The following is a 288,358-nucleotide window of genomic DNA, read 5'->3' on the forward strand; positions in this document are numbered from 1 at the left end:
GGTAAATCACACCCTTGAACAGCGTTTGCTTGCGTACACCTTGAATTGAATTAATGAGAAGGCCCCTCGCTGTGTCACAGCGATGAGAAGACTACAGTGAATAGAGACTGACATTCACCAGGGACTGCTGGTGGATTTAATTAGTCTGTGTTTACCTCCTTGTGCAATGCCCGAGAACCTGAAGCATCACAAGCATGTTTGTGTGCGCGCACACTCACTCACACAAAGACAGCTGTGAAAGAGAAATTGCGAATGCCTTCAGTCTATCAGTGCGTAGGAATGGCAACTCAGCTGGGAGGAAATGCTAGACAGAAAGCAAGTTCTAAAAGAACGCAGTATATTAGTGTTTTGTTTGTGTCAGGGAGAGCAAGAGAGAAACCTAATGAGTGAGAAAGGAGAGGCTGGTGTGAGGTGTGCCAGGGTTTGTCATCAGAGATGTTGTGCAGAGATCAAGTCTCACAGTGTGGAGAGGAAGTGTAGTGATGCACAACTCTACACAGACAGCATCACTCACACTCCCAAGTGCACCATCAAGAAAGCAGAAGCTGAAAAGTATGGGGTATAAGAACCATCATCATCAACAAAATACCGTAACGTGTCTTAGAGGAGAAAGGCGGGGCTGACCTGTGCTCTGTTGTTACATATAAAAAAATAATGCAATGCATTACAGCAGCATCTCTCCCTTTTTCTAATCATGTTTGACAAGAACCTACAAAGTAAATGGGTTGTAGGTTATGTACTGTTGTACTGTATTTAACATGCAAACAGTTCCACTCCCATGACAGATAGTTCACTTTTCATCTATGAAACCGTCTTCCCTTTCAAACTACTGCTGTTAGCAATGAACACCGTAGATGCGTACGGAAGAAAAGCCGTATAGGAGCTTGTAGGCAAAACATACTCAGTCTCCATTATTAATTCAGGTACATGGACTAGTATGCAGACAAGTGCATGAACGCTAATTTTTCAAATGCAATGCCTTGAGGAGATGGAGAAGGCCAATGAGAGCAAATCATGTGTAATAATAAACCTTTGTTTCCCAGAGCAACGGGGGAAGAGAGTGCGCCGCCAAACAGCCCAGCGGAGAGCGCATTAAGAACGCTTGACTGGGCTTTTGGGAGGAACCTCCAGTCCTGGCGGCAAGAACTCTCTATCTGGTGAAGGTGGAGAAGAAAACTCCCCTCTGTAGAGTGTTGTATAACCACTTAATATATGGATCCAGGCAAGTAGTACACAAACACACACACACACACACACACAAACATTTTGTTTATGTACCATGCCAGGAACAGCACATACACCAACTGCCTCACCAATTAAACATCATTAACATGATCCCCTAGGTGTGTTTCCCAGATATGTGTGATGTGCTATGCCTTTAGCCAGGCAGAGAGCCAGGCTTAATTGGCTTTTCAGAGACACAAATGTCCTTATGTATGGCTCTAAAATCAGCCTGGAGTACAGCTACAGTAAGAACAAAAGGATAGACTTCAGAAAAAATAATGCCCTTGAAGGAAGAATGGGCAAAAACTTGAGAAACTGAGAAGGAGACCTTTTGCCTTGTGCAGGTGCGTTGGTGTGCGTCTCTCAGGACTAATAGTAGAAGTTGGCAGAATCTCGCTCACACATACACACTGGTTTTACTACAAGACTCTCTGAGCATCACCATATACAAAAACATAAACTCAAACATTTTTTATATACTCAAACATCTTTTTATAATCAAAAATATCATCCAAGCATTTACAGTGTATTACAACAAATGATTCTATGCAACTGTTAACAGCCTTTACAGAAAATGAAGAAATATATCCATTTTTGATCTATGTTACAAACCAGGAACAGCAAAAAGAGGAGAGAGAGGCCAAAGGGTTCGGAGGTTTTGAAGTGTTCAGTTAGACCCTGATAAACCTCCTTGGTTAGCCCAGTAGTCCTGGCCCACACTGACACCAGACAGAGCCGACCGCAGGCTCATCAGGTACAAGGCCCTGCCCACGTGGGTGATGACTACATGATAATCCAGTGACTGGTGGTGGTGCTTCTCTGTTCCTCCCAGTGAGCCGCTATGTCTAAAAATGATCTGCGCTGAGAAACAGAGTTCAACCTCATGAAGACTTCGTCACCATGGTTTGGTGTCAACATTCCTGTAACCATGGAAATGTTTTTTATGTCCCTGCCACCTACACTGAGTCCCTGAAATGCTCACGTAACATTCCCTCCCGATCTGAGATCTGTGCTCAGTCTTCTGTGTCCTTATACAGTCAGGTACAGTCCACAGACTTTGATATCTGTGGGCTTTGTACTGTTTTCTTCACATCTCTGCAGTGTCTCTGTGTTGCCTTGTCTGCCTGTTGTCTCTTCCACATCCCAGAAGTGTCATCAGCTGAGTCTATGTGCTCTTGATACCCTGGAAGCCGCAGAAGTTCCAGCGTTTTTCCAGACTGGCTCCAACCCCGGTCAGTTCCTGTCTGAAGGTGCAGGGCAGCCGAGACAGAAGAGCCTCCACCTCACTGGGATTGATCTGTACACGGACATGGAGACACACACACACACACACACACACACACACACACACACACACACACACACACACACACACACACACAGGGAAAAGATCAAAAATTAAAACTGGTTTGTCTGCACACACTCATACTGTGAATCCAAAGTCATTTTAAACTGTTTTTACAGCTGTAGTTTTGTCCAGTTATGTAGTTCTGGTCCAGTTTGTGTTCACACTGACTTTTTACAAATGATCCAAAAGGTGTAAACAGGAAGTCATACGGACTGACACTGACTGGACCGCTTTGATGATGTTATCATCACATCATCAGTGTGTCATCAGGACATGTGGGGAAATCTGGTGGCACAGAGAAATTACTGACTGGTATTGTTAGACTGTAAATTGATCACATGTTATGAATACACACACCAGACTGCAGCTTTAACTACCTCTGAGTGTTTGACAGATCAGGATGAAGTTCCTACACTTGTGCTGTTCTGCACACGTCACCATGGTTACTAAATGACTGACACTTCCTAAATACATACATCCCTTATACAGATCGATTATAAGATCGCTTCCTGTAGCACCCCCGATCAACAGGTGGATTTATTAGTAGTTCAAGCTTTTGAATTTCATGCTGAAATCACATTTGCACTTCTAACTTCAACAGACTTTAACGAGACCTAACGAACCGCATGATAGTTTTTCAGTTTGTCACTTGCTGCCAATTTACAGTTTCATTCATTGAATTTACCTTGGTTTTTTTATAGAGTGGATCATAATATTTTTATCAACTTCTAGAAAAAATAGCTAGAATGTAAGTTCGTAGGGTCCTTCAGTGATCTGGTTTGGGTCTGGTTTTATGTGATTGCATATTACAATAAAGTTTTGAATCTTTAAAGTCAATGTCATTTCTTAAGTCCTTCCTTAAAACTCATTTTTTATCTTCTGGACTTCTTAAATTTGTTTGCAACTGTTTTAATCATAAATCTTATGAAGTTACTTTAGTTCTTTGTTTTCATAGCATTTGCAAAGCTGTTTTTAATATAAATATTAGTCCCCTGAACAAACACTGGACTTTGAGTAAAATCTGTGGAATCTCTGAGGGTCTGATCTAAAGCTCCAGCTCCTGTAAACCTCTCGTGACTGTGAACTATCAAAAAGAATGGCCTCTCATAAAATAAGCTGGGACTGGTTGCCCTTTACAAAGACTCTGCACAAAGCAGTCATATCTAACTCTCACCTTTGAAACTTTTCCTGTTTTGAGATTTACTTCGCTGGTCCTGACTTCGCTTCTGTTAGATCACGACTGATAAAGTGTGAAGCATTTCAGCTTCAGAGGTGTGTGGATGTGTGTGTGGTAGAAATCAGTGTCAGTGCCAAGTGAAAAGAGTAACGCCTGCACACTGCAAACTATCTCTTCATTTATATAATACATATGTATGTAATGTATGAATGTGAAATAAAAATAGTTAGATGTGCATGTTGCTATGAAAAATATTTTTTTCTTCTTCTTTCACTTTTTCCTCTCTTGACTGGATCACTCAGTGAGTTAACTTTGGTTGTGGCTCATACGACCAAATTTTATTCTTTTTACATACTCCACACCTCCTCTCTACTCACACTCACTTGCTCCAATCACACCTACACTGCAATCGCAGAATCATAGTGTAAGTAAATTTATAGTGACAGCATAGGAGCCGGCTGACGAAGCGTAATCTGGCTCACACCACTCGGGTGGGCTAAGAATCATCAGTCAATTGAAATCCTGAGGTGACAGAGCCAAAACGCACTGTATGAGCTGCCGCAGACAACTCACAGTGTCCTGCATTAATAACCAGATTGTTAAAGCCCTGTGCTGGTGTCAGGATGCATTAAGGTCCATCAAGGAGATATTCATTATCATCATACACAACGGAGCTGTGTTTGGAGCCACTAGACAAGCAGAGTGGACTGGGCTTGTTGTTGTGGAGTCTAGCCAATGATATTGACAAAACTCTGTGGGCTGCTTGATGTGTGTAGTGGAGAGTCAGTGTGGGAACAACAGATGCACAGGCAAACTCAGACGCACACAGACAGACAAGTGTGGGCGTACGCTCAAACACACACTCACACACACACACACACACACACACACACACACACACACACACACACACACACACACACACACACACACACGCACGCACGCACTAGACGGAAAAACCCAAAAGGCCTAAGAGAGGACAGTCACACGCTATTCTTTGCATGTGTGAGAATGAGTCAGGGTAGTGATGAGCATATTCAGAATGTTATTGCAGAACAGTCATTTCTTGGAGCAACCTCTTGGATGTAGAGACAAAGTTTTTTGCAGATCATGACTTAATTTCTTTCAAATAGTGAGTTAGTTGGAAGAGCATGAACTCTGAGGGGTTTTCATCCCACATCTTTTGTCTTCTGTTTGGTCAGTGACTGAGTGTAAAGGGAGCACAGACATCTGCCATTATTCCTGAGTGTCTTCTTGTCAGGGGGCGGATAGCAGAGAAGGCCATTAATCTTAGTGTTACCTTTTGGAGGTGACATTGAAAGTTGGCATTTTGAAAGCCTCATGTAAGTGGCAGTGAAGAGCGATAATACGCCTAAAATGCCTCCTCAGAAAGACGGGGGATAAAATAGCTGTGCTCTGCCAGACAGAGTGGAAACTAAGGGTGTCTGAGGATTGAGGGTGGTGTTTGGCTTCAAGTGTCAGGATGAAGGCTCTAGTTTTAATATGTTCCATTATCAGGGGAAATCACGCAACTAGCCGTATTTGGCTAGACAAATAGTTGTGACATTTCAGGCCAGGAAAGAGGAAGAAACTGTCTCTTAAGTTTAACTTTCGTCAGAACAGGTTTCCGAGGTATTTTGGATTCTACTTCTACCAGATGTACATTAAGAGATGTCTAACTGATGCTGTTCGAGTGTGTCCTTTGTGTGACTATGTTTGTTGTATGTCTTTTTCTCTGTAAATGTTTCCTCTGCTGTACTGAGGAGGGTTCAACAGCATTTTATCAAATTCAAACGTAGTAGTGAAAAAGAATCCTCTGTCAACAAAGAATAATTTGGTTCCGATTGAACTATGAAAATGCAGTTTACTTGTGGTTGCACAGCGGTTTTACAGAGTGATGTGTGTTTCCACTCACAATCTCCAGAGAGCACAAGAACCAGAGAACAGCCAACCTCATTTCAGCCATTACAGAATTAACATTAATGACCTACAGCTGATCTAATCTGTTGCAGGTGATGTCTGTCATTTTCACTGCTCTTTGCTGGAGGGCTTTAAAATGATCCAATGGTTTTCTATTGGATTCAAGTCAAGGCTCATACTCTGCCAGGTCATAGTTTTCATTTTTCTCTTCTGTAAAAACTCTTGTGTGATTTTGGCAGTGTGTTTTGGATCAGTGTCATGTTGAGAAATTCCTCTCCTGCCCAGTGTCTTGAGACTGGGACTGATCTTTTCATTCAGTATTTGGGTAAACAAACTTGTGTTCATACTGCCGTCTAAAAATGTCACGTCGCCTACACCTGTTGCACTCATGCAGCCCCGTATCAGCACATCCCACCTCCATGTTTTACTGTTGGCTCCATACAGTCACTGTGGTGGTTTTGGCCAGGCCACACCCAACATGCTGGACATCATCTGATCCAAACAAATCATTTTGGCTTCATCTGACCAAAGACTGTTACTGAGACAAGACTGTGCTGCCAATATTCATCAGGCTTCTTTTCATCTTGCAATTTTGTGCCATTATGTGAGCCATGGTTGTCTTCATGTCATGTTCTTCACACTGATCAGTCACTGAAACATCAATTTCCACAGAAGCCCTTAACCTGTCTGTTTTTCAATGCAAGGTTGTGTAAATACCAAATAGCGTGTGGTTTCATTTTTTGCGGACTGCGGCTGCTGCTGTTGGTCGTATGGTTCTTCCTGTACCGCTACACCACTGCAGCAGCTGTGTTTCGCCTTGTGTTCATTAACCTGCTGATGCTCTTCTACTCTCTCCCTTCTTTAGCAAGTCTCACGATCTGGTTTCTAATTGTCTCTGACCATGTGAAGCCATGTTGCTTTAGACACAGCACAGGCCTTAATTTAGGAAACTGTTGTATTCACAAGTTATTTTAAGTGGGCATCACAAGTGTAATCACTTTTCTTGCACTGAGGTTGTACTTTGGGGGCCAAATACCCCCCACCTACAACTTAAAAATAATACAATTATTGTGTGATGGTACAATTTTGAACCGTTTAACATGTTAGTGAAATTGCACAGGGCTGCACTCAGTTCTGTTGTATCCTGCGCTCGTATTCACAGTCTTGCTTGAATTGGATGAGAAGATCGATACCACTTTAAAAAATGCCAAACTATTCTGTGCCAGAGCTTCGGCTTCACCTTAAGAGCTCTTCTGCAAAATGAATGCATTTGTATGGAAAGGCCTGGAAAAGCATTAAGGAGCACTGCTTGCATCGAGGGGCTGTGTCTCAACTGCACAGCAGGACTCTGGCATACAACAAGCCCATATGTCAGCTCCGTAGGGGGGACTGACACTGTGTCTGTCTGTATGGGTGCATGTAATCTAGAGTGCTGCTGAGGGCCGGCTCAGCTAATCTACTCCACTGTGGAAGTTTTGATTCATGCGAGTCGGTTACCTTGGTGTCCAAGCGCTGCAGGTAGGAACAGATGTACTCGATGCTCGCTCCAAATGGGTGAACGTGCAGGAACGTTGAAATGATCCCTGAGGTAGGAAAAAGTCGGGGCAAAGATGTTAACGTAGAGACACAACACCAGTTTATCTAGCTCCTACTCCTCTCCTCTGACTGAGTGCAAGACAAGCTTCGAGTGGCTTCTCCCAGAGTCCCAGTACTGTTAATAGCCTCTTGTATATTGTGGCTCCAGATTAGAGGGAGTGTTTAATGATGGCTTTGATGCCGTTGTCTCTCATTAAAGCCATACTCTCCCCTAGCCGAAACAAACCATCTGCTATCGGCTCGCAGAGAGGACCAGGAGAGAGATAATCCTCCACCTCTGCTTACTAACCACCTACGGAGCATTGAGGGACCAACGGTTGAAACAAACACACGCAGTGTGAAGATCACAAAGCTTTCCACTGACTCAAACACTAAAGCAAGAATACCACAATCACTGGAGACTTTACAGAGGAAAATACTACCCCAAGACTTCATTTTCGCCACCTGTGGGAGGTCAGTCGATAGTTGAATACAAACAATGTGCTGGTCTGAAGCTGCTCCACTGACAGTGAGTGAGAGCCTGACTGGGAGTCTAATGGTGCATTCAGATACAGCACCAAGTAGAATTTCATGATTTATTTGCATGAATTTACCCACTGGACTGATTTTGCTGTCTGTTATTCGTCTTAAAGAATTGATGAACATGTTCTCCAACTGACAGTCCAGACGTCTGCGGTATCAACATGTTCCCACTCCATGTGTGTGGAGGTGTGTGTGTGTGTGTGTCAGAGCTTGCACCAAGGCTCTGATTCATTATCAGTAATTGTTTTAATGATGAAAGATGAGCGTTAAACACTTTCAGAAGTTAACAAACTCCAGCTGTTCCTCTTATTTTACACCACATTTCATCCTTTGACTCTTAGAGCGTGGGATAAATGTGATTATTACATTTTTCTGAATCTGAATCCCGAGATTATGCTTTACAGTGTCATGTAGCTCATTCTCAACAGCAACACGTGAAATTGCATCAAGCAGAGAAAATCAGCTGTTGACCTCTTTTTGAGTCCTCTTAATGATGTTTTATGCATTTTCTCTACATTTTGATTTGTGCTGTTAAAACATGTGGCCATGGTAACCTGCTGGACGACCCTGTGCAAAAATTAACTGATCCCCGTTTCCCACCATTCTGTGAATTTTGTATTATCTTGTCCCCTTCAAATACCCATTAAGAACAGTTCCTGCAACTGCAGAAGCCAACCAATAACCCTATGCTCCATTTTTTGTACAAGAGCAACTCAGTGAATTACTGAGGGAGGACTGCCTGGAAGTGTGTGTCTAGTGTCCCTGTGATCTCATTTTTATTTTTTTCATTTTCAGCTTCATATTGTGCTTCCGTGGTGCATATACCTCCCAAAACATGCAATTTATCAAATTACTACAAATCATCTGACCAAGGGAAAACCAAAAACAAAACATTCCTAGTCATAATAACAATAAGTGTGTTTGCTTGTAAGTATTTTCTACAAGTACGGAGCCGTTCAGAGGTAAAAATACAGCGAATACAAAGTTTAAAAGTCCAGAGTCTTACCAACGAGAAGAGCTTCCCTCTCAGAGTGGATGGGACTCGGTGGATTCTTCTCCGTTGGACCCTCCTTCTCCTGACTGCAGGACACCACTGTTGTCTCCTACACACACCCACAAACACATACATATTCACCCAGTTACATTAAGTGAGTCTTCTACCAGCCAAGGTTTGACTGTGGCTGATGTGAAGTAAACAAGCTTAAATTTAAGCTTATTGGCACACATTAAAAAAGACAATCAAACCCAAAGAAGTGGAATGAACACATCAGAAAGTTTCACCACCAACACATAAACACGGAGAGACAATGAGAATGAGGATAATGAGACAAGAGAGAATATTCAGACGGCAGCTGTAATTCTGAGACAGCATTGAAATGCATGTCTCTCTCTCTCACACACACACACACACATATAAAAAGAGACAAGTGTAAGAAGAACAAATAGAGGGAGAGGGGAAGAGACTTGGAAGGCAAATGATCAAGCTGTTTGTTTCAGATCTCTGACAGGAGGCAGATAAAAGTCAGGGGGATGACAGAGGACTTTTTGTCTGTTTGTTGTCCCACATTGTATTGTGTGGTATGCCTGGTGGCCTTTTTCTGTTTTTAATCTATCCATAACGTCCTGCAAATGTGTGTCAGTGTGTGGGTGTGTTGGCATATGCACATGTGGAAGCCATTTTGACTTTATAACTCCTTTATTTCCCTGCCCAGTGGTGTCTGGGTGATTTATACAGTGACAAATGCAGTTGCAGTGAACTGGATTAGCCTGTAATGATCTGTCATGTGGTTGGAGAGGAAAGTCAGAGGAGGAAAAAGAAGAAGAAGAAGAAGAAGAAGAGGAAGAAGAGAGAATGGGGACACAATATTTGGAGAGGGCTCAACATTTTTCCACTTACACTAGTTTGATTAGCGCTCTCCTCATTGCCTCTGTCATTCTGCTTCGACATCTCCAGCTGCGGGACATTAGAAACATATCAGGGATAAGCCACTGAGAAACAAGCTCAGTGCTAATGTAGACAGACGGGGGAGCGCGGTTGAGCTCAGCATGGTGTGCAAAAACAGACAAATACAAACAATGTTTATTTTTAGAATTCTGTCCAGAAACGTGCTGAATTTCAGCAAACAAGACGCTGAAATCCACATGGATATAATTAACGCTTCCTGAGTCAGAAACTGGAACAAAGTGTCAGTTATTACATTTGTAACAAATGCAAGACTTAGTGGGTCTTGATGTCTTCGAAATATATTTGCTGAAATAGTGAGTTAGACAATCAACAACAAGTTTGATAACTGATTTATCAAGGAAGAGGGTCAAACAGTTCCAGCTTGTCAGATGTGAGGATTCTCTGAATTTCCCTGTTTTATATTGTTGGCAGCTGAGAGCCTGTGGGTCCTTTGACTGTTTGACTGAGGCTGAAGACATGACCTTGGTCTCTCTGTCTTAGTGAGGTGTTGGGCCACCACAAGGCACCAGAACGGCTTCAGTGCTCCTTGACTTTGATTCTCCAAGTCTGTGAACTCTACTGGAGGGATGAACACCATTCTTCTAAAAGATATTCCCTCTCACATAGGTGTTCAACAGGGTTGAGATCTGGTGCCTGTGAAGATCACTGCATTTGTTTCTCATCATTTTAATACTCAAACAATTCAGTGTCCGCTCGTGTCCTATGGATGGGGGTGTTTTCATCCTGTTTCTCCACAGATTTTTCCGGTTTCTCTTTTGTCACCTGTTTGTAGATACATTTTCACTAAAGGGGCATTCCAACAGCTTTACACATGAACATCCATTCACTTGTCACAAAGAGCATGTTCTATGTTCTAGGGCTGTCAGTTTTTTAGTCATGCAACTTGTAATTTGTTTGAATTCTTTCAGTCAGTAACAGCCTAATCTTTGTCTGCAACTTTGCCACTGACCGTGTGAAACCCAGAAAACCTGCACACAGTGCTTCTCAGTTGCTTCAGTGTCACTTTTAACTTTATTAGATTAGTTTACTAACAGGTCAATAGGGGAGCAATGGGTCAAGCTGATGATGAATTTTAAGAACACCCTCTGCTGGACCAAACAGCAAACTACTTCAGATGGTCTTCAGAAAGTTTTGAATTCGAAAAGGTCATTACTGTTTGAAGATTTCATTTTTCCCCACATTACAAAGAAAGTTTGAACTGTGAATAAAAATTTTTTAGTATGCTTGAAATAAATGGTGTGTAAAAACGTGTCATCTGACTGTGTCTGAAAGCAGAAATATTTATAGCAGCTCTGAACGGCCACAATCAGAGACAAGGTGAAAAGCCTCTTGTCAGTGAGGTTTAAACACGGGGATCACACTTTTTGACAGTCTTTCTATAAAGTCTTCAAAGGCATTTGTACATACGAAACAGGGCAAGTAACTGTGTGAAAAACGGGAGCTCAAAACCTGCTTACTTTCACACCACTGCACCGAGTTGTGAATGTCAGATTGTTAGTTTTAGAAAGTTGAAGAAATTGTTGGACGTAGCCCTCATATACCCTACGTTAGTAACATGTGGGGGCAGAGAGGTCCAGACGCTGTCCGACCAGCAGTTCTGTTGAATCATACTGACGACTTCAGCTTGTGAAGAACTCTTATATAATGAATAATAATAATAAATGATGCTTTATACAGTATGAGAAAATAACCCTGGTGATGTCATCAGGGTTATCTCAGTTTGGGTTTAAGACTGCACTTGGTCTGAAGTTTAAAAGACATGGACATTTACCAGACAGGAAGGGTACAATAAAAAATTTACATATACCAGGAACTAAAAGTCAGGATATCTCAGCTGGACCAGGTTTAACCATTTTTTTTTTTTTTGTTTGTCACTTGCACTGCCCTCCTACTTTACAGATATGCAATTCTAAGTCATTAGAGTCCCCCTTTAATTATAGAAATAATCAACAGATCAATCAAAAGATGAAAACAAGTGTTAGTGGCAGCACTAAAATATACATGAAAAAAAAGAAAGATAAAGGCGTTTGTTGTGATCATAATAAACTGTGCTGGTGTCGATCCAGTAATGTGTGGTGACAGCTTGGTGACAGCAGGGACAGTGATTAGACCAGTGAAGGAGAACTGATGCCATGAAGAAGTCTCAAATTAGAAGTTAGCAAATTACACATTCACCTCTGTGTTATATGAAAGCTGCAGTCGTCTTGTACATCTCAGAGCAAAAAGACAGCACATGGAACAGCTCCCCACGTGAAACTCTTGTTTGTATTATTATCCAATTTAATAGGCGATTGAACCTGAGGCTCATTTTAATGACGACTCCTCCTCTCATTATACCGAAGCAGAAGGAACATTAACAAACATTAGCACTTTATTACTTGGAATATGGGACAACACATGAAACATTAGTAAACATGACATTTCTAACAGAGAAAAATGACCCATGAAAATGTTAAAATGCGTAATACGATTGTAGATTGTGGCGCACTGTATTTAGCATTGTACTCTTGTAATACACTATGCCTCTAATCAATATTAGATGGAGTTTTGTTGGGAAAAAACATGAGTCAGTGTAAGAAACACATTCAATCAAATAACAAATGTGATGTTGGGATGGATGAATAATGTAGAAGGAGTGGCTCTAACTGATGATGTGAGCTATAACAGCTGAGGCCGCGCCAGCGGTTTGCATTAGTGCAACGTCTTCTGCAGGTAATACCTCCCTGATCTCTTAGATACTGCCTCTCGGCCAATTCAAACAAAATGACAGCTCCGTGTGGTGTGGCCCAGAGAACAAAATGTTCAGGAATTAGAGTACGTGACTAGATTGCTGGTGGTCGATGTCATGTAAATTCTCAGCTGCAGACAAATAAGGAAACAATTTCCCTGCGGTCAACCATGCTCAATATGTTTCTGGTTAGGAAATGAATGGATATCTCTGGTTTTTTTAATGTGGCTGCAGTGAGAACATGCAGCTCAGAAGACTGGACAAAATAACAGGAGGGAGAAACATCTTGTCTGGGAGAGGAGCACACATTCTTATTAAACTGCATTTAGTTTGCTCGTTGAAGTAAAATGATTGGTTAATGAATATTTTGGATTTGAATAAGTTATGTGCTCTAGACATTTAAATATGATTAAAGTAATTTCTATATTTCTGTTACTGCAGGTATTTGAGATGTTTTGGATGAATTTCAACTTCAAAAGCAAAAGAGTTAGGATGTAACTTCTTTTTCCGTCACAGACAAGGTGGAGGGACAGAAACACAAAGTTAAAAGGTTGTAACTGCAGAAGCTCCTCACTAACTCACATTTAAAACCTCATATTAGTTTGTCAGCCATCTTTTACATTGGAGGCATGTTAGGAAGGGATTTTAATGGCTAATGTGACCAGACAGAATAATAACAGTCCACATATAGTATGATGAAGTGAGCAGCTTTTAAGATGGACTTGAAAAAATAAGAGCCTCTCCTTTAATTTTTGTGCATTAAGAAGGCGTCTCTTACTGGCCAACAGAGGGAATCATCATAAAAGCAAAAACAGCTGTTCAATGTTCGTATGGGCACCTGACTATTGTTTTAAGACAGACCTGAAACAGTACGCTTCCTGTGACTGACTACATCTCTTTACATTTATGAGGACACTGACTAACACAAATGTGCGGTGTTGTGCTGTACAGTGACTCTAATCTGGAAGATACTGGGGCACAAATGAAATGGGAATTGCCACTTGTTACTGTGCTGATGTGTTCACTTTTCTCTAAGTTCTTTTCTTCGGACACTTTTGTTGATGTTTTTATAATCGATACAATATTTATGATGGATACAGTTACTTGTTTGTAAAAACAAGAAATATACACACAGAACAGAAGCAACTGATAAATGATAACTGAAACATTAATGAGGTACCAAACTAATGCACTTTATCATATGTTAGTTACTCTACCTGAACTATGCACCAGGTGAAACATCACTACCTCTGACAATGTCTTGATCACAGTCAAATTACATTAAATTAATTTATACATCAAGGACAGACTGAACTAAATGTTAAGTTTAGTGTGAAACCAGCTAATTACAACGTCCTAGCTCATGTTGACTTTACACTCAGCTGATTAAACTGTCCCTGTAGTAAACTACTGATTATTTTCATTATCGATTGTGTGGATTATTTTCACTTCTCATCGTTCTGTTTGTAACATGTGAGAAAACAGAAACTGTTTTAACCATGATTTCCCAGAGCTCTGGATAATATTTTTAAGTTGTTGTATCCGATACTCTAGTGAATAACTAAAAAATTATGATCATTAAAACAGTTGTTGATTAATTATTGATCAAGCGACTTGATTAATCAACTAATCATTTCAGCACTGAAGACACAGTATAGCCAGCACAACAATAATTTATGAGTTTACGTGACTCTGATGTGACACTATGTTTCTGTCAATATAAACTATAAAGGTTTTTCACAGTAATGCAAAATAAAGTTTGAAGGACTAAAAGTGATGGTAAACATTTAAATGATTATTGGTAAAAATATTTTTTCTGTGGTGCTTATTATTGTAGACTAAAAGAAGCTAAATGAGGGGAAGTCATAAACTTTTTATCATCATCATCATTTCTGAGCCCCAGAAAACCTAAACGCTGTTCAACTTTTTTGGGAGCGAAATTATAAATTAAAGAGTCAAAAAAAAAGAGGATGTTTTCAACTCCCTGAGAGGAAAATGGGAACACCAGAGCACTGATTGAAGTTAGAAATTGTCTGTCTCACTGTGGTAGGCCCTTTCCCGCAGTGTTATTATAAAGATGCACACAAATAGCTATTTGGGCATATCTGATGAGCTTAGAAATAATTCTAAAGCAGTTCAAATTACTGAGTCATATTCTCAATCAAAAACCAAATATTACAACTATCACCTTCTGTCTTTTTGTTTATTGGTCATTTATTTCTACAATATCATCCATGCGCTGAAACTGATCTTGAACTGATTTCTATGTTATTAAAGTGCAAATTAGATGGTGTTCACTTTCAAACAAACAGAGTAAACCCAGAAATAAACTTTCCAATGAAACACACTAAGGAAACACAGTTGACTCTTCCATTTTCAACGCTCACAGGAAAGCCAGCACATAAAAAAATAAATAAGAAGCGGAAAGAAGAGCTTTCTGTCAAACAAACCTGCATTACGTGTGTGTTTTGCAGGTTCTGGAGACCTTCCTTCAGCGTCTGTACTTGGTTCTTCAGCTGTTGTTTGTCCTCCAAACTCTTCTCCAGCTCAGCTTCCCGCTGTTTTAATTCTTCCCTCATTTTTAACAGTTGCTGCAAAAAACAGGGAGAACAGTCAGCCACTCATGCTACAGTGAGCTAACTAACCGTGACGATGCTAACCCTGTACTCAAAGGAACAATCAGCCAATTGTTTTATTAATATTTAGCATGTAATCCCTGCACCAGTAATTAGAACTGCTACAAAAACAATTACACACTGATGTGAATTATATCTTTAATAAACATTTTCTAGAGAAAACTATTGTTGTATTCTATCTCATTCTATTCTGTTGTGCGATATGTGTCCAAGAGGAGTAATTTGGCAAATCTTTTGCTTGTAAACACAAAATTATAAATTACATAAAAAAAAAAAAGAAAAAAAAAAAGTAAAACTTCATGAGAAAATTAACACTCATTTGTGTTTTATCCTTGCTTTGGGTAATGTAAGAACTGGTGTTCAGAAAGCTTTGATAGGTAATTTGTCCTCTGAAGTTATCTGCTAAACACAGATGAAAAGATTCATCTCCTGCTGTGTTAATTTCAGCAAAAAAGAGGGTCTGCAAATCGCAGGGGTATCTTCACAGCCAGGAATCTGCATCATCTGCACTGCTACACACAGTGAGTGATTGTTTTTGTTTCATGCATTATAATTCATAAAAAGGAAAACAGGTGCTCATAATATTTCATTGCAATTATTGTGGCTGCGTAATACAACTTGTGGACCCTGGAAAGGAGAGGTATCTAATTTCATTGTCTTCAAATTTATTACATCTTTTCAGACTAACATGCAATGAAAGATAAAGGATAAAAAGGTAATTACTCTGTGTAGGCAGGAATGAACAGTAGGACCTTAATGGATTCTTTTCTTCTAAACACACGTCAATCATAATTTCCACTATCTGCGACAGGTAGCTAAGTGAGGACACCTCAAATGCCAGAATGATTACATTTCGTAGGTCTTTTGTATTTAAAGGTTACATTTCAGGGTTTATACCATTATTGGACTCATTCTTTTACACATGAAAAGGTAAGTCATCTTATAACCTACAGATTAATCAGTTAAAAATACAGTGCCGCCACAAGTTGTTCTAAAGCTTTCGATCACATATAATTTTCATCAGCAGATGTAGTTTGCCTGGTTGACATTGAACTGTAGATGCTTTTCTCTTTTATTCTGAGGAATTACTGTCTGTGTTTGACTTTTTCAGTCAGTGGCTCCCAAGAAACACAATTTGACTGTAAAAGCCAATGTTTACAGCTGTTATGGGGAAAGCGGTTTCTATTATTTTGTCCACCCCTTTTATATCAATGAGTGCAGGCTAAATAACAGAAACACCTCTCTGTATAAAACAATCACAAACTACATCCTCCAATTTCTCATAAATTTGAGTCGACACCTCTATAAAACATTTTCAATACACCTGAATATTATAACCTTCGTGAAGGAGGATTTATTGCAGGAATGCTGAACTGTTGTATTAGACCTCATCAACATCTTGAACTATGTCATACAAGTGCTGTCTTTCATGATGTGATTTCTCTTTTGGGGAGTTTATAATATTCTTAACTTGCCTTCTTATTAACTTAATATTTCTTAATGTCAGATATATTGAATGCGTGTCTTGATACAGGTTGGTGGAATGTGTGAACACCAGAGACAACAATGAAAATAAGTCCAGGACTTTACTGTTTTATCCCTAACACAATCTGATATGTTATATTTCATAAATATATAAGAATGTTGTCAATAAACCAAAAACAATGTGAGACTGAGGATGCTCTCCAAGGGCTTTTAGAAGCAAACTTAGTGTATGACATTCAGGACACGTTTTCAAAGAATGAAAAATCCAATACTTTTCATTATCATTCTTTGAATAAATGGTCTGAAATAGTTTTAATAGCCTTGGGTTTGCTCCAAGAAGTATATGTGCACTGTTTGAATCATAGCACACAACCCCCCAATCCCAAGTAAAACCTATTCCAACCGTGAATAGGCTTTCCAATAACCAGAGTAAATCTGAAAATATTATTTTTTAGTAGCTCTTCATGAAAGTGTAACAGCTGCTCCAGACAGCTGTACTTTGCTGCCTGTTCCCAGATAGCTCTTGGTTTTCTTTAAAACTACTGGGTCTCATGAATAAATGACAGTTTTTCATTGTGCATGGAAAATTCAATGGGTTAACCTGAGCAACCTTGTTCTTCACAAGAACCTTGTGCATAACAGAAATGAAAAGGAGATTAAACTTATTGTTGGATGGATGACTGGCAAAAAATGTCTGTATGCTTCTGTCTGTGTGCGCATATTCATAAGTGCTACCTTTTGCATGCCTTGCAGAGCCTGCTGTAGGAAGCTGAGCTGCTGTGAGTGCGTGTTGTCCTCCTCACTCCTGATTGGTTGGTTCTTGCCTTGTTCCTGTTTGAGCAGCTCCACCTCGTTCCTGTAGGCATCCAGCTGGCAGCGCAGCGAATCGTTCTCCTCCTTTAAGGCTTCTGCTTGGGATACACCTAAAGATTTACACATAAAGTACAGAGAAGAGTCTATGATGTGGTCTGTCTTATCTATAATACTGTCATTTCAGTTGTTCAGTTTACTTCTCTCACTTCTAATTCTCATCCAAACTCAGTTTCACAGTGTGGCTTCTGATCCTCCGTTCGCAAGTTGTCCCCGACCTGGCTCTTTAGTTAAAATGTTTTTATTTTAAACAAATAAAAAATTGACAGTTGTATATCTGTTACATGGTGACATTTGGAGGCGTGAGTGAAATGCTCCTTGTTCTATTGAGTTTGACGGAGAAATATCGCAAAAGATTGGGAGGAAGTGAGTGTCAAAGCATTAAAATAACAAGAGTAGAGCTCAGTTTTCAAGATCTAGCGTCTATCAATTAGCCAAGTAGCTGCATGTGTCTCACTAAAGGTGGGTGAAAAAAACCCTGAAAACACCATCTGCATTTTAAATCAATTTACTTTTGAGTTTTGCATAAATTTTGGGTTATATCAGCGGCTATGGCTGTGTTTAGTGAACATTAGTCAACAATGTGAACGACACCCTCTGAATTATCCGACACTCTGATTCCGGCTTCTGACCTCTTTGACACAGCGATGGTGGCCTGGACTCATGGGCGATGTAGTAATTAGAAGTGTCCACCATGATGGACAAAACCTGATTTCTCTGAAACAAAGCTGAAATAAATAAAACTGGAGGTCATAATATAAACCTATGTGAATATTACATCATCTGGGAGAGTCCCGCCCAAAATGTTAAGGTACAATATTGTCATGCAAACAGGAAATTGTCATTTGGATCCTCCCTTCACACCAGACAATCAAACACCTACAGTGTATCTACACAGACGACTGAAAGCTGTGATAATCCAGAGACTTTTGTCCACAGCTCTCGACTGCACATTTGACCCGATCTATTGAGCAAAGTGAGGAGACAGTGGGAGTTATTATTATGTGAGACCTGCTCAGCTCCAGAGATGTCCAGTATTATCAGCTCGGCTCTCCCCCTGTGGACCTTGAGGGGAAGCTCTTTGGAAAAGTGCAATACACTGACTGGGCTGGGGAGATAAGCCCCCATCGTGTGTGTGTGTGTGTATGTGCATGAAAGCGTGTCTGGTTAGGTTTTGTGTGGGTGTTCATGAGTGCTGCCTGCAGTCTATCATGGAGGACCATTGGCAGTGTTAATGAACTCTTGCTGGATGAGTGTGAGTGTGTGTGTGTGTGTTTGTGTGTGTGTGTGTGTGTGTGTGTGTACTTTTCTCCCAGCAAAATGAAGGTGTGAGGTGAGAAGTGTATTGATCTGAGAGCCTCATCAACTTGGTGTGAGGAGATGTCAACCGCTTGGCCAGATTCTGAGCAATTCCCCTTCTGTTACATAACAGGCAGCGCTATCGACCTGCAAATATCCACGAGCATGCATGCACGCACGCACACACACACACACACTCCTTTAGGCATACAGTGACACACACAAGCAGTTCTTTTGATTTCTATTCCGTACATGAGTCAGACGCAGAGCATCGATTCCCTTTCTAAGAGGCTGCAGTCACAACACAGGTGTTTTCAGCAGGGCTGGTTGACGTGTAAACATGCCCCTTTGCTTAAAGGTTAGTGAGTAAAGGGGGTGTAACAGTCAGCCTGTTAACACAAATACCAAGAAGTGTCACATTAGCACCTGCCACCTCAGCCAGTGCTGGAGCATCAAGTGAAATGACAGGTCTTTGACAGCAATGCTAATGACTGATAGCTAAATAGCAAGGTTGCAAAAGAGAAGGGGCTGTGCTCATGACTGCATTTACATACATTTGCATGTTGATTAGAGAAGCTGTCATATTAGCAAATGGCAGAGATCAGAATGATTAAAAGGCGAGGAGCAAAAGTACGTGAAGAGAGCATCACAACACACAGAGAGGCACAAAACACAAGATGAGAGACAACGCTACGTGGTTGTGATGGTTACAGCATGTTGCCCTGGTGGCTACTCGAGACTTATGGGTTATTGTAATGGGGGCTGAGAAATGAGCAGCACCATTAGTTTTTGTTGCTTCAGCAAACACAAAGAGACTCCTCTGAGGGAGAAACACAAGATTATGGCACTTCAGTGGTACCCCAGTCTGAAATTACATGGCAGCTGGCAGGTGTGGACACATTCTCTCACTCACGCACGTGCACAGGCACACTCTTTATATCATTCACAGGGGTGGACTGGGTGGATGTCCATTTGGCAGCTAGGCTGAACATCAACCCAGTAAACTGTGTGTGCGGTGTAAACATCTTGATGTACTTTGAATGTGTTTTTTATTCATGTGAAGCTGTCAGATGGTTGTCAGATGCTTGGGGGATGATTGCTGCCATTTCCGTCAAACTCAGCTGTCTCCCCCAGTTATTCAAACTCTTGTGTTCATCCTCTGGAGATCTTGATCAGTGTATGAGTCTGTCATCTTGACAAAAGTGTTGAACTGTGAATGCAAATGCATACCTGAGTCCTCAGAGTCCTTGCTGTCAGGGGTGTCCTCCATGTCATCGTCAGACATCTCCATCTCCTCCTCTCGCCTGATGCCCATCAGCTGCTCATTGTGCATGTTTCTAATCTCCTGGAAAACACAGTGAAAAGAGGTGCGAGTCAGAACGGCTGCAACTCATGAGCGACGCACATTTTGGAAGGTGCCAGTAGGAGTAGGATTATCAATGCTGCACCTCTTTGATTTCACTGTTAATATTAAGCATCAGCTGTAAGGAACAGATCAGTATTGAACAAAAGGAGCGTCGATGAATAAAGATGGAAAGGACGGTCTCAGAGCTGGGGCTCAGTTCCTCCTCTGGTACAGTGTTAGAGCAGATGGTAGCACAAATAGCCTGACCCCACAGTTTTGAGCTTTACTGTTCTTGTTAGTTGGAGCAAACATCAAATTAATGCAGCTAAGTAAGAATGTAGCACTGACAGCTCCTGTCAAAAATGTCAAAGCACTCTAACTTTAGAAGACACTGATTCACCAGGACAAAGAATGACATGTGTGCACAACAAGTCTACTGTTGGTTTTTTTGTGTGTGTTATTCTAATTGAGTTCACATCTGGAAACAACAGCAGCGAGTGTGAAATACCAACCTTCTCTGTTTCATTTCACCCTCACAAACAGACTCACTAATGACTACATCTGTCTGGAGACCAGTAACCAGAAGCAGGTTTTAAAATGGTTTCAAGATTAAGGTCAACCCACTGAATTGGATTGGCTGTAAATGAGTCCAAACCTTCCAGGTCTGTGTCAAGAGGAAAGCAAAAACAAACAAGAGAAAATCCTTGTGATACATGACACACATTACACTAAACCGTAGACATAATGTCTATGAGAATCTGGGCTTGGATGGGTTTTTAAATGCCATTCAGTTTTCATTCTCTGTAGTGAGCAGATGTTTGCGCTACAATGGTACAGTGTCACCTTTAACAGCACAAGATCTACTGCTAATGAAGCAGGAGAGTAGTGAGCACAGCTAACTACGCTGCAAGGAGACACGCACTGGTTTCAGAGGTTTGAAGGTCACAAAAAATGTCAACACAATGCAAGGCACTCAGATCAGACCTGGATTGTGGAGAAGAGTAATAAATTCAGATAAACTGATTTAATTGAAAATACTTCATAGGTTCCCATGTATTTATGACCTTGTACTTTGACAGCCTGATGCCTCAACCTTTGTCACAGCTAATATAGGCTAAAGTTGTCTTAGACTCCAGAGAAACCAAAACAGGACGAGTGGTCTGGAGTCAGTGTCTTTTCAGGATGCAGGTTTCTCCTGCAACTTCAAATTGGCTCATTTACATTATTTAGTTTTTAAAGTGGTTTATGCTGTGAGGTTAATTCCTTTATTCAAATTATTAAATGTGAGTTTTGTACTTTAATACAGTGGTTTTGCACAGAAAGTAACACTTGAATTTAGTAACCTTTAGCAACCTATAACAGACTAAGTTACATATGACTATGTAAAAAAAACAAAAAAACATCTGTTCATCAGGTTAGATGCAGAAGGTTCAAACATTTAACATGTTGAAGAAGACAACTGCAACATGTCTCTACCATTCAAACAAGAAACACTGAAACACACGTGTAGATACTTACAAACAAAACCAGTAGCTAGAGAAATTAGTGATCTATTAATGAAATACTGAAAACAACAGGCTGAAAAATACTCTTAAAAAGCTAAAGGGAGCAGAACGCTGCCCAAGAGTAAATAAACTTACAACCATCTGTCAGCTGACGTTATCTGCCTGGGCCCATGGCGGAGGTCAAACAGGTACTCTACACACACAAGCACATGCAGACACACAACCATCTGGTATATGCGGAGCACACTGTGCACACACATACACATCCACTGCAAATACACACACGCGCGCGCCACATAAAAACACAAATAGAGGGAGGCAGCTGTTATTTGATTCTGCCTGGGAGCTGCAGCTACTCAACACAGCGGCTTGTTCCTCCATATTTCACCTCCAGGCCAGAGAATCATTCTGAATATACAATATGACTGAGAGTGAAACTGGCTGCCTATTTGATGATACACTGCCCCTGAGCAACTGCACTTACTTACCTATGCTCTTTACACTGTCTAGTGGCTGCCAGTCCTATACGCGGCAGCCTTTAAGGCGTGTCTATATGATCAAAGAGGAATTAGTAGATGTGAGAATACTTTAATGGGTTGTTATTGGTTAAAATAATGCTGATGAAAACCCAATCCTTTTTGTCTCCCTCAGCCTCCTAGTGTTGTTGCTCCTCTCCTTTAACACAGCAACACATTGCGTAAGCCAGTGAAAATTAATGTGTGTGAAAGTGAAATATTATTTGGGTGCAGTGGTGAGTGACTGAATTCAGGCACAGCTTCACTAAGCTTTGACACTAGTAACCATTACCAAAGCAGTCTGGAAAACATTCAGCCAGCAGCTTCTCAGTTTTAGCTGATGCTGAGCGTTGCTTTCGTCATATCAGCTGTCATGTTAATTCTGTGAGTAACTTGATGACCGACCTAAATTAAACTTGGCTGTCACCACTACATTAAAGAAAGTTTGTGAAGGAGGAACCTCCACTCTGTAACACCACTGTGAAGTTTTTCTTTAGTATCAACAAATAGAACAGAGTGAGATGTCTCTGTCTTGGGTGGCGGTCTCACAACTTTCATTCCTATCATATCAACAATTTAAGCTTCTCAACTTTATATGTCTGAACCATGACCTTCAGTATTTGGATTAAGAAGCTCATAAAAAAAAAGGTCTACAGCTGCATAATTTCAAAGTGTCAGATACAGATACCCAATATTGAAATATTCTATTACTATATTTAATATATACAACATTATTAGATATCATCACCTTATAATGTGAATTTGTTAGTAAACAGTCACTTCATGACACATCCAGCAGTGACAGAGAAACATTCATTTGGCTTTGTGTTTCTGGGAATTTGATAAATTTAGGTCCAATAATCAAAACTCTTTGAGCTCTTTTTTTTGGTCTTCAGAGGTGATTATCTGTCTCTTCAGCGGCTGAATGCTCCACTGTTTTCATCAGCTAGTCGCCAACTTTGTCTGCCTGCTCAGCTGTGCTGGGCTGGTGGTGTACAGTTGGTTTTTTAGAGCTTTTTGCTAAAAATAGCTTCATGTTGCTACTGGAAAACAATGCTGACCAAGTGAGAGCAGCAACAGTGAATTAAACAGTGATGCTGAACATTGTAGAGCTGAGAGGAACTGCACAGTCTGGTAAGTAAGTCAATTGATCATTGTTCATGTAACAATATTGATTATAGCAGCTGGGTGGCAAAAATACTTTTGACCTGGTTCATTTATATTTCAATAACTTTTAGGAGGGTTTATTTTTATCAGTTCAGTGTGACCTCACCTATCACACACAGACTATTCAGTGCTCTGACTTAGGGCTAATTCCCAAATACTCAGACAGCTGCAGAGGAATACAGACCAAGAGTTCGGAGTCCAAATGACTTCATCTGTCTGCTCGCCTAACACAACTTATGTGTTTTCACTTTGAATGACAAAGTCTATTCTCTCAGTTATTAAAGAGTGTAAACCAGTTGGAAGAGGAAAAACTGCAATGTTTGAAGCATGACGTCATTGGAAGGATTTTTTCATTTTATATATATATATATGTTTTCTGAATGAGGACATATCCAGCAGTGGAGTGTCCACCCACATTGGTTTCTTCTCTTGCATCTATGGCCATGCTGCACTCCCTGGTGTATGCAGTGTGTGTACAGAAACTCTACAAAGGAACACAAGGAAGTCTGAGAAAGAATGGACAGATCCCTGAGGCCTGATGGAAACACTCTGACATCCACATAATAGGTTTTAAAACTTCCTGCTACAGTGTATATATAGAAGAGAGCGATTCTCCAATGAGTAGCCTCACTTGTGACCCTCAAGGTCTGAGCGGGGGAAGACAGCAATAAAAAAGTGTTCTTTACTGACGTCACACTACCAGGAATGTATTCAAGTGTTTGCATATAAACATGCATCATTCAGCTTTGTACTTACTCATCAAGTGTGTGTTAAGAGACCTCCATGGTTACAAGATGGTTAAGTTTTAGATTATTAGACTATTTTCATTGTTCTGCTGCAAATCTCAACATTGGAGAAACATATTTTCTTGTATTACCTACCTTTTAAAGAGAAGTTTTTTACAAGTTGATTGGTGCTTCTGCTGTGTGACATTCTGTTATTATTGTGTGTGTGTGTGTGCATGTCTGAATTAAGGCTCTAATTTACACCTTAAATTGTTGTTTTTCATACCGAGGTTCACAGAAACTTACCAATCAGACATGATAATGTATGATCCATTAGACCCAGGACTGTAACACACTCAGGACCCTCTTTTAAGTGCTATATGAAGGCAGCTGGACTTGCTTGAGGTTCTTGAGGACGTTTACCCCTCTTATCCAAAAGGCTTCATCAGTTCAGGACTTTGTATAGCACTTAGAAATACCATGGCCTGGATGACTGACGATCTTCACAGGCACTCCAGACTCCTCCATTACATACAACCCATCATCATGCTAATTAATGCTCCATTTGGCAGAGGGAAAAATGGTGAGCAGATAGTGGATGGCAAAAATGCTGTTAGATTTGAAATTGAACACGCTTTTATGTCTCAAGATGTTCTCCCTTAATTATCTGCTCAAAAAGAAGAAGAAAAAAAAAAAAACCTTCAAATTTGCTGGTGCAGGGGAGGAAGACTTGTACAGATTTACCTGTGTTCTGGACACCCTTTGAGATGGAAAACTCACCCAGCAGCTTGTACACCTTCACGAGAGAGGGCAGCGGTGAAGGAGGGAAGGAGGAAGGGGCAGAGGTTTGGACTTGGGAGTGTCTGGATCTTATACTGGCTGGAGTGAGCAGGCATCTGTTCTGTATGCTGGCTGCATTCAAAGTACTTACTGTAACAAGGAGTCTGCACTTTTCACTTCTGACTCCCCCCTACTTTTTCTTCTCTTGTTTCACAAGTGTCGTAATTTAGCCCTGATGTAAACATTCTCACTATCAATCGAAATAATAAAAGAACTTTAAAATGACACAGGTGTAGAACAAAATGGGATCAAGTCTAATTTTCCATAAATCATGTGAACAACAGAAGGAAATCAAAGTGTACCAACCTCTGCTTGTTTGTGCCACATGTCCAAGTTCTTGCGTTGAGCTTTGGAGAAATGGTCCCATGCCTTTTGTTTGGAAGCAGCTTGGAATACAGACACAATCTGTTCAACTGTGGCGGGATGCAGGGAAGGACCAGAGATCATCCAGAGACAGAGACAGAGAAAGACAGAGGGCAGGTGGGAAGGAGCAGAGGAGTGAGAAAGTGGAGTCAACTAGGGATGTAAAGATATGTGTGTGTGTGTGTGTGTGTGTTTGTTTGTTTGTTTGTTTTTATATGTGTGTGCAAGCGTGTGATCTACTTACCAACTGATGCCAGTGCATCATCTTGTGAATGGATGGTCAGGTAGTTCCCACACGCAAAACTTAACTTCAATAAATCATACACCCTTCCAACATCCTTCAATTATACATGATATACTGGTTCATACAGAATTAAAACAGCCCTCAAAAGCTGTAGCTCTGCTATGACTGACTTGATTTTTCATTAGCCAGGCTAGTGTTGTGGATCCACAGTAGGTATGGCAATGCTGCTCTGTTCAGCACTGAGATTGAGGCTTAAGACTGGCACAGAGGAGGAACACTGATGACTATGATGCTCCTCTGACCTTTACTCCAGTGACATCATGAGGTTGACATTTTTGGTTGAGTGCCTTGGCAACTATTACAACGCACTGCGATGAAACGTGGTACAAATAATCATGCTCCTCTCAGGATGAATTTTAATAACTTCATTGATCCCTTTTCAATTAGTCACATTCATCAGACCAAACTTTTAATTTGTCAAATACTTTGATGTACAATCAAATATTTGCAAAACTAATGACATTCTCACGCTATATAGCTTCAGCTGAATTTTATGTAGCACAAGTTAGTATGCTAACATGCTAAAGGCACAGTTTGAAAGTGGTAAATATTATACCTGCTGAACAAAGACCCACATGCTCACACAGCTGTCAGTATATAAGCTGTCAGACTTTGTCTTGTTTAATGTTTGTTTAACAAGGGAAATTTTTCTATGCTACTGGCAGCTGCCAAAAATAACCTGCTTTAAGTCTGCCACTGTTGACCACTGTGTTGCTGCACTACAACAGTGGGCTGTGAAGAACCTCATCCAAGGACAGCTTGTTGAAGAAGCACAATGTTCATGGTTTACTTTCTCTACGCAGATTTTCATCTTCTTTTAAAATGAACTGCTGTTAGCTCCAAGCCTTTAAAGTTACACCTCTGGTACAGCTGTAACAAAATGACTTTACACTGGACTGAGCTGAGCGAGCTTCTTCTTTTTTTTTTTTTGGGTCAAAGTGTCTCATTAGGATCAGACCGTTTAACTCTGAGGTCTCCACTGGGCTTACACGTGATGTGGATATTGACAGCTCCTCTGGGTGTATATATACTGCGACAGATCCTGTCTCAGCTGCTGTGTATCGATACAGTCGTTCCACCCTCAGCTATCTATCTATATGTTGTCATGTGGGTGGTCGTGGGGGACTGGGTGGTGTGTGTATCCCAGAGGTCTTAATGTACAACAGGGGGAGTCAATAATACCACCAGCTGAGGGTGTGTGTGTGTGTGTTTGCTGAGCAGTGAGAGAGAGAACACTACACGGATCAATAGCATCTTCCCAGCACCCTGTAATTTGATGGCGCACATCAATGGCGAAGGCAGAGAAGAGAGGAACAGTACAGACACTTTCAGGACTGTCAGCTTATATGCAAGTGTATTATATATGTGTGTGTGTGTGTGTGTGTATGTTGAAGTATTTTTGTATTCTTCTGGGTTTTGATACAGAAGAATGTAGTTCAAACAGAGACTCTTCAGTGCAGTGAAAGGAAAATTGTTCCTGGAGAAGCAAAATGCTTTTGAGTCTTGTCAAGTGCATTTCTGCAATGTTTTGAGCACCACAAATTAAAATTCCCTGCACCTCTATTGTACTGAGGTAGGAACATTAGATTGATATGCCAAAATTGAACTGCTGGACATTGAATGAAAACCACCTGCATGGCGAGACACCACTGAGGATTAAGTAAAAATATTTATTCTGAGACTTGGGTCACTTGGGCCTTTAATGTGACATATTCCATTATACAGACAACTACAAGACCAGACAGGCTGAATCTATTTGGTATGGACAGAGAGTTGTTCCCAGGTAAAACTCTCTTCACAGTCTTCACAACAGTGTTATCATAAATGTGACCAGCAATGCACCAAGGCGAAGGCAAAGTGTATGGGAATGTGTTTGTGCAGGCTGGAGTCTCTAAGAGCTATACAAAAGCAGCTGGACTTGCCTGAGGTTCTTGAAGACATTTCATCTTCTATCTGAAAGGCTTCTTCACTTCTAACTGAAGAGGCTTCTCTGGTTGCCTTCGTACAGCTCTTACAGATACCATGACCTGGATGACTAAGGCTCTTCACAGACATACAGGCTGAAATTATGGAGGATGGCGAGGACAGCAAGTCTGCCTCTCTCTCTGTGGCTTGTTCAGTACAAACACACCCACACCCACAGCCACATACACCCTCTACGCCTTCTACATGTATTTTAATTACCTGATAAACGATAAACAAAACAAAAAAGTTTGTGTCGGAGGATGTTTGCATTCTACGCACATGCATATGGAGGGATATGTGTTAAGACAAAATGCTGCAGGCTGTAGTGTAAACCACCAGCTGCACAGCTAAAGCTGCCGAGGTGCGTGTTGTAGGGAGCGGTGTAATCTGCCTTTGGCTCTGAATCAACTTAAATGGGCTAAGCATGCATTTACTTTTCATGTTTGTCCACTGTTGTATTCATGCAATAAATGTGTTGGGCTACTTACTATGTTCATCTGAAGGCAAACTCAATAATAATCACCTGCAGTCTTCTCTTCATCCTTGACTGTCAACAGCAATATGAACATTTTTATTCCTGTGATTTTTAAGATATTTTGTATCTTGGGGTAATGAAAAAGGAGCAGGACACCACTGAATCCCTTCTGGTTTAGAGTGATATCAAGGATACCGTGGTTAGGAAAGAAATTAAACTTACCTGTAAGCCATCCTCCCAACAACAAACTGCCATCAAGATAGCTTCTATGAGTCTATTAAACTAAAAAACCTTCATATCCACAATGGATATTTACAGTCCTGTACACCCATGCTCTGTGCACCATCACAGTTAATGGGCAGCTGCGAACAATATTATACTTACTTTTTAGTGGATTTCAGTACTCCCGGCACAATTTTGCCTTTGTCAACCTGTGTAATGCGTTGTAACCTATAATATATTGATGTGGTGTGTATGGTCCTAAAATAATGAAACTTACACTGAACCAGAAACTTTACCAAGAAAAGGAGCGGACTCATTTTTATCCTCCTCCTCCTCCACATATTCTTCATGACAAGGAGAATGCTAGTGGCAAACTTTAAATGAGTTACTCTCTGGCTGTGATCCTGAACTCATCTCTGGACTCATTTAAAGACTATTTACAGTATCTACAGGACAGATTACATCATACATCCAAGTCTGCAGTGTGTGATCGAGGATGTCACTCACATTGAGCCAGTATGCCTGCCAGGGCAGTCTTGAACTTGTCTTTGGCCTCTTCCATCTCCTTCTCGTGCTGACTCTTCTCGCTCATCAGCCGGCGGATGTGGCTGTTGGAGGACTGGATCATGGAGTAGAAGTTATTGGCGTTCCTGCGGTTAACTTCGCCTCGCTCCAGCCAGGTCAGGAGCACACGCACTGCTTCAGGAAACTTGCCATCATCTGGCCAAGAGGTGAGTGGACAGGGAAAGGAAAGAGTCAGACTCTACACAGGAAGGTAAAAAAAAATCCTTACTTTAAAGCCCCAAGACACTTAAAGTGTTGTAAGCAACAGTTGGTGAGCTGAAAATGATCATAACCTTATATAAGTGCACATTTGAGTCATAATCCACGAGTATGTAAATTATGCACTGCTTTCTGGTAGGTAGCAGGTATTTCATATAATATACAGCTGGATTCAGGTAAATTTAAATAAATAGAGTGGCATGTAACACATTGGCTCATTGAGTGGAAAGTAAAAGTTAGGGTCAATATGAGCAAGGTGACACCGAATAGATGAAAAATAAAAATGAAGAGACCAAGGACAAAGGAACAAAGAGACAGCTGTGATGCTGGATGAAAAGGAAAAAGAGAGAACAAGAAATATGTGACTAGAATTAGTGTCTCACAGTCATATCCCTCTGCCAATCAGCCAAGTTGCAGAAAGTGTAGTCACAATCTCTCCTTCCTAAGCTTCAACACTGAATAATGGCCATGAGTGTTTTTGCAGAACATTATGATGTCACAGTAAAGTTGACCTTTGACCATTTGGATATAAAATGTCATCACGTCATTTGTTTATTCTATTAGACATTTGTGTTAAATTGTGTCATAATTAGTGGATGAATTTGTGAGTTATGGCCAATTTGTGACTTTGACCTTTGACCACTAAAATCTAGTCAGTTCATCCTCGAGTCCAAGTTAATGTTTGTGCCAAATTTGAAGAAATTCCCTCTGGGCGTTACTGAGATATCGTGTTCACAAGAATGGGACTTAGGGATGTACAACCTGAAAGCATAATGCCTCTGGCTCTGGCTGTCGCTGGTGCAGAGGCAAAACCAAAAAAACCATATCATGGAGTTTAATGACACCTCAGTGACATTAAGAAACCCAGAACACCTCCCATTTAGAGGTGGTCTGGGTAAAAAAGCTCCTCTGTGACCTTCTTGTCATCAAAAGGTTTAACTGGGTTTGGAGTAAAGGAATATAACTGGCACTGAAACAGACTGAACCGCTTTCTTCTCTCTGGGTGGAAAATTCAGGAAAATAAAACCTAAATCTGTGGCAAATAGCCAAGGATATGTTTTTCAGTATGGCAGCCCAGAGTGATCAGAAACAAATCCTTGGCTGAAATGACACCGTGTTAGAGGTCCTTACTTCAGGGCCACGGGAAGTATGAGCTGAAAAAAGACACACGCAGATGTTAGAGAGGCTGAAAGTCACAGCCATTTTGTTATCGGGCAACTGTGACAGAGACCTGGAAGTGTCACTGCTCATTAGTGAAACAAGTTTATTCAGCCTGAAACTCGACAGAAAGCCGAGAAGAGACGGAAAGTGGAGCGGAGGAGAGAAAATGGACACGATGAAGAGAGAGGAGCAGAGTGCAGAGAGGAGAGTCGAGGAGAAAGGACAAGATAAGAGACAGGAGCATGTGCTGAACAGAGAGTAAACTGATATCCTGTGTTTAACAGCCTTTGTGTGTCTCCTGAAAACAAATTCCCTGAATTTGTTAGAACATCAGAGAACTGCTTTGTCAGTTTGTTCCAGACTGTTCCTGTAATGTTACGGCTTGCAATGGGAACCCCCTGTAACCACACACACATACACACATCCCTTATCCCCTACCGTCTTAATCTGTGGTTTGCACAAATTGCTCACTTTGCTCAGTTTGCTCATTAACAATTGTGACAATTAGAATTTGTGCTGTATTTGTAAACACCCCAGGGATGATAAAACAAAATAATTTTCTTCTACGTATCAAGGTTTTACTTCTTTTCTTCTCTGTCTCAGTTTATGCTATCAGATCATGCATGCAGTATACTGCACGTGTTTCGCTTTGCCATGTCCACCAACCTTTGATCTTGTCTCCCAGCTGGCTGCACTCGTGCTCGGAGAAGTGGACGATGGGAGGAGGGGAGGGTGGCCGGAGGCGATCCTCCTCCATCTTGCGCCGGTGCCTCTCCTCTCTGGCCAACATTCGCTGGCGACACTCCCACTCATAGAGGTCGTCTCTGGCCTGGGCGAAGTCCACGTGAAGACGACCAGTGTCTTTTTTGTCTGTGCTGGAGCCCAAGCGGATACGATAGCCTTGGCAGACAAAAGTGTAAAAATTAAAAACTAAAAACAGAAAGATGGAAGGGGAGAAGCAGGTGGGACAGCAGGGAGCTTACCAATTACAGTGAGTTCATCTGTCTGCTCAGACAGTTTCATGACATTTTCATAGTGTGCTTCGCAGACTGCAGGTGTGAGAAAAACCTTTTTACTAACAGCATGTCTCATTTGGCATTTTCAAAGAGTTGGTCAAAAAGTTGAGTGTGAAACACTGGACACTTCCTTCCCTCACTGCTTGACACTTTGGATATGCAGTGAAAGGGGAAGGACCAACAACCTATTTTCAAACTCGTGAAAACGGCGGCTGAGGAAGCTTCATGCGATACAGCGAGCGCTACACCATACAAACTTAAGTTAAACATGTCTACACAAAGTGTTTTTTCCCTGAAGTGCCACGATACTGTTTGTCTAGAAGCCATCAGTGTATGTAGTTGGTAATGATTTGTTACAGTGAAAGATAATGTGAATGCTAGCTTGCCTAATGGCCTAAATGCATAATGGCCTTGTTCGACACGCGCCAATCAAAATTCACGCTCTCTGCAAGTAAGTACACAGTGCACTCAGATCGCTACCTGGAAGTGTACTAATGGAAGTGTCTGAAATGAGACAGAGCATGCTAACAGTTGGCACTTTGTAGTTGGTGGGAAACGCTCAGGAGACTGGGAACAGAAAACAGGTAAGCCGGTGGATATGTTGGCAGGAAGAGGAACTCTGGTGAGCAGATAGAGGATAACAGGCGACCGTACTGGAGGGGTGGTTTGCTATTATTTATTATTTTTTCTTAAAAACACAGTGATGTTCCGCCCAGGATGAAATGTGGTGATCCCTTAACTTCTCATCTAGCGCCAATGATCAGGTCGAAACTGAATGTAATAAATACTTTGGTGTGTGATCAAATACCTGGGAAATTACTGACAGTCCCGTCAGCTTCAGCTGTACTGTGTGTTTGGTGTTTGTGCAGACTCTTTGTCCTGTTATTAAATATTTGACAGCAGACAGCAACAAGAAACACAGGGAGAAAGAGAGAAGAGGGTGACATGTGACAAAGATCACTCGTCAGATTCAGACTAAGGAAGTCATGGTTACATAGTTTCCACCTTGGTCCACTGCAGCAGCGCAATGCCCCAATGCTTTTAATTTTGACAGCTGTCAACTTTACTCTTTCCATTCACATCTAATGGTCACTTTTATCAAAATATGCTCATTCCTGACCGACTTGGCAAATACACAGTATATAATAATCACTAAAGTCTTACACCTTCTAGGCAGCTCACGAAAATGAAAAAAGAGAGAGAGAAAAAAAAGCACAAAACAAAACATCAGTTGAATTTGGGACATCGTGCATCTTTTTAATGCAAATTAAAAACATGCCTGGAGGTGTGAATTTGATGAAACTGAATAGCAACATAGGAAAACGAGAGCATGAGAGAAAAGGTACGCAAATGAGCTGAAGTCTACAAGTTGTGGGGTTTCTTTCAGGGCCAACAGCGAGTCACTTTCCATCACCTTCCATAGACTGTAACAGAGACAAATGACCGAACAAGCTCTTTCATTGTCTACCACTTCTCCCTTTATCCTCCTATTTTGCTTGTTGGAGCCCTTTAAGAAATATATACTGTCACTGTCGGATTTTGTGCAGTAAGACGGCCTGCATCCTTTTGTCAATACATGAGAAAAACTTAGGGAGGGTAATTACTTCTCTAGTGGCACTGAAAGACCACAATTTCCCTCATTACCCCCTCTTCTCCTCACCACTTCCCTCTTATCCTCACTCTCTCCTCCTTACTCAGATTTCATTAATGGCTGGTTGCAGATTTGTGATTTAATTTGGTTGAAATGATCAGACAGAGTGTTCACTGTGTGTTTGCGTACACGTGTGATTGTGTGGTCTTGCTGGTCACAGTAATGATGTCCAGTGTGATTCACCAAGAGACCAAACATACTCTCATCATAAAAGAAGGGGAGGGGGGGGGGGGGGGGTGGATGCCAGCGCAAACAAGAAAAGAAATGAGAATGGGTTCGGGGGTTTGCTCTCTGCTTCAGGCTTCCAATCTACTACTACTTCAATATTTCATACGTGGAGATCTCAGTGTGCTGGGGCTACTGGAGTCTGTGTCATTGCTGGGTAGTGTGTTTGCACAGAGTGTGTGTGTACTTGTATTTGCTACATAGTAAGGACCAAAAAATGTGTTTTACTAACAGAGTGAGGACATTTTGGGAAAGTGAGGACATTTTGGCCGGTCCTCACTTTTTGAGACACCTTAAAAATCACATTTTGAGGGTTAAGACTTGGTTTTAGAGTTATGGTTAGAATTAGGTTTAGGTTAAGGTTAGGGTCAGGGTTAGGGTTAGGCACTCAGTTGTGATGGTTAAGGTTAGGGTAAGGGGCTAGGGAATGCATTGTGTCAATGAGAGTCCTCACAAAGATAGAAGTGTGTGTGTGTGTGTGTGGGGGGTATTATTTATGGGAAAACTACACAGCTCTGTCATCTGGCTAATATATGAACCTCAGCTCCCACATCTCACTGTAAGAACAGAGGCAGATGAAATAACAAGATCTCTCATTCAAACTCATTTTTACACACGCACACGCACACGCACACACACACACACACACACACACACACACACACACACACACACACACACACACACACACACACACACACACACACACAAACAAAAACACACTTAATAATGCTGAGAATACTACAGAATTGGCTGCGAGGTTAAATGGGTTTTTTAAAGTAGGAATATGTGGCCAACAGTTTGCACGGAGAGATTTAAGACATTTGGGCTCTAGAAGCTTCTGTGAAAATCAAGATAAGATAAGGAACAATAAGCTTCCATCACATGAGTAGTAGCTGCTTTTTTTTGCCTCAGTGGTCATTAATATCTTTTGTTGTCTAAGGCTCTGACTATTCTCAACCACTGTGAGTCTACTAGTCCTTTCTTATAGGCAATCCCAGAGTTAAAAGAGGAGCTGTTGGTTCTGTGAGTATTTTTTCTCCACTCTGAGCTCCCATTTCAAAATGCTCCTTTCATGATCTCCTCGACATCAAAACACGGGGCTATCCTGAATAAGTTAATGATCCTTTAGGTCTGACGTATGGGCACTAGTTTGAATTGATTTCTTTAACTTCTGATTTTTTTTGTGTGTGTGTGTAGGTTTGGTATAACAGATAGCTCTAACTAATATAGTACCCATGAGCCTCTGCTGCTGTTGCCAGGGAGAGGGAGGTACCAATCAGTTCTGCAGAAAAATCTAAATACTTTGTTTCAGTTGTGACCAAAACATGATGCTGAATTCATCCTGAATTTACCCAGAATTCAAAGGTGTTAGGTAGTTTAAACTCAGACTGTAGAATTATTTGTCTCAACAACAGAAGCTTTGACTCTCACTCACAGTCGACGGGGACATAACACAATTTTAAGATCTGTGATGGGATATTTCTTACTGAAATGCAACTTTGAAATTTTCCGGTACAACGCTTGTACCTTCAACTTTATCAAACAAGCAGATCTTTTCTGACGCAGTTGTTCTTTTTATTTTTGAGTTTCACGGCCATTTCAGAGTGAGAGTCACATAACACTGTCTATGGGAAAAATAAACGGGGGGTTTACTTCCAGCAGCCCACTTTACAACTCTGCATTCTTGCTTTACATTTATTGAAGTGACACAACACACTGAAATATTGGAACAATAAGCGTAAGGAATTAGATAAAGGTTTTAGAGTAACGATAGCTTACCTGACAGGAAGAGAGCCTTGTCCACTGTGAACTCCTCAGCAAATCGAATGTGGCAGAAGTTCTTCTTGCTTTTGCGTATGGCGGTAATATCACCACACTGTCCAAAGACCTCCATGATCAGCTGCTCGGTGGCGTTCTCTGGCAGACCCCCGACAAACACCGTCTTACATCCTGGAGGGCGCTCTCTTGTGGCCGGAGGGGGAAGGTCTGGGCAGAAGTAGTGGAACAAAGGAGGGATAATAAAATTAAGACTGGGCTGGGAAAAAGTAACTTGAAAGATAAAACTATGAGCACTTGCATAGCGATAATACAGCTGAAAATTCAAGAAATTATACAACAGACTGAGAACACTGAATCTTGTTTTTGAGTATGAATTATGCTTTTTGAGGAGCTGAAGAAAATATATCCAATAGCAAGAACATACTGTTTTTATGACACTATTTGCTGGAAATCGTTCTGGCAGAGCTGAGGAGCAGGTCTGATTTCTTGTCTTTTGTTTTTACTCAGATAGAAATATGTATGCCTGTATGTGCCGTCAATAGAAGAAAATCCAAATAACAATGTAACACTGTCTGATAAGGCAGAAAATAGAAGCAGCTGCACACTTGTATCTCCAACTGAAAAAGATATTTGCCAGCTGCCAATTGAATGGCACTGATTCAATCATGATCGCAAAATAACAAAAGCCTGAGTGTTTACCAGGTGTATCAATATATTAAACGCATGTAGAGGTTCAGATATATAAGGGAATGTAATGGAACTGAAAGCCACCCATACAAACAGAAATGGGCGACATCTTATTATGTATGATAAAAGAATTTAAGGAGGGGAAAGTGGCTCTCCAATAACTGCAACAAGGAGACTCGTTGCAGTTCTCATACAAAAGAAATTATATAATATCCAGAAGGCATGAATGACAAATCACAAAAGACCCTGAGGTCAGACTCTACGTTCAGGCTGAGAAGAATGAGGGCCGGGTCACACCAGCTTTTAAACCAGAAGCCTGTCTATAATACGATCAAACACTTAGAAAAACAGACCACATTCTGGAGCTTGATGCTACAAAATTCAATTAAGTCATATTTAAAACATAGTACTTGTGACCTAAAAAAATGATAAAGCTTAATGCATGAATAATGATAACTTGGAGCGATATGCTCAGATCGTTTTTTTTTTTTGTTAGATAAATGTTAATATCCAACGATTCCATGCATGAAAATGAAATCCTTTTGGCTACAAAGTGATTGCAAATCCTCTCATGTGGAAGGTCCCCTGCATTGCAGAAATCACTTATTCAACACAGATGAGTGTTGACTGATCTAATCTCCAATAGATCAGGCTTCTCATCCATGATGAATGTGATTAGCGGGGTCTATGAGGAGTGAACGAGCTAATCAGTAGAACACTGAGGATGATGTATTTCTGGATGTCTGCTAGAAAGGCCTTGCAATAACTAGAACTGATGCTCCCACAGCTGTAGATATCGACATGGTGAAAAGAGGTTGAACTTGGTTGGACACCTGAGGGCCTGGTTGATCAGCACCAAGCGCAGTCATTCGGACGTCTTGGGGTCTTATTCAAATATGATCAAAAGGATTTCAAGACATTTCAAGCATTTGTTGGGTGCAGTATTATCGATTTTGCATCAGATTTCTCTCGCTATCAAGGAAAAAACATTTTCAATAGTGGAGAAAACTTCTGCAGCAAAACCACTATTACTTGGTGTCTATACTAATAATGTCTAATGTGTTTGACTGGTGCACAACAATAAAGTGACTGATTGATTGACTGATTGTTAGGGTTTTAAAGAAAGTTCCAAAGGTACTGTGCTGTATTCATTCCAACCTTCTTCTGTAGTAGAAGAGTCGGGTAGTAAAAGAAAGAATGAGATCATGCTACATACAGCTGAGATGAAGCAAGACAGCTGGTCTAATTCTACAAGACGAAGTCAGGTGCTCAGCAGTTTGAGCTTTTATTGCTGCTTCGCATTCAGCTGATGTCGTCTGGGCTCCTACAAAGACTCCTGCTAATAGACAGGGGTGGGCTTAAAAACGCAAATGGGAAGAAAAGCTCTAAAGAAGTTTGAATCCCTGGTTCCAAGCAATACTACACTGCACTAGAGTCTTTCTTCAGTGTAATAAATGACTGCTGGCAAATAAATGCCATGGACAGATTATGAGACAATGGGCCCCTGGACACGGACATGTAAAGCCCCTGCTAATCCTCCTAGAAAGGAGTAGGAACAGTAAGAATGCCTAGACTGTCTCTCTTTATGGTCCTTTTAAGAGTGTTTTTTTCTCCCCTTATGGTTACTTTGCATTGATCGTAGCTGTTGTGTTTCTTTGGGGTCGTCCTATGGTTGTTTTGTGTCTCTTTGTGGTCATTTTGAAATGTCTGTAGTCATTTTTCATCTCCTTGTGGTTGTTTTGCATCTGGTTGGGTTCATGATTTTGTGATCGAATTACAATAAATACATGATATCATACAATATGTGAAAGCCTTTGTGAACAGTCCAAGTGATGCATTTTATTCAAATAAAATAAGCAATGAACCTGAGGCAGGGTGAGAATGGAGGGAGAAGCTTTTGCAGATTACTCATAACATGTGGGTGCCAGACAGAGTTATAAAGTAATATTTGTCCAAATTCTAACTTTTTATGTGTGGCCCTTTGTGCAATTGTGTAAAGACTTCAAGGCCGTTAATTATAAAATGCAGAAAGAGAAACTGGGGACAGATGAGGAGAGGGTAAATACACGGTCCGCAGAAGGAAAAAAAGTAGAAACTGAATAAACAGGAGGGAGAGGGAGGAAGTTGATAGGCTAGAGGAGAAAGAGGAGAATTATATTATGATACTAATATTGTGTCCAACTTATTTGCATATATTGAGGCACAGAATATTTTAAAGAACTAATAGAATAATACAACGAAATTCAAAAACCCAGCAAACCACCTCAAAAATCACAACAGAATTGAATCTGTTGTATTGGACTGAATTATAATGTACAACATTTTCTATTTTTCTGCACACTTACAACATACGTGTGTACATTTTGAACTTTTCAGTAGACTGTATTTTGATATGTTAAGAATCCTTGACTCACTAAAAAGCTGGCTGACGTGCCTTTATTTTGACATGTTACTTTGATCAAATATGGAGGTTGCTGTGCCACAAACACACCAGCTGATTCTCAGTCCAGCCTGTCCCACAGGCTCGCTGTCCGAGTGACCACCCACTGGTCTGTTTCTCCAACACAAGTCATCACCATCCATCACCTGGACTGGGCTAAGCACCTTTTTATAGTCAGAGGGGCTGCTACAGGGAGGAGGCTCCAACCCTCTCAGGACTGTTATTCAGAAGATAAACTGTGTTTATACAAACTAAAGTAAACACGTTTAGTACATTACAACACACGAACAAACACTGAGACTAACCTGTACACATGGAGATTTATCACAGTGAAAAGAGGACTCTTTATTAGCATTACATTCTAACGCACAAGGACCATTCATCTTTGTCTTTTGGTCAGTTGTTATTAGTGTCTTGGATGACTGATGCATTTTGATTTTTTTCAGTTTATCTAGTTGCTTTTCAGTGTTTTATTTAATTATGGACAACAGCCTTTTAAAGATTATTCATAAATGAAAATAACAGGGCAAACATCTTTGGCATCACAATTATATTTAGGCTGTTTAGAGAAGATTATTCAATTAAAACAACAAAGTGATCAGCTGAATAATTTGTACAACTGTTAGTTGGAAACAGACAAAATTATTAAGACAAAAAAAAAAAGTAGAAGAAGGACTTACACTAGTCTCTCTTCATCCAGGCTTAATGGAGTGTGTATATGTGTGCATATTTAACACTGGTGCACACTGCTGGTATCCCCAAAGCTCAAAAGAATATGCTTCATCTTTCTCTTAAAGGTAATTATAAAATATCTCTCAGACTGCCCTTCAGAAGTTTGAAAGAGTAAGACAGTCGGACAACACAGTTTGATGTCCAATTTGACAATCAAAGTGAGTCCACAGGTCAAAATGTTGAGTGCAGTTTTTGCAAACCATTCAGAGAAAAAAGAAGGTATTACACCACTTCTGCAATATATCAGTGAGTGGGAAGAAGCGACAGTAAAGACGGTGAAAGAGGGGTCGAAGCTGAAAGGAGGTTTCACGAAAGAAATAGAAAATTCCACAATTTTGATCAGACCAAAAAAACATCACCTAGGGCTCTAGGAAACTGTTGAAACATTTTAAAGCCCAAACAATAAGTTAATTCAGAAAAAAATCTGATTAATCAGTAATGATAATAATTGCTAGTTGCAGCCCTACATCATTTTTACATTAAGCTTTATGCTGCAGTACACATTCTGCAGAGCAAATGATTCATAGAGGAAATAAACGTTACATTAATGAATACTGAAAGCAATGTTTAGTTGCAGCTGTAGACACACTGCATAGATTTTCTAACATTTTTTTTCATCTCTTGACAATTTTGTTTTCAAACATCATTAGTTTGCACCCAAAGGCACTGTTGGCAGCATGTTATGTGAAATAATCATACGCCTCAATCATCATCATCTTCTCCTCCTCCCATTCCCCAATCAGCCCTATCGTCCTCGGAGGTGACACAGCTCTGGTGAGACATTCGCTGTAACGATCCTCAGCAATAACACCTAACAACCAGTTTTTAAAAAGCCTGGTCAAGTTTTTTTCTGTTCAAGAACCTGGTGCCACCAACAACTTGCCAAACTGCTTATTTCCTGAATTTTTTAAAAGAAACCTCACTGGAAACGTGGCAAAATTTGGCAGGTGGCATGTACCAGTTAAGCGAAGGGATTTGCACCGGTTCTGCTGCTATGAGTGGAGGAATCCCAATAAGGTACTGTATCCAACTATCAATTTTCCACCACTTTCTGCAGGTCCATGTTGCATTGCCTGCAAAGGTTCCCAGACATATCCTTCTCTCCAGCCATGTCCTCCAGCTCCATCTTTTATTTTATTATTTATTTTTAGTCGAGGGGAGGTTTAAGATGCTTTACAGCATTTTATCAGTCTAGCCTGGGGTCTCCTTTCAGTTGTATATGATCAGAATCCCTCCACAGGGGGGGCGTTAAGGAGGGATCCTGAGCAGGTGGCTGATCCACCTCAACTGTCTCCTTTCAGTGTAAAAGAACAGCAGTTCTAGTCTGAGCTCTTCCTGGATATAGAAGCTTCAGCACATCCCGTCCCTAAAGATGAACTCAGACACCAGCAAAGGAAACTTGTTTAGGCTGCTTGAATCCTCTATCTCAGTCGTCCAGTCACTACTCACAAGACCCTTGATCATGAGTTCTGGGTAGTGGGTAGATCGACTGATAAATCTAGAGCCTTGTCTTAAGGCTTAGTGCCCTTCTTTTCCACAACAGTTCAGTAAAAATATTCCAAGCTGCACCAGTTCACCTGTTTGGATCCAATGCTCCATTGCAGGAAGGAGTCACTCTCTTTGGATTTAGCACTGCATTTCTATAACATTTTCAGAGTGGTGATGGACAGTTTTAAAAAAAGATCAAAGTGATGCAGCAGAAGTAGACGCAGACTTTGTGCACCTCCTTCTGTAGCCATAAAAGACCTTCTCTCACATGTACAGCAGCACTCCAGCTCCTGTAAACAGACTGATGAGAAAATCTGTGACATTTCCCTTGAGCTTCATTTGTGAACAAGACCTTGAGATACATGAACTTTGGGAGCAAACAGCTCACGAACTGAAACAGATTTGGAGGTGCTGGCTCTCACCCCAGTGCATGCTGGAGGTCACAGTCGAATTACATCAACAGAACTACATTACTGACACCAAGCAGAAATTAAATCCAGAGGTACCTGTGGTTGAAACTCTCTACCCCTCTACTCAGCATAGAGACTCTGTCCATGAAAATGAAAAGTCTTTGCTCTCAGGCTCCTCAGTTGGGACCAATTTGCCTTGAGAGGTGCTACCAGGAGCTGCTTGACCCAACAACTTAACTCCGAGGGTCACAGTCAACCATGTTGAGGTAGCAATTCTCTGAGGGTGAAACCCTCATCCCTGTTGACTTCTTAGAGCCTTGACTTTCATGAGCAGAATCAAGCCTAGACGGTTTTCCTCAGATATCTGCCTATTCAAAAACCTTGGCTTAGAGATTAACTGGTGACAGGCAAAGCGATCTTCAGAAGAGATGGGGATCAAAAGAGCGAGTTAAGAGTAACTGGGACAGAACAGAAAGGAAAGAAAGTAGAAAGTAAGCATGAAAATAAGAAAGGTCCGCAATTAGGTGTTGTGTCCATGGATCACTAAGGACTCAGGACTAAACCTGCATCTGATTTTGAGGCATTTCTCATTTTAGACATAGATGTTTACCATAACATAAATTTTCTAATGAATGTATGTATACCAGGCCACATACAGCTAAGCAAACAATTCTACTTGGGTCACAGAAAGATCGTGACAACCTCCAAAGTTGATCCCTCACTCAGCCTCAGGGTTTATACCTGCCCCCGGCACAGAGTACTGAGTTCATTTCTTTGTCTTTGCTCCTGAGGACTAGCTAGAAAGTGAAGTTCAACTTTTAATCAGCTTTTCTCCCTGCATCATATTGTGACAGTGACAGTTTATTTTGAGCCATAATGCACACACAAGATTCACAAGCACACCTTAACAACAGCTTTACAGGTGTGGTTAAAACAAATGCCTAAGACAATGCAAGAGGGTGGGTTTTGTTTGGTGACAGGACTGTAAACTCCTTTAGTCCAACTTGAAGATGACATGTAATACTTGTTTGAACAAAGTCACAAAGCAGAAACATTTGTGTTGCAGGAAATCTGAAAAATGAAGGTTAGATCTATCAAACGACCCCCCACTACCTCGTTTCTAATTCTGGATAACTGGAAGGTGGAGGTAAGATAAATATAATCAACAGCACACTTCTAGTCAGATTATACAAAGTGACTTACTATGGAAATTTCAACAGTTTCCTGTTGGCATTCAAGAAAATAAAGAGTATTTTTTAAATCATTTGTGTCATTTTCAAGCTAAAATGCCAAAATTTATGTGGATACAGCTGCTAACATTTGAATACTTTTGGATTTTCTTAGTCTGTACAGTAGTAAACTGAAAATCTTTGGACTGTTGAACTTGACAGAACAACTTGAAGATGCTAACTCGGGAAATTATGATGGGGATTTTTCACTTCTGACAGTTTGGAGACCCACTTATTAATCACTTAATTAGATTATTTAAATAATGAAAATAACCATCTCCATGAGAAATGAGCAACTCCATCAGCTGAGGAAGGTCATGAGATGTGGCCGAACAAGACTTGGAGAGAAACTGACCCCTTCAAAAACAGCTTCAAAAACAATAAACAGCTAGAGAGGTGGACCGTGTTTAGAAATTTTAATGTTTTTGTCAAGCTTCTATTTCCAAGGCCTTTATGGTGTTACATAATTGGAGGCATTTAAAAGTGTGATTCTTTGACATGAAGACACTGGTGGGAGAGGGGGCTGGTGTAGGATTAGCATGACATTGTGGCTTACTGGGGTTCGGGGGGAACAGGGTGCAGCTCTTGCAGTGGATGATCTCTTTGACAGCTGGTATATCCTGGGAGAGCGGTGCAGGCACGATACCGAGGCCGGGCATCATGGGGTTCATGGGGGTAATTCCAGCCATCATACCGAGGTTGGGGTCAAAATCTGGAGGCAAGAAAGAAATATGAATGAGATGGGAAAGAAGTAACACCCACACAGTGACATTCGCTTTACTACAACACCCAACCTTTGGTCCGTCATCACATCAGCCCATATGAAAACCCTTAAGTTCCATTTCACGTTGTGTACTTTCAGTGTACTGAGTGATTCTTCTGTCAACATCAGTGACGCACAAGCAGCAGCCACATAATGAAATACTGCACACATCCATTCATGAATAAATCATCTCGTAAACAAAATGCATATTTTAAAAAGTTTTTACTGAGTTACTCTCTCTCTGTCACTCCTGCTGTTTGAGCGACGACCTTATAGATAATGTACACAGCTGTCTATAACCAACATAACAGCGAAGCTTTATTTACAATATTGATTTACACTTCAGCTGGGAAAACATGCGCACACCTACACACAAGCACTGGCATCCTTAGCCACCACATGTGCTTTTATGTGCACAAGCGTCCCAGTATGGAGCTTTTTGAAATGGAAATGACACTGGCCTCCAGTATCAGCCTCAACATCACCTGCAGAGGATTTGGAGTTGACAATTATGCCGCAGGGTGCGTAATGTTTATGCACCTGTGTATGTTCATGCAGGAGCACTACTCACTAAAACCAATCCTTCACTAGAGATTATGCACACACTGTGATGTACCAGACATGTAACAAAATCAATCTGACACACTGGCTACAAACAGTTTTACAGATGCTGCTATTTGCTGACTGTGACATATGATGAGATGAGAATCATGAAATGCATAAACAAACCAGCAACATAATGACAAGTAGAAAGTGAGAGGAAAAAAGTTTATAATAATTAATATTTATATTTGACACAATCTTGCTTTTCCAATTTTCAGTATTGATTGTAGGTATGCAGATAAGGTCCTCTGGTGTTGCAGTGGCAGCAGATGCCAGGAGTATGGAACCTCAAATATTAAATAAAATATACATCATGGAAAAGGACTGTCAAAGATTTAATTAAACTGATATTTTAATTTCACACAATTTCAACTTATCAATGTCCAAAAAGGTGAATTTTATGTTTTAAATTCAACTTTTTTTATTGTGAATCAAACATTTATATTAATAACTTCAGTTAATAATAATAAATAATAATAATAATAATAATAATAATAATAATAATAAATATTGCCCTCTGAAAACAGGAACAGAAAATAACGGCAGAAAACATTATGTGGCTTCCATTTCAGCTGTGACCATTTTGATCTTCAATAGCAAAATAGCAATATCCACTGAAGGGGAAATAATATTTATTGTTCTACAGTATACACCATTACGGGTAAACAGATAGCACACTTCCTCATAAGTGATTTCCTCTAAATCTACTGTAAGAGAGAAAATGGATGAATTAAATGGCACTCAGTGAAGGAGAATCAAGAAATATGCACATTACAGAAGACTTGCAATAGGTCCCAGGAGCAGGAGAGGCTGTAATAAATATGGTTGACTGATAAAAATGGCTGAAGGACAAAAATGAGGAAAGAGAAATAGAGACCAGATAAAGAAAACAAACAAATAAATAAATAAATAAAAGCCAGGTGAACTACATAAAAGGAAGATGGATGGAAAATATATGTCTATTGATGACCTCACCATCAGTCTCTAAGTAGGAGTCAGGGTGCGAGGAAACAAGTGATAAGAGGGTCCTGAGTTGCCAGGCGATTGATGACTACTTCTACACGTTAAGGTGAAGGAAAGGAAGATGGATAGCAGAAGGGATGATAAAAAAAAAAAAAGGGGGGTGGTAGTTGGTTCAATAGCCAGCTTGAATAGCAAACACTGCATATTAGAGGACCGAGGAAACAGAACAGAGCATACACTAAGACTAAATTCAGTGTTGTGGGAGGTTGCCCTTGAGGCAAAAACATTGTAAAATATCTTGGAAATAATATTTCTGGAAATCAGACTCCATTTTCTGCCAAGACAATGCTCAACTGTTCCAGAGGTAAAATAAGGAAACATGCCTCTGAGTTCGTATGTTGTATAATGGCGCAAAGAAAACTAGATTTCTGCTCATACGTGGGGCACGATCTGGTTATATCAGGGCATGGCTGGTATAATTTCACTGCAGTGCTGCTCATGGTCCCTCTGGTGTGTGTGTGTGTGTGTGTGTGTGTGTGTGTGTCTATGTACTTATCCTCATCCATTAAGAGCCTGAAACCTGAAGCAAACATGTAGCAGAACTGTGTGTAATAAAGGAGATTATTTACTTCTTCCTCTGGATTTCCAGCTACAGCTGAGTCTTCTCTGCAATGTAGCCTGAGGACATGTTTTATCACCAATGTGCCATTTTTGCCTCCCTCCTTCATTGTTAGTCATTACAGTGTACGCTGTGAGCAGACACAGATGAACATCAGAATGGTGTATGTATTTGCTGTTATGTTGCAGATTGAAATGTTGAAAGGTGGATTTGACTGTTCATGCTGTAGTTTGTTCCAGAGTTGAGATGCCCTGACAGAAAAAAAAACACTTCCCATCATTTTGTGCCTGTAACAGCTGCAGCTTTGAGGGTACAAAATCTTTAAAGTTGTGGATGCCCTACTGTACAAGATTACAGAAAAAACTTTTCCACAACTGGGACCACCTCAATCAAATGTAAAGGTGCAATGGATGGATGTTAGAGACTGCTGGCTTTTAATAGCACATTTTAAAAATGGTTTTAATTACTATAATACTCTTGTCCTGGTATGTCACTTCCATAAGATGCAATTACCGTAATGGCAACGTCAACGTTTAAAGCTGATCTGGGTTATTTGTTGCATGTCATCATCTATTTTTTTCTCTCTGTGGTGTGAAGCTTACAATTAAAGCCAGGCAGTGGTCCAACAGTAACATTACGTGCATAAAAAGATCGATATGATTTAAAAATCCATCCTAGATCACATTTATAGCCGATCATGTGAAGGTAGAATGAGTTTCATAAACAGCTGATGCCACTGAGCACTGGGCTACACTTTCATCAAAATAAAATTCCAAGCACTCAGGCTGCTCCATTCACTAACCACCAGTCATAATGCTACAGGGATGAGTGGATGAGTGGCCATTGTAGTACATTACACTTGGATTTATCTCTAGTTCTCAACATTACAAACATTTAGTATTTATTCTGACTCTAATGGCTGCTTGAACACTTCAGATATTCCCTCTATTATGTGAACTGTATTTGGAGTAATAAACTACTGATGTATTACATTTATGTGGTTCAAATGGTCCTCTTATCAATTTGATGAGAGACATGTCAGAGAAATCTAATTTCTGAGCAGTAAAAATAACACCAAGCTTTGTAATGAAAGTCAATTCCGTCATTGTCATAAGACAATATCCTGAGTACATTTAAGTGAAACACTGTATTTAAGTGTTAAGATACTTATTCCTCACTTTACTATTTCTATGTTATGCAACTTTATCCTTCTACTCCGCTACTTATATTTGACATCTATAGTTACTAATTGAGCTGCAACAAATTAATCATTTAGTTGATCGATAAAGAAATCTGCAACCATCTTGATAATCGATTAGTTCAGCTCGTCCTTTGTGATGATTTCCTGCTTGTCTTCGTCATATGTGATGACAAACTGAATCTCTGTTGGACAGACAAAACAAGTCATATGAAGATGTCACATTGGGCTGTTAAGGCCACTTTGCACAATTTTCTAACATTTGAAAACAATAAATCAATTAATCAAGAAAGTAATCAAAATCGATAATCAAAAATGTTATTTGCAGCCTTATTCTTCAGATTATGATAGTACACACAAATATGTTGATCTTATAAAATTTAATGTATTCTTATAGATTTAATGCACAGTATGTAACCTCTGCAGCTAGAAGTCTCTCAATCAAAACAATAAGAAAAGACGGCATTGGGTGAAAACATGAAATAGCTGGGGATCATGTGAATTATTGTCATGGGATGGGTAGGGAGCTGAGATTGCCACCAACCCTTGTTTTGATTGTTTCTCTGATAACCACATGTTTCACAGGTTTGTATTGGTAACTGGAGGGTCGTCCTCTCCATTACAAATGGACTCGGGGATTAAAACCAGTAGAAATCTCTCAGTGGCTGGGAGCTGAGCTGCCTAACACTTGACTGGCTTTCTTTTGTCTGATAACTTATGATCCAGACGTCCGATGACTAAAATCCTTCATCCAGTTAAAATATATAGTTAAGAACAACCATGGTGTCAACAGTGTATCTTAAAAATGTGGCTTGAGAAAAGTGGCAGACAACCACAACACCAACGCATGAATTCGATTGTTACTATGACCAAAATCATCCATTTCTCTGGGTTTGAGAATTGATGAAAACATTTGGGATAATCAGAGTTTTTTAGACTTTTACTTGCAATTCTTATGGTGTGGGATTGCTCCTTTAACTTCTTCAATGATAGTAAACTGAGTATCTTATTATTATTATTATTTTTTTTTTTGACTCCTGGTTTGAACAAAACAAGCAATTTAAAAAAATGTCACCTTGAGTTCTTGGAAACTGTGATGTGGCATTCAAGAAATTTTACATACTGCAATCAAGAAAGTAATAAGCAAACTAAATAATATTAGTCGCAGCCCTAACTTGGGAGAAATTTTAAAATTTTTCTTGTATTTGTCAAAGGGAGACATTGGTGTGGAGAACATCTACAGAAAACAGAGCAGAATTTTAACTAGTCTTCAATAATTTTGAAAAGTCTTCTTTTGCATTTTATATTTAAAGTTAAACATTCTGTTTTGAATATTAAAAAAGAAAGGTACACATGTTTTATCAGACACTGAAATGCAGTTTCCTCTTCGCAATCTCTTTGAAAAAAAACCCCTCAATTCTCAGATAATAAATGACGTATATTAAACAGTTCAGCTGAGAGCTAGCCAATATGCTGTGAACTCAATGAGAGAACAGGTCTTTTTGACTCAGTAGAAACTCCACAGAGAGAACTCAAGAGCACAGGGGTCTTCTAGAAGAAGAAGAACAAAAGAAACCTGGGGCTGGGTCCACCCACACACAGCCATGTGATCCTTTTTACCGTGCTTCTCTATCAGCTTTAGTCTCTATTCCCTCTCCTGTTGGAAACATGAAAGATGAAACATCTCCCTGCTAACACCTCTTCCTTGTACAGTAATGTGCATGAGTGCACATACACACCGAGTTGGCCAAAGGTTATTGCACACATTCTCCTCCCCTCTACCTCTCATGCTTCTCCATCACATATTTGTGATGCTAAACAATCTATTTCCTGGAGGTTTGTTCAGAGTAATGACATTTGGAGCTGCCCATCAATCAGGAGGAGCAGAGAGATTTAAAACAAAAAAAAACAAACAGGAAAAAAAAGTCATCATTTTGATTGTGTGAAGCTCCTGGCTATTAATGTCATCCTCCTCTCCCCTCCACCTTCTTTCTTCTCTCTGACTTGCGGGGTTAACGTCGCTTCTAGCAGTCGGTGGTGGGTGGGGGGGTTGGAGGGGGGCATAGACAGTTGCTGTGAGGCATGCTGGATAATATTCTCTAATGAGGCGAGCTAGCCATGCCACCTGGAACCCTACCAGTGGCTGAAATCTGCCTTACTCAATCTCTGCCAAGCTGCCCGCTTTGCATTTTTATATGAAGATCTCCGACTTCATTTCTCTTTCAGGAGCTCTTTCTACACCTGCAGGATAGAAATAAAAACTCCTTTCTGTTTACGTTATTCCATCTCCTTATTCTCCTGCATTCAAATAAAAATCTGCTTCCTTAGATTGTTTTCCAAAATCAATCTTCTTTATCTGACACCTCCATAGTCAAATATCTATAACAAATCTAGTTTTAACAATATCTAGCCCTTAATCTAATATCCAATATGGATAGGAATAACTGTCTGACAGTCCCGTTTCAGTAACCCTAGAATTCCTGCTCTATTTTTTACCAGACATACTGTATATTCAAAGTAAGGGAGTCTTTGCCTCTCCACTCTGTCCGCCTACACTCAGCCAAAAACCTCTGGCATTGTACCAGTGCAGCTCCACAGCAGTCAGCAGAAAAGGGCCCAGCATCCAGTCCAAGGATTGGAAACGCTTACAGCAATGGAATGACTGTCATCTAATGTATTTCCTGATGTTAAGGTGAGCTAATGTGTGAGAATGAGGGGACCCTGATTCTTATTTGTGTGTGTGTGTGTGTGTGTGCGTACGGGCTCCTCCACTGATTTGATGATGGGTTATGAGGCAGGATCACTCAGTTTTCATATATTCCGCTGTGGTTTTGTGTATGTGTCTGTTAGTGTGTACAGCGGTGGAGGGGTTTGTGGCAACCGCGGGGAAGGGGTGAGGATGAGTGGGGAGCAGCAGACAGACAAAGGAGTGGCTGTTTATTCAGGGAACGGTCGTCTGTCCCTGGAGCCTGTTTATCTATTCTCCAGGGTGTTTTGAGTTTGTGTGTGTTTTCAAGCATAAGAATGTGCATCTAAATTAACTCTGATAAACTTGCAAATACATGTGTGTAAAAAGCTAAACGTTTTCCTTATGGGTGAGTGTGTTTGTGTGTGGGCAGCTAGCATCTTCTGTTAGTTCCACGCATCTTTAACTCAAAATGTGAGAAAACCAAACTGGCTGATCAAACCCATCATTCCTGTGAATATAGACATCTATTATTATTAGGAAGCCCATTACACATGCCTAAGATGTTACGCAGGGTTGGTATGCTGTGCAGTTATTCGTGAGGCAATACACACTTAAATTTCAAGGTCAGACAAACACAAAAATGAGAAAACCAGGCAACAGAAAACACAAACATTACTGTTACATCCAATGAGCCTTATCACTGAAAGGTGGTTCGCTATTTCAAAAGTCACAATGTTGTATTTATACACACACAAAATCTATTGCAATTCAGTGCAACAGCTCTGCCACAAATACTAAGTTTCTAATGTTCAGTGTTTGCTGACATTGTCAGAAATGTGTTAATTCATTTATATTTCTATTACTGAGGCCACAGTTAAAGGTGGTGCTGTACTGGACTATATGGTATTTCAAATCTATTGTCTTTCCCATTTACATACATGGGGCAGGCAGAATATAAGGAAAACCTCTCAATATAACGCAGCTCAGTACATCACCACTATTATGATCTCTACACTAAAACACAGAATTAAAGTAACTCCAGCCATCTGAACTGAGGAGCTGTGTACACATACAATACATACAGTCAAGTGTCTTGGATAATAAAAACCATCTTGGGAGGTCTATAGGTATTTTCAAAGAAATATAGAGGGGGAACTCTATAGCTGTACATCTGGTTTTGCTTATGGTCTGGACATGCTAGAGAGAGCACTGATTAGGGCTGGGGAAATAGATGGTGAACGCTGCTGGAATAGGATATTCTCTCTGTCTCCATCAGATGTCAAAGATGTTGAAACCAGATGTTAATTCCTGCTGTTACTGCTACAATCTTTGCTCCGTTCTCACAGAAAACACTATACCTGGGATTTTACTTACTAGGTGTGAAGCTTGCTAAACATATGACATGACTCATCTAATGTTCATGATGGGACACATTTTGAGCATCCAGGGAGTCTTTATTTTGTCCTCATGACAACACCAGGAACTTGTGCAATCAGTTATGTTGTTGTACACAAAGCAACTGACTTCCACTGTTTTTTTTCACCATGATCTTCTCTGACCAGATGAAAAAAAATCAAATTCTGTGACTCTGAAGTTTTCCATAACCACAGGAACTCTGTCTCTGGTCTTTTTGAACTGTTTGTCTGCGCAAGTAAACAGAGGTTCGCCTTACCATCGAAATCTTTAACTTTAACAACCACTATTCAATGCATTACTCTGTAGCAATTCACTGAAACTTATACTGATAACGTACACTATGATAACAATAAAAAAAAAAAAAAAAAAAAAAAAAACAGGATCTCAGACTGTAGCTGCAGCTATTGTGAGGGTAGAACACACAATCAATATGTCCTCTGGTGACATGATGGAGGCGACCTCCACTGTCACATGTGGGTCAAATTCCTTACGTTCAGCTCTGCCCTGAAGTCTTGTCTGCTGATCAATACTGTCGGTCATGTGTCCCACAGGTTTCTGTCCTGCTGGTCTGAAGTTTACCCTGCCAGCTCCTCCCCATCAGAAAATTCTCATTAGTTACTGGACTCTGCGTTGCACCTCTCTCCTGAGCCCCACTGTCACCTACATTATCTATTTACCCTTCCCCTTAAGCCCTAGCCGACCTGCTTGGTGGCCTTGACTCAATGCGAAGTGATGAAATGATATAGTACACTTACTGTATTGTACCTTTATTATAGAGGGGGTCGCTGCCATGTTTTTCCTTATGTCGAGAAGGATTGTGTGGTTCTTATTAGAGAATTTGGGTTGGGTCAGAAACAAATTTTTCCTCAAACGTCAGATTTACAATCTGCACAAACTGCGACATCCTCTATCCTGAGTGTGTCCCAGTCTGTTGGCGAAGCACAGGGTTGCTCAGCAAAAAACTTGAATGACGCTTATAGCAGCATTTTTAGTATTCAGCATTTTTTTTTAGTATTTTAACAGTATTTCTACTGTTTTCTGTGCAATTGCCCTGACAAAAGATGAAAAACCTGTCACTGTCAAAACTTGTTGCAAAACTATGTCTCTGAGTGTGACAAGCTGTGGTGCAGTGCTTTGGCGCCTCACAGGCCTTTAGGCACATTAAGCTGTTATTTAAACAGGACTTCCTGGATATTATTTAATTGTTTCACTGCTATGTTAAACAGCTCGCCCCCCACTAAAGCAGCCATATGTTGTTTTAATGCAGGGCTGTTTTAGGTCTGAATCCCCCACTTAGACTGTAGAAGAGGTTTTAACTCCACACAAAAACTTTTAACAGACATGCAATAGAGATCACAAATGCAGAGGAGACAGAGATAGCAACAGAAACATAATAGGGAGAGACAGAGTGAGAATATTAGGTCAATAGAGTACAAGTAAAAACATACAGTACATAAGAATATGTACTGGAGAAGAAGAATTCATAGATTGTGTCTGGCCATACAGTATATACAAACTCTCCCACTATTCAACCACTTCTCTAACACAGTAAACATGTTATAATAACTTCCTAACATACACAACCATTGCCCAGTCTGTCTGTAGAAATAAAACTGTCACAATTGTAGACATGCACCGGGCTTTGTGAGGCTGCTGAGTGTTGAAGGCTCTGCCCACAGTGGTCTGTTTATCCAGCTGTCTGTCTGGATAAATCCACTTGGCCGGAGGCAGAGAAAAGACTTTGTGGTGAAGAAATACATCGCAAGCTGACAGTGGATGAAACAGAGGCAAACTCTAATGCATAACGAAAGCACTCTGGCACAGGCAGTCTCTTTTAAAGAATGACCCTGAAACTTACATATAAAAAAATAAAAAAAACCCCACTTAAACCTACATGTAGGAAACATGACTGTTAGTACACAAACACAATCACAGATCAAACAGGAAAGGACAAAGAGACACTAAATTCTCCCCTGTTGTTTAGAGGTGAAACAAAAAGGAGACAGAGATGATGTTCAGCCATGATGGAGAATCAATAACTAATCCACCTGGATTGCTTCAAAAGGCACAAGGTGCTCTGGTGCCAAGCGCTGCCCGACGGTATGAGACTGTGACATCAGGTGAAAGTGTGTGTTTGCTTAGAGGTTTGTGATCAGAGTTTTCAGAAAGAAATCATGAAAAAACAAAAAAAGAAGTGCGAAGAAGTTTATTTCGAAGTGTTGAGTTTTTTTTGGTCCTCGTAAGTTGTTGTAAACTGAGAAAAAGAGGCGAGCGTGAAGAGAAGTGCTTAAGTGGATCTCTTTCCACTTACATATTTCTCCTGGGGTTCAACAAGTAAACTTCTTTTGGCTTGAGTGAAGTGAATGCATGGGTGGAATACATAGGCCTGTGAGTAATGTATGTCGTATTCATTTGGAGAGCAGTGAGATGATAAACCAGCAGCACATTTCTGAAATTTACATGTCAGAAATAGTTTTTTTATGCATCTGGGAGAGAAAAACATCACTTTATCACTTTCAAATTAGCTTTCAGTTACATTAATAACACATAACTATTATAATTACTTCTCAGTTGTTGGATTTGATGCGCCTTCATTCTATATCATATACTGTTTGAGCCCAGATGAGCATTTCAATGCAACTACAGACTAAGTGTGTAAAGGAGCTCAGTCCTGTGAAGAGCAGATGAACAGCGTGTGTTCGAACGTAGCTCTGGGTTACAGTGGCTGACTCAGCTGTAATGAGACATAAATGAGATGTTGGGTAATTTGGGCTGATGAGGGAGGGGGAATAGGGAAGGAGAAAGGGAGGAAGAAGAGGGAAAGAGCAGCTGTTTTTCAGGTGATCCAAGATAGGAGACACAGATGTCCTGTTCACCCGTGTCTCCTCCCTCTCCATCTCCGTCTCCTCCGTTCTTTCCTCTCTACACCACCCTTCGCAAACTGCTTCTGATAGCTGAGGCTGTTTAGGCTTAAAAGCTCTGCACTCCCATGGTAAACCCACACAGGGATAGTTCAATTATTTTGCCTGATTAGAGCTCCTCTCAGGACTGTGTGGGTGTATACAGACTATGCTTCACTGACATCTCCCCCTCTCTCCTTAGTTTGTTGCACTTGGTGGGACAGGTAGCACCTTTATCATCCTCAGTGGTACTGTGTAATTCTGACGCAGCTGCAGCAATCTTCTACCTGGCGCCACGTTCATGTCACGTCAAAATTACCATAATTACCAGCTTTGGACTCACTTTGTGCTCACGAGGTGTGTCATGACTGGGAAAGTGAAGGTATTTAAACTCCAGTTTCATGGATATTTCTCTATATTGTCAATGCAGAGTATTTCTTACCCTCAGTGGAGTAACTTTGCATCATCCTGCAACTGTACTGAGCTGCTGAAAGTGAACGTTCAATCATAAACATGGGAATCATTCCCATCTTCAGAGGTAGAAGACATGCACAGATCTTTTATTTTACTTTTCTTGCATGAGTAGCAGTTGCATGGTGCAGAAATAGTCTGTTACTAGTCACGCATTTAAAACTTAACTTGAGTAAGACTACAGAAGTATTAGCATTAAATATAGTTCAACTACACATTAGGCAGAATGGTTCGTTTCAAAATAATATATATTACTGGATTATAATTATTATTGCATTAATGCACATATCCCTTTAAAGCTGAAGCTGGGGAAGGTGGGGCTAATTTTAACTACCTTGCATTATATTGAATTTTCAAAATAACTAGTGACTAAAGCTTTAACATAAACCCAGGGGAGCAAAAAGTACAATATTTCCCTAGGAAATGTAAATACATAGAAATATGAAGTATCATGAAATGAAATTACTCAATTAAAATAAAAGTACTTCAAAATTGTACTTAAGTACAGTGCTTCGTAAATGTACTTAGCCACTTTCCACCACTGCCCATTTCATACACCTGCGCGGGCGAGCAGGACTTCCAACATAACTCAAGGTCTCTTACTCAGTTTTCCTTCCCATTACACAAACACAGTCTGGAATGTGCACCTGGCTGAAAGTACGAGGGTCTGTAAGAGCAGTGTAATTGACTTTGCCAAACACAGGTGCAGCTAATAACATCACTAATTACTGCATTCCATTTATGTGAGCCAGTTAAAGGGCTCTGGCGTTGTGGATGCTGGATCATGGCTTAATCACACAACTGAAATGGAATGGAGCCATCTTTAGTGTTAGGAGTTGCACCTGTGTGTTCTCTGCCATAACAAGTTGAAATGCCTGCGACTAAAAAAAAAAAAAAAAGAAAAAAAAAAGTAGTGCACAGAAAGTTCAAATAGAGGACGTCGCCTCAGTAAATGCACATTTCATCTGAAATACAGACTCTTGAATGCATGTGTGCCCAGTCTCCATCGCCATCTCGGCCATTAGGTTCAGTTCCTCTGCTTCCTTCTCCCTTTATGAGAAGTTCTCATAACTGTGTCTCCTCTCTTTTTTAGTGGAGAGGCATTTGTTTACCATGCTTGAAATATGCCAGGCCTGAGTGTGTGTGCCTGTGTGTTTCCCTTAATATTTTTTGTGGAGTGCATTTGGAAGACTGTTCGTCTCCAAGAACGTACGCACACACACACACACACACACACACAGTCATCTACACACACAAGCCTGGCATATTTCAAATATGAAAGTGCATTTCAGCTAAGAAGTGGGAAGTGATTTATAAAAGGCTTTAGGGAAAGGCTTTCTACTGAGGAGGGAGAAAAGACATGACAGAATAACTCTTCAGATATGGAGAGTGGGAGGCTGCTGATGAACGTAATGTTATAGATGGAAGAGCAATCGGTGAGGGTGAATATAGTGGTAGATCAGAATACAGTAGCTCAACCTTGTGCTTACAAAATGCTCCTCGAGGTGAAGGTGAAATAATCAAATGCCTAAGATTTCATTGTTTGACAACAGACTTTCTTACATTGTAGGGTGCTGAGTTTACTTGTCTATGTTGTATAAAAAGAGGAGCCGAAATGAGGAAGCTGTTTATGTAGATGTGTTGTTTTGACAAAGCTGGTGTGGTTTGTGTTAAAAATCATAATTAGTTGCTTAGACAAGGAACTTAATTTGAATCTTTTTGTAGGTGTCAAATGATCAAATGTACTGGGCGTTCGTGTTTAACTTTCACTCTAATCTGGCGTTGGCAAGTGGAGTTTACAGTGTGGAAAAAGTGTTGGTGGAAACATGGGAACCTGCGAATCTGCATTTTTATACACGCATTACAGCGAGCTGAAAAGGTTAAGAGAAAAAGTGGAAAAAGCTACTGAAAGTGGAGACAAAGGAAGTGATAATGAATATGCATAACTGACTACAGAGAGATGTGCACAGTGGGTTTGATTTACCAGCACTTGTAAAACTTAACACAGAGCCTTAAAGGTTGAAAACAAAACCTGCTACTTTTCCACTGATCCCAAATGACTGAGTCATATCAGCCTCTTTCAGACAGAGCTTGCTTGCCTGTATACAGTATCCCATCCTAAGACTGATTACAGCATCACAGCCCCAGCTCAGTGACTCAGCTCATCCTGTTTATTCTAACATAATTTAAATGAGCAACGTGGTCTAATGTAAGAATCCACTTCCATGCCCTCCAAGGCAGATACTCTACAACCCTGAACGCTGATGCAGTTGAAGGCAGTGCGGCTAATTAACAAAGCTTCCACTTCACATGTCATATTTTTATGACCCAATCTCATAAAACAAGAAAACATCCTCTTCATTCTCTAAATGACAGAGTTAAAATGATCTATTTCAGGAGCAAAAAAGACATCCAGCCCTTTAGACACAAATCTGAGCTAAAAACTCTTCTTCACTGAGGTTTTGGTTCATTTTCTTCACTGAATTTTCTTCAGTTCTTCCATTCTTTTTAAATTATCTAAACTTTTCAAAAATAGCCAGAGGTAAAAAGCTACTGAAGCTACAGTTCTGAAGTGAGAACATCTACATAAAATGATGATGCAAAATCAGGTATTCATACTAACAAATTTACATGCAGAAATAAAACAGCCTGTATATGCTGTTACTAGGAGGCAGAATTGCTTAACAAAATAAATCATGAGAAGATATTTGGTATTGGGTAACTAACATTAGGGGACACCTGTAAAAAAAAAAAAAAAACAAATTCCCATGGCTGTCAACCATAATACTACAGCATCACATCTTTTCCAGTGAAATTTATTTTCAGCACAGGGGTAAAGGTTGGTGAGGTTTGGGCAGCGTGGTACCTGGCATGAGTGGCTGTCCAGTCATTCCCATGGGAGGCATCCCCAGGTTGTTCATGGCTGTTGCCCAGGCGTTGGGATCTGACATGGGCATTGTTATTGAGTTGGAGTCCATTGTCATGTTGCAGATCCCTTCTGCAGAAAGACACAAAAAGGGACAGACAGAATACTCAGTATCATTCCTGTGACATCAAAATCATTGTGATACTGTGATTCCTGTCACAACAAAGACTGAAGTAGAAGACTGTTTTTAACAGTGTGGCGCTGTCATTGCACCTCCAGATGTCTTTAAGTGTGTGTTCTGTCTGAGAGGAGAAGAGAGGGAAGGCTACTGTGACCCTGCAGTCAGTCTGACACCACAGTGATTTCAACAGCATTGTCATTTGAAACTATTCCTCCTGATGTTGCTGTTTGTTGCACTGAGGTTCAACAGCCTGGCCTCTTCCTGTCTGTGTGACCTGTACTCAGAGTCCGCTGGAAACCCTGCAGTGCGACTGAAAAAACTGTCACACAAATGTTGAATTGTGCTCGGAAGGCCACAGGCAGATTAAAAAAAAATAGGAAAGGATTCATAAGTCTCACAAAATGTACATTAATGTTTAAACCAGTGAAAGATCTGAGGTTTCAGTTGCAAGCCACAGTAAGAAAATAATACAGCATAAAACAAGATTATCATGGCACTAAGCACAAATGCTGATGCTATCAGGCATTTGCCAGAAACTCTGCTGCTAAACCTTGGAAAACTTTAAAAAAATCTTCAACTTAGCACGACAAATACACACACATCGTCTCAAACTCACTCAGCCAAGTGTTGCATAATAAAGCAAACACACTTTGGTCCCCATAATAAAAACATACATCCACCAGCAGCTCATTCACCCTCACTGCAGTCTATTTCACAGCTCTAAATGCTCTCTAATTCTCTCCTCTGGTCGACCTCTTTCTCTCTGCCGGACCTGTAAATTGCTGTGACTGCTGGCTGCGCCAAGCTGCCCTCTTCTCTCCTGATGCCAAAGCCAACACTACTATTAATAATGCGAAGCTCTGCACCTTGCACACGCTTCACACCTCAGAAGGTCTGTGGCAAAGCCCACCGTGGAGATAATGCTCCACTCTGCGTTTCAATGTGTGTGTGTCTGTCTGCGCAACAACCACCATATTGGTATTCCTGGTGTTCAGACACAGCTGGTGATGTGTAATAATTCTGTTCTGTTCTTTGCCTCCCTCTCTGAGCGGCTAATTTCAGAGCTGTCTGCTGTCGCTGCCATAGAGAGGCCCGATAGAACTGCCTGTGTCTGCGTGTTGCTGTGATAATGGTGCTGACGCGGACGTCACAGCCTTGTTAACGAACACAACCCTATTAACTGAAGACACTTTCCAGGACCTAAAATGAAGGAGGAGTGGAGAGGTGGTGAACTGTTTTATAGCAGTTTTATTACAGTTTACAGTATGTCAGAGTTGTCACTGCAGTGTGGATAGATACACACACTAAGGGTTTGACAGGTGAGTCTTCTTCTTTGGCTGGTAAAATAATGACAGAGCTTGGAATCCAGATTATGTACTAGATTAGCCGAATGTCAGACATATATATATATATATATATATATATATATATATATATTTTTTATCATTACATCCTAAAACTGCCCATCACTATTTCCCATGGTGCACTCTGATGTCTTCATATCGCATTTTTGTCCAACCATAGGTCCAAAAGCTAAAATTATATACGACAGAGAAAAGCAGTAAAACCTCACAGTGCTGAGCTGGAACCAGCACATGCTTGGAATCTCTGCTTGATAAATAACTTGAATGTTTATTTAAATTGTTGGTGATTCATTTTTGGCTGATCAAATGTTTGACTAATTGTTTCAACAATATTCACATATTATCTGTTTGCAAGTATCACCCACTGCTAATTCCCATCTGGTTATTTATTTTTTTCATTACCAATAAATTCTCCACTGGATTTCCTGGAAGGGAACTATATTACCATATGTACACTATGTGCTACTGCTACTACTACTTTGAAATAAAAAAAATCCATATGTCCTCCCATCTAATCTACTGAATTTTGAGTGAAAACACTTCAAGGTGCTGTGTTTGATGGGCAATCACTGCATAGGTCAAAACACTTACTTATTGGATGTGTGTATTTGACTGGTTGGGTCATAGATGTTAAAATGTACTATAGAAGCTAGGTTGAGTTAAGTCCTCTACACAAGCCCTCTGACCCTGACAACGCATAGTCTGCATTTGAGTTGTACACGCTACAGTGCTTCTGCCTTCCCCTCTGCTCCCATTCATTTAATGCATCAAATATATCACCCTCTTTCTTTTCACTGTACTAAACCCTGTTCTTTTCATTTCTCTCTTGCCCGTCCCGCATCAACTCAACTACCATCCGTTGTCTCATGTTTCCCCAACTCACAAACAATCTTTCCTCCATGAATCAATTATACTTTTCAGGCTTGCAGCTCTGTGCGTCAGTCACTGAGGGCTTTTGATTATGGCACAGCAAAGTGACCTTGAGGGCAGAACTCAGCCTTGACTCCCCTTAAAGAAAACCATCCCACAACATCACATCAATATATAGAGCTGCAGGAGGAATAGCAAACAGCTGCTGAAAAATCAACACAGGGATACACGCATGTGCAAGCACATACCCAGGCACAGACACACACACAGCACATTAACCTTGCCAGAAGGGAGGAACGGGAGCCAGGAACAATACTGCCAATGAGGGAATCGATGTTGGTAAACATTTTTAACTGAAAACACGGGTTTGAGCACTTTGCTGTTTTGAAGCCAACTGTCTACATGGAATCAAAAGCAGCTAATTGAATCCCAGCATCTAATTATTTATTCCAAGGTCAGGGAAAGGGAAAGATCAACAGGGATATGGGAAAATAAGCCAAATTATTTTCAGCTGTTGGCTCAATTTAACTTGAGTTCATACAAATGCCACATCTAATTATGTTAACAGAGCAGTCTAATCATGTGTAGGCAAGACCTAATAACAAAGAGATCCAAATGTAGACCTCTGCTTAATATGTATAAGTCTGGTTAAGCTTGGTAAGATTTAAACAGAGCTACAGGTGGAGGTTACACTCATCGCTTCTCACAGGATGTCTGTATTAGAGTCAAACAGACGGAAACAATACAGCAGTGTAAGTATTATTGTTAAGTAATACATGTAGTACAATCAGAAAAGTAACACAGAGGTCATCATAAATGTGACCATTGAGTATAGATAGATGACAGCACTTTCTGGTTCTCTGAATGAGCTGCAATGATTTTTCAATTGACAGAGACAGAAATTCTGATAATCAATCGATCGTTTAAATATTTCTTTAAGAAAATGAGCCAAAAACTCACTGGTTCCATCTTCTCAAATGTAAATATTTGATGGTTTTCGTCTTTTTTCCTTCTATTATATTAAATATCTTTGGGTTTTGAAGTATTAGTTGGACAAAACAAGTAATCTGAATATGTTAACTTGGGCTTTTTATGGACAGATCAGTTCATCAAGAAAATAACGGACAACGCATACTATTAAACACAAAGGAGATTTAAGTGTCATAATGACAATAAGCCTAAAAAATGATGATAAAAAGTAATAAATACAAATGGACATGCTGTTAGGAGACTGCCCAGAGTGCAACTCTACACCAGCATCAACATGATACATTTCTGTGAGGATACTGCCTATAGCAATTAAAGCGATAGAGATTTTGATTCGGCCGCGGTCCACCCCGGCCACAAAGCTTTCCTGATACTCACTCTCTCAGGGCTGTGACCAGCTTTCAGCTTCCCTAAAAGCTCCCCCAGGAGGCAGATAGGAAATTAAGTCATTTTAAGGCCCATTGGCCGTGAGCCCCAACAGCAGGCAGAGAGACGCTAGGGGCCATTTAGTCTAAAATGCACATGGTTTTAACTGCTAACTACAGGTTTATTACAGCCTCTAGAGAGCAAATTCGAGAGGGAGCTAAAAGATGAGGGACAGAGATGAAAAGAGAAGGAAAAGGTCATTTTTAATAGACAGATGTGATGCTGATGAGACAAAATGACAGAAAGAAAAGTGAAGTCGAAAATGGAAGCCAGCTCAAATTGAACTTCGAACATTGCAGAAATGAATACAGCACACATCCCTGATGACAGTCATTACCACAAAGTAGGAACTGTAAAAACCTACAATTATTGTATAATATAATGATATTGCTCAACACAAAGTGGTTGAGCAGACAGATGAGTGTAATTAAGTTTCAACACACGCGTGTCCTCCAACCGAAGAACAAAATAAAAGTTCGAGTAATTGTTGCTGAGTTCTTTCTGATTCTTTGGTCTGAGACTCAGTGTTGGAGGAAATGTCTGGCATTTTCCATTTGGAAGATGTGTTAAGTGTCCATACTTATGCACGGAAAGCACACCGTTGAAAAAAAATGCTTTCAGTGCAAAATTGCTCCCTGAGAGCGGATGCCTCTTTGACCTTTATCTTCTACTGAATGCAGGTCTGTATGTTTGCCTGTGTGTGTGTTTGTCTATGTGGGTTTCTGAGAATGGGGGGGTAGGTCAGAAGAAGGGGCATCTGGAAAAATAAGTCTCATCACAATGTGAGAAGATGAAGAGAAGATGAATGCACAAGTGGGAAACCTTGTTTAGAGGACACTTTGTACAAAGAAATGTGCTCATAAAGCTTACTATATTATTTATCAATTACTTATGCGTCTACAATACACAAGCATGCACACACACACTGACACACACACACAGTGACTGTTTAATAATGTATGACTGCCCTTCTCTCCGCTTCTTTGATCTGTTAATTATGATAAAACTGGTAGGGGTCTGGTGATTAGCGGTGGCACAGTGTAGAGTGCCCTGAGTGTTATACTACACCGCGTCTCATTTAGGACCAGAAAAGAAGACAACAAAATGAAGATGTTAAGATGACAGAGGAGGCCTGAAGACAGCCCGGCCTCATGGGGGGGGGGGGTGAAACTGCAGGAGAAACTCCCTCTGCCATTTGTTTTTCAATCAACCTCGATAAATTCTGACATGTACAACTTTTAATAAGAGCAGAGTTCTGGGAGACTTGCAGAGAAATTCAGAACTGTGACTCCTCCTAAGAAGGAGACAGACACTGGACCACGTGTCACACCTCATCATGTACTGTGGTACTTGGTGGTTACAGGGGAAAAGCAAAATGTTCACACTAAAGCCACATTTGAACAGGATTAACTTTGCAGGGGCAGGTGTGGAATAAAAAATTCAGTGTGCTCCTTTGTAATTTACTCATCGTTCCAGGCAGCATTTCATCCATGGTGAACTCGGAGGATGTGGTCTGTAATAGATATGGACGTTCTGCTGGAAAACTTAAAAAAGCAAATACCATTCTATCTTGGTCTTTGTGGCTTTTCCAAATAGCCCTATATGTTGGTAAACATGTTTCCATCAATCAGATTAGCAAAGATATTTTCCACTTCTTCTATTTTCATACAAAAGTCAAATTTCACACTGACTTGAGAAATAAAAAGTCAGACATGCAGCTCAGCTCTTCCTGTGGGAAAAAAAAATAAAAAAATAAAAAATATCACTGTGAAAGGGAAAACAGTGGAGTAATTGCAGCTGTAATTATTACTGGGGTGTGGGTTAAAATCACCCCACCACCCTTCAGGAATCAGTTCAGTCCGAATGGGCCTTTAGGCTGAAAAAATTAGCATCACCAGTGAGGTGTCCTTTATTCTTAGCCCTTATTTCAGTCTTTCCAATAAAGCTTTTTCTGTTCTCCTTTATCTGTCTTAATCAAACAGGGCAGAATCATTGTTTGAGCGATTTCATTAGATGTTACAACCATAAACCAATTTACAACAATTACAGAGGCTTAGCAATGTTAAACATATAATGACCTCCCGGTTGAATACTGCACCTGAGTGCAACATCATTACTGAAACGAGAAGAGTGATTACTTCACACCGTTGTAGGAAAAAAAAAAGTTATTTTATTACCCACCAAACCAAAGACAACCTCAGGCATTTCCTGCACAGAGAATTTAACTGGAGCAGGCAGGGACTTTCTCTAATTCTGCGCTTCCTTAAAGATCTGACCACATTACATATTAATCCCTACAGCCCTGCCAAAAACTGTGGAAAACAGCTGCATGCAGATACCAACATTTATGCCGCCTTCAGCAGCGAACAGGTGACCATAGCTTTAGTGAGGAGGCGGCAGCGGAGGATGTCAAATCAAATGACTGTGTCCGAAAAACGGATTCCAGTCCAATTAGGTCCTCGTGCCAATAAAGACACAACTACATGCAATAGACATGATTTAGAGTTTAAGTGCACCAATTCCCACAGGCGCCACAAGAATGAAATTATTTGTTAATTTGCTCATTTGACCCACAGAGACCCTCATCAGAGTATGATCAATTGCAGTCTGTACTTGTTCCACATGATTTAGAAAACTGTTCTAACAGACTGAAAGCACTATAGATCTAAAGAAGGCATCTCAGTCTTTAGCTGATCAATGAAAGCAGGCAACACATCAAACTGTCAGTCACTGCAAAACAACTGACAGCAGTGAGACAGCCAGTCAAACAAGCAGGAAAGCAATGTTGTGTATAGGCTGCCTATACCTTCAATAAACAGGTGATTTTCTGTTTTATTTTTAGAACTAGACTCCAGTGAGTCCTCAACATGTACTGACCCATAATATTTTAATTCTACCTCTACAGCAACATTAACATATCGTTCTATGTCTGAACACAGAGGTGAGGCAGGGGCGAACATCCACACAGCACTGCAGAGTCCTGGGCTCCACTAAAGCAGCTCTTGTTGCTACAATGTTTACATTAAATGTGATAAAATCCTCTTTATATTCTTTCATCCCAACAAATGATCCACATTAAGAGGGACTGAAGAATAATGCTGACATAATAAACCAATAAATTAAAGCTGCTCTGTCATGACTCCAACAAGCTTTGTTCAGCAAGTACAGATAAATGCCTAATTTCAATTCCCTAAATGAGTTTCAGTGCTGGGTTTGAAATGGCCGAATGCTGCAGTTTCCTCTTGTAAATACACTGCATGATTAGACTCGGCTGAGTAGCAAAGACTGATGCAGCACTAGCGCACATCAAGAGCTGCAGAGCTATAAACTCCCTGATGTGACAAAAGCTTTATTGAACTATGAATTTATAGCCTTTAACAGGGAATAACAGAGGAAAAAGAAAAAAGAAGCAGAAGGCACATCAGCATGTATCTCACTGAGGAAGAAGACTTCCCAGAGCAGATTAGTTATAGTATACAACCTCAGTTTCTATTGCCTTATCAGGAGCTATTTTCATACAAATGGAGCTGAGGCACTTATGTTTGTGTCAATGTTGTCAAGGAGGAACATCCGTTCCTGGACAGGAGCATGACTCTTCCCTTCCTTATCGGGCTGAGAGAGGTGACAGACAGGAACAGATTACTCTGATATCTGGGGTGGGAAAGAGGGATGGGAGATAAAAAGAATGAAAGGAAAGAGAAACTGATTTCAGAAAGAGCTGTAACCTCACCCATAAACTAGTCAAAATAATAAGGTGTCAGGTTGTCTGTGGAAATCATAATAAACCAACAGGGCATGGCTCAAGTAAAACTGGTGTTGGACTCACTGCCTGGGAAGGTTTCTAAAGTGCTAATATATAAACACTTCAGTTAGATGTTAGTTGTGTTGTGAGGATGAAGTGTAAGCGAGTGATTAGGAGTCGGGCAAAACTCAAACTCCCAATAGCCTCCGATGTTGCTGACTTGACTTGTGGTTCCTATATACAGTATACTGCTGTTAGATTCTGACATTTCTGACTGGTCAGAATAACTAAAGCTGGGCTGACTTTGATGAATGTAACTCTTCACTTGCAAGCAGAACCAACTTCAGTGATTGTACTGAGTTTAACTTGAAGGGCTGCAGGACCAAGAAATACTCTCAGCTCTGCTGCAGAACCACTGTAACTTTAACTGCTCCTGAGTCATGGCAAACAATGGAAACAATGCAGCTACGGCTTCTTCCAATATTTGCCGGTGACTGCCACCATGTAATCGCCCTTTACAATGTGCTTCTACTCAAACATGATCCCTGTTGTCTCACCTCCTCCAAACAATTATACCAATAACATCTGTATCTGATATAACAGACACATTGATTAGAGATGTGCCAAATTATATTGCTCATGATAATACCAGGATAAATGTTGATATGATAAAAATATCATTGACATATATAATTACATACTGCTAAAATACCTTACATTACCATGACATTCTTTTGTAAACAGAGTGAGTATTTAGGTTGTTTTTTTACACCTTTTCCTAGCATTTTATATTTCATACCTTCTCCTCACATCCTTAAACACACAAAAGATTATGAACCTCTCTAATTTAACTATGAATATGAGCAGCCTCCTTAATTAAGAAACTACTGACGTCTACAAGCAGGAAGATTACTGCATGGCTGACGGATGCAGGAACAAACTGAGTGTACCATTGATCTAACAAAACAGCTGCTACTAATCTGTAAGAATGATGAGCTCTAAGAGACAGGAAGTTACTTTAATGAACAAGTTTGCTGAGATGACTGCTGCCATCCTTCTGTCCACACTGACAACAGTGAAGATCTGCCCAATTACAGAGAAGCTGATTACTGCCCTGTATGTTTGTCACACCTGGGAGAAAAATGGAGCACCGCTTGGAAATCAGCGGGAAAAACATAAAGGTCTGTGCATCTCTTTTTCATTTATTGGCTTATTAATTTGAACATGCACAATTTATTGCTGGAGCATTATATGATGTAAAGCTCAATTGTCATTTGCAGGCTTATTCATTTAAACATGCACATTGAACCAGCGAAGCACTGCATAAAATTGTGTGCAGCCTGAGGCAAGATATGCTTCCTCGCCATAAGAAACATTTGTGACGTGCATTTCATTCCAAACACCTATCGTACATTTACACCGTACCCGTTAAAAAACAGCAAGTCCTGCGTATCTCATTACTGAGCAAGAGAAACGGCCTCTCATTTTAATGTGCAAATGATGCACAGCATCTATTCCACTGTACTGGAGGGGGTAGATGAGCGACAGCGGTAGAGACTTTTTTTTTTTTTATCATGGCCAAGCTGTCACATCAGTAAATACTGAGTTGTGAGTAGGCAATCCAATACACAGTGTGGTACAGATGTGAAGAAACAGACTCTATTACCAGAACAACAATCTAAAGAGGAGAGATGAAATAGGCAATTTGATCATTTAAAGTCAGCTGGGCAAAAGGAAAAGGAATAAACTGGCATTGAATGCTAAAGAGCCTGAGCCACTAATGTAGGTGATACACACAGCTGAGTGCATAAGAACAAACTGCTCTAACCAGATGAATTATGTTTAATCAGGTGTAAAATAAAGCAACCAGGGACCAATCAAGCACCCTGGTGCGTTTATTAGACAGCTTGTGTAGACGAGTCTGAAATTAGCTTGAACACAGTTAACCCCATCAGGTTTCATCCTTACAGAACCACAGGAAGACGATACTGTACTATGTACTACTATGTAGCATTACTACAGCAGCTAATGATTATTTTCAGTCTCAATTAATCTGCCAGTTATTTTCTTGATTAATAAATTAACAGTTTGATCAACAAAATGCCAGGAAACAGTGAAAAGTGCCCTTTACAGTCTACTATCTTCAAATACCCAAAGATTTTAAGTTCACTAGAACAAAAAATGAAATGAAGTCTCACAATTTGAAGCTGGACCTTGAGAACATTTGGTAATTTTCCTTTGTAAACTGCTGAAAAAATCTTAATAATATAGCTGAATAAAATCTTAACAACAGGGACCTTTATTTCAAAGACTGTATGTTGCACTTTTTTCACATTGTTAAGTATTTTGTTTCATAAATCCACTGATGACCAGAGAGGTTTGTCAAAGCAGGCATGTAGCAGGGCTGCAGTGTAGCTCGCAATGCTCGAGTGTACTGCTGAGAATATGTTGGATAATGGAGCATTTAATGACTCTATTCATGTTATTACACAAGCATAGAGAGCTTTTGTGCAAGACTAACCCTGTGGATGCTGCATTCACAGGGTCAGTCTGACTATTTCATGTTTTACCATTTTACAGAACAAATGTATTTTGGTTATTTGGTTTCTGTGAATATTCTGTATCTTTTTGTAATGTTTTCTTCCTCCACTAATTCAAGGCTCTTTCCAAGGAGGACACAGAGAGCATTTATGCAAGAGATTCTGTGAATGGTTTGTTCCTCTGCAACTGACATGCAGAATAGTACAGAAAGACAGGTCTGGAAAATGTGTCCACTAAACACCACCCTTCACTTAGACCCACTACACATCTATAGTTCAAGTAACATGACCAACATGTCACCAGGAGTCCATTTATTTCTTATTGAACTGAGCAATCAGGGAAACTCAGCCAAGTGGAAAAGGTCCAAAACGACTTCAGCCAGTTACTATATTTAGGCTGAGAGACATGATGCTGTTCCTGTTGACCAGGCTCGGTGGCACTGTGGCCTGGACTGTGTCAGGTTTTGTGTGAGTGTCGGTGATTGGGACCCGATGGCTTAAAGACCAAACAGTTTGGATACAGGGGCAATTTCAAAGAAAGAATTTGACAATGGTTTAGATCAAACTTGAAGTCGGACTACGTCCAAAGGAATCAGTTGCATGCAGCTGTGTAGTTCTTGACTATTATTAGAACTAATGTTCCATGAATTTTGGGTGAATTAAGATTATTTTCAAAAAACAAAAAATTGCTAACTTTAAACCACTCAACTTGTTTTGAACACTGCAGCAGAACACATTTTTGAGTGTTAACATTGGTCAGTACAGTTTGCCTGACAGGACAGTGGCTAATAAAATGAGTCTATTTTTTTGTTTAACTGTCAAATCAGCTTTAGACTAATCAAAGAGAAAACTTAAGGGAGGCCTAACGCTGCAGACCATTCAACAATATCTTTATGAAACTGACGCCACATCATCAGGGTTGACAGGGATCAATGTGACACATAGGAGCAGTCACAGATCACTTATTCCTAAATGGTGCCAGTGCTCAGACCACAGATGCTTGGACTCAAGCTCGTTTCAGCTGCTTCTTTTATATCTTCTCCCAGTGAAAACAAAGTATGCAAGGTGAAGCTGAAGTGTGCTTAATTTCAACTGCCCTTAAATCAAGTTAAAAACTATAATATATTAATATAAATATTAATGAATAATCTACTTAAGTGTAATATAGCCCAAAAAAAAAAAATCTTTCTAAATAATAAAGGTGCAAAAGGTTTCAACAAATACTATGGAAATCTTGATTTGATTCCTAAAAATATGTTGCATATTTTTAGGAAATATTAATTTTGAACATATTTGCTGAAGACAAGTTCCACTTTGATGTGACCGTCAAAAACGTATTACAGCTTTTAGCATGACTGATTAGACCGGGAATGGAATTGGACTCCGCTTGAGAAATAATTGGGAAAGATTCCTGCAGCGTTTCCACAAAGTGAATTATTCCACAGAAGTATGACAACGGGGAGTAAAACTTACATGTTGTAATAGAAATGATAAATTAATTTACTCAAAACCTCAGCGCTGAAGCAGGAATGTCATGCTAGTAAATTTAGATAAACATGGGTGTTAATGAAATAAGACAGCTGGCTTCACATATAGGCTGTATTAATTTAACTCTTTCTCATCCATTATGCATTATGTCAATATGGACCAAATGTGACTTCTCATAAGTAACTCACGACTTTCAGCTTTCCTGCAGTGCCCATCTGTTCACCAGACAAATCAAACTATTCTCAGTCATGGCGAAAACAGCCAACAGGCAAAACAGGAGTTCCTTACAGATGTAACAAATATTTTCAAAGTTCAAGGCAAGTAAAATCCATAAGGTAAGAAAGTTGCACTAAAACAATTGGTTTTCAACAAGAACAGAACAATGCAACATTTACACCACAGAGAAAACCTTCAGTACTTCAGTGTTTACTGCTCAGAGCCAGTGCAGACCAGTGGAGACTGGACGCACATGTTAATGAGATGTAGCAAAGTCTGGGTTTTAGTGAAGGATACGGAGTAATATGGGCAGATATGAGGACGCATAGAACAGGCAGCAAAAAAAAAACAAAACAATTGTACGTATTGTTCCTCTCCCACTATCTGAGTAGATTCACTCTCATTTAAATCAGAAACCAAACAAGATAACATTTGTGAAGAGCAGCTCAGGGTCCACTTAATGGGGAATGGCCTTTTATGATGCTTGTTCCAATCACATCCTATTCTATCTAGATTCTCTTCCACAGTCTTATTTGAATAATATTTAATCTGCAGACTTTCCTGAGTGCTGAGATGATAAACCCTCCAGATCCTGATGCATCTTGTCTTGTTTTCAATTTAGCTGGCTGATGTTGGTCTGAGCAATAGACACACTCTCAGGATAAATAAACATCTGGCATTTCATGTGTAAAATATTGCGTCTGCTCTCTCCCCCTGAAGGTTAAGGTTGTGTTTCATTAAAAGTGCATCAGTTTAGATTAGATGTCGGCAGAGATGGTCTTTTTATCAGGCTGCCTCCTCTGCAACACATGAAGTGCAGCGCTCAGTTGTCTCTCCCTGCTGCATCTATCTCTGCTACCTGTAATTTTAAGTGTAGGCTAAAGAAAAACCCACAGAGCAATATCTGTATCTGTTTGGGCTCAAATTCATCCAGCAGCATTCGTTAAATGTCACATCTCTCCTTCTCACTAAACTTCACTGTCAAACATCTAATAATTACTAGAGTAGTGATGCTACTATTATTACTGCTACAACGACTACTACTACTAACATATTATATAATGCAATAATATAACATACAGCCAGTCACCTTGGTTCCTTCTTGGTTGGCTCAGTCCTCCATAATATATCTGAAATAGTCTCTAATGACCAAAGCATGATGCCAAAGCAACAGAAAGCCAAGAGAGAGGATCAATAAAAATTCAGAGAGCTTTGCTTGCCAACTGAGGATGTATCAGATGGTGACTTGGATGAGGAAAATAAATGGAAAGCCTCCAGATTCAGGCAAAAAAACAACCCAACAGATCCAAACTGTACTATAGTCTATAGCACAGAGCCGATTAAATCCGATCGGAAACTCAACAGCTGTGCAATATAATTGATCCCACGAGTAATGTCAAGCACACACACCGTCTTAGACTAAAAATCCTTCTCTGTGCTCAGTTCTGTGCGAGGTTAAAACAACTTACAGCAGGGACATAAGGTTGGAATTGTCGGATTTAGTGTTTAGCTCACTGGTACGCAGTTTGATACCTCAGTGTGGAGATGCGGGATTTAATTTTAACTTTGCTCCTCAGCGCAGCATTCATCCATTTTAAACTCCATTAACCACATTAGCTTCACAGGTCAAAATTACAACATGGAATTTATTTGTAAATTAAAAGTGAAAAATTGCTGTAAACAACACAGTGAGCTTGATCATGACCTGTTCAGACATTTGTTTCACAGAACAAACACTTCCTCTTCTTTTCTTCTTTGCCTTTTGTTACCCTTTCATTTCTTTTCACAATTTTAAGGTTGTATGCATAATCTCTCAAAACAAGAAGAGGTGGTAAGTGTTCAACATGTTAATTTCTAAATATTTGTGTTTACCTCCATTCTAGCAAGGTCATTTACATTCCCCTCAACCCTAATTTAACCCAGGACTTCTAGTTTACTGTTATGAAAGAGCAGCTAAAAGGAAAATCCCAAAGCTTTTAAGGCAAACTCTTCTATAAGAGCAAGGGAAGATTTAGAAGAAAGGGAGTGTCACGGACAAATTCACAGCCTTTCCACTGAAGATTCACAGGCAGAAATCTCTAGTGTGAAGTTCTGAGGGCCTGATTATTTTCCTTCTCAGTGCTGTCAGTCATTATGTCCTCCATTGTTCCCCTGAGGATATGGAAACGCAAAAGAAAGGAATACCCTAACTGAGGACGTATTTATGCAGCAACACATACATATTTATATGTCCTTACTTTAAATCTAGAGAAATCTGAGGACATACCAGGCAGCCAGAGGGAGATCTCCATCAGATGAGTGAAGGTTAGGACAAAGGTGAAGGCACAGATGGAAAATGGCGAACCCAAAGCAATTCCTATTAACATGGACTTCCAAGGTGATACAATTTCAAAAGGTTATCATGAAATACAGAACTGTGTTTTACATGTTAAACTGAACCTTTGAACCTTGCTGTTACATCAGTAGAACACTTGAGCTGTATGAGCCTCTCAGTCTTTACAGGACTCTGCATATAATCCAGACAGCCTGTGTCCAGTTTGCAGCCTTGTAGGAGTTTGCTGTTTAACAAGTAGGTACTACACAGCCAAACCCTTGTTTAGTACAAGAGACACATTGAATGTGTCTACTGATGCCTAAAGGACAGCTTGACATCCTCTAGGAGGAAAAACAAGCTGAAGAGCTTCTTTAAATCTGTTTTTGCTCTCCTCTGAAGTTTAAACTGTCAGAACAAGAGACCAGGGCCTCAGAGAAAAAAACCTGCGGGGCTGTCGCTCTTTGTTGTAGTACAGGGAATAACAACGCTCTAAGTCCTTATAGCTTGTTACATTATGCCATGCTTGGAGACAAAACATTTGATGGTCATGGTTAATTAACAGATGGAAAAGTCTTGAAGCAAATTGTCAAAAACGTCTGACAGACCCCCCCCCCCCCCCCCCCCAACACAATCCAGCATCCTAAAAATAAAATGAATGTTCACTGAACAACCTTTAAAGCACAGTCGATTTTATTTCTTTCAACTGGGAAGTGTACAGCCTGTCTTATATCGCATTAAGGTTCAGATACAGCCTATGACATTTTTAACAAACTCTCACGACACCCGTCCACAACAAGTCCTCAACCATCACACAACTCCAGTGGTTCTGCACACGCACCTCATGTTGCCCTTTAGTTGTCTTCAGAGCACACTGTCACCTTTATGAAATTACACCAACAGTAAACAATTCTACATAACTCAAAGTCATTAACAATGAAAGGTCAGACGCATCTAAAACTAGCAATCATTGAACAGAGTCAGGGGTTATAATCTCTCCTCATACTCACCCAGCTGTTATCACATGTAAGGCTAGAACTATTTCTCATAATTATTTTTATAATTATTTTCAGTATTAATTAGACTGCCACTTATCTTTCTAATTAATCCCATTATCATTTGGTATATAAAAAAAATTACAAAATAGTGAAAAATCACAATTTCCCAGAACCTAAGTTGATGTATTCATATTGCTTGTTTTATCCAACAAACAGTCCAAACCCCCCAAAAATGGTCTGCTTATCTTTATAAAGGGCTTCAGCGAATAATCACACTTCATCCTGGAGGCAAAGAAGTTTTGGATGTTTTGCTTGTGAAAGACCAGGTAAATGGACCTTGTGGTGAGAATTGTTTTTTCCAAGGTCAGAAATGAACTTTCGAACTCCACAGTAGTGATTCCAAACCACAATTCAGAGTACCCCAGGGGGTACTTGTGGAGTTGCTAGTGGGTACATAGAAAGATTGTTAACTCAGACTCAGAGATTGTTAAAAGACAATATGGCTCCCACCAACCTCAGTCAGTTGTAACACCTCAACGCTACATGCTGCTATTTTGCATGCATGACAACTAAGCTAGCAGAGGAGTTGAAACAGATGGCCAAAAGTAATGAATAAATGTCCAAATGCCCAGCTTCTGCCACTCCAAGTGGTAGTAGTACAAATGTAAACTTGTCCCAACCAACTAAGAAACAAAATGTCAACAAAATGCAACAACATCCACTTTTAGAAACTGTTCGATTAACATTCAGTATACTACCCATTCAAAAAGAACACATTCAGAACATGACAGGAAGGAGTCAGTGAATGGGAACTTGAGCTCATTTGATGGGGCTGTTAGGATGCAGCAGACAAAAAAGGTTAGGGGAGCAGTGCTCCACACAATTTTTGTTTTGTGATCCCATTACCTGTTATCTGAGCAGACAAAGCGAAAGGTTCAAATGTATAACTCTTCCCGAGGCTGATGCACCAGATGCACGAAATATATTCAAGACTTTCGACAAACTATACTTTTAAATGTGCCTGCATGCTGCTGGAGAGGCCTGTATACTCATTCCCCTGGGAACTTAAGGATTTGTCTTCCTTACCCTCAGTTGGACAGAGAGAACCCGTGACAAATGCCTTCACCCACAGTTAGCACTCACACACACGCCCACATACCCTTCCATTAGACAGGCTCTGGGGACTACTGCACTGTAGCAAGATTTCAAATAAAGTAGTTTGTCTGCCAGGCAAAGCTTCTGCAGTGCATTCCATTAAATAAAATCAGAAGCATAATTACTTCCTCAAGATCAATTCAAAAAAAAAAAAAAAGGCAATAATGGCCTATAGTTCAAGGAGCGCAAACAGGAAGTAGGTTGGGAGGGAAGCAGGGACTTTAAGTGTATTAATTACACAGAGATGTAGGCTAAGGACACAATAGCACAAAAATCTCTTTATCAGCAGTTCGAGCTCAAACCCAGGAGACTTCGGGCTACTTCTGCCAGCAAAAACATCTGCTAAATCTGAGTAGGGGCTGTAACATGACCAAATGGACTTAAGTTTCTACAGAAAAAGTGGCTTGGATTCAGCAGAGTCAGCTGTATAATAGTGAGTACAAAACTGGGGTATGAAAGAAACATTAATCTTTGTGACATGACTAGCCCGGTGTAACCAGGACCAGGATACAGGAAGCTTTCGGTAGTTAATGATAGACTGTATCTATCAGAGGACATACTGTATCTTATAATGGCATATATGGGTCATAAGTATCGCACTTTCCTGTTTGTGACGTCATATTTTTCTTGTTGCTATGGTGCTCAGCACTATAACACATCAAATGCTAGTTAACAATAGACTATACTCAATTTCCATAAATTAGAGGCAGGTCAGATCTTTCTTTGGCATCTCTTGAAGCTGAAAGCTACAGCGATATTGTACTAGCTAATGTTTGGTAGTTGTTAGATCCAGTATCCATAAATGCTACACTACTCAGTATCACAGAGATCTGCATAAACAAGTGCATCACATTAGGAGCCTTGATCATCTCTCTCTCATTCTACACCTTAATGCCCCTGAAAAGGTGGTTTCAATTCTTAAAGGTTTCTGTATAAAACAAATGCTGCTGTATTAGATATTTATTAGAATAAAAAAAGATGTGTTGATAAGCAATTGTTCCGCTGACAACAAGAAAGTGATGACGTATCAATGTTGTGTTCACAACTTCTTTGCACTACCCCAGTGGTCATATAAGCAAATTATCACAGGATATAATATTCATTAGAAATTTTCAACAATCATAGTTTAAGTTGGGTGTGGTTTAATCTGATTTGATTGGCAGTGGCCTGGAAACATACACAAACATCCCCAGAACAGAGTTTGTTATGTTTTCACCATTTCTCAAATATGCCTCGCCCTGATCAAACTCATGACAAGAGTACAAATAAACCACCACACATATCTCATGTGAAATAACCAAAGCTGCTCCAACTTCAGCAAAAATAAATTGTGTTCAGTTAGGACCCCACAAATCACATAAAAAAAGTGGTCGGCAAAATATGTTTTTAGGGAATTTAAGCAGTAATTTTCTGGTCTAAAAGTCTGTCACAGCCATCATGGAAACCCCTGACTGGAACAGAATCTCTATCTCTGGAAAACAAGGTTCAGGCCCTGGATTTAGCCCTGTCCGCCCACCAACTCTTGAGCTGTTGTCATCTCACCATGCTGCTGACTACTGCAGCAGCTGACAGCATCTTATCAGCAGCTGCCAATTACAACATGGGAATCTTATCAACGGTAGCCAATTAGAACCAAGGGAGTAGCTGTGAGGAAATGTCAACAGCTCAGTGAACTTGCCAGGGCTCTTATCTAGCCACGCCTCTTCATCCAGGCAGCTCTTTTCGAGTCCACTGTCACAGTAACGACTGCCAGCACAATGCTGTGACAAAAAAGGCTGGAGGTATAGCAAGGTTTCAAAAGAGCAGCCTCCCGGAAAGACTCCACACTACCTGAGAACGGCAATATTTAATATGTTTTTCCACAGCCGATAGAAACCAGAAACCAACAAGATTCTCTCATAATTCACTTGGCCCCAGCTGGGTGTGTGTTCAGACTGAATACGTTAGCTTAGACAAGATATTAAAAACTAAATCGAAGATAACTGAGAAGTGTGGAACACAATGTATTTGGCTTCTCAGACTGATTACAGTGCAAGAGATAGAGAGATTACCTTCTCTTTTTCACAGCTCCTTGACATGGTTGAAAGGTAGGATGCATCATTTCCACTTATGTGCATCTGTTCACCAATGCCGACTACGAAATCAATGACACGCTGCGGCTTCTCCACAGTAAACTGAAGACCCGTAAACAGAACAAATGCCTTGTCTCTGTCTGTCTGTTAATGAAGAATAATGTCACATGGAGGATTGGTGTTCTCTTACTGTTTCAGCTGTTTACAATTATTGGATTAAAGCTAATGATTGTCATTAATGATAAATTTGCCGATTATTTGATCTATAAAAGTAAAAGCCCTCTTTTCTTTCTTCCCGAGCCCAAAGTGACATCTTTAAATGTTTTGTTTTGTTCACACTCAAAAACATTTTGTTTACAATGATATGACAAAGACATGCAGCAAATCATTTGGAAATTGATTCATTTGAAATGGTCAATTTTTCCTCTTTTTTGTTTGAAAAGAGAATAAAACTTATCAGAAGTGCTATCGAATATTTTTCTGTCAATCAACTGATTATTTCAGCTTTAACAAATTAAATTCATTCACTAACAAAACATCCTCACACAAATGTGTTCATTTACACACAAAAATCAAACCTTTACGTTAAAGCGAATGATAATTGAATTTTTGTTCAAACTTAATTAAAGCTGTGTTATCAGAGAAAAATGTTGCTTTTATTTTTGACTGCTTTTTACTGCAGAATCGATACTTGAGCTGGCACTGTGGTGAAATTCAAAAACTTGCCAACATGATCAATATTACTTAAAGAGACAAGAAGAATGAGAGGAGGTGACAAGGCTCAATGCTTATCACTTGAATGGCTTGGAGTGTTGACAGGCACATTTCTGTCACATGTCATCATCATTTGGATCATCGGTCATGAAACTTAATGGAGACCCCAAAGAGCATTGTCTGGCTTTTAAGACCACATACAAGATTCTAGCAGACAGTGACCTCCATAGAGTCATGGAGCACTGAATGACTCATGGTCTGGTGCTTTCTCTAGTAAGGCTTTCGAGAACGGAGGTCATTGCAGTTATTTCAATGGTCCATCATTTCTCTAGTGGCGGTATGGTTGACTAGAGGCGTGAGAGATAGCTGCAGTGGCAGCAACACAGAGCCTATGGCAGACAAAAAACATCTGATGCCATGTCAACCCTTCTTTTCACTGGCCTGGAAAAGCAACAAAACCACAGTGACGAGAATTTCTGCAGGGTAATGTGGCGTTGTGTGGTTGCACACATATCCACTGCACATTTACAGGAAAGGTTGACTACTGACCCCCAATATTATGGCTTTGACTGGGAGCAAGACCAAATAGTAACTCTTGCTGCATTCACCAAGCTGTGCTGTTACTGCCCAGCTTCTATGGTCATGTAGCTTCGTCCATATGTTGACTGAGTCACTGGTATATTTATTTATTTATAAAGCTATTCTGGGCGAGCTTCCATCGTTTCTCCGCGTTCTCTGAGTTCATCTTGCAATGGTTATCTAAGATTACAAGACATATCTGCTGTCTGTACCTAATGTCTACAGATATCCACCCACTTGGAATTGTCTGTAAAGGGAATTAAAAATCAATGTGATAACTCTGGCAAAAACACTATTGGAAATTACGCGATAATTGACTCATTTGCTAATTGAGTCTGTTCTTAGCTTATTTCAGTATTGTTATCTGTTTTAGCAATGTTTAAATTATTTCCTGGTATTGTTTGTTTGCGCTTATATTTTTTATATCATGGCCTTGACAAGGTCTCCCTTTTAAGAGGCTTCCAACATTATAATCGGACAAACCTGGTAAAGCTTAGATAAGATTTACTTTATTGTATTAAAAAATCCTATATATATTCTTACTCATACCCACATATATTTGCATACATATACACTTCAATAAAATAAAATAGAAAATAGGGCTGCAACTAAGTTATTTTCATTACAGCAAGTCTAATGATTATTTTCTCAATTAGTTGTTTGGTGCAGAGAAAATGATGCAAACTACCCGTTATAATTTCCCACAGTTGTTTTGGTAATTTTGCAAGAAAAATAACTATAAAATTGATTATCTAAATTCTTCCAATTCCTTTCCTGACTCATTGCTTAATTGATTAATTGCTCCAGAGAGACCCTCAAACCTCCAACTCGTCATCAAGGTATACAGCACAGCACAACACAGGAAAACCAGTTGCCATCTCACATGTGATGCGTTTCCTTTGTCTGACTGCACAGTCAGACCCAATACATGATGGAGGTGTGGACAGGTGAGCAAAAGTGGAGGAAACCAAGTGTAAAGTTGTTATAAAAACAACAACAAAACTTTAATTTCCTTCCGGTGGCTTTGACAAATGGCTCAAACACTGGTCTGGTCAATGCCATTACAACACACTTTGAAATTTAACAACCCCAATCATCTGGTGGCTGATTTTAGATTAAACCCATTATCCTCATACAACACAAACACCTGAGGGGGAAGTCAAGCCAAGCAGAGGAACGTCAAAAGGCTATTAAAAACAAAACAAAACAAAACAAAACAAAAAAAAGCTGCAGCTGTGTTGATATAAACATCATCATGGTAGAAAACCCTGCAGCCTCTGTAATATACAGAGAGAACTGACACTTCAAACACAGCGACTTTTCTTTACTGTTGTTCTACTGTTCAGTCAGGTCAGCTACCATCTACATTTGTCATTTGATCAATTTGATAAGCATGTATATTGCAAATACTGATGTGATAAATACGAAATCAGACAGAATATTTCACCAACATGCTCCATTTGAGTCCTGCCACCTTTACCTGTCATAATTCTTTTTATCGGTGTTAGTCTAGCGTTCCTGTAGCTACTGTGTTACTATTAACTTCTCCATTATTGCACTTCATGTCTAAAGACATGACTGAAGGCTGAGATAATGAGGCCACATTCCCCACAGAAAATCTGTTTCAAAAGTGCACATCAGTGTATGTCGGTCCCGAGTGCCCAATCTGTGTACACAGTGTACAAAGTGTAACTAGGTAAAGACGATCTTTTGAACTTGAAACACAGTGATCTTGCTCCTCCATCTACGCATGAGAACAACGTCCGCTCTCAGACAAGAACTAGGAGAGAAGGAGGGAGATACTGAACAAAAGAAAGGCAAAAGTGGCACCAGATCCAGAGCAGTGTAAGGCATTGTTATGGAAGGGGCTTTGCCCAGCATATAATTAGACTTTGGCAGCCGGAGTACATCTGTCCTTCTTACATGTCTTGGAGATTGTGTGAGAGAAACAGAGAAAGAGATAATGCAGAATTATAGTAGACTTTCTTCTAATCCATCAGGCTTCTCACGTCGAAGACAAAAGGTGGCTGTATGATGTAATTTTGAGTTTGTCTTGGCAGTCATTGCTAGAGAGTGGTGAGATTGGTGCCCTTTAGAAAATGGCTTTGATTAAGAAAAGGTGCCTCTATGAATAAAGTCAGGTCAGGATCACTGCAGCAAGAAAGGTCATTAATGAAAAAAAATTCAAAGAAATTCAGAGGCAATGAGAAAGTTATGGAAAACAAATACTACAAGAATCAAATTATGAACAAATTACCATAATTCCACTTTGATTAGTTGAGCAATAGCAGGTTTATCTGCAACTATTTTGGTAATTGCTTAAATCATTTTTTTAAGTAGAATTGCAAAACTTTAACTGGTTCCATCATCTCAACTGTGAATTTTTGCTGTTTAGTCTTCAGATTTTGGACAGTTTGTCTAACAAAACAAGACAATTGGACATCAACTTGGGCTTAGGGAAATTGTGATGACTATTTTCTAACATTCTAACAACAACAAATAAAAATTCTAACAACATTTTATGGACAAAACAATTTATCATCAGAATTGAGAAAATAATCAGCAGGATGGATAATGAAAATATTCATTAGCCACAGTTCTAATATACAGTAATTGTTTTAGGTTTACAACTAGTGAAAGTCATAACTAACAAGATAAAAAGTGATAAAATGATGTCAGCACCCTGTGACAGTCAGCAATGGTACTGAAATCTCTAAACCACATCTGACTGCTAAAAAAAAAAATAAAAATAAAAAAAAAAAAAATCATAAAATGTAACTACAAGAGAATGGAGAGGAAAGAAGGGCTTTTTCAATGTAAACAGTAGAGTAAGATGAGGCCTCAGTAGACAAAAAAAAACACCACAGAAGAAGCAGATTGCTTACAAGAAAAGGTTTTTGTCCATAATGCCAATATCCCAAGTGATTAATATGTGCCTTACATATCTCTTCAAACACACCTGCACACATCTACAGATTATAAAACACTCTTTCTTTACTTTTTTTTAAAGTAAACTGCATTTCCCTGGACAACAATATAAAGTGTATAAATAAAGATTTGCTTTGCTGCCTTAAAGGCAGTCTGTGTCTCTTCAAAGGAATCAGAGCACATGGTCAGCCACAGTGCAGCTCTCCCATGACATTTTTGGATTCAGAGGCTTTGCTCAAACGTCACAAAAAGTCTAGTGTGTACTGTCTGTCTAACTGTAATCCCGCTCTCTGTATCATCTCTCTGATGTTTTATGTTCTGTAACCTCGTATGGCTTTCAGATAGACTACTGCACTGTTGCACTGTCATCAAAGACTCCCTTGGCCATGCGTAAACAGGTACAATCATGCATTAATTATGGCTGGGTGGCACCCGATGAGTATACCTCCTGATGCTCGATAAGCTGTAAGGATAACAGAGTACAAAACATCACTGGGGTTTCCCTCTCGAAAAGCTTGGAGACAGCTGGATACCCTAAAGTGAAATGAAAGAATATGAACAAACAAAAAGTAGGGCAGCCGCCCTCACATGCAGAGCTGAGACAATTGTTCTGTTTATTGTTTAGATCATTCTGTCTTCGCTCACACTGGTGCATATGTAACATCGCCTAACTACATCAGTGAGCAATCTGTGGCAGTAGCCACTCACAGCATCTGTCCCCTGTGATAACGGCAGCTAAAGTTACATGGGTATTAGCTGACGATCTCCCTGCTGACAGCTAATTTCATCACCAAGCAGCTCCAGCCATTTCAACACATATGATCATAGAGAAGACGCATGGAGCTACTGAAGCATTTATCTGATCCCTCATCAGTCCTGCCACTGAACACGTGTGTGTGGGAGGGAGCAGCATGAGAAGAGCATATGTAGATGATAAAACTTCTGCCTCATAACTATCCCACATATGCAATTCATCCACTTATCTTATGGGCTCTTGTTAACTAGATGCTAAGCTGTTATTGTTGTGGCTGAACCTCTGAAAGGCTGAAGATATTCTTCTTCTGGTGCTTTTGGCAGTTGCCAAATAGCTTCAGGTGCATCACCACCTCCTTGTGCTTCACATCTGATCTGGATTTCAAGACATTTAGACAGGTAAGTGTTGAAATGGGGCCTTTGTTGATTAACAAAAAAAATAACAATTTTCATAATCAATCATTCAGTCATTTTTTTCAGCAATGATTCTGTTCTATGACTTCAGCTTGTCCTGTGAGAGGATTTGGTGCTTTTCTTTGGCTAATATGATTTTCCACTGAATATTTTTGAGTTTTATACTGATGGTTGAATAAAACATGAATTTTCAAGGTTCAACCCTGAGCTCTGGGAAATTAAAACAGGCAACTTTCACTTACATTTTATGGACGAAATGATGAAATAATCTAAATAATCATTATTTGCAGCACTACTCATATGGTTGCATTAGTCCTCAAATTTGTTTCTCATTCCCCCCTTTCCTTTCCCCCCTAATTAGAAGTGAATATAAACAAAACAGTGTTTGAGTTGTGTGCATCCACTCATCCATCAACTCACAGTTAGTATGAATTAGGATGGGTTAAAATGGGTTAACAACAACTGATCTTTTCTGCACCAGTACTTGTGCAGTGGCCTCTCACAGAGCGATGTGAAATGAGGCTGCTGGAAAAGGGTGGCAGCATGATGAAGAAGAGGCGAGGCAGAGGAGACGTTCAGCAGTAATGTCAGGCAGTGAGAAGCAGCTGGTGTGGATCAGTTAACCCGGCTGGAGGCTCAGCAAGAAGACAGAAGGACAGAGCAGGGGAGGGATGGATGGGGGGGGGGGGGGGGAGCCGCAGGGTCACTGTGAAGAAAATGCTACTATGGGCAAAAGGGGGAGATTCCTGCAGATTGTTACTGAGGTAAGTGATGTGGGGAAGCACAGACGAAAAAAAGATAAAAGGAAAAGAAAACTCATCAGGTGTCCAAAAAAAGTCTTTTCCAAGGTGAAGTCCTCTTTTCTTTTGGCTGGCTTCTTCTTGTAAATTATTCTTATGTCCGACATCTCAGTGCAGAGAAGAAGAATAACAATGTAGGCCCAACAGTCTTCTAGTACAATTTAAACTAGAATTACTGCTTTGTGGTTGTACGCCTCTGCCAACAAGTTGCAAGAAATGTGGTCACAATCTCTCCTTCCTGAGTTACAGCATTGAAAGTTGGGCACAACTGTTTCTGCAGCACATTTTGATGTCACACTGAAGTTGACCTTTGACCCACTGGATATAAGTCATCATTTTAATTTAACCTATTGGACATTTGTATTTGTGAGTTACAGACAAAAACATGTTTTGTGACATCACCTTGACTTTGACCTTAGACCACCAAAGTCTAATCAGTTAATCCTTGAGTCCTCGTGAACATTTGTACCAGATTTTAAAAAATTCCCTCAAGGCCTTACTGAGATGTTGTGTTCACGAGAATGGGACAGATGGACAACCTGAAAATCTAATGCGTTTTAAAAAACACCCTGGGTTAGTCAGAACCAAATTTTCATTCATTTATAGGAGAGACAAAACTCGCCCACCTAGAATATAAATAATTCATCAGGTAATCCAACCTGAGTGAGTGGTTATTCCTTGGTGTTTTGGGGCGGTTTCTGACATTCGCTGTTGGCTTTATGAAAAACACTGTCGATAAAACCTCTCAACAGCCTTTACATATGTAATTGAACCCTCTGAGCCCTTAAATCTAGCGCCTGCCCTCTCTGTTAGATAACATGCCCTCAACAAGAGAAAATGGCAGATTTTATTTCAACTAAAATGAGGAGGAGGGTGGGGGTTGGGGGTGGGGAGGTTGGGTTAGAGGACTGAGATACAGAGGAAGTGGTGCATGGATTACAGCAGTTTTTTTTAAAGACGTATAGATAAAAAAAATAAAAAATTCACTTTGAAATGACTTGTTTTCACATTTCTTTATATTCAACAGATTCAACAAAACATATGAAAATCGACAAGTCTTATAGATAATACTAATAATATTCTAGACAGAGATTATTGGGTTCACAGTACCTATAAGAGATTAAACTATTATTTCCTTCATGAATTAATCTGTCAATTACTTTGATACTTGATTAATAATTTGGTCAGGACAACATTATGATACTGTCATGATCATTTGTAACTATTTTCTAGAGGAGGTGAGTTCATCAAATCAGAGAACAGAGTATAAAATGCATTAAGTAGTTTTTCTAAACTACACACTGTAGGCTTATTAAACAGTTGCAAATTCAATCAATCTTCAAGAAAAAGAATCCAAGAGAATAACTGTAATTCAGGGACTCTTGATAACACTGCCATTTTGTAAAAGCTCTGGCCCTCAGGCCATATCCTGATTAGAAATCAATTTAGCAAACGTGCAGCGATAATAACCTAAAATGGATCAGAGCATATTAATGGAAAACACTGCTCGAAGAAAACGTATTTGGCCTTGTCCCTGAGGCTGAACTGAAAAACTCATCTTACGGGCTGCCAGGTGAAGATTTCTGTTTGGATATTAGAATCTTTTTAGAGCTTGAGCCTTGCTTTGGGCTTTACCATTAGCTTTAGGGTGAGTCTACAGAGCAGAGCGCCTTCTGGCTCTGTGAATAATTTAGATCCCACATGTTTTTAGGCTTTGCAAGATGGGCTGAAGTGGCACTAAATCCCTGACCACTGCAGCGTACAGGAGAGTGACAGGGAGCAAGAGAGCACCATTGAAAAAAAGACAGTTGTGAGAAATAGGAAAGGGGATAAAGGATGAACCCCAATTTAATTTCCTTGCCTGATGATCATCAGATCATAGATGTAGGATGTAGGATCTGATATTTCCTCTATGACCTGGATCACAGGCAGTCGGCTAGGACTTGAACAGCTGTATCCAGCACTTAGAATACACTCTAAATACTCAAACACGCTCAAGATGCCTATGCAAGCAAGCACATACTGTCCATATAGACATTATAGAGGCTTTATCTCTCCCACAGCAACAGTGGGGACAAGTGGACTGTTATGTTCTGACTGAAGCAGAGGAATCTCAGATGAATAAGGAGAGACAGGGCCCACAGCAGCTTGTCATGCATTTCAATCACTATTCTCTATCATCTATCACTATTCTCGAGTTGAAACACATACTGTGTACACACACACAGTGCTGCAGAAGAACACAGCTGCTTCTTCCAAACTGAATATTTGACAATCACTGAGTCATTAACCTTTATACTCACCTACATGCCTGCATACATCCTGTTGCAATCATGTTTTCATTTTTAACTTCAATCTTTCATCCTGTGCCTCCCATCTGTCAGCATCACTGTAATCTTCTGTGTCACTGTGCAGCCTCAGCGTCACCAAGCCTGACATCCAGCTGTAGATCTCCCCCAGTCTCAACACAATGCAATCAGGACACTGTACTTACACAAACACATACACACAGGCTCCTCTATGGGACAGTGACACATCCATATATCTCACTGGACTGCCATCTCTGACAGCTTGAGTAGCCCATTACATTATTTACCCTCCAACTGTTTTTTTTTCCTGCCAGTGGTTGGTTAGTGACAAAACACTACTTTTTTTTTTTTTTTGCTCAAGTCCAGTCCTTTCCAATGGGAAAAAAGCCACAAAAGACAAATACTAGTACATGTAATTGAGGGAACTGTTAGACATTAGTTTCTCAAATGTGAAGCCACATTCGGTTTAGTGAAGTGCAGTTTCCTTCTGGGGTTTTGGTGCTTCACGAATCCAGTCAGACTGAAAACCATTCATCACAAGGACTACACACTCCCATAGGAGACCTTGTACTAACAAAATGGTTTCAGGAACACAAACCCGTACCAAAGAGAAAGTCAGTGAGGGTAGATGTCACCTGAAAAAGTGAAGTAGCTAACAAGAAAAAAGAGAAGATTTTTGCTTGAGTATGTTGTCATTAAAACCAGCATGTCTAATTTAAAATTTACAGGGAACGAGCAGCAAGACTTTTACAACCAAAACTTTTTCATCATTTTCCCCTCTTTAGGCAAAAATGACCCAGCCAATTAAATTTTTAGAGCTTGTGGTTTCCTATTACTTAATTACCTTTGAAGGCGAAGCAGAAAAACAACATCATAATGACCACAACTTTTGACTCACTCACCAGAAGTGGTGAGTGGTGATACATGCATATAACTGTAGACTGAAGGCTGGTTTAGTCCAAAATAGACATGAACAGTTACGGACAAGACATGTATGCATGTCTGTTTATGCTTAATTGGGCGTCTACATCAGTGGAGGTGTTCACACATGGGCAGCACACATCTGTGCAGAAAACATTTTATACATTATGAAAACTCACTTTTCATTTTGTTGAATATAAATACAGCTTTAGAAAATACATTTGACCCATTTGTTTAAAGACCAGAGTATATCACAGTCTTAAAAATTGTTGTTCAACACTGTTTTTAGGTCTTAATGAGGCATGCAGTGTTTTACTGAGAAATGCTGAATGTAAACAAAACTCACTTTGTTTGCAATGAAGCCTCGACGGGGGACCTTTAAAGATTTTCACAGCCATTATAATATTTTCCCGCTGCAATGTATCCAAAATAAACCTTTACTTCTACATGTCATGATGTTCCAGCTTTGTTGAGAAATACCGTCTTTCCCTACTGACACAACATGTATTCTTATTTCCCCTTTGCTCAATGACATTAACCTTTCTCCTGAAGAATCAATAGCATTTTATTCAACACTTAGCGCCCACTAAAGGTTAATGCACGAGAGATTGGATTGGTGAGAGTTCAATTCTTTTATTTGCTAAAACCATGGCTGTGAACTGGCCTTTGCGATAAAATCTAATCAATTTAATTTTCATGCACAGAAAAACATGAGAGTGAAGTGATTTATTTCATCCTGGCATTGGAAATGCTTCAGATTAATCCATATACAAGGCCTCAAGTTTGAAAATATGCCTCTGTTCTGATCACTACTCAATTTTTTTTCCAGTCAAACAACCTTGTTACAAGGGTACTTGAAACCCATTTAGCCAAAGGCCAAACGTTCTCCTTCATAGAGCGATTTCACATAAACAAAGTTATTTGCAACTGCACAGGCACAGACAGTGGAAGGAGTTTATATGGTGAAGTCTCTTCAGACCCAGTGCAAGGTGAATTTTCTCTGGTGTCAGGTTTCATGTCCTCATGTCACACGGTCAGCTGTGGGACCCCACGATCTCAGGCCTGAAAAATGTTTTACATTTCCCTCCACTTAATCCTTTTTTTCTTTCTTTTATGTATATTTTCACATCACAAGTTTTTTATTTATGACTGCTGTTGAACTCTGCTGTATCTCTATTTCACACTGTAAATCACAGTTAACTTTGTTTCGAACTGCTTCACAAATAAAGATCATTATTATTATTACATTAACATAACCTCCGTGAGATAATGAAATCCAGCTTGTGCAGGTTCTGCTAAAATGACATTTATATTCATTGTAAGAGGGGAAATCCAGCTCCAGTAAAAAACGAGCAGCGTTTCAAAATCTCATTCTCTTCGCCACCTGCAGCTGTAACACAGCGGGATTTGAGGGGAAATGGCCATCTCTGGCTGTGTTGTAAAACTGATAAAAAACTGTATAAGGAAAATCCTTGCAGTGTGCCCCAAGGCACCACTTATTATGGACTGTTAAAAGACAGGCGCGCGCGCGCGCACACACACACACACACACACACACACACACACACTGGGTGAACATAAACACAAAACTTAAAAAAAAAAAAAAAAAAAAAAGATAAAGAGTAAACGTGGTGGCCAAGTACATCATCTCTAAGTTTAGAGGGAACATATAAAAACCGTGGTGTTTGATAAAGAAAGCGTGGTAAAATGTTGAACTATTCACCGCTTCAGTTTTACTGGGTCCAAGACAGAGAAGCACAACAACGATTTTTTTTTATTTGCCTTAGTAAAAAGTTTAAAAATTTCTTACCAACTGGGCATGAGTTCCAATAAATTTGATTTCTCTGGAGCCATTTTATAGTCAACTAAATAAAAATACCAAGTTAGTGCCAGTGTGTGGTGAGTGAGCTGGATGAACAGTGTTTATTTAGAGGGAGAGTGAACAGGATATCAATTAAAGTTCAAACATTTTGTCTAACTGTTTGTTTAATTATGTATCTGGCTGTTTGTTGTTTGGTCTTGGTGTGGTGGTTTAAAGATCACTTGTAAATAATCTATCAGCAGGATGGCATTAAGTCTGAAATGACTTGGAGTCCTCATGGGTCACATCAAACATGCAGTTTGTTTTGTTGCCTTCTCAAACTCTTCATCAATTACTGAGAGAAAATGCAGCTGTGAAATATTTAAGAAAAGCCTATGTGTTGCTTTGGACGCTTGCACATGTGCAGGATGGTATAGAGGCAATTGTAATGAGAAAGATCTATCCATTAGGGTCCCTTAACGAAACTCACGGCTTTTAATGAGTTTGTGCTGCATCAGAGAATTGAAGGACCTGACTGAGACCGGAGACAATCAGAATCAGACACCTATGAGGCGATAAATCCAGATTTCCAGCTGTTCTACACCTGCACCGCGCTGCAGGTCTTTTAGGCAGGGGATTCAACCAAGAGAGCAGCAACAACTGATGGCAAACTCGGGGGGTCATAATAGGCTAATTCAAAGCTAATTTGTAATCATAATAAGCTGTACAGAGGCGTAGAGTTGTAATGTTTCTTAACTGTTGTGGTGGCAGGTCATGTTGGTGACCTGAAGTTCGATTTGAAACTACTTGAAGCCAGTAGTTAAACGAGTCGTGGCATAGCTATGGAAACCATGCATGAAACAGCTGTACCTACACCGCAGTTTGTGCTGTGCTTCCTCAAAAATGTAGCTTCACATCAGGGCTACAGCAGGTGCAGAGGTACCATGTGTGGACCCTCAGCTTGGCCTGGTTGAGTTTTCTCCTCTAAGTTTTTCTGATGCCACTGTCCAGTGTTGAGAATGAAAACAACTTGAGAAAGTTAGAGAAAGTCTCTTTAATCTTCCCTCCACTGCGCTCTATAGTGGATTTAAAGAATTGTGAACATGGCGGTTGCACAGCAGTGGTCTCCTATTCACTGAAGAGACAAGGTGAAATTAAAGTAACCTGGAAGGAACCTGGAAGAGTTACTGTGGTGAATTTAAGTGTCTTGGGTTGTGGTGGTGTTACCAGTGGGCAAAATCCTCACCTGAACTTTAAACCTGTGGGTTTCTCTTTAACCTCTTGCATTAAACATAAATACGACGTAAACATGTCTGAGAAAACCCAATGTAAGTGAACTGAGCAGCAGAGCAGCTACAGTGAGCCACAACTAGTATCGAGTTATTTTCATGCCCTTGTATCAAGCATATAATAAGGGAAAGTTCAAGGTAAACTTGTGTAAACAAGTGCAAACAGGTGGTCCTTAAGTGCAAGCATCTGATCATGGTAGAATTTATTTCCAAAGAGTCTTAAAGGCAATTTTACATTATACAAGAGGCCCTTTAAACTTCCTGCATTATTTAATATTAGAGGAAGAAAGCCCTCGTCACTACGTCCATCATTTGATACAAATAACTTAGAGCAGAATGACAGAGAATGGTCCGTCCCTGTTGCTGAGTAGATGATGGTCTGTCCACCTGTGGGATAACCTATATTTCTGACGGGCTTTTATCAGAGAACAGAAAACACAAATATAACACTATTCACCATTAGTTTTGTTGCTGTCGATGTGTTTTCTGAATTCTGAATGTCTTTGCTTTTCCTAATGCTTTGCAAACATGAAGAACACATTAAATATTCTCTGCTCCTGCCAGCATAATGGCAGAGAAAAACCTGCATGACTGTTTCAACTCTTAAAGATGTTTGATGATATTTTTCTCTTGGAAATGCATTTGAAACGGCATGGGGTTGTTTTATATCCAAAGACTAGACAATTATGTGTTCACAACATAAGATATTCATTTTGAATGGGAAGAGTGTCGCCTTATGGGTTGTTTGTAGCCTTAGTTGCTGATGGCTTGTGTAACATGTATTACCGCCACAGAGGAAATAAATTTCTGACTGAGTGAAAGAGAGTTGAAAGCTTCCCCTGACATCTACGGCAGAAACACGTCGTGGTCCGAGTCATCTGCCAAGCAGCCAAGAATCGCAGGTGTCGCAAATAATGAGGAGCTCAAAGAGCGTCTGAAACATGCAAACTGTCAATGAGAGTGTGAGAGCTGTGACTGACAGACTACATGTTGCTCTTTTATGTTGCTTTGATTATCATCTTATAATCAAGGTAGACTAATATTCTTCTGTTACAATAGATTTCTTCTATGTAGGATCTTTGGAGAGAAAAACCTGAAAATTAACATCCCTAGTTTGGACAAGTCCTCCACTATCAGCCTGGACAGGACTGACTCTGGTTTTATCATCAGTGGCCAGAAAATGATTCCTAACTGAAGGGAGGTGGACTTTTTAACACATCTAATGAAATTTCTCCTGGTGATACGTTGGTCTGAAATACTTCATTTTCTTCAGTGTCACTGAGACATTACACTCCAGCAGAGTCATGGTGCTGCTCTGAGGCCCGAGTAATTCCTCTGACTCTGTGTCTGCTCTTCGAGCCCTTGGGAGTAATAGTTCACCCACTCTGAAAACACATTTCACACCTTATCTTTTTAAACTCATTACTTGACACTCTGTGACACTGCCGCTTCTTCTTTTGCTACATTTTGTGCTGAAAATCCAAAATTGTGTTCTGTACACATGGTGTTAATTTCACACAGCTGTACAGCTTTCAACATTAAAAAACAAGTCCATCATTTGAACCGACGCTGGTTATTTGTTTGACGGTCGTCTGTGATACATTATCCAATTATAGCTTGATATGGTCAGTGAATTAAAATGAAATTAAACTTTATCGAAATATGAACTCATCCATGTGAAGACGTGAAGAAAAGATGAATAGTCAATTAGTGCCATGTTAATGTGGAGCATTAATCCAGTCCAATTAGCATCGTCAAGAAAGCAGAGAACATGGAACAACACCTCTCCGTCTTAAGGGCCCTCCTCTTTCTATTACATACGGAGCAACTCATTAGTCAGTACTTCTTTAATTTTTTAATTATAAAGTCCTTCTTTAATTTGATACATTACCAGGCAAACCACTGCTAACTTAAATTACTGTTTAATTATGCTACACTCTCACATAAACACACATGTACACAGAAGCTGTGTCCTTCTCTGTGTGACAGGTCAGCGTGTATGTGTGTGGGTGTGGGTCTGTGTGTGAGAAAGCTGAAGGCGTGTTGCAGTTGTGACTGGCAGGTGGTGCTGGCACGGTAACAGACAGTCAGGCACACAATCTCAGCAGAGCAGTTTCTCACTGCAGCTGCCTGACCTCCAAACAGGCCAGACAACCAGAGCCGCAGGACATGGCAAGCTAATCGAAAACAACAAAGTCTGAACTAAGCTACTTTTTTTTTTTTTTTCTTTTCCATCCAGCCACCAAATAATAGGATTATGCAACAATTCCCATCACAGTTATTTGATGTTGGTAGAGGAAAGGGAAGAGGAATCTCAAGGTAAGAAATCAAGCTGTTGTATCAAAGCTCTCCTGAGCGAAGGGAGGCCATTCTCTTCTTAAGGTTACTGACACCTGCATTTTAAATTCCACATGGCTGAGGGCAAAATGGTGAGGATTGGAGAACAGAGAGTAATCCTGCACCTATGGCAAAATACTTGTGAGGTAGCTGTTGTCCGCACCTGGAGGCAGGATGGTCCTTTTCCTCTTCTTGCTGTTTTCAGCTGTGTTTTCCAGAGGAGGACACTCCGACACTAGCGGCCCGCTGGAACTGTTGAAATGGAGAGGGTCGTTGTTGGTTGCTGGATCAAAGGGCAGAGCGTTGAGTCCTGGAAGACACGGAAAGCCACATTATAGTAAATAAAGCAACAGCTCCTGACCATGGGAGAAAACACTGTCACATGAAAGAGAGAACGCAGCATACTGAGCTTTTCATGTTGGATCCTTCGGGCTTCATTAAGACACACATCACTGTAGACCGTACAAACACTTTAATTACACTAATAACGGTGCTACTGGTGGAACCATACAGGCAAGAAATAATCAGGATTCAGTACAATCAACTTCAAAGCGAAGCAAGTTCAACATTCAAAGTTCAAAATAAGATTCTGATGAATGAAACTAAAATGCCTCTAAACTTCCTTCTGTTTTCCTTCTGATCATGTGATGGGATCAAAACCTCCAGAACCACTACTAGAACGACTCTGGGGTCAATTTCTTTTCTCAGCTGATGCTTCTAAGGTCAGGATTACACTTTGAATCCCAACTCTGGAGCCTATAATACTATGACAAGTAGGCAAACTCCATCAGCTGATTAAGCTCCAGAACAGCTACACTTTGGACACTGTGGTTAGCTTTCTCAACTAAAATTAATCTGTTAGATCTGAATACAAAATAAAGCTGAAATGATTAGTTAATTAACAAATATCTTGATTTGCAGAAAGCTAATGAAGAATATAGCCTAATTTGATAACTGATTAGTTGTTTGAATAATTGTTCAAGCATAAAGACCAAAACTTTGATGGTGTCAGCTGGCTGGCATTTTTCACTAATTGGCAAATTAATGCACAATCAAATTAATTGTTGGTTGCAGCCCTAATACAAAGTCAAGAGCCAGCATTGCTTTAAAGGGAGAAAGCAGATACCAGGAACTTGTAGATGTTAGAATTAGACTTCTGTATAAATGTTTTGTGCATGCACAGACACACCGAACCATCAACGGTTTAACAAGGCCAAAGACTAAACAATAAAAACATGTAAATATGAAAATATGGTGCAAATACTGCAGAGAGTATTTATCTGAAAGAATACTGTGAAGTGTAAAGAATCTAATGCTGAAAACCAAAATAGATCTTTAAAAAAAACAACAACAAAAAAAAACACCATCTCATTCTAGTTTGATCACCGATGTAGAGGTAGATCTACACTGGAACAAAAGTTCAGCTCAGGTATTCTGTATAATGAGACAGTTCAGTGGAGGCAAGGTTTTCTTTCGCGCTCCTATTTCTTTCACTGTCATCTTACAAAACTAAAATCAACAGTCAAATCATGAATACAAGACAACAACAACACTTATGTCCACAAGATGAAAACAAAAGTAACATGGAGATTGCTCCTGTGTTCGAATCAATGATAAACAACTTAACTTGTGTTTTCTGCTTAATGTACCAGCTATTCTGCGCTCTTCAAGAGTTGTGTATTTGTTTATAATTCACAGCAGCGTCCTGGAGACAGAGACTCTGTCAACGTTCCTGAAAAATTAATAACACTTCTTTGTGCTCAGATTTGTTTTCGCTTCCATGGCACAACAGATCAGAGGACCCACATTATGGTGGCTCTGTCTGAGGTCTGAAGGACGCTGATCAAAGTCAGACAAAACATCACCATCATTAATGGGCATTTTAACCATAAATCTGCTTTCTTTTACAAAAAAGTGATGTTCTGACACGGGAATCCAGGAGGAATGTTGTCATTAAGGTGTGCTCTGATGCATTTTCATGTTTCCTTCTATCTAATCAGATTATAGATTTCTGTGCCAACTTTGTCTGTCTTCACTTTTCATCAGTTCAGTCAATCAATAGCAAGACAGATCAGTAGCTTAAGAAATGGACAATTTAGACAAAGAAAGAAAAAGGAAAAGCGACACAAAATAAAGAACAGAAGCCCTGACATTGAAAAAGGAGTTAGGCTGCATAAACTATTTAGTTTCTCCTGCCGTAGAAGTTTACAAAAAAAAGTAACTAATTATTAATAAGTGAGAATACCGATTTGTGTACAAACCTTTTGCAGACACTCATTCTATCTGTGCGACAACACAGCCTGAGAAATAAGGCCTTAAAATACATTAAATGTTTATGTGGGAGATTTGTTAGATTTAGGCAGGAGTGGGGGGGTTGGTCGGGGTGTGTGGGGGTGGGGCAGTGTGTTTGCCAGAGTCAGTCTAAACAGATCTTCTGTCTGAACTCACATCAGTCACACGTCTCTTAAATCAATTCCCACTCAGCTTCCATCTGTCACACTTGTTTTAAGATGACGGTCAATATTCTAGAGAGTGAACTGAATCCATTACTCCGCCAATGTTAACTGTGTCCCCAATAAACAGCTACAGTTTATATTTAAAGAGGCGGCGTTACAGTCATGAAAGACATGTGAGTTCCCATGAAGAAAGGCCAAGAGTGACCATGGAAAGAGTGAAACAGCACTGAGAACAGCTGACAGGGAAATACCACTTCACCTCACCAGTTACTGTTATTCCAGTTCAAGATCAAAAAAAAAAAAAAAAAAAAAAAAGAGTTAACCTTTTCTCATACTGTTGGGTTTATCCAAAATTTCACAACTTTTTCTCCTAAAAAGATGCTATAAATAGAACAGACATTCAGTATAAAGGTGACTGGTGGAACAGACGAAGGATGAATCAGGAAGAAAGAAATTTGTTGTTATTTAAAGCTGATGTGGAGCTATGTGACTAACTGCATCCAGGACGGTTTTTGGGTATCTTATCTGGCTCTTGCAGGACAGCATCACTACGTTATGAAAAGTTCTGTGGCGAAAGCGTTCTAAGGATTCATCCTCAGTGAAACAGCTTTTGGCTGCACGTTGATATTTTATCTCACAGCAGAAGCTTAGTTCTCTGGGTTTTAGTTTAGGAACAGTTGTCAGTGTTCAGAAGCAGTAATCAGACCGTTACGGCCCAGTGCAGAAATATATGCTGAGTCAAAAATGAAGGGTGGGAACGGAGCTCAGGAGTGTAGCCTCTATGTATATATGTGTAAATCTGTATTAAGAATGTCTTTGCTGGGTCATTGCCCTTGTCTGCTGTGCTACTCATATGTCTGTAGGCTGATGGATGGCGTGTTTAAGTTTCAACATCTGGCCAGAGGGAGGAGTGATGTCAGTGAGTATCACTCCCTGGGGGAGGAGGAAAATAAATACCAGGAGGCTGGGTGGAGACAGGCGGAGGGTGTGGGCTGTGGGACTGCAGAGTAAATGAAGGAAATGAAAATGGTGGGAACTGCGAGACAAGCTTATGCTCTGAGGCCTCAGAATGGGATACAAGAAATATCACAAATGAAATTGACCTGATCTTACTTCAAGGATGCATTAACAACATGCCCCATTAATGATATGGTGAGCCAGGAAAAGACAGGACCATTAAAAAACACAATGAAACTCAGTGGGTCATTAAAACTCAATTTCACTGTCTTGGATGTGAAACTAACTACAGCATCTGGAACATATCGATTGTGGGGAAATGTGTGCTGCATACTATGTCACTGTATTATAATTAAGACAGGTTGACAATGTAATAAGATGATAATAACCAACTAACCAAATGTGTGCTACAGGCCAGAGTGATTACAACAACAAATCAGCTTGATGCGACCAATCACACAATAGGCCTCATGATTTATAAAGCTAATGAATGGTCCTGTGTTCTGAGTAGAGAAACAAACTATGTGATGTAAAACCAACAAACTGCTTGTTAGGCAAAAAGGCCATTTGAGGACATCAGACATTGGGCTCTGGGTAAACTGTGATGGGTGTTTTTCACTATTTTGTGACATTTTATAGACAAAATGAATCCAGCAAAATAACCATCAGATGAATCCATAATGAAATAAATCCTTACTTGCTGGGTTGATGTCTAACTATGAACATTTTGCTATTGTCTATATTATAAAAACTCAATTTTGCAGTTTAAGTGACTGAAAACTGGAAGAAAAGCACTTTTCATCTGAAACCCCCAAACTTCCCAAACTCACACAAATAATAACAAAAAAATAAGTGATGCCTCAATTCACTAATAGGGAAGGAAACCCCAGTACAGCATTATGAATCTCCTATCATATGAAAACAACAGTCTGGGTCAGTTACACTAATTACAGAAAACAGAGGTAAACCAGCTTATTGCAACACAGAATTATGACATATGAGCATCATTAAATAATCACTTTACAATTTGCTTTTAATAATGACTTCAAAACACACTGGCAGCTGTGGGGATCAAACCTGTGATCTTTCAGGAACAGCCTGAGCAATGACTCTCCTACTTACGTGTTTGTATAATTCTCCTATAGCCCTTAATCTACCTGCTATCAGCTGATAAACTTCGTGGTACAATATGTGTAATGCAGAACAGAAGGAAATGTGCATCAGCACAATGTCATGAGTAAGTGCTGACTAAGGTGGATGCCTAAGCAGTGGACTATTAAGCAGAGAGAAACATATAGAGGCCATGTAGACTACTTCACATTCATTCATCTGAACAAGGCAAAGGGCCAGATGGTGGCACACAACATTAACATATCCCCAACCTCAGAAGTAAACTTGCTTCTCTGACTATTCCACTGCATTATTCAACCATAACTGTCAACAGACTGCCTTTCAGCTCCACTGATTTGTATCATCAAACCAGCTAAGTGGCTGAGCAAATTCACCCATCAGGACCAAATCTAAATAGGGTGTATAGGATCAACCTTTCATGCTAAACGGCAAAGACGTCACAGGGGGATGGTTCTGTATGAAAGGCCACAGAATATTCTCCAAGGTGTGCATGTTCCCCCCCGTCAGCCTTAAAAAAATCTGAAAAAATGACCGAGACTTGTATCAATCAGAAGAAGTTGTTAGAAGAGCAAGTAAAACCTAAGTGTCGTTAGGATGTTACAAATGTCTCTGCTTCGTACGGTTAAAATATACAACATGCATAAATATACACAGGAAAACAACACTTCATTTGTGCAAGGTCATGAGCTCACAACTGATTCCAACTGAGTGAATCAATACAGGAAAAGACTGTTCAGATTTAGCTCTGAACAATTCCAAAGCTACTGTCCCATTACAAACGTGAAGCAGAGCTCCTTTCCCTCTAAACTTCAGACCACAACAGACATGAGTGATTAATACAGAGCTGACCAACAGTTTAAGTGTAGACAGACAACCTACTGGGAATAGACAATGACTGTCATCTGAATCATGAGCCAGAAAAACAGCATTTTATGGGAGGATGCCACTAAATAAAACACTGAGGTGAGAGATTTAGAAGTAATGATCTTTCTGCCCTGTTCTGTTGTATAGTTGTATGTGTATGTATGTATGTATGTATATATATATATATATATATATATATATATATATATATATATATATATATATATATATATATATATAAATAAAAATAAATAAAACAAGAGTCTAAAACCAGAAGATATTTCATCCACAATGATATAAAACTGAAAGAAGCAGTAAATCCTCACGAGAGGATGGATGCAGTGAATGTTGACATTTCCTGCTTGACTGACTGTTACCGAGTCCACGTTGTTAACATCTGAGACACAATAGGAATGCAAACTATATGGGCAAAATGTGGTTGGGTTGGAAAAGGCAAAAGTCTTCTAATAATGGGGATTAAAATGAAAATAGGAGAGGTCACATTGTCCGCTAATGCATTAGTAATACAGATCACAAGTCACATTCTGATAACATGCTGAACTGCTATTACTGCAGAGATAGTTGCTATGGGTGATCGTGGAGTGACAGCTAAGGCTATAGCTCTTGGTCCCTGTGGGCGGCTACATGCAGGATCCCAAATTAGCCTTCAGTGACCTGAAAGGTTACTGATGAAACCGAGTCACAAGACCTCCATTAGGTCTCACTAAAAAGTTTCAGCACAGATCAGTTCACCACAATAAAATGAGATATTACTCTATTCATAGCCTGGAGAGTCCATCAGAACAACAGAACATGTTCTGGCTCAGGGCTGTGGGCACGAGCTCCGAGCCTCCTAAAAAAAGGTAGCTGACTGAAGTTCTGAGTGCCCTTAGCAGATGTATAAACAAGGTGTCGGACTGACGTGGCTTAGCAATGGAGGGTGAGGCATGCCAAGCAGCTGCGGCATTCTCATGAGGCTATTAGCCAAGCTTTTCACTTCCTATGTATTTATAGCAAAGACAAAGAGCTGTTAAAACAACAGGCAGTTTGTACAAGTGGGGAACCATTTTCTGTACAGCTGCAGGCGTCACTCATTTTAACAAATGAAATTAATGGCTGAGAGCATCCGACTTTGTTTCTGACTCTTGTATTTGCTGCAGACAAGGCAAACCTTAGTTATTTGTCGAACATGTAAGCTGTGGTCACACTACGAACTATACATATAACAATGAGCCATGGCAGCATTTAAGCACAGAATGTGTGCTTTTATCACAATCAAAAATATCAGGTGGTTTCACGAACAAGTTCTCAACTTTCTGGGCGTTAATGAAAATTTTACTTGAAGTTTGAATTTTCACACTTGAGGTGCAACTTTCCTTTTGTCAGTTCTTTGTACTGTGTTCACAAAGAAGCAAATCACCATGAAAACACTCTGGGTCTTTGTACATCGTTCTCTGATATTTTTGAGCAGGACTGAAAAACTTCATCCAGGAAAAACAAAACCTCTGCTTTCATTAAAACCACAGACAATGAAAAGACAGCAGTCAGGGCGGGAAAAGCTTCAGCGTCTATCACCACTCAGATCTTGACAACATCAAGTCTTACTGAGGAATGGTTATGGTCAATGCGGTGGTCACAGTGACACTCTTCAGCCATTCTGACTGTGACCCACTGAAGGTGGTGCAACATGATATTGTTCAGTTAAACTCATTTATGAACACAACAGACGAAGAGGATATTGCAGTAGCCACAACAATCATACAAAGTACACAGTTTCTCTGCTATATTTAACTGAGAAAATTGACTATTTTCATCACTTAAAATGGATTTTGGTTTATGTTGCTTAAAGTTTGCATTTCATCCATAGGCAGTCTTTCATTAACATGAAATTTAATGTAAATATTAGCACCTCTGTAGGCATAGTTTTTCCTCTGCTACATGGTTAAACTCTATTTTTATTGTAATAATTTCTTTGAGCTCCATAGAACCGTTCCATTGTTTGAAGATGTAGCAGGTGTTATCAGCAAAGAAACTGGCAACAAAGGTTGCACAGGGATCACAGGGAAATGAGGTGTAAATCAGTGCAGCAATGAATATTTATCACCAACAACACTGCCAAAAAAAAAAAAATATTAATCAAATACATTATTACTTTTAAAGACTATTCAAATTTTGTTACAGTTATTCAAAAATAATCAAACCAGGCATTTCCCAAATTACACCTAACATCAACATGACTGTTGAGCCAGTTCTGGGAAGCAACCACGCGGCAAGGAGAAGAAAATCAAGAAAAAAAACTAAACCAAAAACACCCTTTTAACTTAAATGGTAGTTTCAAAAGACTAAAAATAGCAAGTATAGCACAAAAATATCCCTTTTTTTCCCCCCAATTATAGCTTGTTATCACACCTTAAAAAGTAAAGTAGAGAGAATATCCAGGATATTTGGTATTTGGCATCTTTAAGTAAATGTCAGAGACACCAATCAGAGTTAATATATGATAAGCATGGAGAAAGAATTATGTTTGTACAGTTGGGAGTTTGGTAAAGGTTAATCTATTCCCTGATGTTGTGATGACATTTTGAAATGATGCTAGCAATGGAGTATCTCCTTGTGCATTTACAAATTTCCCCCTACTCTGCATGTGGCATCAACTCTTCATTGACATATGGAGCTGGAGCATAGTGTGACGCATAAAGGGCAAAACAAACGCAAAGGGTTATTAACGTGGAAGGAAGGCAATTAATTTCTGTTTTCCGCTCCTGTGTTCATCAGTATCTCCAGTGTTCACGTCTGCTGGGCTTCAAACACAATCTCAGGTTAACATGAACGTCAAAGAGCACCAGCTCACCACTATCGTGTCATGACTATTCATAAACATCACTGACAAGGAAAAAAATTCCTCCTCAGACCCCCTCTGTCATTCCTCTGAGCCTCGGGGAATTCACTGAAGGTTAATTTATTTAAATCTCCCATCCTCTCATCTCTATTCCATTAAACTGACTAAGAATCTTTGGTTTGCAGTATAATCCGCTTTCTACTGTCAAAGGCCCGTGCCCTCTCTGCAATGTAATGAGTGAATAAGAATGTGTGTCTGTGTGTGTTGCAATTGATGGATGAATGTATTTGTTGTTTTTGGTTGGGATTTTATACTGCTGACGCTGTGATGTCCAAGGCAAATCTCCCACGGGGGCAATAAAGTCTATCTTATTTTATCTTGACATGACAGCACAGCAGTGTATAAGGTCATGTTCGATTACATATGCATGCAAAACGCCTTCTGAGAGCAATGTATTACGTTGGATTAATAAGTCTATGAGGCGATCACATGGTAGGAGGCAATAAAATGAAAATGTAGGTTCCTCCCAAGAGAACTGTTCTTTTCTGCTGTTCCCGGCCCCGGAACGTCTAAGCTCTGACCATCTGTCCCATCCTTTGAAAGACAGGATACTTTAATGCATGCAGTGTGTGGTCAGATCAAGATATCAACAATTAGGCTGCGGTACAAAGACTATCCTCGCCATGTGGGCAATCCCTGTATCATTATTACAGCATGGTATGCGTTATGGCTGGCACTAACACTCTTACGCTAATGACTTTGGAAATGCTGACCCTTCCCTTAAATAGTTGGTGAGGCCATTTGCAGTCTGTTAGAAAAACATCCAGCCTATGTTGATGCGTTTTTGTGTTCCAGAGTTGTGGCTAATGAGAGACTCGCTGGCTCCAACGTACTTTAACAATGGCACAGTGAGAGAGCTGTCTGTGTCTGCGTATGACCATGAACGGCCTTGAATGGTTACCTCGAAAGTACTCCACGTCCAATCTTTGCTGAGTCTGTCACATGAGGGGATTCACTTGAAAACTTTAGTTTCTGACACTTGAAAAGTGTAAAGTGGTGTTTTTCTTCTAGGTTGCACATCCTCGCTTTGGCTGACCAAGCATTAATTAAAAAAATAAAGCAGCTGAAACTGACAAAACTGAGGCTTTAAATCCTGTGACAGACACAATTTCAAGAAAACGTGGCTGCTCCTTGAGAGTATGGCAAAAGTCATTTCTTCTAATTTAACTGGGATTAGGTTGCAGAGGGGACTGACTGTTCTTTTAGGTTTTCAAATGTACATTCACTGAGCACTTTATTAGAAACACCATGCTAATACTGGGTACGGCCCCTCTTTGCTGAATTTTTTATGTTACAGATTCCAGAAGATGCTGGAAACAGTCCTTTGAGATTCTGCCCCATGTTGATATCGCATAACTTCTGCAGATTTGTCAGATGCACATTGATGATGCCAGTACCCCTTTTAACCACATCCCAAACGTTCTCTATTGGATTCATATCTGGTGACTGGGGAGGCCAATGAAGCACACTGAACTCAATGTCACGTTCATGAAACCAGTCTGAGATGACTTTAGCTTTGTGACATGGTGCATTATCATGCCGTATTGGAAAGCACATGGTCTGCTACAATGCTCAGAGAGGCTGTGGTGATTGATGATTGGCATTAAGAAGCCCACACAGTGCCTGGACTGTTGATAGCAATGCAGGTTGGGTCCATGGATTCATGCTGTTGATGCCAAATTGTGATCTACCATCTGTGTGCCTCAGCAGAAATCCAGATTCATCAGACCAGGACAGGCTATGTTTTTCCAGTCTTCAACTATCCAGTTTTGGTGAGCCTGGTCCCACTGCAGCCTCAGATCTCTGTTCTTGGCTGACAGTAGAGGAACCCAACATGGTCTCCTGCTGTTCTAGCCCATCCACCTCAAGGTTCGACATGTTGAGCATCCTGGGAAGCTTTTCTACTTACCACTGTTGTAACAGGTGGTTATAATATCAGAGTACAGTCTGGACCTAATCTATACGAAAAGTGCCCTGAGATAACTTCTGTTATCATTTGCTGCTATTCAAATAAAATTTGACTTATCTGAGTTACCATAGCCTCTCTGTCAGTTCCAACCGCTCTGGCCATTCTCCTCTGACCTCTCTTATCCATAAGACGTTTCCGTTCGCAGAGCTGCTGCTCACTCGATGTTTTTTGTTTCTGGCACTATTCTGAGTGAAAACTCTGGAGAATGTTGTGTATGAAAATCCCAGAAGATCAGCAGTTTCAAAAATACTCTAACCAGCCCATCTGGCAACAACAAACATGCCACAGTCAAAGTGACTGAACCCCCCCCCCCCCCTCCGATTCTGATCTTTAATATGAACAATAACTGAAACTCATGACCTGTATCTACATGATTTGATGCATTATGCCGATTGGATATTTGCATGAATAAGTAGATGCACAGGTGTAATAAAGTGCTTGGTGAGTTTGAGTCCTCTAGCACTGTCTGCTTGTCCATAAACCTCCACATCATTTTAAGCCACCTCTTGTTCTCTCCCATCTGTCTACTCAAACATAAGCTTCTCTTAATTATGCCTTTGTCTTCACTCCACTGCTTCACTCCCATCTACTTTTTTTTTGTCTCATTTCCTGCCTGGTCTGAAATCTCAACTGCTCTATAATTTGCTTCAGACCACCTATATTTTATCCCTGTGAGGGAATGGACTGAAACAGGCGACAGAAGATTTATGATGAGCAGCTGCTATCAGTGACACAAGCTTTTAAAAGCAGCAAGATGTATCCTGCTATAGCCTTTCGCCTTTGATTGCAGGGGTCTAGCTTTTGTCTTTCTCCATATCCAACTGCAACTTTGAGGTGTTGCAAGCTGCAGAACGTATCCAGTATCTAGGGTTCACTAATATTTAAAATCTACCGAGAAAAGACAATAACAAATTAGACAGAGAAAAGAAAGGTGTTGATTAGAAAATGGAAAACTTTTGTGTTTTGGTTCTCCGTTCTTAATTTCCTGTGTTGTTATTGCTGTCAATGTTTGTCATTAAGCCTAAAAAGATCCCCAAAAAGTGAAAAAAGTTGAACAAGGACTATGATTTGCGTGAAGTTTAGCAAGCATCTAGAGCTACAAATATTCAGCCATTATCTCATCATACAATGTGACTCAAAGCACCAGGCCCTTCTTCTCTTATTCACCTTGAGTCTCTCATTTCTCCATTCAATCACCTGCTTCATTTGTCTTTGCTTATGCCATAGGTGAACGGGTCACTCTATTCTGAAGATTTTCTGGAGTAAGTTTTAGAAGAATGAGTTTTCTCATTTCAGATTTTGCATTGAATACGATCATGACCTGAGGCCATCTGAATGCCAAACATATTTCTTCGGAAGCTGTAAGAATTGGTCCTTAATTCATTAATTACCTTCTTTGAGAATATTTAGCCAGGAGTGATGAAGCTGATGTCTGTAATAATCCACGAACAGATTGAATGGTATCAGGTTACAGTTCAAGAAAGATACAAGTTCAAAATAAAATAGATTGGGCCCTGCAGCCGGTGTCACAAGAACAATTTGAGTCATTATGCTAAATCAACTCATAGTCGTTGTGAGAAATTAATTTTCCTGACTCACTGAGTCACAACTTCAGATTTCTTTGCGCACTATGTCTTGGTTTGGTTTTGAAAAGCACACCCACACCTTGTCAGTTTCCTTCAGAACATCCCAGAGGCTGCACTTAGTTTCGAGTAAGGTAGATAAGAAGCTTTATTCCCTTGTGTGTCAATTAATGCTTGTAAAAAGTGCTCCTCAGTTGTTTGTATTGTTCATCTTATGCATGCAGTTTCCTCTCCCTTCCCCTCTCTGAAAGGAGAAGTGTGTGTGTGATTGAATCTGTATCCAAATGCATCAGACCCCATGAGTGACAGTACAAGTGAGATCTCAGTGCTCTAGATGCAACAGACCATTTTCAAAAGATAATTCTTCGCCTTTGAAGCTATTTTGGGATATAGCTACTGAACAGGTCTGTAGAGAAGAATTACCAGATGGCTACTTGTCATTCTCCGTGAGTCGGAGCACTGAATTGTGGTCCAGGACTCTGATGTTGATCACGATCTACTTACAATTAACTGCAAGGCAGATGAATAAAGCACTCAATGTAAATAAACTTGACCACACCATCAGTTCAATATTCAAAGGTTATACTAAAGCAAAGAGAGAGAAAACAGTTCTTTAATTTTCTTTATAGTTCAGTCCAGTTTCATATGATTTAGAGTCAGAGAGATTAGAATTCAGAATACCCAACTATTCCCAACCCCAGTTTTCAAAAATCAAACACAAAAATCCAAGACAACACTTCCTCTAAATGACAGAACACAATTAAATTGCCACATTTAGAAATTAAAGACTTTAATTTTTTGTCCTTTTTTACCCTCTAAGTACAGTCATGCTAACATTTGGAGCAGTGAGTGCAAATAAAAAATAATATTTAGTCACACATGAAGAGTGCTAATGGACCCTGTGGCAGAAAATGTCAACACTCATTGTCTGAAGCCCCTTGTTGTTTTGTCACTGGAAAATGAAAAGGAAGGTGTTTGTGGCAAAGAGGGTTTTAGTATGCCAGAAGGAATTATTCAGTGAAGCAAGAGCAAATTCTTCCTGTAATGACCAGGGAAACAAGTCAGAGAGAATCTATTCCAAAAGCTGCCACACCAAAATTCAAGGCACAAATAAAATGAAACAGCCCAAGTGGGGCACACGAGCGCAGAACAACATCTTTGTTTTACTTCAGGGACGCTGGGATCAGGCAGGGTCACAACAGGTTGCACTCAGTCAAGTAAACACCCACTTAGGAACACAATGATTTATTTGATTTATTCAAATGCCTTGGGTGTGCACCGATGCATGCTAAAGCTAAGTTCTGACTCATTTAAAGGGGGAATCACAGTGACAAAGGATAAAGTGAGTCATCTTTTTAAATGTGACCCGTGGTGCAAACTTCACTGGCAAGGTATGCCACTGTAGGAAAACAGTAATGCATCAAATTCTCAACACTAAGTCAAAATGGCAACAGCGCGAAGATCGTGTTTGTTGTCAGGTAAGATTTTCGACATTTGCATCAAAATATTGGAAACTATGAGAATTTGCTGAAGTTTCCAAATACTTCGCTCAGCAAATGAAGTAATTCCTAACCAGTTCATTGGCTTGTCCCTTCATGTCAGAGAGGTGGTTTTTGTTCAGCGGATCAGCTACTAGCTGTAGTGGAGTCTTGGTCAACGAGACGAAGCAATAAGCATGCATCAAGCTCGCCAGCTGGAGAGGGGGAACACTGAATTTGAGATAGTTTCCACAACACATCAACACAACTTTTCATGATGAGGCCTCATGGAATACATTTTAATCATGTTGTTGTCCTTTATCATTTATCAAGCAAAAATTTCAAACATTCACTGGATCAAGCTCAAATGTGAGGTTATCTTTCTCTGGTTTGCATGGTTGGAAACTGAAAACCTTTGTGTGTTGGTGTTTTGTTTGGATAAAACAAGCAATTTAGAGTTGTCACCTCTAAAATTGTGATGGGAATTTTTGACTAATAAAATTAAAATTGAAAAAACAAAATGTTTGTTGGAGCCCTAATGTACACCTTGAAAACTGTGCATTCAGAGAGTTGCATATTTGAAAGTGACTTCATATACACTATTAATAACATTAGTTCAGCTAGTGTCATAACAGACCTGCAGGTCTGCAGGCTGCTGCTCAAGAAACTGTCTTCCCATCTACCCACTGATGTTCGATCACAGCTTTACAGATTTTGTCAAATCTTTCCTCTTCCTGCTTCACTCCCTTGCCAACAAGCACCAGAATAGAACACATTTTGTGACTCTGGTGTCTTTCTGTAGAAGCCAAAACCCCCCCTTTTTGAAATATAAATCTTAAGTGGACGTTCTAAAAACCTGGCTGTAAATAAACCAAGCTATTTGAGGGTTTTAACTACCTCTGCTTCCACACAACCAAAGCCAAGAGAAATGCAAGCACAACAAAAAGAAGCAAATCCTATATTTCCTGCCAATTATGTCTACCCTTGATCGATCCATAAGAATTACAAACTAAACAGCTAATATAACCTGAAGACAGGGGAGAAAAAAAATCTGCCACTTAATTTGTTCATTGCCAGAAGGACAGGCTGCCTACAGTAGATTCACTAACAATGAGTCTTCCCATGTCATGTCTACTGTGCAGCAGTGGCTCAAAAATGGAGGCTGAACAACAATATGTCCACTCTGTGTTGTGTCATATGTGTAGTCAGTCTCACAGTTTCTTTTCACAGCGTAAATCAAAGTTGGGATCCTTGCTCCTTTAATGCTCAAATATATAAATATTTCCTCAGCTTATCTTTAATTTCTTTTCTCATTCTGACCAAGTGCAGGAGCTGAATGGCACAAATGTAGCATGACAGCCTTGAGTGCTCAGACAACCATCTGCTGGCCTCTTTGAATGCAGTGATACATTCTCAGCTGTTTGTCCATTCCATGCTATTTCTCAGGGGACGGGCTCCGATAATTTGACAAAAGGAAACAATGCTATAGCAATAATATCATCTACAATATTCCTGTGCAGTGAATGAGTCTTCCTGATGGATGCTACAGAAACGGGGCAGGAAATGACCTTTGCAGACAGTAAATGGCCTGGTTATGGAAGCAATCAGGACAAAGGTAATTAGCCAGTTCATAGATCACACTTATCCAGCTATAAAGAAGGCAACCAAGCCCAGCAGAGGCCATTCAACCAACATAATGAATAAAGAGTCCGGCTTCCATTGGAGGAATATATCCATTAAGGGATCTAATACATCGATCCGAATGCTATGTTGAAAGCAAGATTTCTCGTAGCTGAAGCAAGGTGAACAATGCAACACTTCCTTGATTAGATTTCATGTTTTATCTACGGCTATAGCGAGTCCTGAACGCAGTTTTTTTTTTAGTTTGGTTCGATTTTGATTGGATTTTAAAAAAATGATTCTCAGTGAGCAGAAGGAAAAAAAAAAAAAAAAAAAAAAAAAAACATGGGATGTTGAAGAAAAAAAAAGTTTTTATTCACAGGCTTTGCTCAAAAGCTGTGGCAATTTTTGGTGCAGAGTATTTACAAGTGAGGCTGCAGTTCAGGAGCTGTCTCTTAAGTCTCCATTTCTAAGCTCCACACAAGCACATGAACAGATGTCACTGGCATTTTCAAAATGTAACTACAACACATCAATAGGCTGGAGTATCTGTATTTATATCTGTGCATATCTTAAAGATGTGATGCGTTTCTCTGACTATACATATTCTCCTGCAGAAGTCAGAGGGGAGTGTCATGCAGAATAATACCTGCCCCGTGCAGAATGCATCATCATTGAAATACGAGAGTAGGAGCATGATTTTAGCTGGAGTGATTCAATGATTTCAGTCTCCCTCTCAATCAATTTCAATCTCCTTCTCAATCAATAGAGCACTTGTCTAACAGGAGACGCAGTTGCCAGGCACAGCGTATACTCTGTATTCTTCTTCAGAAAATTCCTATGTCTGATGTTCTTTGTGTAATTCATGAATTATACATAGAAGACACAAAGATGCGCTCTGGTAGCAATAATAATGCCCTATCAGTATTTTAGGGGAGGAGTTAAAACGATATTTAGAATGTGCCGTTGAGATCATTCATTAGTATCACCAATGCTCCTGATATAAAAAGTCACAAAGCATCCCAGCTGAAATTTCAGTTATTTTCAACTTATGGCTATGTTTTAAATGGAATATATAATAATAATAATAATAATAATAATAATAATAATAATAATAATAATAATAATAATAATAATAATAAAATCATGACGTATAAGTAGATGTCTAGCACTATAAACTAGAATCAGAAAAACATCTTTGCTATTACTGAGGGTCGGTTTATGCTCAAATAGAAGAAGTTCACATCTTGTGAACAGCCAGCCATCATAGAGCAGGGAAGGAGATGTAACATTGGTTAGATATGGGGATTACAGTGAATAGTTTCAGAGGGTCTCTCAAAAGACATTTGTGGTTTTGCACCTTATTGTACAAAAAAAAGAGCTTTAGACAGAGATGTTCAAAACCCTGCTCAATGCTTAGGTAAGTTGCTGCTTGAGGTGGGTGTGATATATTCGTATTAATCAATTAATAAACATGAAAGTCAAAGTTATTTTGCTTATCAATATGACTGATTTTCAGTCTAGAACACTGCATCATTTCAGGAATGTGGAACAGGTGCAATAGTCTAAAACTAATGGAAGCCAGGATCTGGATGTCAAGACTGAATTACTACAAATGGATTTCAGGGGATAGACAAAATAATCTACTGATGCACTGGTGATTTGTGGAAGAATTACAGACAGATTAGCAAAGACTTTTCATTAAGTAGAACCAGCCTTAGTCAAACTCCAACATGGTCAGACCTCTCAATACCTTGAAGCCCCGTGGTAACCAGCCTGCCCCAGAGCAGCTGATGAACAGCTTGTGCTATTTCTGGATGATGGACCACAGCAGAACCCTAATCCTGTCTGTACTACAAGACCCAGTTCCATACCACTGGTCTGAATACCTCAGAGGCCTATAGTCACATCACTGATGAATGATACCAAATGTTATGATGCTACTTCATGCCTGGAATTTGGATGGTGAAAGTTTAGGGAAGGAGGGTCTATCATCTTGCATGATATGCTGTAAACTCATGGAAATGTTCAAATATTAAGTGAAAGCTGCTCTGTTTTTATTCCCTCGCAAGAAAGATCCTTGACAAATCCAAACGGCATCTGACAATTTAACAAACACTGACACAACTGTTGATTCTTCTAATTTATTTCTGACTGACACCAAACCCAAGTTTAAAAAAAAAAAAAAAAAAAAAAAAAAAAATCAAAGATTCCCATCTGATATACGGCGGAAATATGTTTCTAAAAGCATCAGTGGGGAGGAGGATGGCCTCTAAACTTTAACAAGATGTTAATTCTTGGCTGCGTTATTCTGGACCAGCTCCAGAGGAGTTACAATTGTCAATGCAAATGAATGTGAAACTGAATTATGGAATTTTATTGCACCAGGATCCTTTGTGTGATTTTATGACTGTTATAAACTATGGTCTCCAGTCGCCATTGAACCACAGGCTTTGTGTTAAAGAGGCAGCTCGCTCAGTGACTGCTGGGAGAGGGAAATATAGTTGGATATTTCACCTGGATCAAAGATTTATTTGGAAACTCTTTCTGAAATTCACCCAGTATTGACTGAGAGAACGGCACTGTCCTTCTTATGCTCTGACCTCTGAGAGCTTACATCAAGCCATCACACATTGTCAGCCAAAAAAATTTGGGTGATAAGAGGCGTTATATTTTCATGTCCTCCCCATATTCAAATATTGGCTGTAAACTGGCAAATTAGTCCTTAACATGGTTTATAACTTTCTATATGTGTTGGCATTTCACAATGTTGTTATAATAAGAGTAAAAGATTTTTTTTAGATCCAAACTTCAATCCTAACTTTGAAAACAGCAGCTGAAAAAACAATTTCACCTCAAGATCGATTTACTAACTCTAATTTTGTTTAAATTTGATTTAAACATCTACAATTAAACAATTGACAACAGGCAAATAGTATCTGTTATTAAAGATCATGTGATATGATCGACAGTTCTAGACATTCAACAGTAGCAAGACACAAAATTAGGAGATGCTACAACTACAGATGCTGCCCAGTGGGGTACTTCAAATGCTCCAGCTCATTAATCACAGTAGTACAGTAATAGGGCAGTAAGGTAACAATGAGTGGTATTTTTTTCCTCCACTGATCTAGAGCGCACTTACTCAGGGCAGAGTACCCTTGAGATCTCTAAGCCCTCAAGAGTCCCCCATTTAAAAATCATGCAGGAGCCAATCACTGTTTTGAAGCCAGCTCTCTGGGCAGATGCTGATGTTTCTCTACAGGTTAAGAGTCCTACTGTCATAGACTCTATTACAACAGGACCTGTGGGGAGACTTCAGCTGCAAGCAAAATGTACAAAGCTTGGTATGCAAAGAGAATTAAACACAACCCTAAACAACTTCCATCTACCATGGTAATATCTCTCACCCCCACATTGTTCTGTTTACCTTAGAGCAGCTCCTGAGGATTAAGTTCTCCCTAGGATGCAGGATAATGAGAATTTGTGTGGCAAGTCCCTCATAGAGAGAAGCCCACTCCAACAGACAATACTAAATGAGCTTCCCAACTTCTTCTCACACAATGAATCCCTTATTCCAAAATTAATTTGCCGTTAGAAACACATTTTCTCTTGAGTGCTGCCGGAGAGGTGTCTCCATCTTGCCTGCGCTCTGGGTAGTGGTGTTGGCTAATGAGGGTCTGGTCAGGAGGCTGATGCTGACAGCTCAGCTCTTCAAAAGCCTTTGTCAGAATATTGCTCCGGGGGAAGATTTGAGCTGCTAGCTGCCCACAGGAACATTTCTAGCATGGGTATATCTGATTTCCCTACTGCTCTGTTTACCTGCAGGCTAAATGTCCAACTGCTCTATGTGACAAGTCACATTCTGCCTGACAATTGTCAATAACAAGAAATGAATAGATAGCAAATGTATTCGTATCCACGGTCAGAGGGATTCTGGGGAGGCTAACACTGAACTCACTGTCATGTTCACGAAGCCAGTTTGAGAGGACGTTAACTTTGTGACATGCTGGAGGTAGACATTAGCATAAAGGAAAACATATGGTCAGCAACAATACCCAGAAAGACTGTGGCATTCAAACCATGATTGATTGATACTAAGGCACCCAAAGTGTACCAAGAAAACATTCCCCACGCCAGTACACCACCACCACCAGCCTGGACTGTTGACACAAGGCGGGTCCATGGATTCATGCCGCTGATGCCAAATTCTGATCCCACCATCTCTGCGTGCCTCAGCAGAAATCTCTCTCCAGTCTTCAACTGTCCAGTGTTGGTGAGCCTGTGCCCACTGCAGCCTCAGATTTGGAGTGAAACCCAATCAGATCCTTGCATTGAAGCCCATCTGCCTCTAGGTTCAATGTGTTATGCATTCTGAGATGCTTCTCTGCTCACCACAGTTGTAAGGAATGGTTATCAGCTCCAACCAGTCTGGCCATTCTCCTCTGACCTCTCTCATCAAGAAGCCATTTCCATCCACAGAATTACTGCTCACTGGATGTTTGTTTTTTGGGTTTTTTTGTGCACTATTCTGAGTCAAAACTCTAGAGATTGTTGTGCTTGAAAAACCCAGGCGATCAGCAGTTTAAGAAATACTCAAACAAGACCATCTGGCACAAACACACATGAGGTTTGATGTGAACATTAACTGAAGCTCATGACCAGCATCTGCATGACTTTATGCACTGCCACATAATTGTATGAATAAGCACGTGTACAGGTGTTCCTTATAAAGCGGTGATCGTGTTTTTCTGGCTGCCAACAAACCCCATGAAAAGATGAAAACTGAATTACAATGAATGGATCTTAATAACAACCAATACATCTGTAGCAAAAGCTTTTTATCCATAGCTCATTCCTCTGTGCCATAGACCTTTTTGTTGTCCAGAAATTCATTTTTTATTAATCAATTTTTTTTTTTTTTTTAAATCAAAGTAAATATTTGCGAACTGTTTTTACATGTTAAATACAAACCACTCAACTTAGGAAAAGTGCCATGCACAGTTGTATTTGGTCTCTACGGACAATTATAGACAAGAACATGGAATATCACAAGCCACATACTTTAACATACACACCAACAGAAGCTTTTTAAAATGACAATATTCAGAAACTACTCCTTGCATAAATTGTGATGGATTACTTGATGTCAAAGTGGGATTCTAATGTCTGAACTTTCAGTACTCTCATTATTCATTTAATACGTGACTAAAGCAAACAATGATGATAAAGTCAGACAATTAGGATGAGGGACAAAGCCTAGCTGAGAATATTCATGTCCGCTCCAGGACTTGTCACGATATCATCTGCCATGAGCTATATGGACAGGTGCCAGCTCTCAATATCTTCGACCACTGCAGTGATGACACCCTGACCAAGCTCTGAATAAGCAAACAAGCCGTAAGTTGAGTAAACAAGATGAATCCCTTCCATTAACAGAAGGACTGCGGGCTCTCCTGCCATTCCATCATTAATTATCTGGTCTTATGGGAAGATTAGGGGAGAGAAACTAAGCCAAGAGCCAGACTCCACTGAGTGGGCCTCCCCTGTTTAATTACCAAAACAGCAAAAACAAATGAAGCCCCATAGATCGTGCAACAGGATAGCTCCTGAGGCTACGATCTGGCTGAGCCTGGCTCCACTCCTTCTGTTCTCTCTTTTTCTCTACCGTCTCTCTTCATGCCATCCATCCATCCATCACTCATCACAGCACACAGACTGGGGAATGTAGTTACACCATTATTAATGGCAAATGTGATGAGAAAAGAAACAGGGAAACAAAGGGTGTGACAAAAACAAGGCGCTCGTATCAGATTGATCACTTAATACAGAAAAAACCTGTAAGGCATTACTTAAGTTTGCTCAGTGATGTTTACTATCACAACCTACTCAGCTGCTGTCTGGCTCTTAGGCTCCAACTCGTGTTGCTCTGAGGTTGAGGGACATGCTGAGAGCAGAAGCTTATCCATTATGAAGGAAGAATAAATAAAAAATCTAAGACGTCCTCAAAATTTTTGCTCAAATCAACATGTATGAATTCTTTTAATTCATTATGGTTTATTTAACTTTCATCTTTTTTTTTCTCAACAGCAAAGCACTCCTTAAGCTTTTTATAAGTGCCACACAAAGAAAGATGAGTGCTGAAATTATTAGTCAATGTTTTGGACTGTTGTTCGCATTTTAAGTCATCATCTTGGGACTCCAGACCAAATGTTTCATTGAATAATTGTGAAACATTTGGCAGCACAATCAATAATTAAAATAATCATTATTTGCAGCCTGACAAATCAATAAAGATAATTCTTACTTCCTTGCTATTAATTTTTAATATCTCAAAGTGCATTTGACTGAAGCAGAGGGTACTGATGTGAAGTACACTCAATGCCAACAGGACATATTTCCGTACAGACAAAGTAAGCATCCAGACAAAGCATCCAGGCGTGTGTGCACAAACACAACAATCACAAACCGTTTTCAAATTGTTGGCGCTGACAGCTTCACTCCAACAGTGATTTGAAAATGGGATTGTGTATGAATTGGCGAGTGCAGATGAGTGTTTTGTCTAAAAGTTCCATCTGTATGGGGAGTGTGACTGGCATGATGGTTTGCAACAGGGACACAACCGCAACACAATGTCACGTTGTGAAAAAGAGTCAAATCTCTCATTAACACTGATGATGTTACCAATAAAGTCTACCACTGTCTCCATCAAGAGAGAGATTTTAGTGCATATATGCAACATATTAAAGTCCTTGTTGCAGACAAGGTCCATGCAAAGGTTATTCTACAGCTTCATCCCCGTGATGAGAATGAAGACACTAGACCAGCTGGTCCATAATTAACTCGAATTAGACAATGTCATGTTTTTGTAGTGCAGAGGTGCCGTCATTATATTAAATTTTTAAACAGTCCAATTAAGATAAGAGTGAAATGACCAACTAATGAATCAAAGAACCAAATTATTGACTGGCTCTTGTGCATAATGTTTCGCTGCTCCACTGACCTCTGAATCAAACATGTGCCTTATGAGCAGTCTGGAGAAAGTGGGTTGCTGTATCAAATGAATGCCCAAAAATGTTGCCATTTCCCCTATTATGTCCTTTTCTATTCAGGCTTATTGTCAAGGTCAACCATTTAACTCTGGGTAAATATTATTAAATCAAGCATATTTTCAGCGCTATTTGTTTTCAAGTTTAGTCTATTACATACCGTTCCTGGGAACAGCAGGGTGCATTAAAAGCAGGAGTTTTTAAAAATAAATTCAGGCTGATAGTCTTTTCTTTGCAGAGACATGAATTACAACAAGAGAGCTGAACCTGGGCACATTCAAATAAACATGAAAAACAATATGACTGTGTTTTAAGAGGACATATGGAAGTAGAGAAATACGGTGTTTTCCTGGAGTTGTTCAGTGTGACATAATCAGCTCTGACATCTGCCAATTGTAACCGATTCAAATTCTTCTGATGATTTCAAAACAACTTCACCTTTACAAAACACTTAAACGCTCCAGCGGCCATCAGGAGGGAAATTTATCATTCATGCTGTCGGCCAATTTTCTCTGCCCAGGCAGTTCAGGCCTAAACCCAGACACATGCTGTTGATTTACTGGTACGACATATCGGACATTTCAAGACACAATATGCTTTATGAATGTGCTTCAGCACAAAACGCACTGATTTACTGCACAAACCAACTATATAATCCTCATGTAAACAAGCAGACGGAAAGAATACAATGCAGTATAAGTAAGAATTCACTTCCATTTGAAGCATTTATAGCTCATACATCGGACTATAAATTATCTTAGCATGGGGATGTTACTTAAACAGACTTCTGTTAATGATCCAATGCAGACGAAACCAAGGAAGTGTTTCGTATTAAGACAGGGTGCCCAAGAAAAACATATCATTCTACTACCACCTGGGGTAGCCCACCACTTCTGATACATCAAAGAACAGTTAACCTAATACCTAATATCCAGGTGGTACTATTAAGCCAAGAAAATGCTGTGGGACTCCTGTTTTGCCTGTTGGTGGGGCTGAGTTGAGCTACACTGAGCCTCAGCCTGTTACCCCTGGAGCCTGGTCCAATTTTCTCTCAGCACAGCTTTGGTCCAGAGACCACACTAACAACCTAAAGCTCAACACTCGTAGGAAAGGGAGGCATTTGGACACTCGCTAGAAGCATGAAAAATGCAGGTTGTTGGTGCAGCCCTCAACTTGGACACAATAATTAATCTTCATATCGATCTACCTCCCTGAATTCTGCTGGGACAAACACAGAAAGCATGACTGAGACCCCGCAGTCGGTTTCAGCTCTTGGAGAGGAAGACGATTCTCCTCAGCTTTTCCTCCCACCAGCCTCACAAGCACACACATACTTTATCATCAACCTCCCTGTGACTCGGGGGAAATTTTATTTGTCTATGAGGGAGAAAACAAATAAACAGGAAAAAAGTATATATGTATGGAGTAAGTGGTTTAGGAGGCACGAGTTTCACATAAAGCACAAAAAGGAAACAAGATGAACTAGGAGAGGAAAGTGAAAAGGACAACGAGAGAAAAGAAAAAACATTCCTCATATTCAAATTTCACCTCAGAGCTATTATACTTGACAAGACCTTGTTTGGGAGATACAGGTTTCAGGATCCACTCCTTATCTGTCTTTATCTCTCCACCGATTTCTCCAAAAATAAAAACAGAGTTTAGATGCTCCTCTGACTCTCTCCTGCACCAGTTACCTCCAAGCCTCCTCTCTGACAAACTTCCCACCACTCTCTGAAATATGACCCATAAAGCCCAGTGCCACTATAAACCCAGAGCCATGGCTGATTTGTGAATCCAATTACCTCCCTGTCTGTAATGGCTGTGTTCAGTGCTATGATGGTAAGTCAGCTGTTGTCAGCACATGTCCTTAAGGCCACAGCCTCCGCAAGGAAAGACATTCAGCATCTAGGACAGATCATCTAAATAACCATGTTGATGCATAGCAGCACAGGAAGGTGGACAGGCGTGGGAAGTCAAAAACAAAAGTTTAGCTTGCTGGCACAAACACTGAGGGAGGGGTCGAAGAGCATTTAAAGATGTATGGACCTATGCGGATTAAGAGGACTTGCTGGCAGAGAGTGCTGAAAAATAATGCAAGGCAAGGAGCTAGAGGCTTGGATTTCCAGCCACTGATCTTGGGCACTTTTATATTGCTCATTTTTGGGACACTAATGTAACTGCACCACCAGACTGTTTCTCTTAAACTGTGAACCTGTCAGGCTTAAAAGTGCAGTCCAATGATCTTAGTCTCAGCAGTCTTGAATTGAGCTAGATTGATAATTAATCAGACTGAAAATATTTGCAATAAGCCAATATTGGCTGACATAATGTTGTCAGTGTATGTGTCAGCAAACACAACAAATACAACAAGAAACTGCAGAGAAGATTGCAATGTTTGTCCCTTAGAGAGCACTTCATACTCCCCACTCTCACCCCATGTCCTGTATCCTTCTGTACATACTGTTGTAACAATTATTTCAAAAAACAACTGTAAGGTGTCCTTGCGAAAAATAATTGTTATGTAGTCAATATATCATTATCAGTTTTTTTAAAGCCTTAAATATCTGACTTTGGAAAAAAGAAATATCCCACACACTTTCAATCATTTGTATCCACACACTAATTAACAATGTTTTGGTTCTCAGACCCTCATCAGTTAAAGCTGAAACTCTTGCATATCATATAACATCACATCATATCATATATATCTTGCAGATCAACATCCATATCCCAGCTCACACTCGATCTGGGGACTTTGTGATTTCAACCTCTTGGCCTTGAGCCCTGAAGTTCAGAGTAGCTCCAGTTCTATATAGTCACACCTGGATAGTCAAAGCAGAGTTTATTGTACATTTACTGCATTTACTGAAACTATTTTGTGCCTAAAGCTGCATGGTTTTCCAGCATTTGCTAACACACTTTTAATGTGAAGCAGGCAAATCCAAAGAACAACCACAAAGGCGCAGAGGCATTTCACCTGGCTGTGGCCATCATTTCCCTCGGTATCAGTATTGACATCGATACTGATTCTTTACGACACTTCATTCGATACAAATTTTATCAAATGCATTTTAACAAAAAGAAAATTACAATACACATTACAGTACAAATTTTAGTTTTACTTTAGTTTTAGTTTAAGTTCATTCTCTTTATGCACTCAGAAAGCCAACCACCAGCATTATTAGATCTTGTCCAAGCATGCTGCAAGCTTATCAGCACTGATGAGATTTACTCATTTACTCCTTAGCTATCAAAATTTGGTATCGGATGACAAGTCATTTTTGGATCCTTGATAGTATCAAACCAATTTAGTTGGTCCATAAAAGTATCAAAGCTCAATACCCAGCCCCACATTTCCGTCACTGTTTCCTCTAAGTGCCTGTTTCACATTAACCCCAGAAAGTTGGCAGACACATGCCTGAGGGGTAGAAGTGTAATTTGAGCTTTAGCCACAACTCCTAGTGGTGCTTTCCCAAACAAGGGTTAATGAATAGCAAGAATGCTGTGGTGTTTGTACAGAAAACCAAATTAATGATACTCTATCAGATTCAGGCACCCAGACAAAGGTAGTTATAGGAGGACATATGATAGTCATTTAACTGTCACTGATAAATAATAGCATTACACTAGATAGGATACATTTCATTACAAATGTCATGAAGGGTTATCCAATAAAAACAATGGTCCATATGACTATTGTGGGGAGAAATATGTGAAGAATTCATAGTCTTACTTAAAACTACAAAAACACAGTAACAGACCATGAAAATCAAGTGGACTTGGATTTGTCGCCTATGTGGACATCCTCAGTTGAACTCACCATGACCATGTCACCAAGAGAGCTCTTAAGTTTACCCAAACACTGACCTCAACTGGCATTCCAATGGTCCAAAATAGACAGAGCTATAATTTAAAGAACCCGACTGAAAACTACACCACACTCCCTGGTCAAACTGTTACACTGGTGTTGTATCATTCTTGCATAAATGCTGACCCCTGACTCCTTAGAAAAAAAGCTACAGAACTAATATTGGCTAGTTAGATGTGCTGAGCACAGAAAAAGCCTTGCATTTATCCAGCATCGGGGGTCTGACTTCAGCCAGGCTCAGCACAGTAAACATGCAAGTACAGGGCTTCCTTTGAGCTCAAACACCAAACCTTTCAGAGCAGTTCCAATGACATTTCAGATTGGGTTTTTTTTCTCCGCAGCTATGAAAGGTTCTGCACAGTGGGGATCTGTCAGTGCGAGTTTGTTGATATAAAATGGAAAGAAACACCCCAAACAAAATTCACCACAAAAAAAAAAAAAAAAAAAAAAACGTAGCCTGCAAATGGAAAATTCCTGGGTTACCCCGAGTCTTCAAACTTCATTTCCACAGAGGGGCAAAGTTATCCTGTAAACATGGTTCAGAATATGAAGTTAATAGTCCTGGAGACATTCTACCAACTAAACCATGAAAGCACTTTCTTTCAGTCTTTCACCGAGAGGCAAAATGCCCCCATATGACATACAAGCATACAGAGAACCTCTGCTACCCCATTAATAATGCATTCTTGGTTACATTCTGTCCATCCATTCTGGTACCATTTTGTTTTCATGCTCCTTCTTCCTCCCGCCTTAAGCTATTCCTTCTTCCTAAAGTAAGAGCCCTATAAATCTGGGCTCTCAGTCTCTATTACAGTAGAGTGATGGCTGCTTTCCAGACAAGCAATCTCTGTGGACACCCCTGTTCTCTGGTCCAAACCACTGAACCATGGCCTCTGCTTTCTCCAGTCTCTCTATGGGGGAAATGTTCAACATATCAATGTTCGGAAGAACAGATTTTGGCCGGGAGGGTCAACTCCTGCACAGCCGCATATTCATAGGACAGCAGCAAAAAATTTAATAAATGTCCAAGAACTTCCTGGAATAAATTCTGTTCCTCGCAACAGTCAGCTTTTATGATATTTACAGAAGAAAACAACTCAATTAATACACAATGCAACTCTTATAAAAGTTAGATTTAGTGTCTCAATTTGTCATCCAGTGCCAAAGCAGAAAATGTATTGTAATACGATCTCTAAAGCAGCAGTGGACACAGGTAACTTCAGAGATGTACAGCAGTAGTGTCCTACATTCCTCTGGTGATCCATCACGCCATGTCTTGTGCTACTTTCAGGTGCTTGTCTTGGCGCTGCTGGTAAGGAAAAAAAGACAAAAAAAACTGCCAAATTGCCAGGTAGGTGTAATATTTCTGTGAGTAGGAGAGCTGTGTTTTTTCCACCTGCAGCACACTGAAGTGGGACAGTCCAAGAGACACAGCTACAAGTGTGTGTCTGAACATTACAGTGACAGCTGTGGATTCTGTCATTACTAAAACACCAGGCTAGCATGAGTACAAGTCCTGCAGTTTGCCGGGATGCTGCTCTTAAATCTTTGAGTTGTAAAAGTCTGGCAGTCAAGGCTGACGTGATGTCTGTAAAGACTCTCAGTCATCCAGGTCATAGGATATCTACCGGGGGGGGGGGGGTACGGTATATTTACCATTAGACCAACAGACATCCTCTATAACAGATATTTTCTCTCATTCAAGAGTTTTACTGTTCTCCTTTTTCACTTAAGCCACTGGGATGAGTAGCTAAATGTGTTAAAGACCAAACAGCAAGAAAATCACTTTGACTTACCGCAGATGGGTTTGACCTTTAGCATCAACAATAATTGATCAAGTCTGGTTTGTCTGATTTAAGAGAGTTCACATCTCAAAAGAATATAACTGAGTTCTCACAGTTCAGATTGAGGCTCAGCTCAACAAACAAAAACAAACTGTGCTCCTAACAGTTCTATATAAGCAGTCCAAACTAGACCAGAGAGCGACCAACAACAGAAAGTTCATAATAATCCAAAATTAAGTTAAGCCTTATGTCATTCATTATCAGACAATATAACTACTGCAGTGTAGCTGGCATACACATAAACCAGCCTTGTTAAATCATAGTCATTTTAGAGACTGTCAAAAAACAGAATTTTATTAATCCTAATGCTGAGCTTTTAGATCTCTTTAAATTCTGAAGAAAACTTTGTTTAGAGCAAGTAAACTGGGGCTTAATGACTGACTGACAGTGCCTCTTCCTACAGTGAGTCACATGCCATGTTGAGCCTGAACAACACTATCATTAGCTGGTATAAATGGGCTGAACTGATTCAGCACAAGCGAATTATTATTTACAATTGGATGGAAAAGTGGGGGTGTGTGTGTGATAAATTGGTGCAAACGAGCATTCGGCAGGAGACAGAAATTCTTCTTCTTCTGTGACAGAGTCTCTTTGTTAAACATGGCAAATAGTCAGTTGTCAAAGATGAAGCATACATGCCTCCAATGTTCGTTGCAGCCTACCCCAACACACATGGGACCACAGATTCCACATAACACTGAGACAAATGAAGCTTTCATCATATGTTTTTGAGAGTAGATGTGAAAATGCTGAAAAGTTGTACAGCAGCTCCCTGGCAAACAGCATAATCCAGCGTCTTCAAACTGCTTCTCTATTCTCCTCTGCTCAAAGAGACTGTCAGCAGGGTTTAACACAGCAGCACTGCAGCCACAATCCAGTCGCAAATGCTGCTCATATACAGAAAATGCAGAATAAGGCTGATGGTTCATTTCATCTTTCATGTAGCTCAAGAACTTCCTGTTGCATAGTCCTTAGCTCCAATTTCAAGGTTCCCTGCGTGGTTGCTTATCATGAAAGTGATTAGAAATGAAGAGCTCTGTCAGTGATATGGTTGGAGCCCCGGAGTTGGTTGCTTTCAGGCTGCCAAGTTCTCTTAGCTACTCTATACCAGATGGCAGGTTGAACTGCTACCGCTGCCAACACTGCTGATCCTCACAGGGATCTTCCACACAAGCTAATATACTTTCCTTTCAACCTGAACACACTTTAGCTTCTCTTCAACTGTGCTGTTGTAATTTGAATGCTGAACAATAAGACAAAGTCAAATGGGGTTTCTGGAGGGCACATACAAGGGAGAATTAGACACAGGAATAAACAACAGTCATTATCCTACATTAGCCTACTACGGAAATTTAGGATGAGTGGTGAGGCAATGAAACAATCAAGTTATTACACCAACAGTCTTAAACATCAGCCCAACAGATGGTGCACTGGAGTGATAGCACCACATGAATGGGAATGACTTGATAAAAAGCAGCCAAGTATCTTGTAAGTGATGCACAGAAGCATCTATGCCGTCTTCACATCAGGAGCATTATAATGTGTCTGCTATTGCTTTGTGATCGAGGGTCATGGATAAGACAGTGTTTTTAATAGTGCTGTCCCCAAATATGGATAACTGAAGACTTTTCCTTTTACATCTTGCAACTCTCATTTTTCTAAACTGTAAAGAAGCATTAGTCAAAGAAGAGACATAAAGCTTCTTTTATTTCTTTTATTATTTTTTAAATATTCCTTTGACAGGAGGCACCAGCATTGTACAATTTCAGTCATTACCAATCAGAGATTGGCGCTATCAGTTAATACATGCCATTATTAATTATCTGATCATCTAGAAGATTACTCCTGTGTTATCATGTATCTGTGTGAAAATGAAAAAAAAAAAAAAATCAGTGAAAATGTTTTTTTTTTTTTTTTTTTATTGATTTATCCACAGAATAAGAAAAAAAAGAAAAGTTTCCATAGATTTATATGCAAAATCATTTTTGAAGATTTAATCTTCATAATAAATTTTCTGACTTTTTGACAGGTATTTTAGTCGCATTGGCCATTCACTGTATCCATATATGCCACAATAAATTCATTCCTTTGGCCTGATCTGAATGCAGCAAGAGGTTACTTGAACACGGGGAGAGATAGACTTTCATCCCAGTTTGTTTAAGCCTGTGTGCAGTTTAGAGAAACACCTATGTTGTTACAAATAATTTAGCATGTTTAATGGAACTGTTTCCAAAGGCATAACTTTACTAGACTTGAACAATGTCATCAAAACAATACATTTCCTATGAACTACTCCTCTTTCAGTGATACAACAGGTTCTCCCCAACAGGGGACAATATGGAGCCTCTCGCTTCCCTTCAGCATTGTTCACCATATCATTGATGCTGGTATATGCAGGACTTCCCTGTCTAGCTTTGCTGCCAAAACCCGACAAATTTGCACTTTTAAGTTTATGCGCAACGCTTGCCTCGTGTGTAAGCTAAAGAGCTTTGTACCTGTCTGTCGGCTCAGCTTTGAGCAGTCAGGTGACAGCAACAGTGCAGAATACCGACAGGCAAGCTGAGTCAGTGAGCAGCTGTGGGAGTTTGTCACAAGCATGGATAAAACTGAAGCCAAGTGCTTTTTCATTTAAGGTGGAGTGCTTGTGATTGTTAAAGGCAAATAAAATAACTGATCTGCATTCAGCTGGCAAATGGATTTTTCTGGGGTAAGTGAATTGGCATGTATTACTTCAGCCTTGACTTTGATGCTCACTTCCAAACTGTGCAATGATTATAAAATTTTCATTTTGTCCAGAGGACGTAAATAGAGAAGCTGTGTGTCCAATATGGCATTAGTCTCCATCAAATTTAACACACAAGTTTTGGATTTTATTTTTTAGGATTTCACAGTCATGATGGGCTGTTTGTCAGGGTAGCAATTTTTGCTTCTGAAGAGCAGGGACAAACTGTTAGTATCGTTTAAGAGGCTACATTTGAAACGACCAAAAAAGCAGGACAGTTTCCAGTGATAATGGATACTCCACTGCCAATCCTGAGGGTCTGTCTCGAAAATAAATGTCATCTCAGAGAGGCTTTCATTGAGATAGCTGGCTTCACCTAATATACGGTTTGCAGGTCATCTATGACTCATATTTAATTTTGTTTTTATTTTGTTTCCCTTTTTCCATTGTCTTTGTCACTTTTGGTTTTTTTTTTCCACTTGACAGCCAGTACTATGCGAATCCCACTTAGTAACCACAAATTGTCATACAGCAACCAATTAAAATTTGAGTGTTCCCAAAGCTCCCACATCACCTGGTATTGTACTGTAGTCCACTCTGTATTCGGTCTTAATTTGTTCTTCAGCCCTATCATCCTATGCCAAAGAGAGATGAAATATTCAAGCTCCCTCTCAAGCACACCATGTACAACCTTTAAATCTCTCCTCTGACTGATCTAAGTAAAGTACCCTCCTCCCTCGTACCATTAAAGGCAATCTAAAGATGCTCTACTGATTGATCCGAGAGGACTAGCACAGCGTGGAGGTAAATAGCTGTCACAAGGCTTGATGGACCTTTTCTCTCCCGGTGGTCATGGGGAGGTACTCAAAACCCCCATCTGATTTGATTCAAAACATGTTGGCACCTCTGGAAAGGAAGAAAATAGAGGAGAAGGGAACTGATTCATTATATCTGTGCAAGATGAAGGACAGCACTACAGAGTAACAAAAACCTTCCAGTCAGAAAAGTACAAAAAACACATTTTTCATCCACTGGACAAAAGCATTAGCTTTTTTTTTTCCAGGTCATACTGTCATATTTGTCGTAAACTACTAGCTCTGTCAGACTGTGTGCTATATTTGGAAATGTGAATTAAACAGTGTCAAAGTATTTGAATCACTGCACTGAAAAACTTTCAGCTCAACAATAAGCTTCATTACAAAACCAATTAAACCCCTTTTTCCTGACTACTGAAAAGTTTCTTGATGCCAAAACGTCTATAAAGAATAGCCTATACTGTGTGGTATGACTAACATATGAGATGAATAAATCTAATGTACGAGGTGGGGGATAGGAAACAAACAGCAAATGAATGCCATGAGACTAATCTTTGACAAGTCATTGCTTTTATGAGCTAAAGGAAAGCAGCAATTAGGCTCTGAACACAGAGACAAGTAAAAAGCTGTGGGACATCTGAGGTAAATTTACCATGACTATAAACAGAGGAAGCTGGCGAACAGGGCGCCAGAATAAAGCAGCGTAAGCAGGTTAATGTGAGAGTTCAAACAGCATCCTCGCTTAATTAGATCCTGTGAGCCCAGAGAAAATGCCCCATTTCAAACCGAGCTATTTATGCGTGCTGGCGACTCGGGAATAAACGACACGGAGCTTTTTTAAAAACAGTTGGACGTCGCAGCCGAGAAAGAACAGAAGTTATATCTATAAGGCAAAAACAACTCGCAAGCCCCTGCGTGACAGGCCTATCTGCTACTACAGCATGAGCCACCGAGCTCGGCTATGATTCCTAAGTATAACAGAGAACCGGGCTGAATAGCCTGTGGAGAATAAGCATTTCAGTAGCTGCGATCCGGCGTCTGTGTGGATTGAATCTATTCTGAAAACTTCACCCGTGAACAGCTGCAGTAGGCGTGTGCCCGTCAGGAGAATCGCCACGGCTGCTGTCTACTGTACTGACCAGCAAGCGTAAAACGCGCGCATGAAATTATTGTGCGTCTTTTGTCATCATAAAGCACACCACTGCACATCAAATGCTGACACACACGAAAAAAAATAAACAACAACACAACACAGCACAGCACAGCACAGCACAGCACAGCACAGCACAACCACACTGGAGAGAGGCAGCGCCGCGCTTCTTCTGCGGTCTCAACAGCTGGTAGACGCCCGACAATTACGCACCGACAGCAGCCAGAACGTCCCTCAGCTTGTTCTCACAACTTGGATTCAACAAGGTGAAGATGAGCGATAAAATGTGGAGTCACGCATTACCTGGCGCTCAGTGATACACTGTAGCCCGCAGCAGAAGTGCAGGACAAAAACAGGCAAACAAACAAAAAGAAAGAACACAGCATCTCTGCTGCCAGTGTACCCGAGAGAGGAGGCAGCGGGATGCAACTTCAAACATGTACCTGTGTACTGCAAGAGAAACATTGTCCACAGAAGGCGAGGTGCGATTCCTGTCGGTCCTCTGCTGCAGGACGAAGTGTACGAAGTAAAATCCTTGAATGGAGACGGGGACTGTCCCTCGGTCAGTCCACTCCGCTCGGCAGACTGGACTGCAATGAGAGCAGCCAGTCAAAGCGGGACCTTATAGCGACGGCAGGCGAGCCCGCCCTCACGACGTGCCCGGTTCGCGACCGAAGCAGAACCCGAGTTCGCTTTCCGAAACGCAGCGTGCAGGCGAACTGTTTTGGGCCACACAGACAATGACAGAACTCCTGCTGCTTTTCTTTGTCGGTGTGCTGCGAAAAGCGAGCTGAAGGGCTGATGAACTGTCAGAAGAGGATGTCGTTTTCATGGTGAAATACCTACATGCAGCCAAGCTACTCCGACGGCAAATCACCCAGGGCGAACAGAGAGAAGCTCTCAACATGTTACCCGCCTCCGAGCTGAAAGCCAAATAAAAAAGAATTAGGTAAAAAGATAAATTTTTCTGAGTTTGCATTAAAAAAAAGTCATGCTTTGAGTTGCACCCCCCCCCCCCCCCCCCCCCCCCCTCCCCCCCCCCCTCCAAAAGCAAGGTAATCTGTCCAAAACTTTTGACAGCTGTGCTTTTCAGAAGGTGTCATTCTGTAGCCTGCCAGTTGGAGGAGGAGAAGCATAGAGATTATCAGCTCAATACCAATGCTGAGCATGCAGACTGTAACGAGCCATTATTTTTATCCTTAAGGCTCAAGTTACACTATGATCTAAAATAAATACATTAAGAGAGCACTTGTCCAAGTTGCATTAAGTGATTAAGGTAGCCTATTTATTACATGTAAGTGGGATTCCTCCATTGACCAGTATGTGTTTGTCCACTTGATAACAGTACCTGCATTCAGCCAAGCTTCTGATAATTATATGTCTTAAAAAATGTATTGGACTTTCTTATTTTCCACAAGAGCAATAACAATGAAACTATGAACAATAGCAGCATAAACAAACCACCAGACAGCTGAGATCAACAAACATATACATGGGGTTATGTTGCAGCTAAATCACAGGTTACAACTATTTCGATTCAGGAGACTACTTGTAATCATTGTTGGCCTGTAACAAATTACTGTAATATTATTACTTTCCCCAGTAATAAGTAGTGTAATATTTGTGTTACTAATCCTCTCAGCATTGCGTTACCAGAACGCAACCATCTAGCACATCAGAGAAGCAGCTTTTTAGTTTCCGAGGATTGGTGCTCACCCCAACAAGGAACAGACTGTAAGAGGTTTGAGAAGCTGCTGTGAGATATATTTCACTTCTGAACACTGGGACCTTGTTTAATTTGTCGGGCCTGAAATAGCAAAGCAGGAAGCTAGGGTATCACCCAAAATGTGCAATGTTTAATATTTGTTAAAAGCTAAAGTAACATAGTAATATAACTTTTGTTATGAAGTAATAAGCAAAGTAAAGTAGACGAGAAATCCAGGTTCAATATAACGCAAACAGGGCTGCCAGACTTTGTAGAAATGATCTGCTTTGGTATGTAGAATACTTGTAATATATTCCAAAACTTTACACCAACCCTTAACAGAAAGGCCTTCATCCCTAGTCCCTTTTTCCTAGCAGCAAAAGTAAGAATGTTACATAACCTTTCACTAGCAACAGTAGTTATATCTGTGTGAGGGGCCCAAAATCAAAGACATTGGATCCATTTCTAAATCTTTGTCAAATATGTTTTTTTCCATTTAACGTAATACTTCAGACCATTATTTCTGTAATTTAAAATGGGTTAAAGTACATATTTTGGTTTAACATTTGAGACACGGGGGAGAAACTGAGGGATTAAAAAGCTGCCAGTGATTAGGGGATATATGTAAAATTCTAAGCTGCATTGCTTTTGCTCGAGTACAGATGGAAAATTTTTTTGGTATAACTTTAAATATTCTCCCATGTCTCCATCTCCCAGTCTAATAAACTAAGACAATCAATTAGACGTACAATTAGACAGCTTTCATTTTAGCTGTTCCTAACAACTCGCTACTAGCTTAACCAGGCCGCTGTGTAAAACATACCAGGAGACAGTGGACAAAATATTTCAAAATATCTCTTTTCTTGATGCTTGCTGAACAGGTGGTTTGATAAAGTACTTATGGCCTTTTATTTTTTAGTGCACTTACAGTAATTTAAAGTACAATAATAGTTTATAGCCTAACATTAGCTTTTTACTGCTGGTGATTGTATTCAGGCTTCAAAAACCATAAAAGTGGTGCTTATTTGTGAAGACTGTCGTGCTGAACATGTGTAAGTATCTTAATTTTCTATTTTTTACCTCTTCCCTGTAGCACTCCATAAAACCTCTACTGTGATTTTTAGAGTAGATCTACTCTATATGAAGGAGCTGAGCCAACCATTTCAATCTTTTATGACCCTATTTGAAATTAATGTTTATTACATTTGCTTTAACCAAGATACAGGAAGTGAGTTCCAATACTCCGAATCTTGTCTTATTTTACTGAATAATGGAACAAAATTGTCCTTGTACAACTGATTGAATGATGGTGTAGCAAAATTACCTAAATAGACAAAACTCAAGGGAGACCATTTGAAAGTTAATCCTATATCCACAAAATTTACTAAACAGGTTGATCATCGTCATGAGAGCTGGGACTGATGTCTTGGATTAGATAGAAGTAGTGGCATGTCATCAGCACACAAAGTTATTTTATGACATACCTTTCCAACCTGTAAAGCATATTTAGAGGGCGTCTAATGGCCTGAGCCAGCCATTCAGGAGAAGTTGTGACAAAGGACAGCCCTGTCTAGTACGCTTAAAAATACTTTGATCGTAACCCATTAGTCATAACTGCAGCTTGAGGGTTATTATATATGACTTTAACCCATTTCACAAAATTATTACAGAGACCAAATTTTCCTAATATGTAAAATAAAAAGAAGACACCTCAACTCGGTCGAATGCTTTTCTGCATCTGGGGAAAGCACCAGGCCATCTATAGATTTTTGTTCCAGAGCCTAAATAACATTAAAGAGTCGTCTAATGTTATTAGTTGAATTTTGATGGTTATAAAACCAGTTTGCTCTTCTTTAATTAGTATGGGCAAGAGGTCTTCTGAAAGAGTAGTTAGAATTTTAGAAAGCAACATTTCCTTTTTTTTAATATAAGTGATATGTTAAGCTAATTAAGTCGGTGGTAATTCTGCAGAAGAAAATGAATCATTAAACATTTCAAGTAATGGTTCTAAAAGCAGGTCCCGAAACTCCTCATAAAATTCACAACAGAACCCATCAGGCCCTGATGACTTCCCACTCTGGAGATTTTTAATTGCATTAACTACTTCATCTCTTATAATGGGGCCATTGGGAAGACTTTACTGTTTTTCTGATAGTGTTGTGAAATTGATCTGAGCAAAAAGGCTACAGGTTAATTGAGGTACATCTCTTGTCTGTTCAGAATAGTGCAAATTTGTGTAAAATTCCTTAAAGCTGTCATTTATCACCCTATTTTCATATACTGTACTCTGTTGCCCTCAGCATCAACAATAACCACTACAGACTGGGACTCTACTCACTTTTAGCAAGGTATTCAAGGCATTTCTCTGGCTTATTCTTCATATTCATAAGGCCTCTGTTTAGTATATTGTCTCTGCATCTTTAATGAGAATTTATAGCTGTTCTGAGAACAGATATCTCTCTCCATAAAATACATTTAGGTGACAGAGCTTCCCCATTATCTGATAGTTTACTCTGTAAAGCTTTTTGTTTTTCCAGTTTTTGATGTCTCTTCATGGCAGAATGATCTGATCAACCCTCTTGCATAAACTTGCAAATTTCCCATAAAAGCAGAATTTATCTGTTGATTGTGAGTTAATTTACAAAAATACAATAAATTCAGTAGAAGAATAAGATGTAAAAGAATTATCTTTATGAATAACAGTGTTAAGTCTCCACTGTCAAGGCTGATTTATTATCAGCCACAATCGTGAGGCGGGTGTTGTTTTCATCATGGCAAAATATGGTCCTGAAGACACCTTCTTTAGTGGGAACTACCACAGAGGTGGTTTTGACTGTTTGTCTGTGGAGAGAGTTTGTCAGAGGGACCATGATAGTGTCACAACCATGCACGATACAGTTACAAAACATTTGATTTGTCATGTCAGACTGCAACATTTCCGTTGTACTCTCCACTCCAGCAATTCTACCCTCTACCTCACTGACTCAAATTCCCAGCGCCTGTATTTGGGTTGTTGATCCCTCATAGCTGCAAGTGTTATGTCAGCTTTAGCATCGATAACCTTCATGATGTTATCGATTAATCTATCCGTTGCCTGGAGAGTGTTCAGGACAATGAGACTGCTGTTGCTAGCACCTTCACATTCAGCTGCTTCCACAGCGTCCTCATTCTGTTCCTTTCATAAGCAGGTCAAATAGTTTTCTTGATATCGGTCATCATGTCAGACATTTTCAAAAAGTAATTGTCAAGAGTCAATATAGAGGTAACTTACGATGCTTTCACCTAGGGAATGCATAAAATAAACGGATAACTGGGCAAATATAAAAGGAGCTCAATGATATACAGTGTTTCCTGGATGACACCATCTTGGCCCCTTCATAATTACACTCTTTAAGAAGTATTCCACCCAAATATTTGTTTAATCTGACGCCATGAAAAATAAATATGTTAAAGATGACAGAGGCTTTCGAGAGTGTGAATACGTGATTGGATCAACACAAAGCCAAAAGATTAATTGCACAAGGAAAACAGCAGAGCAAACACTATTATGCTTCCATAATTAAACACAAGCTGTGTACAGAGACAAGAAAGAAATATGAGAATCCTATCTAATGTATCACTGTGGTGGTCAGCTGAGTCATTTATCCCTGATCTCATTAACTTCCTTCAGGTTGGGTTTAGGACACTGACATCCACTGTTCAGTGTTAATATTTAATTCAACTCCTAATGGTAACAGCATGTCAAAAAGGTTTACTATTCATATAAGCTGATATAAGCTGTGGGCTCATTCTGGGAACATTTCACTTGATACTGAATTTTTCCATGAGATAAAGAAAACCTCTTTCCGAGTATTTGTTCTTTGTATTAGGAGCATGAATAGGGCAGTGTAGACAAATGTGTTGCCACTTTACACCTAGCTATGACTAATGCAGCCTAATACCACAGTCCTGCAACAAATCTTATGTTCATGAAGGTTATAATGTTCCGTTTTTGTTGAGAACATTTCAGAGAATTGTTGATTCAGGTGTCAAACTGTGAGATGTATTTCTCATATTTAGTCTACCCTCTATAAAATTAAATAAAATAGGGTGGACAGAATATAATCAGTATAATGAAATACAATTCAACAGCATCACAAGCCACAGCCTCCAGAATTACCATAAAGCTGTTGTCTGAATCTGTACTGGTGCCAGATGAGATTCTGGAGTAGCACTCCTAATTTTGTTGTATTTTAAATACAATGACAATAAAGGCTTTTTTTCCCAATTCTATTAGCCTGGTTTCCATTTGAATGTGGCACAAATTTGAACCAAATTCCCAGAAAATCACACAGAGAAAAAGTGAATTAATGTGCATTTTCCATCCACTACAGAATATTAGGACTTGGACACATCAGGCAGCTGGTGGTGCTAATTCTCGTCAGGTGCCATTAAACCACTGCAGAAGAAGAGGGCACAACGAGATAATTCAATTAAAAGAGTGCCAGTCAAACCTCAAATGGTGAAAAACAATGTTGAAAACCTGATGGAAATATGAAATGTATGTGTTAAAGGTGTTTATTTGAAGAAGGTTACAGTCTCCTCATGCTTCCCACAGATGTTTTTGGCTGCCACTACTTCTGGTGTCTTCAGAGGAGCAGAAGCTTTTTTATTCCATTTTATTTCAATTTTTCTGCATTTTCACTCAGGCTTTTTTATGTGCAAATGGGAAATGCACCTTAAAACAGGTGGATGTAAATGCACCTATTGTTTTGTTGAGCGCTCCAAGGTCAAGAATTAATGCTGAACCTCAACCATTAAATTCAATTAACACCTCTCTAAAAGTTTTAGCATTGGCTCAAAACTACAGCCTTCATGATGGTAGGAAATATTGCAGGACTGCTATATTAACTGGCAACTGAGTCTATGTGGTTTCAAAGCCAAGGGCTGTATTCAAATATGCCTGTACACACAAATATGCATACATATATAAAAGCTAAAATTGGGGTTGTGTGGTTCAGGTCAAAAAGCCTGGGATACGTTTGGAAAATATCTGCTGGGTCAAATTATTTGCCCCACCAATAAGTCTGCTTCCACTGCCATCACAAAATCATTTCAAAAGGTAAATAAAAGTATTTACCAAGGGCCAGAGTGCCATTCCCTTTTCCCAAGGCTCAAAGCTGCTCTCAATTTCCAGTCCACTGTGAAGTCAGAAGAACACTATTCTACAAACAAGGTGTTGGACTGATTCAAAGTGCAGTTTCTGACTGTAACTTACAACACTGCCTCTTCTATCCATTGTCAGCAAATGCTGTGAGTGACTCTCTAAACAGCTTTGATTGATTCAGAGAAATAAACTAGGTTTCTTCTTTGGTAAACAACAGTGTTTGCTCAATATGCATTATTTCCAGGAAATAAAAACAGCATGTTTTCAGTCAGCCATTGTTAAAGGACGATCAGGATATATACCTAACGGTCACACTAAGAGTCATCTCACGTATGGAAAATAGAATTAAAATCATCAGCTGACAACCTCCCACTGCAGGTACATTATAACAAGAATCTAAACTGCCAGGCAGCTCGAAAACAACCACTGAAAGCCTTCTTTTTCTCTACTGACTGGTTTATTGTCATATACATAACTGTAGAGTAGGCAGAGTTCATTTTGATAGACTGTCCTGAAGACAAATCAGGGAGAAATTCACCTCTTTTTGGGCAACTAATCCAACAGCCCAAAATGTGTAATTCATGCTGTTACAATGAGGAAACATGGAAAGCCTTCAGAAACATGACAATTATATGGGGATCTGTCTTCCTCTAACATTTGGACTACAGCCTAGCCTTTGAAAAATATTGGACGGACAAGGCTGTAGTCACTGCTTTACATACTCTATGAAGTAGGTTATTTAAAAAACATGCAGCACACACACACACCAAAATGTAGGCCCTGTTCAGACCTGGCATTAATGTCTATCTCTGGTGATCCAATCACATGTGGACAGCTCTAAATACGGGTGTGAACGCACCCGAGACGCATTGAAGGCGCATTTGAGATCCGATCACTCAGACTACACTCAGAGGTGGTTGGGCCAGACTGAAGGACTGCCTACTCTAGTGACGTCCTCTGTGGCAGTCTGCAGACTAATTAGTCCTGCCAGTGTTTCGTACTGAACTGAAAATATGTTACTATTTCAACTGGCAAAAACCTTATTTCATTGTAGAGCTGTGCACAGTGCAATTATTCCCTCAACCCCTCGTTGCCTCTCTCTCGCCGGCTACAAAACAGCAACACACGCGTGTTTATTTGCATATAGAATAGGTAAGTGAGACCCGATTAAAAGTGGTCACTTGAGACACATGTGGAGATGCATTCTAATGCAAGGTGCGAACTGACGGGCTCCAAGCTGTCCACCTGTGATCGGATCACCGAAGATGAATGTCAGCTGTGAACAGGGCCTTAGTTTAGCATCAGGTGACACAAACACAGTATTATCAATCAGGAGTTAATTATTTATCCTCTGCCTTTAGGGATATAAAACACATGCAAAGCAACCAACTAGCTGCCCTTTCCGCTGTCCACATTTTCACCAGAAAAGACTTGTCATAAATAAACTGAATGTTCTCCTGGCAGAATTCAATTACCTATGTCAGCTAGGAGTAATGAGTAACAGCCAGTGCATGCTCTCATTCAATTTCAGTGTCCCTAGGGAATGATGTTTGTCTGATGTCTTGATTTTTTTTTAACAATGATGTTCTTTCTGTGGCCAGCTTAGTGTAGCAAAACATTCAAATCAAACACTAATTTGACTCTGTGCCTCAGCAGATGAAAGCAGCCTTGGTTTGCTTTTATGGTTTTGAATGAGAGCGGGTGTGTTTGGTGACATTAGAGACCTCTTTAGTCAAATAAACTGTCTGACTTGAAAGTGAGGTGAAATAAGCAATTCTGACTGAAAAATTTCACCATGTCTTAAAAAAAAATAAAAATAAAAAAAAAAGCATGTGAAGAATTGCAAGTCCATATCATCCTGCTCAGTTTTATATATTCATGCAGAAACATATAGAATGGTCGACCCAGTTAGATCTAAAATGCTCAATACATTTGTTTGGTTAGCTGGGAAATCTCTCATATAATGAATAATTCAAATTCAGTTACTGCATATTAAATGGAAGCTGGGCCTTACTGACAACTATCATAGTAAAATTTTAAGGGGCTTTGAGAGGCATAGCCTTCCTCTTAACAAGGTTTCATTTTACTCAATATTTCCCTTCCCACTAAACAACATTTATGACTATTTCTCCCGTGAGATATTGGCACTGTTTGTGTACCTCTATCGAATAATTTGCCAGATCACACAGTCCTGTTTTCTTTTCGAAGAGTGCATCATGCTGTAGCAATATGCCCTTTGCAATTAAACAACAGGGTTCAGGAAACTGCTCCACAAGGTCTTCAGAGACGAAGACAGGATGATATTTTAAAAAGATTCTGCTTAGCAAGAGGCTTATCCTTTTAAGTGACTGCAATGGTATTTAGTGCCGTCCATTTTGAGATCAGTGAATGGCGTGAAAAATGTCATTAACTCCACTGCCCTCTATGGGGGAAGACAGCTAGCATAGAAATGTGTTCTGAGGATGAGGGACATCTCTGTCTTTTGGGCTACTGCTAGTTATCTTTGACCTCTATCTTCCTTAATCCTTCCCTCTCTAATTATCTTCTTCTCCTCCTCTTCCCTCCTTGCCTCACATTTCTGCCCCTGACTGATGGTTAGCAGATGATCATCTGGACAGGAAAGGTTGAGGTGACTCCCCATCTTAAGTCACAGCTCATTAAGTGAGCTTCACTGTGTCCCAGTTCAGGTACTGGTGTATTCCTACTTGGATGAATTTAATGAGTTGGGGAGGAGTGACAAGGCTCCATAAGTAACTGAAGCCAACCCACTTTGAGATGCAGAAGTATGTTTGCCATGGTTTTCATGATGATGTGAGAGGAGGGAGTAACTGTAACTATAGGTAACTTGGTGATGACAGCATCTGTTCTGGAAACCAGATTAAGCTAAATCCAAAAGGAGGCCAGGCCTATCTCTAGAGAATTTTCCCTCAGCATGAATATTGATGGAAATGGGCCTCAAACTGAGTGCAAAACAACTGTTAACCACTCTGCACTGTTGCAATGTTGTTAACATCATTCACTGCCCCACCATCATTCACAACCAGAGAATCACTTGACTCAAACACCACTCATGCATTGCCACCAATATGGCCACAAGAAGAGCTGATGACAAATTGTGTTTGTTGGTTCTACAACATTACCACAGTGTATAAAAATGCTGCAAGTCCTCTGATACGAGCTAAAGCAGTTGATGGGAGCAAACGGGCGCTGTGGTCCGTTTTGGCAGCTGTGTTGTGCAGCAAGCCGGTTGTGATTCCTGGCACCAAATGTACCCTCACCCCTGCACAGGCATCAAATTCACTGCCCCCAAGTCAACATTAACACAAAGGCAGGTAATGTCTCGTAGCCAGACCTCTAACTCCTACCAAGAGGTCAACAACAACAATAAAAAAACATGCTGAAGAATGTGGAATAAAGAGACATTGGGGACGTTAAGGTTGAAATTGAAGTTTGAAGAGCCATTCTTGCATGTTTCATGAGAACAGACCATTTATTCAACTGCATATCTATTTATCTGTTAAATTACATGACCAGCGATTGGTCATCTCTCTTCTGATGAGTACAATTGTTAAATATGTAGTCAGTTCTGAATACTAAATTAACTGTCACTGTAAATGTGGGTCAAAGGAGATGCCAAAATAGTCACTCCGAAATATTCTATTGTTTCTAGGATCACAGAAACATTTTTTCTTCTCCATTAAAGTGGTCAGACAGGAATGCATGGTCCATTTCAAGCTTAATAGGCATATGCAAATTCCCAAATAATGGAAACTACACAATGCAACGCTAATATGTCATGAGCTGCCAACAGCTGGTGTGGCACTTTATTTAAACCTAATGTTTTTATCAGTTAAAGCTTTGCTTCTCTCCAGTCAACGAGTAGTTCAGTTATTTGATCTTATTTATATCAAAATCTTTAATTCTTAACATCAGGAGAATCTTTGCGACAAACATCCCCAACGTCCACACACTCAGATGAAGTAAATTCAGTGTTTTATGTAACATACCTTCCAGGATGCTTTTTAACATTTGCAAACTAGCCACACTAATTTCCCCATTCACTAAAACAATGAAAAACAAATAAGCGCCAGTGTAAAGAAACTAATTATCTCTAAATACTCACCTAGAATGATCATTAATCAACCAGTTGCTACTGCTAGCCAATCAATCGGTGCACTCCTAAAGAAAACCACAAAACAACTAACAAGAGCTCCAGATCCAGAGAATGATAGTTTTCTATTTGAAATGGCTTGAATAGCTTTCATTTAGCTTTCATTTACTTATAATTGGTTTTATTCATATTTTATTGTTGACCAGAAATATCAAACCTTGAATCCAGTATGAAGTGTGTTAGCGAAACGTTGGCCGAATGCGTTATTACATTCTATCCTATTGCAGTGGGGGTTGGTGTGCACAGAATTTAATTTGGTTCATCCATTTCTGTGTGAACAGTGGAGACTAAGGCAAATGATCTATCAACAAAGGTGTCTTTACCTTTTGTTCATATAAACCAGACAAAATTAGGTTCCACGGGCCTTTAAGTCAGTGTTTAATTAATGAAGGAAGCGACAAAAAAACTCGACATTTTCATTGTCTCACGAACTGACCCGAGTCACCTTTAAACTCCTGAACACTCCTGAACAGAGGACGAAGAGATTGCTAGATAATTAAAACCGCTAAAGGAAAATATACTAGACACTATAGAAGACTCTGCAGTGTACAAGGGTGAAGAAAAGAGAGAGGATACAACAGAGAGAGCAGACCAGACAAGCAGGAGGGAGGGAGAAAGGCCAAGTATCAGACAGAGCATTCATTATCACCTGACTGACCTGCATATTGCGCTGTGTGAGAGTAATGGGAAAGGACACACTCATCGGCCAAAGCCCAGCAAGAAAATCGCTTTTCATTCCCCTTCTCTTTCCACTCTCTTAAGCAATCTGTCAGTTTCTTACTGGGTTCAGTTTCTATTCTTAGACAACGTACTGTAGGATCCCATTGTTTTCAAAAATACAACAACAGCTTAGTGAGACAGTGCAGTGCCATGCCTAATGTACACACACTGAACAGCCTATGTACTGCAGTTTCTCTGAGCATGATTATGCAACAGCTAATAGTCCATTTAATGAGTACTCATCCCTTTTTTCTGTATTGTGCACTTATCGTGTAAGTTACATGCTATCCTAAACAGCTGATCTGGAGAGATGATAAGATTAAGATTCTGCTGTCTTGTTAGCAGCTCTGTGAGGTTGTGTGCAGCTGTGCTTGGAGCTAAATGCCTACATTGCCATGCTAACATGCCCACAATGACTTTGCTTAAATGCAGATGTTAAACAGCTATATTGTTTACCATGTGCACCTTAGGTTAGCTTGTTAGCATATGCTATTTGGCACAAAACACAAGGTACAGCCGAGGTTGATGATAATATCATTGGTTTTGCAGGTATTTGGTCATAAACCAAGGTATTGGATAAATTTAAAATTTGGCATAATGATGGATCAATTCATCATGAGGGGAACATGAATGTTCGATCAAAATTTTATAGCAATCTATCCAATACTTGTTGAGAGATATCACTCTAGGCTGCAAATGTCAACCTCATGGTGGCAGGAAAAGTCAGGGGATCATCAGAATCAGTGTGATTCATTCTGGGGACCAGGAATGCAAAATTTTCATGGCAATCCATTCAGTAGTTACTGAGACACTTCAGTCTGGACCAAAGTGGTGGACTGACCAACCCCCAATAGACCAACACTGGCTTCCCTAGAACCACTACACTACAATACTGTCCATGTCATTTAAAATAAGTGTCACAGATGCAACACACCTTACACAGTTCTGCAGAAGGGAAGCCACCACACTCAAAGAATGTATGATCATGTAAATGAATTAGGTTCCTGATCCATAGTTTGCATCAATTCATTACATCTGAGAAATTCAAGAACAAACTCAACATTGTTGCACTTGAAACACAAGTCTGCAACAGTACATACTGCTTCATGTAAACTAAATCTCGCTCTGCAGTTTCCAGCCTCAGAAAAAAAGGCTCCTGTGAATGTGTCGGCCTTCGACTGAGCTACAGAACCACTGCCAAAGATCAGTAAGGCTGCTTGGCACAAAACTTTCTTTTAGTTTTATCTGATCCTATCTTCTGCAAACTTGAGTCCAAGTAGGCCAAATATGGTGTTCAAGAGGAATTTTGAGTTTTTCATTTTTTGAGTAAAAAGTACATTGAGCATAAAACTATATCTAGATGAGAAAACTCAGAGGTGTCAGTTTTCAATGGGATAAAAAGACTAAGGCATTTAGTTTCAAGGCAGTAAACTAGTGCAATCAGCAGCAAACAGCTACCCAGCACAGGTTTTCTTACAATTTTCACACACAAGATGCACTGTGTCAGAATCTAAGTTACTGTACCAACTCTTCACGTGTGACGTCCTGGATGTGTTGTGAATATTCTTCTGACTTTGTGCAAGTTGATAAAGCTATACTTGAGCTAGCCATTCACACAGGCATCCCTGCTGCACTAGATCACTTTGGTTAGAAAACATCTTCCAGATGACAGTGCTCAGCACATCTAGACAAATAAAATGAGCCTTCATGTGATTTTTTGTTGTTGTTTGGGAGTGAGACAAAATATTTTCCCGGGAAATTCTCTTTGTTATGTGTAATTTCAGCATTCATCAGACTGAAAGCTGCTGATGGGCTTGAACAAAACTCAATTAAAAAAACAACAACATATACACCAGAATGGTACATATAAAGATCCAGGCCTCCTACCTGTGACTCGGCTTGATCTGTAGTCTTTGTACATGCTAGAGATGCAGCGCTGGTGTGTGTGATCTCAGCCTCTCTGGTCTTGTAGCAAATCTGTTTTGGAAATGAAAAAACAAAGGATAAAAAAACAAAGGTCTGATCAGTATCTGTTTGTTCTGTTCAGAGAAATGCTACAGCACAGTATGCCACCCCTCAACTCTGTAGCACGACTCATTCATTCATTCATTCATTCTGTAGTTGTTCAAGGACGCTGAGAAGTGCAGTTAAGAAAGGGCAAAAATAGAAAGGCTTTGTCTTGAATAGAGAGAGAAGACAAACAGGAGAATGTAATTCATCCGCTTCTCCAAAAGGCACAACCTCCCCGCTTTGTAGAGCAGAAGCTCATCCGAGCCAGGGAGGGCTCTGAGGCGCAGGAGGGTCCCATTGACTGCACTATTAACACTCAAAATAGGGGGATCAGCATAGAGGAAATATAAAACGCTGCCAGAAGGATGCACAGAGAATTCTGTAATGCATTTCATTCCACCAAGAGGAGCCCTGAGGGTGCCGTGATGACCAGAGTAATTGGCTTTCTCCAGCTATGATAATCTGCATCAGTCATGCCATGCCAACACACTCTCAGGCCACTGAGAAGGTCACAGTGATCCCCAATCCTCGCTCCTCTCTGCTGACAGCAGTGTCTGAATTCTTATTGAAACAACACATCAGCAGGACATTGTTTTCTGCATTCTTGAGACTTTTAGTGTGAATTTTCTTAACATCAGTAGTTTTGCTTTTGACTCTGCTTTTGAATTCAGTTTACTTTATTTTTCACTGGGGTAAGTAAAAAAAGAAAAAAGGAAGACAGGGTCAAAACCCAGTACAGGCCTGGACTACGTATGGTCAATGTGTGAACTTGATCAAGTAGTTGGAAAGTGTTGAGGAAACGCTGTGAACAACTGACATCATTGTATCCTATTTGCAGTCTGCCTAGTGTCAGCTCGAAAAGGCTGTTCTCATTTTTATGTTTTTTTTTGCTTCCGTTGTAAAACCATGGAACAAGTATTAAACTGTGACTGACATGTGGCCCATTAAGACTATATGTTAACTTCCAAGCTGCTACTCTGTACTCCTAAAATCCTGATTGTATGAACACCAAAATCATCAAGCACATACATTAAATATAAAGACTGTGCTGTGATATCGGCCAAGAGGACAGGTTTGTCCAAAAAGTTACTAATTTGTCACTAGGGGCTTTTTAGAAAAAGAAAAAAAAACACAACAAATCTAGTTGAGTTGGCAACACTGCAGGCTGTAAACGTCCCCTAACAGAAACTGTTTAAGTCAGTTCATCTTGAAAAAGCAATGACCAATGAGGAACCTTCAAGTCAGGCATGAGGCATTCAGCTGACCAATCGTGATAGAACAAACACTCAACCCTATTACTCAGTCAGTCAGTCAGTCAGTCAGTCACAGATATTTGCGACAGAGAGCTGGCCCTGCTGTTGTACAAATACAAATCACCTAAAATAGAAAAAAATATATGGTACATGTAACATGAAGTAGAACCCATTCAACACATCTCATGTCACAGCTTTGTAAGGAGTTTAGTGTATCAGTTGTGTTATTCACTTCCCTAAATGTCAGGCAGTGTTAAGATTCTTATTGCTTATCACTGTCCAATACGTAGATATGTTGATTCTGATACATTCTTTATAATAAAGAGCACAACAAGACCTTGGCTCACACAATAACATCTTCACGGCATCTTTGCAGGCCAGCATATCTCTGCAAACTGCTCTTTTAAAACCTGCACAATAGATGGGCAACTCACAGCATACAAGAAAGCCCTGAACAGCCAGACCTTGACATCAGTTGAAGACATATACTGGATGTACAGACATGTTACCCTGTCAATACAACTGTCAGCACTGCTGGAATATTCACTATCTCTATCGTCCATTAAATCCATCATGAATCCAAGGCCAAGATATTTGACATATGTTAACGGACAATCATTCCTTTTAGAAAGTTTTGCACTGGCTAACCTGTACTGCACAACAGAATCGTCTAGGAGGGCTTTCTAGAAATACTTGGCAGGTGATTGAATGAACCATCTTTCTATTATATGAAATAGTAGCAACACAAAAACAAACTGCAGTCTGAGGAGATTTGAAAGCTAGTTAGCTTGTCAGTAGATGATTCTTGCCATCTGAGGAGAATTTATACATAAAAAGGCACTTGTGCAAATACCAAAACAGTCGCTGGCTGCCAGTAGCTCCTCACATAGGAAGCTGATTGGTCCAAACCACAAGTGAATAGCTTGGAGTCTGGCAAGATGGATTCTCGCTCATAAAAAATCCAGCTGCCTCAAAATGATACGATCTGGCAGTTTTGTATTTTGCAGATACTTTCAATAGAAAGAAATTGAATTGTGTCCTGTGCTTCACGGAGACGTGGCTGTGTGGATCGATTCCGAACTCTGCGCTGGAGCTGGCCGGCTTCCAACTCTTCAGAGCGGATCGCGACACAGAGCTGTCCGGCAAAACCAAAGGTGGAGGAATCTGCTTTTATGCAAACAGTGGCTGGTGCAAAGACGTGACAGTGATCCTGCAGCACTGTTCTCCTGACCTGGAGACTTTCATCATAAACTGCAGGCCCTTCTACTCCCCCCGTGAGTTCACCTCAATCATCCTGGTCAGTGTTTACATCCCACCACAGGCCAACGTGCAGGAGGCACAGCGGGCGCTCGCCGACCAGATACTGTGTGTGGAGCGGACCAACCCGGACTCCGTAGTTATTGTCCTTGGTGACTTTAACAAAGGGAACCTCAGCCACGAACTGCCCAAATACAGACAGTTTGTTAATTGCCCGACCAGAGAGGGGAACACTCTGGACCACTGTTACACCACAATCAGTGGTGCTTATCACGCCGTCCCCCGGGCTGCACTGGGCCACTCTGACCATGTCATGGTCCACCTGATTCCCACATACAGGCAGAAACTAAAACTGTGTAAACCTGTTGTGAGGACATCGAAGCTGTGGAGCAGTGAAGCCATAGAGGATCTGCGGGCATGTTTGGACTGCACTGACTGGGAGGTGTTCAGGACTGCTTCCAACAGTCTGGATGAGTTCACAGAGGCTGTGACGTCATACATCAGCTTCTGTGAGGACTGCTGTATCCCATCATGCACCAGGGTGAGTTATAACAATGACAAACCCTGGTTCACAGCTAAGCTCAGTCAGCTCAGGAGGCAAAAGGAGGAAGCTTTCAGGAGTGGGGACAGGGACAAGTTTAAAGAGTCCAAGTACAGGTTTAGCAAGGCGGTGAGAGAAGCTAAACGACTGTACTCTGAGAAACTTCAGCTCCAGTTCTCAGCCAATGACTCTGCTTCTGTCTGGAAAGGGCTCAGAAAGATCACAAACTACAAACCTAAACCCCCCCACTCCATTAATGACTTCCGTCTGGCCAACGATCTGAATGAGTTCTACTGCCGCTTTGAAAGACAGTGGGACAAGCCTGACACTAACCTCCACATCAGAGCCACATCAGAACCCCCCTCCTCCCCTACCAAAGGAGCGTCTCTCTCTATCCTGGAGAGAGATGTCAACAGGCTTTTTAAGAAGCAGAACCCCCGCAAAGCAGCCGGTCCTGACTCTGTCTCTCCATCATCCCTGAAGCACTGTGCTGATCAGCTGTCTCCAGTGTTCACAGACATCTTTAACACCTCACTGGAGACCTGCCACGTGCCAGCCTGCTTCAAATCCTCCACCATCATCCCTGTCCCCAAAAAACCAAGGCCCACAGGACTAAATGACTATAGACCCATTGCCCTGACCTCTGTGGTCATGAAATCATTTGAGCGCCTTGTCCTGTCCCACCTCAAATCCATCACTGACCCACTCCTGGACCCCCTGCAGTTCGCCTACAGAGCCAACAGGTCTGTAGACGACGCTGTCAACATGGCTCTCCACTTCATCCTCCAGCACCTGGACTCCTCAGGGACCTATGCCAGGATCCTGTTTGTGGACTTCAGCTCTGCCTTCAACACCATCATCCCGGCTCTGCTGCAGGACAAGCTCTCCCAGCTGAGAGTGCCTGACTCCACCTGCAGGTGGATCACCGACTTCCTGTCTGACAGGAGGCAGCACGTGAAGCTAGGAAAGCACGTGTCTGACTCCCAGACCATCAGCACTGGATCCCCGCAAGGCTGCGTTCTTTCTCCTCTGCTCTTCTCCCTGTACACCAACACCTGCACCTCCAGCCATCAGTCTGTCAAGCTCCTGAAGTTTGCAGACGACACCACTCTCATTGGACTCATCTCTGATGGCGATGAGTCTGCCTACAGGTGGGAGACTGAGCGTCTGGTGACCTGGTGCAGGCAGAACAACCTAGAGCTAAACGCTCTGAAGACAGTGGAAATGATAGTGGACTTCAAGAAGAGCCCAGCCCCACCCACCCCCATCACCCTGTGTGACTCCCCCGTGGCTACCGTGGAGCATTTCCGCTTCTTGGGAACCACCATCACACAGGATCTCAAATGGGAGCTAAACATCAGCTCCCTCATCAAAAAAGCTCAGCAGAGGATGTATTTCCTGAGGCAGTTGAAGAAGTTCAACCTGCCAAGGACTATGATGGTGAACTTCTACACCTCCATCATTGAGTCCATCCTCACCTCCTCCATCACCATCTGGTACGCTGCTGCCACGGAGAGGGACAATAACAGACTGCAGCGTATCATCCACTCTGCTGAGAAGGTGATTGGCTGCAATCTTCCGTCCCTCCAGGACCTGTACACCTCAAGGACTCTGAGGCGTGCAGGGAAGATTGTAGCTGACTCCTCCCACCCTGGACACAAACTCTTTGAGACACTCCCCTCTGGCAGGAGGCTGCGGTCCTTCAGGACCAAAACCTCTCGCCACAAAAATAGCTTCTTCCCATCTGCTATTAGCCTCATCAACAAGGCTAGAGAGCCCCACTGTTGCTGATCAATTGCACCAATCACCAGAAAAAATTCCTTGTATGTGAAAACATACTTGGCAATAAAACTGATTCTGATTCTGATTCTGATTCTGAAAAAAAGCTAATAAAAATGGAAGTGGAATTGTGCATGCATTAGTTGTACAGTATATTAACAGAATTTGTAAGAGATGGGTCTGAACATTTGAACACGTTGTTGTAGCTGTTCTCCTGCAGCTTGCTTCTTCCATATTGGTGCATTCAAGGTACAGTTAAATTAAAAGTCAGTTAAATCAGATGCATAACTTGTCTCAATGTATTTAACTGAGACAATAACAGGCTAAACACCCTCAAAACATCTTTTTATCTTGTTTGGGTTGATCTAATGTGCTCACAGTCTGTCATTTCGCATTTTTGATAAGTTGCCAAGCTTCCAGCTGCCAAAGAGAGAAAGCAGACATATGGATGCATTAGTGTAGTCTGCTGCAGACAAACGAAAAGAACAACTTTGCAGTATAAAGTCAAGTATTTTGGTTTAACCTGAACTTAAATGGAAGTGAAACGAACAATGAGGTCACTACACAGCTAAAGACACTCCAATGAGCAACAGTGCAATGGGGGTGAGTGGAGCGATCACAGACACTATTTTCTTTTGGACAGCCAGAAAGGGAGTGAAGTCCACCGGGGTTCAGGTAAGGGCTGCGTCCTTTCTTTTGCTGTTGGTAGTCAAGGCCTTCAGCATGTGATGTGGTCTGTCAGTAGCTGATAGAGCCAAAAAGATGAGTGCCAGTTCAACCTGCCTGGATTAACAATCGACAGTTTTTACCAGCATTACCTGTGCCATGACACTATCTATTTATCAGTTAATTTATAACCAGCAAATTTTAACAGTCCCAGTGGTTAATTCAACAATGTGCATCTCTATCAGCGTCAGATTGGTATTTAAAAGATTTTTGTTCTGGCTCCTTCTGCAATTTATTTGAAGTCTGGCAAAACTAAGGTTTACAGACACACCACCTTCTCGGCCTCCTGAGCACTGAAAACTGAAGCAAACTGTTTATTACTGTGTCTGCTGTGGTGAATAAAGACAACAGAACAGAACAAAAGCACTGTTGTTAAAGTCCAGATATCTTCCCAGGTTTCTAAAGGTTGTAATGCTGACTATTGTTTTACTTGTATCTGTCTGTGGTATAATCAGAATCCTTACTCAGGTGTCCTTAGTAGTGATAGTTGACCTGCAGTGACCTCCTGATATTCACTGAAGATAATCTGATCCCTCAGCACAGGATCGAGGGAGGAGAAGTTTACGAGTGAACGCACAATTGTTTCGCTTTTTCCACATGGTTTCAATATAGAAAACAATGTAGACTGGGAAAGAAAATGCTTGGGGAATGAGAAAAAGAGAAACATCATTAAAACACTGGCTTGTGTTAGATAGGCGCTCTCCAAGCACGAATATTTTCCAAAAAAAAGACAATATGAGACTTTAAAAAAAAAAAAAAAAGGGGGGGGGGAACTACTCCCATAGCAAGACCCTTTTTAACACATCTAAACCCATTTTAATGCATAATGATTTGTTTTCTACATTATGGCTTGTTACAACAATGTTAAAAACAACTACGAGAGCAGCAATGATCCATGATTTGTAATGAAATGTTACTAATTAAAAAAACAAAATTCTGATTCTTAACCAACAGAACCAAAAACCACAACTGTGTACACAATCACACACATCAGCTTAATCATGTCCTCTTTTATCTGTAAACACGACTAAAAGGTTTAGCAGTTAAGAAAAGACTTAGCCAAGCTAGAATTTTTTTTTTTCTACACATTACTGCACAGTAGCATATTTGTAAACAGACGACCAGAATGACTCATAAAATATTTTCTGCCCTTGCACTGACAGGCGTTTGGACCTAAAGGTGGTGCAGCACTGAGAGCCAATGAGGCTGCTGAAACTGAACAGACCATTCACCAACTGCAGTGATGGCAACCACAAAGCACAATCAAGGCCAAGTAGGAAATGCACTCCCACTGTGAGGACAGGAAAATAGGCTACTTATTCACCATCAGAAAAGTATTAGTTTAAACTCAGGAAGAATGATGACAGTTATTTTAATTTTGGAAAATAAGACTTTTCTTAATGGGGAAGATGCAAAGAAAATCTATTTTTAAAGTCCTTTGTGGGCACGACAACAAATGGCATTCATCCCTCTTAAGGCACCCACTTTCCCCATTATGTTTGTTATTACCAGCATTTTTCATTTCCACACACTTAGCTCTAAAATACATTTCTATAGTTCAGAAAAGCTTGAGTTGCTAACTTGAGGAAATGAGTACACTAATGATTATGAATAACGCAGAGAAGCTGCAGAGAGAAGGAAGTTTCACACTGGCCTTTGAAATCAGTCTCTGAAATTGTCATTCAATCCAGCACACTTACTGATATGCAGCTTCAGAGGAAGCACAGAAGCTGGGGAGACAGTGTAGACAGAGGCTCACGCAGACACACTTGCTGTGACCATGGGCGTTGTTGAAATGATAAAAGCTGATTTTTTTTTTGTAAGTACAAATACAACTTGGATTGTTTGTGAAAATGAGGAATGAAGGTAGAGGCAAAGGTGTTGAATGCACAATTGTTATTGATGTTCATGTTTAACTGGTTAATAATTACAGAAAACAGGCAACAATGTCAGCTTTACTGCTCTAAAATGCTATCAGATGTTATGTTTCCTCCACAGATATTCATCATTCAGACAATGTTCCTCACACAGCTTTGTGTAAGTATTTATGTGTTTTGTACTTTCACACACATTTGAGTGCATTTGCCATCTTGACAAATGCACAAGGCCAGACACCTGTGTCTAGCAGGGATTAGAGGATCCTCTCAGTGAGGAGAGGATTATCAGTGTCGACCAGCCCCTATAGTGATGGAGAAGGGAGATACCCCATAATAGGCCCGATAGGTCCATTCATCTTTTGTCTCCCCAGCAGGGAAAAAGGAGCCTATGAAGGCACAAACCAAATTGCCCTCTGCAAAAAAATCGCAACACTGGATTAATCACACCAACTTCACAAAAACTGATCTGTACTTCACAAGCAGCCCTCGTGTACCTTTTCTTTTCTGTAGCCGTCCCTCAGTCTGCATGTTTATCTCTGTGATGAAGTACTTCATCTCCCACACAGGGACAACAAAATGAAAGCTCGGGGGGGGGTTCATTTGTCTGAAAATCATAGAAATATGTCCAGAATATCAAATAAGGTAAAAAGCACTATAGGAACGATCATGTTGGCACAAACACACACAGAAAATTTAAGTTGGGCAGAATTTTAAGTGAATTGAGATGTTTTTCAGAAGAAAATCCACGTTTGAAACTTTGGCCAAAGGGTTCTTCAGTTCAGTTCAATCATTCCAATTTCACACAGCTTTTCTTGCAATTTCAGCGTGGTAACCAGCTTTGCCTACAAATGACATTTCTACCAATAAATGGATTATCTTCAGGTGATGTCAGAGATGATGATGTATCCATTTATCTAAGTGTATACTACTTAAAATATGAAATAAAAATTCAGTGATTTCTTTCTTAGGAGCATCAGTCTTGTTCATCCTGGTATCTACCAGCAGCCGTGCTTTAAACAACTATCTGATGAAATACCACTGATCCCATTTAAATATTTCTCCAGACACATGTGTTCACCGGTGTACTGCTGAAAATCCTTGACCTTAGTTCCTTGGGAATACCAAGCAGCAATGTAAGGTGGTGTGAGCACTGGGAAGTTTACAGTACAGCTATGTTGTGACTTTAGGAGCTCCTTGTTGACAGAATGTGAACTCCATGATGAGATGATAACATTACCTTTGTTATGAAAATATCATGCTCACAAGTTATTTTGTTGCTGGAAGCAAAGTATTGCTGCATAGTAGTGCTTAGCTGTCATTTAATTTTGTTGTGTGTAACTCAAAGAGGGAAAAAAACTGCTATTTATCCTAATTCTGTGCAGCAGCAGATTTAATGCCAGGTTTTTTTAAGTACCCAGGAATAGCACCACATCAGAATGTAGCCACAGAAACCTGCTGTTGCAGCATAAATGCATTTTGTAATTGTTGCAATTTCTAAAACCTGGCCCTATCCTCTCTGAGAAACTGCTCCCAGTTTCTCCCAGTAGTGCAAAGATCTCCAGTCTTGGCACTAATGATACATTTAATATATTTTTTCTTTATTAACACTGAAAGAAAAATAAACCCAACAAAGAACAAATGATATTTGTACCCAGGAAAGGTACATATTGCACCTATAACAACATAACATTAGCATAATAGTAGAACAGTATAGTTCATATATATATATATATATATATATATATATATATATATATATATATATATATATATATATATATATATATATATATATATATATATATATATATATATATATATATATTCTTTATTTGTATTATGGTTTCATACAGTTGGTTGAATTCAGAGTAATGACAAGGAGAACCTTTGCAGTTGTCAGATGTCACATGTGGGTTGTGGGAATGACAATGCTTCACTGGAGAGAAGCATTTTGTCATGTTTGCAGTTATGTGGTTACTTCTGTCAACTTCTGTCTTCCTACAATCACAATTTGTTCATTTTCTACATTTTAAACCGCATAACATCGTATAGTATGCAGTATAAAAACAGACACAACTCTCCCCACACCATTACAAACATACAGTCACGTGGTACAGTATTTGTTTGTTAATGAGCCCCTGCTGACATGTTGAAGAGATGACAGTCTGTCAAACCTTTCTACACACAGGAAAACAACATGCTGGAGAGATGGCAGCACCACTGTGCTGCAATATGTGAGCCCACAATGTAAAAACTGTTATAAATAAATTTTTACAATGAGCACACAGAAACACTGAGGCAGTCATCTGTGTCCTCGAGGAATATGTGGTCGTAAATTTCTTTTGTGGCAAATGTTAAAATCAGTTCAGTGAGACAGTGACCTGACCCAGAAACAGTTCATAAAAACAATTTTAAAAACTACTGAAATTCACTCCATTCATCAGCGGGTGATAAAAACAGAGCAACAGAACAAGTGTGTGTGCTATAAATCATCTGTACAGTATTTCTACCAGCTGATGAGCTGCTTTCATAGTCATGTTGTCATTGCACAATTGATTCAACACTGCACTTCCCAAAAAATGTTAGTTTTAGAAAGATTTATAATACTTATGAAGTGCGCGACAGCCAGAGGGCAGAGAGAGGACAATGAGACAACAGTGAGAGCATGTACCCACTGTTCTCCACCAAACAATCACAGGAGAGAAAGAACTGGCTACAGCTGCATCTTCCAGCGTTTAGACATGGCTCAGGCTGAAAACACTGATGTTGAGCAGGAAAACAATTTCCCAGTGTTAACACACATAGCCAGAGGACCAACACAACACAATTTCCTATCACCCCAAGGCAGGAAACAAGCCCATAAGTGTGAAAAAAGCAATGAAAAATGTGTGCATCCTCAAATAACAAATGCATCTTAGGTTTACAGGAAAGTTTACATGAGGCCCACAGCTTTGGTGCAGTGGTAGTTTTCAGAGTTACACAATGCAAAGTGAACACACTTCATTGTGTATAAGATAGTGGAGCCATTCTGGAGAGCCTGTTGAATAGAGATTGTACCCTCAGGTCTTTCTCATTTAAGTGTGCGTCAAAATACATATCCTCTTAGGGTTGCAGCTAACAATTAGTTTCATAATCGATTAATTTTAATCTATTTTCTTAATCAATCATGTTGTCTATAAAGCAAAGTGGAAAATGTTGAAGGTGATGTCATCAATGAGAATAAATTCATTATAATGTCGGACCAGGAAAAGCAGCAGATTCTCACATGTGAGAAGCTGGAACCATCAAATGTTCAGCACTTTAGCTTCAAAAATAACAAACTTAAAACAGTTTCCAATTATTTTTCTGTCGATCAACTAACCAATGAATTGACAAATCACTGCAGCTCTGTTATAACACCAATAATGTACCATTAGTATCCTGATGTCTAGATGATTCTGTTGTCAGTAAAGACATTAATGAACCTAGCCAAGCCACTTCCCATTATTTGTACACAGTCCTGGTCTCTGAGCCACAAAACTCTGTTAACTGACAGCTGTGGAGCTGGTTATGGGAAACAACCTCACTGACTGAACTGTTTCACTAAAGGCAGCCATGGGAGAGGCTTTCGCTACGTAATTTACAAGAGGGCTGGGAGCCAGTGCGTGTTGTTTAACAGCCACAGACACGTACTGTCTTTGCATTCATGGCCGGTCCAATGAGGAGGCTGGGGAAATCATTTTTGCCCTCTTGTTCGTACACACACACACACACACACACACACACACACACACACACACACACACACACACACACACACACACACACACACACACACACCTGGATATAATTTGGTGGAGCCAAAAAAACAAAACAAAAACACAGAATTTAATTCAAAAATATGAAAAATAAGCAGGATTTAATACCAGCTGGAGATATTGACACAACTGTTTAGGTGGCTAAATTATTACTGTGTGGATTAGTTTTGGATAAAAAAAAAAAATCTAAAAGAAATCTCAAGTGCGTGCCGTTACTTTATTATATTAATTAGGTAAAGTATGACAAAGAGGGAACTTAATGAGAATATTAAGAGTGAATGATTACCAGACGTGGCGATACAGAGGAACAATGCTGTGTTGTTTTTAAGGTCTTGGTAATTATCTTCAGCCTACATCCTGTAAAAGTACAGGCTTTTATATCTTTAAAATCCTTCAAACTGTGTCCTTTAATGCAGGCAGTATCCTTGAATGTTTGATTATATTGCACAATTGTCTTTTTTTAAAATGCACGGCACATTCCTAGTTTGAATATGTGCAACTGGGTGAATGTGTACAGAGGCTATTGCTGGAAAAGAGCAGAAGTGTTGAGTCAAGCAACCCTTGGTAAATAAAGGTTTGAAAAGGCAGTCTTGCATGTGAAGGGATAGATGGGGCTCAGCTCTCCCTGTCACAAGTACTTAAGTCAGGGAAGAAAAGTAGGAGGGCAGGCTAAAGCATAAGCACAGAGGGGAGAGGATGAGACAGGGAGGCCAGTGCTGCTACTACAGGCAGACACCCCCCATCTTTAAATCTGATGTCTCGGTTAGACCGGCGACACAGGGACTAAAATATTAAACTCATATCATGTAGGAAAACAGTCATGAAGGGAGGTCAGCAAAGAAATCAAAAGGTTAGCTCATCTGAACAGAATCAAATTCCAAATTGTCAGATTACAGTCAACCCTTTTGGGAAATTGAGCTGTTAAAGGATTTCAGAGCCTGGAAACTCCCAGTGAGCTGGTGCTCTTTGGAGCGAGGATGCCTCTGACTGAAATGGTTTCAGGTAACCAAAACACTGACTGACCTGAGGAGGGTGTTGTCCGTGTGTGTGCGATGCTGCAAGTCAATGACCACAGGCATTAGAATTCATTCAGTGCTGTAGAAACCATATAAAGGTACTGCACTTTTCTTCCTGTTAGCTCTGTCATACTCTGCCTAATTAACATTAAAGTAAGATAAAACAGGATGATCATCTGTGTCCTAAATTACTTGTCATGCAACGAAAGCTGAGAGTGCAGCTGTCTCACGTTCAGCAGAGTCTGTTTCTGCCTGTGCCAGCAGCACATCGACTGGGTGTGCACTGTTCCATATCTTTTCACAGTCTGCATAAAAAAAAAAAAAAATAATAAAGAGATAAATGAAGTGATAAAAAACGATTCAAAGTCCTCTGTTGATAAGTAAATAAGTTTATGTCTTTTATGTTACAAAGAAGGATCCATAATTAAGAAGAATCCACATTTGGCTGTCACTCTGTCACGAGTAATAATAAATTAATACTATCTGTTCTCCCAGTACAAGTTATGAGGAGGCATCCTCATTCAGCTGGTGCATTGTGTTCTCTCCAGGTCCTGACCAAAGTGCGCAGCCTTTGATTGAAAAGCAGATGAGTCTGTTCTGCTCCTCAATGCAGGCTCCTCTCTTAACAGCTAATTACCTTGTCTCAACACTGAAGCTGCCTCTGATAAGAGGGATGAGCTACTTAGGAGTAAAGAGAAACTGTGCAGCATACTGGCACAATCAAACCTGGAGATAATTAGGATGCAGGATAAACTGGGCAGCTTTTTAAAAGAAGTTTCAGTGCAATTAAACTAAATTCACTGAGGCTCCAACTTACTTGTATTTTCATCATATATTATTATTTTGTTGATTATTTCTACTTCTTCATCCTTTAGTCTATAAAATGTCACAATATTGTAAGAAACACACAAGTTCCCAGGGACCAAAGTTGTCGAAATATCTTGTTTTGTCCAACTAACTGTCCAAAGCCCAAAGAAACAAAACTTACACTATAAAACTGTATCAACCAGCAAATATTTGACATTTTCTTTTTATCAACTGATTGATTTTTTTGAATAATTGATTTCTAAATTATCAAAATTGTCACTTGACAAATTAATAACTAATCTTTTTCAGTACTTAAATTTACACACCAAGTTTGAAAGAATATTTTAGGTTACTGCTATAAAGCTGAGACAAGATTCACAGTAGGCATCAATAAAATACCAATTTCTAAAAATTATTGCCAACAACACAAACATTACTCTTTACATTACATTTTAAATCAGTAATAACCTTTGCTACACATGCAATTAGTTTCCAAAGTCTTCCTCATTCCAATGGGCTCTGGAAATTTTCCATCTACTCAATCTTTCATGTGTAGCCTTGAATATTTCTGCTCACGTTAACGTAATTCAAACTACATGTTCTTAACTTATGTAAAGCATTACTGACCCTTGAGACCTGCAGAAGCAACAGTTTACAACAAATATGAACTCATCATGTAAATGACCCACAACTATGCCAATTAACTGGGCCAACTTGATTAAAGCTGCTGCTATGACAACAGAAGCTGAGGTCATTTATGAACATTTATGCTGGTGTAAGCACTCCTCTTTCCACCAAATCTAACCATACCTTGAAGCAAGTATAAATAATTCATTGTAGGACACAGTGGATAATAATACCCTCACATCGCCCTGCACCATCATCACGGCTGATTAACCTACCTAAGGTCATTTACTTCATTGGTGGCAATGTTTATGCAATCCCAACCAGTCAGATCAGTGTGCTGACACTGAGGGTAGCTGGGCCAGCAATCGTTAGAGACTGCCACAGTGTCTGACCTCCGTCAACATGATGACAAGATGGAGGGCATTACATACGTGTGAGGTTGGAATTTTTAAATTATATACAGCAAAACATGTATGACTAAATTTCAAATATTCAGAGCTGGGGCACCACATGTCCCAACAGTAGAGACTTATTAATAAAGTTACACTCTCTGGGGACATTAAAATTAAGCAGCAACCTCCTGGGCTTAAAAATGAAGCCAACACTTAAGTGCCAAACACTGCAGTTCCTCAAATGGCCACTTGATCCTGGCACCAAAAGTGAGTCAATTCACATAGACTACCATGTTAAAATGTCCAACTTTACAGCAGAAATAAACATGTTTACAGCCTGGTAGAAATATTTTTGGTCTCTATAGCTAATATCTTCCCTCATGACAGCAGTACAGGGGGTGAATTTTTATACAGCTCACCAATTAAAATTTTCTTAAGCTTTAATATTATGCATAATTGAAGGTGTGGCGGCTTTGAGGGACAGGTGGGAGCCATTACAGTCCGCTAGCTGTCTGCTTGTCATCACTTCAGCTAATTTGAGTCACTGAACGTGACCTCTCGGCCACGTTTGGCAGAGTCAGGCACTGCAATGGTGGAGCAGCCCACTCTGAGCTTCAAAATAGCTCTTAGAAATCTGTGGGTGACATCACAGAGGCTGTGTCCAGTTTTATATACAGTCTACGGTTAAAATGCACCACTTGTTGGAATGAGCAGGGTGGAATCAAGTCTTTGAATCTTGTGCTTAATGTCACAGGTGCAAACAAAATCTACGCTCATTTAGCCTTATATGACAGCTGTCAACTAGACTCTTCTGTAGAGATACACTGACTAAAAACCTTGACCTAATTATCAAAACATGAATGAATGCAGCTGCCACATATCTAACAAGAAGGGCGCTCAGAAAGTGCAGAAACAACATACACCAGGCTTCAGGGAAAAAAAAAAAAAAAATCAAGTTCATACTAAAGGATCCGGATCTGCCCCAAAATTTAATGGCTTCTTCTCTGGCCCATGCCCCATTGCTCCACAAAGTTCAGTGCAAGGCGGCTGAGTACTTTTTGCGTAATCCTGCTGACAAATAAACAGACACGGGGGAAAACAAAGCCTCCTTGGCGGAGATAACTATCCACCTCCATCATTATGGAAAGATGCCTCTGTTTTCTGTTATAAGCTCTAGCTGTAGTCTTGAATATTTATGCTCATGGTTATTTCTTAGTGACAGGCAGGAAAGATGATAAACTTACAAACATGCTACATAACTTTCTGTCAGTCACTGGAATTTGATTTCTCCATGTTGGTCTCCAAAGCTGCTCAATGAATGAGCTACCCGTCATATGAGATAATGTTTACGCCTCTTTGTTTGTAATAAGTCAGAATCAACCTGAAATGGACCAGTAAACAATGTATCACATTTTCTTGGTCCAGGCCAACTGAACTCAATTACAAGTGTAAAATCAGCCTTAAAAGCAGAGCTTCCACACTGACCACACTGACTGTTTGTCAGTGTGGTCCAAAATTTTGGGTTTATGACCTATACTGCAGCCAGCCAGCCAGGGCCAATCAAGATGTTCTGGTTTCCCTTTTGGAGAACTGTCAACTCTTCCATTGTTATATGCAGAATCAGAAGCTTGGACAGATTTTTAAACTTGTTTCCACATGAGAAGACAAAGAGAGTCCAGGCAGTGCTCCCTATCCTCCAAACAGACCTGACAGTAAATGTATTACTACCCAGCTTTAACATAGATATCAGACAGGCTAACAAACCACTACAAACAAATTAACACCAGTCTACAGTGCTCCCATTGCTCATAAACATCAATAAACTCATCATGGGTATAATCAAACCAGTGGTAACACTCTTCATGTCATGGCACTGAGTGGTGTCCAAGATGCACTGCCTGTCTTATATCTAACTACCTATTATCATTACAGTGCTCTTTTGTTCACAATATCCAACATCTATCCGATCAGTTTAGGTTAGTGGTTGATTTTATGTAGTTTAAAGAAGCAATTAGTTGTCTTTGTATGACTCCAGCTCATATTGAAAGTAGCTTCGCTGCCCTGCTACCTGTTTCCTCATATGCTAAGCATACGGGCACTCAGAAGACTGCTCATCTCTGTCTGGCTCAATTGACTGATGGATTTCCAAACTCTCTATCAGCCAAAGCTATTAAGTGGTCTGCTGGAGCGAAATGACTTTACTGTTCCCAGAGTGCAACATTAGAATCAGAAATTCCTGCCTGCTATTGTTTAGGGCCACTGTAACAAAAGTTAATTTCTTGCCAGACAAGCAAACACTGATGCCGACATACACAATAAATAACTAAAACGAAAAAAACAGAATCATCCGAATGGCTCTATTTTCTCTTTTTGCTTTCAGCAAACATACTTGTCACATGAGGTGACCCATGCCAAATGAGTTTCGTTCATGAAATCTCAGTGAATAGCTTCTTCTTTCTCTGCTTAGGCATTTGTGAAGTAATGGACAAGATATTATGTCCGAAACCACTGTGTAATACAATAATACCCTTTAATGGATTGCCTATTCTATATCAGAGCAAGGACTTAATACAAAGCTTGCACTATTCAGTAAAGTTTAAAACTCAGTCCAGAAAACAGTCAGTGTAGATAAAATGCATTGCTCATGGCCAAATTCATAATGTGATAACCATTACTTGTAGTTTACAAACCATGTAAAAAGGACAAGCTCTGTGGTGAAAAGCTGCGGGTGTAATTTTATGAAAATGTGGAAAAGAAATATAGGCATGCAGAACCTACCCTAGCCTGCATTATTCCTGGTCATATCTGAGTGCTAGGAGATAAATCCACTCTTTGTATTCATGGTGACAGACTAGATGGCCCAGGCATCTAGTGGCACGGCGGGATTTAAGTTTGCCTGCCATGGTTAGCCAAACACAGAGCTGATTTCCCAGTCCAGAGCTCTGGCTGTGACTATATCCCCACAAGGACTCGTGAAGGTGCAGCGCACACGCAGTGCCTAAGGACACTACAAAAAGGCCTAGGAAGGTGACAGACTATTGTACATGTTCATGCTGTATTGTGGTTTAATTACTCTCCTCACAGTAAAAATGTTTAGATACTTTCATGTATATCTGAAATACAGTGTGACAATGGGTAGAATAACCTTGTCTCATAACTGAATGAGACCCTTTACCCTAGTTGGCAGCGGAGACGGCCTTGTTAGATGTGTGTAACTGACGAAAAGCAGATTACTTTCACCTGCTTCATGGTGTCTTCACTCTCAACAGTCCCTACATTCATAAGAAACTTTCAGGGGATAACACAAGCAGCCAGTCACAGTTTTTATGGTACCCACCCTAAAAACTGAACAAAAAACAGCCAATGATACCAGTGAAACAGAACTATAAATTCACCTAAGAAACCTGCTATGCATGAAGTTCTTCCTTGTGGCTTAACCCACAAATCTACTGTTGGAAAATGAAAAGTTAAAAAAACGATCAACCAGACTCTTTTTCTGAAGCATGATCTGTAGCCATGTTACATGATATGCAATCCTGTGACCACAATGACCAGAGGAGAAATGTCAGTGTGATTAGGCTATTTACATAATTGCATAAAATGGCAAATGCTAAAAGAAATGCTAATTTGACATTTAATACATGGTGATTATATGTACAACCTTTTTGACCTTGGTGCCTTTAAGTCCTTTCCTACAAATGCCTCATTACATGATAACTGAACTGTGAGTTCTCTCTGCTGGTCTAAGTAAGTTTGGTCCACTAATCCTTAGAAATAAAGTCCAACTAAACTGTTCCCAAAATGTAAATTTAGCTAAACTTGAAACACTTTTCTTTGAGGAACTTCAGTTCTGCATAATGAACACCTTTGTCTCTAACATATGTACAGTATACTTTAGATATACTACTAACTCAGAGGCTGAAAGAAATTTGTTTTCAAAGTAAAGTATTTAACTGGAGCAAACTGTCAAGGATTATTAGTGGTATATCTTGTTTTCTCTCCTCCATTGTGGCGAGTGAGTTCTAGCTGCAGCGCCTCTTTGTCTGGGGGCCTTATCAGGCTGCGAAGCGCCGAGCTCTGTGCTGCTGTCTCTATTGGCATGGTGATGGAGGCTAGGCCTGCCATCCCAGATAAACCTTCCTCTGTTCTCCCAGCAGCCCAGCAGGCCTCATGTTTGCTGCAGGTGTCAGAGAAAATGTTCCCATAGCCATTAGACTTTAGCACTGCTGGTGACATGTTGGCACCTCTGATGGGAAACAACTGAAGATGGGGGAAAGTGATGACGGGGGAGATCGAGACAGACAACACAGGGACAACACAGAGTGAGGGAGAAGTTAGGATGGCTACCAAATAACATTGGTTTACAGTGGGGAAATGACTGATAACAGTTATTGTATTTTAATAAAGTATTTATCATGAAAGGGCTGAAAATTACATCATCTACAGCCCTAATAGCTCAATCAACAGTTCTGCCAATACCAGGCACTCCAGCATGATGAGATCAAAAGAAGCTACTGCTCATTAAGAAACTTTTTTTTTTAAAGCAAAACTCCACAGAGGTAGTCAGGCTTGAAGTAAACGCATGTATTGATTATGGTGCACCATGGGAAAAAAGAAAAATCCAAAAAAAGTGAGGCAGACAGTTTATGTTAACCACACAGTAATGGTTGTTGTTGCCTCTGCTGCTCCAAAACTGTCACCATGGGAAAAACATTGTTCTGCTGAATATTCAGCAGCCATACTGTTTCCAGGTGGCAAGAGATTAGATACAAGGAGGCATAATTGGAAGCACAACTGTTTCTCTCCTTAAAAAATAAATTGCAACAGCACAAAAACCACAAAATACAGTCTGGAAATAGTCTGACAGACTGGTGAAAGTAGTGGTAGCTTTTACCTTTGACATGGATAACACGCAGAGTTTGTCTTTTGTGAAAAGGGAATCAAAACAAATGTGGTCCGAAGATGCAACAGCAAACCTAAGCATGCAATTATGTTCAGCTTTTGGTAGGGCTGCATCTAATGATTTTCATAATCACTTAATGTGTCAAATATTTTCTATTACACAAGTATTCATTAATCAAAACATCAGAGGACAGCAAAAACTGGCACAAGATGTGACCAACATTATAACCTGAGATTTTCAGTTTATTTTAATGCTAAGACAAAGAAAAGTAGCATTTTTTTTACATTTGCTAAATAAAATGGCTTAGTCACCATTAATGAATTAATATATACAATAAAAATGGTAATTTTCTATAGATTGACAAATTGTTTTGATATTTTTGGTTCATATTTCCAAAAGAACTTGCTGAAAACAAGTGATGCTCAGTTTGTGCAATATTGCAACACATATGATATTATGTCAACCACTTCCTAAAAGATCAGGTGTGTCTTTCCTATAAGAGAATAAAAAAGTGTCTCTGAGGCCACCTTTTGATCAACATACAAGAACAGGCCTATCTGTGGTTACTGAGGCCAATGTTAATGTGGGGACAAACAACCGCCACATCACCTTGCCAGGCGGGGAGCAGGACACCGAACTGGCAGATTAGACCACCTGGCCCCACCAGACTGTCAACCTATTTATACCCAGGACAATAATTTACACCACGACTGCCCAGTGGCAGAGAGGCAGGGACCCAGGGGGAGGCAGCTCTCTGTCACATTCCTATGCTTAAAAAAAAAAAAAAAGATCCACTGTGATGACCTTCTGCCTTATTTCTCTCTGCCCTGTATGGCTTTCCCAGAGGAGTGAACTAATGACAATGTCCTCCTCTGCTACTGAAATAAATTCATGTTTTCAACACAGCCTGGATTATACATGTTTAGCAAAGCAAATATATATTATTGCAGTGGCTTTTTTTAACTGATTTGATTAAAACCAGTCACCCGAGAAAATATTTCATGGTGACAACTTGACAAAAAACAGAAAAAAAAAAAAAAAGTGTTCGGGGCTGAATGTAACACTGTGGCCTATATACTCTAGATGCTGCACAGGACTACAATAATGCCTTTGATTAAGCTCATGAGCTCAGAGTTTGATGTGTCATGCTGACAAACCTTGCGTCACACATTAAGAAAAAAAGAAAATCTACAAAAAAGACCAGCAGCAGCACATCTGGGTTAATGACGTGTGAGTAAATGTAGGCATGACTTTGTGACATGCTTTGTGTTATATCTGTTCTGCAAAACTCTGCCAAATTCTAAAAGTAGACATCTTACAGTTTTGCAGTAAACCACACAGCAATTAAATCGAGCAACGAGTTGCTTAAACTAAAAACCCCCAAAGAGCTCTATTTTTTGCTCCTGCCGCCGCTGACATTTTCCCATTAGTGGCACGGGCGCGTAATTTGGTGGCACCAATATTTCATTTCAGAGAGCGTTTCACACAGTAATGAACATGTCACCGAGTGAAATTAATGTGTCACTGTGTTTAACAGATCCAATAAAAGTAAAGAATTTGAATCACTCAGAAATTACATATCAGACCCATTATCACAGTTCATACAGCCCTGACTGACTGTGCTGTTAGTCAACTTTGAGATGTACAAATATCTAATGTCATGAACTTTGCAATTTCACAATAACACAGATTGAGTCTCACCCAAATTATACATCTTAGACTGATAGGCATGACTGTGATGTCGTGATTAGGAAAAGCACTATCAGCAGATTATGAGCGGATGTAAACGAGTGGGAAATGCTCAAGATGTTGAACAGTGTTTTTCTGCTGCGTGACTGACAAAGGAACCCTTTAATAGGAAAAACTCCAAATATATTTGCATGATACCATCAAACATGCACTCTCTTGAGATTCTGAATCTGCATGCCAGACACAACCTTGGGATATTATTGGTCTCGGTTTGTGTTTAGGAAACATCTGGTGTCTCAGGAGTTTGATGTGAAGAAATAAATTTTGGAGATGTTTCATCACCAAAGCCTGCAACTCCACACCTTGGGTATTTTCTTTTACAGAAATGTATAGCTACATATTTTATCTCAATACAGAAAATGACAAACACCATTAGGAAATGAAGTGGGTGTTGTTTAGTGAAAACCAGTTTAAATCCACCAAATTAACGCTGATACGGAAGAGGCCTTGGAGGAATTTGGGAAACACAGTTGTATGCTCTCTTGCCAAGAGTTACCTCCCGTTCACACATACAGACTCAAACACTAGAGGTGCAGCACACGATGCCATTCATTGTAACTAAAACCTCCAAACAGCCTCTTGGCCTCATTCAAGGCTCCCAGCAGCATGACCTGGAGTGGTTGGGAAAGACTGAACTCTATTCAACTTCCATCTGACCTGCTGGAGCGACGACCAGGAGTAAGGATGTCACGATACCAATGAAATTCCACGATTCTCAACATCAAATGTGATAGCACAGCAAAAAACAGAAAACCACAGAGGCTGCTGCACACACAGTGTCCCAACACACACACATACACACACACATGCACACGCCTCCATAGAGTCAGTGTATTTATTGGATAATTATGTGATCATGACAGTCATCGTGATGTTGATACTGAAAGTCAGGGTTCAAAAATATAAGTACATGGGCTTAAATTACACAGAGCACCCAAACCAACAACAGCCCAGTTTGATTTAGGCCTGACATTAAGTTACTGACAGAATTAACATTAATTAGTGACAGCTAAAATCACCTACCACAAGCATTTTCATTTTATTCACCGAAAGGGACGCCCAGCACCAGCTCAGATGAGCAGCTGCAGCTAACTGTTTTCTACACAGCTCTGCCAGCGATTATTAATGTCAGAGCCTGTGGACCTGTGGATCTTTCTAACTTCAGTGTATGAACTCAGTTAATTTTCGTTGGCTTATGCAGCAGGATACTACTTTTGTGAGCAGGTCGTCTTGCCTGCTTTCAGCTCAGCACTGAGCTGACGAGTGAATCACCTGATATTTTCGGACAATACTGGTTCAGTGCAGTGACCGCATCATTGTCATTGTGATTGTTTTACCAGCCGATAGGCTGCTTGGACTGAATTTTGTGATACTTTTTATTAGCATGCAGTGCTCCTAAATACATTCACACGTCTATTTTTGAAATGCTCGCGCTGTAGAGTCGTGTTAAAGTGCCCTCGTCAGCTCTGGAAGAATCCACATCTCCAGTACCTACCACAGCTACAGTACCTTTGGTACCTACAGTCCTGTACAAGAACAAGTACTGCCAACATATTCAGAATTGACTTGGTTCCAAAGTATTGGTTCTCATGACATCCATAATCATGAGACAACCAATCATGCTTTTCGTTTCAACGAAACAAATGTGAGAAAAGGCGATCATCACAGAAAACAACTTCCACATTCACTGTGATTGAAGTTTAACATTAAGAAAGTTCAAGAGAAACTCTGATCTTCCCCTCAGCATCTAACAAGGTGATCACATTGCAAAACTTCTGCTCATTCTTATATAACTAAACGTAAACACAATGAACATGTAAATATAGTTTTGTTGCAGATATGAAACAGGATACAGCCTGATCATATACAGCACGTGTGTCGAGCAGAGGTGATATCAACCGGGGAAATCCACCTCTCAACTCTGAATCACAAACTACGCCATAAGCACATAGGACAGGACTCATGTTAGCCCCTTGTATCGACTATAAATCCAGCTTAAAGCTCAACGATTAACACAATACATCTAGTTTGTTTATGCCAAAGTGTAAAAACACCTAGTTGTGGTTTTACATGGTATTATGTATATTCTCCTGCAATAAGACCAAAAATATCTTTCAGCAGAACTTCAGGAGAGTTTTGCTGATTGTCACAAATGCTGATTCAGAAAACTAAAATTACAGATACTGCATGTGCATTAAATTGTGTTGGTGTGGAACAGCGAGCTAGAGTGTGTGTAGGTGCTTCAGCAGCCAATTTCAGCCTACTAGATATCCAAGCCATAGCCTTCTTTTTTTGAAAATACAAAAGGCTGGAGGCAGAGATGAGTCGAAGATATTGTAATTAGCTACCACCATCACAAAACTGCTGCTGTGAAAAATACATTAGAGATTTTGATGATGTGTTCAGTGAACTAAGTTTTGACTGTGCTACTTTTTAGGACTGTGATTTTGCCAACTTATTTGTCATATTCTGCTGTGACAATATATCCAAACAAAACAGACATTGGCACAGGGTAGGCAGCACTAATGATGACAAAAACAGGAGCTAAAGATCAGTGACAAATATTTTAAAAGGAGACAGAAGTGCACATGGACCAAAAACATATTGGTTTCAACAATTTTGTGCAAATATACTGATACTGTCAACTGATTCAGCGCAATGAATTCAATTAACATGGCTTAGATGCTGTTTTTGAGCATCATAAAAATTAGGCTATTAGTTGATGTGAAAGGGCGCTGAGTGTTCCGGCAATCACATCTGCTCTGCTCTCTGTAGGCAGAGAGGTGAAAAGGAGCTTAGTACTGAGCCTGGAAAACAGGTGGAGCTAAGTGGAGCTAATTTACTCACTATGTGCTGTGTGTGTGTGTGTGTGTGTGTGTGTGTCACGAGAGAGCCAGTGAAAAACACAGTGCAAGCCAGACTGATACATGAAGCAAAGATGCTAATATTAGTCTGCTGCTGTGGATGGTGTGTTGGCTTGTACAAGAGGTTCATAAGACGCCTCTTTAACATTCCACCCAAACACTCATGAAAAACTACATAAATATCTAATTCTTGAGTTTTGGTTTGTCCTTTTTAAGACCCTTTTTAATACAGCAAAGGATTCAATTCAATAGCGTTTTCAGACAATAAGCACATGAATATCCCTAGTAATATAATTAATCAATTAATGCAAACTGGACCCATTTATAGATTACTGAGCAGGCCTACAGGCACGGGCCCCGAGGTGTCAGGGGGCCAATTTGTATGAAGTGATTTAATATTTCTCGCGGTGAAGTCACAGAGCTCAGTTAAAAGACTACAAAGACAGGCAAAATTATTCCAAAGAGACATGAAATGACCACACAGAGACAAAATAACGACAAAGAGAAGCAGACAGACGGCACAGATCTGCAAAACATCCATACAGAGACGCAAAACAACCACAAAGAGACACAAAATGACCATTAGCAACGGCAGGAGATTATCTCCATTCTTGATTAAGTTGTAAATGGATGGCTTGTCCTGACAGTTGCCTGTAAAACTAGGTGCAGAGTGCTAAATTCTAACATGTCAACACATGATGATAAATCACATAATGAAATAACATTCGTAAATGAGAATCATTTTAACATACTTTTGTGATTAAAAGCTAATAAAAAAAATTTTTAAATTAAAAGAAATTGTCAAGGCGAAATCAAATTTTTTATTCATTCCAGTGATGAGTAATCAATATTCATCCATCCGTCCGTCCGTCCGTCCGTCCGTCCATCCATCCGCTTATCCATACAGGGTTGGGGGGAGGTAATCCCAGCCAACACTGGGCGAGGGTGGGGTACACCCTGGACAGGTCGCCAGTCTATCACAGGGCTGACATATAGAGACAAACAACCAGGCAGTAATCAATATGTCTGTTATAAATCCCTGATGGAAGCGCTGGGTAGCCAGTGATGGTAGCTTTCGTTGAAAAGGAGGTGTTATTTTGTCACATATTTAGTGAAAGAGACATCCACTTTGGGAGCACAGAGCAGTCATCCTCAACTATTACTCCCCCTACACACTTTAATGCATTTCACCCTCTTACAGTAGTGCATTCAAGTGAAGGCCTTGCAAAACAGACAGGAAAGGGAAAACAGCAATAGAGAAATGCACATAGCACTTGACAGAAAATGACTCCATCAGTATGTTAAGTCAGAAATTGACAACAATTTGTCCTGGTCTGTAAAATGTCCGCACTAGTAACTGAATAACAGGTAATATCCTCTCCATTTCAGGCAGACAGAAGTATCTGGGTGGCTCACAGATCAAATAGCTGTTCTCAGTAATATCCAGGAAGAGGCTGACGAACATTCCTCTGGCAAGTATCTCGTACGGGGTGTGTGTGTGTGTGTGTGTGGTCAGGTGGCTGTGCTGAGTGGAGCAAGCTGCTCTCAGCAAAAATATAAGACAATGGCATCAGTATTTTGAATATGATTTAGATGAAAGAGAACAGAAAACCCTCTTATCACATCTTACAGCTGGCTCTGGAGGGTGTTTATAGACACAGGATGACCAGAAATTCAAAAATTTCTCGCAGTGACAAAAGGATTCTTACTGTGATGCAGAAGTCTCAACTGGCAGCATAAAGAATGTCTCTGCTCTAATCCAATCTTTCACCTTGAAATGTTTTTTCCAAAAGCCACGGTGATGGACATTCTTCTGTGCCCAGTTAAAAATGGGAGATTTGACCCATTTGCTGCCATGTTGGGCATTAAACTAGGACACGATACTGTCCACCGAGTATCAAACGGAAATCTAGTATGTGTAAAATTAGAATGAGGACTTAATCAGAAACCAGCTAATACTGGAGTTCAGGATCCCAGTTTCTTTATATAAGGCAACAACAATCAGCCTGAAGTTGTGGTGCAGGCAGGGTGAGCTACAGAAGGCACAGAAACATAAATAAAATCTTTTGTCTCTGGAGACACTGAAGGCACAACTGACCCACGGAGCAACAGACAGAGGGACAGGAGCTTATTCTACTGTTTGGTCTGTTTTTTTACTTTGTGTAGGAACAAAAATCAAGGGCTTTGACTGACCATGTTAAGAGCTATATCATGCAATACTTGTTGCAATTATGGAGAACAGTAAATTCATTTGCATGCAAACACACATTCTATAATTACAACACGCTATAAACTGTCAAGACACCATTCACACTATCGTAAAGTACAATTGTTGCACCTCATTTTAGTGCTTAATATTGTCAAGTTCCCACTTGGCACGATTATGAATGAGCGTAACAACTCATATTAATGAGTCCTGCTTGAAACAGGTAGCAACAAACATTGTTGACTCTAGTTCCTCTGCAATTGAGCTTGATTGTGTGTTTTGGACGAGAACAGGAGTTGAGAATTGGCATTCGTTGCACGGTCATTAACTGTGCAATGCTGCCAAGATGTTCACTGGTTGGTTCGGCAGATCACGGTCAGACACAGAGACAAAAATGAGACATGAAGCTCGGAGCTGAATACAGGAAAACGGTGTAGATTATAACACAGGAAGCAGAAGATCCAGCCAAAACTTTCAAATATGAAACCCCATCAAACTTTTAACTGCAGCCATTGTAGTGTAGTCTATGTAGTTAATGTGCAAATACAATCCATATGGACACCACTGCTTGTGCCACAACTGGAATCCACATCACACGGACTCAAATGGTTCAGAGGAAGTCATGCTGCATTTTAAAATTGCAAATAGGACGACACAAGAAAACAGTATTGCATAGTAATTGAAATGGTCATTTAAATGCCAAGTCTGAGTCTGTCTGCTCAGTATTGCCATCCTGATCATGCATTTTTAAAAATTAGGTTATAATTGTAAGAGATATTATGGCGATATGCCTTCAATTTCTAAATTAAAATAGAGGTTAGATAATTAAGCCACGGACAGAAAAATACACTGCAGTATATTCAAATGAGCAGGGCTCTAATTTGTGCATGTTCCCAAATGCAGGCCCAGAATCTGGTTGAAGAAAACTATTTGACATGCAGCCCACATCTCCAGTAGTTAGTAGTTCTTGTGCAACAGACAATTAGAGAAGATCCTGCTGTTGTTATCTGCTGCTGAATGTGAAGGCAGATTCAAATATTAATAGACTGAGAGGCAAGCAGCACCTGAGTCTCTGGGACAACAAAGAACAGCAGATATCCTGCAAGCAAAACACTTAAAGTGTTGTTTTACCCCCTTTGTACAACTCTCTCACACTGGACATTTCATCTCACAACGAACTGCTTCAAACCTTTGACAAAACATACCTGCCCACTTTTGACAGATAATAAGAGCAAGCAACAAAAATGTGAAAGAAACCGAAATAATTTGAAGTGATTATTCAACCCATGCAGGATTTAGTTTTTCTTCTTTCTCCACCACTGGTTTCCTGCTCGAGCTCTAAGGTTAATTAAGACTGTGCTTTAGAGGTGTTAAATTTGAAAGCAATTATTGAAAATCGTCAAAATTTGAGAAAAACAAGATGAGAGGGAAACATTGAAAATGCAAGGTTGTTCAATGCTAAATTGTTACATTTCTCTTAAACATTTCATTAATAATGGGGACATCTCTTGAGGGACATACTAATAAAACTAAGGGCTTGAAGGGAAAATACACCACATGAGGCAGAGGTAGTTCACTGTCTCATTCAACTTTAAGTGTGGATCTTGCCTGCCATGGAAATCGTACCTGTGATGTTGCAGTCATAGAACAGCCTGTATCAAGCGCCAGGCCACTTCACTCTGGCAAAGAAGATGTTGCAGTGGCTTGGCTTCATCTCTGAGCCTGCAAAACACAACAGAACAAAATGAAGCCCATACTGAAAAAAATGCCTCTACTTTCATAGTTCTGGGATTTTCACATTTAGAGCTTTGGGACAAAAGCAGTCACCATAAAGTTGATTTTTATGACTGTACTTATTGTAGTGTTCGATGCCAAAGCCTAAGGTAGCTCTCACACTGACAATAGCAACGCTGCAAAAGCTCAAGTGTCTTCATTTCAATGACACCTCTGCTTTAGCTCAGTGGGGAGAGCCGGCAAAGCACTTGGTTCTAGTTCTTTCTGTCCCGAACTACAATGTTAGGCTGTTCAGCAAAATACTGTCTGGCCAAGGACATTCTCACAAGCACACATTTCAGATAGATTACATTGCAGTGTAGACCTTGTAGAATTGTACTAATTTGCTGCCTACCTGGGCAGCACTGAGATAGAGGAGAAACTTATTGCTGCTGTGATTAACTTCCCAGAGCTGTATACAATCAGACCTCAGAGGAACACAAGGGCATAAACCGCTGTCTAGGCATTTTAAACCTTCATCTTGGGCTTGTTTGTTTGTATTTCATCTTCTATACCTGCACCCTGTGGCAAAATGCCCACACTTACACAATACTTTGCATTGTTTTTTTCCATGGAGCTATTGTCAGTATGAAGGCCTCCAATGCAGCACTGAACATTCAAATGATGAGCAGACAATGTTGCTGCAGCCTTGGAACATTTGAGTGAGGAAGGAAAACTTTAAGGCAGCCAACCGCAGCAGACTATTGTCCTACAATAAGCAAAATAAAAATCAAAGACCCCTAAGGAGACATTTCTATCGGAGCTGCTCACTAATTAGAGCCAAAGAATGAATATAAACATACAGTAACTGTATAGACCACTAAAATAAGTTGAGCTATTCACTGCAGTGTGAATGCAGTACAACGGCATCAGAAACTGCTATAGACCCGGCAGGAAGTGGAAAGTTTCAGGGAGCTAAAAACGCAAAAGTGCAATATGTTTTTCATCTTCACCCTTGGGACCCTGTCACAACGGCTGCATCTCCAAAGAGCGACAGTTTAGAGGTGTTTAAAATGAATGTTGTGCTGATAAAGGGACACCTTCGTGCAAATGGAGTTGAACTGTAGAAATGAGAAATTCAGTAGGAAAACATTGAAGGGATGACTAGGTGATATTGAGATTGTTATATAGATGTAACCTGACAATCAGATCGAATTGCCATTTAGTTCATTACCCTACATTAAGGCCTGACATCTTGCTTATGTAAATTCTTGATTAGTTTTTCCCAAACCAATCAACTGTAGTGTGGTTGTTACAGTTAATTTACTTATTTATTTCAAATGTTGATCAAAGAAATGAATTTAAAGAGAGACTATACCACTGTCAGATTCATGAAAGACTACTGAGAAAAGGGATCAAAAACAATACAGCAGAACCAGACACACTGTCTCTTTATTCCACACTTTCTTCTGCCTTGTCAGAACCTGACGCCTATCGCCCACAATGCAACTCAACTGCAGACAGCTCAATCTGAGATTCAGGTGTGTAATGCTTGAAGAGTTTCATGTGCTCTCACACCACTAGCCTCAAGCAAAGATGAAGAGCAGGCCACAGAGATCTGGTAAGATCTCTTCTTTCTGACTCCACACCCCCTGAAATTGAAAACGTTCAAACTTGTAGTCTTCGGCCTGAACCACAGCTTTCTCTGGAGCCACAGAATGCTTCATCATTAGTCACATCCCAACATCGGTTAGACTTATGACTGTTTCTGACTGTTTCAACTGGCTGAAACACCCATCAATGAGCAGAATACTATTTGAACTGCTGAACAAATTGGAGATATTGGTGGCAGTCAGAGGTCACGGGCGAGTCTGATGAAGATAATTGCACAATTCACCTTGTGATTTCAAATTTCACTGCTTCCTGTGAAGTTTAAAAGGTGCTAATGATCAGCATTATGATTAATTTTACACACTGTATTACAGGAATTGGTCAACACACTGAAAACTTGGCTCTGTCTCTGCCATTCTACTAACCAGGGTCACAATATGATGACTCTGCCCCTAGCCAAATCTCCAACTACACCCATGCCCACCCACAGCTGCTTCAACATCCGGCTCACACTAGCAAAGAAACCATTAACAGTAATGAGGATCGATGGGGGTGTTAAAAGTATTGGCAGTCAAGCCCAGGAGCTGCTCTCAGTGCCATCTTTATTAGTCTGGAAAAACAGTGCTGGTTTCTAGCCTGCCTGCCCTAAATAGATTTTGCATTGATCAGAAGCTCAGGCCAGGTTGAATTCAGCCCTTTAATTGTCTGTGTCACTCCTCATTCTCATTCCAACAGCTGTCAGTCGTCTCCCAGGTAAACCAAGGCAATGGCTCGGACAGAAGAATGTGTATATTAGAATGAATTTTGAGTAAGAGAGCGAGGGAGAACACCACACACATCTGCTGTCTCTCAACACATGAAGCACATTTTTAATTACAGTATTTACCAAATGTATATTTCTTAAATTCAGCTCAAGAATGGTGTCCTTTCATCAACACAACCCAGACTCTGCACAGTCCTTAACGCCCCTCCCTGGTTCTCCCCCGCTGGTGACTTAATCTCCTTTATGGACACTACAGTAATATTATACTACTTTGTTTGCCAATTAGCATTAGCTACTGCATCCTGCATAAATACACTGTAGATTATATATAATACACATACTGCATATTAAAGCAGTAATTATCTGTAATTTACAGCATTTTTAAAATGCTGGAGAATGCATTTCCGTAGTATCACTGAAACAGTTTTGGCTCAAGGTAATACACAGCAAACCAGCACATAAACAAAAGTCTGCTATGACAGAGAAAAAGTCTGGTGGCCGGAGTAAAACAGTTTCAGGATTTAAGAAAAGGGATTTTATGTGCCAATGCCAGTGAAAGAAAAGATGGACATTTCTTTAAAAAGAACCCGTCAGTGCCTGAAATGAGAGCCAACAATGCCCAGCCTCCATGTACAGAATGCTGGCAAAGCAGCTAAATGAAATCCCAAATTACAGTTATTGATAGACGATTACACACTTTCCAACAGCTCCTCACAAATCTAATGTATTACAGTCACCCCCACCCCCCACCCAATGCATTTATGGAAACTTATAAAATCGGTGGTGTCAAAATTATATATCAAACATTAACCTAGAAGAGAATTGTGTATTTAAGTTTCAGTATTATACCTTCTAATAAATATATAACATTATAAAAAGCTGGTTGTTTTCATTCAGTAGGCAAATAAACATATTCATGGGACACTGGTTCCTACGTTGGTTCAGTCTATATATCTCTGATTCTTCCAGCATTTGCTCTGAGGGAGTAAAACCAGTGAAATCCTTTCACACATTAATCCAGATGTCTGGCTGCTTAAGACACACAGCTCTGTCAGAATTATATCCTGGCTTTAGAGCTGGAGTCATTTCAAATATCTTGGCAGCTAATCAGCTGCTATCTTTCATAGCATTTGATGGCCATGTCTGGCCCATGTATTTGGGCCAGACACAGCAGAGCCAAGCATATCTTCACAAAATCTACCAGGGTAAGATTGTGTTTCACTTGTAGAGTCATTCGAAGCTCTAGTATTTGATAGGTTAATCACATAAACACATCTAGTGTGTGGAATATATTTGGCTGCCAGTTGCAGAATTTCTACTGGATGTAGAAATGGGTAAATAAATAAATAGGTTTGTTTCATACGTTACTCTCCGTAGATCCTACAAAGCATGCTCACATAAAACCAGAAACGTAACACAGACAGACGGCAACTTGAAAAACCCAAAGAAACATGGGACACAATCAACAGCAAATTCTAATTCCAGTTCCCGTTAGTTCGAAATATGTAGATGTCTTTCAGACAGGACACGACAGCCCAGGATAGAGTATGCAACGATGTTGTGACCACATTTTGCTATAATCACAGTCCTCACTGCTCATCACTACAACTGAAGATCTAGTTCAATCACTGAAATTATAACCCATCATCAGTAGTGCCTGATTAAATGTGTGGCTTTCACCTCTATAAAAAAATATGGCATTTGTGACTGTGATTGTTCAGCCCAAAAGACTTTTACCCCTCAAGTCATCCTCCGGTAATCAGTGTAAAACAAAGAGTAAAGTATAGCTCACACTGTTTTTCAGCTCATGAATTTGTCATGCCCATTTGAAATCTTATCATGTTTGGGTGTGATAAACACACAGCACCATTTCCTGCGCTGAATTAACATGAAAGTGCACCCCCCTCTACTTGTCAATGTCACTGCATTTTCCAGACTTGCTGGAGTATGAAATTAATTTACTTCACACCTTTTGAAGGCTTCACATGATCAAGATCAATGTCTACTGAGATTTACTCTAAAGCTGAAAGCCACACAGCCTAAATGACTGACCACAAATAGTGATAAAGGATATTGTAGTGAGGTGGTTAGACCAATTTCAACAGTTATTCAGTCTGTCTGAGGAGAAGAAAGGTTGTGTATAGCAGGTCAGTGTTTAGGACTAAATGGAACCTCTTATCAGGCGCTGGACTATGCCCTCAAAGTAAAACCAATGCATTTCACTTCTGTTTATCATGGTTATACACAGCAAGGTCACTGTGGAATTTTCATTCATCTTCTATGTTACATACATAGACCCTGGAGCATATCCCATGTGGCACATGGAGTACGGAGCAAGTCCACTGTTCTATTTTTTTAAGCCTCCTGGGAAGTGTACAGCATATGCTCCCATACTGTCATTTAAGGCAGTTTATTTTTATACCGAATAAGTAGGAGATGTTTAAACTTGTGAAATGCATTTATTTTTAACAGCCATTGGAGTGAAGCGTGACAGAAGGGGAGGTGGGGAGGTGACTATAATTAAGTTACTATTGCAACTACATGTTTCCATCTGCACATCAACTTTGCCCTCTTGTCTACCCATGCATAAAGTAAATAAAGTTGTAAATAAGAAAAGGTCCTGACAGTGGGGGTGGGCAAGATGAGCTAAAAGTTATATAATACTATTTTTTTAGTTTGCTTTTTACAGGGACGGTATTATATCACGGTACAAAATTAAAAGGGATACTCTACTTAAAACATGGTTCTACCTCTTTTCACTCGACTGGTAACGTAAGAGAACCGATCTTAACTGAGAAAAAATGATTTAAAAAATGTGTTTATTGGCTCAGAAAAGGAATGAAAATGAGTTGTAAGTCTGACCTGCATGTGTCTTTGGGGGGGAGTAGCCTGCCCCATCGTAGGTTCATTAGCAAATGTAATATGATTCATTCTCAGAGTTAGTAGTAACAGCCATGCTGTTGTTTTGAGCTGTGAGTAAACTGTTGCTGAGCAATCTGAATCTGAGGAATTAAGAGTATTTGGGAAAAATGCTTGTTTTTAATTATCCTTTTTTTTTCTCACCTCTGAAATAAGTGCTACATCATTTGCGATCAGACATACCACAACTATACCAGGCAAACATTATACTTACAAGAATTAACATCTATGAAGAAACTAAAGGCTGACAAAACCTTTCACATCTTAACCCACATGAAGAAAGTTACACAAAATTCTCCAGAACACAGTACAAGGAGCCAAAATCCTGGTCTCAAGATTACACAATTTGAGTTCTTCAAGTTCACAGAGTTGAAAAATAATTTTCCTTCACATTCCATTTGAATTTATACAAAAACAGTAAATGCGAGTGTCTAACAAGAAAAATACAGCTTCAAGTTGTATAACATATGCAGCAGTGCAAACACAATCAGTATTTCAGTTACAAATAAATAGATCTTTTACAATTACACACTCCTGAACTAAACCATTCTTACAGCTGGGGATGAAAAGTGTAAGATACACATATGTAACAAATGAGCTACCAGAAGGAGGAGATCAAATTCATTGCATTCCCTTTGGGAGAGATAACCATTGAATAAAAATGCAGAAAAAGCCATGCATGTCAGTGAAGCCTTAAGCCAATTAGGGCAAAGTTCTGTCATCACAGAGGTGGTTTCCAGTTGGTGCAGCCAGAGCAGAACTGCAGAGCCTGCCTCAGAAAACTACAGCAACTTTGCTCCCACAAGTTTTAATGTCATGTGACATGGTCTGGCACACGTCACGTTGCACTGCACAGTGCCACATTAAGTCTGTTGCCTGTGCGTAACCTGTGAACGCAGTGCATCAAGTCTTGTGAAAAATAGATTTCTTTTGTGCGCGTGCTAAAACCAAAACATGTGTGTTTATTGCTGTAATGACAGAATTACAAAATCCATGTTGTGGCAGAACGTGACGCCTGTGACAGTGAGGAAACCATTATACGCCCACCTCTACCTGAAAACACTTCAGTAATATCGGAGTGATATTATAGCATAAAACTCTGCCTGGCTGACATTACCTTTCACTGCCATACAAAGGGAAACAACTATTCTACTGTTTAATCAACCCTTTAGCAGTCACTTCTGTTATTTTAAGAATCAAAGCTGGCAGCATGAGAACAGATTCTCCTGAAAGGATCTGCGGACACTGAACCCACCTTGGGTTAAAAAAGCAGTCATTTCGCAGATCATTGACACATTGCTGGCTGAAACCTGCATCAATATTTTCCTGCAATAATAGCTACAAACCTACACTCCTCGTTCCAAGGATACATTACACTAGGGCTGCCGACACTATATTAAATATTATTGGAATGGGTTAAAGGAAAGCTTCACCTCTACATTTTTCTTCCTGTAATTTTCAGCGATCAAACATGTCTGAAGTGTTTAAGCCTTATTGAGGCCAAGTGTTCACTGTGCAGTTCTGTTATACAGAATATGAATATCAGGTTGAACTCAGTATTACCCGATACCCAGCCATACAGGATTAAATTAAATCTAATTAAATGCAATTAAAAGCCCCGGGCATAGTAAGTAAAGGTAAACGAGACATGATTTTGTTTATGCGTTTCATGTTTTTAGGAAAGGTCTCAGTTTAAAGAAGCAATTACTAAACAGTGAAGTGTAATCAAAATTGAAACTTGACAATGGCACTATTGTCAATATCAGTTCAGTTCATAATTTTTTCCTGCAACAAATTTCACATGTTGTTTTGTAAGAGAAAGAATACTTCTCATGCACTGATTCATAGGTGTTATCTCACTATTCACTTTTCTGTTCACCTACCTTTGATGTTTTGTACCTGGTAGGCAGGTACTGTATGCACAGACCCAAAATACATTATTGATTCTCTGAAATGGCACCCTCTCACCACCTCCCTCTTTCTATCCAACTCCCATATTCCCTTAAGGGTCAATAAAACATCTCATAATGAGAAATGTCACCTTTTCTCACCTCAAGTGGTACAAAAACAATTTGGTTCAGAACATGGGAATGATCTCCACATGGTGCCATCCACTGAGCTAAGTTTAGTAAGACGGCCTCAGGTAAGACAGTCTAGTCAGACAAACTTCAAATCAGAATCAAAATATAGCTGGGGCAATTTTACGCAGAATGCAACAAAATAGAAAAGGCAGTCTTAAATTCATAACAAACTAATTGGCAGGTCAGTGACAGGCCATTATTGACAAGTGTTTACATTAATTTTAATGATGAGATGTCAGTATTTCAAAAACATGTATGGATATAAGGAGGTGCACATAGGTATCACCGCAGTTTCAAGCTCTTGACCACCTTTAACTAGCACTTACCATAAACATTTGCTGCACTTCCCTGATCTGCATTTTGCCTTATTGAACACATACTTGAAGGTCTCCAATTGCTCCGAAGCTTTAGTGTTGTCCCTCACTTGTAATTCACTTAGTTTAAAAGCGTCTGCCAGGAAACAACAGCTAATAAAAACCAGGTGTGTCGGTCCATTACTCAGCTGCAACAATTAAGCCGATGATGTCAGAGGCCTAAACTGCCTCTCAGGGCTTCTCACTAACCAAAGTAAATACTAGAACATCCTACTTCTTAATTAAGCATTTACCATCAGCAGATCTGCTCTAAAAGCTTCTAAGGAACTGAAGATGTTTACTTGATGTTATGAGCAGTTGGTGCTCACACGTGCTGATGTTTTATCTAACGAGCAGTTTAGGCCTGTGACATCATCACCCTAATTAATGCAACTGAGTAATGGGCTGGCACATATCAGCTGTTGTCCTGCTCTAATCATTGTTTTTAAGCAGATATATCTGATAAGACAAAGAAAGGCAGCAAATTCTCATAATTCAGAAGTTGTGAGAGGAGAATATTTGGCTTTCCTGCTTGAAAAATGACTAATTAGAAAAATAGAAAAATAGCCAATTCATTTTAATTTTCAAAGTCAACTAATCAATTAACTGACTAATTCTTAAAGTTCTTAAAACAATGTATCTAAGATAATATATGCTCAACAGGTACCTGGCTTTGCATTAGGTATGTATAACTTGCACTACAGCTTTCTATTAACGGTTCCAACAGTGTTCTTCATAGTGTCTGTGAAAAGCGGCGTGTTCATCTGGGACCGCTGTAGCAGGAAGGGTTGGAAAAGATTTTGACAGCCTCTCTTCCTCTTCACCATGAACAAAATACTGAAGTTCAAATACAGTTCTTACAAAAGCAGCCCTCTTGAGCTGTGATGCTCTCGCAACATGTCTGCTGAGTTGATGACTGACCAGTGCAATACAAGACATTTTATGCTGCATAGCAGAATTGTACATTTAATCAAATTGCACTGTAGGACTGGGTTACGTGCATGACATGACATGACATGACACAACACACACTTTATATGTGGGCTCTGAGAGCAGAGGGACTGCCCACCACTCACAGAAACTTCAGCTAATAACTAGAATTACTGCCTCGCGGTTGGATGCCTCTGCCAACCAGTCAAGTTGTAGTTTACATCCAAGTCTATCCAGGCTCATATATGTAGTGAAGCCTTTGAAGGAATGTAACTAAAGGTATTAAGTGCATTTCGTTACAATTATGAATTCTTGAGTCGAACTCAAAAACATGTTTTTTGAGGTAACAGTGACCTTTGAGATGTTGCATTCATGAGAATGGGACAGACGGTCAGACGGATGGATGGACGGACAAAGCGAACACAGAAGGCAGGCTTTATTGTGCTTCTATCCTCACTGATTGTAGCTGCAGCTGTTAATCACCAAATAAGTTCAACATATCCATTAAAACAATTAAACTCTCATTGTATTTATCTCTAATGTCTCCTTTAACACTAATTTTCCCAGCCGATCAGACACAATGCAACAGAGCGCAATGAGTTCATCCCGCTGCCACAATCCTGACTCCATGACATCACAAAATGTAACAACAGGCCTCCTACTCTGTTACACATGAAGAATCCCCTCTGCACTCACAGCTTTGGTGTCCACATTTGTCTCTGTCCTGTGCCTTCAATAAGTCAAGCACGAATCCATCAACAGGGCAGTAGATCAGGTATCACTGGCATGGGTGCAGTTCTTATTTGTGCAAAGCAAGGTCATGGAACCACATGGATGCTGGATCAATCAGACAGATTAATGAAGCACAACCTGCTGACATGACGAATATTGACACCCCATTACATCTTGGTCCTGCAGCCCTCAACACTGCTTAAATAAATCAGGCCCAAGTAGAAGGAGGCAGGAAAACTTCTAAACCAAATCCTTCACGTGATAAAAAGAACACAAGAAGGGCTGAAATATAATGAAAATGAGACTCTCCCTGGAAATACTGAACTCCAGAAAGAATTAAACATCATTTTGTAAGCAGAGGTTGTAATCAATTTAATCTGTGTTCATAGGTTTTTGCTTCATATTTATAAGGCAATGAAAAACTACGATAACTGACACACAATGTGAGAGTGGGCTGCAACTTTGTTATCAATCATTCTGCTGATTGTTTTTCTGAATAATCATTTATTCATTATTTAGGCAAAAAACTGTCAGTGAAAATGCCCATCATGTTTTTGTTGTTAAATAGCTTGAAAAAAGGCTTCTCCAAAGTTACTTTTTTTTTTCCAATAATATATAACAACAAGTTAAGTTTTAGATGGACAAAACAAGTAAAAGCCCTTTTTATACAGCCTGTTCAAGGCCTTAATGTTACGTCTTTACGTCTTTATGCGTTTTGCATCCAGTATGTATAAAAGGTACGAACGTGGAATGGGAGGGAATTGTTGTTCCGCCTTTAAGCCGGCAGCAGAGGTAGTCACGGAGCTGTGTGTATAAAAGGAAGCGCCAACAGACACTGTTGTGGAACACGTCACGCCTCTGAATCCTGGGGCCACCAGCATGCTGTCTAAAAACAAAAAAAGCAAAATAAAATCTCACACAGTCGGCATGACGTCGGTGTTGTTTGGTTCAATGTAAACAAGCAGGGCCTTTATAATGAGGGGTCTTTTTCATGGCAATATAGCAGGATCTCTGTTTAAAATCAGCTAAAGTGGAAACGTCGCTGTGGCCTCTGAGAAGTTGTGAATGCCGCGATATATATTGCTTCTTCACAGTCTAAACAATTGAGCATGAAAAGATTAATAAATAATGACAATAATCTTTCGCTGCATCCCTACAGCCAATGTTTAGTAATTTTGCTTGAATTTAAATTACTTAAAAGATTCATCAATGATTAGAACTGTTGTCAATTAATTTTCTGTTCAACTAAGCATTCTACCTCACTGCTCACGGTCTTCTGATTAAATCGATGATTATATCGATGATTGGTGTTGACAAAATTAGCTAGTTATACATGTACATCCACTGACAAATCATATCATGAATCACCTCCTTTCTCTCAGTCAAGCTACACAGCATAACAGGAAATGCATAAAGTACAAAATTAAACACCATGTATATTGGCCCACCACAGATCTTCAGCAGACACAAATACCTATACAGTTGCTTTACTTGAATTGACTGGTTTGCTTGAATGTTTAAAGCACCTCCAGCGTCATCTCTCCTGCCCAGATTCTGGTTGTATTTCTGACAACATGGACTCACAGTGGGCCCGAACAAATGGCTTCCTCCATTTTTAATCAATAGGAGGATTAACCTTTGCTATCAGCAGAGCCTCTCTTAGCAAAAGGTGGAGTCAAGATTCAGGATTATACCCATGAAGACATGCTTTAGCTCATTATTGAACTGAGATTTTCAGACCTGTATGACACCCCATATATCGCTAGCATTAGGTTACCATTAATGACTCAGTAATCCTTCAAATCTCTCCAAAGAAATGCACCTCATCATGAGCCTTTCGGGAAATTAATGTATTTGCAGAGGCGTTTTTTCCCGTAATGATCCTTCATATTTTTAGAGGTGAGCTCTCCACTTTGATGCCCTCATCAAAGGCTGGTTTTCTGAACATTTAGATACCACAATGGTGATTCTTATTATTTTCATATCACTCACACGGAGCTCATAAAACTGTCTTACTGCACCAGAGTAAACCTGTGTTTCACATTTTCAGCAGCACAGCACAATGATTTACTACCTAACCCCAGTGCCAAAACATTAGTTGACTTATGAATTAGTTTATCAACTTGATCATCAATTAATAATTTAATTAAGCATTCAATTAATTGTTCGAATCATCTTTATTCATTTGGCACTTTAAACACAACAGTGATGCTCCAAAATCTATTACAGTGCAGAGAAAAACAACAAAAGAAAGTAAAGGAAAATAAATTGGGCATTTATCAAGAAAAATTGCCAAATATTCTCTGGTTCCAGCTTCTCAAATGGGAGAGTTTGCTGCTTTTGTTTTGTTTTGTATCGTTGTTAACTGAATATCTTCGGGTTTTGGTCTGTTGGATGAACAAAACAAGCAATTTAAAGACATTACCTTGGACTCTAGGAACATGTTTTAAACCATTTTAAAATTCTGTAGACTAAACTATATTTTTAAAAAATATATTACACATTACTCTATAATGAAAATATTCATTAGTTCCAACATGTCCCGTGAGTATTAATTCATTTACTACAGAGGTAACATGTTGGTAACTAAGTGCATTGCTAAAATGGTGCAATACAACTATACTTTTGTCATGAAGACAACATGGCCCACATAGCAAATCCACTCTACTCTCCCTCAACCCACAGGAATGACGGTCCACTGGGTGTCCACATCGGGACCATTTCTTGGCCATGACATCCCCCCTCTACCTGCTGACTGTATTTCCACAGATGACCCTAAGGTGTCCTCTACAGATCCAGGAAAGTCTCAGCTCTGTGACAATATGTCAGTAAACATTTAAACCTTTAAATATTTGGCCCAGATTAAAGCTGCAATGGGCATTGACAGCCTTATTACATCTTAGTCCTGCAGTCCTCAAAAAAATTAGGCCCAAGAAGAAGGAAAACTTCTGAACCTCATCCTACACATGATAAAGAGAAAACAACATGAGCTGAAACATAATGGAAATTGGTCTCTACCCTGAAATACTGAACTCCAAACTGTCCCAGACTTAAATTTTGATAGCTATGGCTGCAATCAATTTTATCTGTGCTATATTTATTAGCTGATACAAAACAAAGATTAGCTATTTCACCTACTTATCAGAAAGCAATTTGATTGTTACTTATCAGATATTATTATCATTATTATAATAATTATTATTATTACTATTATTATGTCAGATGAATCGTTTAATCAGCAATTCAGTCATCTTCTCCATTAGTTGATTAAAGTTGCCACAGCAATGATGATACTTTACATATTCAACTATTTATTTATTGCTACAGCCAAGCACGAATAACCTCAATTTAATTGGAAAGTCTTCCAACCTCCAAAATAAGGTTCTGTCAAATTTAGCTATGATTGGTATAATCAAAACAACATCCTGAAGGCTGCTCTCATTGACAGGTAATACTTTTGCCTGCTGGAGGGCTACTGCTTGCTCCTCTTCTAGCCTTCACTCACCTGCACTGAACCCCCCCAGGTTCAGGACTAACCAGCACTACAACTGACTCATGCATGAAGATAAAACAAACAATTACAACAACAATTACCTCAGCAGGAAAGCTGTCACTGCAGACACTGCTCGGTGTGATTAATGTCAAATCAGCAGTTATTCCGTCCGGGAACTTAACATCCCGTGTGAAGCAGAGAGACAGAGGGACTTCTGACAACATAACGCTTTGGATGTCTCTAAACTAAGCGCCTTGTATGCGGATAAATATGTGATACTTTTACCTTATTGCGCCTTATCGAAAACTTCCCGCTGCAGCGACACTGTTAAAAAGCTAAAGCTAACGACTGAAGTTAGCAGGGGGGGGGGGGGCAAAGTGAAAGAGGAGGAAAAGGAGGAAGTATTAAAGTACCCGGCTACAGCGTCTGTCCTCCTCCACGGTCCGTGTGCCGCTGAAAAGCCTCCTAGAAATCCATGAGAAACTTGGAGGACAGTTTCTGTTCCCGCAGAGTGGGTAACCAGGAAAGCCTCTGGTTAGCAACGAGACCTGTCAAACAATGGCGGAGCCAAGTACGGCAAGCGGGAGGCCGACACGTGCTTTTTGTTGACGTTTTTCCGTCGGCCCCCTATGGGCCAAACGTTTGGGCTGCTGTCGTTCTGCTGCACTGACGGAGGCCTGAGGGGGTAAAAGTATTCGGCATCAAGCATTTCCTCAATATGATAACAGTCAGAATCAGGTTTACTGGTCAAGCATGTTTGATTTAAAAACAAGCATAAGATTTTAATGTACAAGCAATTATGTGAAAAAAATAACATATATATATACACATACACATAGGCTACACATATGTAGTTAAGTGAAAGATAAAAACCACACATAAGACCTATGTATATGCAAGTAGGTGAAAAAAAGATTTACACTTAAATGGCAGTTTATTAATTCAATTCAATTCAATTTTATTTGTGTATCATAATATACATTATCTCGAGGCACTTTACAGGGTAAGGTTGAGACCTTACTTTGTTATAGAGAAAAAGCCAACAGTTCCCACAAGGAGCAAGCGCTTGGCGACAGGGGGGAGGAAAAACTGCATTATAACAGGAAGAAACCTCCAACAGAACCGGGCTCGGGGTAGGCGGCCGTCTGCCTCGACCGGTTGGGTTAAGGAGGAGAAAGAGGGGGTGGAGGGAGGAGAGAGGAGAAAAGAGAGGGAGAGAGACCAGGAACAGCTGTATAGGTAATGGTGTTATCAATAATATTGACAGATAACAGTGGTTAATAGTAATGATCAGTAGTGGTATATCTGGATCCCGCTGCAGAGGCAGAGAGACCTGCAGAATGAGGACAAAGACAAAGACAAAAATGGTCATCAACCACTTGGAGAAGTTGTTTGTCACCAATGACACAGCAACAATTCTCAGATTCTCACATTACACACAGCTAGCTAATCCTAAATCAGTGTAATTGTCCTGCAATAAATCCTCCCTGTGTTACAGAGGTGTATCATCAAGACACACCTCTTTGTATAATGCAATACTGTAATTTAAAAAAAGTATGTGTTTAGTTCTGTTATAAAGGATAGGTAGATGCATGCTGCTACACTCTGGATCATAGGAATAATTATATATTTATTTCCTCAATGTTTATTTGTTTTTGCACTTTATAATGATCCACTCCATAATGATGAAAAGTTTCTCATGCTCTGCAGGGACTGACTCTTTTGACACCATTTGAAGGATGCAGGTATTTGTGACAGCTGTTTTTTTTTTTTTATGATAATGAGCTGCAGGCTATTACAGTGTGAATTTACAAGTCAGAAAACTTCCCAGAGTTTCCAGATAGGGCTTTGATGGATATATTCAGTTTTTATTCCTCATCTTATTTCACATGAAAGAGATTGGATGGTTTTCTTTTATTAATTGCACAAAACTAAATAACTATAACCTCCTGGAGTTGGCAGAGCACATCTTTCTTTTTAGTTTTAACTGTAGTGTTTAAAAAAAAAAGCCCAGGAGATGAATTTCTGTCTATCTGCTGCATTTATCAGACGTCATTATCCTCTTTTACAGCTGCCATTATTCTCCTGTAGTTATTTTATGATCGCCCTTCAAATTCCAATTCAAATTAATACAAGACTATTATGTAGATAGGGTTGATGAAATTCAAAGTTGTCCTTAGAGGAGGAAGTTATTCACTGAAATGACAAAAGAAAATTTGAATATAAGAACTTGTGCAAAATACTCTGTCTCGTGTTTTACACTTCACAAGCATCAATACAAGTCTGCATTTTCTCACAGGGGAACTGAATGTTCATTAGTGACAGTGGTGAAAAGTAACTAAGTGTCTGCACCCAATACTTCAAATCAGTGCTTCCAAACCTTTTTGGCTTGTCTGGGGCCCCTTATCATGTTTAACATAATATTAATTGCACTGATTCCTTCAGTGTCAATGTGTTTGTGACTTCCTAAATACATAAATAAACAACATATCCTGATTATGTTGATAGATGATGTAATTCAGTTTTAATATTGAATATTTGATTTCCTACAAAACATATTTGCTGATTCAGTTTACAGTTTAGTTGTATGAAAATGTTGATTTTGAGGAGACTAGGTTGTTTCATTTAGAAAATTGTTTGGGGTGCAAAGAAGAAAAATTACCCCAAAATTATTCTTCTTTGCAAAACAAATATTATAACTTTGTTTTTTCACCTTTCTCCCCAGAATAATCATCTCATGACCACTTAGATATATTCACACATTAGCATCAACAATGTCAATATATGTCTCACAGAAATATACCAGTCATAGGGCGTTTTTCCGTGGGACACTCAGTTTTGATACTTTAAAGTACATTTTGCTGCCAATACTTATGTACTTTTATGTATTTTTACATACATTTATTGGTACTTTTACTTAAGTAAAGGATTTTTCCACCACTGAAAAGTGATGACATCTTTTATCACTAAGCTGCCATGAATTATAGCCTGGCATGTGAGCTGTTTATCCACACTTTGTTCCTGTGGTACCTTAGGCTTGGGATTTGCACAGCTTAGTTTGTCTGCACCCTAATGTTTAACAACTAAAATAGCTCAATGCTGATTCTTCTCACTCTCTCACCACTTAAAATACATTCCTGTTAAGAGACCACAGTGTTAACCTGCTGCTCGTCACAAAAATGTCTTGATTTAATCATCCAAAAGCAGAGACAAAATGAGCATGTTATTTTAAAACCACTTAATACCACTTTAAATCCACCTTTTCCCTTATTAAGCAAATGATTTCAATTGTGTCTAATTTCACTTTGTTCTCAGTTGTATTCTATCCCATCTCCCACTCCACAGCTTGTTGATACTGTTTTGGTGGCAAAGCTCTCTCATAGATGCCGGGGCATGAACAAAGCCAGTGATATCTAGTGAATTCTCATAACAAGGGGATTATCATATGTGCCAGCATGCATTCCAGTCCCACATCATTAAGTGTTTTGCAATATTTACAGCCAATTACACCACTGCTAATGCTTTCTTTTGCACCCACCCTTCCCCCTGGGCCCATGATGATATTTGACATGTTTTGACAACTTTGCACGAATTTATATTCCTTGGTTTGTTTGCACTGGATTGGACTACCTGGCAGTCACTGTTTGCTCTGTAACAGAGCAAATAGTTTCTTCCTTGTGATTAAACATCAGTACCTACTACAGTTCTCTGTCTCTCTATTCCACGTGTGCTCCAGTGGGAGGGGAGAAACTGAAAACTGGTACAGTGTAAATACTGATCTGAAAGCTCTATTAATGCTTAATGAGCCATTAATATTCCCGAATGAGTCATAATCCCAGTTAACATGTCTCCCCCAGCTGGAAAGATGTACTATTGCCTTGTGGTTCACAGCAGGTTGCCTCAATTAGACACCTATTGCACAGACTCAGCCGCAGAACACAAGTGTGGAGTTCTATAGTGTGGATATACTTTACTGTATAGAGCACCCGCAGTTATCTTGCATTTTTCAGTGACTTAACTCAAGGCATTCTTCAGAAGAGAAGCTACATCTAGTACAGGAAGCAGCCCACCAACAAGATTTTAAAATTTTGGTCTTTGTCATACCTTCTGGGATACTTGTAAAACTTACCTAATTTGTTATCTACAAACTCCAGGCATTAGAGCTAATTAGTAGCGTATGCATTTTGGTTGAAGGTGGCTATTTGATTACTGGAGTTTTCCTGCAGAAGCCTCTAACATTAAGGTTGTTGCAGCTTAAAACTTTAAAGTAGCAGCGAAAGTTCAGCACTCAGGATCATATCAATGGCCTGCTGGGGATAAATGCAGGGCTTTGTGAACTCAGTTGTTTATAGTGAATAAATACCCACCATCAGGACCTGTAAGACCAGCCTATAGCCTGGGTTTATTGGTTAGTTTGTGCCCTCTTCCTTATATATATTTCATTATTTGGGGATTAATCTGAACAAAGAAACAAAAACATGTAGACTGTGAATTGTTTCCAGGTTTACTTTTGTGAAGGACTATTTCCAACCCTGTCCCCTTGAATTAGCATGTATATCTATATCTGTATCTATCTATCTATCTATCTATCTATCTATCTATATATATATATATATATATATATATATATATATATATATATAAAAATCGATGACAATGACTTCATGTTGGTGTCCACAGGTGACTGCAGTGTAGAGTTGACGGGGTGCAGGTTTTTTCAGTGTTTTTTGAGCACAGCTTTATATATGTATCTATACGTTTGTATCGTCTGCTCTGTATGTGCGATGCTTTTGAAATAAGAGTCGAATGATTTCTCATTTTGATACTGATTCTGACTCTCCTTTGTTAGCGTAGCCACCAGAAATGTACAGCTCAGTCCAGGTGTTGGACATTAGGTGGGTGGACCAGTTGGAGGAATCTTTGTCTATGGGAGTGATAGGAGGTGTGCTTTGTGAGGTATAATGCAGATGCTGCAGCTTTTTGGTTAACTGGCTCAGTTTGAAATGCTCAGTTATCCAATCTTTCTCTCTAGCTCTCTCTCCACTGGTCTAAACTTGAGCTGAGTTGTAACTATGTAAACCACCCTGTAAATGTGAATATTTCTGAATAGATGTGTCAAGAGTATTATTGCTAATTTCAGCTTGATACAAATTGGAACGTGTTTCCTTCAGCACAAAGGAAATGAAAGTGGGGGGAAAAAATCTCTTAACACAAACTCTTGGAATATTTTAAGCATACTGATTTGGGCTAATGACAGACATCTACCTTTCACAGATTTGCTCAAAAAAAAGATACTTCTGTCAGCTACCCGGCTCATCCCAGAAGAACCATGAAAAAAGAGACTATTTTTACAATACAAGTTGCTGTTGACCAGAGAAAACATGTCATTTCTCATCAACAGTGTGTGTGAAAGCATTCAATATCAGCCCTCCTGCAGGCATCCAATCTCCTCCCAAGCTGCCGTCTGCAGTCCCTCCACCAGTCTGTTCAGCTTTTCTCATTAGATTTCCTACTCTTATGCATCCCAAGTATTTTTGAAGTGCATAGCGTGTGGAATGATGCAATGCATTCAAGTGTCAAGCCTGCACAAATCTCATCATGTCCGGGGTGATTCACATATGGAAAGTTTGGTATCCTAGCAACAGCCAATAAAAGCTGGCTTTGATTGGGTATTGCCCGTGGCCATCGCGACTTAAGAGTCAACGGGGCTGCTTCTCTATGAACTGATGAGTGTTTACAAGCAATCAGAGGTTGTTTTAATCATTTGCACTGGCTGGTGGTAAACCAGAGAAATAATGGCTTTTCTTGTCCTGGATGAGAGCTGAAGTGCGTGTAATCCCCCCTCTCCAAACCGCTGATTTTTACATGAGCAGAGACAAAATGGACCCAATCAGGTATCTGAGCCGGATGGTGATTGCTGTATTAAACCCTCTGACTGTCTTTCACACTGGAGTGGTCACGTTCACAGGTAGGTTTCATTGTGTGTCACTGCATCTGATTGTGGCCTGATTGCCAGTGTTCAGCGTGAGAATGATTTCTTGACAAAAATAAATCCTTTGTGGATTGATCACTCACTGTAGGCTGCCACACTGTGACACTGAACTAAGAAAACCCCGTAGACTCTTTAAGCCTAGAATGGCCAGGGAGCTGACTTCATATTTTACCACTTTAGTCTCCATTTGTATAATGTTTACACATATGGCACTGGACAATTTATGATTAGACAAAAATTTTACAGGGAAAAGCCAGAAAGACGCCTGTGGCAGCAAGACTCCTCTAGCAGCATGACACAGTGAGAGAAAGCAGGTATAATTTTATTATACTGTCAATACAGACTCTGAATTGTCTGTGGTTTTCTACCTTGAAACTACACTATGAGATATGTTTATATATAATTAAACTTGTCTTCTCTGCTTAGCTCAAAGTTTTATTGCAAGACAAAAAGGAATTCCATGATCTTTAAATGAAACTGTTGATGCTAACTGTGTTTGAACAAATTAAATTCTGACGTTAGATGTAGACAAGAGGTAATCAATAAAAAATTTTAAACGTTTAATTCAAGCTCACTCCTGTAGAGCAGGAACTGAGTGACCATGAAGTTTGACTTGCCAATTAAGTCTTTTCCACCTCCCGTCCCTGCGGTATTCTCTGGTAAAAAGACATCACAGACCAGCTGGGCTGCTTTGTGGATTTCACACTTTCAAGTTTTATCTTTTCTACTTTTATTGAACATTTGCATAAATATTGAGCATTTAGTTTTGCTGACATTTGATGTCTATTTGTGATTTTTTTAAATTGCTGTTATATACTATACAGTTTGGTGCATCTCAAACCAATATGTGCTGAATGCTTCCACAGATCCACATTCATCGGCTTATGCGAACACTATGACTTTCTTAGACTTCACCTTGAGGTACTGCAGTGACATCTCCACACTTCAAAGGAGGACCCAGAACACAGGAACTCAAGTGATGTGCTGAAACGTCTTATTTAGTGGAGCATCCTTCTGTTTCAAGAAGCATTTGCCATCAACAGATACATTACCTGTCTCTAAACGGTGGTCTAAAAGCCTCTAAGAAAACTCAAGTGGTTTCCATGGTATTGATATTCTGTCAGCCTGTGACGTCATCATCCTAATTGATGCAGATGAGCAGTCATCTAACACTCCTGGTATTTATTAGCTTCATCCTAATAAGGTTGAAGAAGTTCATTTTAAAACATAAAATGTGAATTCCCTCATCTCCAGACATGTGGATGTAGATAACTCGATTGAACTCACTGATGTGAAATAACAGTTAACTTTTGAACTGAGCAGCTAACAATATGCAGAATGAGTATATGCATCAAATATTCTGACTATGTTGTGTTTATCAGCTCATCACTTCCTGGCACATAATTGTTCTGAATGTCACAAATGTTTCAAGGCAATAACAATAGAAATCTTAGAAACCACCTTAGACGACACAATTGTTTAAACTCGGTTGTGTTACAGTTTTTAGTAACTGACTCACTTTCTCTCAGTTCACATTTGAATCAGTTCTTTGAGGAACAAAACAAAACAAACAAACAAACAAAAAACACAAGACAAGACCTAAGCCAGTTTGTTATGCTCCGTTTCTATCAAAGAGAATTATTTAAGAATAAACCATGAAAGTTCACACTTGTCTCCCTTTTTAAAGGTTTTCAGATATTCATCTCTCAGTGGATCACACACTCTACTTTCCTCGAAAAGATTTGACATATTGGAGGAAGAACATCTGTTCTGGTGAGTGACTGAAACCACAGAGCGGTAATTTGCCACCCTGTATGAAATAATTTTCAAGTGACCAACCGCATCATTAGTATCACTTGTAATTTGGCCTACTGCATAATTGGGTAATTACACAGGATATTGAGACAGATAAATGTTTTTCTTTGCGTTTGTTATGCATGAAGTCCATCTCATTTTAGCCAAGTAATCATATAATTGGAGATCAAAAAAGGTTGAACACCATTAGCAAACAATTTGTTTGCTTTGTTTGTTGGATAAAAATAATTATGTATAATAATTTATGTAACATTAGGACATGTAATTTTGATTATAATTCAGTTTATAATTTTGCTATAGAATAAAATATTATGTCCAACACAGCTGATATGATAACAAATTGCACACATTGTATTTGTATCTGCAAAGACACATTTACCATGTTAGGTGTTTTTCCTCAGAGGATAATGACTTCAGATAAAAGTCCATTTGATTGTAATGAAAAAGAAAAAAAAAATTGGAATTATTTTCTCTTACATACACACAAATCTATGCTGTAACTATAATGGCTTTAATTTACAGTCTATTGTAGGGAAGGACATAAGAAGAGTACTTTAGAGGTACTCTGCATGTAGACAGATACAGCGATAATGTAGAATCAGCGATAAGAAAAAACCCTGTTGCATAAAAGTCACAGAACAAAGAATTTAAAATTAAACTGGGTCCTTGAGCAGTGTGACAAATCATGGATAATATGCTGATGCTAAGCATGGGAATATAAGAATCTGAGAGCAGAGAGTGTTTCAACATGGAACTTCCTCAAATGCCTGGAAGACAAGTCTTTCATGAGGACACTCGGGAAGTGGAGAGACCGCAGACAGATCCCCACCTATGCAGCCGCTGCATTCATCCGCTCATGATGAGGTGAATTCGACCTGCAGCCACCTCCTGCTCTGTGACTGAACAAACAACACTCCAACAGCAAATAATTGTCACTGAAAAATCCACCACTGGGAGGGTTTCTCTACAGGACGGTGCTGCAATTGAACAATTCTTCTCACAAATCACAAATCACTAACAATGTGTTAATTCCTGACAGACAATCAGATTGTAGCTTGCTGTATCATACTCCCTCTATTGGATATCCGCGTAGAACAAAAGATATTGGTAGACTCATTTTCAGGGGCTCTACTTGTTTTACATTTTCATTTTCATCTTTCATGGTACAGCATTGTGCTCTGTGTTCAAGTCTGTCTCCAAGAAGTTGCATCTATATGTTGATAATTTAGAGAAAAATGCAACACTCCTCCAGTCAAAAGAATATTTGATTAAGATGTCTGCTTAGGTGCAAAATGTTCTTACTGAATGTATCTGCATATCTTTCACTGAGAACCCATTAAATTTATTTTCTGACAATTTCTGTTGCACTACAATATCAGTACAGGAGAAACTAATGCAAGGTTTTTATGGTTATGCTTTGGAACTCGAAGCCCTCGGTCAAAGGTTCCCTGTGGAGTTTTTGACCATTTGTATTGCTATGGATCAGTGTTTATATGAATGGGTCCCTGTTTTCTTTGTTCTTTTACACTTGCTTGAAGATACACATGCTTGCACATGGATATGTGGTTTCGCACTATTTCACTTATCTACAGGTGGTGGTAACATAACAGCAACAACAACAACAAAAGCACAAATCTCTGAGCAAACGCAAGAAAGAGACTGAGCAAGGAAGCAGGGATTTTAAAAAAGAAAAATAATTGATAGAGAAGCACAGAAGATTTTGTAAGGCCTCAAGCTTACACACATTTGGTGAGCAACACTGACTGCTTTTTGTCAGTATCGAGAAAACTCCACGGGGTACCTGCAAGATCAGGTAAACATTATCCCTCAATCATGAGCAAGACGGCAGTTTTCCATAAAACCGAATTTGCAAAACACATTTGTAGTATATAAATGTAATTTCCAGGAGACAGGGTTGCAGTATTTGAATCTTATGTCACTGCAGAGCAGCAGTTTCTTAGGAATTATGATGGTTTTGTAGTTAATAAAGTTTGTAGTTGGACATACAAAAAGACAATTGTGCAACTCAGATTATTTTAATCATGCTACCAACCTTGAAAACCAACAACTCCTCCAACCTGAACAACCCTACACGTTGTTTTTCTCAACCCTCTGACACAACCCATAGGAGAGTCTCCTGAAATAGCGCCGCTACAGGCAGTCATACCAGACCTTGGTTGTCATAGTTACAATTCTAAACACACGGACTGTACCCAGAGCTCTGCTTCATCAATATGTCTGATTGATGCTGCATACACACGTCCATGACCCTGCATTGCACCTTAAGACCTGCATCCATGTCATGTCACCTGATCAGCCTTCTTCACTGACAAATTCATGGACATACAATACACTGTGTGGGCTTTTAGGAGCCTGACATGTATTTGTTCCTTACTGTGGAATTTAAGGGCAAGGGCCTTAATATGTTTGCTCAAACTGTTAAGTGAGGAAAATTCAGTGATATCTGATTGTGGGTTTTATTCATCCTCTGTTTCATTCTTCCTCTGAACAGCTTGCCAGATGTTGAGATGGTTTTATTGGCAGAAATAACATGCAGTTGCTTAGCTTTCAATTTAATAAATGCAAAAAAAACAATACCCCCTGAACAGCTGATAACCAACCCCACACCCCAAAGTCCTTTCAAAGCAATTACAAAAATCACTCTCTCTGCAAAACCAGAATATAAGATAACACTGTAAGACTGAATAAACAATCTAATCTTACAATCATTGCCTGTGGATTACAGATAAACCCCTCTCTCACTTATTAAAGCCTATGATGATATACTGGCGCTACATACCAGTGAAACGAGGGAACAAGTGAATTCAGCAACATGATAACTTTATTATTCTGTCTTACCAAGCAAGTTTTCCATGTAGATATTAGAGTACAGGGACTGAACCGAATCTGGAACAGCAGAGGCATTTACCTGAACGTGATGTACTGTTTGCATGACTTCTTTAATGTACAAATGCTGCCACTGTGCTTTGCATTATTCTGCAGTCCAAACTCAGTTCATGCAGTAAACTGAGACTGCGAGGAGAGACCATAGTGCAGCTCCTCAGAGAAATCAATGCCGGTTACTTAGATGTGATGGAGAGGCTTTTAGTGATACAGAAAGAATGCACAGCACAGTTGCTTGTGCAGTGCTGTAGAACTGAGTGTATTGGCAGAGATGATGCATCTTACTCCCCAAATACAGTAGATACAGTATCTGGACACTGGGATGCTATTAGAACTCGTATGCAATGATATCTCTTGAAAGACATCACATTGCAACTATCTAAGTCTGTAGCACTGGATTTAAAGGAATAGTTCAACCTAAATGAGGAGATTGAAGTGTGTTTCTGTATTTGGTTCTGTTGTGTGTATTTGCAGCACATGTGTTGTAAAACTGATGGAGATGTTTTCTAAATTTGCTTGTGTTTCGACTATTTGCAAGTGTTTTGTGAAGTTGCAGTGCACTGAACTATCAGGGCCACCGTACAGACAGGATGAAGGTAACAAAACCAACCTACTGCCACCTTGAAAGCTCACTAGTTAACATGTTATACCTTGTATACTTAACCTTAACCTTGTTATACTCCTCCCACCCTGGACACAAACTCTTTGAGACACTCCCCTCTGGTAGGAGGCTGCGGTCCTTCAGGACCAAAACCTCTCGCCACAAAAATAGCTTCTTCCCATCTGCTATTAGCCTCATCAACAAGGCTAGAGAGCCCCACTGTTGCTGATCAATTGCACCAATCACCAGAAAAAATTCCTTGTATGTGAAAACATACTTGGCAATAAAACTGATTCTGATTCTGATTCTGATTCTGATTCTGATTCTGATTCTGATTCTGATTCTGATTCTGATTGGTTGTTTTACTCAATGTTTGTTTTACACAATTCCAAATGTTAAAACAGAGCATTGTGCTTTTGTGAGGGGTCCTGTGCCTGTAAAGCACTAACTTTTTACATGTACACATTGATTTCTGTGTGGGTTAAACTACAGAGACATAACACATTAATTCATAAGTGTGTTTTTGTCAAACTATTTCCTTAAGGCTTCTCTTAAACATACAGTTTGTCTTTTAATCGTTGCATTGTGTTGTTGTGTATTGTATGTGTGGCCTGGACTCAAGGTAATAATGTAGGATTTGCAGTGCACAGTTAGAGGCGTTTTGGAGCTGCATGTTTCCTGAACATAACAAGAAAAAGATCTGAGGTAGTTTGGGCACCTGGTCAGGATGACCCCTGAGCGTCTTCCTCTGGATGTGTTTGAAACAAGAGTTAATGGGAGGAGACGAGCTAGAGAGCAGACAGGGGTCAGACCAGTACATGCTGGAGAGGTTATATCCCCTTTTGAGGTCACCCCAGCTGGAGGTGGAGGCAGCTTGGTGGTGCAAAGGAAAGCTGAACTGTGGTGCTCTCCCTGCTGCAACTGTAATCCTGACAGGGATAATAAGGATCTTGAAGATGGATTGATAGACGCTGGATTGTTTGCTGCTGTTTAGCAGTGGTTTTGCTGTGTATTGGCTTTGTGTTTCAAATGGGTGCTTGTTTAGTGTAGCTTCCTCTTGCACTTATTGAATAGATGTATTACTTATTACTTACACTTAGGTCCCCTACTGCACTGAAGCTTCATTGTTGCCCCTCAGTTGTAAATCACTTTGGATAAAAGCGTCTGCAAAATGACTAAATGTAAATGTAGGTTAGTGGGGATTAAGGGGTAAATATGATATAAATATTCATGATATAAATACTGTGCATATATTAGCACAGAGTTAGGTCAAAATTACTCTGATATCATCTCAACAAAAACTAGACTTTATAAGCTTAAAAAGATAATGCTGGCAATACACTCTCTCTCTCTCTCTCTCTCTCTCTCTCTCTCTCTCTCTCTCTCTATATATATATATATATATATATATATATATATATATATATATATATAGTTTTCGTGAATAAATTCCACAAAAACACCAAAACCAACAATGTTGGTTCTGCAATACTTTCCAACTTCCCTATCCTCTGTTTGTGGCATTCAGCCCCAAACCCACTGGTTCCCTCTGAGGATATAAATCTTTAAAAACAGGTCATGAATATGTACGGCTGCTTTATTTTTAAAGGCTGAATAATGTCTTTAAAGATCTCAGTATTGTATTTTACTTACTTCAACTGAAGTTAGTCGTTTCTTTGCTGGGGACTGTTTTCAGAGGCAGATTAAAATATACATGATTTACGTCAGCAGAACGGTGTATGTGGGAGAGACCCAAAATAAACACATACAGTCTGTGTCTTTTTGTACTTTTTGGACAAAAAGCTTGACCAGGCTTTGTTGACACAGGCAATACTTATTGTAGTTTTCTTTAGATTTATGTTGGCAATTAGAAAAATTTTGAATCTCACCAGACTAATTTTCATTTTGTTAATTTAGTTTCAAGGATTACTGCTAATTAAATTTAACTTTAAGCTTTTAATAAATCTGGGATGGCAGCGATGATCTTAATGTGATGTTTTATTTGGAGATCTACTAAACACTTTGGAGAACAAACACAAACTGTAAGGGTGCAGTTTGTTATTTTTGAGAGCGAATGTTTCCTGCGCGGCAATGTCAATGTTATTGATATAGGTTATTTCCATAGTGTTTATTTCTGTATTTGCTGCTCGCTGTTTCATTTTGTCCTCCAGGTTTATATCAGGCTGGGTTCATAGATTTGTCAAAGTTGACCTCAGAGGAGCAACATTTCCATTGCCTCAGGCTGTATACACAAAACTCAGCCCTGCAGACAGCATGTGAGCGAAGACATTAGTCCCATTTATTGCCCATCCTGGCCAAAATTGTTTTTGTCCTTCACAGTGAGGGTTTGGCAGCATTTCCAATTACCAAAGACACTGTGTTGACCCCCAAGGGCATTGGCAAGATGAGAAAAGATGTAGATGTGAGGAGGTTCCATTCTGCTCAATCAATATGCTTTTTATAGGCTGTGCTTGTCTGTTAGGAGGAACAGCAGTATCTTTACCTTCTGCAAAACATCACCGACACAGGCTGAATCATGACATGGTATCTGTGGATCAGAGCACAGGCACTTGTTCCATTGCAGAAATATGTTCGCAGATTCATATCACAAGTTTCCATTTCTGTAACTTCAAAATCCTGTTTGATTTTCTCACCTCGACCTATTTCAGTTTGAAAGTGTAATATATTGGTCTGTGACAGCTACTCAGCCCCATTAATGTACCTCAGTGTAGGAAGATGAAACCTGGCGTAGGAGATAGGAACACCTCACCCTAATTGGTGCCCCGCTGGTTATTATGGATGCTGTTTGATTGGGTGATGGAGCGTTGACTGACTAATTGCCTGGAAGGTGGAGTCTGAACCTGGTGAGCCAGACAGAGGACCCAAGTGAATCTGCGTTAAATGTTTATGTGCTGAGATGACGGAGAAAGATCTGTGGCAGCAGCAACATCAGAAATATTACAGAATTCAAAAGCATTCCACAGAAATAAGAACTCGAATATAAAAAATAATTCTGTCCATAGGCAGAATAGGCAATTTTCACCTACGGCTATAGCTATAGCAGATCAGGAGGTTCATATATATACTGTATATATGCATTTGTGTGCTACCATGCCGTGTAAATAGAACATTCTGGGTCTTAGTAATGTCAAGATGAATAAATAAATAAATAAACACATTGGTAGTGCAACATGAAAGCAATTTCAGTAAGCTAATAATGGAATTTAACACTCCTAATATTAGAGTTCACATATTTTAGGGGTGTTGGGGAATGTAAACAGGAAGTATAATGTTACAATGAGTTAGCTAGCTGTGGGCTACAAAAAGATTCTTGTTTTTTTTTGTCTATATTTGCACATATGTAGATGTAAGAAAACTGGTGCCATTGAAAGTATGCCAAATGAGTTCTTTTCTCTTCTGGCAGTTCTTGTTTTCAGTGTACCCATGGATGTACCGATAACTGTTACTGGAATAGTCTGACACAGAAGAAAACTTAAAAACATGGTAATTCATGGCCAAATTATCTGGAAATGATGAATAACTTCAATAAATTAATTTGTAAATTCAATTATACAGAGAATCTCTCTTCTATGATTTCAAGGTGGATTTATGGATGTTTATTCATGTTGGACATCACAGAAATGAAATCCTTAGAACGTAAATCACACTGACTGTAAAAATGTGCATTCATATTTGACTAAGTTATGACTCCTAGGTCGTGTGGCGATTTTTGCTCTGCTCGACCTTGTTGGTGAGCAGGTCACGTGACAATAACCAACTTCCCCTTCAGTATAAGTTTTGAGTTATGGATCCGGCTGTGCAGTACCACCTCTTTATTTAAAGCTTCAAAGGAAGATCTCTCAGTGTTTGGCACACTATTCCAGGAAAGATTCATAATCCAAGACTTCACCAACATTTTGTGTGACAGAAGAAATGTGACGGGATAATCAGCAGGCTGCAGAGAAAGGTATTTAAGAGCCATATTTACATCAGCTTATTTTCACCCAGTGTCTTTATCCTCCAAGATGAAAACATGTTGGCGTATTTAACGCTGTAACATGGTATTTTAATAGGAATATCAACTTAATCACACCCACTTGCTCTTTTCATGATGTGCAGGTTTTGTTTCCCTTCCAAACCGGCCTGTGGTTCTTGTTAAAGGTAAACAGAGAAACAAACAAACAAAGACATCTTGCGTTTACGTCATGTAATTAAGAGCAGATTAATGGGAAATTCAGTCAAGTCAATCTCCTTGTTGTAATCCTGAGACTTTCATGTTTTTTATACGGCATTATTGTGCTCGAAATTGTTTTGTGCTCAAATGTGCAATATCTTATAACTCTGAGCTCACTGCTTTGCACCACTCTAAAATTGTGGAGGTTTTGTGATCCCGGACCCATAAAGCAGAACACAATGGTGATGGTCAAATAAGCTCTTTCCTGCAAACACAAAAAGGGGAAGTGTTCAGGGTCAAAACTATTGCAGGGGAGGCTGCAGGCAGAAAGGAGGACGTGGATTCTCTGACGATGGACGATGGTGTAGAGCCACAGGTGACTGGAGCCTGGGCTGGTGAGGTGAGTGCAGGACTGGACAGGCAGACAAAAAGCAGAGCTGGATGTGGCAATTATGGTGAAGCAGGATGCTGAACCTGGAGCACAGGACAAAATCATGATTATCAAAAATCCCAATTAGAAAAACGCATTTCACAAAACAGGCTGTAGCACAACACCGCTGTGTGTGACTGAGCTGGCAAAGAACGGTGAGATCGCCTGGTCTGGAAAACTGCTGCATGGTGTGGCGTTGATTGGCAAGATGAAGATCAGGTGTGGAAGGAGACTGGTGAAAGCATGAAACTCAGGAGGCCACGCCCAGCTGCACTGACAAACACACACAGACAAACACATATGGGAAGTTAATACAACACAGATCACAAGGGAAATGGGGCCAACAGGACCTAATCCAAACAAAAACGTACTCCAGAGTTCTCCCTGACATGCCTTTCCCCTCCTGGAAACCCACGCTACAAACCTCCCCATGACTCCAATCACGGTAATGAGACCCATGACTCTAGTTACATTTATGTCATATCATTCATATGTTGCCGGTATATGCTGTGTGAAACAGTCTGTCGTTGGTAAAACCCACTGCGTTATAACGTGTGTGGTTTTCCCTTGGTGCAGCATAATAGACAAAACTCTTCTGTCTGACACAAGATGTGCCCCAGATAATACTGGTGTCATCAATGTTTTTTAATAGTTTTTAACAATGTATTAAATGACAATGTGAAAACTGTGAAATGTGTCACTTGTAGTGTTGAACCTATTATCACCTGAATGCAGTTCCATTGGTTTACAGAGCTTTATAACCTAGCAGAGCAATTAGCAGCTTAAGAGTTGGGTATTTCCCTCAGGAGAGGGTCGGGATCAAAAACAGGGCGAAAGGAGAGTAAATACTTGGAGTTGCATTCATTAGATGGACAGAATAACTAACTTTGGATAAATATTGTTACTTGTTACTTGTGCTTCTGTTCCAGCATCACACAGATAAACATTGCAATTTATCACAAGATTTAAATACATGTTCTCACAAGAATAGCTCTAAAAGGCTCTATGTGAGGCCAACCCTGGCAGATATCAAAATATTTAATCAGCAGTAGCTGACTGTTCAACAATAATCCTAACTAAACTTTTATTCATTGTTCAGTGTTTCTGAAACTACAAACCCTGACCAAACTGTGACAGGGATAGTCAGTTGTCATGGCCAGCCATGCTTTTCTTTCCATCTACAGTTGATTAAAACTGACAAATCCACAGTCTTCAATCAGAGTTGAAAAAAAAAAAAGCCTCCACAGTCCAGACAAAGGCAACTTACCCTGTTGGCCTCCATTTGTTGCAGTACTTCATGTGTATAAGTACAGAAAATAATGATAGGGATTTTAAAAGATGACGTCGATTGCCAGGAGTCCTCATTTTAAAACCTAGTGGCTCTGATTGCATGAACCTGGTCAATAGTGGAAGGTCCTTGCTTGGAGAAAAATGATTGTGCACTGTCTCATAAGGGATTAACATGCCTGCAATAGAGCCTGCAGACACCCTTAACTGTGCATTAAAGGTGATATCATCAATCCAAAAGCCAGCAGTTAACAAATGGCATTACATAAGCCACAGAGGGAATCTAAAATCCAGTAAATAACACCTCTGGTAGAGGGGAGAAGAGCTTCTGTAATAGTCATTAAAAATAAAACGTGTGGTGAATTAGTGCATCCATTACTAATGCTTTATGAGTTAAGACGAGAGCTATTAAATATTTTCAGATTAAGACCCATAACATGTAAATTGGGTCCATATTGAGTCTGTTTTTCATAGCTACGCTCATAAATTTGGTGTTGCAAAAAGCATTTACAAAAAGTAGTACTGAAACTGAAGCCAAGGCTATATCATCAGCAATTAAAGATGAAAAGTGCCAAAATTAGGGATACCCAAGGATGTCAGTATGCCCACTAAATTTGCTTGATTTTTATGTTTGCTGCTGGGCGACACTACTGTTCCACAAACACTGTACCAAATGAAATGAAGGAGTTGCTCACCACTGGAAAAAAGGAAAACAAAATGCAGATGAGGATAAGATTAAATCATTGGAAAAACATTTGGCTTCTCTCTTTAGTTAATTGTCTGCAAGTATTCCAGGGTTGTGGTTTGATCAGCACGTGTCTTGTGTCATTGTTTAAACTACACTAATGTCTTGTGCTAACTGCTAAAGCAGTAGGCTTATAGGGAGCGCTGCCATTCTGCACCGTTACCTGGGTGTATTCTGTTCTACCTGACTGCCTGATCTGATGGTCTGCCTGCCTGCCTGCTGACATTTGTTTGCCAGGCTCTATCACAAAGTAAGAGTTGTAGCTAGGTTAGCTAGGTTGCAATTCTGGCTGCAAGAAGCTGGCTCCCTTTTAACTAGTGCACATCTCCATGGTAACCTACAATACAGAGCTTACAGAGCTCATGTAAATATGACAGCAGTCATGCTTTCTGTGCAAATCATATCACAAATATAAGGCAAGTTTGCAATAATGTAAATGTAAATCACGTGTTAGTAGTTTAAATAAACCACAGTTGCTTACTTGTACAGATTTAAAGTGTTTATTACATGTTTTCTTCTAACCTGGCACTTGTCAGGAACCAATCAGCTTTCACAAAATTCAGGAGCCTTTCCACCAAATTTGCAACATGTGATAATGAGATCACTTCCTATGAAATTGCATATATTTCTCTGATCAAAACAACTTCCATACTTGTGACCTGTGCATGAGCTTGCAGGAGCAAACACATGTCTGCGATTTGTTACTTTGTGAAAAGCGACATTGACACTGTTTGTGATTTGTGTGTATACAGTGCTGGTAAATTGCTTTTGTGAAATGGTTATGAATGAGTTGTTGTTGAGATGTGGAATGAGGGCATATCGGCTCCTCTCCAAGCTTATTCACTCTAAAGTTACCCATAACACTCTTGCCTGTGTAGACTTTTACAGAGTTATAAATCCAGCTTGATTCTAATCAGTTATCCCTGGCCAGATTAAAGGCACCCTTAAAAGAAAATATGATAACAAACAACAAAAACAACACATAAAGGAGCAACAGCAGCATTCACAGAACAGTACAAATGCACCTCTAAGAAAACAGAGGCAAAGGACTATATTGGGACATAAATATAAATATATGTGCATATTAAATATTTCTCTATGCAAAAACATTTGGCACAAACACGTCCCTGACAAGGCAAAAGCCAGAGATTGTTTTGGTCCCTGCTCCCTGCTACAGCCATCAGCACAACACACGAGGGACACACACACACAAGTGGGATCATGTATCTCTATTCCAAAGATGACACAGAAGACACAGCTGATTCTACTAACCTTACATCTGTTTCTGCCAATATTTCCTTCTTGAGCACCACGTTCTGCTGTGTTGTATGTGCTGCAGGTGGCCACATGCCATAAGTCCTCCCGTCAGAGCTGAATGGCCACTGATTTAAGATGAAGTCTGAGAAGAGGTAAATGAATTTCATACACCAGCAAGCCTGAAAACTCAGTTCTGACCGAGCAGTCGCCCTGATTGCGGGTGACATGTGGGGAACTGTGCTATGCTAATCCTGCACATCCATACGTGTTTGAATCCACTGATGGGGGATGTTCATGAGCTGCGACATTGTGCTTCCCTTTTCTCCCTTTACCATTTACCTATAGGTCGCCTAAATGCTGTGAGTTATTGAAGTCAGTAACTCCTCACCATAACCCTGGAACTTACAGGCCTCACTCTCATAAACACCATATTTTTCACACCGACAGCTGGTCAATGTTGGCGTTGATTGCATTTTTGCTGCTGGAATTGAGCTATCAGAGTCAGCAGTGATGAAGCGTGAGCTGTTTGATATAAACTAGTGAAAGTGACATGGAGATCATTGGTGGTTGTTACCTTGGTCAGTCTTGCTGGTCATAAATAACCTGAAGGGCATCCTTTCAGCTCAGGCTAATGGGAGTTAGACGTCTGCCACACAGGAGGGGACCTGCCACAATCTTCAAACATGATCACTGTGTCACTTTTGGCGCAGTTAAGTGAATGTTTCTTATGTCTTATACTCATATTGTTCAATATATTTTCTTATCTCATCACATATGTCAATCCCTTTAGGTGGGTGGTGCAGATGGTGCCCACCCACCCCCACTGGTTCAACACCTGGTTTCCTTGACTGATTTTTTTATTATTAAATTAATCTAAATCATGAGCCAAATATATGTTTATGACCCCCCAACCCACTACCTTCTGGTCTGACACGCACAGTTCAGTTTGTTCTGATATGAGTTGGCCTTCTGCATGAAGGGATTATGCTGTACACAGGGCAGGAAGCAAAGCATAAGCAATGCAGCTACACCCTAGCTGATCCTCAAAAAAGTAATGCCATGCTGAAGGTTGCAGCTGCTACAGAGAGACAATGAAAGGTTTGTGGTTTCTCATTTCTCATTATTCAAGGTGAAGACAGCATGAAGTGCGCTGAAAGAAGTCTCAAGTCCTTCCTAGTAACGCACATCGAGCAAAACCATTTCCACTGGAAGCTTTCACTTCACCGTCACGACCCTGATGTTCATACAGATACTTTGGTGAATATTAATAAAGCACAATAAGGCATAAACAGATGTAAGACCAAACTTTAGTGTTCCCACCGACAATAGCTAAAATCCATTGCTAACCTATGGTTAGACCTACGGTGAGACACCTACTCTGTTAGCTGCAAGCATAAATTCATCTTCAGGTAACACTGGTGGTAACACTGTACATGCACAAAATCTTTTAGAACCGAGGAACTAAGGAGTAAGGAATAGCAGATTATTCCAGGTAAACTCTAAATTAAAAACTAGTCTAGTAAATGCAAGATATTAAATTAACTAACTTTAATAGATATCTCTTTATATGCAATTCATTGATAATTCCTGTTTAAGGTACTAAGTGGCACATTACCAATAATTAAGTATAACCCACTCTTGAAAGTCCTACACATTCACAATTTTGTTTCTATTTCTCTGGCAATTGGACCTGATGATGATAATGATGATGATGATAATGATGATGATGATGATGATGAAGCACCCTCAAAAATTCCCATAATGAATTGATCAATGTAGAAATCATGCCATGTACACTACTTCAAGGTAGAAATCCCACGATGCAATGTGTCATATTACATGTGAAAATTACAGTTGTTTGACCAACAAGAAGTAGTGAATGAATGAATGAATGAGGGAGTGGTTATGAGGGGATGATTCTTGACGCAGTGAGATAAAGAAAACAAACTTTTTGTTTTAAAGCAATAATTATTCAGATCATTCAGCAAGCAATTGATGCAGACAGTGATGCTGTTCAATGCACAACTCCAAGGTTTATTTACCAGCAAAAACAGTCAAACATCAGCAGATGAGAGGTCAGGACCAGCTGGCTTCAGCCGTGACCTCCACTCAAACAAACTTTTGTTCCTGACTTACAAAATTATACATCTCCAGTCAGTTCTCGCGCTACACTTCAAAACAGGTCGTTAGTAGTCTACCCCAATTGGAATCTATTAGTAATGGCTTTCAAGTATCAATATTAAATTATGCAAAACTCATGTGGGCAAATGTGTTTGTTTATACTCCTCATTTGTTCATGTTTGACACGGTGTCTACGCATTCAAAGACAATCAGGACATAAGAATTGTCCTCCTTGTACCAAGAGACAGTTATGGCCAATCATCCAGTGAGGCATCTAAATTCCATATTGCTCCAATCCTCATTTCAGTAACCATGACTCAGATAAGCAAAGGCTCAGAGGTGGGGGGGGGGGGTTGTGAAATGTCAGAGAATGACAATGAGGCTTTTGAAATTGCAACCAACCATCTGGCTGAATGTGGAGAAGAATTCGACCTGTTTTCCTCCCTCTGCGATGGAGGAATGTTCAGGCCATAGCTGAGAGATTGACATGTCGCTGACTGTCGTCTGCCTCTTGGCTGACGTGAAAAGGAGGAACACGTGTGTCTGTCGTGACCAACAAGACGCGCTCGGTGTTGGCCCCTGTCTGTGTGAACACCGCGGCACCTGATGCAAGCTGGGAGCACATTAGACACAGCTGAATGTCCCTCAGGCCCACGGCCCAGCACGCCAACAGGCCCCCTGCAGAGGAGGAGAAACAGAAGTCAGGAGCGCTGGAATGAGAGTAGAGGATCAATGGGACACATTCTGTCTCGATTGTGTATGCATGTATAGTTTTCATCAGACTGACAGAGTCATTACTGATGCCTCAGTTGCTTTGTTGAGCAGTGAGCAATATTGTGTTTCTCAGTGATTCTGATCATGGTTTGCTAATCTGTGTCCCCTGTTGATATGAACATCACGTTTTTGTCAATGACAACGGGGCCACATTTATTTCTGGAACAATGGGTCTTTGATTTCAAACTGAAGAAGCTCCTCATCTCAAGGCGGCAACCTTAAACTTTTCCGGCTGAAATGACAACTTTCACTGTTAGATATCATAAGTTGAAGCTAGCTGGCTAATTAAGCAGATATTAGATGCATGGGCTGGTGGAAAACGCAATCTCTAGCTGACGTTTTGTGTTTTCAGATGATTTATTTTAAATTTAGGAACTTTTTAAATTATGCAGTTGATGCCAACATGCGTGATAAAGACTGACACTACTACAAGCCCCTAGTATTAAAGTATGATAATGAAATATGTAAAACCAGACATAATGTAACCATAACCCTCACTTACATATGATACATGTACATATTTTCAGACCGTATATTTTCAGTTTTAATATCGGGAGAGAAAAGAGGTTCAGGATGAGGACCAAGGCTGGACACACACTGGCTGTCTGGCATGTGAACAGCGGCTGCAGAACGTCTTGGTTTTCATTTTGTTGTTCATGTTAACAGGTAAGAGCGGACACACTGCCTGTGTGACACCTTGCAGCTTTGTTGCATGATCTAGAGATTTCATGTCTCGACTATTTTTCAAACGTGACGCAAGTGGCTTCCAGCAAAAATAGAGGAAAGACCTGTTGATAGTCACATTGACATAATACCAGCAACATTTCATAAAACTGACACCTTCCACTATAGTTTCAACGTCTAGGCTGAATATGAATATGACACAGACATGAAAAAATATAAATATATTTTATAACCAGCTGCATGTGGAGACAGTGGCAATTTAGTGACATTTTCTGTCAAAATAAATCAGAAATGAATTTATAATGAAAAGAAATGAAAAGAAATCCAACATTCAAGTAGCCTGCAAACTCTAAGGAGCAGCTCTTCAGTGACGCACACACAGCACAGGGAGTGTGTTCCTGGTGTAAGCGCTTGGTGAATGTAAAGCAGATGGGTTAACGTTGCTGGCGTGTAAACCTCCCCAGATATAATGAAAAGCAGGACAGAGCTGCTAATGTTAGCCTGAACTCTGACAGCTTTTAGGATCAGGAAATACTACACACTGGGTGTGGTAATTGTCAATGGAGCTTTTTTTCAAACTAACCTGTAACCTAATTAATTACTAATGCCTTGGCCACGGAGGTAATAAGACAGAAGTAGTAGATAGTGGGCTATTTAGCTGGTAATACCTATGATGCATATAACACTCACACAGGTGACACTGAGCTGTACCAGGCGACTTGTTGGATGATAAACTTCAACTTGTGGACAAGAGGAACTGGGGTAGAGACACCTTTTCCAAATAATGGCCCCATGTCAGCCGCTTTAACACGAGGAGAAATCCAAAGCTTGACAGACCCACATATGATTGTAAGGACTGCTAAACTATGATTGGACAATCACCATTTGGGAGAATGGTTTTGTAAAAGAAAAGGTGTTTTATAGCTTTATATGACTCCATTCACAGACAATGAAGAGAAGCGCTTTCCAGGTCTGTCCATTTTCTACGTCTTCTCTGAAGTGTGTCCTAAACCTTATCTTAGCAATAAACTGCCATGATTGCTCCTGACCTCAGTTACCAGACGCATAATTGACAGCTGTTGGAGCGGGAACATGGAATGACACAGTGAATTAGACAGTTGAATCCAATCTGGTCTCACCCTCTGATCAATGCACTGCCATTTGGAGCTGGCAGACTGAGGACCTTGAGATGCTTCTGGGCTCAACTATCATATCTTTCAGACCCATATCAATTCTCTACACTGCCAGAGCTATCAAGTCTTCAGTTTAACCTGCTGTTTAGGTGCAGGATGAGTTAACAAGGGTGCAAACACAGATTTATGGAGTTAAAGCAGGGTGTCTCTTGGCGTAGTAATGTAATTCTTAATAATGCATCAGGCCATGCTTCTGGATACTACCCACCTAGCAGGGCTTGTAGACAGGAAGTCAAGTATGTGCCAGCGGTTATCATGATCAGAACAATTAGGAAGCTGCCTGGATTTGCATATTTGTTGGATTATCCAAAGAAATCCCTCAGCTCCCTCAGCCCCTCCTAAGAGATGTTGCGAATATGATATGGTAACGAAGAGGAAAAAGAACATGAGAAGCACCCTCTTTTTTTAATCCACTGAAAGTATTCTCCCCCTGCAGTGATTTGTAATAAGATGTTGTTCTCCCTCTCTCTTACAGTAATAAATAGCTCTGCATTTTTCACTGGGCTGTAGAACTGAGTGTTACATTCCTCCCTCTGGCTGTAATTAGTGGCGGGTTGAGAGAGTGGAACATGGTTACTTTGGGGGCACGTAGTTCTTCTGTTGTTAAGTTTAGGGAGAGTAATTCACAGCCGCCTGTATTGGGCTTTGCTTCTTTGTCTTGGAGTCCTGGGATTACAGCATCATCTCTAATTCATGGCCAAGGCTGCAGTGCTGTTCAGAGAGGACACAGCTGTACTGTACTGATGAGTGACGCCTGCGCTGAGAGGATCTGGTTGATTGATGGTCACCGTGCTGTTCTTTGTTTTGTAACAGGATCATGACATGTGCTGGGAGGAAATGGCTTTTCAAAGCAGCGGATCCCTTTGTTCTTATATCTGTCTGATTCATGTTTCCCAACTTGCAGCCACCTTCTCTGGATGCGTGCCTGTCAGTCTGACCTTTGACAGTCTGACTGTCTGTCTTTGCAGCCCTGTATTCTAAAAATGACATTTATATAATACAAATCTGCAGCAGAGCACATTTCGTTTATGCTGCCCAGATTACGTTTCTATCAACATATGGAAACAAGTCAGAACCTGTTCACTCACAATGTATTTCACTTATTTAATGTTTTGATTATGCAACTTAAAACAAAAAACCTAAAAGCTCAGTTTTATTATTATCACATAACATTCCTATTCCTCTATATATTGGGATGGGTGCCATTTATTCTGTAGGATATATGCTATAGCCAATGTATTTACACTTATTGCCTTTATAGAGTAGTTGTATTGTCATAGTCAGATGGTGTGCACATTCACAGGTGAAAGACAGGAAAACGTAAGATCCTTTGAATTTTTTGTCATTTTTTAACTCCGAGTTATTTCTTCAAATTTTATTACAACATCTTTATGGATACAGTATGTTGTCAATGCATTACTTACTCTGCATAAGTGGATTTATCCCCCAGAAAAGACCTTGTCAACAATAGCAAACTGAAAAATCAAATCTTTCAAAAACTACTGAAGAGAAAATTAAAGCTGTAATTTATGGACAGTATAGATAAAAATGTCACAGATTATTACAGTAGTTAAACTGAAGCCTTGTTTGTCTCAGCACAGTGGATCTGTTGCAAAGGCCCTCTCCACAGACAACATCTCAAATGCTGCTGCTGCCATCCTTGCAGGATATCATCAAGTACATGAGTCGATGCAATTGCCTCTCAGGCCGGTGTAACTGGAATGTACTTTCAGTGCGATTCAGCTGAAACTCTGGCAGCACTATCTCCACTAATTTCCCCTGTGCCTTTGAACCACTCTGTGAATGATGCCAGCCATGCCAAACTGTGTCCTTAAACTTCGCATTATCCATCATCCCATCCATATAACCCCTTTTTATATATTTATTTTTCCATCTTTCCAGTGTTAATAGATTTTATGCAAACCCTATCCCTGTTGCAATTTGCATTTCATCACCTCACCGATTGGGTCTTTTTTCTTAATTCCCTTTCATATTGCCTTTCCCGTCCTTGTGCACTGTTATTAGCTGCAAATGCTGGGTACTTAGTCTTCCACAATGACCCGCTCTCATTACGCTGAACCCACATCAATAAGCTAATAATTCAACCTCTGTCCTGATGGATGCTGATATATGTACTAATCATCTTTGTCCTGATGTGAAACCTATAGAAAATCAGTAATGTATTCATTAACTTAATTGTACACAAAGTGCAATTTATACAACCTTGAGAATGATCAAGTATGTTTTAAATCATTTTTTTCTGTCAAAGTCTATTGAATAATTGATATGAGTTGCATCATGACTCCACTGTGATGTCAGATATTTTACTGAACAAGCACAAGAGGATCTGATCAATAAGTATGTTGTGTTTAAGCTTTGATGGGAGTCACTCGGCCTCGTGCTTTGTAGTCTGTGAAGTTTCAGTCCAAATTGATGACCACCTGCTGTTGAATTTTGATTGCTTTTTATTACTAAATTGAGCGACAGAAACACCTGGAACTACCAGCTGGACTGAGACACAGATTCAGTAAAAAAACACCACAACATTTACTGTGTGTTAACTACCATAACCAACAATTTATTGAGAGTTACAATGCTGAGAGGGAGGAAGAGGAAGGGACAGTTGTATCACACAACCACCCACTGGAGGAGTCTCCTACCTTTGAAACCAATAACTCAAATAAAAACACCATGCTAAGAAAATGTGCCACCACAGACCTTAGCAACTATCATCAAAAGTGACTGGACTCCCAGTACACCGCCCCCACACCTATGAATGAAGGCCACCACAAGCTGCAGTTCTAAAAACAAAGAAAGATCTAAAATCAACCTAAAACAATCTACTAGAACAATAAATAATGTTAAAATGAACCACACTGAAACAAACTGCAGTTTTTTAGATTAATACCAGTACATACCTTGCAAGGTACTGGTCCCCATTTCTCATGCTACAATAAAAGTTATAGCAGACTTGTACAATACCTCTGTGTGCACCTCTGCCACTGAAATAGTAAAATGGGTATGAAAACACTATCAATGATGAAATGAAAAGTTTGGCTCGCTACAGCCATGAATATACAGACAGTACAAAGCACAACAAAGCGCCAGACAGAGTGTGGAGGTATTCTTCAGCCTGATGCACCTGCTCCTCATAAGCCTACTTATTAGTTTGTTGGTCTCCCACTGACCACCACCCCTGCACGGCTCCCAGTGCCTCCGTGCTACATATGCATTGATGCTTAAGGGCTGCTCTGTGGTGGTGAATTTTGATCAAATAATGCACATGCTTTATAGGTATATATCATCCCCATAGCACAGAAAACAAAGCAAAACGGATTATATCTATAAACGTGTTGTTTGTAGACAAGTAAAAAAGGCCGATCACTGGGCTGAATGTTGAGAGACAACTCTTAACAACCCCAAATTATGTCTAATGATAAGATTGTCTTTCTTTCTACAATACCTTTGCAGGACAGATATTGATAAAAAGACAGTTAAGGTTGGGAAAAGACCATGATTATGGCATGTGATATATAGGTATGGTATGGTAAGGATTAGACAACTTAAACACTGGTATGGTGAAACCCAGCCTCATATTTTACATAATGGCATTCAAGGGTCACTACCCTGGAGATGGATTGTGAGGTGCAAAATCATTCAAAATGAACTCAATACCTTGGATGCAACAGTGCAGCACAGCACATGTTTTCAGGTTGTGAGCAACCACAGTGAAATCCCACAGTGCAGTGACCAAATCGAGAGAAGATTAACATTGGTCAATAAAGACACAGAGAGAAATGGATAGAGTATTAAAGCTGTGAGTTTTACCTGAGAGCTAAATACGTGTGTACATATATCTGCTAAAGTGAGTCATTTTGCATTGTCCTGTGAACTGGCCATCTAAGCTTAATGGCTCTAGAGAATACATATTAAACAGATACTCAATAACCAGTAGGGCACCCCCTGTTCATTAACAACCAAGCCTTTTGGAAATATTGATATGTTTGTAATAAAACATAAAACAAGGACACAGGTAGAAGCTTCAGCAACTTGGAGCAACCAGTCAAGTGGCAGCAGCGCCAGTCAGTCTACATCTGCGGTGAGTTTGTTTTTCATGGTGGCTGTGCAAGAGTGTCTGAGTGTGCTTTATGGTTTATTGTATTACTTTCTCTCTTGTTTACATAAGGTCTAATGTGCCATTGCAGCTTCTCAGGAAGTGTGTCTACAGGCGTGCGCACACATGTCTGTGTGTGTGTGTGTGTGTGTGTGTGTGTGTGTGTGTGTGTGTGTGTGTGTGCGTGTGTGTTTATGTGTAGCCTGGCCACACATAACATTTGTTGACACTGGATTTGATTTTTTGCGCTGATCATTTTTTTTGTTACTGATTGTACCTGGCAGGTAGTAGTTTGGTTACTGGTTCTTATTTTGTGATGAGGTGGTTGTTTTGACGGAGATCAACCTAATATTGTGATGTGATTGTCTTTGCGCTTTATGTAGATTCATTTTTTGGTCATCTGGGATAAAATGAATTTGCTGCCCATGGTTTAGCTAAATTTATCATATTGATCTTGGATGTTTTGTTAATCCTATCCTATATTACAGTACCTTTGACATCCCTATTATTTAATTTCATACAGTAATATAATATATACTGACCTAACGATACATTTCTGGAAATCTACATACATGTAATGTTCATTCCAGGATCTTTTTGTCGTAATTTCCTCCAAAAATACTTAAAAAAAAGAGAGAAATATGGCAAATTATGGAGACACAATTCTTTCTAAACACCATTTCACTGCATCTTTAAAACACATTCTAAGTATCTGAGGAAAGTGTGAGTCAGCAATTAGCATAATCAGGATGTGTTTTATGGTGCAGTTGTTATGGAAGTGTTCCTGAAAGCCCACCTGCTGCCTCCTCATCCACTTATCTCCTATCCTGGCTCACTGATGCTGCCACTGAGGTAACAGAGACAAGGGGGCCTCGCTGTAATGAGAGAGGTGCAGAAAGAGGTTGCAGAAGTGCGTGACGCGTTGTCATTACTGCCACAACAGCTCCAGTGGACATGCTGTGATCATTTGGAAGTCAATCCCCGAGAAGCCAGCAGGACTGTAGTTGTTGTTCCTCTGCGGTTGGTCAATATGGCTTGTCAGTCACAACAAACCGATTCAGAGTTGATAAGTGTGCTCTGATGTCGGATATCCACATCCAGAAAATCGAAAGTGACACAGAGTCTTATGAAATGATTGATCACACAAAATCAATTAAAAATTGGAAAAACTTAATTTAGCAGGCAATTGAAGGACTTTGTGAAAGCAAATTATAACATTTATACAGTGTCGTTCCTCTATGTTTTAGAGATATTCATTAAAAAAGTAACAAAATGTGCTCACAGAGTGACATTCAGGATCATCATTTGTCAAAGTGACATTGGTTTGGTAGTAGAATTATAATTATTTTCAGACAGTCAATTGTAGGTTGAGTTTATGCTTGTTGGATGCTCAGATAGCTTCAGAAACTCTCTTGCCACCACACTTTTCCAAGGTCTGTGTCCGATCACTTCTTCAAAAATGTTTTGACTTGATGAAGATCTGAGCAGGATCCAAACACTGTGTTTCTGAATAAATGTTGGGGCGTGGAGTCAGCGTGCAGGCAGTCTTTTCATCAAAGGGCCATTTTTATTGTGAAAAGTGTTTGCAGGCGTTACCTTTTTCTTTGATCCTGCTTTTTAAATTATACCTTATATGTGATGTGCTTATAATCAAACCAAGTAAAGCTTGATAGTAGTCTCATCTGTATACTGTAGCTAATTACTGAGCTATCGCGAGCAGCTGGTTAAAGACCAGAAACAGAGTGAAACAGCTAACCTGGCTCTTTCCAAAGGTAACAAAATGCACCTACCATCACCTCTAAAACTCATTCATTAACCAGCATACATTTTTGTTTAATCAGTACTGTCCTGCACCATGTTGCCTCTGGCACAAAGAAATAATCACATACCACGTTTTTGTGCGGCGTAAAGAGAAAACATATAATGTGTTAATGTGTGAGCTTTAGAGATGCTGCTAACTGGTTCCCTGTGTTTCCAGTATTTGGGCTAAGCTAACCTAACCAGCTGCTGACTTGAAGTTCGAGAGTGGACTCAATCTTCTCGTCTAACTCATGGCATGAAAGCAATCAAGCAAACTATTCATTTAGCAAAGAAATTGACTGTCAGTCTAACCAAGAACTTTTAAAAAAGGACATTTTTGCAGGATGAATGTCTAAGAATCTCTGAGCAGGCGTTCGTCTGTCTGCTGTTAAAGGAAAAAAAGAGAGAGAACGAGAAAATAGGAGATCTGGGGAACTGGATGTACTATCTTTTTGAATGTCATTTGGGAGTACAAGTCCTACATTAGCTCTCTAGAGCCAATTCTTCAGCCTATTACTAACACTCCACAACATACTACTACTCTCACATAATATACGTCACATACACATACAGCAGCACAGGAGCATACTCCTTGTAATAACCTTGTGGTGCATCCCTTAAGGAATGAGATATTAACTGAGAACGGCTGTGAAACTGTACTTTTTGATGAGGATTCAGTGAATTTGAAATGGCCGTGAAATTCAGTGATAATTCATCGCCATCTAATAGTATGATTTCACTCCTCTACAGCAGTTTTGATCTATAATAATTGCCATACATGAGATGTGCACGATTTTAGCAGATAACTCAAAAGTACACGTTGCCCTGATGGACAAGAAAAGGCTTGAAAGATATGGAATATATGGATTAAAAATGGATGACACAAGAGTTCATTACTTTCGTTTTCTAGTGATAATCTGCACTTGAGTGAAAGCTACCATCTCAGTGCTTCTCTGTGAGCAAACACTGACCTGTGTCTCCAGTGAGTGTGGGCTGGCCACAGTTTCTTGATGAATCACAGAGGCAGCAGTTAAAGAAACAGAGTGGGGGTCTCGCTAGACTGATTGCAACATGGAAAGTCCAATCAAATGATTCCCAGAGGCAGTTTGTCTTATATTGTGGTGCTATCTGGGAAACTGTAAGCAACCATTTTGTTTATGAATTAGTTTTGACATCAGGTTTTCAGTGATTAGCAGAAAGAATCCAATCTCTGAGTTGTTGTTGTTGTTGTGGTTTTAATGCTGCATCTGTACCCTTGGGTGATATCTTAACCAATATATTACTGTAGAACAAATGAGTAAAAAATGTAGATTTAAATACAGAACTGGCAAACTTGTTTATGACTGAATGAATGTCATTCAGGCACAGCTAACAGTCCAAGGCAGAAATTTCACATTACAGCTGCAGAGCAGGAAAATGGGATTTAGGCTGAAAGAAATATTTTAGATTAAAAACAGCAGAGCACAAATCAAGATTTACACAGTGATGAAAAACAGGATTATGGATTTGTTCAAAAGCTTTGGCATGTCGCACAAGTAAGCAGCGCAGTCTGTATCGGTGTTCAAATACTTTATACACGCTATCACTTCATCTGATTGTTGTTTCAGTAAGTGCATGTTTATAGCTCTTGTTTTGTTCTTGGTTGAGAACAATGTTTCTGTGTTTTAATTTTATCTCAGAGAGGTTTTCCCACATAGCAACTGATTCCCCATGGTTTGGGCTTGAGGCCACTAAAGCATCCCCCTCTTGCTCGCTTCACTTATATATAAGCTGGAGCTGGGTGATGACTTTGGATATCTCCTCTGTAGTGTTTCAGGTTTACTTTGACTTTGGTGTTGCCCAATTTCAACTACAGCAGGCTCCAGGCTTTACTCCAGGCTTTATTACAGGGGACAAGCAAAAGAAAAAAGACAACCTGGGGTTTCATGTTTCAAATTCTTGTTGCACTAGGAATAAAAACCTTTTCATTCATTTTTATTGTTAAAAATAAAGTAAAACACCTCCCAGAGGCCAGCAATTGAGCGATCATACTGGGGCTAGTTGGTATTTTACAAAATACAGCAGACTTTGTACTTAGTTATGATAGTGTACAAATCCCCCAGCTGGTTCTGAGGTTTCCAAATGATTTTACATGCTGTCTTAACCACTCCACTTGGGGATCAATTGTATCTACAACTGAGATGTCCGTCCTTAAAACCGTATTATTGAATAAATTATTTACAGACACTGAAAACATTTTCATAAAACATGTTCTCCTCAGAGTTACACGTTTTTACACTTACAATATCTTTACATGAAAAACAACCAATAAAAAAGAAGCTATGAATTGTCTGTGTCTGGTTTCACTTGCTAAAATTAGCATTAACATGAAGGACCACAGTGTTCAGGCAGAGTGCTGAAGTTGCTCTTGCATTGGCTGGTTGACATCAGGTGCCTCATTCATACTTTACAATCACTGGCTCATTCATCAGCTACTCGGCCACCAGCTGACCAGTAACCTCCATTCATATTCATGCAGGTTTACTGTGCAGCTTTTACACTTCTCACTGTTACTCTGTTGATTTCGATGCCAAAGCTTTTAGCTGCCAAAGCTCCCTCCAACATCCCAACCTCGTCCTTACATGCAAAGCTTTTGGTATTTTTGATTTAAGTGTTACCCCTGAGTTATTTCTGCATGAACCCTTGGATGCTTCATGTTTTCTATGTGTATGGCCATGTGTTTCAGTATCTGTAACTATTTACGTGGGGAATAGTTTGATGACAGTGAATGATGAATGAATGCAGCATCAAAAGTTTTGTTTGTTTTACACAGGGTCAGGTGCTCAAACCTTGCCTGCTAATTTCACATCCCATGATGCTATTTGGTGCATTCTACCTCTTATTAGTCAATCATAAGGCAACTCCAAGTTTCTTACTGATTGGTGGTGAGGGTGACAACAGAATGTGAACCAAGGCGGTGAGAGGACAGAGAGAAATTCAGAGGAACGTTATTGAAGTTACAAAACCCAGTGAATTTTTTTAGATGTTCAAAGTTCAGTGTGTGTTTTAGGCTAAGCTAACAGCACTGCTTCTGCCTTGCTAGCGCTTGTGGACTTTATTAGTTTTGGTGCTAACCCTCAGCTAACACTGTAGTTGATATCATCACGCCGGACAATGGACAAGAGGAAACCGGAAGCACACTGGGTGACCGGGCAAAGCCCAGCTGCACCTCTGGCGACGAGGGAGGAGAAACTTTTTTCATCATTTGCTGAGGGATCGATGTGGGGAGCGGACTGAGAACAGTGGTCAGACAAACTCCTGGAGGGTGAAATAAAGATGTATGATAGCACTGATTTCCTCTCCGATCTGATACCAAGTAAAACTCTGGTATCGCAGATACCAATACAATACTGATACTTTCAGTATCGACAGGTTACACAAGCTTACTGTTTTATAAAGAATGTAATTTTATTCCAGTTGAACTAAAAATACCAGTGAAATGCATAATGAAATAAATAAATACCATCATAAATGCAAAAATGAATCAATACCTACACTTTGAAATCATCTGTCAGCTGTTAGTCAAAACAAATGAGCCTGGGTGAGTGAAGATCATTGGCTGAGCATAAGCCTACATTTAATAAGGTAAGGTTTGTTTCCTGTAGAGGAAATCATTTAAATTAGATGCACCAGCGTCATTAAAATATACAGAGCATTGGCAATAAAACGGCCATTTCAACATTGTGGGCTGAGAAAGTGAGAAATATTTTGTTGAATTAATGAGAGGTGACCCCAGGGACACAAATTTCACTGCAAGCCGAACTCAAAAGTTGCAGCCCTGATCTTAGAGCTTTTTTATTATAGTATTTATTTATCTATTTAATTCACTGGCATATTTATTTATATCAAGTTGAATGAAGCAGCCTTTTGTGTTTTTAAGAATGTGGGAAAATCCAGTTGTTTGATCAACACACAAACTGAAGTCCAGACAGATGTGAATCACGTCCCCATGGTCACTGACAGTGATAAACAGTGCACTCTCTCTCTGTACCTGGATAATTCCTGTCACTGCCTCAGTGAGTGAAGTCTGCCTGCCTCTCCTCTTCCTCTCCTGCTGCACAGCCTCATCATATTCTGTATTGTGATTAAGTCTCAGATGCTCAACAAGGTTTGTGGTGTTGCCAAGGTACCTCACAGTCCTCCCACACACATCACATACAGTGTTGTTGCTGTTCTGAGAACTGAAAGAAGTTCCCCACAAGACCACATTAACGGTCAGCCGGGACCAGTAGTGTAGGTGCAATTATATATGCTGTTCTGCACATTTGCTGTATCTTGATCAGTGTTTAAGGGATGCTGAGGAAAATGTCTCCCCACAGAAGGGGAAAAGAATGAAATCCTTAACCGGTGTAGTTGTTTATGTGGGATTTGCTTACAAAGCCAACAGGGCAGTTACTGTGTTATTCTTATTTCATCACATTTTAGACCAGATTTTTCTTTGATACATTTTTTATTTTGAGGATTTAAATGTTTAATGTCGTTCCTCTGGATGGGAGTTTAAAGGTGCTTCACAAGTGAGACCACACACAAAGTTGGAGAGTCTTTATTCTTTTGCAAAGTAGAACTCAGTAGAGTAGCATGTCCCTATTATCTGAAGTATAGGCTACAGTTAATGATGTCATTGAGTGTATGTTCATGAATCTAGGACACTGTTCTTAAAGCCTGTAGAGCAGGAGAGTGTTACATAAGATTTAATAGTCATGTATGTGACTGTCAGAGGGGGATTGCTTCTCTTTCACTGCTCACAGCTCCCTTAAGTAGCAAATTTATTTGTATAAACATATGATTAAATAGTCAATTTTTAAAGTGTCTCTGAATGAGCTAATGCAGCATATTAGCAGTGTTACTACAAAGCTAACCATCCTGAATAATGTGTGAATGCTCCCAAGTGTGAATGATGGGAGGTTTTCTTGTTCTTCCATTTTGCTGGCATTGGGTGAATGCAGCATAACATTTACAGACAGGAACAAATGGTCAAACGTGAGCAACATGAGTTTGATAGCAAGATGTACTAAATTCACAGTAATAAAGCACATTGCTGAAAGAAATATGTGGACAGGGTAAATGCAAGCTTGAAGTGCTTATTATATGAGATGAGGCTGGAGCAGAGTGCGATCGCTAGAGGTCCACTGCTGCCTCGGTCACTATCAGGGCCCTGAAGAGAGCTAGAGGGGAGCTCATCATTCAAGACCCAGTCATCCATCTCTCCCTCCCTCTATTTCTCTGTCTGGTTCTCTCTCTCTCTCTCTCTCTCTCTCCCTCTCTCTCTCTCTCATTGCCAGGCCCTGCTGAGGCCAGAGACAGTCATGTGGATTTGGGAGCTTCGAGCCAAGCGGCCTCCCAGGGAAATTACCTCGAGCTTGCTGGGCATTTAATGAGGTTCACAATGATTTATGTTGCCTTGTGTACAGAAAATAGAATCAGGGACCCACATATTGGTTTGTTACTGATTAATTCCACACTCTTATTTTAGCCTGGATACATTTCAATATTATATTGACAACATTGTGGTGTCCTCCACTTATTGCTTTACAAGGAGGGAAATTAAAGTTCTACAAAATTAAGCACATGGATGCCCGTCTGAGCGCTGTCTTGCAGTGGTCGGTTCTGTTGGGGGGAACTTCAAGGTGAAAAGATCTTGTGTCAAATGAATGAAATGGAGTCCCATCTGTGCCAAGCTCAGCTCGGCTTTCCCTCCCTTTCTGCCTCTTTTTCTCATGTATCATCACAAGTCGATGCCGTCTCTCTAACAGTGACCACATACACACACCCACACATGCATGCTCACGCACAGCAGTGAGATATTTGTCTCATTTGACATTGGGAAGAGAGACGCACACTCCTGTCTGTAAGAGAGTAGATATTATTTACTGTCAGGTTACCACTGGGCATTTATTCCTCGGGACCCTGCATGAGTCACTGTCAAGTTTTAATTTATTAAAGCTGTCAAGTTATTAGTGTTGAATACTTTGAGCTGTCTCTGGGAGCATTTTTCCACTCTTATTTCCACCTGCCGTCAGCTTCAGCCAGGTGATACCAGGCCTGCTGGCTGTATTCTAGCTGCAGATGAAGCCAAGCAGTCAGTCTTGTGTCCAGGGGGAACAATGGATTATCTAGCATCAAGCCTGCTCCTTTCCTTCTCAATTTAAAAGCCAACAAATCTATCTACAGATCAGTTAATAACATGGCACTTCTCCCATGGCCAGATCTTTTGGTCTGCTTCAATTAGGGTTCTTCTTATTGACCTGAGATTTGAAAAGGAGCCTCTCTTGTGGCAAGACCAAGCCAACATGTCTTTCAAGGCTTGTTGACCAAGATTAGCAGTAACCTCAGCTCAGGGATGGGATCAAATGAAAGCACCAGGTCAGGCAGTTACAAAAAATTTGAGGTATTTCTTTAAAGAAGAGAAGTTTTATTTTATCAAAATCAGAGTGCTTATTTTCAGAGGAAAGCAAGAGTGGTAATCTAAAGTAAGAAAAGTATTGCTTTACTTCATCAGGATTTTGTGTCATATCCTTTTCTCCAAACCCCTTACTCCAAAAATATACAGAAGTCAGGGTGGTCTATGCAAATGGATGATTTTTTTTTTTCTTTAGCTCATATCAGCAAAGCCAGGCTGTTGTTACCAGAAGTTAAAGTGCCCCTCCAGAGATGTTTTAATGTATGTAAAAGTCTCTGCTATTAATAATATTTTATTTAACATGGTTTTCCCACACGTAAAGAGTGAAAAAAAAACCAATCAAAAACTGGGTTAGTAGACAAAACAGTGGACAGACTCAAAGTTTTTGAGGAGTTTGTTGTGTAAAAAGAGGACGTATCAGAAAAGTTAGCATAGTTAATTGGTTATGTTGTTTGTTAGCCTGTAACTGGCAGTAGCTGACACAGTGTTAGTGGTTGTGGTAATGCAACTCTTGCTCTCTGTACTGACAGTGTTTTAGGTTTATTTTGCCCATCCCGCAGGTTGAGGGATTCCGTAGGTTATCTGACATATGAATCCCTGGCTGTCTGAATCTGTTTTTAAGAGACTGTCATTGGTTCACCGCAGTTCCAAGATGGAAATGTGCAGTCATAGCATTGACTGCTTATTTCGCTCATGAAAAGTCTTGTATTGTATAAAAAACACCATAGGACAAGTTTAAAAACTTTATTTTCATCTGAGGGGATCTTTAATGAAAAAAAACACACTTACATATGGAACAACTTAATTTTACTGTTTGGATTTGAACCAGTCCATCAGATCAATACAATATTTAGATCCCAATACAGGTACTTTCACTGGAATAAAAGTTAAATAAAAAAAGGTAAAAAAAAAAAAAAAAAAAAAAGCTTTACAGGTCATGGTGGGTGGATTTTGTAACCTGTGGACACAGCCAGGCCTACAGTTTCACCTATTTCTAGTCTTTATGCTTTATGCAAAGCTACGCAAACCAGCTGTAGCTGCTTGGCTTTAGCTTCATATGTAATGCACAGACTTGAGAGTGGTATCAATCTGCTCATCTAACTCTCTAGAAACTGAGTGAGCACATTTTTCACAATGTCAAACTATTCCTTAAGACATTATGTTCTGATTTATAGTTGAGGGATACAGGTGTTTTAATTTCCTGTCTAAATAACTGAAATAACACAATGTAAACCCAGGTTTAGGGTGGCCTATAATGACACCTGAGCTATAAATACTAGCTGCCGCAGGATCTACTGACGTAATGTCACCAAATCTTACTTTTCACTGGTCCTGTAGCCTCTGCTGTTCTTCCCTGTGATCACTGTCCAGCACTGAGGCAGAGGGGAAACTGAATCTTTACAAGTGTCCAAGTATCAGGCATTAGTCACGTCCATTCTGCCAACACTGCATATTTCTCTCCTTTGCACTTATGCACCTCTGGGGCCCGTAGACAAATGCATCTACATGCACAAACACACAACCTGAATGCATATTTTTATATTGCACCTGTGCACATAAGCATGTGCACACATGAATACAAGCCTCCCACCTGTTCTCACTGCTCAACAACACTGAGCTCCCCTTCCCCCTCTCGGCATAACAGACGAGGCTGCCAAAATGTTCCCTAAGCCTCACTGTTACTTCACTCTGTGCAATGTTGCTCATTATTTAGCTCAATTTAACTGAACATATGCTGCTCTTTCACTGGATCATGTTTATTAAATTTCACTTTTTGTAGCTTCGTGAGGAACTTTGAACTTTTTTTCTTGTCCTGTGTCATGAATTATAGACATTTTGGAATTTTGTGTCTTGTTTGTGGGGTCTGCGAAATAGAAAGGTCTCTTTATACCAGCAGAAAACTATTGATTTTTTTTTATCACAGAGGTATAAGGTTTCATTGATTTTCAGGTTAAGTTCTCTTTTCCTCATTCGGACTTGAGAATGTTGTTGATGGACAGCTAAAGCCAGACAGCCTGACACTATCTAAAACTGCCATGGGTGTCTTGAGAGGTGACAGAAAACAAATAGACTAATGTCACTAATGTCATCCAATGAATCGTTCATGTTACACTGGCTGACATTGTCCACTGCAGCACCTACCCCACTCAATAACTAATTACAATGTCTTTAGCTTCGTCTGCCTTCTCTCTACCGCCAACCTTTACTCTTTTCAGACGAGAGTCAAAGGACAGGATGTCTATTAATTAAAAAGGCTGACTAATGGTGGCTCCAGCACATACTTTCCTTTTCACTCTCTCACTAACTGTGTGTGCATGAGGTGGGATTTCAAATTGTATGAAGCACCAAACCCACGCGGTTAGATGTACATATACAGTGTGGCACCAACACTGCTATACTGCTAATGTTGCTAATGTTGTATGCTGTATACAGGAAATATATATTCTGCATAAAGCATACATAATATACAGCAGATGATTTAAATGCCTAAATTGACCTATGTTCATGTTTTGCTGACAGGAGGCCAGTGGTGGAAAATAACCAAGGTGTACTTGGGGTACTTAAGTACAATTTTGAGGTTCTTGTACTTTACTGAAGTATTTCTAATTTATTCTACTTTATACTTCCACTCAATTACATGTCAGGGGGTATTGTACTTTTTATTTCATGATATTGGTGTAACAGCTATAATTACTGCTTTCCTTAATTTTATATACAAAATTGATGTGTTATTATAGACTATGGGCCCTGCATAGCCACATGGGTGTTTTGATTTATGTGGCTGGTAAGACCTACTCAAGTTGAGGAAGTGCAAAGCCACATATGCTGGATTTTACATGAGGTTACAATGTACTAATAACAATGATAAAGTTGTAATTCACCCTACACCAAAACTAAGAGGAGAGTCGAACCCTAACCCTAACCCTGAAGTCTGGAAAAATGTATTTTTTTCCCTTGTTGCACAAGAAAGAAAAAAAAAAGCTTACTCATAAGACCACTTTTTCCTGTTTTTGTTTTTTTTGTTTTTTTGTTTTTTTTTTACCAGCAGTCAGCATAGTTGTCCAGGACCACAATGCTTCTGAGAGGTTTTTGTACCCAAGCTTAACCAAACCTTATCCATTTTTGTGGTCATGAGCATTTTAGATGCTGCTGCAAATGAGACACATACTGTGTGTAATCACAGATATACCACTGTATCTTTTTGGCAAAGTTATCTGAGTAAAATTTCAGCCATCATTTGTGTGCATGTTTGTTTTATCTATTTAACTATTGGAGATCATGCTTAAACATGATTACTGACTCCCCTGTGGCTCTGGTAGAGGAGGTGACAGCAGGCAGAGGAGAAAACAACGTCACTGGTTTACTCCTGTGGGAGCTTCACAGGGAAAAGATGGCTGAAGGTCATCTGAATCTATATTAGATCACCTTTCCTTCACCTGAACAACTTTACACAGTCTCTCTCCTCTGGATCTCCCTGTCAATGGTACTGAGCAGTCCTTGTGCAATTTATTGTCATGGGTATAAATAGGCTGACAGCCTGGCAGGGGCAGGTGGTCTAATCTGCCAGTTCAGTGTCCTCCTCTCTGCCTGGCACAGTGCTGTGGCTCTGAAGTGGATGTTTTCCCCACATTCACTGTGACCTCAGATTGTCCACAGATGGCCAATTCCCAGGCAAACTGTAATGAAGCAGCTCTTTTCATGAACAGATGATTCCTATAAAACCAAACCATAGTCACTACAATTAATTCCCTTAAAAAAACATTAATGTTTTGTAACATGGCAAAATAACCAAAAAGGCATCGAATGTAATACTCACAGCAAGAAGGTTCTGGGTTCAAACCCGTGGCCTAGCTGGAGCCTTTCTGTGGGGAGTTTGCATGTTCTCCATGTGTCTGCGTGGGTTCCCTCTGGGTACTCCGCCTTCTTCCCACAGTCCAAAGACATGCTGGTTCAGGTTAACTGGAGACTCTAAATAGCCCGTAGGTGTGAATGAGAGTGTGTGAGTGGTTGTTTATCTCTATGTGTCAGCCCTGTGATAGACTGGCAACCTGTCCAGGGTCTACCCTGCCTTCACCCAATGTCAGCTGGGATTGGCTCCAGCCCCCCCCGTGACCCTGTACAGATAAGCAGTATCGATAATGGATGGATGAATGGATGGATGTCAAAATGTAGGATTCAGGAGAAACCTTATATTTGGATTTTTGTTGATTTCATGTTTTACTTTGTAAGTACTTCCCCTGTGTGTATCATTGTTTTACTTGTTTTACCTGTCTTTGTCCAGTGTCCCTCCATTGTGATTGTCAGCCCTGCCCTAATGTGTTTCACCTTTGTCCAATCATCCGTGCCTCCCTTGTGTATTTAAGTCTGTGTCTTTCTCCCAGTCCTTGGCAGTATGTGTGTATTTGTACCTGCTACATTCCCAGGTGTCTCCTTGAGTGTCCGTGTTTGTCCATGAATTTTTGCCCTTTGTTTTAGGACTTAGGATTCTGTGCACCCGTGATTTGGATTCTGTCTCACCTGCCAGTAAGACTTTTGTGTGTTTGTGTAATAAATCTGTAAACTCCACCAGCTCTGCTTTGGGCTTCATTTTGCGTAAGGGTCTAGAAATCCTAAATCTTTGAAAAAATCTTTAAATGCATTGGTTTATGAGCTGACAGTTTACACATTCACCTTATCACCAATTTAATTTAATGAATTTAAGCTCCAATGAGACAAAGTCCTGATATATTCAGTACAGCTTGTGGTTTAGCATCAGATTTGGACAGAAGGGGCAGGTACACACACACACACACACACACACACACACACACACACACACACACACACACATATATATAATTTTTTATTTCCTCTATTTTAAGCTTCAACCTGTTGTATTTACCTGCATGATGAGATTGACATTGGTTGATAGCAGCAGCCTGAAGTGTATAGGCTTGTTGGATTGGAGGTAACTCAGGGCCATTTGCTGTCTGAAAGCTTGTTTATAGCTGTTGATGGTGGAAGCGCACCTCAGCTACAGGTGCCTGATTTTTGTTTACATATCTTTACATAACTTATCACTGATCAAAAAAGCCCTGAAAAGGTTGAAAAGCTGGGACTGACATAGAAATGAAAGCATGCACATCCCACAGAAGTCGTGTCATCCATTAATTGTTTGAATGTAGAATTTGTGTGATGGGAGATCTAATAACTGCTCAGTGTGTTGTAAGATATAAGTTTCCTTTCATTTTATGGTTGATTGGGATTCCCCCTCTCTCTTCCTCAAAGTGCATTGTACACACATATGTAGACTAGTATTGAGTGTCGAAATATGGGATCAATACAATAACACTGCAAATATTATTTCCACAGATGGACATTTTGATGGCCAATTCCAAACAGCAGTCCAGAGGCAGCCACACACCTCTTGTGTTTACATGAGTGAAGAGCTCTTCAGAGAGAAAAAGTGGGATGGGATATTGTCAGACATTTTCAATGCAGCAATCTGAAGCACCTTGGTAAAGGATCACTTCAAAAGGATTCACTAATGTGTGATACACTGTGGGATCTCTGGTTTGGAGAACTACACGTTTAAGATCTGTATAGCCTGTCACTGGAGACCGTGAAGGCCAAAACATACATGATTCATGTCATTCTTGAACTCATCCAGCCAATCAGCTCTGTGGAGCCATTTGCATTTATGTTGTTTTCATTCCCTCATTCAGGTTTCTCCTTTGTCACCCAGCTGTTATTGATTTCAGTTGGATTTTAGTTAAGTAAATACATCTTTAAAACGTTATTGTATGTGTACAAATAGGCTAGTACAACACTGATATATTATCACCTTATAAATTTGATATGAAGTTTTTAGCAAATACTTGCTTCTTTACATATCTAGTGAATATTAGCATTCATTCATATGTCCTGCTGGTGTCCATGAATGTATGGAATTTGTGCAGAAAACTGTTTAGAAAGTTTTGGCATAGGTAAACAAATTGACTCGTGGGAACTGTTGATCACAGCTAATAGGATTTTTAAACTACTAAACATGAATTCATTGGTAAAATGCATATTTCTTCATTGTGCCTCCATAAAGTCCCCAATTATCTTGTCCTATCCCACCCCTCCCTTGTTTACCTGCTCCCTCCGCGTCCTTTATCTTCTCCAGTCATGGAGGCCAACTTGTCACCTGCAGACATGTTGATGTCTAATGGTTGTGGGAGCATTTCCTACAACGCCTGCAGCCAAAGGAAGCCTGATGGGCTGCAGGGAGAACAGAGGGAGGGTTTATCTGGGAAGGCAGGCCTCCCCTCTCTCACCATGCCAACAGAGACCGCAGCACCGAGCCTGCTGCTCCACAGCCAGATAAGGCCCCCAGACAGAGCAGCACAGCAGCTAGACCCCTCTCCCTACAATGGATGGGACAGACCAGACACAGTGTGTGACGAAAAACTCTGACACCCCTGCGCACGGCTTACCCTCTACACTTTCCCAAAAGCCCTTAGTACAGTTTATTCTACAAAGAGTTCAGATTCTCATTAATATCAAATTTGCAGAGGTAGAATATCACAATATTGATCATATTTCTCTCAATTGATTTTTTTGTGTCCTCTATGGATAAAGGTTAGAGAACTTTTATTACCAACCAGAGGACGAATGAATGTTTCCAGTTTCTTGAGTTCGCTCTAAGAAAACTTTTCTCACTGGATTTTGAATGTAACAGGTTACTGATGAACTTAAATGTTTAAATTCCTTATGTGTTCATATGCTCAGCTCATAACATACATGACAGAAAGAACATTTAACTTAACTGGAGTGATTGTGGTCTGACAGCTGGACCAGTGCTTTTAATAAATGAGATAAATTATGCATAAATGTGTTTATTTTAAAGCTGATCAATATTTCTACTATAATAACATTGGTACGTTATGTGAAAGGGGTCACTTGTAGTGACAAACCCACACTAAAATATCTCTCCAATGACTCTGCAGGTTCTCTCAGTTCTACAGAGCATTTTAGCGTCTTTTCTCATATGGTTTTGGTTTGACAAACAAGAACTTTGCTGGTTTTCTCACTGCTCTCATGAAACTTGTTTCTAGATACATTAAGAAGCTGCTTTTAGTGAATCATGTGTGTAGTGAAGTGTATCCCACAATAATGGATACATTTAAAGGGAGGGAAGGTGTCATCAGTGGTTGGACAAAAGAGAGCGATGTGTGTCCTACAGACCATGTGTTGTAAGTTTTAGATTGATAAAAAAAACCTGGGTTCATTGATGTTTTGGCAACTTGACATTCATTTGCATTCATTTGGAGTGAGGAAAGTTTTGGGACATAAAAATCAAAGTGCTGCGTAGAGCTGAAGGGAGCTCATGCAATAAATCTGTGTGGGTTTATTGCTACAATCTAAACCTTTCACATTACCTGAAGTGATTTTTTTCATTGCATGTGTCATTGTTACTATAAGAGGCAGAGGAATAAGTGAACATAAGACACACCAAGCAGTAAGAGCAGGAGGGAGAGAGGGAGAGAGAGAATCTATCAACAACAGCAACACCAGCAACCGGAGCAAACAGAAGGAGTTAGAAATAAAGAGCTGCCTCAAGTGAAAGTCTGTTAGCTTCTGGAGTTTGGGTAAATAAAGGCTAAGCTATTGATGATCCCTGACATGATTTGACCATAGGTGGTCTGGCCTTATACTAGGTTTTTGACTTAGAGGACATTTCTTCCTGTTGGAAGGTAAATCTTCAGCCCAGGCTGAGGTCCTGAGTGCTCCAAATCAGGTTTTCACGAATGATATCTCTCGACTTTGCTCTCTTTAGCTTTCTCTCAACCTTGACTATTTCCCTGTCCCTGCTGCTGGAAAACACCCCACAGCCTAATGCTGCCACCACCATGCGTCCCCACTGGGATGGTATTGGGCAAGTGATGAGGCTGGTTTCCTCCAGATATGATGCTTAGAATTGAGGCCAAACAGTTCAATCTTGGTTTCATCAGACCAGAGAATCTTGTTTCTTGAGTCCTTTAGGTGCTTTTTAAGTAGCTTTCACATGTCTTTTACTGAGGAGAGGTTTCCATCCAGCCACTCTGCCACTCCGCCATAAAGGCCAGATTGGTGGAGTGCTGCAATGGTTGTTCTTTGGGACACTTACTGTATGGGAGAGTGACAATATATATATATATATATATGTATATATATATATATATATATATATATATATATATATATATGAAAGCAGAATGTACAGTATGTATGTGAGAGACCCAGAATATATTATATCCTGTATGGCCCCTCATCAACATCCTTTGAATGTTGTCATGCACTATATGTGTATTTCATGTATGTATAAGTGAACATAGAGTTTCATGCATTGTAAAGGCTTGTCGTTGAACACATTGTACTTAAAAAATGAAAGAAAGTTGTGTTTGTTTTTATTCCTGGTTCTTATTTTGTCTCATCACTGTTGCTGCAGTCCCTTGTGTGAGTACAAGGTCTTATGGGAAATAACTGCATTCAGTGTGTTCTGTACTGGGAAATCCAGTTCTCTGTTTGGCCAACCATGTCAGGCACTTAAATCACAGAGGGCCTGAATTCCTCTGGGCCATTCCCGCCTGTCACCATGAATGTAAAGGCAGGCTTTATCTCCTAAGACTTAAATATGACCATGAATAATGTAGAAGCAGGTAGAGCAAGTATTGAAGAGGGATCAGAGAAGCATTACATTTTCCACACCTCTTTGATATTGAGTTGGTGGCAGGATGCCATTGAATCATCAAATCTGATTTACTGCTATCATCTGAAAGTGGGAGTGAATACAGTAATCAGAAATCAACAAAAAACATCATGAGCTTGGACATTGTAAGCACATGATGGATGAGGCCTATAGCAGATTCATAATAAAAGAAGGTGTTACGGCATAAGACATGCAGCTGAAAACAAAAAAGCTCTTCTGTAGGGTATTCATTCGATTTGGGTCACCTCCTCTGTCTGAATTCTGTGCTGATAATGAGGGGGAACAAAAGATGTTGTTAGGACTGGGATTTGCTGTATTTCTTGCTTGTTATTTGTCGTGTGTGTCAGCATATATGCATTTGTGCTTGTCTGGCAAGAAATTAACTTAGTCACAGAGGTCTGAGACAATAGCAGGCAGGAATTGCTGAGCCAATTGCAGCACCTCAGCAACCGTAAAGCCATTTCGCTCCAGCAGACCACTTAATAGCTTTGGCTGATGCAGAGTTTGGAAAGCCATCAGTCCGCCGGGCCAGACTGAGATGAGCAGCGTGCTCGGCTGCATAACCAGTGGTTGAGGAAACAATGGATCTGTCCTCATCATGAGTTCAGGCCATTCAATGTCAGGACCTCTCAGTCAAATTTTGATTTCTGAGATTACACTGTGTAAACAGACTGCAGTTGAGTCTTCACAATTTGCATAAAAAACACCAACTATAAAATTTAGTTTGTGCCATTATCATATTAGAGTAAGTGATAATCGTGCAAACTGGAGCAGCGTGAGAGAATGTGAGAGACTCTGAATATCAAACTGCTCGTTCTAACAGGATGCTCATTTTGTGACATTTTTAGTAAGTTAGGCTGATACGGTGCCTTTTGAGAGTTAACATTGAGGCTATTTGTAGTTTAGATTCTGGAAAAGTGAAATACAGATTTGTCTGAGATTAGCACTGCACTTCCATAAGGTTTGAGGGGCTCACAACAGACAGATGTTTATAGGAATGGTCAAAATCCAGAGTTCCCAGCAGAGGCTGAAACATCTTGACTAGCTTTTGTGAATCCCAAAGCTGCATTCACACACTGAGGCAGAAAGAGAAAACAGAAAAAGCTCCTATTATTCTGACATGGTTGAGTTCCCACCTTATTCCGAGATGGTTTTCCCAGTGCTAGCTTTGTAGTCACATCATTTAATTTGCCCAAATTAGCTACTTTTGCCCTCTCACATATTTGGAGTGGTTTGTTAACAAGTGAAACCAGATGCGAACAAACAGTGTAGAGCTCCTTTTTTAAATGAGTTGAACACGATGGTGGCTTTGTTGATACTTAAGTAGTTCACCCCTGCCTGGTAAATGCCCACATCTGTCACTGCAACACTCACACATGTGTTTTACAGCTGCATCACTCCATCAAATAGGAATACTCAGGATGTGTTATGCATCATTTGATGCCCAAATTTAAACCTGATATACAGTATCTGGCATAAGCTTGTAATGACTGACCCATCGACTGCTTAAGTGGGTTTAAGGGGTCTGTCTCTTAGAAATTACATATGCTATAAATTTTAGGGAAACATAATTCTGCATGGATTATGTTCAGGATCAATGTGTGTTTTTTTTTTTTAGTGAAGCTGCTGCTACTTTTATGTTCTTGCAGATTTTTTAGGCAAGAAAGACAATTTAATCCTGCTGGAAGATCATGGTTTTGGTTGAATGTTAACAAAGTAAACTGTGCTGATAACTTTTTAGAAAGACCTGTAAAGTCAGATGACATTTTGACCTGCTGCATGAACCCGAGCTGCTGCAGGACCACAGCGGTGCTGGGACACAGACATGCATTATCCCTTTTGCTGACAGAGTTATTGCCTGAGGGTGTGTGTATTTGTGATGATGTGTGGGAGCGTGTCTGTCTGTGTCTGTGTGTGAGTTTTTTGTCCTGACGTAGGGAGAAATTCATATTGCACTGGGGAGAGCAGGATCTGTGTTGTCGTATCCTGCTGATGTTGAGTAATGTCTGAGGAGTCTTGTCATGCCAACATGTTGCAAATATAGGTGATTATCTTTTCGGGATATAAACACAACAGACATGCAGGACGGGGAAAAACAAAACAAAAATCTTTGGGATAAAGTCATACGAGTGTAGACTAAATCTGTATCTAAATTACCAAATATATGCCAAATTACTTTCAGAGTTCACTTTTTAAGCTCATCTGCGGGGACTCTAAGTCTGTAATATGATATGAAAATTAGAATTAATAGAATAAACATAATTCTACTTGGAGGCATCTTTCAGTGCCATAATCAGAGCAGTCAAGTAAAAAGAAACCATTTTAAAATATGATTCAAATGTGTAGCAGTTGACAAACAGCTTTGTGTCTTTCATTTGGCAGGAATCAGTTATTACTCATGCTGTGTCTTGTAAACTGGCAATTTACTTGCAGTGTTTTTTTGGTTTTTCAAATTGATTGTGATGTTACTGGAGGGGAACTTCAAAGTCTTTGTGAATAAGACACTGTATATGTCACTGTGTGTATTCCAAGTCATGAATCTTTTCCTTTCTGGCCCAGTCTTCAATTAAATATTGAAAGGAATGTGAGAGAAAGTGTTTCCCTCGCTTTAAGAGTCAAATTGTGATCAGAATTTCTTTGGTTTGTATTTCTGGATGGAGGCACTCGTCTGTAGATGCAATTCAGTAAAATGTCAGTCTTTGGTTTGCAGCACATGGGTGATGACACAAATTGTAAACAGGTTTCAGTTGTTCTGATGTTCAGTGGATTAAAAGCCATCCGAGAGTCAAATATCAAGGGAGGTCACGTAGATGCTGGCTGAGTGAAGATGATACAGCCTTTTGATGGTAAGCAGAGTGGAAAGTGTCAAAGGGAATGTAAATCCTCTTGCAAATGTTACAAATTTGCACTCGAAATGACTGTATGCAGAACAAAGATTTGCATTCTGTGTATCGTGAAAGTTGTTCCAACAGTCATGAATCAGCTTTGTTCTTCTGTAAGGAAAAGGTCCAACTAATACAATAAATTACAGGTCAGCTGCGTTAACCTGTCATGTAGATATGATGATGGAGAGAATGATTAAACAAAGATTAACATTTGAAGATTAAAGGTCGTTTACAACAATCTCAAAGCATTTCAGAAGAAGAATACCTGCACTGGATTGTATTTAGAGGATGAAATAAGGAAAGTCCAGGTAAACAAGAAGAGAAGCTATGGAGGGAAGTGTAAAAGGAGTAGTTTGACATTTGGGGAAGTACACTTATTTGTTTTCTTGCCAAGGGTTAGATGAGAGGATTGATCCCACTCTGATGTCCGTCATGTCTAAATATGTAGCTAGAGCCAGCAATCTATTAGCTTAGCTTAGCATTATGACAGGAAACAGGGAAAACAAAGGTGAAAAAAAACAAAGGTAACAACATCTGCTTATTTCAAAAAGCTTAGTGCATAAAAACATGTGAAAACACCAGTTTGCTATTTAACTGCAATTAAAAATTTACAGTATATTTTATTGCTGGGTACATAGCAACTGCTCGCCAAGCAACTAGTCGGTGAACATAGTAGAACATCCATCCGTTAGTCATACTGCTTATCCTTTTCAGGCCACGGGGGGGCTGGAGCCAATCCCAGCTGACACTGGGCGAGGTACACCCTGGACAGGACGCCAGTTTGGCACCCACCCATGCAGGCACAGGGAGAACATGCGAACTCCACACAGAAAGGCGGCAGGAACGTGTGTACGTATTTTCCTCAGGAGTTGGTGGTGGTGGTGGTGGTGGTGGTGCATCTTGACTAAACTACACTCCAAAAACTGAGCTGATGCCAGGATGAGCTGGGCTGGTCGACTCGCTGATGTTGAGAACGGGTGCTCACGGCTGCTCCAGCTTGGGTTGGTCTACAGAACATGCTCCCCATTTACAAATTCAGCAGCCACTGTAAATTGTGTCCATGCATGGCCAATTGCCCTGGAGTTCCCCTGTGCTACTTGCTAATGTTCAAACCCAAAGCGTGTAACAAAAGTAAACAATTTCATCTCATGGCTCAGGGTGTGTGGTTGTGTCCTGCAATGCCAAGTCTACGTTTGTGCTTGTTCCAGGAGTTGATACTGATCTGGTCGATGATTCCAAATTCACTTTTGGCAGAAAGGCTATAGATACATGAAAAAAAGGGAAACCATCAGCAAATAATTTCTTACCACACTAATTTGTTTGGCTTGCCAGTAAACCGGCTCGCAGACAGAAAAACTGACTCTACCATGGTCAATGAATCAAAGATAAACTTCTGAATTGTTTCAGTATACTTTCCTTATTTGTTTTATAATCAACTTGTTTCCAGTAGGTTTCGGGCTAACCTTGGTGTCAACAGTCTAAAGTGAATGCTTAATATTGCAGGCATGCTGCCACCAATAACATTAATGACCTCAGGTTGAGCAATCAGCCTTGATGGTGGTGCTGAGCAATATGAGAGAATTGGTATTCATTGTGTCCATTTCAAACAATGAATTATTTATGGATTGCTTGAAGCTACTGCTGGGCTGGTATGGAGAGGATTGACTGCAGCAGGATAAGAGGAGAAACACAAGTGTGTTGAGGGTGAATCAGAACCTTATCTCTTATTCTGATGGCAGCAGCACTGAGCAAATAGTGAAACAACTCAGCCATCATTAATGGCTATGGGTCATCTCTATTACTGTCCAGACTAAAATCAGAGTTAAGATATTAGCTTGCATTGGGAATCTGAGATTGATATCTTCTTTGTGTTTCAAGCTGTAAAGAAAATGATAAAAACTACATAATAAATGGAACCTTAATTCTCAAAAATTCATCTCTCAATCTCATTGCTTTCTGACCACATACAGATATATTCATTTATTTTATTTAGTGAGATAAATTGTTCACAGTGTCCTACTAAAAGATAGAGCTGCAATTTAAGCATTTGCATGCATTTGAGCTACACAATGTGATTAAGGTACAAGGAGCCTTAAAGCTACCAAACCAAAATACCTGCATCATAATACCCACTATAATAAAACTAAAAACAAGGCTAAAAGGGGCTCTGGGCTCTCATCGGGCAGTTTGCGCCAGAGGTTAAAAGAAGTCCTGAAAGATGAGGTGATTTCCCTCTGGCTAAAGGATGTTTTATTTGTAGCTGAAATAGAGGAACAATTTTAATTGCAACTCTTAAAGAGGGATTACAGCAGGCTGGATTTTCACTCAGTGTTCTGATAAAGCCTGTTATGATATAACATCTCATGTCCTCTGGTATGTATGTTAATGTTTAATATTGATATTCATATCTATTAATGGGAATACAATATGCAAAAGCTGACTATGGTCATGTTGGCTGATTAAAGTCATGTTAATTTTCTGTAAATTACATTACAAAACATGGCAGCCATGTCAATGTTTAATGACAAGATATTTAGAGCGTCAGTAATGTAACCTTTGTATGGAAAAGAAGCACAGGCTCCTGTGTTATAGATCGAGTGTGTTATTGCTAGGCTAGCAAGTTTCTAAGAGTCTGTATGTCTGTTGGTGTTTGTTAGCCTCAAAGTGTCTGGCACTGTAATTCTCATTTAACCTACATGATTTATCTGCTGGCTCATGTTGCAGATTTTGCTGCCAAGTAGCAGTGTTGAGGAAGCTACTTTGAATGCAGCTTCGCATGCCACCAATTATTTTACACTCGAAGAAGTCGAACAAGAGAAAAGTTGCCAGAGGGAGATATCACAAATTTTTGACATGTATAATTGGCCGTAGCAGTATTTTAGTACAAAGCCTCATTTTCCATGACTCCTGTTTGCCGTGTCAAAGTTACTGCATTATGTGTTCATACGAAAACATCACTTCCTGTAATTGTTTCAAATCAAAAGCCCTCTAATGTTTTGTTTCTTAACAGGGTTTTTTTTTTTTTTGCTGTGCTGCAGGAAGTGTTTTGTTTCATTTCCTGGTTGCTCGTGTTTCATTTGTTTACATGCTATTCAGATCTGCTAGTTTCTTTAGCAATTACTGATGACATCTCTTTCTGCCTCCTAACTCCCCTCCTCTCTCTGCTCAGTGTGTCTTCTGTTCACTTATTCCTCTGGATCCTTTAGTAATAATGATGCATGTAATGAAATTAGTTTATTTATCAAAATGGAGGCGAGGCTCAGTGTATTGGAAGCCAGCAGTTCCCAAGCAGCTGGGAAACCATAGCAGCTTGGTAGACTGGCTGTAACAAAAAGTCTATCCCTAAGCCATGTCAGCTTCGGTTTTGCATACAGCAATTGCCTAAGTATGGCCATGGTGATTCGTTCCCTCTCCTAACTTGTTTTTCAGATTTCAACATATTAATTGAGCATTTATCTAGAAGCAGGTAAATGGAGGAGGGGCATGGGGGTTGTTTGTGTTCATGGTAGGTAAGACGCAAAGGTTGACCATTGGCAACTTAGAAGAAAAAACCCATTAGATTTAGCTCATGAATACTGGGTTGGTCAAGAGGTGTGGGTTATGTCTTGTAACATGATCTGCTGAACATGTGTTTCAAATTGCATGATTGACTAACAAAAACCTGGTCTTTAGTCAGTGGTACAGTACTTCACTGTCACTTTAAAGACACAATATTAAGATAGAAATGTGCACCTGCAAAGAGCGTACGCACAATGCGTATACACTCTACCCCTTATGCACAAGCAGAGTGTGCCACAGTGTTTCCCTTTCATCACTTAGACTTAAATTGTCCCTCACTAGTTTCATAATAAACCGAACATGTATTATTTCTTCTCATAATATAACATAAAACATGTCTAACTGTGTTACTTGTGCCATTGCCTCTCTGTAGAGCTGTGCACAGCACACTGATTTGCTCAACCCATTCTTTCCCCTTAGGGTTTCGGTTACCGATGACTGGGACTATGATTAATTAGGAGACGGAGTACAACCCTTTTGAACCATGCACCTGGCGCAGCAACCATATAACCAAAGTCATATGGACATGTCATGAATGCATTTGCACCACACGCTTTAGTCCATGTGCTTTTGACTGTTAAAATAGAGCCCGAAGAGTTAAAGTCATATCGTTCTGAGCAATGAAACTGCAACTCTGCACCAAAGGTACATCTGAAACTAAAGCTGTCAAGCAGCGCCTCATTTTCTATTTCCCCTCCTCTACAAGCCTCTCTACCTTCCTTGTTACCTCAGCGCTGTTGTCAGGACTGATTTAAACTTTTCCACCAGATTTCTTTTCTTCTTAAGCGGGTGACATTTATTTACTTCCTCCTCTTTTTGTGAGAGAAATTCAGGCAGATGCTGCCAAACTGCATCCTGTCTTTGACATGTGTGATGTATGTTTATGTGCACCTTTGAGTATGTGGAAGGGCTTGGAGAGATTTCCCCATCTGACTAACTGGAGATGGATCCAAACAGAACATGTGGCTATACGCTGTTAAACAAGGTGCACTGGCTCCTAGCACTGTCATAAATAACAGGAGGGATGCTCTTTTCCAAGTCTGGCTTCAGGGCAGCTGTTTGGTCGAGGATGTTGAGTCCTGCAGCCAGAACTGAGACAAGTGTCAACTGTAATGTTGACAACAACATGTGTGGCACAAAATACTTACACAGTCTTAAAAAATCATTTTCATCATTGCCATCTTTTTCCTGTTTCTCATGATCTGCAGAGGATGATGTAACATGAGCATGCTAGACAGCTACTTTCAATGTCAAGTGTTCAGTATTTGCAATCAAATTATTATATAAAACTTTGATTTAACATTATTATATAAAACTTTTGTATGAAGGCACAACTCATACAGTATTAGATTAGATTCAAATTTATATTAATTGCACAGATTACACATACTGAGAAAAGCAGTTGCAAAACTGCAACAAGCAGTAAAATGCAGAGTAATTTGTATATGTACAGGCACTTTTAGATAACATTGAGAGGTATATATGAATACACTAAGTATACACAGTATGAAAAGTATTGACCGTATGCCTCACAATAAAAATGTTTCACAAAGTTGTTGCTCAGAGTTTGGGTGAGTGGTACTGTCCTTTTTGAAAAGAAATGTTCACAATAAATTGCAAATTCAACAAGCAGAGACAAACATGACAAACATGGATTGTTTGTAAATTAAATTAGTCACAGGTGGACATGACATGTTCAGCTGTGGTTTTTCCAACGGGCGCAGTTATGGAATTGAAAGAATTTTATGAATTATGCTCCAAAAAACCTTGATTAGAGTTTGTTTCAACTAGGGATTAATTAGTGTATTGTACCCATATTTCTTGTGGGACTCTCTTTTTCCATTTTGTATTATTTAGCATATAAATGAGGAGTCAGTTTTCACTCTGGATGAGACTTCTACCCATTAAGTACTGGAATCGCTTGAGTTGCTGTCAAACCCTGATTTTATTCCTGAAACCATTTCAGCCTTTGTTATTCTGTGTTTGATGGGATCCATTTGTTATGTCTGGGCATCTGCTTTGCAGTGAGGAGCCTCTGCCAGCTTTCAAGCAGACGTCTGTTTCTGGCACTGGGTTGTTGGTTCCTTGAGTGAAGGAAAGCATGACAATGCCTGTCATGTCTTAAATATGTCAGCGGGGACTCATTAACTAAACAAATCTGTGCCACCGCCCGGCAGTCCAACAAGAGTCCCAGCCTCAGTGAGGAGGGGAGAGGAATTCTAAACAAAAGACCAACTGGTCTCGCAAACAGCCCCCCTCCAAAGATAGACTGAAAATCACCCTTACCTTTTATCTTAGTGTGGGGTGATCACTGTCCAGATCTCAGTGGAGATGGGGACCAACAACTGAGTCATATACACATCTAATTAACACAACTTGCAGCCCACTTTTTGGCACTACAAAACCAAATTGTCCGTATTTTTAGGACCTCAACAATGTTTCACACTGGTAAAATGAAAGGTGAGCGGCACTGCTGAAAACTACATGTACGAGCTCATGCAATATGTATTTTAAGGTGCTCCTGTGTAGAAGTGCAAAATATGGGAGAGGGAATGGAAATTTATACAAATAGCCATTGCACCTGATTTATCACTGCAGTCTGCAGCGGAGGACGTTGTGTCTGAAATGTAACATCTGAGGAAAGCAGGTGTAAAATCTGCAACACTGTCTCACAGGAGGAAGATGTAGGCGAAACAGAGAGGGAGAGGCATGAAATGATGGAGAGGCTTCAATGACACCAGCAAAGAAAACAAGGAAAAAGTAAACAAAAAAATTAATTGGAAAGTTATTTTATAGAAGCTCTCCATTCAGTACTACAACGTAAAGCAAAGAGCAACAGTTTCTTCCTGCTTCTTGACCTTTAAAGACTCATAGCAGGTCCTGTCCTGTGCAATATGACTAAAGCAACTAATGATAACTATTAAGTAGACAATTTATATTAGTTTTATCTGCTTACAGAGTTGATTTAGTCAAAGAAGTTAAAAAAAAAAAAGTTCTGCCAAGATTTTCTCACTTTGATTTTTCACAGTTCAGAATCAGAATAAAGTTCATTGCCAAGTGGGTTTTCAGATTTGATGCTTTGGTGCATAACAATAAACATAGTAAGAAGAAAAAAATATAAAGAAAGCAAAAACAAGTACTGCAAGTCAGGTAGCTTAAATATGAATACTACTGTTTTCCAAAAAAAAACAAAACATCAAAATTGTAAAAAAATTATACAAATATGTACAATGTGCAATAAGAATGGGCAAATGTGCAAAAGTTCATAGTATGAAATACAAGAATATATATGAAATATATATGAGGAATGTGCAAGTTTATTCCATCACTGGTCACTTTTTGTTGAGCGGACAACATCAGCCTATTAAACTCACTGGTTATTTAACTCAGGATATAAAACAGCTCAGTCAAAACATAGAATTTTCTCTGTGGTTATATCAGTGTCGTTATCAAAACCTCAGGGCAAATCATTCTAATACTATTTCTTACTGTTTCTTTTGATATGAAACACTTTGGTGAGGAGAGAAGACAATCAGAGATGAACATTTTACCCAAAATGCTTTTCCACTACCTCTAACGATCCTCTGCTCTAAGCGGGAAGTAAATAAGAAGTTGCTCCTGGCTCCCCAGTGAAAGGGAGGAGGTACTTCATCACACAGATAAGAATGCAGACTGAGGCACAGCTACAGGAAAGGAAAGGAACCAGAGTCTTGCCTGTGAAGTATGGATTAGTTCTGGTAAAGTTAGTATGATTAATCCAATGCTAGGGAGCTGGCGCGGAGTCGCCTGCTCTGCGCCGTGTTGCAGCTGCTGTTTTCCTGCTGTGCAACCAGGAAAGATGAATGGACTCAGATGCGTCGTGGTGTTGTATTTCCCTCCTCCATTCCAGTGCACACATTGATGTTCTCTAGTAACCCATATGTTATTTGTCTGCTTGATTACAAAGAGCTACTCAAGGCGAGCTTTTTTGTAAATATTCTCAGAAATAGTGCAAAATAGTGCATTCTCCTCAGCTCTTCCTCACATTTTCTTTGGCTGTGTGCATGTTGTACCTGATGCAAAATTATAAAAATAGTATTAATCCTGAGCACATGTTTTAGTTTGACTCACTTCCCATCCTGTAAATTCTCTGTGCAGCTCAAAAATCAGCTCTTGGCATGCTGTTTAGCTCTAAACCAGAGAATGTATATGCTGCTCATTTGCATATTCTTCAGTTCTGTAATAGTGTTTGATTTTCAAAGAAGAGTAAACGTCTTCACATTTCAAGAGAAAAGTCATATCCATTTTCTCATGGTTAATTTCCATGTTTAATATATGCTCTTGGAAAGACCTGGATCCTCACTGTTACTATAGCATGCCCTACTTTCATGTGTAGGCTTAAATCTGAACGTGCACTCTGAAGCTCTCGTACACAAATAATAGAAACATATAACCATGCTGGAATTTTCTTTTCCTGTATCCTGATCCATTAATAATCATTACGCATTTGTTACTTCAGGCTTGTTAGGAGTCTTTTAAAGAAGTGTTGGCATGTAAGACGGAATGAGAAACCTCAGCGGTATATGTACGAAGAAAATTGGTATTTTGGCTGTGATGAATGGATGCTGCTGATGTTGTTTTGTGTGGGTTTCTTTCATCCTGCAGTGCCTTTAGAAAACTGCTTTTGCATTTACCAGTTCAGCTGTGATTTTCACAAGCTGTTTTTTGCCATATGGCATTGTGTTGTTCTCCTCTCCTTTCCCACACAATAGAAGATGCTGTGTATAGGTGTGTCCAAGGATAATATGCACTTGCCAGAAACTTCTGCTCTTTCAAAGAGCAGTGTGTGTCTGGTTTTTAATAGAACAATGCTGATACCATGGCTGAATTGTGCTCATACTTAAGATGACAAAGTATCAACAGCTCAGCATGGGTGTCAGCCATAAATGAAAACAAAGAAGGACATGTCAGCCACTGTAAAAATCTGTTGTCATCACAGACTACTAGTATCTACCTTGTATAGGCCTATATACTAGAGATGCCGTTTTCTCCTTACAGATACTGATTCTGATACCTGATACCATGCTACTAATTACCCAGACTACAGTTCACCTATTAATGACCTCGCCCAATAGCTAATGTTAAGCTTGTTACCAGAAATCAGTTCTTCTTCGTTTCTCTAACAGTAGTTGCCAGTGGCTGCACAGCACAACTTCCTGTGTAGGCTACTGTTTTAGAGCAGAGAAGAAGAATTGATTTCCAGAAAAACTGCTGTTTTATCCGGGTGTGAAACAATAAGGTTTATAAGATCATACTCGCTGATTCTTGATCCAGTATTTTAGCCAGTATCAAAAGCGGTTCCACCAATAGTATTGAAATCGGAACAACTCTAATATACACTGTACAATATATAATACTGATATGAAATCAAGGGGTCAGCTCAACAAATGGACAGTGTAGATAATGGATGATGTTTGAAATGATCCAATATAATGTCCCACATGAGACTGTTTAGCACCTCTGCTTTCTGGCAAGTTTAGGTTTCTTTGTTTGGCAAAAACAAAGAGAGTGTCTTCCTTCGAAACACTTAGTGAAAAGAACAAGAGACTGCAATGGAAAGCATGCTAGAGGTCACATAGTGCACAATGAAAATGCCAAGTTGTAATTTGTAACTTCAACTATTTTATTTATTCATTTATTTTTGAGTCGACACAAAGAGAAGAATTGTCTCAAGGGGTGGAGTGAGGATACATAAAAAGTTCCTGATTGAGTCAGAGGGTCCTAACAGATGGTTCTTAGTGCATAAAGTACGAAACCAGTAGAGTTTCTGCTCAGTAAGCATCAAACAGGAAGTCAGACTTAGATCCTTTATTCCACTATAAACACTTCCTACCATTAGGAGAAGTGGGTTAGGTTTTTTTCCTATCATAATTAAAAGCTCCTGGGTCTGCCTCTTAGCTCAGACAAAAGCTTTAATGTCCTCTGTTCTCCCATGATGATATTATTTTTGCAGTTTCCTCTCATTAAATTAAACTGGCTGTGGTACAATATGTTTCTATGATCCACCATCAATGTTAATATCAACAACAGTGAAATGCTTTGACATTTCCTCATGAGATGTTTAGCCATAAAAAACATGTCTGGGTGGTCACTCTCAGTCTCACAGCTTGTACTTCTGACCAGCTTCCCACACAAAGGGAACTTGTTTGGAGTCAGGACTTTGACAACACTGCTTGTGCTCCTGTCCTGTTGGCCATTATTCACTGTGACAACTAAGCTACATGTAATGAACAACTTTGGCTCCGCATTAGCACTGAAGCTAGGCCTGTCCTAATTTGAGATAAAGATAGGTTATTGATCAGTGGTCCTAAACCATTAGCTTTCTGCCTGGATTTCTGGTATGCAACAAATACGACGGGCAGGATGCTGAGGCTGCAAGAAGAAAGGCAGAGGGAACAAGGAGGGTGGTGGATAGACTGGACAGATCTGCTGGTCAGCAGAAGTGAAAAGTTAATTATTTTCACACAGTTACGGTTTTTCTCCTTTACAAATCAACATTACAAAGGGTTAAAGATGAGGTACAAGACCAAGAATCTACAGCCACGTGAGCCGCTCTGTGAGGCCGTACTGAGCTAAACGCTTAGCATGCTAACATGCTCGCTATAGCAATCTGACATGATGTTTCCCATCTTGTGCTGTGTCCAAAATTGGATACTTCGGTCAGTTCACACACATGTAGAACTCTGTGTACACAGTATACTATGAGGGGGTAGTGTTGTTCCAGAACACTACCCCCTGGAACTGGAAATGACGATCACAACATGAGACCTTAATTGTCACCTGGCTGCCGCCTGCTGTGCTCGCTTGACTTGAAAATGAAACGTGTGCCTCCTCAGTCGTGGAAATAAGGCCGCCATTCTCACAAGTTTGATAATACGGTGGTGGTCCTTCCCCTTGTGCTACGTAGCCAAGATGGCGACTGTTTAGGGTGTGAAGTGTCCATTGTTTTACACTCAACTTTTTGGCTGTTTCGAGTGCACCAAGTGGGTACTCATAGTGCACTGTATGCCTGCATACTTGTCTATGTGAACGCACTTGCGAATTGAGACACAGCCTTAGTTTAGCATGTGAGCATGCTAACATTTGCTAACTAGCACTATACACAAAGGACAGTGGGAGCACTCTTTAGCTTTTCATCTTTATGGTCCTAAACCAGATTATTGGACACAATAAACCTTTGACCGATGCTTTAGGGAAAGGCATGGGATCATCAAAGGATCATGAGGGAAACATGGTTTCTGTTATGAGGATAGTGAGGGGAGCTTTGTGGAACTTGTGACCTTTCCCTTTGTGCTGGAATATGTTAGCAGTGAATTAATGATTCAGATTATAATAACTATGGAAATCCAGTAATTCTGGTCATCACAAGACCCTTGTGGCTCTTCTTGCTAGTGGTAAGCCACACTCCTTCCAGTCTGCCTGTGGTAGCTTTTTTTGTGTTCTTCCAGATAGTTTTTCAAGTTTCAGGGCTAATAATAAAGTCACAGTGCCCCCTCCCACCAAGCCTTGGAGCTGTCTCTGGCTCAGATGAGCTTCTGCAACCCTCAGCAAGAAGGTTTGACTTTGCAGTACAGCAAATGAAATACAAAAAATCCAATTGTTTTACTTTTGTCTGTGGTTAAGACAAAACTGTGACCCTTATTAACTTGTCTCGGTGTCCTTGAACTGGTAGTGGTGTAGATAAATTGGAGCTTTAGGGTCATATATTTTGTAGATGGGTTTCAGAGAGAGTGGGAGAGTGTGTGTCTGTGCTCGTGTTCAGAACCTGTGAGGTTAGGATCCACCTCACCAGTGGTGGGTTCTCGAACGACAGGTGGATTGTCAAGATTTTACGGCACAAAGAGGATTTTGTTGGCAACATTTCTGCATGACACCTGATAACGGTGTCATTGTCCCCTGTGAGGAGGTCTGTCCTTAGATCTGGGAAGAGCTCCCTCTTGTCTGAGTCAGCCCCTACAGCTGCATCTCTCATGCATTCCTCTGCACAGCTTTGACAGTATCTTGGAGGGCTTTAATCAGCTTTTCTATGCAGACATCAGGACCTGCTGCTGCACCGGGATTTTTTTTTTGTGTTTCTGTCCAAACTGCTGATGTGGTCTCATCAAAGCATACCAGAGTGTAGCACTAGATAAATGAATACAAAAAGCTCACACACCTCTTCCCTGTGGCTCAAATCATACATAAGTGAGAGCCCTTTTCATTTTTTTGTAAAGATATGCAAATATACACGATCTGCTCTTTTGTCTGAAGGCCAGCAGTCCAAGAATAATAAAAAAAACCCTGAGAGCAGAAGCTAGGCCTGTCTTTATTTTACTGCTCCACAACCACAGGCGTACAAAAGTGAGTGGAAAATAACATGGTGTTAACAGCATTAACATTTGACTTGGGCTGAAAAACACATGACATGCTACAGAACAATAACATGCTCACATGTGTGGGCACAGCAGAGATTAAGGGGGATTGTCAGAGAGGGAAAGATGGAGAGACAAAAAAGGGAGAGATGGATAAAGAGGATGAGACTTTGTTAGAGGGAGGAGGGGTTTGCAGTAAAGATCAAAAGTGAAGTGATGACTTAAAAAAAGGGGGTGGATAAAGGGAGAATGAAATGAGAAGTTCCTTGAGAGTTATTATCTCACACGCTAACTGATGGGGAGTATCTTTATTTATTTTAGCTACTTTTAGCCACATATCTGTCATCTGTTTTTCATCAGCTATGATTCCTCCCGTCCTTCACCCCGATCCCCCCATCCCTCTAATCCTCACCCTTCTTTAGATGATCTTTTTCATGCATTGCTAACAGCTGAACTGCCCATTTGGCTCTTTCGGACGGATTCTAGCATGCGTGTGAGTGTGACGTCAAGCCATCGCCCTCCGTCTCTGTCGACTAATTGGACCCTGTTCTCTCTGTGGCCTTCAGGGACTCAGACGTAATTAAAGCAGAGAGATGGGAAGTGTCAAGTTCAGGGCTACTAACCACACCCTCTTAATTGGTGAGAGTGAGAGGTGGAGGGCAGGGCAGGGGGTTGCAGGATTGGTCGGATTTGGATGCCTCATGATTTCCCCTATCAGTTGTGAATGGCACTTGAGTGTTGCAGGGGGAGGAGAGTGATGGTAATGAATCTGGAGTGTGTCTGATGCATAATTACCACAGAATAAGCATGCTGAGCCATAAGCAAAGAGATGATGTGGTTTTAAAATAGCTCATGTTTATTATGGCCATATTTTTGCACATTTAAACTAAATTTCCAAGTGATTAAAACTTGGCTCTTTTTTCATAGTTTTGGCCGTCATTTCTATCAGTGATAATGACATTGAATACCAAATTAAAAGCCCTGAAAACATATTTTCTCAATCAGCCTCTTGTTATGAACAAACGATTTTCTGCTAGAGTTGGAACAGTTTTGGTTATTTCACATGACAGCTTTGTTTGCTCACTGGTCACATATTTCTGTGCACCAGTCAGGATTGAACATTTGAAACAGAATCATACTTACATTTTTAGGCCACTGTCCATTAAGCCTGATCAAACTGTGCCCACACAGTCCTGATGAAGCAGATTAGTTAAATATGTTAAATTAAACACCAAATATGCTTTTTTCCTTCAAATATTACTTTGTAAACAAGAAAACAGATTGGCCAGATATCACAGCCACTTCATTTGGAGGTAAAACCAAAAGTGAGTGCACCTGAAATGTCACTGATCATTCTTTCATTGCACAGGGAATGAAGTGAAGATTGGAGCTCAAGAGACAGTTCGGAAAATCAAGTCAATTTGATTTCAATTTTTTTTTCTGAAATCTTGAATCAGAAACAACTGGGATGCTGGGGATTCCTTTGTTTCTGAACATAGCGACAGTGGAGAAATGATGGGAATTAAGGGTTGAGAGAGATGGAAGGTCAACTGCCCGACATGAACCGGGGAAGCTAAGGTCAGAGCTGCTGCTCTTAAAAGCCCCACCTTTCTCCAGCACCTGTAGTCATTCTCCAAGAGGGAAGGGACTGTAGTCACTTCCAACTCCCTGCTGTGGTGAGCTTGGTGTTTCATTGTCAGATGTACATTTATGGTTTCACATCTCAGCAGCTGACCTGGAGAGTATATTACTGCCAAATCAACAGAAGCAAGACCCCAAGTTGTAAAGAACTAGGGTGACCCTTTAAATACAAATATTTTCTCCTGATCTCTTTTGCTAACATGACATTTTATTTTTTCCTCATCCTTATCCTTAGCACATTGAACACTGACTGCTGGCCTGGTGTTAATGTTGTCTAAGGCCCAGTGTATGTGATGCTTATCTGCACAGATGGTACATTTGGTGCCAGATATCATGGCCAGCTAGCTGCACAACACAGCTGCCAAAATGCATTACAGTGCCCACTCACTGTCATGGTACTGTTAGATTGTAGAACAGGATCCTTGTGGTATTTTAATGGGAATTTGGACTCCCTTGTGATGAAAACAAATAATTTACCCCCCCCCCCCCCCCCCCCCCTTGCTGTATTGATGATGTTTTATGTTCACATAACCTTCAGACTCTGTTGACAGGTCTTCAGCAATATAGAGGTTAAGAGCTGTTATTATGTGCTCGACATGAAACCCTTACATCAGTATTCAAGCTGGGGGGGAACCCTCTAGAGACCAACTGGCCTCCGTGTGGATTTAATCCAATTTACCGAATGTTGCCACTGACAAAACGCCAATCTCTTTCCTCCCCCTCTGAGAGAATAAGTGACCTCAACACAAGGTTCCTGGAACATAACACACCTCAGCCAAACTTTTTCTTTCTTATTATCACTTCTTTTGCTTTTCCCCTAATACATTACATCACTCAAAATGGTAAATGCCAGCCTGTTGACTCGGACAATGTGGTGCTCAGTTAATGAGGTGTGGCTCTGACAGGCGGGAGAATTGCGTCAACCTTCCCAGTCTAAATGACCCCTTGCTAATCACTAATGAACAAGAAGGTGCGGAGAGGAGTCATAGAACAGATGATGGGAAATAATGAGAATTAATGATGATATGGCATGAAGGACAGATAGCACACAGAGACAGAAGAGACAGGGAGTGGGAGCGAAAGTGGGATAGGAGTGAACAAGAGGATCTCACAGAGAAATGAGGAGAAATGATTGAAAAGCCAAAAAGACAAGTGTCTGGAGCTCACAATAATTTGCTCGCTGTCTTTTACTCAGCTGAGGTCAGCAGAGTTAATCAAACATTAAAATGTAGGATACCGAATACAATAGCAGTTTTTAAAGGATAGTTTGATATTGTTAAAGGTCCCATATTTTAAACTTTTTATTTGAAATTCTGATATCCATAAGAAGATATTTTTGTGGTTTTGTCAATGTAGTTTCTCTCAGGCTTCCTCGAGAACTATAGTAGCGACAGGTCGGTAAAGTAATCAAAAGAGAGGCTCTGAGCCTGAGAGCAGTGACTGCTTTATTTTGACATCACAAAGTTACAAAAGTCCTGATGGCTCACTTTAAGGCTCAGTTTCTGAATACAGACTGTGTGTATTTCTTTGTGGACTGAGGGCTTTGATACTTTCACTCTACTAATATAGCACCTTGACCTGCTTTATAAAAAAAGACATAGAAATCTCACTTCATACAACATGGGACCTTTAAAAACACTTATTTACTTTCTAGCAGAGTTAGAAGACATGGGTGAGATATCAGCGAGTTGCTTCTACCCAGCAAAGTAAGTTACCTTTAATAATCAAAATTTCCAAACTTCATAAAAAATTTAGATGGGGCTTTCAGGAATGTTCAGCCAACCTGTACATTTTGCCTTGGGGGGGGGGGGGGGGGGGGGGGGGGGGTTGAATTCATGCCTCTTTGACTGAAGAAACTGTTACTGTGATGTTTTCTGTGATGGGAAAGATTTTTCCTCATTTCTGAGCAAAGTGGAAATTTTCTGGCAGGAATTACTTTGATTTATTGCACCCCCACTTTCAAGCCACCCAGTTCACTTTGCTGCAGAGGGCTGTTGTGTTGTTAATGTACAGTGCTATCTATAAAAGCCACAGAAGGTTCTCTGTATCTGTTAGGTATTATGTCAAATTAGCATTTGATTAAATGAATTTTCTGACTAAGCAAGCCATAGACAGCAAACCACTGTCTGAAAATTGAAGAAATGCGAACATCATCCCCCAGGGACATGCAAATAGAATAAGAGCACATACTGGCTTTTATTCATTTCTATTGGGTGACAGAGGTAATTGAATTTGGTCTGGAAACCATTAAGATTATCTATGACTGCTTTTCTTCGGAGGAAACAAACAGTGAAAGAGAGTCGCGTTTGGCTGTACATTTCTGCACGGCCACTAAACGCCAATGCAGCCAACGCATGAAGCACATCTTGCTCACCCAGTGGGAGATTTTAAATCTCTTTTCCTGCTTGTTTTGTATAAAAATAGATTGTCTTAGGCTTCAGAACATCATACAGAAAAGGAGATGCTCTGATCTACTTAGCGTTTGCATTCAACTATGTGTTCCTGTCAAAGCCTGCCAAATCCCACCTGGCCTTTTTCAGTGACATCAGCATCAAATGATCAATACTGGTGTTTAAATTTGGCTCATTCAACACTTTTACACAGTGCACAGACTTAATTGGGCTCTCATTTACATCACAGCATGGAGCACATTTCACTTTGCTTGGATATTGCACAAGGCCTTTTACACTTGTGGTAATACTGGAAGTGCTAACCCTGTAACCACATACCTTAATTCAAGCACATTAACTTGAGATGCTTGCACTTGACTTGAGTGTTTCTATGTGATATACTTAATACCGGTACTCTACTACAATTCAGAGGGAAATATAATAGTTTTTCATCTGCTATTTAACTATTTTGAAAAAAATGCACTGGTATAGATTTAGCTACTCAACATACTCCTTCATATGATCTCCAGCTTGACCAACTACAACAGTAACAGTAACACATGGATGCAACAGTAATAATAATCTAATGATATAATATACAATACTAAAACATTAAGCACTTTTACTTGTCATACTTCAATGACCTTGAAATGCATGCAAGTATTTTCCAATAATAATAAATATTTATGACTAAATTTGAAACAAACAACAGGAAAGTCCAGAATACAAAATTCTATTTAACTGAGCCCCGCCTACTTCAAACCAGTGGATTAAACAAGGACAAGAAAACACAAGTAGCTAAATGAGGAAACACAGTAGTTTTTTTAGAGCCTGTAAGTGCATTAACATTTTCAATGCAGGACTTTTACTTGCAATGATGTATTCTAACAATGTGGTATTTCCATTTATACTTAAACAAGCCCATAGGTCGTCTGTGCACTCGGTTATTATGACATGGATGAGTAATCATCAGAGGAACAAAGGGAAAAGTGCTGTAGTTTATAGAGCGACAAAGTCCACATCAGGAGGAGGTTGGGGTGGATGGATGGGGCAACAAAACACAGGAGAGCAGTGTTCGATTCCCATGTGAAAGGAGTAGTTTATGTTGTTTCCATTGCGCATGACCATTAACCACGTTGTTACTCCTGTAACCATGACAACACAGAATGTCTAATGTTGAGAAGGTACTTATTTTAACCCAAATCACAATCATTTCCTAAACCTGACCAAGTAGTTTTTGTGACTAAACCTAACCAAGCCATGATTGTTATTATAGTAACCACGGCGAGAAAGGTAGGTACGCCGCTCTCAGTACAATCCACATGTTCATTGTTGTAACCATGACAACCAAGGTGCAGATCGCCTGCTGCTGTAGGGGCGTTACTTCAGGAGATGGGTCGTATCAGAGTTGAGAAAAATGACCTGTATGGTTGTTCCGGTTGGAGGACTTGTAAGTAAATTATCTGAGTACTTCTTTCAACACTCTGATGCTTACTTAGTCACACAGCTAAATACAGAATGTGTAATTTTCTGCATCAACAGTGAATATCTGTCTCCCTTGGGTAAACCATTTGCTGTAAGTAATCAGCAGTGCTGTTGATTATATACATACTGAATCAATTTGTAATGCAAATGGAAAATGAAGTCAATTAACAGTATGTGGATTTCTTAATAAAGGCCCTTACCTCGTTTATGTGCAGCATGATCTCCTGTAAATTTCAAGCACTCTTGATTACGCATTTTAAACCCTAAGAGATTCAGAACCTATTAAGACCAGAAGTTGATTTAAATATTACACATTTACTAATGTGAAAGGTCACAAAAGTTATGATTTGGAAAAGCATCTTCGAAAAGCATCAGTTAGGCTAAACCCTAGTGTTCATATTTCATTTTGCCCCTGTGTACAGCACATTAAAAGGGAAACATTATTTCAACCTACAGGTTATAAATGACTTGCTGTTTACATAATAAACTAAGTTAGAGCAGTCTTTGACTTTTAATGTATTCATACATCAGGTGTTTCACTTTAATGCATTTCATATGCAGTGTTCCTTTGACTTATAGTCACTGCTGCAGAGACTGGCTGTAAACATGTAATTTCCATATCCAGAAAGTGGCTGCGCAGACTGAGAAATTAGCATTAGTGCTCGGTGAACAGCAGATGCCTCATTTATTTCTGTAATTACATCAAAGTTGTTTCAAAATCAATGCTGAGAACACTTTGCTGGGCATGATGGATGCACTGTGTGCCTAATTCTTTTCCACTTTAGGGTATGTCTGACATGCTGTTTATCCCTGACCTTTTTCTAGTTGCAGGGTGAAGGGACAGTTATTCAAAATCATTTTTCAAAGAGACATTGGTGTCAAGTGGTAAATGCAAAACATCACCTTGGAACAAAAAACAATTTCAGACAGGGTAAAGAGAAAATGGAGGGTCATCTTCTGCCCAAGTATTTACCTAACTTTTCACTTTGAAAGGCTTTCATATTATCTCACCTGCCCTGCAGTGTTTGTAAGTGGTGTATAATTTGGCAGGGCACAATGCAACCAACGCAACCACTCCACTTCCTTCAGAAATATTGCACCTCTGCCAAACCGTCTGAGCACTTGTACTTGTCAAACATTGCTAAATTGCTGTTCCTTCCTTTGCCGTTGTTTCTGCACTGTGTGACTTTACTGTAAATGTGAAAGTATACTACAGCTGAGAGTCACTGGCACCAGGCTACCCACACCAATGCAACTGATTTTGGCAACCACAGCATTTTGAAGAGTTAATGATGGCAATTTTCATGTCAAAGCTTCTCCCCTGATAAAACTGGGCATGACCAAATATACAGTACATGAAATGAGCAGATGAAGTCAAACTAACATGAGAGGGGATAACACATTTGGTTAACATGTGTTGCTCAGGTGAGCCCTGCGATAGACTGGTGACCCCCCCCCCCCCTCGCCCAGTGTCAGCTGGGATTGGCTGGGTGCTCACGTGCATGAGAGACAAACAGGCAGTTAGAATAATGCAGTACATGCAGTAAATTCAGAAGGCTCGAAGTAATTTCTTTGGCAGAAAGACCTGGGCTATACTGTGTCTATACTTAATGATTGATTTATTGAGATCAATATTCAATCAATCAATCAATATTAGGAGAATAACAGGTACACATCTGGTAGTTAGAGAATATACATCTAAGTAAAAGTTAAGGCATAAAAGTATGTTTTAAGTTTAGATTTAAAGGTATGAATTGAGTCGGACAGTCTAATATCAGCAGGGAGGTCGTTCCAGAGCAGAGGGGCCCGATAGGAGAAGGCTCTGCAGCCAGCAGAAGACTTTTTAACTCTAGGAACAGACAAGAGCCCTGGGAACTGAGATCACGAGCAGGAGTATAAGGTTGAAGAAGATCAGACAAGTATGAAGGAGCCAGTCCGTGTAGAGCTTTATATGTCATCGGAGGCACATTAAAGTCTGATCTCACATGGATAGGAAGCCAATGGAGGACAGACAGTTTGGATGCAGGAATGCAGAAATGCCTCAAACAACCAGTATCTAACTTCTGTGACGAGATGCAACCACCTTTGAGCATGTTTATAATGTGCGCATGTGTCTTGCTTTTGTTCTATGCTAAAATAGGGGAAGCCATATAAATGATTACATGTACATCTAATGAAAACGTAATTTTTGCTGGTGCAGTGGCCCACATTCTTCATGCACTGTCACAAAAATGGATCTTTGTGTCCTGGTAGGAACTAGGCAAAGGGGTACTAATGAGGAGAGGAACAAACAACCTACTTACCCACTGCTGTGACAAATTCCACAGTGTCCACACACACTCAGACAAAATCACAGCCTTAGAAGAGACAAAAAATATTAAATATTGCATTAACCTTTTTTTTTCATAAATGTTAGAATAAAATATACATTTAGATGAGACACTGTGTGTCTTTGTTGTTGTTGTTGTTTTTATATTGTTTTTGTAACCATTAGAAACTGATGGTTAACCTACCTCTATTACCTTAATGTATTCTCTTACATGGGGGGCACAAACTGGGGCTATCTCCCACTGCCTTTGTCTACCAACTGTGGGCAGAATGGCTGCAAATGCATCACAATTACAAGTTAATACAATCCAGTAGCAACCTTAATAAAATCAATTCAGCTGACTTTATAGGACCTGTACACTGTTTGTTTCTGGTATCTGGTGTCACTTGATAATGAACAGCTACAAAGAAGCTGATTCAGGCCATTTAAATCTGGTGTGACTTTGGAATAATGTTTTAACACTCCCTGTCTCTCTCTTTATCTTCATTTTGGTTATTACGATATACAGATATACAGTCTTCATAAAAGACTAGTCTGAAGAGCTGCATTTTGTATGTCCTTTCACTCCATGGGAAAAGAAGACACATCTGCCTTCAAATTAAAAGCATAAAGTTTCTCTAAAGAGTGGCGCTCTCTGAAGAAACGATGACTTGCGGTACTTACAAACAGATTTCCTGTCATTTGTCTCAAAAATCCAATTTAAAGCATTGCAGACCGACTGTCACCATGGGATTTATTTTGAAAGTCACAATCGGAAGTTCTGTTTGAGGTATTGCTGGCTTCATTCAGCATGGCGCTTGCTGCGGAGCAGGTGATCACCTGTCACCGTCGGCTGGCAGAGATGCAGACCTGAACTGAGTCCCTCCTTTTTCCACCGCAGTGTCAGAAACTCGTCCACTTCACGGATTTATATCCCACTGAGAGACTGTCGTCGGGTGGAGCGTTCAGTCTCTAAACCTGAGGCGGAGGACAGAGTTTCTCCTGCAGTGCACCGGTAGGCAGGTCATCACACGTTCTCACATAAAGCACAGATAATAGTCAGGAAAGTGTATTAAAAGTGTGTCAGAGACTTAGTTTAATTTTATGTTATTTTCCCCTAATGATGGTGGTCTGTTCCAGTGTTCCTACTGAGTTTATTTTATTTTATTTTATTTTATTATTCCATTCTTGTTTTTGTGAAGCGCACAGTTGTGAAGCAGTTAATTATTTCACAAATATAAAGGTACAAAAGCATTAGCATCAAAAATGTACTTCAAGTACCAAAAGTAAAAGTTTTCATTCTTCAAAATGGCCCCTGTCAGAATAATCACATATTAGTAGCAGCTGGTAGAAGTTCAGCTGATATTAATCAGCCAGGTGGATAGACCCACAGGGTTACCCACAGGGTTACCCACAGGGTTACCCACAGCCACACCTGGAGGCGAACCAGCCCAGTCTGACCTGCTGGCCACTGAGCAGCTCCACTGGAGCAGCTGGAGTGAAGAGCTTTGCTCCAGGGCACCACAGCCATGGTTAAGTGCTGCTCTCTCACTTTTCCCACACACATTTAATCCTGCTATTTTGTATTATTGCCCTGATTCTGCAAAGTGACTGGTAACCAAAGATTTAAAAGAAATGTATTGTTGTAAAAAGTACAATTTCTGTAGTATAAAGTAGCATGAACTGGAAATACCTAGGTAAAATACTTAGTAACTTTCCACCACTGGTAAATTGTGAGTTAAAAGTGGGCTTATTCATGATACTTTTAAAAACATTTTTGTAGTGATGTCAATGTTTAAACTGATGCTTTAAAGTTTTATCCCTCCAAAACTTTATTACAGGATTACTTTTACTCCCTTACATAATGAGATGCATGTTGCTCATTTGACTTTATAATGCCCTTTATCCCTTTTCTCATCCTGTGAGTGATGGGGATCTTGGGTGAAGTGTGAACTAACTGATGAAATATCATTTGAGTTGGCTTTGATATGGATAAACAAAGTTAACTTTATCAGACTTTCCAGCCACAGATCTGAAAGGCCTGCATGGCTTGAGGATCCTAAACCTTCCCTTTTTTTCGACCACTCGCTCCAGTTTCATAACAACACATAACAGACTTTCAAGTCTATTCCCAGACAGTATCAAAGTAGATATGTACAAGTAATGGGCACTGAGAAACATGGATAAAAAAGGCATCTTTACACTTAAACTCATTTATCTGTCTGAGTTCCTGATTTCTTACTGGGGAGGAATACTGTTAGCACGCAGCACAGGGCTCCGCATTTTATACACCTGCTGGATTAAAGTCATCCAGGTTTTAAAGTGAGGTGCCGGTGATTTTGTATTTTCCCCTTGTTTATTTCCTAATTTCTCAGTGATCCTTTAACTGTAATAAAATAAAACAGTTTACCACCCTCACTGAGCAATTGGGGGATCAAACAATCTAAGCACCACCCACCAACAGGCTTACCAGTCCTCAGCTTTATTCCAACACTTTGTTCACCGCTTTAGCCGCCTCCGGTTTACAGAGCTGTGATTTATTTAGAACTTACTTCAGGTCTCTCACAGCCAGTCTAATGATGGATAAGTGCTCATAAATTGACGATTAGTTCCCACAGTAACTAGCTGGTGTTGCGCTGAGAATATGTAAACCAGAGGGAGCAGCTCTGTACGCACAGCTGTGAGATGTAGTCATACAGATGACCTGTTATGAATCCTTATGTTTGTTGACTTGGTGCTGTATTTGGAGGGCAGATGTTGCACTACGATATAAGAAGCTAGAGGATAACATTAAAGCACAGTGTCAGTTTAAACTAGGGCTGCAAATAATGATTATTTTTGTCAAATCTGAGAGAATAACACAGCTGAAGACTACAAGTTTATATCCGGCAGCCTGTGTCACATACTGGGATTAATTTGAATGTCTAACGAAACTATTATTGATATCAATGCCAGACTAAAAGTCGGGGTATTTCAAATATGGGGATTTGATTGTCATCAAAATGATTCATCAATTTATTGAGAAAATGATTTGAGATCAGTTGATAATGAAAATAATCGTTAGTTGCAGTCCTTTAGAAAAGAAACAGATGTTCCTGTTTGAGAAGCTGGAACCAGTAATTGAAACTATGTGGTTTGCAACTTCAACCCTGACATCTACTCTTGTCAGGAAAAAGCAGATGAAGTGATTTCTAAAACAGATGTTTAATGTTAATGTTTCCTGAGTCCTCTAGCGTTGGAACAAAGTCTTCCCCTGTCTCAAGAATGTGATGGGCGACACCTTGCATCCATCACTATAAGTGGAGGCTGAGTGGCCTCAGGAGCAACCATGGTTGAGTTAAGGTCCATCATTCCCTGTGACAGCCATTTACCTCCACACTGCACCAATCCCTTCTCTGATCAATGAGCAGGACATTGTTGGATAGCCTTCAGGAGGGAGGGGCTGTCAGAGACGGTTGACAGAAATAGAGAGAGAGGAAGAGTTTCAAAGAGATAGAGAGAGGGAAAGTAGTGGATATTTGCTTTGTTTTGAGTTCACAGTGGCCCCAGGATAATGGTGCTAGTATAGCTAAATTAAAGCACAACTGAATGCAGAGTGATGTGTTGTAGAGAGTGAAGAGATTTGTCAGCATTGGAAAAATCTCCCTTTTAAATGAGAAAACGTAAGCTCCGTTTTGCTAACAATTCAGCATTAAGTGTGTGTCTTGTAACAATGGCTATGGGGAGAAGAGGCAGCATAATGAAATGTGAAAATATGAGTCAGAGATAAAGCAAGCTGTTGTTCTGAGTACCGCTGGCAGTATCGCTGTTTGGGAATGAAGGATTCAAAAGGGTACGCTGCTGAAAGGCTGAGATGCTCAGCTCTACTAACCTGGTTATGGATCATTCAGCAGCGCCTCAAAGTCGCAGGAAGACATGAAGTCTCTTGGCTGTTTAACTGATTATTTACATTTCAGTATAGTCCATAGCATCCTGGTTAGCCGCGTTGTGCCACTCTTCATTCAGCACACTAATCTGCAAACAGCTCACATTTCACGTTACAATTGTGTAATCAGTGTGCATGTAAACGTGGCCATTTAGTGTAATACACTCTTTAATTTTTGGTAAACTTAACCTTCAATCCATTAGTTAATGTGTTTTTAGCCTGGGGGCTGCACACTTTATATATGATGTTGTGAAAACTGGCAATCGTACAGCAGCAAATTTTAGATGGTTGGAACCAGGTTTTTTGAGATTTTTGTTTTTTTTAAATGTTGGCCTTCATTTTGCACCAAGAAAGTCTGAAAAAAAGATGAACAGATATGAAATTACAATCACATAATAAAAAATTTGCATTTATACTTACTTTTATTCAGTTACTTCTCGTGTCGAGCTACATATTTCCACATCTATATTTCAACATTAACCAACCACTGACTATGTCTAACTGTCAGTTCTGATGGCCGAAACTTTCTCATGATGTTTGCGTGTCCTCTCTGATACCGCAGCTCTCTCCATTCCGCTGAAGCAGGTTTGTTTGGCCAATCACTGATGGTAGCTCAGAGAGCTTTTATCCTCACATCTAACCACACACAGCCCAATACCTCTCTGATAAATAGTCAGCATAAGGCTATTGCTTTTCTGTCCATTTATATCTAGCATCTTTAATTATTACAGAAAGTAAGTAACTCCAACTTTATTAAGTAACTCCACTCCATTAAGTAACTCACCTCAACGCTTAGTGGGTTTTAACCTCAAGGCAGAGGTAATTATTTAAAGCAGAATCTGAGGACTATCTCTGAACTAAAAAGACTTATGAAGAAAGCAGAGCCATAATCAAATCTGGATCTGGAGGAGTCACTTTCATAATGAATTTTATCCATGTGAAAGCAGCACTGATAAATTCAGTTTGAACCCTTTTGCATCTCTTCAATGAAAGTCATCTTTTGAGCAGGCAGCCCGACAAGGAGTTTAACCGAATCCTTGTTCTTGATATGTCTCGGTTTCAGAATGACCATGTTAGAAACCTCAGAGTTCACTGAAGTCCTCAGTTTGAATGTGCATACTTAGAAGAAACAGGTGAAAGAAACATGTCAACAGGTAAAAGAAACGCATCAAGCCATGCCACTAAGTCATGTTCAGGATTTGTTTGGCACTGAGTGAGGTTGTAATTTTCAGTCTGTCCCTTCTATATTTTAGCATCTCATGCACATGCACAAGCTTTTATCTGGAAAATAGTTTGTTTCCCGTGTTTTTATGTGGTTACAAAGTTTTGAACAAGTACTGTGGATCCTGTAGTTCCTTTTGACCCTCGTTATGTGTGGTTGTTATAGTTTTTGGTGCTGATTCGATTGGATTCATTGGAACCGAAACTCAATTATTGATGGAGGCAAGTTGGCAGCCGTTCTTTAGTTATTGTTTTTAACACCTGTATTCTTGCTGTCTTTCACAGAAATAACAGGGTACCAGAAAATTTGAAGGGCTGTAATCATCTTCATAAAGAAATCACCACAGAAGAGAAGCAAGGAGGCACATATATCCGCTGATTGCAGGTAAGTGTTAAGAGGTTAGCTGTGAACAACATTTCTGGGCCAACATGGTGAGTTTGGCCACGTTTCTGAGCTCTGTCTGGCTTGTGAATGCAAGGCAACTACCATTACAAAGTCTCAACATTTAGCTAATTATAATGAATGAATGGAGCTTTTCTACTATACTTTATATGTTAGTAGTTGAGCAGGTGGAACCTTTTTTTGCAGCACAGCTTGTCTTTGAATCATTTTCAAGACTGCGATGAAAAAGAATAACACTTCACCAAATGGCACAATTTCCTGGTGGAAATTACATGCAAATATGGCGACAATAAAGTTAATAGAAGCAATATATTATGCTGCAGCAATCTTCTGTTGTGAAGTGTGATTGGACAGGCCTTTGGAGCATCAACAAATGGTAGAATAGTTTTTATTTGGACAAACTGGGAATTATTCAGCTTCCCAGAAATTTGAAACGTCCTCTTTTATAAACTGGTAAGTTATTCTTCAAATGAATGAATAAGCAGGGGTAAATGATAAAAGCAAAAATGAGATATTTCAGATGAATGAGCTCAGAGGGGCCACACAGTATACAACAGTTATTGCTCTGACAGTTCATTATCATTATATTAGCAAAAATGCTGCATGGGTTAAATCTAGATTCCAGATTACATTGAGTGACCAGAAAATTAAAACTGCCTCTATACTTTAATGCAAGAAACAACAGTCCTGTAGTACATACCTTTGTCTACACTGCATCTGAGGTGTGTTGATTCAACCTTATGGTCATTTTGAGGCTGTAGTTTATCTACAACCTGTGCATCATCTTCTTATGCTAGAGGCAGAAAAATAATTATGTCCATTAAAAATGGTGACAGGAATATTAGCAACAAGGTTGAATGAGATTAACACAGCTGTACAAGTCGTTTGTAAGTCAAATCATAGAGGAAACAACTTCTAAATCAGCGTGTTTCATCAATCGGCGTGAAAAATGTGAACTGTTCCTAATAACTACCATTGTGGCTGTGAACTGAGATTGATGTCAGCTGGACATCACTACATACTGATTCATTAAAGCAAAACAAAACCAAATAACAACCCTTTTCCAAACATACGTTGTCTTACATGAACACAACATCAGACTGAAAAACTGGGGCAATTTGCAACATATGATCATTTTTATTTTCACTTGTGTTTCATAACAAAATGTGACCCCCACCACCATTTGCAATCTGCGCTTTTATGCAACCAGCTCCTGGTTATCAAGCTACTAGTCTTTCCTAATTTTCCAGTGAACGAATGCTGTCGTACCTTAATCCTTCTCTGACGTCTGTGCTTGAATATCCATTTGCGTCTGTCTTGTTGCTCTCTTGGGCTGGCCTTCTCTTCCACATGAGACATCCAGGAGATAAGTGTGATTTTTTGCTGGTACCGGAATCCATTCATTTGTAGAGCAGTGTGAAGGATTGTGTGGTAGAATATTGTGAGTGTCAGCAGAATCAGCAGAAACTTGGCAGCCTCGAGGTGTTTTTGGATCAGCTCTGGCGCTCTCTGGGGCTCCATCACCTGATTGATGGAGCTGTTTGTTCCTAATCACTTCAGAGATAAAGTACCATGCAAGGAACATTGAAATTGGAACTAAGGAGTCTGCAGCAGCAGGTGCAGGATCTACACCAGAGTTTGGGCAATAACTTCAGATTGTCTCATTGCCTCAACGCTCATGCTGTTTCTCTCTGTGGATTGATTTTATTACGGGCTGGCTGTTGTTTTAGCTTGTCACTAATGTTCAGATGTCTGTGTTTGCCACAAACTCCATTTGGGACGGTCTGATTGTTCAGCTTTGTGACCTTTTGGAGGTTCACAAAGCTGAACAATCAGTATTATGTCGTGATTTACCTAATTCTGTCCATTTTAGTGAAGCTGCTATCAGTTCAGTTACAGAGTTTGTGTGGTGAATCAGCCTGCCATCCAGACATGTTGCAAATGCAAACAATCCCAAATGAGTTTGAAGGGATCAGATTAAAAACAGCTACATTGTACGGAGTAGAGAGGCACAGTGGAGTTAGGTAAAAAGAAAGCAAATGATCGTAAGGTACTATGCTGTAGGGGAAAGGTGAAAATCGAAAAAAGGGCAGAAGGGACAGAAAGAAGAGGGAAGAAGTTGGATTAGACTGTTCACCAGGGAACTCTCTGTCATTACACCTCAGCAGATTTTTTTTTTTTTACTTCTATTCTCACATATCATCTTGTGAAAGAAGCTCTCACTCTGCTACATCAATATCAGGATTCACCTCAGCCTGTCACTATAAGCCTCTGTGTGGTAGGAGGGGCGGGCTGAGCCAGAGATGGATTCCACCTGAATTGTGAACATAAAGCAGCTGCATCCCAACCCCGGCCTCTGGAACTAAAAACTTAAAAACCTGAACTAAAATAGAGACCACCCCCGCCACTCCCCTTCAGAACAGAGGAGGTGCAGGAAAACTGTTGTTGTTGCGGTGGAGCAACAACACTGTAAGCAGTATTACTGTGACTATTGCCTTCACTGCACAGTCGCCTCTCTCAAGAGACAAAGTGATGCAGAGATTTTGCTTAGATTCTGGCATTTTTCTCTTTTCAGCAATGCCAGGATAAACAATTGGAAACAGCACAATACATGCTATGATTGATTACTGCAGGGATGAAGGACACTATATCAGAACGCCTGCGTCCACTGCTGTTGCACAGTGGACGGAGAGCACAGTATATGTGAGAATGTATAGGGACTCGCAGTACTATAAACTATATAAACCTATATAAACTATAAACTGTCAATGAAAAACAATCAAAATAAGTTACCACTGTTGTTGAGTATAGTCAGACCAAGGTTAGACCTAGGTTTTTGAATCTGATACCAAAAATGATAAGATATATATTGAATGATGAAACACACACACACACACACACACACACACACACACACACACACACACACACACACACACACACACACACACACATACATTTTTTAACTCACTTTAAATGTGTTATTGCCTCAGTCAAGTGCTAGAACAAGGAGTAACAGTTAGAGTGATGCATAGTGTAATCAAAGATTTGAGCTGCATACAAATCAGTGTTAATCGCTGTCTACTGTGTCTTTTTTGATGCCTCCAGTAGGAGCAGTCATAGGTCACCAACTGTATAATACACTGTATAGCTGCTAATATATTTGAAAATATTGGCCTTTAAGACCAGTTTTTGCCTTTTTTTTCTTTCTACATTGTCCAGTGCATTTGTTGTGGACAGTTTATTAAACTACTGAAGAATCCTGGAAGTCAGGGCTCATTTCAGTCACAAATGTACTTGTGCCATATTAGCCAAAATATCTATATATATATATATATATATATATATATATATATATATATATATATATATATATATATATATATATATATATATATATAAAAATCACCCATACTGCATACACAGTAATTAATAATCAGCCTATCTGTAGCCCATACTGTTAAAGGATTTACTCATGATGTTGTTTATAGAAAATCACAATCTCTGCCGACATTGACATGTTCAACATTTCCCTGTAGTGACAATGGTGGAACACAGAGGTTGTGGTTCAGTGGTTTGGCCCAGTAAGATGCAGCTTGCACTGAGATTACTTGTCTGAAAAGCAGCCATGTCTCCAACATAAGACACATAGGATGTCCCAAAGGGCATTGATGGCACAGAAATAGCTTGAGCAATAAAAAGTAAACCGTAATGGTGAGGGAGAGGGTGTAGTTTCCAGCCAAACATATCAATGGTGTGGCTAAAGCTCTGTGGGTGCTGTGTGATTCTTGTCCTCAGGGGAGGTCTGGCATTGAATAAAGAGCATCCCACATCCCAAGTTTCACTGAAAGAAGGCAGATTTTTATTTTTTTCTCCTGGAAATTAAATCACCATGGAAGGGCTGTTTTTGAAATAAAAGCTTATTCAGCTTAGGAGCTTGATACTGAAACATAGAGAAACCTCAGGGCAGCTCGGTAATTTTCCACTTGCCTGGGAGTGCTTTTTCTGGGAATCGTATATTGGAATTTTTGATCTATTTGCTGTAAACATTCACACTCTGACAGACCCCCACTGTGCAGACCCCTTCACAAACACAGAAGAAGCTCTATGCAGTTTGTCATTTAGAGCAGCGATGAAGGATTCACTGTGTGAGCTCAAAAGAAGCCCTGTACCTGAGTGTTTACCACGCTGAGCTTGGCCAGAGTCAGAACCCTGCTGTTTGGATAACTCCTGTGGATTTTTGTGCGTTCAGCACATCTCACTGACGAAAATTTGTTCGGTTGCTTTTTTTGAAATCTTCTTGTGTAATGGATTGTGGTCAGCATTTACAGGGGAAAGATACATCACTGCTGTCACTTTTCAAGAGGAAAGTAAAACAGATTTCATTTGAGTTGTTAATGTATTGCTGTCTGTTTCTGACCAGTAAAATGCACCTTAAAGTCAGCAGTATGTTTGTTCCTCGCTCACTCAGGCACTCTCTTTCACAACAGTATCTCTCTCATCCATGAGACACAGCTTTTTTTGTTTAGCTGTTTGCTTTTGTAGCTGCCTTGTGTTTATTCGTAGTCGGTGTATTTGCTCGCTTTTGCATGTCTTTTTATGATCACTCTTTTTCTCAGATAGTGTTTTATCAAGGATTTCACATAGTACACATAAAAAGTATAATTTCTAAGTGAGGTTTGGATGAAGCACAAACAGGCCAAGTTTAATAGGCTGGTTTTGTAACGCCTCACCAATACAGAAACTATCAGAGGAGTGAATCATGAATGAAAGGATGTTTTTCTACTTTACTAGTCAATGAAAGGTAGTTAGAAAAAATAAGTCAGTTTGCTTGCCGCTCACAGGCTGCTGGAAGCTACCAGCAATTTTTAAGGTGGAATGTTTTCTTTCGTCTTACTCAATGCATGAGTTGATGTTGTGAGTCAATCAGTCAAACTTGGACCATTCCATTTGTTTTTATTGGCTCTCTTGCATGAGGCTTTAAGATTCAATCTTCAAGAGCTTAAAAAATGTATATGAATTTCAACTGAATTATGCAAACTGTGAATATTCAATTTCCAGCAGTACTACACCTATGTCGGTGAAGGGAGCCCAGTCCTGAATCATGCATGCCGCCCCCCGAATGAAAGACACACAGAGAGGGCTGGTAGAGAGAGTGATGCTGCAGGGCCGGTGAAAACTTTATGGATTTTTTGACAGTCCACCAGCTCACCAGGATTTGTTTCACTGAGCCCAATGGCCTGTCCAACTATGAAGGGTTTTGTTTTACGTGGGTGGTGCGTGTATGTAGTGCTCTGGTGGTCAGAGTGAATATCAATAGGTATTAAAAATCTAAATCTAAATTAATGTCAGCTTGTTAAATCTACCTTTCTCCCTTCTTAATATTCATATAAAGGTAGATGGGGATTTTTGGGTAATATGTCAGGAAGAAGATCTTTAAAAACACTATTTGCTCCAGTGTCATCAAAATTTTACTCACCTGTTGCTCCAAAAGTATGTCTCTGTGAGGATGTTAAAAACTTAAAAAACGTATTATTATATAACTTGTCATAACTTAAAGATAGAAGCAACAAAAATCCATTGAAAGACATCAACTCCTATGGTTCCTGTCAGGGCTCATTTATTCACCTCTCATGCTTATGTGAATCCTTGCAGCCTTCTCGCCATGTGAATTCTCATCTATATTCACATCCCTCCTCTGCCTGTGGCTCTGCATCCAAACACCTTCCCGTTGGGGTTTGCTGTCTGCATTTCACTGCAGCCCTCATTGATTTGGCCTCGTCTGTGAGCTGAGGAGACCTCCACCTGGGTCAACCCAATCTGAATCCCTCTTTAGGCTGCAGGCTGCAGGTCTCAAACAGTTCAGATGCCCCCTCTGATTATTTTCTGAGCCTGAGGAAATAAAAACAGAGTGATAAAATAAAATTACTTTTGTACTGTATGTGGAGGAACTGTCACTATCTTCCTCAGTGCACTTGGCCTTTTGGCAAGACCTTCACGGGCACAGCAGGAAGGATAGAGAAAACAGCTACATCACAGCTCTGACGTCAATTTATCCATTTACTGTTGGTAGACAAGACAAACTATGATAAAAATACTGCACACTTTTCCTTATATTGGACCAGAATTTAATTAGGTAGATTATAACTGACTGAAATAGAGCGAAAAATAATTTATTTGCCAGAGGCAGGAGGGAAGCTAACGAACAATGACACACTCACAGTCGGATTCTGTCCTTTTCCTCCTTTTGTCCCACCTCCCCTCCCTCTTCACTCTGTCTTTTTCTGTTTTTTATTTCAATACACTGACCATGTCACATCAAACTGGCCTGACCGTGGCCTCCTGCAGGTGACAGATGCCCATGGGATCTGAGTCATCATTGCTGCATTCCTGCGTATCATTCCACCGCTCCTTTTTAATAGATGAGCTCTCCACCTCTCTATGGGCTCTATTTGAACAGTCCAAAGCACATGGTCCAAAGCACATGGTGCATTTAAGGCATGTCCATATCCACGTTTGTTATTTTAACGGTGGAAAAAACTGTTTCTGCGGCAGGCGCATGGTTCAAAAGGGTTGTACTAAGTCTCTTAATTAATCATGGGGATATTTTGGCTGCAACATGCAATAAACCAATCAGAGTGCCATCTCCCATTCCCTTTAAAAGCCAGGGCTGCGCACAGCTCTCCAAACAAGCAACAGCATAAATAAAAACGATAGACATTATGTTAGATTATGAGAAGTGTAAATACATTTTCACTTCATTATGAAACTAATGGGACAAACTTATTGTAGATGATGGCTGGGAAAACACTGGTGGATTTGTCAGGTAGTAAGAAAGAATGCCTCACTGCAGAACCTTATTCCTGTCCAAGAGACATTCATGATGCATGGCAATGTTATACAACACACAATATGCCACAAAGAAAAACTCCAACTTTCTCAGGGCTGTATTGTAATGTGCCACCTGACTTATCCAAACATATGAACTGCCTTTTCAGCATGTTACACGCTCTGCGTAACAGGCAGAGTGTGTGCGCATTGTGCACTCGCCTTTGTAGATGCATATTACTCTCCTGGGAATGCGGCTTTAAAATGACAGTGAATTACTGCACCAGTGACTGATGACTGGGTTTTTATTGGGCAATCGTGCAAAAGATAGAGATGTGCCAACAATGCGCCTGACCACACAAGTGTATTTGCTATTTAGACAACCATGGGAGCTGGATGGGATAATGACAACTGTGTAGGTGTGAATCGAACAAAGACATCTGTGCTTTGCACTGGGTGTAAGATAGATTCTGTCCTGAGTGAGAGAAACACAGGAATACAGTATGCTCCTTTAATTCCACTGAGTCTTTCCAAACAGACCTTGGAGTCTTTGCTCCCCAAGGAGCATCACAGCTGCAGTGGACAGCTCCCACTGTGCTGCGGCTCCAGTGGAGATAATCTCCCTGTCAGCACCCTGTCTCTTCTCCAGATGTCAACTGATGCCAACTGTTGTGTACCTTCAGTTTGCACTCTCAAAGTGCTGTCAGCAAGTGCTCATTTCACCATTTTAGCGTCACACACCAAACTCACTGCATACATTTTTTCACCTCAGTGTTTGAGCCACAAATGCAAGAAGGTGTGAATGTGTCTAATGACCTCTATGTAGGTGTTTTGTGTTGCACTTTAATATGAAATCACCACAATCATGTTTGCAAATTTATTATAATTAAAGAGAACAATAGATGCTGATGAGACTGATGAGAAGATGGGCAGCCTGCACATGCCGTCTGCTCTTTGAGGCTGTACTTGGCACAGCGGTGATTGGGTAATGTTGACCATTTTGGCTCAGTGCGTGTTACTGTAGCATTCTAACTTTGCTCATGGGAATGTTGTTAGTTTTAAAATCATTTGATCACAAACTAAAGTACCTGATAAATTACAATATTGACCTGATGATGGCGCTAGATGACCCAGCTGTACTGCAGATGATACAATCTGTGGATCAGACCTGTGGACCTCAAACAATCCCATGTTAAATAACCCAAACCATCACTTTAACGGTGATGCTATAAAGTTTGGGTTTTGTGTCCAGGGTGCTGCTTGTTGTTCTCTGTGAAAGCTGATTCTTTATTGACAGATGCTAACAGCAGCTGACTTACATTATGGCACTGAACACACCCATTACGGAGAGGGAGGTAATTGGATTCACAAATCAGTTGTCAGCTCCAGGTTTATAGTGGCATTGGGCTTTATGGGTAATATTTCAGGGACTGTTGGACAGTTTATCAGAGGTAGTTTGTAGGTAGCGAAGAACTGGCACAGGAGAAAGCACCAGGGGAGCATCAGCATTCATTTCTTACCTTTTTACTGAGAAAAAAAGCCACTGGTGAGCAATGAGTCACTGTGATAGCACTCATCCCCTAAGAACTAAGCCCTGCATCATTGACTGGAATGATACATGTTTTTGAAGGCAATTAAACCTTCGACTTATTGTCTGAAATGACCAGGCTCAGTAATATCTCATTACTTTTACAAAATCCTAAAAAGCATTCAAAACAGCATTAATTAACTCATTTGCTTGGGTCAAATTACAAATGTGCCACAGGATGTCGTGAGTCATTTGCTGCTCTTGTCATTGCATTGCAACAACAAGCTCTGCCTGTTGACAGGGACTGAGCTGGGAAGATGAAATATGTATATGAATGTCATCCACAGAGTTTTTGTACATCTTAAAACCTGAGGCTATCTGAACTGAGTGGAGAGGTCAGAACATGTGGCCTGGCACAGTACGAGGTGACCCCTTTCTCACCTTATCTCTGTCTGCTGCCCTTTATTATGGCAGAGTGAGCAATGTTTTGTTTCTGCAAGAGAAATACTGGTAGTGCTTCTCCTGGTTCACAGGAGAAGAAAACGCATCAATTTGAGAAGTAGCCAAGGAGTCCGGCTGCATCTCTTCAGATTTTCACCCTCATCCTTTCTTTTCTTTGCGCTGCTGACACCAGCCCCAACAAGAGCCACCATGGCAGAGAGGGATGAGGATTAATTGTTTTCTGTAGCGACAGAGGGCAGTCACAGCAGTCTGCTTTATCGCGCCCCTGTTGAGATTCCATATGCAGGGTGAAATCTGCTCCTTTTCTCCCGAGCTGGCTTGAGCATGTTTGTCTGCACTTTGGACTGAAGAAAGACGACCTCCAGAGCAGCGCACTGTGGCTCACCTCCCAGCAGAAGGAGCATCCAAACCCAGAAATCATGCCATCCATTTTGCCTGATCAGATCTGCAAACAGTTAAATAAAGTATTAGATTACAGCGGGATTGTTGCTATTGGAGACATCAGTTGCCTTCGTCTGCCAGTATGTCAGACTGATCTTTCCTTTAAGAACATTTTCTGCTACTGAGAGAGCCGGTCTGCAGCTGGACAGTAACAAACATATAATCCAACAGTTTCCGTTCAGGATATCTGTGTACTTGAACGTAGCTAGGCCTGGAGGGCACTGCTTTGCTTACTTGGTCAACTTGCTGCTGTGTTTTTCCTTTTTCAATTTCTGCTTGTCCTTGCAGTGAAGATTGGTTTGTGACAGTTCCAAGATAAATGGCTTATGTCCCGCAGAACATATTTTATTTTGCTATGTCCAGTATATCATGCCAATAAATCAACAGTATGTGTGTAACCTCCCCCGCTGTTGCCAGCAATGCTTGGGGTGTGCCAGATTTGGTCAACAGCTGAATGATAAATTCCTTTTCTGAAGGCCACAGGAACATGTGGGAGTTGCCGGGCTGATTTATTAAAGACAAAACAGAATGTGAGTGGAGGAGTTTCGTTACTGATGGGGTCGTGAATGATATCTGTTGTTGCCGCTGGCAGATACGGAGGGGGTGATGTCACTGTGGGTGTGCACGGGATCGTCTGATTGGATGAACTGTCGAGGCTGATGCAAATGCAGCAGGATACAAACAGCAACCCAGTCGCTCCCTCCAGAGGCATTTGCGCTCCCAGCGAAAGCGTTTTGCCTCTGTAAACGAGTCAAACAATCTCCTCATCCATACTCATCTCTGCATATTTATTTCTCTTGTTTAGTCTTATACTGTAACAGCATTGTGTTCAGGCTTAAATCCCACTTCCATGTGATGACTATTTATGTATCCTTATCAACAGTAATCAGTCCTTTATGTTAAAATCAAAGTACATATTCATGTTCATATTCTTAATCAGGGTTTTTAATGGCTCATAATGAGGTGGAGGAGGTACCATCCTGATCACATGCATGTGCGCCATGCACACACTTTTTACAAGCTACAAATTTAAGGAGCTCTAATATTTATATGTTAAAGGAAAATTGACAATTATCATGTGAAAGCATATGCTTTTTGAAAAAAATAAAGGAGCCCTGTTCAGCATTAAAGACAACATCAAAGCTAATGTGTTAATTTAATTTTCTTCCTAAAGACACAACAAGGTAATTATTTTTTTAAAACATATAGTGTTTTTTTTTGTTTCTTATAGAGTAAATCTTGTGTGAAGTTGCCACATTCTGTGTTTCCTCAGCCACTTTGTGTTTATGTCATATGTCATTGTCTTAAGTTATCCAGCCTATAGTTCCAGTTTTAGAGCCACATAGTTTTGTTCAGCCATTATGGGTTAAAACCACTGACTGTGTTTTTGAAAAGATGAATAAAAAGTGACATTAGAATCATATAAACGCCAGCTTTGCATTAATACACTCCTAATGATTTGGCAGCTGAATATCCTTGGCTTGACTCTTCATCCTGCCTTATGCTTTGACTCTGATCCTCTCCATCATCGATCCCTTCCACTTCTTGTGGTTATGCACTACTTTCACACCTGACAAATTTACTGTATCTCATCAGTAACATGAATTATTACATTTTAACTGCCTGTAATTATCAGACGATGTCTGCCCTGTTTCACCTGCCCTCATGATTCTCCTCCACGTGAACTTGCCTTATAAAATGCTCTCGGTGTCTACGAGCCATATCTGCAAAGATGAACATTCCAAGGGTGGGATGTCACATTCATTTTGGAAACATTGGATGTGCTTGCATACAAAAGAAACAATATTCACCTGTTTGAACAGCCTTGGGATATCAGGGCGCTGCTTGACACACTCCTGCTGTAGAGAATACAAACACTCTTTGGAGGAAATTCCTCTTTGTTATGGTTGTGCCTTTCCCAAAACACTGTACTGATCACGATGCAGTGCCACCACATTGGTGTGATGCAGTGCTTGTTAGAAAATAGTGTTGTCCATGAAGATGCCCACCGGAGTTTTGTCGAGACCTGGAGGCGGCATGAAATTTGACTAAGGCGACTGCCTCATGATTCTCTGTGCAGGAAAAACCCTGTTAATTGGATATAAACTTAATATACTGTATAGTGCAAACATAATTGGATGAGTTGGAAACTGTGCTGGGGCCCTGACACATTTTTGCTCAGTCAATAAAATATTTAAAGTCAGAGATTGTTTGAATTCAGCTTGATCATGTAATGCTGTCCCTTGCATTCACATAAAAGCACTCATTAGTGAAACTCTACTCTTATCTCTGCACGACATCTGCTACATGGGAATATCTTCCGGGCTTCCAAATATACAAGGTACAGCAAAGATATCCATGTGTACTCATGGTTCCATCGTATGACCACAGATGGTTGTGAATACAGAAAACCCCCCACCCCCACCCCCCAAAAATAAAATGTGCAGGATACTGCTGCAGTTCTGGGCAGCACCCATGTGTGAATGTGTATAGTTCTACACTTTCAATGTGGAAAAAACAATGGTGTGTGTGTGTTCTGAAAACCTAGTTTTCCTCATACAAAGAAACAAAAAACACCTACAATTAGAGAGTTTTCATAAAGTGGTGATAATTTTATCTATGTCAAAACAAAGAGCCCACTGCTGTGTGTGTGTGTCTCTCAGTGTGTCTGTGAGAGAGACACACACACATTTTCACTCTCAACTTAATATTGCAGCTTTGGATTAAAACCTCACATCTGTTACTCCCTATGGCATATCAATATTCATACAGCTCCTGACATTCAATTAGCCTAGTGTTCACACACACACACACACACACACACATACACATATACTCACACCATACTGCAGATAACCTTCAGCTTGCCATATGTCTGTGTGTACTGTAATGGTTGTACTGGAAAGCACACTGCTGAGGTTGTGACAACCTCACATCAATCACCTACAGCAGGTGAATACTTTATCTTTATTTTTTAGCACCCAAAATGCAGTGAGGAAGAGGAGGAAGGAAAGAGGAGGTGTAGGATGAGTAAAGGATTTAGCATAGCTGGAGGTGGACTCCATGCCGTATGCTCACATGCTGACAACTAACTCCCACTTAGCAATCTGGCCAAGAGCTGGCAGCGTCACAGAGCTCTCGGTGTTCCTTCCTGGTCCAGTGAATGGGTGTTTAAAGGAACAGTTTGTCGTTTTTGGAAATGTACTTATTTGCTCATCCAGAGTTGGAGGAGAAGACAGACAGAGGCCAGCTGTTTATGCCTTTTTCCTTATGCTAAGCTGACTGACTGATTGCTGCTGTAAGCTCGATATCAGTCTTGTCATCCAACTCTCAAGAAAAACCTACTAGTTAGTTGCATGGATCATATCAATTTTCATGTTGGTGCAACAGCAGATTGCAGATATGTCATCATATCTGAGAAGCTTTTTTTTCTAGACTCGTTTCAAGTGTTTTTTTTTATGACTTTTGTGATAAGGAGGTTATTTTGGACTGTTGAATGATTTAGCAGGTGATTGTCTGGTAGCTAGAAAATGGGGTTCATGAGGTTAGGTCTCCTGCAAATTGTGTTTCAGCCACCATATCTAAACATGAAAAATCCTACCTGCCCTGTTCATTTATCAACTTACTGCCAAATAGCAATAAAAAAAGTGTGAGACACTTTATCTTAATCTTTTAGAGAAAAAAAAATAGAATAAATGTGATCTGTACACACATTTTTGCATTAAAAATGAATCCAGAAAGGAACAAGGAGCTCCAAAGGGTGGAAACTATTGAACCAGCACACAATAAGGAGGACTGCCTCCAGAGCAGCCGTATTTAGAGACCAGCACAACCACAGTGATTTATTACATCACTGATATAATAAATGTTTGCCGTTTCCAGGTCATTTGCCCACTTTGGCTGTAAAAGGGGGCTTCTAACAAATAGCATGCAGCTTACATTGATTGTAGGTATCAATAATGGAGGGAATTTACCTTTGGTTATTAAAAGTGCTGGAATTATTTCATATAATTTCTGACAATGATTGATCTAATTTACTGTGTTGCACCTTCCTTGAATTACCTTCCTCATTATCCTGAGGAAAGACGAGGTGACACTGAAGATTTTTTCACAGCCTCAGTGTGATCACAGCCTATCACATCACTGGAGAGCAGGGCTTACTCTGCCTTAATGCTGTGGCAATGTGCCTTAGAGGCAGAGGTAACCCTTTCATTTACACTTATGTACACTATCTAGAGGTTTCCTTCTGCAGGCATTTTTTAGAATGGCTGCAAGCTTATTTTCCAACTGGACAGTGTTTTTGCAACACCCATGTATATTTACAGTAATAATTTGTTTCTTCTTGAGAGAAGAACATGAATCTGAGTCATTTAATAATAAGACCACATACATTTAATAGTTGCCAAATTGAAAACCAGCCATTACCTTTTGGATGCCAGAGTCAACAGAATGGTTGATGGCTTCATCATTTACAAATATTTGAATTCATGGTAATAATGATTTGGTTTAATGATACAAATACTGTACTTCACCAATAAAAGTGATCAAGGATGGTTCAGCATTTCACACATGGAGTAACACAAAAACAGTTTCTTCTTCCAAACACATAAGATCACATAATATCATATTGAGTACAGTGGCTCCTCTTCAATAATAATGAAATATAAAATGAACAATTCCAGACTATGTAGCATACGACACAGTTGCACAGTTGCGTGGTACTGTACTGCATTAGGCTAAATCCAAATAGGTGGGATGACACCCTCCTGCGAGACCATGGTCAGACCTCTGATGCAGAGATGCTGCAAACAAGATCAGGCTGAAGAGGTGAGAACTAGTAAGTTTAAAGGTTTTGCCTGAAAAGATGTAGATGTATAAATATTTTATCTTTGGACACAAGTAACAGAAAAGGAACATCAATTTATGGAAAAATGCTTTACACAGACTCAGAATAACATTGGGATCCCATTGTAATATTATTTCTCCTTTTTTCCTCCCCTGGTTTGACCCATCACTCTCTGCTGTCTGCTGTTTTGTGCTGGATAGGCAGGGTGCACTCAGGCTGCCTGTGTGTTTGCTGCAAATGATGAGGAGGCTGGTGAAAACACAGACAATGAGCCAGAAAGCTGTGTAGAGCGGCATAGTCGGCTGATCATTCTCAGTGGGTGAAGCTGATTTTTAATTTTGTGTAATGCAGATTTAAATGTGTGCCATTTTCACTGTCCACAAAATGCTGTTTGGATATATCAGCTGCACTCATATAGTGTTGGGTTGATTTTTTGATTTAGGCAAATGTCCAAGACTGTGTGTGTAACTTGTATAAAATAGCAGGGGGGTTTAAGGTCTGTAACAATGTTACCTTGGCTGTGGTTGTGTATTGTTTGATGCAGTCTCCAGAGAAGTCACACTTCTCAGCTGATGTGGTTTTCAAGTTAGCACTTGTTGTACAGGGGACACTTTCTTCCCCAGGCTCCACAGTGGTTCACAACAACTTATCTACAGGGAATCCTACTTCTGTTTCTGGAATTTATTCAACACAGTGTTGAGCTGCACTTCATAAGAAAGACTCTCACATATTGAAAATCCCTCCAAAAAGGTTAAACTCAGTTGTATTCAATGCAGTCAATGAGCGGAGTTTGGCGATCTTTAAGGAAACAATAATAATTAAACGCTGGAATAAATGACTGGAGAAGTTTGGTCCTGTTGCAGCATCGTGAGGAATGCCTATCTAATTAAAAAGTCAGCAGACCTCCAGGCAGTAGATGCTGGCTTGTTGTTTTCTCTCATCTAATCTCTCTGTAAGACCAGATAATTAATGGTGGTGTGACAGGGGAGCCCACAGCCATTAATGGAATAGATTCAGCTTGTTTACTCAACTTCCTCCTTGTCCTGTACTTTCCTAATGAGGAAGTGGGCAAGGGCAAGCCATCACCATGGTTATCAGATACGTGGGGCTGTGGCATCAGTTAGGAGCTCCTTGTAGACAATCACAAGGCTCAAGAGAGGGATAATGGTCATTAACTATATACATAGTGCTGTAATTATCCAACATTCTCATTATTGTTATATTTTAGCCATAACCAAATGAAACAGAAATACATGAAGGGATAATAGTTTTAACTACATAGTTTATTTGAAAATGTTTTAGAGATTTAACAGTGTTTGTCATCAAAGCACCAGGATGGCAGTGACTGAACATTCTTCATTCAACCTAACTGATGGACCTGTTCATTCAGTATGTATTTATTGACAAGTGACAAGGTTGTTTCCAGAATAGCATCCACTCCTCCAGTCGGACATGTAGCCTGCAGGTAGACAGACAAGTGTGGAGATAAGAGCTGTGTCCACTTGCCCCTGTAGGGAGCTCCCTATTCAAATCCCCCCACAGAACCACGAGCTGACAAAAACCTTTGAGCTGTCAGACACCCAGACGGTCTTACATTAGCCCTCCAAACATCTGAAAGATAGCAGAATACACAGACCTTTGAATCTATCGAATATGAGAAAGAGAAAAGGGGCAATGTCTGACTGAGGCTGTGGCCTGTAAGCCACTGCATGCACATTAGCACATCACAGGTGCAGTTCAACTATACCAGAGCATCCTGGTGGCTGGATGTTTGCAAGGTGGGCACACTGTTACCTCTGTGGTCACTAATTAGAAGCCTAGAGCAAGGTCATTTTGCCTGTGTTTCTCCAGTGGAATCGCTCAGTGGGCAGCAAAAGGAGAGAGTAATTGCTCTGGGCAAATCCCAGGTGTGAATGCCCATTATTACACTATACGGCTATAACTAACCACAGGTGTGAACCAAAGAGTTGCTGAAAAATAACTTTCAAGTCAAGCATTAGAAAGATGTCTCATACAGTAACAGTACATTATTTATGTAAAAAATACAAAGTCTTTTTGCATTGAAGGTTTGATTTTCCTCTAATGATTCTTCTATTCAGGTACTAACAAACACATATATGTAACTCTTAGATAAGAAATGTCTTCATTGCATCTCAAACATATTATGGCCTTTGACCTGTAAGTTTTATTTTTCTTTAAATGTATTGTCATACTGATGCTGTTGAAGAAAATAATGAGTGTTGCAATGTGGCGTCTTTTGCAGATGAATTCAGAGTATTATGGTCAATCTCAGTCAGTTGTCAGTTCTATAATCCTGAATCAGGGTGCAGAAACTGAGCCTGCAGGATGTCGTCTGGCTTCGCAGGGCTATATCTGATGTCAACTGTGGAAGACTTTAGAACAAAAACATCATTTTCTCCTTCATTACATGGTGTACTTGACAAACTTGCCTCTGTAAACACTGAAATATTCAAAACTGGCCTAGCATCCAGAATAACTTTGTCATTTCACTGCTGCTTCGTACTCTCTTGGGACATAAAAACAGGGAAATTTCTAAACCAATCTGCTCCCTTTAGAAAAATGTTGCAATTTTCAGTGAAAATCTGTAAAAACCAAAAAGTTAAGCCCCAGTAACTTTTAAGTAATGGGCGCCCTTGGTCTCTGCAGCAGGATATTCTGGGCTGTGCCAAGTCAGGTGGCCTGAAGATCTTCAGCTGACTGACGCAAATATAGAGTCACACGCCTGGTCTGCTTTTGTAGCCTGTGTTCTGGCAGCAAACTCTCATCAGCCCTCTCTTTAATTGGCTGAGACATTTGCCTGTTTTTCCCTCATTTTAAATGTGTTATGTTGGCGCCGGTCAGCGGATCTCGCACTGCTATGACTCCTCTGGCGTTGGCTTGATTTGACTGGCTCAAGGGTGGAGCACAGTTGGGGTGAAATATCTGTAAGGCGAGTGAGCTTGAACCTGCCAAGCCTCTATGCCATCTCCTTATTTAGATGGCTTTTTGTCACTGTTAATTATCTTGTTTTCCTGCAGCAGCGCCACAGCAAAATAAAGAAGCATCAGTTTGATGCCAACTGCTGCTCTTCTATTCTTTGCTCACGACAGCCTGAAGGGCCAGAAGCACTTTCTCTCCACTGTGGTTACTCAGATGAACAGTTTCAGAGAAAACCAGGTCAATGTACTATGACTGCCTCTAAGGAACTGAAACAACAAGATGCTATTTTTCTTTTCAGTATACAGTTAAGTAAACACATCTTAAAGATTTTACACATGTAGACATATCAAACATCTAGCTTTGGCTTTATTCGGTAACAATAAAATGAGCTGCGTCACAAGGAAAGTCTTTCATATAGGCTCTTTGCCATGTGTGCTGGCAAAGCTCCTTTGCTTCTTTGCTCAGTATTTCCTTTCATTTTTACGATATTAACTACATGAAAATGAATAGTCAATCTGGTGAAAACTACTGGTTCATTAGCCTGTGCCATGAATCATTTAGCTCCCAGCATCTTCATTTCATTTGTTTTAAATTGTTTTTTTCTCCTGCTGTTTGCAAATTTGTTATGCCACCCATGTCAGATTATTGTGTTGGAATACAGGAAAAAACACAGTGTAACACCATGCGGTTGAATAGTCCTGGTGCCAGATAAGACTGTTAATACACTATATCACAGAGGACATGGCGCTGCTCTCTATGCAGGGTGTGAAAAACAGGGATCAGATGGCAGAGGTGTCATGTGAACAGTGAATGCTTATGGAAAAACAAGAGGGTTGGTGGATTAATCTCACTCTTTGACTTGTCCCTCACATTTTCTACTGCCTCAGGTTTTCTTTTTTTTGTTCTCTTTGATATTTCTGTGATCCACATCTGGTTCTTATATGGCGTGCAGTGCTGTGCTTTATAATGGCCGTAAAATGGTACAGGGGGCACCAATGGAGGGCTTTCCCATGAATCATTGCTACATTAAGTTACATTGACCATCGTAATTCCTACAGAGCCATTTCAGAGCTTTGCCACAGGGAGTGAGCTGGGAGGTGCTTTATATCGCAGTTCAGAGGATCAGTTCCCTGTAGAAGGATCAATTCCCTGTCACAAATAAAAATCTGTGACTTTGAATCTGTGGCCTTTTGTGAAATTCGGATTTTGTTTCGAAAGTGTGTTGTCATTTTTTTCTATTACCAACATATTCGTACAGTTATTTCAGTCCTTTCTCAAATAATCATCTCGCATGATTCACATGTCCCTGGGTGATCTTTTTAGAGTGAAAAGAGGTTAAGCTGCTTAAGCACTCTTTTTATATCAACGCTCTTCTATTATTATAGTTTGGATAAGATGAGAAATAGGCCTCAAGTAATCCCAAGTATAATTAAAACTGTACAGCTCAGATTCCTTGGTTGAAGTAGTGTGACTTTCAAGATGCCAAGTGCAGAATTTCCTTATTATCATTACTGTAAATTATGTTTTAATGGCAAATTGTATTATTAGAAGGAAGTGCTTCTGTCTGCATTGCAAGGATTAGATCAAATTTTTTTTCCATTTGGTCCAGTGTAAACGTTCCACAGCTTGTTTATGAAAATGTCACTGAAAATCCCTTCTAGTATATCAGGAGGGTTTATCCAGAAAACAATTATTGTCTGCGGTAAAAGTTAGGATTACTCATGAGACAAATAAAGATGCACAGCACAATCCGCTGGATTGGTATCCCTGCTGATACTGACCTGATTAAGTGCTGTTAAATACAGTTTCTCTGTCAATATAAAATTCAGTGTTTCTGCAGTCATGGCAGGTGACTTTATATAAACATAATCACAGCGGGATTCAGGCAGTGAGGTAGTGTTTGTTTATGTGTTTTTTGTTTTTTTTTTTTTAAATCTTATGACCATTTTATTTATTTTTTAAGTACTTTGAATTGCCACTGTCAATGCAATGTGCGATATAAAAATATATGAATTACTTTACTTCATGTGGTGACTCTGATTCCCAGTTGAGATTTTCAAATTGGTTTTGGGAGAGAAAAAATTGCACCACTTTATCATGTCCCTAATTACAAATAATCTAATAATTATGTATAACAGATACAAATGTTTCCCCTCGTGTTCTTTATTCAAATTTTATTTAAACTAAATATGTGTGTTTATCTTGTCTAATATGTTGCCCAACATTTTGTACAACATAAAGCCTTTGAAAATCCTGCTGTAATTGTTTACTTTAATTTCCCACTGCAAACACCTTCATATTCATTCAGTAAACACAGTCTCCCTCATTTGAATGACTTGCAGCAATCAATTTTTGATTCAAGAAGAAGAATCCTTTTGAATTTTTCATCACTGCACGTTACTGCACATTCTTGTTGTTTGTAGTTTGTGATGTCTGTAAATGTTTCTTTTGACCCATATTTAGTAATTAAGGTCAAAAAGTCAGTGCACGTGTCTGGGAGAACACACACGGCTGGAGCGGCTGACTGATTCCACCGTGACCCTTTGCGGTTCCAGCGGCTGGAGGTCAAATCAACTATATTGGAGGTGGATTTGTGTTGTAGACGGTATGAAGGGTCTTCTTTGGGTCAACACACAGAAATGTTTCCCAGCTGTTGTTGGACAGGTGGGTTACAGGAGTGCTGTGAGGTATTTAGAAGGCTGAACATGTCTGGGTGTCAGCAGGGTCAGTCCCTCATAATAAAAAGTCCTTGCTAATCTCTCTCCAATGTCTCCACAAATCAGTAGCACTGCACTGATGATACATTATTCGGGCCTCTCAGCATGTATGCCTTTGAAACCTTGGTTGATCTGGAACTACTGATCTAGTTTCTCCATTATTTAATCCATTGTAATAGATTTTTGTAAGGTTTTTTTGTCCACTTTCCAGAATTTCCAGAAACTACATCCTTGGGCTGACATTAAACTCAATACCACTTCAGTGGCTTTTTTTTTTTTTTTTTTTTTTAACTCTACATCAGGGGCCTGTTTGAAGCACTCTGTTGTCTCCAGTGAATCAAATTATTCAGGTGTGAAATGTCAGACCAGCCTTGATGACAGCTATTATCATTTCAGTCAGTTCAATCACAGGGTGTGAAGCCTCCGATAGAGTTTGGGATATTGAGGGTCCAAAATATTGGTGTTGCAAGGTCCTTTGTAATGTTGGCTAAAGTGCTCTGGCTGGCTTGGTTGCTTTTTTCTCAGCAGATAAATTGTAATCTATGGACAGGCTGATTATCTGTCTCTTTTACTGCAGTAATGGTGTCTGTGACCGGGTCATTTTCTGTCTTGAAAGGTTGATTCTCTCAGTGCCATCTTATGAATGTGGCCATCAATTCGAATGCAATTTGTCTTGCTTGTGGTGAAACTGTAATATATTTTCACTGTGCGGTCTGTTTTAATCCGTCCCTCTTGTTATCCATCTTAATCCCCGCTTCTGCAAGCAAGAAATAGTGCAAACAGCTGAGAATTCATAACTAAGTGGTCTCAATGGGAGCCCCTTTTTTTTTCTTTTTGAGCATTCACACATTTGTGCATGACATTTTCTTCACTGGGTCAAACTGACAACAGGAACAAATGGGGCAGCACTTCACTGTGGAGGAGCAGACTGGGAATGGGTGACGCAAAAAGCGCAGAGAATCTAAATTCATCGACTGAGTGACGCAGCGAGCCTGTTGTGATTTCTGGACCCCATTTAAGGCCAAAAAGTAGAGCGAGGATTAGTTATTTGCAGTCTGTCCCCATTACTGTAGCTTCTACTGTGCAAAAATTTGAACATCGTGCTGATATTTGAAATGTTGCACATAAAACCTCTGAGGACAAAGTGGACAACCACTCAAGGAAGCCATCTGTTTGTCCTGCAGCAGCACTGATTCACCATGGGACACACAACTTGGTCTGTTTCTCCCTGTTACGGAGCTACTTTAATAATGATTAACTTTGTTTTCTGTTCTTGCTGTCATGAAATGACTCACTGCTTTTCTTCCGCATATATTCTTGAAAATTCATGGCAAATCTCAGATGATCATGCTTCTTTGTCTGTCCACACATGACTCACCGCAGGGTCAGGTGCATTGTCACTGCTGAGAGTTCAAAACTTATGTAATAATGTCATTAATAAACAAGGAAGAAGAAAGGCCAGTATTTTTTAAAAGTCTTGAAATGATTGAAGTTGATTAATCAATTAGTTGTTTGACAGAAAATTACTATTGGAATTGTATAATGGGTTATCAAGCAGAAAGGCTCAGCATTTGATGGTTTTGTTTCATATCAGTGTAAACTGAAAATCTTTGCGCTTTTTCAACACTTTCCTCAGTTTCTGAGGAAATAATGTGAGGATCAAAAATCTGACCTATTGTGTTGAGATCTATGATTTTGTACAATTTGGTGCAGATGATAATCTGGATCTGACAGACATGTAGGATTGTTTAGCCATTGTTATTGTTTAGGGCCATTGATCTGGAATATGGAGGTACATAATGCTATATAATATCAAGTCAAAATCCCATCTAAAAGTAGAAGGGCACTCAAAGAGCACAGAGTTATTAATCCAGTGATTACACTGCAATTAACGTTGGTCGACTGTTCTGCTGTACATCAGTAAAATTCACACGTAACCAAAAACCGCCATCATTCACTCATTAGTTAATCATTGAATGAAAAAATGAATACAGTGAAAAGTCCACCTCAATATCCCGAAGCTCTCACATTGGAGAATATTTGAAGGTATTGTATAAAACTGAGTTAAACAAATGAACCTTGTTATAAAAAAACTTATTTTTGAATCAGCCTGTTGTGATTTAGCATTAACACAATATTATTGTATCACTATTCCACTAATGTTAATGAATTGAAAACCAACCCTTAGAAAGCATGTGACTTAAATTACAATTTTCTTTCTTTCAGTTTGATTCACAATTGATTCTTTTTTTTTTTTTTTTTAAGTTTATTTAAGTATTAAAGTATTTAAGTCACGATGTGATGAGTTGTTACCACAATGTTACGTAAAGCTGGGCTATAAAATAATAGCACACTTGAATTTGAATTTGCATCCCTGTTATGTTTGCAGAACTGAAAGCTGTGACTCCCAAAGAATGACAAGCAGCCATCTGGCTATCCTTTTCCTCCAGCTTATTCACTAACTGCATGCTGGAATAGCTTTAAAGGAGAAAGCCTTTTCTTTTGAAGGAAGGCTTTTGGCACTAAAGCTCTCCCTTGTGTCATCTCTGAGGGTTATAATTCATTCTGATTTAGATTCAATCATATGTAATCATCACACTCGTATGGAAAGAAGAACTTAAGCTCATTGTGCTTCCTGCGTGATTGAAGAAAAATGCCGTTGAGGGTCCAGAGAGGTAGAGAAGCTACAGAGGGGGATTAGTTCTTTGGTAAAGGCAAACTCAACAGTGACTGTGCTGGTGGCATGCTGCAGGATGGTCAAGGTTAGAGGAATAGCATCAGGCTTGGTGGGGATTTTATTGGTACAGAGGTCATTGTCAAAACTGCACGTCATGTGATATGCTGTGGTCCAGAAAGATTTTTTTTTCCTCATACACAACCATTACAAAATAATTACCTTGAAAAGAATGGAGAAAATTTACTGAGCATAATTTATGAGACCAAAATGATTTGATTTTTTTATGGTCTGAATCTCTGATTTTACTTGCGTACAAGGGTGAGGTCAAAAACGATTGCTCCATGAATAAGGTATTAAAGCACCTGAAAACTTGGTTCAATTTTAAAGGGTTTTTCCTTAACATAAAATTTTCACAACGAAATCAACAAACAATAAAGTTGAAAAAAAAAACATCCTTATTTATTAAGAGAGAACACTTGAAAACTACTTTCACTTTCCCGGGGGCTGTGTGGGTGCAGCCTGGTCAGGTTTTATTGACAGTTGCCGGTAACACAACAAAAACAACATCAACTGTTAATTGTCATCACATTTAATTCAGTATGCGTCATCCAACCCACCTCAAACCAGTGAGAAAAACACAAATACAGAAATCTCAAAAACTGTTCAAACACTGGCTGAAAATTGTGTGCTCATATAAAACCCCATCACTCACATCATAGTAAGAACCTGATGGAGAAAACAGTTTGTCAGAGCCATCAGTGAGTCGTCAGTCAAGAAAAATCGTGCACACTCCCTGTGCACTGAGAGGAGGCACAGTCAGCCAAAACATTCAACCACTGAGCAAATGTGACGGGGCTTAAAAAATAATGTGACTAGTTTGGTATTGTCCATATCACTGGGGTGTTTAATGTGATGGATCTCTCCGTGACATTAAATGGAAATCATTTCAAAAAGTGATGGAAAAATGTTAAAAATAGGAGGAATGTCAGCACTGGAAAGCATGTTATATTTCACATTTGCACTGATGTCTTTGAGATGTTGAAAATGTCACAGATGCCATGTGGCTGATGTGACAGAAACTGGCGCAGCAGAAAAAAAAAAAAACAGTGGACACAGCAATAGAGGAAAAATGAGAGAGAAAAAGGAAAACTGTGAGGTAGTGTTACATGTTTCAGGGGTAATATGATAGACACATGGTAATTCTAGTATTTGGTGCTGGCGTAGCTTTATTCAATCTCTGAAGCTAAGTTTCAAAGAGGATATTTGACATCTTTGGGTGACATTTTTGCTTTCCTGTGTGCTGAATTTGAGACTGTTGTGAATGATTCTAGCATTTTAAAAAAGATTGGGGCATATTTTAAAAGCATGAGCTTTTTAAACGGAGGAGATAAACTGTACTTTCCACTTTTCACTCTGATGTGTTGTTCTATGCTTATTTGTCAGGACTCCTGTTGTCGTATAAAGCTTGTGTCAGTGGAGTTTTCCAGCTTTCCATCATAAAGTGGTCATAACTTTTATATTAACCTATTTTTTTTTTTTTTTTTTAAGTTTATACATGAATTTATATCCAGCAGAATTTGAGATTGAGGGGTGATTGTGAAGTAATATATGAAATGGCATCTGAGGGATGAAGGTTAAAGATTATGACATTGAAATATAAATGTAGCTGATCCCATCTGAAGTTAATCCAGATATGTGAACATATTTGACTTTGTGCTTCTATTGGTCACTGTTGCGTAACATGTCAGAAGTTATCAAAGAAACATTTCTGACATGCTCGCCTTCTTGTTGTGATGCATCGCAGACGTTGTGTCGTTTGCCTTCCAAAATATCACAATACACAGGAGAAAATGAGCAATTGTTGCACCTGACTGTCATTCTTCCCCCCCGACGCACCTCGTATGCTGTGGTCAGCCCATTATCAGGCTAGCATTGTATAGCCTGCATTTGGCATCATATGCATACACTCACATACCTCAGGCTGAACCTCTCCACCAGTGACGAGGGCCTTTGGAGGCAGTTCCTGCTCCGAACTCCTCTCATTAACCAAACCTCTTGAACACAAAAACCACATTGACAGCAGTGAGACATCCTCTCCAACAGACTGCAAACGGCTTCACCCACGATTAAGCCAACAGCTGAGCATTTTAACAGTCATTATCATAACAGCATCTGTGTAACACTGACTTGACACGCCGTGATAATGATACAGCACTCGTCCGTATAGCCAAGGTCCCCTTGTAGCTCAGAGTAATCGTTGCTATCATGACCAGAGAGATATGACCATATTCTTAACTATATGGTGAAAAAAACAGAGAGGGCAGATGGGAAATTGTGTTTCAGACCACAGGATTAGACTTTATGGGACCTTTGGGACACTGGAGCAGCACAGGGCTTTGAGAGAGTTCAGCCTTTTGATTTTATTGCCCCCTACCATGAGCTGCACTTAGATTAATTAAGCCAGGATTTTTGGCCACATTCAAAGGGCAGATGTCTGGGCACAGTTACACACTGTAGACACACACACACACACACACAGAGAACATGTCACCCACTGATTTTAACATGACCTTATCTGCTGCCATGTTATCTTTGAGCGCACATCCACAAGCATGCATGCAAAACGCAGCTGAGGCTTGGGCCTTTGACAGTAGAAAACAGATTACATGGCAAACCAAAGATTTATTAGTAGAGTTTAATGGAATAGAGATGAGTGGATGGGGGATTTAAATAAATTAACCTTCAGTGGATCCCCTGAGGCCTGGGGGAATGACAGAAGGGGGCTGAGAAGGAATTTTCTCCTTGTCACTGATGTAATGAATACTGATGACATGATTCTGGACTGAATGCACTGTGATCTTGTTCAACCTATAAGTAAACATGAGCTTGTGTGAATAGACCAGAGATACCTAATGATGAAGGGGGAGACTGAACAGAAATAAAATGAAATAAACCTGGATATTTTCAGGATGGTATGTTGAATGTTGAACCAAGAAAAACTGCAGGTGATCTGCATATGTGGGCTCGCGTCCCTCATTTGATTCACAAAACTATACTAAAAGCAGAGCATGTGGCAAAGTTGTGAATGAAGGGTGTTTGTGAAGTGGATTCATAGTGGATTCACAACAAAGGCCTGTTATAATAGGCACAGTGTGTCCAGAGCATAAGAATGAAGGAAGACATTTGAAAACTCTGCATGCAGCGATGTAAAATATCAAACAGGAAATGACCTTATAAATGTAAAATGTCAGAGGGGATGTGGCACCGCTAGTCTGAGTAGCCAAAAAAAATTTTTAACTGGAAAGATGAAATTCTATGCTGTGGACAGGACATGTGGTGGTGTTTTGTAAAAGAACTGTCTCCACTGGAAAGCTATTATATTTTGCCAAATCCTGTTTAAAAAAAAACGTTTCAAAAATCTATATTTTATTAACCTTCAATTGTGAGTTGACATATCATTAGAATTCACATGTGGTTTTGAATTAAACCATTATTTATCCATATATGTTGGTAAGATAATGCCTCTCTCCTGTGCTGTATTTCTAGTGGAAGTTGTATCCATTTATCTTTTTAATACAATATTTCCATAACACAGAGCAGTGAGTAAACATCATGTCTATAATGTCAATGGAAACAGTAGCCTTTTCAGCATCTGGTCTCTCCCCACTCTTTACTTCTGCTAAAGCTGTACAAATGAGCCAGTCTCACACCAGCAATCTCATTCACACAGCTTCTGCTATCTCAATAAATGGCCTGATACCGTAAAATCTGCAGTTGGCCTCTTTGTACGAGAACGTTACCAAACAGTCTACACAAAGGACAGTTTACAGAGAAGCAGGCCGAGTGGTTTCACCGTCTACTTTAAGCCTATTTTCACAGAAAGGTGTCGATTTGATAAGTCCTCACGACTGGCACAGAAGACGTGCGTCTGTGTCACTGTTGCATGCAAACATGCATGTGGCTGAGTGTGATACAGACACAACAAAGAGAGCGTGTAGGCGTGTGTCTGTGTTTATGTATGCCTGTGTGCATTTGTGTGTCTCAGCTTGCTTGATTGCATGCTCAAGTGTGTGTATGTTTCTGTGTGTGAGAGCGACTGTGTGTGTAATGTCTCTCACAGCCTCTCCATGTGTGCACAACACAGAGCTGACAGCTGGCGCAGCTGAGATCTTTAGTTTCTCTGCATTCAAATCTTTGTGGAAACAGTCAAACTGAACAACAGCAGCTGGTACCAGTGCCAACAGACACCTGTCACCACGGGTTATGGCGTCACCATGGATACCATGCTCAGCATTGCCAGTTTTTAAAGCCACACTTTTTTTAGCATGGTACTGTTTTCAGAAAAACCTTAATACCTCATGTTAAGGCTGATGATTTGAAGGGCCTGCTGGCAGATCCTGGCAGCCTGGGGTTTAGGATGTAGATGTGTGCCGGCAGCCTCATGTCACCTCTATACTGTCCTGAGTCCAATGAAGGAAAAAGTCCTAAAAACATTCAAAACAAAAAAAAAGTTTAACAGCCTGTGCGTGCACTCGAAATCGGAAAAGGTTTTTCCGATGAGTCTGAGTTCACTTCGAGAACGTTTGACAAAGACTTTGCAGATAGTTTGCATGAAAACTTAAATTTGTATGATGTGACTTTTTGCCCACTTGTGGACAGTGGAAACCAAACCACACTGACGTATTATTCACTTTTATGGAGATATGCAAACATAAACAAAAGGTTTGGACATTTGGAGATGTGTTTCTGACCATCTCATGAATCTACGTCCAGTGTTCACTCTCCTCTTAGCTCTCTTTTTCTCTCCACAGGAAAATGTGGCCCTTTAGCTGCTAAATGCTCAGTGATGTTCACCAGCTAGCTGCTGATTGTGTCTGCCTGCTGGTTGGCTCTGAGCAGGTAGTGTACAGTGGGATTTTAGAGCTTTCTTTTGCTGAAAACAGCTGCGTCTGGAAACGGCGCTGATGAGAGCGGTAGAGGTGAACCAAAACAGCAAAGCTGCGGGTGAGAAAGCCAAAACGATTAGTTCAAAGATGCTGAAACATTCTGTAGAGCTGAGAGGAAGTGCAGAGTCAGACGGTAATTGCTGTGATTCAAAATGTGGGCAGAGTGGGTTTTAGAAAAACCCCTTCTCTGCTGTTCCCCTCAGGGAATAACAGAACTGTAAGTTTAAGAATTGGTGAGCATATTGTACCACAATCTGTGTTAACAGCTATGATGAAGGTCAGAAATCAGATCGTAAACTTCACTTTCTTTTCCAAATTCACACTTGTAAATCTCAACTAAAAGTTAAAAAAAAAAAAAAAAAAAAAAGATATTTTTACCTTTTACATTATTCGTGGTACTTCGCTGTAGAGCTGTAACTCCGTTTGCCTTGCTGTTAATTTGCGGTATGCCTGTGTTTTCTGTATGAACAGACCTTTCATGTCTTCACTAGAGGCAGATGTTGTGTGGGCCGACTGAGAAACTATTGATGAATGTTCTTTCACATGTCCTCGTCGGTCCTGGCGTGCTGTGCTGAGATTGACTGGATGAAAGCTGTCCATCTGGTTGTGTTTGTACATCTGGAACCAAAATGTGTGATTGCTGACAGAGGGTCTGCAAGAAAATAAATTCATAATGCATTAGAGAAACCTCTTTTTTCCCCGAGCAGTCCACTTTATTTCAGAGGTCCGGTTAGTTTTTTTTGTTTTTTTTTTCAGGTCATTACTGGGTTTTTTTAAAAGGTAACAGACAAATCCCTAGGAAGAGGTCAGAGATAATAACAAGGTGTTTGTTAAGCTGACTTTTTCTCACTTTCTCATTTGTGCTGCTAAAAATACTCAAGAAGTGAAGAGCCAGGTTAATGTCCCTATGAGCATCCTTCACATGCTCAGTGTGCCGAACCAGCTACTGCTAAGCCCAATCAGTCACACACCTTGTTTATTCATCTGTCATTCTGTCTTGATTTTACAGCCAGGCATCTGTGACCTTCACTAATGTTGTGTGGTTGAGTCGGACAGTCCGGTCTATAAATAGAGGGTTAGGGTTGTTCCAGTGGTTGACTTATATATTGGTATCTCTTCCTACTGAGAGACACTTAGAGGTCTCATGACTGGGTTTCATGGGCAAACCTCCAGATATGGCTACGTAGCTGCTGCCAGGTGACAGGAAGCTAATCTTGGAGCTATCACCATGCATGACGGACCCAGAAATCTGTCACTTAAATCTGACCAATAGCAGCCAACCTGGAAATGGATTATCAGCCAGTAGATTAATGTGAGTTGCGACATTGCACCCTGAACCCTCAGCTGTGACTGAGTGTGACTTATGGCCTTTGTGACCAATATAATTTTTGTAAAAACCATTACTGTCATTGGCTTTTTCAGCCCCTGCCTGGATGTCTTTGTTCAGTGGGAAGGAAGCAGCTAATTCATGTGATGACAGAAAGGTCATAGATGGTTGCGTTTCATTTCAGTCTTTCTGTTAAAGGTTATGACCTCTCAGAGAAACTTATTGCAAATAGTAGCCTTTAGACAATTTGCTGATTAAAGATGACCTGAAGTGTTAATTTATTGCCCCTTTTCCCAATATAGGGCTGAAATAAATCATTATGTCTCAATGACTAGAGAGTCTAAAGGTAATATCCTGTTATTATGCCCCTTTGTGACATGACATTATGTATCAGTGTGTCTAAGGGGTATAGAGAAAAAAAAGTTCTTAATCACAGTTTAAAGTCATATGATTACTGAAGTCCTGGAAAGGTGACTATGTCTATTGTATCCATCATTGCAGTGTTAGCAAGTGGAGCTCATAATGACTTGTTTCAGAGCAGTTTCCATAATGGTTACATATGTAGGGAGAACAAAGGCAAGAAGAATGAAAACACTTTCTATTCTGTGGTCTGTTTCTGTTGCGCAAAGGGTTTACATTATTAACTGAAATATAAAGGTCAAATATAAGCTACTGTATAACTTTGCAAATACAAAGTACTCTTTGGAGAATAAAAGCAGCTGAAGAAAAGTGTACTGTGGTTGTTATGGATGTTGACAGTGTACCCACTGCTGTTCATTATTCAATATTTTCATTATGGAAAACATGTAAAATGAAGGTTTGATGCTGTGAAGTAAATTTGTGTTGACAGCTCTTTCTTCCCAGCACCCCCTCCTGATATGTGTCCGTATGGCTAAACACATAATTACCTTTAGGCCTAAATTACCATCCGAATGTATGTAGTGACTGAATTGGGTTTAAATGGATTTGCCGTGTATATTGATGAAGATGTGGTCTGCATCAAGCATTCTCTGACTCATATTTTCAAACAGCAGTACAGGGAAGTCAAGCATTAATTCAGATTCTTTCACCGCCCATGATATTTTTCGATGTCATAATAGTCCAGTCCTCTGAGCTGCATTGGCAAATAAGCACAGAGGTTCTGTGGGAAGTTAAGAAATCAGGTTCATTCACTGATGCGTTCGTATTTTATGTCACTGACTGGACCTTTATCTGCTTCAGACACTCATCTACATGTGATTTTTCATGGTTGGCTGAGACAGTTTGGCTGCACTGCCTATCAACACCAACTTGCTCTCTTGGACGCGCACTTATAGATGCACGAGTTCACTTGCTAATGTGTGCGAGTTTTCTGCTGTTAAACCTGCTCATATGTTCATAACGAGAGCCAATGACCTATGCAATTTACACAGCTCATTTACTCCAAAAGACAGGGTTTCACAGAGCAGACAAATTGTGTCGGAGGACAAGGGAAGAAAAAGAACCTGGCATAATGAACTGACACTAGTTCCCTCAACATGTTTAAGTGCTGATTAGATTTCACTGGTGTCAAAAAAAAAACTAAGTTTAATTCTCAGTAGGGAAAAGCTACATAGTTGAATATACAACTTCAATAAATGAGAATCCACTCTACAATGAGTTCAGTGGGATATTACAGTATGTCCCAAATTAGTCGCCATAGTAATAAAAATAGAAATCAAGCTTTTTTCTTTGTTTATTATGTGAAATTGTGGATACAAGTGGCCAAAATGAGCGTCTTTCACAGGGTGGACAAACCATTATAGATTTTGGTGAGGAGCTCAGGGGCAGCTTTCGACTCTCCCTCACATCCAGGAGGCGTCCTTATCAGATGCCTGCCTTTAAAGATATTCCAGACACGTTCAACTGGGATCAGGCCCCAGGGCAGACCCAGAGCATGCTGGAAGGATTACATATCCCATCTGGTCTGGAACCGCCACAGGGTCCCCCAGGAGGAGTTTGAGGATGTAGCTAGGGAGTAGGATGTCTGAGCTGTTTTGCTCAACCTGCCACCACCACGACCCAGACCTGGATAAGTGAATGGTTACTAACTCATTATCAAAATAGTTGTTGATTGATATTCTGTTGACTGACTAATTGATTAACCAACTAATCATTTCAGTCTTTACAGTTACATCATATTAGATACATCTTCGGCATTCGTATGTATGATAGTATCGTGTAGTAAAATAATTGTATAATCTTTCAACAGAATCCTCTTCACTGAGATCTGTAGAAACATTTTTTTCTCATCAATTCACACTCAATACCACATAATGACAAAACGAAGACAGAATATTTAGAAACTTTTGCAAATTTATTAAAAAGGAGAAAATGAAATATCACATTGACATAAGTGTCCAGACCCTTTACTCAGTAGTTAGTTGAAGCATCTTTGGCAGCGATTACAGCCTCAAGTCTTCCTGGGTATGATGTGACAAGCTTTGCACACCTGGATTTGGGGATTTTCTGCCATTTTTCTTGGCAGATCCTCTCATGCTATGTGAGGTTGGATGGGGACCGTCGGTCGACAGCCATTTTCATCTCCTCAGTTGTTCAATAGGGTTCAAGTCAGGGCTGTGGCGGGGCCACTCAAGTATATTCACAGCCACTGCTGTGCTGTCTTGCCTGTGTGCTAAGGGTCATTGTCCTACTGGAAGTTAAATCTTCAGCCAAACAGTTCAATCTTGGTTTCATTCCCTTCATTCCCAGCTCTAGGAAGAGTCCTGATTGTTCCAAAGGCCACTGTGCTCTTGGGATCCTTCAGTCAAGTCCTTGCAGGCAAGTCTTGTCACTCTGCAAGCATGTTGACAATGCTCTCCGACAGTTATTTTCGGCTAACAAGGCCAGGGCCCTATCTAAATGAATGGGGAGAGAGCCATAATGTCACTTTGAATGGTCACTGTGACATGAAAACTGCATGTATAGAGTCACCATTCAAATGTGATGACAACCGCTTAAAAAGTTCAGTGACTTTGCTCCAAAATAAGGTTTAAAATACCCATTTTCCACAGGCAATACTGAAAACTTCAATACTGCTTCGTTAATGTGATATTTCAGTTCTTCCTTTTTATTACTGCATCTTTCAGCGCTGACAAAAAGAGATGAGGTATACGGACCAGAATACTGGTTAGTACGTATGAATACTCATATGTCTGAAATGATTTCCTCAATTGTACGTTGGGGTGAGTTGTCTGGCATTGACTCGTCTTACTGATAAAAGGGGGGGTATCATATTCAGCTGACATCCTGTGTTGTCCAGTTGCTACCCATTAGCCAGTTTAGATCCATTACTATTACATGGTGTTTTTTAATGATTAGTGGTTCAAGTGGTTTTCTTCACCAGTCATCTCTTTCTGTATAAAGTTTAATGTGTCTCCTTCCTGTAAATGCTTGTCTGCTTATGCTTGCATGCAGAAATATATTGCTGATAGAGCAGGGGCAGTTTTGCAAACAAGATTGAAAGGCAGATTTCACAGTCTAGATGTGCGAACCTGATATGGATGTATGCATGTGGACTCAAGGATCTAATTTCCTACTGAATATATTTCATTTAGTCTTGTCAGATTTTATTCCATATTCTCAGGATTCCTTCACTCTCCTGAAATGACCCATTATGTAGCATCCTGTTATCTCACAGGTCCAAGTTGCACACCACGTTGTCCCTAGTTTTCGGTCCTGGCCACAGGAACTCAGGAACTTTTAATTATGTGCTGATGTACTGCTAGTTCTTTGACAGTAAACTGAATATTTGGGGGGGGGGGGGGGGGTCTTTTGGTCTGTTAAACAAGTAATTTAAGTGCCAGGGCTTTAGGAAATTGGGATTTGCCATTTTTCAGCATTTTTTGATCTACTAACAAAAACTAAAATATCTGTTAGTTTAAGTAAGAGTTAGACTCAAAGTGTGGATTTTGAGCTGTTTCCATCCATTGATTAAGTAGTAAACTTTTGACATTGGTCATTAAAATTACTTATTTTTTCATTTATTACTTCCATTGTTGGAGTTAGAGGCTATCTGAATGTACAGAGTTCATGGTCTATATCAGAGAGCACATTCAGGAAAAATAGAATTGGTCTTAGGCCACTGCATTAATTATTCACCAAATGTGCTACTTTGCAGTTTTCAATACAACATCTTTTATGCCTCAAGGAGCTCAAAATGTTTATGGGACTGCAAGTAATTTCTATCAGGACTTTTCAGTTAGAGCCAGCTTTCTAAATCCATGCATCATACTGTGTGTGGCATAAATATATTTGGATGCTTGTAAAAGTTGCAGATTTCTGATAATACCACTGCACAAATGTATGTGTTGGGTTGGGGTCTACCACCATCACCTTATCTTGCTCCCTTTTAGTGTTTGTGATTACCTGGGAAAATATATATGCCCACCTCCAGTCCTTTCTGGAGAAAAAAAATACACATATACATCCATCTGCCTGGACACAGATGGAGAGAGACGCAGATTTGAGTTCAGCAAAAACACATCCACACAATGCACCAAAAAAAATGCACAAACCACAGCTACTGGGATAAAATAAAAAAACTTTCCAGGGGTTGCGGAGAGTGGCAAGGGTTTGCTGTTTGATGTTGGACACATCATGGTGAGGCAAACACAGCTACATGGTGTTTTTTTAGGCCCAGAATTTTCTGTTACAAACCCACTCTATATTCCTTTCTGTCGTTCACAGATTGATCTGTTGGCCCTGTTGTTTCCTTTCTTTATGCTTTTGAATGTCTTGGATATAAAGTTGACAAAGATCAGCTTGTAGACTGACAGCAGTAATATCAAATCAGCAACAGAAGATGACACTTTGGCTCTGTCATGCAGCACCAGAGAGGGGTGAGAGAGAAATCCCAGACAGATGGATGTTGATGGGCTGCAGGCATCTCAGGAAAGAAAGACTGATGCAGTCAATGGAATGGTGCACGTAGGTGTGTTTGATGTAACCCCAGATGGCTGCGTTACACAGGCTGCAAAGAGGTGGAGGACTATTTGGGGTAGAAATACAGATGTAGGCTCAAACAGGCATGAATATTAGTATTCACATGAACTGTCAGAGGAAGGTTTAAAAAAAAAAAAAAAAAAAAAAAAAGGATTCTGTTTTCCAAAAAAACAGCACAGTCACTATGAAGAACTGTGTTTACAGGAGAGGCTGAAGGTAAACAAGGTTTACCCTAGATTACAACAGCTCTCAGATGACAGAGCAGAAATACCTGCGCAGATGAAGGCGCTTCGTCGTGCTTTGATTTGCTCATTCTATAATTATTGGTGTGTTTATACGCTAAATGTGAAGTCAAGCGATGCAGCTGTGATGGTGTTTATTTAATTTTGGTAATCATTTTGGCATGAAATTGCGCCTGCGTTTCTGTCTCTTATCTCCAGTGCAAAAGTATTTTTTGTTCATTCCATGCCTGTTGATGGAGGAGTCTCACATATGGATGTCAAATTAATCAGCAACAATTTTGATTGGCAATTAAAGGTAACAATTTTGCAATTCGCAATCTGTTTGCTGGTCTTGAGGACTAAAACTGAAGATGGGAAAAAGTTGTTTATAGCCTTTGGCTGCAAAGGGATTTACAGAAAGACTGATTGGGTTTGGGCTGAAGACCACAAGTTTGAAAATGGAAAATATCTGGAGGTGTGGGGTTAGAAAGGAGTGAGCCTGACAGACCCCTGTTGCCCACTCCTCATCTCTACATGAGGCTAGAGGCTGAAGGAGGTTATCCTCCTGTAAAACAATGAGGACATAGGTTATCTGTGCCAGGTTAATGCAACCCATAGTTTGATGTTGTTGTTGGCTGACCACTAGTGGCTGTAGTAATTATTTGTGATGAGAGCAAAGGAGGATGTTGGCCAACGTTGTACATAGAACAACAAAGTCTGCGTTGGGAGGAGGGTTGGGTTGGATTGATGTTTGTCTCCCATATGAAACCAAAAGTCGTTTTTTCTTTTAACCAAGGCCGTTCCACAACCATAAAAACATGTTGTTTATTGTAACCATGACGATGAGGGTCTGGTTTGCCTGCTTCTGTACTGGGTCTATTTCAGGAGAAGCTCCAAGGGGTCATATGAGAGGGCAGAGGGACAAGGCCTCAAGGACTTGTTGGGCCCAAGGCAACATTAGCCACACCTGAACACACATGAAGCTTTGACCAAACTGTCAGTGGTCAACTTGCCCTGTGGGTAATGTAAGCGCCAGGTTTTGCCAAGGACCAGCTCCGCTCCCAGACAGCATCAGTTTTCTCTCTGTGGGAGCTGGATGGGACTCTGCATTTAACCCATTAGGAAACTGTTTGTTGCTTTTAAAGTGGACTAGAGGAGCCGAGTGGCCAGTATCGAATGCTGCTTCGCCTCCATCTGTACAACCAATCAATTCGTCCCAGCGCTCTTTCCACATGATTCTCCACTGTGGCAAGATTATGCTTGTGTCTTCAGTTACCTGAATTTGAAAAATAAGTTGGATAAACCTGCATGTGGTCGTGTCCAGAGATAGGGCTCAGATATTTGCTAGTGGCACCTTGTAGCACTTTGTAGGTGTTTTTTTTTTCCTTAGCTGAAGAATATGACTTCATTATAACTCCCAGCTCTTGCAGACAAAGCTATTGCATTTCAGCTCTTTCAGACTGTTCGAAGAGTGGCTCTTTAATCTGCTGTATTTCCAGTAATTTTCAAGTATGTCAGGTCTGTTCTTCCCATTCCTACAACAGCATACATGTGTAAGGAAAGCTTTATTACTGTTTCTGAAACCATTAAACCTCTGCTGCATTGCTTATTTAAAAAGCAGCAGAGCATACCAGCACATAACCCAGATTACTGAGAGACACAATGAAATGTAATTCTTAATTTAGAAGAATGCATGTGAATGGCAATGTAGTGAAGGTATGAAAAATCTGTTTTCATTGTGCATGGTGGAATTAGGTTAGAATCAGTGTAAATGTATAAATATATACAATTTTTGTTTTCTCTTTTTACAGATTTTGACCAGGTTCTACCATTTGTCACCTGATACTTCATTTGTTTCCTGTTGCAAAAAGACATTGTTCACAGTAATTATATCAAATTAGGCCCTGTTGTGACAATGACGGCTCTAAAAATGCTTTTATGTAAAGACAGTGAAGCGGAGCTTGAGGAGATAAAACAAATGTGGTGCTGCTGATTTGACAGAATCCCTCCCTAACTATGTAGCTAAAAAAATAAACAGGTTGACAAAACACTGCAAATGCTCCTTTTCAAACAGGGTTATTGATTTAAAGAAAATAGTAGTGAGGAATGACATTTGACAGTAAATAATTTTGACCTTTCATTGCAAAGCCACCATCACATTAATTATGTAGATTTTTAAATGAAAATGCAAACATACATCATCCATCTCATAATTGTCAAAACTCTTGCTATCACTGTGTGAGATCTGTGTGGAGCCAGAATGATGTCATTAGTCACTCACTCTTACACACACAGTTTGATCACTGAAATTGCATCTTATCCCTCCATGAGCGATCAATAAAGCTAACACCCTGAGAGAGAGCAGCATTCACTCACCATCATCCACACCCACTGCTTCCAGGCAAAAAACAGACACACACACACACACACACACACACACACACACACACACACACACACACACACACACACAAACAGGTGTGAATTAGAAGTTGATTTCCTTTTTACATTGGTATGGAACTGGTGTCTTCCAAGGCCTCCTTAGAATTATGTATAAAGATGCGTGCATGTTTCTTTATGTTTTCTTAGCTGCTGTTTCAGAGTTCATTTGCTTTTCAGTCTTTGGGATTTGGAAATGACTTCCTCTTTACTATTTTGACCTTTGCTCAAGGATGTGACATTATTTGTTGATCCCTCTGTATCAGACTGCCATGTCTATTAAAGCAACAGAATAATAAAAAATGAGCAGCTGAAAATTTAAGCAAATATAGAACAGAATATGGGCTCAAAATCAGGAGGCAGACTTGGCTGATTTGCATCGAAGCCCAGACACCTTTATAGTATGATGACTCATATTGTGTGTGTGTGTGTGTGTGTGTAGACAGTCTGCCCACATTAATAATAAATTTGTGATAAGATCTTGAAACTCACACCAGCATCTCAGGATAGAAATATTTTATTAGAATTCAGCACCTTTGATGAATTTTTTTTCTTCCTTTTTTCTTCATTATAACTCATCTTCATGTTTTTAGGAACTTTTTTTTGGACATTGCTGGAAGGGAAATGCTATGCCGTCTGATGACTTTAGATAAGATGTTTTCACATTATTCCAGGCATTATCTGTCTTTGTTTTAAATTTTGTAACATCTTTTATTTTTTTTAAAGATAATAGAGGGCAAAAGTGTTTTGTTACTCTGTGAGTTTTTCCTGTGTATTAAGTTAGTTTTTCATATTTTCATGAGACAGTTAACGGTATGTTGTCACAAGGCAGCCACTCCATTCAGCTCAGTTTTCAGTAGTTGCAATGTTACACAGGCTGTTTCAATAAAATGAATAACGGGAGTGTCAGAAGGTCAGATTATGAAAGGATAAAATTGCAGACTGTGGAGCATTTGATGAGTCAGTGATATCGATCAAAGAGCTCAGTCAAATCCCTGCAGATGTGGTAATAATGGTAATTTTATACCATGAGAAAGCACAGTCTTAGTTAAAGAATATCACTAAATTCACTTTTTTGAGTTAGTTAATTAAATGAATAGTTACTTAATTATACTATCAATTCATCCTGGTTCTAGTCTATAGATAATAGTGCAACAGAAGTTACTTTGCACTTCCTGTTCTGTAGGTGTGGTTGAGGGGCAGTGTGGTCTTGTGAAGGTGGTGGTGTTGCTTTAAAGCTGCTCCTTAAGACACATATTGTTGTGTTTGTTGTACATCTCATCTAACGTGGTTCTTGTTGACAACTTTTAGGACTCAACGCTCTCCCGGCGAACAACAGCAACCCTCTCCACTCCAACAGCTCCAACGGGCCGCTGCTGACAGAGCATCCTTTAGTAGATGTGTTGGAAAAGGCAAGAGGAGGAGAAGAACCGGCCTTGCTCCAGGTACTGAAAATACAACCTCACTGCCATCATGGCACTAAAGAGTAAAGACATCTGACCTCAGTGGTTTTGCCACAATACTCCAATACTATTCTGTATGTGCAACACAAACCCTACCTGATATTACAGTTGCTAACTTTGTCTGGTTGGTTATTGCCTGATGGAATGTAATTTAAATGCTACCAGCATCAAATAACTGCTGGTGAGAGATAAACTATAATCCTGTTATTTTGAGACAGTCTGAACGAGGTAGCCTTGTTTGGTCTTCGCTGTGTTTGATTAGCTTGCTGTAGCCCGCGGCTCTGATTGTCTGGACTTTTTGGAGGTCGCGCGGCTAAAACCAGGAAGTTGCACGGCGGAGCTTTCACATCCGCCTGCCTCTCACCATGCCAACAGTGCCGTCAATCAAAAAGTCACATGCCTTCAGCTCCCTCATGCATCCTGACCTGTTATACACGAGCTGTCACAAACAAATTGTCTTTGTGTGAGTGTGTGTGTGTGCCTCATGCAATTGCTCACCCAATGAGCCCAGTTTCAATCAGTGTCAGTGTGGCGTCTAATTAAAGAGTAGCTGTCTAATTAATTGCATTATGAGCGGTAGAAAGAAGAGGGCTCTTAAAACAGAGAGGTGTGACTCCATGTTCTCATCTGTCGGGGTGACACTAATTGGTCTGGATTTACAATCTGGCAGAGATACACAGGGGCTCCAAATGAACTAATATCAGCTGACTCACTGGTGCTACTTCTAGTCGAACATGGCCTGTGGATCCTCACACCGGCCACCTAAATGGCTCATTTTTCTCCCGCCAAAGACAGTCGCCAACAGCTCCATCAAAGACATTATCTGAGTGCTCTTTGTGTTATTATAGATTTAATTCCCACAGGTAGAGATGAGGTAGTCCACCTGGGGAGAATCTGCACATGACCTGTGTTTCCTTCAGTCCCACAGCTGGTTATGTTATGTAGGTAAATAACATTTCTCCTCAGTCAACATCAGTGTACACCGTGTGAGTGCCGTGCCTTTAAATCTTCAACAAACTAAAGTTGATCTTTGTAGGCAGCTGAGATTGCTTTTTGTTTCAGACCTATAACTTGTTTCTCCATGATGAAAAGAAAGAGTAGATGACTATGATATTGTCATTCACATATCTGCTAGTTGTTACACTAGACCTGTCCAGAGTGTATCTTCCCTCTCACCCAGTACACACTGGGATTGTACAGTTAAAAACAAAGATGAATGAATGAACAATAAAAACAGTTTTCATCTTACTTTAGTTTTAGGATGAGGCGATATGGATGTTTT

General features: G+C 40.0%; 1 protein-coding gene, 1 long non-coding RNA gene and 1 pseudogene across 6 annotated transcripts; 2 read left to right on the plus strand and 1 right to left on the minus strand.

Moving 5' to 3' along the window:
* Positions 1-1,615: 1,615 nt before the first annotated feature.
* enox2 (ecto-NOX disulfide-thiol exchanger 2) lies at positions 1,616-176,614 on the minus strand. 5 transcript variants are annotated; one of them, XM_071458668.1, is made up of 18 exons: positions 176,444-176,614; positions 173,283-173,423; positions 163,062-163,157; positions 135,519-135,608; positions 89,648-89,794; positions 56,290-56,421; positions 42,358-42,513; positions 34,816-35,022; positions 30,808-31,041; positions 28,705-28,917; positions 25,175-25,281; positions 20,002-20,116; positions 17,338-17,525; positions 14,932-15,072; positions 9,685-9,741; positions 8,794-8,890; positions 7,167-7,252; positions 1,616-2,521 (listed from the first exon to the last, which is right to left on the minus strand). In XM_071458668.1, exons 4-18 carry the CDS (start codon positions 135,550-135,552, stop codon positions 2,390-2,392), a joined length of 2,046 nt encoding a protein of 681 aa, XP_071314769.1. In that variant the 5' UTR covers positions 135,553-135,608; positions 163,062-163,157; positions 173,283-173,423; positions 176,444-176,614; the 3' UTR covers positions 1,616-2,389. The 5 variants fall into 5 exon arrangements, with proteins under 5 accessions (XP_071314769.1, XP_071314768.1, XP_071314771.1 ...); XM_071458667.1 differs by lacking the exon at positions 173,283-173,423; XM_071458670.1 differs by lacking the exons at positions 173,283-173,423; positions 176,444-176,614 and adding an exon at positions 176,132-176,424.
* A 15,638-nt stretch (positions 176,615-192,252) lies between these two features.
* LOC139606085 (uncharacterized) lies at positions 192,253-196,230 on the plus strand. Its single transcript, XR_011684548.1, has 3 exons — positions 192,253-192,391; positions 195,318-195,387; positions 195,581-196,230. It is a non-coding gene; the product is annotated as an uncharacterized lncRNA (long non-coding RNA).
* A 48,534-nt stretch (positions 196,231-244,764) lies between these two features.
* LOC139606117 (ecto-NOX disulfide-thiol exchanger 2-like) overlaps positions 244,765-288,358 on the plus strand; it is a 124,382-nt pseudogene continuing 80,788 nt past the window's right edge.

Source organism: Trachinotus anak, unplaced genomic scaffold, assembly GCF_046630095.1.
Source record: "Trachinotus anak isolate AG129_WGS33_773 ecotype Australia unplaced genomic scaffold, CSIRO_AGI_Tana_v1 ptg000021l, whole genome shotgun sequence".
NCBI classification, from domain to species: Eukaryota; Metazoa; Chordata; class Actinopteri; order Carangiformes; family Carangidae; genus Trachinotus; species Trachinotus anak.

Excerpts from the sequence above, each read along its gene's own strand:
- enox2 (XM_071458667.1), bottom strand. The coding sequence starts at position 135,552 with ATGTACAAAGACTACAGATCAAGCCGAGTCACAG. Across the intron at positions 35,023-42,357 it reads CCTGTTCCCCCCGAACCCCA|ACCTTCCCCCTCCGGCCACA; the intron begins GTAAGCCACAAT and ends ACTTCTGCCCAG. Across the intron at positions 17,526-20,001 it reads CAAGGACTCTGAGGACTCAG|GTGTATCCCAAGCAGAAGCC; the intron begins GTATGCATTTGC and ends GTAAATCTTTAG.